The following is a 279,106-nucleotide window of genomic DNA, read 5'->3' as shown; positions in this document are numbered from 1 at the left end:
AAAACGGGCAAAGGACATGCACAGACACTTCAAAGCAGACAGACAAATGGGCAAGAAGCGCATGAAAAGATGTTCAACATTTTTAGTCACTAGGAAATTAAAAAGTAACAGCAAAATGAGATATCGCTTCCCACCCACTAGAATAGCCATAATTTTTAAAAAACTAGAAAACAGTAAGTGTTGGTGAAGACATGGAGACATCAGAACTCTCATACACTGCTGTCGGGAATGGGTATAGCCACTTTGGAAAAAGTTTGGTGGTTTCTCAAAAACATAGAATTACCATATGATTCAGAAATTCTACTCCTAGGTATATACCCAAGGGAAATGAAAACTGGTACTCAAATACTCTGTGTGAATGTTCACAGGAGCTCTATTCACAATAGCCAGAAGGTAGAAACAACGTAAATGCCCATCAAAGAATAAACAAACAGAATGCAGTATGTACGCACAAGAGAATACTGTTTGGCCATAAAAGGAAATGAACAACTGATACATACAACGCTGATGCCCACCGAGAACACCACGCCAAGTGAGAAAAGGCCCTGGGGGCAAACGGCGCGGTTACAGTCACATGAAACCTCTAGAACAGGTAAACGCTGACAGAGAAAGCCGACTGGCAGCTGCCAGAGCCTGGGGAAGAAGGGAATGAAGACTATCTTCTTAGTGCACACAGGGCTTTATTCTAGGATCATCAACATGCTTTGGAACTAGACAGAAGTTGTAGTTGCACAATGCTGTGTACGTACTAAATGCCTCTGAATTGTTTTAAGATGGTTGATTTTTACATGACTTGAGGTGGCTCAAGTAAAAAAAAAAAAAAACAGAAAAATCATAGCTTCTTATATCTAGCACCAGAAGAACTCAAAAAGCTTTCGATCATTAACACATTTTGTCTTCAAAACACCTGTTGAGAGTCATGGACTGTGACAGGATTTTTCCCACAGATAACAAGGCACAGAATTCATCATAATTTAAATAAGTGCTTGCCAAGTAAAGTCCATAGCTGCAGCTGTAGGCGTTCAAAAATGTTGAACAAATAAGCAAATAAATGTCTTTTCTTGTACGACAAACAGCATATAAATACAGAAGTTCCAAATGCAAAACAGCCCTTTTATAAGCTTATAAATAAACTTTGAAAAATTCTGAAGCTTTCCAAATTAAAGTTTTTAAAGAGATGCTCACTGGTGAAATAAGACATTCAATTTCAATTTCAGCAGAACTGAACTGAGATATAAAAAATGTTTATCATTTAACGTTTAACAATTTACCACGAGAACCTTTTCTAGCTTTCGTATTAGAAGAAATTCACCTACGGTTCAATAATCAGTAGCCTACAACAGATAAGTATTTTACAGTCATAGTTTAATTCTTACTACAAACTTTTTATATATAAAAATAAGAGGTGTTTTGTTTAAAAATAATTTTTGCTATACTCTTGTCATATTCCAATCACCTGGATATATCCCACCTTCTTCATTTCCTCTTTTCACGAGCTTATTCAGCTTTCAGTGTCACTAACAGAACACCACAAGCCTCCTTGCCAAGTCCCTCTTCATCGGATCCTGAGGCTCTTTTACCCAATCACTGCTCTGTCCCTGTTCCTGCCATGTCCCTGGATTAGCCTTCAAAACCTCTCTTCAATATACACTTCGAGAAACCTGTTCTGCCCATTCTTTCCTCCATATTCTCTCTTTAAAGCTCATAAACTAAAAATCACGTTTTGCTTTTTTCTTTCAACAAACACTAAAGGTCATGAGTTGGTTTTTAAATGGCAGAGAATGCACCACTCTTACAATAAATGTTGAAGGTATCAAACTGCAGTATCTACTTTGAAAGCTAAGCAAGCTATGTCACAGATAAGAATAAAAAACTAGAAAGTATAAAAGAAACAGGGATGGAGAGCAACGTCCTTAGTGGTGGCGGGGAGTGTCTGAAATATACAAAGAACAATTATACACTATGACTAACTTTGTCTATAGGAGTGGAAATAACGATTGAAAAGTCCTATTATCAATAACCTAACATACAACTTGCAGAGAGCACTGTCCTTTTTGTATAGAACTGGCACTATTTCTCAAACAGAAAATGCTCATTAAACAATCATATAATTATTACTTACTGAATGCAACAGGCAAAAATTTCTATAATTATTCAACAATGCCAATTATATAAAATGCTGAATAGCTGATAAAAAAAAACTTTGATTTTACAGAATTCTGCCAGTAGAATGTTAAAAAGTATACATACTGTGAATATGCAGAAGTAATTTTATACTAAATATACAACTGTCCTCTAATTCTGTTTGCTAATATTACAACACTTTCTTTTACATAAACTTGTAGATAATTTTACTTGGAAAAAAACTGAAGTCATTTAAAGTGGAGTCAGAAGTCTGGATCCACACAAGGACAGCCTGTGTAGTCCTGTCCTTGTCAGCACCTCGCAATGAGGTTAGCCTGGTTCTGAAAATATTTACTTAATGCAGTAATGTCTCGTGTCTCCACGGGTCGCACTTCTTACTACATCAGTACTGAGGAAGCAACTGAGGACCCAAGAGCAAATGAAAAAACCAACAAGTAGCAGAAGAACGAAACTGTCATAAAGCGCATTCACAAGGCTCCATCAGTGCTTGGTTATTACAGACCATCCCCTCAAGCTAGTCACAGCAAATCTAAAGCAGCAAATTAGGAGAGGAGGCAGGTGAGATGGAGCAACACAAGACAGGCATGTTCATGGCAATGAGAATCGACAGAGGAAAAGCTTTGTAAGATCTACAAAGCCCGAAAGGAGATATAGAAACATCTAATGATAGAGAATCCCAACTACAAAATGGGAACAGCACTGGAATAAGAAATTATAGCTCCAGAACTACACTAATGCCAGGGCCCTTGGGAAACCTGGTTACCCTAGGGCTCATCTTCTTGTTCTGTATAATGATCAAACAATATAACATTCTCTTCAACATACTATATTTGATAAGCTTCTATTGTTTTTAAAAATGGCATTTAAAAAATGGCATTTAAATATTTTTACTGGTCATAAAGGAAATATACTGCAGAGAATATGGAAAATACTAAAAAGTGTAAAGGAAAGTAAAACTGCCTATAACCCAGAGATAACCATCATTTATATCTTGGTGCACTTTTTTTTCAGGTGTCTTCATATATAAAGATTGCATATATGCTTTTTTTGGTAACATTTTTATCAATCTGGTGTTACATGTGGGCATTTTCCCAAATCAGAACGTTTCTGCAGAATTATTTTAATGGTGACATATATGGAAATTTGGGCTTCCCTGGTGGCTCAGACGGTAAAGAATCCACCTGCAATGTGGGAGACCTGGGTTTGATCCCTGGGTTGGGAAGCTCCCCTGGAGGAGGGCATGGCAACCCACTCCAGTATTCTTGCCTGGAGAATCCCATGGACAGAGGAGCCCGGTGGGTTACAGTCCATGGGGTCACAGAGTCGGACACGACAGAGCGACTAAGCACAGCACACATACCAAGTTTATTCGCCTATCATTGCGAATTTTGGTTGGTATAACACATTTTATGAAGTATACTATACTGTATTCACAACAGGTCATTTAAAAAACGACCATTTATAGATACAGAAAGGAAGTAGTTTTTCAATCAATAGTTTACCAAATACCAAGAAGAAATTTTACAAGTTGTGGTCTGTAAAACTAGATTAGCAAATACAGTATTTAAATTCAATGAACAAGCAAGACATTTTGAGAGCCAAGTATCTGAATAAAGTTTTAGAAATGGTTATTTTAAGTGATTTCTAATGCCAGCAATGAGACTTCCAATGACGAGAATTCTGAATTACTGTTATTAAATTACAATATCCTAGTCAAGCAGCACACATTAACAGTTCATAGTCATTCTGCTCATTCATTCACTAACCAAATATTTACTGCATATTTACTATTTGATAGGTATCAGGCTAGACTGCATTAAACATCAATATCAAGAACCTTCTTTGTAAAAAAACAATCTTAAAAATGAGGTAGCAACATTTAACAGATTTTAACAAATGAAACAATTTGCCACAAATCCTACAATACCACCTCTCTCGCTGTACTTATTACCCAATATCTGTCCCACTGAACTTTCAGCAACTTCAGAAGACAGACTGCAACCATCTCTGTATTTCCAGCTCTTGGTGTAAAACAGAGTTTGACACAGGTTTGCTTAAGGACCTGACACTCATAACCCAAAGTTTTTAAGTCCTAATATAAAAGCATACATTTATACAAAAGAAGTAATGCATACACTATTTTCGAAGTCCATGTTCCTACTGTCCATGTTCCTATCAGTCTTCATAACCTTAATGGCTGAAAAATACTCTATCACACTTAAATAATATAGTTTAGAAAGTAATTCTCCTGACACTGTCTTGGAAGGTTGCCCCAGTGTTTTTATATTTTGGTGCCAATGCTCCAGCAAACATATCTTGCCTTACATGTCTCAAATTTATTTCTGACTAGAAAAATTCAGCTCAATTCTAGAAGATAATCTTCCACAATGAAAGTGAATGTAAAAAGATTTTTATCCCATAGGCAGAATTTTGAAAGACAAAAACACACATATACACAAAGAAAGTAGAATTCTTTTTTGCCAAACCAAACCAATTTAAATAAATCCTCTATTATGAGAGATGTTGTCCAAAGTAAACTGTTTTCCGGACTGCTTCATACACACTTAGGAGAGATACTTCTGGAGGCAGATAGTAAAAATACTGAGGTAACAAGTCAACAAACAAAACGTCTAATGAGAACTTCAATGCTTTTGGAAGGAGGTGCACACTTTTCCTCCACTTTCTTGGATTCATAGATGGTACTAAGACCCTCAAGACTGCAGAAATGTAAGCAACTTTGAGATCCTAAAGATGCCTTGATTTCCTTTCCCTGTGTATAAATCCTAAAATAACAATCTACCTGATACACACACTTAGGGTTTGACCTTAGATAATACAGAGCTAGTTTACATGTTTATATTAATTTAAGAAACTTATGTTAAGCATCTACGATTGTATCTCTGCAGTGTGGTTCTTTAGTGATTACTGAAATCACAGACCCAGTCTCGTTTTGCTTATTTGGAGGGAGGAGACGGAGAGGAAAAGAAACAGTTAAACTATATTATAATTTAATTGAGATGCAAGTATGACTGTGAACAGTCACCTCTAATAAAACATACAATCTATGAATTGTAATTTCGTTATAGGGAGGAAGGGGTCCTTTTGGGCAGTCAAAAAATATGCTCAAGCACGTAATTAAAAAAATATTCTATTTATATTTCGTCTATGTCAAATTTTTCATGAAACCCAGTGAATAATAAACCTTTTCTATTGTTTGCTTTCCAGTCTTTTTCATACGCACATGTAAGATAGGGACTCGACAAGAAAGGTAGAATTCTATAAGTGATGCTAAGAATATGGACCCTTTCGTCCCCAGAAGTTCCACTCACAGACTGCAGTAACATTCCACACAATGCAAGGTGCATGCCGTGACAAAGACCTCCAAACACAAACACACAAAGCCACGCTGAAAACGCCCCTACAGCGAAGTTCACAACTGGCACTTGCGGCACACTCAAGTCACGACTGAGGCAGCTGTCACAGGCCAGTCACACACTCAAGAGTGCCAGCGTGCCACCTAAGAAAGCCAAGCCGATGATGAGCGTACAAATCCCCAACCGAATAAAGAAGAGCCCCAAATCCCCACCCCGAAAAGCACAATGTCTGCACAACCCAGACTCCCTCAAAACAAGTCAAGGGTTGGAGATTCAGAAGCAAGCTAGATCAGCTTATACCGTAAAAAAGAGAGGTTTTATTTGGGCATTCACGAGAAAGGAGCCACACCACCCAGTCATCACGGAAATAACCGCTGTGTAGTGTCTCACCAGGCTTTTTCATTTAGAAAAGGGAGACGAGAGCAAGGGGGCAAAGCAGACGCCGCAGCACCTCCGTCCCAGGCAGCGCCGGGGCTGCTGAGCTGAGGCCTCCGCTTCGCGGGAGCCCTCCCAGCCCTCCCCGGCCACCGCCTCCCAGCGCGGGCCGGCGGCCCCCGGCTCTCTCACCTTGGCTTTGCCAGCCTCCAGCTTCTTCCGTCTCTCTTCGTCCTCCATAGCTTCTGCGGGGAAGGCTGGGGGAACACAGGCAGGGGGTCGGGGACGGAAGGGTAAGGTCGCTTCCAACGGGGGTGGGTCCGCAAGGCTCCGCGGCGCAGGGCGCAGGGCCGAGCCCGGCGCTCGCCCCTCCCGGAGTGGAACCAGTCTGCGCGCTCACTGGCTGACCGTCCTCGGCCGCCCGGGCAGCGTCGTCACCGCCGCCGCCATCTTCGTCTCCACGTAAACACACGGCGGAACGGGAGGGGGGAGCACGTCGACCGCGCAGCCGCCGCGAGGCCCGCCGCGCCGGGCAGGTGCGCCCGCGGCCCCGCCCCGCCCCGCCGCGGCCCCGCCCCGGCCCCGCCCCGCCGCGGCGACCCCCGCCCGGCCTCCCACCCGCGGCGCCCCCGCCCGGAAACCCGGCGCTCGGGGAGCACACTTTCCCGGGGGCGCGTGCTGCTCCCCGGGTGGCGGCCTGGCCGAGCGGGTGGGAGAGAGGGCGCTGTGTCGGGGCGCCGGTCGGACCCCACCCCCCACCATCGTCCAAGGGACTCGGTGGTCGTTTTTTAGAAGATTTGAGACTTTTCAAGTTTCAAAGCAAAGGAGAAAATACAGGTGGCTAATGGTGAAATTGGTGAACGCTGAAAAGCCCCAAAGGAAAAGACGGAGGCGAAGAGGGGGTTGGGTTGGGGAAGGGACCCACTGGACGACAATTTTTCAGCCTAGACAGACTGGTCAACCCGGAGGACTGGCAGGGCGGCCAGTAGCCTTCACTCCTTCCTGAGCTGAAAGTGCTTCCCTTTTTCCTCACTGGAGGCTGCCCAGTCGCCTGTTCAGCTTCTAGGCCCCCCTCACTCGCCGCCCTGACTAGCTTCTCTGATCTCTTTGTTCTCGCCAGCCTTAACTCAATCCCTTCCCACGCCTCCTAAGAGCTCCCCCTCAGCTATGGTGTCCTGAAAGGAGCCTAGGCTTTGCAACCTGGGTTGAGGACAAAGCCAGCATAGGCTTTTTCGCTTAAATGACCTTGAACAAGTTACCTATCCTCCTCTAGCTTACCTGCAAGTTTTGGAAGGCTTGTTAACATATGTGACTGCCCCTGGCATATTAAAATACCCTTAATGTCAGTTCTCTTCTCCCTGTATTTCCTTTATGTACTCTGCATGATGTTTTAATAACTTGTGCCCTTGTTAATCGGAGAAGGAAATGGCAACCCACTCCAGTATTCCTGCCTAGAGAATCCTGTGGAGGGAGGAGCCTGGGGAGCTGCTGTCCATAGGGTCGCACAGAGTCAGACATGACTGAAGCGACTTAGCATGCATGCATGCATTAGAGGAGGAAATGGCAACCCTCTCCAGTGTTCTTGCCTGGAGAATCCCAGGGACAGAGGAGCGTGGTGGGCTGCCGTCCGTGGGGTCGCACAGAGTCGGACACGACTGAAGCGACTTAGCAGCAGCAGCCCTTCTTAATTCACCTCCTACTCCCAAATCCTTAATGGCAAGGACTGTCTTGCTCACCTTGGAATTACTAAAAAGACCAGCGAAATGCTTCACACTCAATAAACACTTGTTGGATTGAATTGAGCCACTTTAATAAATTTAGCATGACTCTCCTTCCTTTATTTTCATATGTTCCCTCAGTACTTCCTTTTTCCTCCCCACCATCTTACCTTCAAATCTATTTCTGGGATGAACTACCTACACTTTTTGATTTCTCAGGTTGATCATGTTTCTCCTAGTTATGTGTGAACTAGAATAAGCTATGCGTTAAATCATACAAGTGGTGTTGAGTGAAAACTGGGTTTAAAAAAAAGAAAAAGAAGAAAAATAAAGATCTCAAATCTACCACAAACTGAAGACCAGTTTTGAATAGTCCTGATTTAGAAAATCTTAGATTTAAAAAAAATATACTTTTTGTTCTCAGACCCCATAATGCATACATAATTGTGGCAGCTTGTAACACCCAAGTATATATCGTCCTGTTTTCCTAACCTGAATTGAGAAGTGGATGGGATTAAGCATTTGATCGTGGGAATAAGTAATTCAGACAATGAAAGAGATGATTTATTGTCACCCACCAAGCTGAGAGTAAAACTAGGACTGGAACTAAGTGTTCTAGTAGTGCGGTGACTTTAATACTGCCTGGACAGAGGGACTGTGTTTGTAGGTTCCGATTGCCTAGGAGGAGGAAGCCCTATCATATCTGACAAGATATTCCTCCTTGTTAGTAGATGCTGCATTTCAGTAACTAAGGAATTCACTTGTTTGTTCCACTATGTGCTGAAAACATTCAAGAAATATTTGTTCCGGTATGCGCTGAAAATGTTCAAGAATCTTTTAAAGGAATAGGATTATTTCAGTGTTTCCCGTTACTAAGACCAGCCAATCATACATGTTTGTCTTATATTTATGTACAATGGGTGCTCAATAAATGTTGAAAGTTGTATGTTGACTTCTGTTAGAAGGGCAAACATGTGGCACTAGTTCTCAGACACCTCCTTCTGGCAACTATTCAAGTCATATCATTCATTCACATCATTTCCTGAGAAGATATCTGGGCAAAGAACTGCAAGAAATGAGAGAGTGAGCCATGGAGATAGGTGAGGATATTGAAGGTCTAAAGATCCTGAAGTAGGAGATGAGATCAGAGAAGTAACAGGAGGCCAGATCCTGTAGGGTTCTGAAGGTCTTAAGGACTGGCTTTTACACTAAGTGAGACTGGGAGCCATTGGAAAATTTTGAGCAGATAGGTGAAATGTTCTGGATTACATTATTAAAGGACATCTGGCTAAGAGCAGACTGGACTATGGGGGATCATTTTGGATGCTACTGCAATAATCTAGGCAACAGATACTAGGAGTTTGGACAATGGTAGCGGTAGTGAATTAGATTCTGGGTATATCTTAAACATGGAACTAAGAGTGCCACAGGAGTTGTAGCTTGAATATGAAATTTGAGATAAAAAGAGGAGTCAAAGTTGACTTTGTTTTTGTCCTGAGTAACTGAAATGATGGAGTTACCAATAATTGAAATGGGAAAGAGTAAATTTGGAGGAAACCATGAGTTCAGTTTTGAACTTGATAAATTAGAGATATATATTAGGTATTTGGAGAAGGAAATGGCAACCCACTCCAGTATTCTTGCTGGAAAATCCCATGGACGGAGGAGCCTGGTAGACTACAGTCCATGGGGTCACAAAGAGTGGGACACGACTGAGCGACTTCACTTTCATTAGGTATTTGAGGAGTAATGTCAAGTATAGCTCTGGTTATCTGAGTCTGGACTTCAGAAGAGAGGTCCATGCAAGAAACATCAATTTGAAAATAATCAGCATATAGGTGGGATTTTAAGGTGAGGGCTTGGATGAGATCATCTGGGGCCATGGTGTCCAACACGATAGCCATTAGCCACATGTGACCACTGAACATATGAAATATGGCTTGTCTGAACTAAGATATACTATAAGTGTAACACATTGATTTTATTTTTTTTAATTTTTTTGTTTTTTAATTTCAATTTATTTATTTTACTTGGAGGCTAATTACTTTTAAATATTGTAGTGGTTTTTAACACATTGATTTTAAAGACTTAGTATTTATAACAAAAGAATTTAAAATATTTCATTGAATATTCTCCATCATGGAGAATTACCTTAAATGCTGTGCTGTGCTGAGTCCCTCAGTCGTGTCCAACTCTTCACAACCCCATGGACTGTAGCCCACCAGGCTCCTCTGTCCATGGGGGTTCTCCAGGCAAGAATACTGGAGTGGGTTGCATGCCCTCCTCTTCCCAACCCAGGGACTGAACAAACCCAGGGATCGAACCCGGGTTTCCCGCCTTGCAGGCGGATTGTTTACCGTGTGGGCCACCAGGGAAGGCCTTTCCTTACATAGTGACCACTGAATGTCCTTTGGGCAAAGCCCTTCTTTCTAAATTAAAAATGGTCCTGAAGAGCTTCCTTAGTCAAGGCCAAGTATTGAAATTGAAAGTTAAGATTAATCCACCAATCATGGGGTCTCAAAGAGTCAGACATGACTTAGTGACTGAACAAGAAGTGAGATATTAAATTATTTATTATTTCTTTTTCTTTTTCTTTCAGGAAGCATTTTATTGTTGCTCCAAGTGTAAGAAGTTTCACTGACAGAAAACCAACACCTTTAGATAACCTCCCATATAACTCTGCTCAGCTTTTGAATCTTGGGTTTTGTAATCGTATCAACCTATTTCCAAAAGATTGCTCTAACTGTAGCCAAATCATATTTGGAGAAGTGTTCTCCATCCTTCCCCTCTGCTGCTGCCGCTGTGGCTAAGGCGCGTCAGCCATGTCCAACTCTTTGTGATCCCATGGACTGTAGCCCACCAGCCTCATCTGTCCATGGGGTTCTCCAGGCAAAAATACTGGAGTGGGTTGCCATTTCCTACTCCAGGAGATCTTCCCAACCCAGGAATCGAACCCGCAGCTCCTGCAGCGCCTGTATTGGCAGGTGGGTTTCTTTACCAGTAGCACCACCTGGGAAGCCCATCCTTCCCCCACCTCAACCAGTATATTGTAATTGCCATTTCATGTTATTTGATCTTTCACATATTGGTCAGATACAACCTATCTGCCATCTCATTTAGAAGCTAGTATCTATCAATAGACCTTGACTTCACAAAACCGGCAGCAGCAATTGAAGCAATTCTTTACATTCTATATTTTTTTTAAATGGTTTTTCTCTCTTATATTGTCTTGGACAAAATATACCTCCTAAATTCAGGAGGAGGAACATTACAGTTTGTTTTTAGCCATTTCTCTTATGGATTACATGATTTTCCTTTAGCCTTTTCTCATAAGGTCTATCTGAAATACATTTGGTCATTGTAGTTGCCATTCTATGGATCTTGGCAAAATCCTATAAAATTCATTTAAGTTAACCAAGTGATTTTCATTAAATATTTGAATTATGTGTTTCACCATAGCACAATTGTCTGGGATTTTCCTATGTGCTTAATTCCTATTTGTGTGTCACAAATACTTTAATAACAATACCACATGATTGATGTATTTTGAATTTCAACCCTGTTCTTTAAAGCACCTCGCCCACTGGTGAATTCTGCATTTTGTTGTATAAGCCATTTAAAAATGAGTCAGATATAAAATGAGTCAGTAATGCCTCATCAGTAATTCCTTACAAACAGGTATACCTCTTTCTCATTTTTCAAAAGCAGTTCTTGTAAAACAGAAACACCACTATTTGTACTGATTACTCCCTTGAATTTTTCCAAACCTAATACAAAACACTGAGTATCCAGATACATGATCCTATGGCAATAAAATGTTATCTTAAAAATGTTATCTCAAAATTATTCAGAGAAAGCTTTCATCTATGACTATTTTCACGGCTTTGCTTCCCTCATTAGAAGACATTCACCTACCGTTTCCACTGAGCATGCTTCACCATCACTTGCCATGCAAACTGCCTAAAACTATGCTCCAGAATCTTCCATCTAGGAGTAACACTTCCAGGCATCTCTACTTCCGTTAATGACCTCCTTCTTCTAGTCTGTTCAACTTGAGACCTTGGAGACATTTTGAATTCCTCCTTACCTCGTCCATCATATCTATCAGGAACATGCCCTGCTGTGCTTACTTTCCCAGGGCATCTTGATTCCTTCCCAGTTTTTCTTTTTCCAGTGCCCACATGGTGGATTATACCCCTATTATCTTACATTCTGAATATTTCAGAAGACTCCAATTTGGTATATCACGTTCATTCCTCTCCATTATCTTCTAGTCTTTATGAGTCTGTCAGATTAGCCTTCTATAACACAACTATCACTGTCATTCCATTATAAAATGACTTCCTACTGCACAATGAAAGGACCTTCAAATTCCTAAATCTGTCACTCAAGGCCCTCCCTAATCTGCCCTAGGACTCCATAGTCCTAACTCCAACTCCTTGCCCTTCCCAACTCCCCACTCAGGTGCTCACTGGGTTCCCTGTGAAGCAATTGTTAAATGACACTTGCACGATGCCAGAAACCCATATGCAATTTCAGAGTCATCACAAGACAGATATTTCTGGGACATACAATTGAACTTATTTAGCAAATGCAACTTGTACCCTTTGTAATTAGGGTTAAGCTGAAGAAAAAACAGACATTAAACCCTAAAACCAAAAATGATTCTTTTTACCTATTAATAGAGGTAAAAGTATATGAAAAGGAAATAGGAGGGAGCATAGTGATGTATCTTTTTTACCTTTTGCAGAATAAGAAACTGAAGGCTCAAGAGGTTAAGTGATTTGCCCGAATTTCCATGGTTAGGTAGCAAAAGTCCTACCCAGAATTAGTCCCAGGCCCCAATTTAAGTCTTACTGTATTGTGTTAAGCTGTTCCTCCAAACAAAATTAGTACCTGAGTTTGAAAGGAATAAATACATGCTTCCAGAAGGTATTAAGTAAAACTGAGGGCTTTTTTGGCTAAATTTTAAGGTTTCAAAAGATTATTTATGACTTCTGAAATCAGAATTTGTTTGAAGTGGCCTAATGAAATGTTAGAGAAACTAAGATATTACTGTTATCAAGATGGAATTATATGCCTATAATCCAAGATACTGCTATTGATTACTGAAGAGAATATATACTAACTTCAGATCTTCAAGGATTTTCATGACACCAAGTAGTCACAGAACATAATCTAAATGAGTTTCTCAAAGAGTTGTATCAAAGGGCCCAAGTAGTTTTTAAAGTCAAGATACACTTAGTTTTGAATCTGAAAGAAAATTTCAAATAACCTCGCAGTGTCTCTTCTGCTTTCACCAAGAGGCTGTGAAATATTAAATACTGTCTATAGTACACTTCATGGCCAATAGATAGGGTAAAAATGGAAACAGTGACAGACTTTAATTTCTTGGGCTCCGATATCACTATGGACGGTGACTCCAGCCATGAAATTAAAATACACTTGCTCCTTGGAAGAAAAGCTATGACAATTCTAGATAGCTTATTAAAAAGCAAAAACATCACTTTGCCAGCAAAGGTCTGTAGAGTCAGAGCTATGGTTCTTCCAGTAGTCATGTACAGATGTGAGCATTGGACCATGAAGGCTGAGAGCCGAAGAACTTATGCGTTGAAACTGTGGTGCTAGAGAAGATTCTTGAGAGTCCCTTGGACAGCAAAGAGGTCAATCCTAAGGGAAATCAACCCTGAATATTCATAGGAAGGATTGATGCTGAAGTTGAAGCTCCAATACTTTGGTAATCTGATGCTAAGAGCTGACTCATTGGGAAAGACCCTGATGCTGGGAAAGACTGAAGGCAGGAGGAGAAGGGGACGACAGAGAATGAGATGGTTGGATGGCATCACTGACTCAGTGGACATGGGTTTGAGTAAACTCCTGGAGATGGTGAAGGACAGGGAAGCCTGGTGTACTGCAGTCCATGGGGTTACAAAGAGTTGGACATGACTTAGCGACTGAACAACACTTAAAATGCCCTTCTTAGGGAAATTGCCCCTAGTTGCTATGGCTTGTGCTGGATTTGAGTGAAACCAGGTTTGTTTATGCCTGGCTACTAATGTGTGGACCTCTAAAAGGACTGGACACAAAGGCAGCTGATCGCCTGTGAATTAAAATGGCATACATTCCTAACCAGTTTCAGCACTCATTTTGAATGGTGACTTATGAACCTAATCACAATATCTCCCTCTTGGAAAGGCAGATACCTTGTCAACTGAGAATTTAGGCATGATTCCAATTTTCCATGATACCTGATATACTTCCCAGTCTTGCAAGTACCCATGTAACTCTATAACTCAGAAGATAATGTTTTGGCTACCTACATCCCAGTATGTATTTGCAAAAAACCTCCATTGCTAATAGTAAACAGAGTATGACTTTTTTCTGCATCTTTAAAAAGTCTAACAAAGATTTTATGTAAACTCTATGCCACTTTAAAAGGGGCAAAATAATATGAAATATTTGAATGCTTTCTATATCCCCAGAATTAATATACACAAATAAATTAATGTGATTATATATATATATCTCGTCACATGAATTTCTATTCAGCCAAGAAATCAGGACTAGAACTCACCTCTTTGAAGGTATATAAGGTAATTCTGAATGTGTTGTGTATGTATAGCAGTCTACAAAACTTTGCTAGAGAGTCTCTGGAATAAGCTGTCAACCAAAAATCATCACAAACTTCTGTTTCCAATCAAATAACTGGAATATCATTTGGTATTGTGCAGCAATGATTTAATAAAAGCTACCTAAACATTTGAAAGACCTAATGTGTTTGAAGGAATTGAATGACATCTACATCGACAAATAAACTGAAATATGGCATAATATCATTTTGAAAGAAAATATCCTAATTTACTAATTTAAAATATAGAGTCTCAGTCTATAGACAAGATTTTGACTATAAAGTTTGCTGATTTACCTTTACAAGAGTGACTTAATTTTTATCTTTTAACATTTCTGTAGTAGCTTAAAAAAAACTTGATATTTTATTAATGTCCAGATTATATATGTTGATTCCCTGATTTGACACTGTCTATAACAGTGATTCTCAAACTTTAAAGTGCATATGAATTACATGAAGTGTTTATTATAAATGTAAATTTCTAGATCAGAAGGTCTGAGCAGAGCGTACAAGCAGCTCATGCGACAGTAATGCAGGCGGTATGAGTACAAGGCTAAATATTGAATGTTTGTGTCCCTCCAAAATTCATATGTGGAAATCTTAACCTTTGTTATGGTGGTATTAGAAGGTAAGGGCCTTTTGTAGGTAATTAGGTCTTGCGGGCAGAGCCCTTGAGAATGGGATTGTGTGTGTGTGCGTGCGAGCGCGAGCTCAGTTGCTTGGTCGTGTCTGACTCTTTGTGATCCCATGGACTGTAACCCGCCAGACTCCTCTGATCATGAAATTTTCCAGGCAAGACTACTGGAGTGGGTTATCATTCCCTCCTCCGAGGGATTTTCCTGACCCAGGGATTGAACCCATATCTCCTGCATCTCCTGCATTGCCAGGTGGATTCTTTACCACTGTGAGACCTGGGAAGCCCCGTGAATGGGATTAGTGCCCTTACAAAAGAGATTCTGGAGAGCTTCTTCACTCTTTCTGGCCATGTAAGGATACAAAGAGAAGTTTGGGGTATTCCCAACCGAGGGATCACACCAGGTCTCTTGCATTGCAGGTGGATTCTTTACTGTCTGAATCACCAGGGAAATCCACAAAGAGAAGCTGGCAATCTGCAACCCAGAAGAGAATTTTCACCAGAACCCAATCATGCTGGTACCCTGACCTCAGACTTCAGCCTCCTGGACTATGAGAGAGAAATTTCTGTTGATTATAAACCATTCAGTTTATGGCATTTTGTTGTAGCAATACTAACATGGGAAAATAGGCATATCAAAGAAGTTTCCTCATTATTGACTAATATTGCAATAATAAACTAGAATGTATACTTATAAAACTTAAGAATTGTTTTTTTTTAAATAAACAAGAAGGAAAATAAGAATAAAGAACACGATGTAATATAACATTCTTTTGTTTTGAAATTTTGGTCCCTGCAAAGAAACAAAAGTACAGTTGCCAAAATAAAAAGAAATTATACTATTTTAAAAAGTCCAAATTGCCCACCATAAAAATAATTGTGACAGCTAATATTTGTTGAGTGACTCCCAAGTACACATCAGTTAGGTACTAAATGCTTTATGCACATTGCACACGTGCGCACTCAGTCACATCTGACTCTGTGCCACACTATGGACTGTAGCCCGCCAGGCTCCTCTGTCCATGGGCTTTTCCAGGCAAGAATGCTGGAGTGGGTTGCTGTTTCTTCCTTCAGGGAATCTTGACACAGGGATCGAAACGCCATCTCCTGCGTCTCCTGCATTGCAGGTGGATTCTTTACTGCTGAGTCATCAGGGAAGCCCCTTTCACGTACACTATCTCAACATAATTCTAACAACTCTATGAAGAGTGTACTATCTCTATGTTCGTATGAGGAGACTGAGACGTTAAGTAACTTTCCCAAGGTCGTGGGGCTGATAAAAGGCAGAGGCAGACCTTGACCCTGGTCTTTAACCATGACTCTGTTTACTTTCTCCTTGCCACCACAGGACAATGCATCACAATTGTACTGAGTTTAAAGCAGCAATTTTTATTTTTAGTTTTTGCTAAATATATGAGAAACAAATATATGAGAAAGGCTTTGACAATTTCTGACCCTCATTAGGGTGTTCTTTAAACTGTAAATTCAAAAACTGTATTTCCTTATAAAAGTTGAAAAATGACCTCACTTTGAAGTAAAGATATTGTAGTTATTAATCATAGCTCTTGTAGAACACTGCAAATCAGTAGCTTGACACATTTTATAATCTGTTCTCATTTTAATATTTAAATGATGGTAAAACTTTGCACAAGATACTAGAATAATGATCAGTTATGGTCTGTTAAGATACAGAGACTCGAAGAATTCAAAAGATAATGATAAATAACATCTACACTGCAACTTTCTAAAGGTAACTGGAATATTTTCAGTTTTGCTATTTCATCTTTATAATCTTTAAAAGACAAGGGAAGCACAATTGCAAAAACATTAATTAAAACTAGTCAGTGATAAAGTGGTTTCAAAAAATAACCATTTTTCAAACAAGGAAGAAATCAGAGGCTTTTTGAGAAAACATTTAGTAAAATCATAAAAATGGACTAGCACCTTCCCTCCCCCACCCCGTTGCCCAAAGTGTTTAGAAAATTCCCATAAAAAAAAAAGAAAATTCCCATAAAAATATTTTAACTGAACTTGGTTCTTGTTCAAATCATGAAACTTTGCTATTATGTGAAGCAGTAGTCAGTGACTGAAAGCAAGCTCTTAGAAATAAAAAGAATAGTGAAAATAAAAATTCAGTAAAGAGTTGGAAGCTCACCTTCTGGAAGTTTCTCACAAAGTAGAATAAAATGAGGCAGAGAAAAAATGCATGAAGAAAGATAAAAAAAATTAGAGGTCTATCCAACTAATAGCAGTTTTGGACAGTTAAAAGGAGAAAGTGAAGGCGATAAATATGAAAGAAATAATACAAGAGAATTTTCTAGAACTAAAAAGCAGGACATTCCACTTTGAGAGCCTATAGATTGCCTACTACAATGAATGAAAGGCAGTCACTGAAAAAATTATAGAACTCTGGGCATAAAGACCTTGTATCCTCATCAATCTTGTTCCTCTTCCTTCTTTGTCTTTACTTGAAAAAAACCACAACTCTGGTTAGATCCAACACTAAACTCACTTTTTGTACCCAAGCCCCACAAACAAGACTGCAGAAAAATCATGCTGACTGGTTTCACTTTAATAACATGCACCCAAGTGTCACCAAGGCTCTAAATGCTACATTACTTGTGCCAAATTTCCATGATTCATTCTCTGTCACTGCTTCATACCTCTTCTCTCTCATTAAACCCCAACCTGCCAGCAGCACCCTAACTTTCAGCTAATAATTCAGCTTTCTTTTGCTGGGAAGAGTTTGGAATTAATGACAAGAGATCCTCCATAACTCCTACCACCACAAGATCCTGCTCTTCATGTTACGAGGCCTACATCCTACCTCCTCCTTTTACTTTTGATGAACTCTCTGAACAAAGGCAAATTTCTCCACCTGTGCATTAGATTTCATTTCCTTTTGCCTACTCAAGGATTTTGCTCCAGTAATTCTCTTTCTCTCCCAAAGCATCAAATTTTCTGTCTCCAGGAAAAATTTTCATTAGAATACAAATATGTCCTTTCTCTTTCTCCCTCTAGCTCTCACTCTCACTGTGTGTGTGTGTGTAAAACCAACTTTCTCTTTTCTTCCCCAGCTGAAAGTGAAAGACGCGTGAAAGTCAAAGTCATGTCCGACTCTTTGTGACCCCATAGACTATGGCCCGCCAGGCTCCTCTGTCCATGGCGTTCTCCAGGCAAGAATACTGGAGGCGGTAGCTGTTCCCCTCTCCAGGCGATCTTGCCAACCCAAGGATCAAACCCCGATCTCTCGCATTGCAGGCGGATTCTTTACCATCTGAACCACCAGGGAAGCCCCCTTCCCCAGCTACTGCTCTATTTTTCTTCTTTCCTTGTCAGCAGTGCTCCAGTCATCTCCAATTTCTCTCTGCTCATTCTTTCTTAAACCTACTCTAATCACTATTTTCATCTCCATTATGCCATCAAAATTGCTCTACCCGAAGTCCCTGATGGTTTCCATGATGCCAAATCTATGGTTATCTCTCAAACCTCAGCTTCCTTGACCTCTCGGCACGATTTGACACAGATGATGACTCTCACTTCCTTGAGACTCTTCTTTACCTGACTTGCAGGGACATGTGAATTTTACTTGCTGTTGCTGCTGCTAAGTCACTTCAGTCATGTCCCACTCTGTGCGACCCCATAGACGACAGCCCAGCAGGCTCCTCTTTACCTTTCTTTGATTGATTCCTTTTCATCTCATCAATCTCTAACTGTTCAAGTGCCTCAGGGCTCAGTCTTGGGATGTGTATCTACTCACCAAGCGGATATCTCACCCAGGTATTTGACTGGCATATGACCATCAGACCTAGACAGCATATTAAAAAGCAGAAACGTTACTTTGCCAACAAAGATCCATCTAGTCAAAGCTATGGTTTTCCCAGTAGTTATGTATGGATGTGAGAGTTGGACTATAAGGAAAGCTGAGCGCTGAAGAATGGATGCTTTTGAACTGTGGTGTTGGAGAAGACTCTTGAGAGTCCCTTGGACTGCAAGGAGATCCAACCAGTCCATCCTAAAGGAAATTAGTCCTGACTATTCATTGGAAGGACTGATACTGAAGCTGAAACTCCAATACTTTGGATGTGAGGAACTGACTGATTTGAAAAGACCCTGATGCTGGGAAAGATTGAAGGCGGGAGGAGAAGGGGACGACAGAAGATGAGATGGTTGAATGGCATCACCAACTCAGTGGATATGAGTTTGAGTAAACTCTGTGAATTGGTGATGGACAGGGAGGCCTGGCGTGCTGCAGTCCATGGGGTCACAAAGAGTTGGACATGACTGAGGGACTGAACTGAATTGAACTGAGCTGATACTGATGACTCTTAAATTTCTATCTTAGCTTGGACTTCTCCTTAGATTCTCAGTTTGATATCTCTACTTTTATCTCAAAGTTAATATGGACAAAACTGACCTTTGATAAATACCTTCCAACCTGTTCCTCCCATAGGTTTTCCCACTTCACACAAGGACAACTGTTTTCTTCAGTTTTTGCAGATCAAAAACCCTGGAGTCATGCTTGATTCCTTTCTTTCACACCCCATATCAAGTAAGTCAGCAAATGCTGTTAGCTTTACCTTCAAAATATGCCCAGAATTTGACCATTTGTCACACCTCCACTAGCACCACTCTGGCCCAAACTACCATTACTTCTTACCTGGATTATCATAATCGCATCCTGAGTGCTTGCCCCAACTCTCCATGTTTTTACCCAGGTACCAAAAGTGAGAGCAGTCATGTGTATATACATGCTCAGTCGCTCAATGGTGTCTGCTTCTTTGCGATCGTATGGACTATAGCCTGCCAGGATCCTCTGTCCATGGGGATTCTCCAGGCAAGAATACTGGAGTGGGTTGCCATTTCCTTCTCCAGGGGATCTTCCCGACCCAGGGATTGAACCCATGTCTCCTGGATTCTTTACCACTGAGTAACCTGGGAAGCCCTGAGAGCAACCATATTTCTGCTTTTCCCCAAAAGTATCCCATTCTTTCAGAATAAAAAGCCAAGTTCTCACGAGATCCAGCTCCATCTTACTGCTCAGAGGTCAGGGCCATTTACCTTGTACCTCACATATCTGCTCCAGCCCCCACACTGGCTTCGTAATATTCCTTAAAAAAGACAGACGCTCTTGTCTCAGGGCCTGTTCCCTCTGTTCTCTCTGCCCAGAATTGTCATCCCTTGGACATCAGTGTGGTTTGCTCCCTCACTTCCTTCAAGTCTTCACTCAAGTCTCCCCTCCAAGTAAGGCCCTTCCCATCCACATTTCCACCCCTCACACTGCATACTCTCCTTCTCTGCTTGAGTACTTATCACTATCTAACATGTTACATATGTTACATTTATTTTGCTTATTATTTGTTACCCACCCACTCCCAGAATGTAAGTTCCACAAAGGCAGGGATATATGCCGTTCTTTTTTTCAGTGCTGTAATCCCTAGCTTCTAACACAGAGCCTAGCACAATAATGGCTGCCCAACAAATACTTGAGAAAGAGTGAATGTATGTTTAATAAAAGCTCCCACACAGGGAAAAACAGATTCAGGAGTCAGTGTTGGCACCATGCTTCTCAACAGCCACACTGGAAAGTGTGGCAAGAGACCAATGCCATAAAAAAACATAGATGAAAATGAATTCCAGCCTCCCTGGGTTTCAAGGCAAACTGTTAAGGAGGGTAAGCTAAAGATGCTTTCAGATTTGCAAGATTTCAACAATATTATTCTTGAAACTTCCCCAGTGGTCCAGTGGCTAAGACTCTGGGCTCCCAATACAGGGGCCTGGGTTTGATCCCTGGTCTCGGAACTAGGTCCCACATGGCACAACTAAGATCCTGCAGGCTGCAACTAAGAACAGGGACAAACAAATAAATAAAAATAAATATTAAAAATATTATTTTCATGGACTCTTTCTTAGGCAGCTATCAGATGACTGACTTCACTAAAATGAGGGGGGAAAAAAAACCCAAGAAATAAGAAGATATAGGTTCCAGGAAACAATCGATTCAACACAAAAGGAAAAGCAAAGGAAAGACCTAGGGTAATAATTAATAAAATTCTAGGCTGTCGTCATACAGAGTCTGGAGCATGATCAATCCATACAGAAGCAGGAGGACCTGGACTCCAGGAAAGATGTCTTTGAGTTAAAAACCAGAACTAATAGCTCACCTGATACATATTTACTCATAAGGAAAGGACTTCTACAGTCCGGTTAAGAGAGTTCATGAAATAATTAGTAACAGACAAATAGAAAACTAAACAAGACTATGTGGCTTAGTTATGAACAATATTTGCACAGTAATAATAGTAATATAAAATAATGGTCAAATAATTTGATTAAAAATTGTAACCATGGGTAGAAAAGAATGTGGCGACCTTATGTACAAAAGCCCAATCCAAATTTTTCAGGGTAAAAAGCTGACATATAAACACCTAAAGTAGAAGCAGAAAATAGCACTATAGGCATATTATATAAAATATAAATGGCTAAAGAAAGAAAAGCTGAAAGAAGCTGCCAATTGAGACTGGGCATAAGAGATTGAGAGAGACAGGACCCTGACAGTCTCCTACTCTTCACTATAAGCTTTGTAGTACTATTTGACGTTTTAGGTTATGTGAATGCAATTTTGCTAAAAGTAAAAATTAAAATTTAATAAGCTCATGTAACATGAAGAAATGTCATTTAGAGTTATGGAAATAATAAAAGGAACTGAACACAAATGGTACAAGATGATGGTTACCTCTGAAAAGTGGGATTGGGCTGGCTATTTTATGATTACAGGCATGACTACTAAAACAAAATTAAATGAATAAGACCAAAAAGCACAGTAAAGGTTGACCAATCAGATGTCTGTGAGCATGGTATAGTCCTGAAAAATAATTATGAATTAGCCCGCATTCATAAGAGCAAATTTATTAGCCTGCACTTCATTAAGAGCCTTCCATCAGAACACATACACTTAACAGAAAGAAACCCCTCTTGAGAAAATGAGCATATCTGGGCTTCAATGTGATGATGTCACAATGATTTGAAAACTAGTATCTTAACATCAAGGAAAGGTACCTGTTGATTTTTATTAGGTATACTGAAATCCAAATTGAAAACTGTCCACTTGAATCAAAATGACCTTCCTGTAAGAAAACTAATCCTCTTAGGATTTTGTTCTAATCTTATTTTAGGAGCAGATTTCCCCTAATACCTGTTGGAGTCATTTGAGTTTTCTGACACAGAAATAACAAAGAAACAATCACGATAGGTAAATAGTGGGTCAGGACTTTTGTGTGGGCTGTGATGGGTTCCTTGGAGCCCACTCATTACTTACTTTGAGGTTACCTAGGGGAAAATATCTGTTTTTATATTTTAAGATATTCACAACATCTCTCAATAATTAGTTTGTTTTAAAATTTCTTTTAAAATACTTTTATTATGTAATATTTTAATACATACTGAAAAATGTAACACATGTGTAAGGGATAAAGTAATAGCAACTCCCTGTATGTTTCTTTCCACATCCCATCCTTATGGAAAAACAACATTCTCTGTACAAACTTCACACTTTGTTACGATTCAAATTAATTTCTTCTGGCTCTATTCTCTGAAGAATGATATCTATGGAACACTTTTGCTTTCACTCACAAATGAGAGAGTATAGTATTTGAAATTGATATCTAGTTGCAAGGCCAGCTTTGCTACAATCTGGCTAATTTTATAACTGTAGACAGGTTACTTAACTCTTCTGAGCAGCAATTTCCTCCTCAGGAAAACAAGGATAATAATTTCTCACTTTTAGAATTATAAGGCTTAGATGAGCTAATATTTACAAAGTATTCATTACTTATAGAAAGCAAATCATTGGGATCTCAGAATATTTTTACAAAGTATGCAGGAAAAAATAATTAGATTAATTCTTTCACTTGGTAATGTTTGCTTCAAAACAATCTAAAAAAATATTTCACTTGTCTTATCCTGGTTATCTTAATAACTGAATCCAATCAACCTCTATGGATGATTTTTTGGTTCATTGTGTAGACATTAGTTGTCAGGGTGGCTAAATGTCCTGTTTATTAATGAATTCATTAGTTTAAAACTTAACATAAGGATGGAGAAAACAACAGAGACTGCACATGAGAAATGTCAGTAGGATACTGATCTAGTTGCAGATCTTGTGTTTAGCTGACTCAGCATTATACAGACAGAAAAGGGGGGCAATGGCTTCAGAAACACTGAATTTTTGTTGTTCATTTTTTAAAATCATTTTTCTGCCTTAAGAAATAATGGAGCCAGCTGTCACAATATAGCAGCCCAGAATGTTACCAATTATTCTGTCACCATGGTAGCAGCATCTGGGGAGCACATGATTAGATACAGGTTTCTAAAAAGTCAGAGGTTGACGTCTATATTTGTATAAGGAGACTTGTTTATTTGAAGAGAGATCACATTAATTCTCTGTGCACTCCTGAATTATATGAAACGCTAGTAGAGAGAAGCTACTAGTGTGGAAACTTCCAGAATATCTTGAGATGGCCAACATCAAATAACTACAGACATGAAATGTGTTGAAATGATAGTAGGATGAAGAACTGGTTCTTTGTTTTTAAACCTGCCTGATGTATTGGTACCACACATGATGCTGATGCTAGAGATGGATTGTGAGTGAACCAGGACAGAAAATTTATTATTACTGTTAAATGCAAACAATCATTTTCATACATTTCAGGCCCATTCTTTTTTAAAGAGCCAAGCTACTTTATTTTCCTGTGACGTGCATTCTATGTTGTAGTCCTGCCTTTTGACTTGTGTGTCTATGTGTGTGTGCTCAGTCATGTCCAACTCTCTGAGGCCCCACGGACTGTAGCCCACTGGACTTCTCTGTCCATGGAATTTTCCAGGGAAGAATATTGGAATGGATTCCCATTCCCTTCTCCAGTGGATCTTCCTGACCCAGGGATCGAACTTGCATCTCTTGTGTTTTCTGTATTGGCAGGAGGACTCTTTACCACTATCGGTGAAATATATGACAGTTACACAATGAGGTTCATTTTAAATGGCTACTGCAAAGCAGTGTTCTGCCGCCTTATCTGCTGTCATCTGAGAACAGGGCTAAGATTATAGCATGATAAATATTTGGATGAAATCCAGTCAAGCGGCAGTTTGTCCCTTATATGATGCTGAAAGATGCGTTTGACTGATTTTATGTTTCAACTACTTGACCAGTAGTTGTTTGACCAAATTGTTTTCTTTTGCATTTTGCAGACACAATTTAAATGTGATGACTAGCTCTGTGGGACTTTGTCTTTAAAACTACTTGTTCAATCACTTCTAGGGCTTCAGTAGTAAGGTTTACCACTGAACTGTTTAGTCCAACTCATCTTATGATCAGAAAAATCCACACAGTGGTATTGACATTCAGTTGAGCTTAAATTCGGAACAATGAAATAAATTTTGAATCATAAAGGATGGTTAAGAATTCTTGAGAATTTGTTTCCTAATATGTGTGTGTGCTTAGTCGCTCAGTCATTTCCGATTGTGCAACCCCTTGGACTGTAGACCACCAGGCTCCTCTGTCCATGGGGATACTCCAGACAAGAATATTGCACTGGGCTGCCATGCCCTCCTCCAGGGAATCTTTCCAACCCAGGGATCGAACCCAGGTATCCCACACTACAGCCGAATTCTTTACTGTCTCAACCACCAGGGAAGCCCTGTTTCCTAATAAAGGGGGTTTAATTACTTTGTCCATCCTAAAGAAGTTCAGTCCTGGGTGTTCATTGAAAGGACTGCTGCTGAAGCTGAAACTCCAATACTTTGGCCAGCTCATGGGAAGAGTTGACTCATTGGAAAAGACCCTGATGCTGGGAGGGATTGGGGGCAGGAGGAGAAGGGGACGACAGAGGATGAGATGGCTGGATGGCATCACTGACTTGATGGACATGAGTTTGAGTAAACTCTGGGAGTTGGTGATGGACAGGGAGGCCTGGCGTGCTGCGATTCATGGGGTCACAAGGAGTTGGACAGGACTGAGCGACTGAACTGAACTGAGTTACTATGTCTAATTTTAAAATTTATATCTCATATCATTGTTATGAAATTTTATAGAACAGATCACTCTAAGCTTACTTCATCAATTCTTCATAAAAATACATTTAAATCTATTTACATGACAAATATCTAGAAGTGACGATATGAGCTGGTGCCAATGCATACTTATTCTCCTTTTAGTGGCTCAGTCACCTGGTTGCCATAGAAACCTTACTGGGAGAAGAACTATCTGGTTTTACATTCATATTCCTTAACACTCTTACCTCCAAAACTACATGCTTTGATTTTTCTGTATCATTGCTATCAGTTTTATAAGTTTTTAAAGCTTTTTTCATTTTATGAATAATGTAATATTAACACCTAGTCTTCCAGTTAAGAATTTTTATAGCACTATTAACTATTTCTTCAAGGATTTTTTCCCTAAAATAATTTTAAAGTGTATTCCCAGAATAGCTATTTGTAAATTTGAGGACTAATTAGAGCCTTGTGACATTATGATACCCATTATTGTAGTCTAATAATAAATAATTATATAAATAAGATTTTAAAAGTCACAGTCCACTGATATATTTACTTGTTCCATGTATTATGAAACGTTTAGAAATCTCATCTAATATTTCCTCTGTTGTTATCATTGTTATCAGAAATAACTCTTTATTACTTTTAGTAATAGAATTATCAATAGAAATAGAAAGATTTAACAGTTTTCATTAGAAATTCTCTATTGTAACATGATGATACTTTTCTTGCTTGTCAACAAACTATGAAATATTTACTAGGTACTGTCAGCTTATATTTCCTATCTTTCAAATGCTAGAGTTTCCTGACATTTATAACATGTAACAAGAATATATTTGTCCTTTTTTATTTCTTTTGGAGTACATATATGAAGTGGGTCCTGGCTAAAAACATTGTTTCCATTTCATATGTTACTGCTGTCAGTGAAAACCAGTAGAATGTTCACGGAGGGTAGTTTGGTTCTGTCAAAATTGAAAATGCTCACACTTTGACCCAATCATCTCAACACCTAGGTTTTTATTCTACAGATAATCTTGCATATGTGCAGCACAAAATACACACAAATGAAACATTTATTGCTGCCTATTTGTCATTTGGAAACATTAGTAGATGCTTATTATTAACAGACTATTTAGATGAATTATGCTATATTTGTACTGTGGAGTACTATGCAGACAGTAGCTAGAGTGATGACTTCTATATGATGGATTTGGAACAATCTTCGAGAGTGAAAACTCAAGGAGCAGAAGAGAATATATGACATACTACCTTTTGAGTGAAAGGAGAGAGGGGGGGAAATTTATATATGTATGTTGGCAAATGCATGGATTTTGTTGTTAGAAGAATTGCCATGAGACTGGGTACAGGTTGTCCTTCAGGGAGGGGAACTGGGTAACTGAATAAAAGGAGAGGTAAGTTTTTATTGTATCTGCTTTTGTATCTTTGTATCATGTATGTAAGCTTACTTTACATATATACATACATATATGTACACACATACATAATTTTAAAAAATAAAAGAAATATAGCCTCACAGTGAAAGTTGCTCAGTCAGGTCTGTCTCTTTGTGATCCCACAGATTGTAGCCCACTAGGCTCTTCTGTCCATGGAATTCTCAGGCAAGAATACTGGAGTGGGTTGCCATGCCCTTCTCCACGGGATCTTCCCAGCCCAGGAATCGAACCCAGGTCTCCTGCACTGAAGGCAGATTCTTTACTTTCTGAGCCATCAAGGAAGTATACATACAGCCTCATGTCTTGAAATAAATATACTGTCTGATACTACTTTTCATTTCTTCTTTCCTCTTCTATAACTTCCATCACTTAAGAGGATTTAAGTTCTTTTGTTGATAAAGAACAGACATTTCTATCTTTATAACTACCAGCACAATTGTTTGCTAAGTAGTTAGAGAAGACTTGGGCCTCTTGACCTTTACATTTTAAAAGTGTTTGGTTTTGTAAATATAGCAATGCAGTTTGGCCTCTGCAGTCTAAAGAGGAGTGGAAATTTGATAGTTATGAAAGAATCCCCCTTTGGAGGCTGGAATTGTTTGTGGTCTAAACTGAGTAATGGTCAAATTGCTTCAAGGTACTATGTATGCAGTCTCAGAATGATATTCTAATATAAAACTGTAATTTAATCTCTGAAGATGGTTGAGTTTGCACCATATAGAATTTGCAACATGCTATAATATAACATGTGTACCATATATGTAAAACATATTTAGAGATTCATGGCAACAGGTTTGAAAACTTACTTCATGTTTTAAAAGAAGTTTTAAAGGTTAAAACAATGAAATAATGTCTAGTAGAAAAAAATGTTAAAATTTCAATATAGAAAAAGAATTACAAAGATCTTATAAAGTTCTGTGAAAGGCTGTCTCACTTAGAGGTGAAGACTGCCTCAAATTCTATATTTTGTGGTTATTTCACTGACTGTCAGTGAGAAACAAGAAAAGTAACTTTCTTAAAAGAAATCTCAAGAACACTAGAAAAATATTCATATCATCATATGCATTCTCACACCACAGGTACAAATGCATGCAGTGCCAATTAACTAATGTTTTCCCTCCACCATCCCCAGGAATTCATATGTGCTTCTCTTCTAAGTATGTTTCAATGACGGTGCAGTCAATACAACTAGGCTGGCACTCGATCCTCTAGAAAGTAATAATACATACCCACTGGAGAAGGATGCCTCTGTTGCCTGGATCTTGGAGTCGTACACCATATGGTCTGACAGATTCTCAGCTCCAAGTATCTATTTTTAGACATGATGATTCTTTACCATTATCTTTCAATAAAAGAGAAAGTATTTGTTGAACTGAGACTTGCTTTCACAATAGTACCTAAGCTAGAAAGCAAGTGGTTTTTGTCAGCCTAGAAAGTTTGATGAGATGAATAATTTAGTCTGTAGGAGTAACATGTCTAGAGAAGAAATTTAAGTAGAGGTTAGGTAATGCAGGTAATTAATTAAATGATCTTAGGATATCTGATTCACAATGACTAATTTAAATATGTCCTAAAAATACATACAGATCATAAGTCATGATTGTGATATTTTCAAGGGCAATACGGAACACATAATTCAATACACAATAGAAAAAATTAATCATTTTATATGCTTTAAAACATTTAAGAGTTCTCTCTCTCTCTGTACCTTTTTAATCTTTTGCTAATGTTCACAGAGAATCACAGTGCCTGATCAAAATAGAGAACAGAATCAAGCTAAGGTTTACATTTAATGTCAGGAAAAATGAACATATTTTAAAGCACTTATCTTTAACTAGACAAATATGTGAATTTTAAAAAGTACTTTTTCTGAGAATTGTTCTAAACCTTACAATAGGGGTTGCTTCTTCAGATCGCCACCATAATTAACTGGGTAAAGAATGGTGTGTTATGAAACTCTTTGGTACTAGGAAAATGATATTTAGCAGCTTCTCCTGGGTTGAAGAAGAGACTAACTTTCTCCATGTCACTGATGACTGGGAAGTCATCAATCTTACCAACAGAAACAGATGTCAATAAAATCTGCCCTCATGTTCATTCCTGGCCTTTGTCAAACCTCAAGGCCCGTCCCCTGTGACAGTGGAAAAACAGACTGCTTAGTGAAGGGAACCTCCATCATGGTGCTAGATATTTACATTCACGCAGTCCTCAGTGTAGGGATGAGTTGGGTTTTGAAACTTTGGTACCAGAGTAGAATTTTCAATTAAGACAATATTGTAGGTGGTGCTAGTGTTCTGGAAAGAGTCTGTAAAATGAAGTCTTAAAAAAGTAGTAAAACCCAAAATAGCTGTGAGACAAGTTCAGTTCAGTTCAGTCCCTCAGTCATGTCCACCTCTTTGTGACCCCATGAACTGAAGCACGCCAGGCCTCCCTGTCCATCACCTCCCTGCTTCAGTATCGGTCCTTCTAATGAATATTCAGGACTGATCCCCTTTAGGATGGACTGGTTGGATCTCCTTACAGTCCAAGGGACTCTCAAGCGTCTTCTCTAACACCACAGTTCAAAAGCATCAATTCTTCGGCGCTCAGTTTTCTTTATAGTCCAACTCTAACATCCATACACGACTACTGGAAAAACCACAGCTTTGACTAGACAGACCTTTGTTGGCAAAGTAATGTCTCTGCTTTTTAATATGCTGTCTAGGTTGGTCATAACTTTCCTTCCAAGGAGTAAGCGTCTTTTAATTTCATGGCTGCAGTCACCATCTGCAGTGATTTTGGAGCCCAAGAAAATAAAAGTCTGCCATTGTTTCCACTGTTTTGCCATCTATTTGCCATGAAGTGATGGGACCAGATGCCATGATCTTAGTTTTCTGATTGTTGAGCTTTAAGCCAACTTTTTCACTCTCCTGTTTCACTTTCATCAAGAGACTCTTTAGTTCTTCTTCACTTTCTGCCATCAGGGTGGTGTCATCTGCATATCTGAGGTTATTGATATTTCTCCCGGCAATCTTGATTCCAGCTTGTGCTTCCTCCAGCCCAGAGTGTCTCATTATGTGCTCTGCATATAAATTAAATAAGCAGGGTGACAACATACAGCCTTGACCTACTCCTTTTCCTATCTGGAACCAGTCTGTTGTTCCATGTCCAGTTCTGACTGCTGCTTCCTGACCTGCATACAGGTGAAGCCAGTATCAAAAGAGAAAACAACACACCAATTAAAAATGACTTATGTTGAATGCTGGTGTCTGAAGAAAAATTTTCTTTAGAGGAGAATAAAAAGAATACAGGCGCTTGTGAGAATTGTGAAGAGCTTTTATCAGCGCTTTTATGAACTCTAGAACTTGTTCTTTCTTTTTACACCAAAAAAAAAAAAAAAAAAGAATTCTCTTTAAAATGTTACTTCTCTTTTTTTTCTGGTTTAAATACACCACTGATAATAGTCTTTTGCTTAGGCATGGTTATAGTCATGGTGGGGGAGGTAAAAATGGATCAAGGGAGAGGAAAATATTCTAGAAATAACCAGTTTCAAGTTAAGACAGGGAGAGTATAAAGGAAAGGGGATTAAAGATGAGATGTCTCTGGGCAAAAGATTATTAAAATTATCACTAAGAATGGTAGATGTAGTAAAATAAAGAGAAAAATCTGCAGCTTGACATTGACATGGCTGAGTGATATTAGGTCAGATAATTTCCTATCGGTGCCTGTCACTAACTGATACTGTTTATTCTGGTCAAATTTGTTACAGTGGTTTGAGCAGGGGAAGGGAGGCAGAACACAGTGGGAAGGCCTCAACACCTACTGTTTTGCCTGCCCAGCAACTGTTTCCCCTTCTTTTATTCCCCATACTCCTTTGGGGCAGAGGCTCAATCACAAGGAACAGCAGCCGGTAATCACTGACACTGGGAGGCCAGGTCACCTGGGATTAAGCTACGGGTTGCTGAGCTGCTAGCTGAAGGCTACTTGAATTCTTCCTGGCAAAAAACAGAACTGGCCCCAGCATCCAGAGGGGGCTTTAACCTGCGGGTACAAATGAAGCGACTCCAGTTTCAAAGCTACAGTAGTTCTCAATTTTGGCTATCCATTAGAATCATCCGTTGAAAACCAAAACTGGTTTTAAACATAACAAAAAATCAGACCAATGTCTGGACTTCCTGTCAAACCAATTAAATCAGAATCCCTGCGGGTGGAGAGCTGGGCTTTGGGATACTTAAAAAGCTCCTGCAGTGATGCTAATGTGCAGCTAGCATTGACAACAGCAGGTTATGAGGGATACAGAGGTGGAAAGCTCAAGAGTCCAGCTCACAGGTGAGGTTGAAGAGAGAAGTTCTACAGGCAGCTTTGGAGATGGGTACTCTTTATGCTCAGCTGGCTTGCCTAGTGTCACAGTGAGGTGCGAGCGACTCAGGCGGAAGCAGGAGGTACCAGCGATTCAGCAGACACGGGAATCAGGAGCGGTGAGGAAGGCTGGATGGCAGTAAGGTAAGACTTCCCATCTTTGCTATTTTGCTTAGTGAAAGTGAAAAGTGAAAGTGTTAATGGCTCAGTGGGTTCCGACTCTTTGCAACCCCATGGACTGCAGCCCATCAGGCTCTTCTGTCCATGAAATTCTCCAGGCAAGAATCCTGGAGCGGGTTTCCATTCCCTTCTTCAGGGGATCTTCCTGACCCAGGGATCGAACCTGGGTCTCCTGCACTGCAGGAGACATTCTTTACTGTCTGAGCCTCCAGGGAAGAGGAAGCCCTAAGTTACCTCTTTGGTGATTATTTGACAGCACCCACCTCCCCTTCCCAAAATCTAGCCAAGGTTAGCAGTCATTTAAAATCTTCTCCTTTTCACTGATTTGGGTGCTTAAGATGGGAGGAAGAATGGGCCATCTCCCCTGATCATACATCTACCAGCTCAGTACATAGGGTGCAAAGCTCCTACTCAATAGAATCACAGAAGCCTATAGCAGGAAGGGAGCTTCAGTGTCATCTGGGTCAACACTTTTCTCTTGGATTATGAATATCTCCATCAGACTTGCTAAAGGCAAGGAGGGTTTCTTAAGTTTCTTTGTTTCTCTGGTGCCTACCTGGTGATGCATAAATATCAAAAAACCAACTGAAAGAAAACATTTTTAGATGAGGAAGCTGAGTTGCTTAGTCAGTAAATTAGTCAGTTCATTCATTCATTTATTCATCCATTCACTTAATACCAGACAGAAAGCTTTAGATATCTATGGGAATCAATGTACAACAAGGGGGTTATAGTTAATAATACTGTACTGTATACTTAAAATTTGCTGAGAGTAGAATTTATGTGTTCTCACCCCACACAAAAAATAATAGTAATGATGTGAGGTGAAGGATGTGTTAATTAGCTTGATTGTGGTTATCATTTCACAATGGATAGTACATCGAATGATTGTGTTGTATACCTTATATATACTCAACTTTAATTTGTCGATTATACCTCAATAAAGCTGGAAAAATAAAACTAGCAAACAATTGCAATATACTCACAATTTTCACTTTCATTTAAGATAATGTAGTCTTTTTTATAGTGGATTATTTTGGTATTCCACAAAGAAAATTAATTTTTGCAGCTGGAAAAAAATAACTATAAGGAGCTAGAATATTTCTGATCATCTTAGACATATAAGTAACTTTATTCAATCAATATTTTCATGCACTTACTAGGGAAGGCATTTATTAGGTGCTGTAGAGGTTAATAGGGCTTCCCTGGTGGCTCAGTTGGTAAAGAATCTGCCTGCAATGCAGGAAACCTGGGATCAGTCCCTGGGTCAGGTAGATCCCCTGGAGAAGGAAATGGCTACCCACTCCAGTATTCTTGCCTGGGAGATCTCATAGACAGAGGAGCCTGGTGGGCTACAGTTCATGCGGTAGCAGAGAGTCAGACACAACTGAGCAAGTAAGCCGTGGAGGTTAACAGAATTTAATTATTAAGAGCTCAGGTTTGGTGTCAAATAGCCTGGATCTGATTTCTGGTTCCTGCTTCCTGGGTGTGTGATATGGGGCTACTTATTTAACTGCTTCATCTCTCCCTTTTCTTAATTGTAAAGTAGGAATAACAAAATATGCTTTGCAGGGTTAACAAGACCTTACACATAATAACTATTCAATAACTGTTAACTATTAAAAGCGTGATTTAACACAATCTGCTATTTTGAATCCCTCTCCACTACTAAGAAGACTAGGATCTGTTACTCACGTGGATTTGGATCTGAAGATGGGCCTGGAGCACGGCTGACTTTGGGTGAAATAGTGAGGAGAGGAGTTTGAAGTCCTGAAGACCATCCAGTAGGAAGAAAATGTGAGCCAGGTTGTCCAACAACAGATCTGAAAGTTGCTTTTCTGTGTGGTGTGGTAAGTAACGCCTTGGACAACATCTAGAGTGAGGTCCATTTTGCTCATTCATGTTTTCAGGTGACATGGTTTACTTTAGCAGAACTCGAGGTGGTCCGGGTTTATCAGAGAGCGCGTGCAGCTGGCAGAACCAGAGGAACTGGTTGCTGGTTGCTGACTGTTGGCTTAATTTGTTTTCCCTTTCAAATCCGTTTCTGATTTAAAATTGTCATGCTATAAATACCGAGGAATAAATCTCTAAAGGTGGAATTTTTAGACTGTAAATAGGAAGGAATATAATTTTGGAAAAAGTGGGTTTTATTCCATCTTGTGAATATTTGCTCCCCTGCTCTGCAGTAATGTAACATTTTCTACCAGTGATGAAGAATTGCCTCATGGTAATTTAAGGCAGAGTACTGTAGGATCAAACAACCCAAAAGGTTGTTAAACTCACCAGACTGAGTGGAATCTCAAGTTTATGGTGTTTCTCTTAGCCAACTCTCTTCTGGTGATGGTGGCAATCTAATTACCTTGAGAACCCAGGATCATATCGAGGCAGAAATTGTTAGGCAGCTAGTGTAGGACTGGGACCTTGGTTCTTTTTTAAATTTCAAATTTTTCTCCCATACAAATATCTTGCTTCATTAACCTAAAGTTATACAGTTGTTTCAGTTTCCAGGCACTCAGAGAAATACCTCCCTAATCTAGTAGGTAATAAAACATCCAGACCCAAGACAGGACAATCGTTAACTGCTGTCCAACTTATCAAGAAGAAAAACACCAGGTAGACCTTTAACTTTTACCCCATGCATCTGGTCCTTGAACAATGGCCTGGGGTCATTAGAAAGGGTCATGGAAGGGCAACTCAATGTCTAAGAAAAAGTCATGGACTTGGGGATCAAAAAAAAAAAAAAAGAAGCAAGTTACAAAATTTTTTTTTAAAAAATCTCAAACTAGACATAGTTGCCTTAAAACGATTGGTTAGAAATTACATATATGTCAGTGACCCAAGTCAACCAAAAACAAACAGATCAATACTGATAAAGATACAAACTGCTGTAATTCCTGACTTTGGGGCAGGACCCCACCCTGTCTCAGTGTCTGTCCTGAGAGCTTTGTACTTCTCACTTCTTTAAAATAAATCCTGCATGTTTACTACCTGAGTGTCTGTGTGATGGTAAATTTCATTCTTTGACTCTGTGAACAAGAACTTGGATTCTCATTTCAACATCAGGTCTGGAATCAGCAAATTTGCCAGGCTAAGTATCCAGTTCCTTGCCACAGACCCTTGTGGTAATTAGCTTGGAAGTAGGAGAGCTTACTCATGAAGTCTTTCTAGATTCTGGTTAGGCACATTTAAGAGAAATAAAGTTGCCAGCAGGAAACTCTGTATAAATCTAACGTTGTTAAAAACAACTGTTTTGGAAAGGAAGGAAATTAAGCTAGCCCTTTTGTTTGTTTGTTTGCAAACAAAGAATATTAACCGTCTGTGACTATGTGGGTAACTTTACTGGTTTACTCAGCCTTAAGCTTTGCAGGCTTCTCTTTGGATTTCAGGCAAACCAAATGCCAGCCAAGAGAATGGAGGAAGAGAGTTCTGGATAGAGACCTGACGTTCCTCTGAAGGCCCTCAAGTGAGACTTGTAGGCAGCTGGCAGTCTGTCTGGGAAGCTGATGTGGTGTGGGCGAGCCATCTGTCCATGAGCGCAGGAGTCTGTGGGTGTGGTTTCATTGGGTAGGGGGAGGGGGGTGGAGGACCACTTCCTCTCTGACCTCAGTCGGATCCTCTGAGATTCAAACATGAGTGGTCAACCAAAGCCTTGTGGTTTTGCTAGAAGTCCATTTGCATGAAAAACTAAGGACACTTCCTGGGCAGAGCTGATCAGGCAGGTACTTTGGGCGAAGTAACAACAACAACAAAAACAACAACAAACAGAAAACCTCAAACAAGAGCAAACAACCTTCTTTATAAAAGGGCAGAGGTGCTTCTGAATACAGCACAGATACTATATTTGTACTTGACTCTCAGCATATGTCCTGAGTGTCTAAGTACAACTTGTGGAAGGAGGGCTCCAGAGTCTGTCCTTTCCCTGGCACATGCTTTCAAATACAAAGGGGGCCCGGGAAGGAGAGGTCCATTCAATCCTGCAACTTTGATCCCCACCCCAAGTAAGGTCACTTAAAAACACATATATGGGGGGAAGGGTGGGTGGGTGTGATGATTTGGAGATTGGGATTGACATGTATACACTACCATAGGTAAAATAGATAGCTAATGGGAACCAGCTATGTACCACAGGGAGTTCAGCTCTGTGCTCTGTGATGTCATAGACGACAGGATAGGAGGATTGCAGGGTAGGAGGGAGGTCCAAGGGGGAGGGGATATATGTATACATATAGATGATTCACTTCGTTGTACCACAGAAATTAACACAACATTGTAAAGCAACTATCAGTTCAGTTCAGTTGCTCAGTTGTGTCCGACCCTTTGTAACCCCCACGGACTGCAGCACGCCAGGCTTCCCTGTCCATCACCAACTCCCAGAGCTTGGTCAAACTCATGGCCATCAAGTTGTTGATGCCATCCAACCATCTCATCCTCTGCCATCCCCTTCTCTTCCTGCCTTCAATCTTTCCCAGCATCAGGATCTTTCCCAGTGAGTCAGTTTTTCACATCAGGTGGTCTAAGTATTGGAGTTTCAGCATCAGCATCAGTCCTACCAATGACTATTCAGGACTGATTTCCTTCAGGATTGACTGGTTTGATCTCCTTGCAGTCCAAGGGACTTTCAAGAGTTTTCTCCAACACCACAGTTCAAAAGCAACAATTTTTCAGCACTCAGCTTTCTTTATAGTCCAACTCATATCCATACACGACTACTGGAAAAGCCATAGTTTTGACTAGACAGACCTTTGCTGGCAAAGTAACGTCTCTCCTTTTTTTAATATGCTGTCTAGGTTGGTCACAACTTTTCTTGTAAGGAGTAAGCGTCTTTTAATTTCATGGGTGCAGTCACCATCTGCTGTGATTTTGAAGCCCAAGAAAATAAAGTTGACACTGTTTCCACAGTTTCCCCATCTATTTCCCATGAAGTGATGGGACCAGATGCCATGATCTCAGTTTTCTGAATGTTGAGTTTTAGGCCAACTTTTTCACTCTCCTCTTTCACTTTCATCAAGAAGCTCTTTAGTTCTTCACTTTCTGCTATAAGGGTGGTGCTGACTGCGTGTCTGAGGTATTGATATTTCTCCCAGCAATCTTGATTCCAGCTTGTGCATCATCCAGCCTGGCATTTCACAAGATGTACTCTGTATATAGGGCTTCCCTTGTAGCTTAGACAGTAAAGCGTCTGCCTGCAACGTGGGAGACCCAGGTTCGTTCCCTGGGTCAGGAAGATCCCCTGGAGAAGGAAATGGCAACCCACTCCAGTACTCTTGCCTGAAAAATTCCATGGACTGAGCAGCCTGGTAGGCTACAGTCCATGGGGTCGCAGAATCGAACACGACTGAGCGACTTCACTTCACTTCACTTCACTCTGCATATAAGTTAAATAAGCAGGGTGACAATATACAGCCTTGATGTACTCCTTTCCCTATTTGGAACCAGTCTGCTTTTCCATGTTCAGTTCTAACTGTTGCTTCTTGACCTGCATAAAGGTTTCTCAGGAGGCAGGTAAGGTGGTCTGGTATTCCCATCTCTTGAAGAACTTTCCACCATTTGTTGTGATCTACAGAATCAAAGTCTTTGGCATAATCAATAAAGCAGAAGTAGATATTTTTCTGGAACTCTCTTGCTTTTTCGATGATCCAACAAAGTTGGCAATTTGATCTCTGGTTCCTCTGCCTTTTCTAAATCCAGCTTGAACATCTGGAAGTTCATGGTTCACGTACTGCTGAGGCCTGGCTTGGAGAATTCTGAGCATTATTGTGCTAGCATGTGAGATGAGTGCAATTGTGTGGTAGGTTGGACATTTTTTGGCTATACCCCTTTTTAAAAAAAGAAGCACATATATGATCTTATATTGCCATGGTTGCAGAAAAGGAAGAGAACTGTAAAAAGAGATACATGACAATAATGACAATATAAATTTGACTTAAAAATTGAGTTACTTTAGCCTTTATAACAAATTCAGAAAGATAAAAACTTTAGAACAGTTTCTAGGAAAAATTCTCTTCTACCATGCTACTACTTCACCTCACCCCCTTTCCTTTGTTTCTTCATCATTGCTTACTCCCTGCCACTGGTCTTCTCCCACACACAGTTCCCAGTGATTCCAACCACACTTTCTTTTCTTAATTACATCATTTTAGTAGAGGCTTGGGTCACCTGTGGTCTTGGGGAAGAATGTAGATGAGCAGACATTCAGGGTGAGAATGAGACCTACCTTGGAAATAAAGTCCAGGAGGGCAGGGCTTTGTCTTGATTTTCACCATATCCCCTCATCCTGAAAACAGTGGGGGGTATAGTGAATAATGAATAAAACACAGACAAGGTATATAAAGATTCCATTCTAATGCAATGCCAATGGCAACCAAGTCATTTCTCCTACTGTAGGTAATGACGACGTTTTGGGGATTTGAAAAATATTTTTAATCCTTAATGAGTAAACCTCTTTGCAAAAATATGAGAAGAAAAAAAATGAATCAATAATACACCATTCTTATCCGACCATTATTATACTTTTCTTATTCAGCATTTTATAATATGCATTTAAGATATATTTGTAACCAGAAAATTTTACATAGGAAATATGGAACTTATTTTCAGAAGAACTAATCTCTTCAGGAGAACTAATCGCCTACAAGACATCAATGGAAACAAACCATGGTGTTGCTTAAGTCTGAAATAATCTTTGATAATCTAAGTCCCTATAAGAGACATTACTTTGTCAACAAAGGTCTGTCTAGTCAAGGCTATGGTTTTTCCAGTAGTCATGTATGGATGTGAGAGTTGGACAATAAAGAAAGCTGAGCGCCGAAGAATTGATGCTTTTCAACTGTGGTGTTGGAGAAGAATTTTGAGAGTCCCTTGGATTGCAAGGAGATCCAACCAGTCCATCCTAAAGGAGACCAGTCCTGGGTGTTCATTGGAATGACTGATGTTGAAGCTGAAACTCCAATACTTTGGCCACCTCATGTGAAGAGCTGACTCATTTGAAAAGACCCTGATGCTGGGAAAAGATTGAGGACAGGAGGAGAAGGGGACGACAGAGGATGAGATGGTTGGATGGCATCACCGACTCAATGGACATGGGTTTGGGTGGACTCCAGGAGTTGGCGATGGACAGGGAGGCCTGGCGTGCTGCGGTCCATGTTGTCGCAGAATCGGACACGACTGAGCGACAGAATAGAACTGAACTGAAACGCTGAAGTTTTCATCTACATCATGTTAATCACATAAATAAGCGTATCAACCTATCATGCTACAAAATTCATGTATATAATAGTGATTTTCCCATTTCATGTCGGTGTCTAGCAGCAACTCAGGGCCTCTGGCCGGGTGGCTGGAAGGCTTCCCCGAGTCCCGTTTCGCCCCCCGAAATACTCCCAGAAGGCGCTCACCGCGGTCTCCTGCTGCCCCCTGCCGGGACCCAGCGTCGGGCTATGAAAGGCTTTGCGCGGCCGCAGGGGAGGGGTGGTGCCAGAGGCGTGACGTCACCTATATGCGCGGCCCGTCACCGGAAGTTATTTCTGTCCACTTCCGTCCCTCTGTTTCTCGCGAGATTGCAGAGGAGACGGGAAAGGGTTTTTCCCGTGCCCTGTTGTATTCCAGGTTGAGGTTGGTGACTCGCTGCTGCTGTGCCTTTTCTTTTTAGAATCGGGTCTGGGTGGCTGTGATGTGTAACTGAGTCCCATTCCCGCGCAGCCCCTGGTTGACTTTCCTTGTGGGAGGACGAGGGCCCGAAGAACCCGCGGAATGGAACTCGTAGAAATACCCGTAGGGTTTTTGAGTTACAGACCCGCGTAGGTTCGAAACTTGCTTCCACCAGCTAAGTCAAGCTAGTAAGGGAGCTCGGCGCTTTTTCTCATTTTGTAACTTTAGGAATAATGCCTACCTTTTAAGTAAGGTGATGTTTGTGAAGCACTTAGTTCTGGGTTTTGCAAATTATCCTCGTGATTCTGCTGCCTTTTCCCTTCATCTTCGGGCTTGTACTTAGCATTTTCTTCCCAATATCTCTGAGAGATGCTTAGTATGCTGAAAATTATGCATTTTACGAAAACATTATGCACTGTTAAGTGAGATTGATCATTTTTCTGTATTACGGAGTCCTGACAACATTTTGTACCCCTTTCTTTATTTTTTCTGTTTCTAGGGACAACTATTTTCCCGCTTTTCTGGAGGAACGCAAAGTCCTCTGTCCTTAAGACAGATGAGGTGAGAAATGAATTTCTGTAAAGATCTTCAAACTTAGCTCTTTTTGTCGAAAGACTGACTGGAATGCAGTATCGTGTAACCAGAGATTACCCATTTCCATCCAAAGCCCCCTTGTCCGGGGAATTGTGGAGCAGAGGGGAACATAAACTCACTTTTATCCCTTAGACCTCACAAGTACAGAGGTTTTCCATGTACTTGTTAACTTTGGCTTTTAACGCTTGGAGTAATGACTTTGGTAATTAAAAACGTCAATTTGAGAGACAGATGGAAATAACTTGGAATATTAATTATTTTTTAATTTATAGATTGAGTCAGTTGATACTACTTGCATTAGGCTGCTTAAATATTTATTCACCATCCTAGGTGTCATAGGACTATTTTGAAGGGAGACTGGGTGCTAAGAGAGTAAAATAACATTGATATTTAGCAGGTGTAACTTTTTTTGTGTTGAAACCTGAAAAATAACTTCCCCCGTTTTTATCCCCTCTCTGTGTATACCCCTCTCCCCTTTTCATGTAAGTGATATTATCCTAGCCACACTCTTAAGCAATTTGCCACTTAGAATGCCTAGGGCATATTTTTATTGTGTTAGATCTGCCTTTTTTTAAAGAGTAGGCTGTGTAATGTTATATTGATGTGTGTTAATCACTCAGTCTTGTGGGACTCTTTGTGACTTCATGTACTGTAGCCCACCAGGCTCCTCTGTCCATTGAATTCTCCAGGCAAGAATACTGGAGTTGGTAAACATTCCCTTCTCCAGGGGATCTTCCCCACCCAGTGATTGAACCCAGGTCTCCTGCATTGCAGGCAGGTTTTTTACTCTCTGAGCCACCAGGGAAGCCTCTTTGTAGTGACGCACCACTGTTTATTAAATCATTCTACTCTTAGTGGCCATTTGGGTTCCTTCTTTTTTTACTCCCACAAACTATTATAATGCTCATCTTTTTTTTTTTTTTTTTCTGTGAAGTAACAAATGTGCATTCTTGTCCTTCATTTCCTTTGGATAATCTTCATGAAGTAGAAATGCTGGGTTGAAAGATACAATAGATGGTATCAAATTCCCTTCCAACAGTGATATTTGGAAGTCTTATTTCCTCCTATGTTTACCAATTGTTGATGTTAGTTACCATTGTTTTTAGGTTTAGCTGATCCTGCCCATACTATTGATATTGGGGGGGAGGGGGGGAAGCTCCAACTTTTTCATTTATAATATTGTAATCAAAACCAAATTTTTGTGGCCAGTTCAGTTTTTTCCTATTTAAATAGAAGACTTAATTTTAGGCTCCTTAGTAATGAATTACTATAAAACAAATGATTCACTTCACCTTGAAGTATTTGTTAAGTTAAAGAGTTGTGGGAAAATACTGTTTGAATGGCATCTTGTACTATGGATAGATTTAGAAGGATGGGCCTTTCTGAAAGACAGAGTGGCTTTAAAAACTCAGGAAGACAAGAATGGTCAAGGATGTCTAGGACCAGAGACTTAACAGGCTATGGTGTTTCATTGTGAGATTGCAAAATGGAAGAGCTAGCTAGAAAGGCCAGTCTGAAGATTTTACCTTTCAGGGGAGAGCTACAGAGGTGTCTAATTAGGAAGTGAGGGACATGACCACATGTTTGTTTCATAAGTGTTCTGTGGCGGGCACTTTTGAGTGACTGATATTAGAGAAAGGAGTTAAGCGACTGATAGTCTTGAGTGAGAGACTTAGCGAAGAGTAGAGGGATTGGGTTTCAGAGATAGTGAAGAAGCAGAGTCTACATGAATGAATGACTCTGGGTTCGAGGACAAGGAAAAAAAGCAAAGCTTATGTTCACATTTTTTGTTATGAGAGTAATGGTGATTTCATTAATTAGAGGGGGGCTCATTTGTTTGGGGGCTGGGAAAGATGCTCAGTTTGGTTTTGGACTTGTTAATTTGTGTGAAAGGTATGTCCACGGAGAATGAATTATACACAAAGACAAATCCACCTATAACATATCCAGAAGTCTTAATTTCTTGCTCTTTTGTTAAGATGTTTGGCATATATTTTTACTTTCAGTTTGCCATCAGTAGAATTTCTTTTGAACTTACTGTGACTCATTCAGCTCTGTTTCTCAAGAGTAGAGTGTGGTCTAAAGGAGTAGTCTTAGACATTTTTGATCATATACAATCTTAATTTTAAAAAGGTCTATAAATATACCTTCAACATATGTATATTTACTGACTAGTTATATACATGTCTTATGGTACTGTTATTACTATATTGTATAATTATGAAACATGTAAAAAGTAGAAATTTTAAAAGGCCAAGACAAGTATAAATTAGAGTTTTACTGTTTTCGTCCTGTATCCCATTGGATCATCTCACACCCACTCTTTGGAAAGCACCGGTTTTATCTAGAGCTGTCAGTGTTCTGCCCCTTTATCCAGTAGAGGTCACCCTGAGCATCTGGAAGAGAGGAGGTATTTGAGCTACTTTTAAGTTTCTGTCTTCATGTATTTTTGGAAGATTATGTAGTTACAGAGTATATGTTATTATGAAGACATGAAGAATAATGAACTCAGGGTATAGGGCAGTCTTAAAACATGCTTTTGCTGTTTCCTGTTTACTTTGTGAGTGACCTGCATTTTGTTCGAATGTTACTTGAATCTATAGTTTTGGAATCTTTTCCTAATTCTTTGAGGATTAATGGATTATCTGAGTTATTAGAATGTTCCCAGCCAGTAGGCATAATCCAAGTTCTTGTTAAATTGGAGTATTTAAAAGGATAGGCACAGAGGAACTTTTCTTTTATGGATCTTGAAAGCAGCATCTCAAGCCCAGAGATAGTAGCAGTGAGTTGGAGCCATCTATCTCTATTCTTTGTTTTATGCTTAATTAGGAGAGAGGAAGAGGGAGAACCCTCTTTTAAGTAATAAGAGCCCATTGTAAGTAATTAGAAATTAAGAGCAGTTTGTCACAGCTATATAGTCTGAAAAGGAGAAAGTACTGGTAAAGTGTTATGTATTGTATGACTCAGACCATAAGCAATTTAGGAGCATAAATCATCTGACAATTTGGATAGCAAGACAAAAACTTTTCTGTTGCTTTTCTGTTAAAATATTTCCTATAAACAGAGATATTTGTTTTAATAGGGACCTATGATTATTGTCATGTATAAGTTGATACATTTTATGTCCCATTTCTAAATGATCAGGAAAATGAGTTGTCAAGGTTTTAATCTTTTGATCAAAGTTATATGTATTGTGAAGCAGATGCAGGGAGCCCTGAGTTAGTCTTCTGTAAAATGGTGGTAAGGAGAATGGCAAAAGTAAGTTTTTAAATGTGTACATCTCACTTCTCTTTATAATTCCACATGTCGTGGACACTGTGTATGAAATATCCCAACTGGGTCATAATGAAGTGAAAATCGGTTTGGAGTTGTTGGGTTAACCCAACAACTGAGGGAGCATTAGGGTAAATTGAGTGACATGGAGATTGGGATCAGGGCTGTTGACCAGAGATCCATATAGGATAAGAATTAAGGATGGCTTTAAAGAATACCATGAACCTAGAAAAAGGTGTTTAGGGTGGAAATAACATAGTATGAAGTGTTGGTTTTCAGGACTAGATTTAGAGTTTGATAACCAAAAAGTGAGAGCAAGAGGCAAAGGAGGCTGGTATCTGTGGGCAAATGCAAGGCCAAGAATCTGGGAGGTTAGAAGACAAGGCAGAATTGAAAACATCAGTTAGTAAAAATAAGTCAAAGCTTTGGAAAGCAGTTACATAAAGCAGAGATGCAAAGAGGCAATTGATTTTGGGTAGCCTGTGCAGGCAGGACCAAATAAGTAAAGGCAAGAATGATTCTGGGGCAGTGTTGTTGCTGTGTGCTGCTTTTATTTGTGTTAAGACTAGAAGTGGCCCCTGGCCCACAGATAATCGGAAGTGGTGAGCCAGGGAGTGGGAGTGTGGTGGGGAGATTGTTATCACAGAACCAGGAGAGCTGGATCTCTAGTGTTTTCTTACAGAAATTACCACAATACAGGATCATGATGAAATCTGTTAGCTGTTTAACATGTGTGTGTGTGTAATACTGTGTATGTTGTTTTATACAGCATTCCATACGGTTTGGGCTACCTGACCATTATGGCGCCAAGAAACCTCTTGTATGTGAGAAGTAACTATCTCTTTGGTTCAAGATGTTGGATGATCCGATTTTCAACAGAAATCATCTTTAAATCAGTTTCATTTAGGCTTTTCGGTAAGAAATGTGATAACGCAGACAGTGAACCTTTGGAAAATGAGGAACTGCTGAATAACTTACTTACCATGGGAGTAGATGTTGACATGGCAAGGAAGCGACAGCCTGGAGTTTTTAACAGGACAGATACTAATGAGCAGGACCTGCAGACATTCCTTCTGTCTAAAGGAGCCAGCAAAGAAGTGATTGCTAGCATCATATCAAGATACCCACGAGCCATGACTCGCACGCCTGAAAGTCTTTCAAATCGGTGGGATCTGTGGAGAAGAATTGTGACATCAGACCTTGAAATTGTAAATATTTTGGAACGTTCTCCTGAATCTTTTTTTCGGTCCAGTGACAACCTGAACTTAGAGAATAACATAAAGTTCCTCTACTCAGTTGGATTGACCCATAAATACCTTTGTCGATTGTTGACCAATGCCCCGCGTACCTTCTCCAATAGTCTTAATCTGAATAAACAGATGGTTGAATTTTTGCAAGAAGTCTGTTTGTCGTTGGGTCACAATGGTCCCACAGATTTTGTCAGGAAGATAATTTTTAAAAATCCTTTCATCTTAATTCAGAGCACCAAACGGATAAAAACTAATATTGAATTTTTACAGTCCACGTTCTGCTTGAATAACGAGGAGCTGCTTAGTCTGATATGTGGTCCAGGAGCTAAAATCCTAGACCTTTCCAGTGACTGTATGAGAAGAAACTACAGAAATATCAAAGAAAAACTGATCTCTCTTGGGTGTACTGCAAAAGAGATACGGAAGTTTGTTTTAAGCTATCCAGATGTGATCTTCTTGGGAGAGAAGAAGTTTAATGATAAAATAGACTGCCTCATAGAAGAAAAAGTTAACATTTCACAAATAATTGAACATCCTCGGATTTTGGATTCAAGCATAAGTACTTTAAAGAGTCGAATCAAAGAATTGGTAAACATTGGCTATGACTTGAGTACATCAAACATCAGCCTTCTGTCTTGGAGTCAAAAAAGATATAATGCTAAATTGAAAAAGTTATATATTGAGCAGAACATTTCTCTGGAGAATTAAGCAAAAGTCAGTCTTCTAATGTAGTGATATTATTTCATTTTGAATTTGGACCTTTCAAAAAGGAGAGATTTGTATTTTTAACCACATATACATATGTAATGTGCCTTTGGATATTTTATTTTAAAGTTTCATAAAAACTCACTGTCAGTATATCCAAGTTATAGTCTTCCCCGCTACCTCTTCTGTAGTTTGATTTATTAATAGTACAACATCCAATTTTATGATATAGGCTGTGGATATTGTATTGATGGTCATTGCTGAGTGCTATGGCAGAACAATGTGTAGAAAGAAAATGCAAAATAAGCTTTTTTGGCTTCTGTTCCTATTTAAAAATTGAGAGATTGATTTAGATAGTTCTATTTCTTATCGTGGTTTTGAATAGCAACTATTTATCCTGTTATTCTATATATCTAATTATAGTTCATCTTCAAAATACAGTGTCAGTAGAAATAAGACAACACAGAGGAGGGATTCTTCATCCAAATTCTACATGCTCCATTTAAATCATTAGTATGCCTCATGGCTCCTCCAGTTTAGGCTAAATTTCCTGTGGGTATATCCTAATTTCTTTGAAGATGGGGGCAACTGTGAGAGGCAGAATAATAGTTAACCCAAAGATTTCAATGTCTTAATTCCCAGAACCTGTGGATATGTTTTGTTATATTACAAAAGGACTTTGCAGATATGATTTAAGAACCTTAATTTGAAGTCCTGGGTTGGGGAGGTTATCCTGGCTTATCTGGTTGGACCCAGTATAATCATAAGGGTCCTTGACAGTGAAGAGGGAGGTTAAAGGAGAGGTCAGAGTGATGTGATGGAAGAAGGACTTGCCCCACTGTTCCTGGCTTTGTAGGAGGAAGGGGACAAGAACCAAGGAGTGCAGGTGGCCTCTAGGCAGTGGACAGGACGAGGAAGCGTTCTCCCCTAGTGCTCAGAGAGGGAGGCTAAACTCAGGACTTTGAGTTTAGCCCAGTGAGACCCTTGTCAAACTTCAGACCTGCAGAACCAGGAGATCATAAGCCTGTGTTGTTTTAAGCCACTGAGTTTGTGATAATTTGTTACAGCAACAAATAGACTAATATAACAAATAGATAATTTAATAATTCAGGTGAAGAAGTATACCGTTGGTATCATATCTGTATTTCTTCCTCTTATACTTTTTTGGTCCACTTACCTTTCTGGAATGGCTAGTAAGTTACTGTTTGTAAATTCCTGTAAATATATGGATGAAAAACTAAATGTAAGTCTAAATAAAGGAATATTTTTGCTTAATGAATGTAGTTTAAAGAAATGATGGTTTTTGTTTTTTTATAATTTGCTGGTGTTTCTACTAATATAAATAGCCAAAAGTTTCTAGAGGCATTAATTTAAAAAATGACACATATCTGTATCTTGAAAACATTCCTGGTCTAGCTTTGCATAAATTGAAAGAGAAGGAGCCGATTATATGACTGTAATTACTTTCAGTTTTTTCCAGAGGCATTTGTTTTCTAGATATGGATTTTGAATTAAGTAACACATGATGCTTAACCTTTGAAGCATTTTTTTCTTTTAGTGAAATATAGTTGATTTGCAGTATTAAGTTTCATGATCACAGAATAATGATTCAGTGTTATTTTTTTTCATATTATACTCCATTATAGATACAGATACACACACACACACCCACACACACACACACACACCAAGATAATGGGTATAATTCCCTGTATCAAGCCTTATTTTTTATCATTGATACGTCAAAAAGGTTATTCCCACCAGTGATAGTAACAAAATGCATGTTTTTTCAAGGCCATTTGTATGTAAATGATACTCAACTATTTCCAATAAACTATTTGATGGCAAACATGGCATAACTTAGAAAACATGGACTTTAGAGACACTTTTTTAGAGAAATATATCTGGCACTATTCCCGATTAGCTCTGTAACTTTGTGTAAATGTTTTAATTTTACTGAACCGATTTTCTCATCTATAAGATGAGAAATGGACCTCCCAGAGTTAAGAATTAGGTGATATAGGGCCTCTAAGGTTTCTTGCACACAATAACTGTTTAGTGGTAGCCAGAATAAATAGTTACAGTAGCATTTTAAAGACATCATTCCCATATCACACAATTCAGAGTATGCAGCTTTTAAAAAGTATTCATAGTGCTGTGCAATAATCACTGCAGTCTAACTTTAAAATGTGTTCATGCCCTTTAAAAAGAAATCCTGTACACAGTGGCACTCGGTCCCCATTATCCCCCTCCTGCTTTCCTACCCTGTTTAGTCGCTCAGTCATGCCCAGCTCGCTTGTGATCCCATGGACTGAAGCCCGCCAGGCTCCTGTGTCCATGGGATTTCCCAGGCAAGAATACTTGAGTGGGTTGCCATTTTCTTCCCAGCCCTAAGCAACCACTGATCTTTCTATAAAGTGGCCTATTCTGAACGTTTCATATAAATGGAGTCATAAAATATGTGGCCTTTGGTGACTGGCTTCTTTCACTTAACATAATGTTTCTAAGGTTCATTCTTATACTGTGTATCAGTATTTCATTCTTCTGTGTTAGCAAATAATCTATTGTATAGATACAGCAATAGGATTGGGAGTACATTTTATTGTTATGGTTTAAGTCCTGGGATGGGGAGGTTATCCCAGATTATCTGGGTGGGCTCAGTGTAATCAAAGGAGTACTTAAAAGTGGAAGAGGGAGGGGAAAGAGGAGGTCAGAGTGATGGGATGAAAGGACTTGGTGCATTTTTACTGGCTTTGAAGGAAGAAGGAGATATAAACCCCCTTAAGTCCCTGTTTTCTGACTTGTTTAGGAACACTTTCTGAGATATTGATTTGAAGTGTAACAGTTTATAAGAAACTTAAGGGAGGTGGGCAGAGGAAATAAAGGCTTATTGGCATCAGCTGTTCATGAGGATTATACCTGGACTTTTGAGAGATGATATAGCAACAGTAGTTGCCAGTGGCCAAAGAGAGTGTGGGATGCACAGAAGGAAAATACAGTACCTATTTGGGGGTTGGGAGAGGGACAACTTCCTTTGTAATCTTTGTAGAAACAAATGGGCAATGCTTGTCAGGCATTATATTAAGTATTTTATATAAAATATTAATCTTATATAAGTACACACATATAAATATGTATGATTATATAATATAAATATGTATATACACATATACATACACATATAATATTTTTTGAAGTATAGTTGATTTATGATGTTTCTGTTGTGCAATGAAGTGATTCAGAATATATACCTTTTCAGGTTCTTTTCCATTATAGTTTATTACTAGATACTGAATATAGTTTCCTGTGTTATACATTTGGACCTTGTTTATCTATTTTTATATAGTAGTTTGAAACATGTCCTCTTTTAAGGTTTGAGTCTGAGGAAGAGTCAGTTCTTGTAAAAAAAAGTGAATTATAAGCATATCTTAGAGATTATTGTGCGTTTGATTCTAGATCACTGCAGTGAAGTGAATATTGCAATTGAGTCACGTGGAATTACTTGGTTTCCCAGTACATATGAAAGTTATGTTTATACTATAGTCTATTAAGTGTGCAATAGCATGCTGTCTTACAAAAACAATATATACCTTAATTCAAAATGCTTAATTGCTAAAAAGTGCTAACCATCATCTGAGACTACAACAAGTCAATCTTTTTGCTGGTGGAGGGTCTTTTTTTTTTTTTTTTTTTTAAGGTTTTTTTGATGTGGACCATTGTTGAAATCTAGGCTTCCTTGGTGGCTCAGCTGGTAAAGAATTTGCCTGCAATGCCGGAGACCTGAGTCAGTCCCTGGGTTGGGAAGATCCCCTGGAGAAGGGAATGGCTACCCACTCCAGTATTCTGGCCTGGGGTTGCAAAGAGTCAGACACAACAGAGTGACTTTCACTATTGTTAAAATCTTAAATTTGTGCAGTATTGTTTATGTTTTATGTTCTGGTTTTTTGGCCACGAGGCATGTGGGATCTTAGCTTCCGAACCAGGGATCAACCCGCACCCCCTGCCTTGGAAGGCGGGGTCTTAACCACTGGACAGTCAGGGGAGTCCCAGAGGATCTTGCCTGGATGTTGATGGCTGCTGACGGGATCAGAGTGGTGGTTGCTGAAGGTTGGGGTGACTGGAGGTTTTTAAAAATAAGACAACAAACATGGAGTTTGGTACATGAATTGACTTTTCATTTCATGATTTCTCTGTTGCATGTGATGCTGTTTGACAGTTTTTACTCACAGTAAAACTTCTTTAAAAATTTAAGTTAGTCTGCTGCTTTATCAACTAAGTTTATGTAATAGACTAAATTCTTTGTTGTCATTTCAACAGTCTTCACAGCATCTTCACAAGAATAGTTTCCATCTAAAGGAGCCACTTTCTTTATACATCCATAAGAAGCAACTTCTCATCCATTAAAGTTTTATGAGATTGCAGCATTTCAGTCATATCTTCAGGCTCAACTTCAAATCCTAGTTCTCTATTTCCACCACATCTGCAGTTCCTTCCTCCACTGAAGTCTTGAACCCCTCAAAGTCATCCATGAGGATTGGAGTCAGTCTCTTCCAAACTGCTGTTACTGTTGATATTTTGACCTCTTCCCATGAATCAAAAAGTTCCTTTTTTTTTCAATTTAAATTTTTTATGAAGATTCTTAATATCATCTATTAATACAATGGTGAATCTTTAATATTCTGTAATAAACCATAATGGAAAAGAATATGCAAAAGAATATATATATTCAGCTATACTACACTTAAAAGTAATGGTGAATCTTTTCCAGAAAGTTTTTGATTTACTTTCTTCAGATGTATCAGAGGAATCGCTATGTATGGTGGCTTGATCCATGGTCTGCAGAATGGATGTTGTGATAAGCAAGCAAGAAAATAACATTAATTGCCTGTGCATCTCTGTCAGAGCTCTTGGGAGACCAAATGCAATGTCAGTGAGCAGTAATACTTTGAAAAGAATTTTTTTTTCCTGAGCAGTAGGTCTCAACAGTTGCACTTAAAATATTCAGTAAACCATGTTGTAAACAGATGCACCGTCAAGCTTTGTTGTTCGATTTATGAGAGCACAGGCAGGGTAGATTGAGCATAATTCAGAAGAGCCATAGGATCTTTGGAATGATAAATGAGCTTCAACTTCAAGTCATTACCTGCATGATTCCCTAAACAAGAGAGTCAGCCTATCCTTTGAAGCTTTGAAGTCAGGCACTGACTTATCTCTAGCCATGCAAGTCCTAGAATGCATTTTTTCCAATAGAACGCTGTTCCGTCCACATTGAAAATCTGTTGTTTGTTTAGTTCTTTGGCCCATTTTTTGATTGGGTCGTTTATTTTTCTGGAATTGAGCTTCAGGAGTTGCTTGTATATTTTTGAGATTAATCCTTTGTCTGTTTCCTCATTTGTTATTATTTTCTCCCAATCTGAGGGCTGTCTTTTCACCTTACTTATAGTTTCCTTTGTTGTGCAAAAGCTTTAAATTTTCATTAGGTCCCATTTGTTTATTTTTGCTTTTATTTCCAATATTCTGGGAGGTGGGTCATAGAAGATCTTGCTGTGATTTATGTCGGAGAGTGTTTTGCCTATGTTCTCCTCTAGGAGTTTTATAGTTTCTGGTCTTACATTTAGATCTTTAATCCATTTTGAGTTTATTTTTGTGTATGGTGTTAGAAAGTGTTCTAGTTTCATTCTTTTACAAGTGGTTGACCAGTTTTCCCAGCACCACTTGTTAAAGAGATTGTCTTTTTTCCATTGTATATCCTTGCCTCCTTTGTCAAAGATGAGGTGTCCATAGGTTCGTGGATTTATCTCTGGGCTTTCTATTCTGTTCCATTGATCTATATTTCTGTCTTTGTGCCAGTACCATACTGTCTTGATGACTGTGGCTTTGTAGTAGAGTCTGAAGTCAGGCAGGTTGATTCCTCCAGTTCCTTTCTTCTTTCTCAAGATTACTTTGGCTATTCGAGGTTTTTTGTATTTCCATACAAATTGTGAAATTATTTGTTCTAGTTCTGTGAAAAATACCGTTGGTAGCTTGATAGGGATTGCATTGAATCTATAGATTGCTTTGGGTAGAATAGCCATTTTGACAATATTGATTCTTCCAATCCATGAACACGGTATATTTCTCCATCTGTTTGTGTCCTCTTTGATTTCTTTCATCAGTGTTTTATAGTTTTCTATGTATAGGTCTTTTGTTTCTTTAGGTAGATATACTCCTAAGTATTTTATTCTTTTTGTTGCAATGGTGAATGGTATTGTTTCCTTAATTTCTCTTTCTGTTTTTTCATTGTTAGTGTATAGGAATGCAAGGGATTTCTGTGTGTTAATTTTATATCCTGCAACTTTACTATATTCATTGATTAGCTCTAGTAATTTTCTGGAAGAGTCTTTAGGGTTTTCTATGTAGAGGATCATGTCATCATGAGTCAGGTGCTCGGGCCTGGTGCACTGGGAGGACCCTGAGGAGTCGGGTGGGGAGGGAGGTGGGAGGGGGGATCGGGATGGGAAATACGTGTAACTATATGGCTGATTCATGTCAATGTATGACAAAACCCACTGAAATGTTGTAAAGTGATTGGCCTCCAACTAATAAAATAATATTAAAAAAAAAAAAAAAAAAAGAAAATCTGTTGTTTAGTGCAGTCCCCTTCATTAATGATCTCAGCTAGATCTTCTGAGTAACTTGCTGCAACTTCTCCATCAGTTCTTGCTGCCTCACCTCGCACTTTTATAAAGGCAGCTTTTTTTCCCCTTAAACCTTGTGATCCAGCTCCTGCTAACTTCCAACTTTTCTTCTGCAGCTTCCTCACCTCTCGCAGCCTTTGTGAGCTAGAACTGAGAGTTAGGGCCTTGCTCTGAACTAGGCTTTGGCCTAAAGGAATGTTGTGGCTGGTTTGATCTTCTATCCACACCATTAAAACTCTTCATATCAGCAATAAGGCTGTGTCACTTTCTTGTCCATTGTGTATTCACTGGAGTAGCACATTTAATTGCTCTCAAGAACATTTCCTTTGCATTCACAGCTTAGCTGTTGGTCTTCCTCTCTAAGCTTTAGATTTAAAGTGAGAGACACTGTAATTTTCTTTATCTTTCTGGCTTACTTCACTCTGTATAATGGGCTCCAGTTTCATCCATCTCATTAGAACTGATTCAAATGAATTCTTTTTAACAGCTGAATAATATTCCATGGTGTGATAACCCTATATGCAAAACAGAAAAAGAGACACAGAAGTACAGAACAGACTTTTGAACTCTGGGGGAGAAGGTGAGGGTGGGATATTTTGAAAGAACAGCATGTATATTATCTATGGTGAAACAGACCACCAGCCCAGGTGGGATGCATGAGTCAAGTGCTGTGGGATGCATGAGTCAAGTGCTCCGGCCTGGTGCACTGGAAGACCCTGAGGAGTAGGGTGGAGAGGGAGGTGGGAGGGGGGATCGGGATGGGGAATACGTGTAACTCTATGGCTGATTCATGTCAATGTATGACAAAACCCACTGAAATGTTGTGAAGTGATTGGCCTCCAACTAATAAAATGATATTAAAAAAAAATAATAAAGTGAGAGACAGGTTAATCTTCCTATTTGAACACTTAGAGGCCATTGTGGTATTGTTAATTGCCCTAATTTCAATATTGTTGTGTCTCAGGAAATGCGGAGACCTGAGGAGAGGGAAAGAGAAGGGGAATCAGCCGGTCAATGGAGTAGTCAGGACATAACCAGTATTTATCAGTTCAGTTCACCACCTAATATGGGCATGATTCATGGCACCATAAAACAGTTAAGATAGACCATCAAAGATTACCGTGACAAGCTAGAGGAGTGAGACAGGCCAGGAGGAGGGAGGGCGGTTCAAGATGGAGAGGTCATCGGTATACTTGCGGCTGATTGGTGTTGATGCACCCAAGTTAGGGGCCTTCTCTCCTTGCTTTCTTGCAGATGGGGAACACTGATTGTCATGTTTTACTCTGAGCATCAGCTGAAGTGTCTATGGCATAAGTATGCACTTGGGTCCTCGTTATTCCCTTGCACGTGGGAATGTGTCTTTACAGACTTGCTCAGCTTCTTCAGAATCGCTTTTTCTCCTGACCGAAGCCATATCTGACTGCATTTCATGTAAGCATGATAGACTTGACTAAAGCTTGTTAATTTAGCTAAAATGCGATAATGTATTCACAGAATTAAAGTTTAGCTGAGTGTGTATGTTAAAATAATTAAAAGTTCTATAGATTATGTATTTAATTGATAACTAAAAATAATTACTGTTAAAAAATTAAAACTAAGGCCTAGTCATCCTGAGTGTACTTGTGCACAGAAGTTCATGAACTGCAGGGGGAACTGTAGACAGCAATTTGGTTTATACAGTTTTCTGACATTAGCTATAATTCTGGCTTGATAATTCAAACCAAGTAAAGAATCCTTTAAATACCAAGAAAATTGGCAGGGGATCATTTCATTTGTAGATTCTGTCAGCCTCAAGCTGGAAGAAATAAACTGATACTCTTGTATACAGTTTTTTTCCCCTGATAGTTTAATGTTTGCTTAAAGAATACAAAAGCTATATTCCTTGAATGGTTACTCTTTCCTTTTAAGCAAATGTTACTGTTTAGTTGTTTCAGACAGTTCCAAAATGACATGATTAGGACACTTTTTGCATTTTAACCTGAGTTTGTAGTTCTTTTCTTGTTTGTTACACAGTCTTAACTCTTAGTATTATGCAGCGGTGTCTTTGAACTTTTTCAGTTGTACTGCCAGATCCTCTGTTCTTGTTTAATTTTCATCTTTAAACTTGGGGGGTGTTTATTATGTGTCTGTATAAAAAACCTCACATAAGGTAGTGTGGTCTCCACATGATTGCAGTTGATATGGTTAGTTAGCTTTCATTCTTTTAAAATGTGAGGATTTTTTTGTTTGCTTATTTGTTCTTAGTAAAGATTTTAATGATTCTGTCTGAAGTGAGGAAATCAGATTTTGTTGTAAGACTGTTATGTAACAGACACATTATTAACCACTCTTGGTTTCTGTGTTGTTGAGAAGACCCTGCATATGCAAGTGTGTGTGCTCTGGGGTTTCCCAACCTGTTTTGATGACTTCATTGATAACTCTTATTGGCTGAACACTTCTAGTTTTGAGGATCAGTGTGTAAAAGAGAATGGTAGAGTTGGAAATAAAAGTAAAACACCTTTATGCAAAGCACCATATGTACAGTGCATGCCCTCCATTTTTATGGTAGTTACAAAAGAGGTTGAAGTCTCTGCAGTTAAATGCCGTCTTTCGTGTCTTTACTGTCTGCATCACGCTTTCATCAAGTTGAATTCTGGTCGACACTACCTGGCATCGGGAAACTTAAAACAAACTCTAGAACAGAATGGTCATCATACAGGGAAGGTTGCTTTTTCTTTTCCTGCCTCTGCAGCTGGTTAGTACCTATTTAGATAAGCTTTGCTTTGTACTCTGCAACTTTCTTCCCTAGAGTCAGTGAACAAAGGAGCCACTTGGGTAATGGCTTAACCAACTAGATCCCTCAGAAATCTAAGTTCACCCTCTTCTCCTTTCTTTTCCCAGTCAGACTAATATTTATATAGTTACCACAATCAAAGTCTCTGCCAAAATTGAGGCCCTTGGTAGCCTAGAAGAGTGCAGTAGTAGCTTTGATAGTTCATTGGTTTGTTTATAGAAATAACATTTTTTTCCTGATTGCATACTAATCATATAATTGCACAATGTTGGGAAAATATAGAAAAACACACAAAGTACCTATAATCCTCATACTCCAGAGGTAGCACTTGTTAATATTTTGGTATATAACTTTCTAGTGTTTTCTTTCTTATGCATATGCATTATTATGTGTGAAAAATAATCTCTTTTCTATAAAATGAATACTTCAACACATATTTGCTGAATACTGATTATGTACTGTTGTGTTTGACGCTGGATTATTGCAACTGTTTTAAACATTCTTATAAATATATTATGCACATTCTCCATTTATAATCTGTTTTTAAATAAATTTGAGCCTTGACCACCCATCCCCACTGTGGCTAAGGGACTATGCCATTTGAGAGCAACAGGGAAGAGAGCTGGGACTCCCCTTTAGGCTCAGTGGTAAAGAATCTGCCTGCTAATGCAGGAGACGTGAGTTCAGTCCCTGGGTCAGGAAGATCCCCTACAGAAGGAAATGGCAACCCATTCCAGTATTCTTGCCTGGGAAATCCCCTGGACAGATGGGCCTGGCGGGCTACAGTCCATGGGGACATGAGGAGTCGGACTTGACTTAGTGACTAAAACCAAGGAGGCCTGGTCTGAGTTTGTCAGGTCACCATGTGATACTATGTTCAGAGCTTGGTGAAGGAATCGCTTATTGTTTCCACTCAGCATGACAGAAGTTCCTGGAAAGATCATCAAAGGACTGATAGGAAGACAAGAGGGGTACTTTGAGAGGTATTATTTGAGAATCATCTTCAAATCATATGTTAAATTAATATTCTGATAAAATAATGATTAGATCTCATGGCCAATATGGAACTATTTAGATGTAAAAGACATTAAATACTTCTAGATCATATATTTGAATTTAATTTTCCCAAAGATGATTCTGAATTGAAGCTTCTGGTATCAATTAGCTTTAATTTGGACATATTCTTCTCTAGAAGGCCTCCCAGGTGTCACAGTTGTAAAGAATGCACCTATCAATGGAAGAGACACAAGAGATGAAGGTTTGATCCGTGAATCTGGAATATCCCCTGGAGGAGGAAATGACAACCCACTCCAGTATTCTTTCCTGGAAAATTCCATGGACAGAGGAGCCTGGTGGGCTACAGTCTGTGGGGTCTGTAGAGTCGGACACAAAGAGTCAGACACATCTGAGCAACTGAGCATGCACATTCTTCTCTAGGCAACTCTTGGACCCATTTTTTAAACCTTTAACCTTTCCACCTCTGACCAGCCCCTACTCTGAGATATTCTGTACACTGCCCCTGAAATAAATTCCTTGACCAACACTGGTAGGCTGAAGAGACCTGGCTCTGTCAGTCATGGAGCTTACAGTCCAGCAGAGGAAGAGAGGTACACTGTTAAGCATGCAAACAACTAACTGAAAATTGAGAAAAGTGAAGGAAGCAGCTCTTGGATAGATAACATAAGATGAGACTTGAATGAGGAGACAGCCACAGAGCTGTGCAGAACACTTCAGACACAGGGAACAGTGGATGTGAAGACCCTGGTAGTTAGCGTGTCTTCGGAACTGAAGGATGCCAGGAGCAGCTGGGGAATAGTGAGTGCCTGCTGAGAGGCTTCAGAAGGTGTGAGAGTGATGGGCAGGGACATGGAGAGGTGGAATTGTCGTGTGTAGGACCTCAAAGTCCATATGATAGCAAACTTGGATTTTAAGGACAATAAGAAACCACTGAGAGAGTAAGCAGGTAAATAATATTTAGCAATATAATAACATTTACATTTTAAAATAATTTATTTCTATAGCTTAAAGAGAATCAGTTAGAATGGAGCCATTGGAGAAGCATGAAGATTAATAAGAAGGTCATTGTAATAGTTCAGGCAAGAAATGATGGTGACTCGGGTGAAGGTGCTAACCTTCAGTGTGGTGACAGTAGATTTAGAAAATGTTGATGGATGTACTCCATAGCACCACTATCCAATAGAAATACAATGTGAACCACAAATATAAGCCAAATGTATATTTAAAAATTTCTCGTGACCATATTAAAAAAGTAAAAGGAAATAGATTAATAATTTATTTAACCCAATATATTAAAAATATCACTTTAACAGAAAATCAATATAAAAATTATTAGATAGTTGTCTTTCTCTTTTTTGTACTACGTCTTCAAAATCTGATGTGTTTTTTGTACTTAAAGCACATCTCAGTTTGGTCCAGCCCCATTTTAAGTACTCAGTGGCCACATGTGGCTGACAGCCAACATTAGATAATACAGCCGTGTAGAATTTGGTGGTCCATTGGATGTAAGGAATTAGGGAGAAGGGGAATTCTAGGATAACCCTGTGATTTCTAGTTTGAACAATGAGTATGTGGTAGTACCTTCCAAGATGAAACAAGTTAGGGGCAAGAAAGTGTTTAAGATAGAAGGAATAAAGATGCAGGTTTAGACATGGTAAACTTGAAATGTATGTAGAGACAACCTTGTCACCCCTGTGAATTAGCTTGCAATGACCTTTTTCCCCGAGTAGGAGAGGCTGCACTCTCCTACCCTCCCCAGAAGAATGCCAGGATTGTTCCGAGTACTGGCAGACATGTTTCTTGAGAACCAGGTGCCCCAAATATAGGACTTGTACCCACAAAACTAAGTTCAGTACTGGAAGGGGGTAGGATTGCTCTGTCGGAGGATGTACTCACAGTGGGTTCAGTTCCTCCTGGCCCAAGCAGGCCTCCCCATAGGATGGCTAGAGAACAAGAGAATCAAGCAACCTGTAGACTTTCTGTCTGTGAATTAGTTCCATTGTGCGCAAGTAATGCTTACTGGTATTTATGAGAAGCCCTTAACTAGACAAAAAATGCTGGAGGGGACTTCAGGTAGGCGTGCCAGAAAGGCTATTTGAATACATGAATGGAGGTTGGAAGAGAATTAATTTCCTTTTTTTGCAGCTTTATCAGAGACAATGGCATACAAATAATATTTAAATCCTTGATAATGGTTTAGAGGAGCAGCAAAGAGTAGAATGTGAGACCCAGGCTGAGGTTCTCCAAATTTTGAGGTTAGATGGGGAAAAAAAAACTAGGGCTGCTTGGAGCCATGGAACCTAGGAGAACAGAATATTTTGAGAAGGTGGCAGTGGTCAGCTGTGGTGATGCTGTGGTCAGAGGTGGAACAGGAGTTCTTCAGAGGTTTCACTATTGTCCTCTGATGATATGTAAGCCTCTGACGTTCAAAGCCCTCCACCAGCTGCTGCTTATCCTCTGCTCCACCTACACCTTTTTGATTTTTGTTTTTATTTACCTAAGCCTGTTTTTGTGCTTTCCCCCATCTCTAGTTCCAGGATGTAGTGCTTTTTATGTCTTTTAACCTTCAACCCTTACCTCAGTTGTTTCATGTGATTTGCTTTATTGTTGTTCAGTCACTCAGTCCTGTCCGACTGTTTGCTGCTCCATGAACTGCAGCATGCCAGGCTTCCCAGTCCTTCACTATCTCCCTGAGTTAAACTCATGTCCATTGAGTTAATGCCATCCAACCATCTTGTCCTTGTTGTCCTCTTCTCCTGCCTTCAATATTTCCCAGCATCAGGTAGCCAAAGTATTGGAGCTTAGGCTTCAGCATCAGTCCTTCCAATGAATATTTAGGACTGATTTCCTTTAGGATTGACTGCTTTGAGCTCCCTGCAGTCCAAGGGATTCTCGAGAGTCTTTTCTTTTTTTTTTTGGTGTTTCTTTTTATTTTTTTTTTCCATTTATTTTTATTAGTTGGAGGCGAATTACTTTACAATATTGTAATGGTTTTTGCCATACATTGACATGAATCAGCCATGGATTTACATGTGTTCCCCATCCTGATCCCCCCTCCCACCTCCCTCTCCACCCAATCCCTCTGGGTCTTCCCAGTGCACCAGCCCTGAGCACTTGTCTCATGCATCCAACCTGGGCTGGTGATCTGTTTCACCCTTGATAATATACATGTTTCGATGCTGTTCTCTCAAAACATTCCACCCTCGCCTTCTCCCACAGAGTCCAAAAGTCTGTTCTGTACATCTGTGTCTCTTTTTCTGTTTTGCATATGGGGTTAACATTACCATCTTTCTAAATTCCATATATATGTGTTAGTATACTGTATTGGTCCTTATCTTTCTGGCTTACTTTCACTCTGTATAATGGGCTCCAGTTTCATCATTAGAACTGATTCAAATGAATCCTTTTTAACGGCTGAGTAATATTCCATGGTGTATATGTACCACAGCTTCCTTATCCATTTGTCTGCTGATGGGCGTCTAGGTTGCTTCCATGTCCTGGCTATTATAAACAGTGCTGTGATGAACATTGGGGTGCACGTGTCTCTTTCACATCTGGTTTCCTCAAGAGTCTTTTCTAGCACCACAGTTTGAAAGCATCAATTTTTCGGAACTTAGCCTTCTTTATGGTCCAAGTGTCACATCCATACATGGAAAAACCACAGCTTTGACTAGAGCCACTTTTGTTGGCAAAGTGATGTCTCTGCTTTTTAATATGCTATCTAGGTTGGTCATAGCTTTTCTTCCAAGGACCAAGCGTCTTTTAATTGCATGGCTGCAGTCAACATCTGCAGAGATTTTGGAGCCCAAGAAAATAAAGTCTATCAGTGTTTCCATTTTCCCCCATCTATTTGCCATGATGGAGAAACTCTATACACTCAGCAAAAGCAAGACCTGGAGCTGACTGCGGCTCAGATCATGAACTCCTTATTGCCAAATTCAGACTTAAATTGAAGAAAGTAGGGAAAACCACTGGACCATTCAGGTATGACCTAAATCAGACCCCTTACGACTGTACAGTGGAAGTGAGAAATAGATTCAAGGGATTAGATCTGATAAACAGAGTGCCTGAAGAACTGTGGATGGAGGTTAGTGACATTGTACAGGAGGCAGTGATCAAGACCATCCCCAAGAAAAAGAAATGCAAAAAGGCCAAATGGTTGTCTGATAAGGCCTTACAAACAGCTATGAAAAGAAGAGAAGCGAAAGGCAAAGTAGAAAAAGAAAGATATACCCATTTGAATGCAGAGTTCTAAAGAACAGCAAGGAGAGATAAGAAAACATTCAAGTGATCAATGCAAAGAAATAGAGGAAAACAATAGAATGGGAAGACTAGAGATTTCTTCAAGAAAATTAGAGATACCAAGGGAACTTTTCATGCAAAGATGGGCTCAATAAAGGACAAAAATGGTATGAACCTAACAGAAGCAGACGATATTAAGAAGAGGTGGCAAAAATACAGAAGAACTATACAAAAAAGATCTTCACGACCCATATAATCATGATGGTATGATCATTCACCTAGAGTGAGACATCCTGGAATGTGAAGTCAAGTGGGCATCACTACAAACAAAGCTAGTGGAGGTGATGGGATTCCAGTTGAGCTATTTCAAATCCTAAAAGATGATGCTGTGAAAGTGCTGCACTCAGTATGCCAGCAAATCTGGAAAACTCAGCAGTGGCCACAGGACTGGAAAAGGTCAGTTTTCATTCCAATCCCAAAGAAAGGCAATGCCAAAGAATGCTCAGACTGCTGCATAATGCACTCATCTCACGTGCTAGCACAATAATGCTCAAAATTCTCCAAGCCAGGCTTCAACAGTACATGAACCTTGAACTTCCAGATGTTCAAGCTGAATTTAGAAAAAGCAGAGGAACCATAGATCAAATTGCCAACATCCACTGAATCATTGAAAAAGTGGGAGAGTTCCAGAAAAACATCTACTTCTGCTTTATTGACTATGCCAAAGCCTTTGACTGTGTGGACTGTGTGGACAACAAACTGGAGAATTCTTCAAGAGATGGGAATACCAGACCATCTGACCTGCCTCCTGAGAAATCTGTGTGCAGGTCAAGAAGCGATAGTTAGACCTTGACATGGAAGAACAGACTGGTTCCAAATATGGAAAGGAGTATGTCAAGGCTGTATATTGTCACCCTGCTTATTTAACTTATATGCAGAGTACATCATGTGAAATGCCAGGCTGGATGAAGCACAGGCTGGAATCAAGATTGCTGGGAGAAATATCAATGACCTCAGATATGCATATGACACCACCCTTATGGCAGAAAGTGAAGAACTAAAGAGCCTGTTGATGACAGTGAAAGAGGAAAGTGAAAAAGTTGGCTTAAAACTCAGCATTCAGAAAATAAGATCATGGCATCTGGTCCCAGCACCTCATGGCAAATAGATGGGGAAACAGTGGAAACAGTGACAGACTTTATTTTCTTGGGCTTTAAAATCACTACAGATTGTGACTGCAGCCATGAAATTAAAAGACGTTTACTCCTTGGAAGAAAAGCTATGACCAACCTACAGAGCTTGTTAAAAAGCAGAGACATTACTTTGCCCACAAAGGTCCGTCTAGTCAAGGCTATGGTTTTTCCAGTGGTCATGTATGGATGTGAGAGTTGAAGTATAAAGAAAGCTGAGCACCGAAGAATTGATGCTTTTGAAATGTGGTGTTGAAGAAGACTCTTGAGAGAGTCTTTTGGACTGCAAGAAGATCCAACCAGTCCATCCTAAAGGAAATCAGTCCTGAATATTCCATCTAAGGACTGATGCTGAAGCTGAAACTCAATACTTTGGCCACCTAATGCAAAGAAATAACTCATTTGAAATGCCCCTGATGCTGGGAAAGATTGAAGGCAGGAGGAGAAGGGGATGACAAAGGATGAGATAGTTGGATGGCATCACAGACTCAATGGACATGAGTTTGAGTAAACTCCGGGAATTGGTGATGGACAGGGAGGTCTGGTGTGCTGCAGTCCATGAGGTCGCAAAGAGTCGACACAACTGAACGGCTGAACTGAACTGAACTGAATTTGTCATGAAGTAGTGGTACCAGATGCTGTGATTGTAGTTTTTTGAAATGTGAGTTTTAAGCCAGCTCTTTCACTCTTCGTTAAGAGTTTCTCTTTGCTTTCTGCCATTCGGGTGGTATCATCCACATACCTGAGGTTATTGATGTTTCCTCAGCAGCCTTAATTCCAGCTTGGGCTTCATCCAGGCTCACATTTCCATGTTATACTCTGCATGCAAGTTAAATAAGCAAGGTGGCAATATACAGCTTTGATATACTCTTTTCCTATATATTTTTTTGCTATATGTTGTGCATCTGCTATACTTATTTGGATATCACTTCTGGATGTCAAGTGTTAATTTCAATTCATATGATATTTATTAATGAATTCATAATAATTAATGAATTATTGATGAATAATTGATGAATTATTATTTATTGAATTAATAAATTAATGAATTTATTAATGAATTCATAATAATTAGGGCTGACAATATTAAACAAGAAACTAAGTGCCTGTGCTATTTTTTAGACCAGTGCTCTGCAATAGAACTTTCTGCAACAATGGAAATTGCTCTGTCATATCCAGTAGGCACTACCTCATGTGGCTATTGAGTATTTTAAATGTGGCTCAAGAGACTGAGGAACTGAATTTTATTTAAAAAAGACATTTAAATTAATTAAAATGTAAATTTAATTAGCTATATATGGCTGGTGCCTACCATATTGGAGAATGCAACCTTAGACCATATGTTCTGCTTGATAAAGTCTCTCCATAGCAATAGAAAGTTTGGTCATACTATTCTCATGCATGTCTGGTAACCTACTTCAAACAACATAAACAAGCCTATTTTATTTTTTAGGTCCTTTGTAGCCATGAGATTTTGACATTCTATTAATGAGGTGGCCCCTAAAATTTTTGTGGTCAGTTTCAACACATACTATCTTTTACATCTGAAAACCTGTATAGAAACTACCTGGGAAGATGGTTATAAAACCTGCTTGATTAGATTGTTACAATCATCCAGTGAACTGTTGCTTTAATTTAGTTTTTTCCTAAGAACTTACCAGTCACTTCTCTCAGAGGAAAGTTTTCACAATCTATGCCCCTCCATATGCACTAACTTTCTGTCATATGATTCATCTTTCTCTAGACTCTGATTTTACTTCTTTTGTGTCTTACCCCTCTTTTCTAGACTCCAAAGTAGAATGCCAGAATTCCTGTTACTTGATTGTTAATTGATCTTGAACATCAATTTACACATTATTGCCTAAACTCACTTTGTATTCTAAATCTGTTATCAGTCTCAGAACTTTGTTCCACAAGCATGTATTCCTATAGTTTTAATTTACTTTTTTATAGTTTAAGGATCATTCTTTCTCAGTACACAAGAAGCTGCTCCTTCCTTTATTAATGGCTGCATAGCGATCTTTTGGATGGGTGTACCATCATTTATTTAACTAATTTTAATCAAGGGGTGTTTAATCTATTGCCATAAAAATTTTTCTGCAGGTATGTCTTTCCATGTCATTTTTTTGCAAGTACAAAATATCTATAGGACGTATTCTGAGAAATAGAATTGTTGGATCAAAGATATGTGCATTTAAAATTTTGGTAGATGTTGCTGAATTGCCTATGGTCTCTGTTATACTTCTGGGCTTTCCTGATGGCTCAGCAGGTAAAGAATTGGCCTGTAATGCAGCAGGTGCAGGAGACATGGGTTCGATCCCTGGGTTGGGAAGATACTCTGGAGAAGGAAATTGTTACCCACTTCGGTATTCTGAAAAATCCCATGAACAGGGGAGCCTGGCGGGCCACAGTTCAGGGGGTCTCAAAGCGTCGGACACAACAGAGCGACCAAGCACTCACGCACACTTCTACCAACAGCGTGTGGGGATGCCTGTTCTCCTCCACCAACAGTAGGTTTTTATTTTTTATCAGTACCAATCTCTTAGGTAAAATTGGTGTCTCCTAACTTCAACTGGGGTTTCTCTGGTGACTGACTCAGTGGTTAAGAATCTGCCTGCCAACGCAGGAGACACAGGGTTAATCCTTGGATCAGGAAGATCCCCTGGAGGAGGGCATGGCAACCCACCCTGGTATTCTTGCCTGGAGAATCCCATGGACAGAGGAGCCTAGTGAACTACAGTTCATGGGGTCTCAAAGAGTTGAACTAAACAACAATAACAAACTTCAATTCACATTTGACAATTGACATTATTATGAGTGAGGCTGAGCATCTTTTCATGTATTTAAAGCCTCATGTATTTCTTTTTCTTTAAATTGTCTTGTGCCTGTTGAGCATTTATCCCTCACAAGTGAATTCTTTGTCTTTTTGCAGGACCTTTTTGTGTATTAAAGGAAGCTAGCCTTTAGGCTGTAATAATGCTGTATTCTTTTCCCTAACTTTTAACTTTAGTCTGTTTTTTTTTTCATGTAGAGTATTTTAATTTGCATGAACTTGGTTTTATTAGTTTTTCTTTCATGGTTTAGAAAGGCTTTCACATTCCAGTATTATAAAATCATTCTCCATGTTTTCTTCTAGAGCTTTATGATTAAAAACTAAAATTTGATCCATTTCAACACCATTTGTTGAATAATTCTTTACTGAGAAATATTTGTTTCATTTCTTTACTATTATCTGTCATATGATATTGTTTCCATTTATTCTTTCTACATATGTGTGACTTGTAGCATTTTAAAGTTTTTCTTTATGTAGCTTTGACACAGTTCTTGCTAAATTTTATTACTCGGCATTTAATATTATTGCTGTAGTTTTAATAAATGGGATCTTATTAATATATTTCATTGTTTTGTAACTGATTGAAGCCCTCATTGTTTTATACAAAAAGGCTGTTTATTCACTCATTTTATCTTACTATTTCTCACATTCCTTTCTCTAATTATTATTGTGTCAGCTGATACGTTTATGAAATGTTAAATAATCATGCTAGTAATAGACATTCTTTTTCTTAACTTCAATTGAAATGCGTTTCAGTTGTGTTTCTCAATTAAGCATGATGTATATGATGTTATAAAATTGCGTGAAGTAAGACATTATCCCTTTTTTATTAAAAATTACTTAGTTAAAGAATAGACATTAATTTGATCAAATACTACTATTTAATCTATGGAAATGATTATGATTTTTCTTTTCTGCTTATTAATATGATGGATTAGATTAATACATTTGCAAATAGTGAGTATATATCATCTTGGTATGAACATAGCTGACCAGAATGTATTATTTTTTTAATGTGCTGCTAAATTCCATTTGATAATGATTTAATTAAGATTTATGAGTTGTTCTTTCACGGAGTCGTGCCTGACTCTCTACCACCACATGGACTTCATTCAGCAAGCAGGGCTCTCCTGTCCTATACATTTATACTTTAATTGATTTACATAGTTTTTTTGTGTTGAGTTTTTTTATGTTGAGTTTTGGTATCAGTGTTTTGCTGGCTTCATTAAAACAAAATGATAGTGTTATTAGCAAATGATTTATTTTCATGAATGTGAGCAAAGGAGTCTATTGTTTTTTTAATATTCTCTAGTTCTGTGGTTATTTCTAAATTTTACTTAAAAATACAATTTTTTCTCCACTTAAGTTAGAATCATGAGTGTTTATCTAAAGTATTTATCTTAAGAACTGACATTAAAAATACATTCTGCCATTTTTTTCCATTTTCTGTTTAGTCTTTTCCTGTTATCTTTATTTTGCTTTTCTTAGGTTTATTTTATTTTCCTTTTTTAAGATCTTGAGCTGAATGTGTAATTCATTCGTTTTCATTTTTTTGACCAGTAATAGAATTTTCTGAGACTATGTTTATTCTTCTGAGCATTGCTTTATCTTTTAAGTTCTGTATATCATTTTTATTACTTTTATTTTGTATGTATTTGTGAAAAATGGTGAGAGAACTGAGCTTTTATCCTTTTTGCAAGGTAATAAGGTAGCCTGCCACAGTTTTGTGGATGCTCTGACTCCTGGGTCAGAGACAAAGGGTTGTTGATTACTCACAGCAATAACAACAGTCCAAGAATTAGTAATTGTGCCAGTTCCCTGAGCCCCACTTTTCCCAAGGTGATGTGAAGAGGGCCGGGTGGCATCTGTATACACAGTGAGTTGCATTACAGGAAAGAATCCCTGAGTTTAGGACGCCTGAAGCTTTTATATTGGCCAGTAAACCTAATTGTCTTTTGAAGCTTCAAATGGAGATACTATCTCTGTCTTCCAAGATCTGTTCCAAGATCTTTCCAGGCTATTCAGTGTACAGATGTCCTTGGACAGATAGTCCAGAACAAAGGAAGTTAGTGCCTCAGCTTGCAACGTGTACGGAAACGTGAGACTTGTGGATAATTGTTTCCTAACAATATCCACCCCTTCTTTCTGTTCTGTCTTGACTGCTAGTGATTTCCCCTGAGAATATGTCACTCTCAGCTACTCCAATTAATCTGAACAACCAAGATTAGAACCAGATCCATTCACTTAGTGTCATGTAAACACATATGTATCAACAGGACTCTAAGCAGTAGATGAGGCTATAGTATATATAGCATAGTATAGTATAGTAACTATAGTATTGACCTAACCATGCCCCTCATGCTTCCAGATTCACCTAGCTGAGCAACTCCCATAAGTCATTTGGGCCTATTTTAGAAAACAAGACAGCTTTACTAATCCTTGCTGCTACTAAGTCACTTCAGTCGTGTCCGACTCCGTGCGACCCCATAGACGGCAGCCCACCAGGCTCCCCCGTCCCTGGGATTCTCAAGGCAAGAACTCTGGAGTGGGTTGCCATTTCCTTCTCCAATGCATGAAAGTAAAAAGTGAAAGTGAAGTCGCTCAGTCATGTCCGACTTGTAGCGACCCGATGGACTGCAGCCTACCAGGCTCCTCCGTCCATGGGATTTTCCAGGCAAGAGTACTGGAGTGGGGTGCCATTGTCTTCTCCATTACTAATCCTTAGAGAAATGCAAATCAAAATGGTACACCTGCTATGGAAAACAGTATGGCAATTCCTCTACAATTAAAAATGGAGTTTTCATAGGATCCAGCAATTCTGCTTCTGGTTATACATCCAAAAGAATTGAAAGCAGGACCTTGAAGAAGAACTTGCACACCTGTAATTATAGCAGCAGTATTCATAGTAGCCAAGAGTGGGAAGCAACCTAAATATCTACTGACAGAGTATTGGATAAACAAAATGTGGCATAGACATACAATGGAGTACTATTCAACTTTAAGAAGAAAGGAAATCCTGTCATGCTACAACATGGATGAACCTTGAGAATGTTATGGTAAGTGAAATAAGTCAGTCACAAAAAGAGAAATATTGTATGATTCCACTTAATGAGGTGTCAAAAAAGTCAGAATTATAAAACACAAAGTAGAATTGTAGTTTTCAGGGACTTGGAGGGAAGTGAAGTGGTGTTGTTTAGGGGTATAAAATTTCATTTTGTAAGATGAAAAAGTTCTAGAGAGCTGCTGCACAGCAATGTGAATATACCTCACATTACTGAACTATACACTTAAAAATGTTCAAGGTGGGGGAATTCCTTGATGGTCCAGTGGTTAGGGCTCCATGCTTTTGCTGCTGAGGGAGTGGGTTCAATACCTGGTTAGGGAACTAAGATCCCTCAAACCATGCATTATAGCCAAAAAAATAGTGTAAAAATAATAAAATAAAAATAAGAAGGTAAATGATATTTTACTGCAATTAAAATAAAAACAAAATCAAGTGGATTTCTCCTTCACTTCAATTTATATATTGATTTATCCATTTTTCAGCTTCAACAATTAACAAAATCATGATAAGATTAGCAATTTATTCCTATTTAATCTTTATCTCTACCTACTTCTGCATTCCTTAATTATATTGATGTAATATAATTTCAGACATAAATCTGTCCAAAAGGTAAGGATTACTAAAACTTTAAATTTATCTGTTTGGCTCAATTAAGTTCAGTTGCTCAGCCGTGTCTGACTCTCTGTGACCCCATGGACTGCAGCATGCCAGGCCTCCCTGTCCATCACCAACTCCCGGAGTCTACCCAACCCATGTCCATTGAGTCTGTGATGCCATCCAACCATCTCATCCTCTGTCATTCCCTTCTCCTCCTGCCCTCAATCTTTCCTAGCATCAGGGTCTTTTCAAATGAGTCAGCTCTTCCCATCAGGTGGCCAAAGTATTGGAGTTTCAGCTTCAATATCAGTCCTTCCAATGAACACTCAGGACTGATCTCCTTTAGGATAGACTGGTTGTATTTCCTTGCAGTTTAAGGGACTCTCAAGAGTCTTCAACACTCCAGTTCAAAGGCAACAATTCTTTGTTGCTTAGCTTTCCTTATAGTCCAGCTCTCACATCCATGCATGACTACTAGAAAAACCTTAGCCTTGACTAGACGAATCTTTGTTGGCAAAGTAATGTCTCTACTTTTTAATATGCTGTCTAGGTTGGTCATAACTTTCCTTCCAAGGAGTAAGCGTCTTTTAATTTAATGGATGCAGTCACCATCTGCTGTGATTTTGGAGCCCCCCAAAATAAAGTCAGCCACTGTTTCCACTGTTTCCCCATCTATTTGCCATGAAGTGCTGGGACCAAATGCCATGATCTTAGTTTTCTGAATGTTGAGTTTTAAGCCAACTTTTTCAGTCTCCTCTTTCACTTTCGTCAAGAGTCTTTTTAGTTACTCTTCACTTTCTGCCGTAAGGGTGGTATTGTCTGCATATCTGAGGTTATTAATATTTCTCCCAGCAGTCTTGATTCCAGCTTGTGCTTCCTCCAGCCCAGCGTTTCTGCATATAAGTTAAATAAGCAGGGTGACAATATACAGCCTTGATGTACTCCTTTTCCTATTTGGAACCAGTCTGTTGTTCCATTGTCAGTTTTAACTGTTGCTTCCTGACCTGCATACACATTTCACAGGTGGCAGATCAGGTGGTCTGGTATTCCCATCTCTTTCTGAATTCTCCAGTTTATTGTGATCCACAAAATCAAAGGCTTCGGCATAGTCAATAAAGCAGAAATAGATGTTTTTCTGGAATTCTCTTGCTTTTTTGATAATCCAACGAATGTTGGCAATTTGATCTCTAGTTCCTCTGCCTTTCCTAAATCTAGCTTGAACATCTGGAAGTTCCAGGTTCATGCCCTGTTGAAGCTTGGCTTGGGTAATTTTGAGCATTATGTGCTAGCATGTGAGATGAGTGCAATTGTGTGGTAGTTTGAGCATTCTTTGGCATTGCCTTTCTTAGGGATTGGAATGAAAACGGACCTTTACCAGTCCTGTGGCCACTGCTGAGTTTTCCAAATTTGCTGGCATATTGAGTGCAGCACTTTCGCAGCATCATCTTTTAGGATTTGAAATAGCTCAACTGGAATTCCATCACCTCCACTAGCTTTGTTCATAGTGTTGCTTTCTAAGGCCCACTTGACTTCACATTCCAGGATATCTGACTCTAGGTTGGTGATCACGTCATTGTGATTATCTGGGTCGTGAGAATCTTTTTTGTACAGTTCTTCTGTGTATTCTTGCCACCTCTTCTTAATATCTTCTGCTTCTGTTAGGTCCACACCATTTCTGTCCTTTATTAAGCCCATCGTTGCATGAAATGTTCCCTTGGTATCTCTAATTTTCTTGAAGGGATCTCTAGTCTTTCCCATTCTATTGTTTTCCTCTATTTCTTTGCACTGATCATTGAGGAAGGCTTTCTCAGCTCTCCTTTCTGTTCTTTGGAACTCTGCATTCAAATGGGTATATCTTTCCTTTTCTCCTTTGCTTTTCACTTCTCTTCTTTTCACAGCTATTTGTAAGGCCTCCTCAGACAGCCATTTTGCTTGTTTGCATTTCTTTTTCTTGGGGATGATCTTACTCCCTGTCTCCTATACAATGTCACAAACCTCCATCTATAGTTCATCAGACATTTTGTCTATCAGATGTAGTCTCTTAAATCTACTTCTCACTTCTGCTGTATAAAAATAAGGGATTTATTTAGGACATACCTGAACAGTCTAGTGGTTTTCTCTACTTCTTCAATTTAAGTCTGAATTTGGCAATAAGGAGTTCATGATCTGAACTGTAGTCAGCTCCCGGTCTTGTTTTTGCTGACTGTATAGAGCTTCTCCATCTTTGGCTGCAAAGAATATAATCAATCTGATTTTAATGTTGACCATCTGGTGATGTCCATGTGTAGAGTGTTCTCTTATGTTGTTGGAAGAGGGTGTTTGCTACGACTAGTGCATTCTCTTGGCGAAACTCTATTAGCCTTTGCCCTGCTTCATTCTGTACTCCAAGGTCAAATTTGCCTGTTACTCCAGGTGTTTCTTCACCTCCTGCTTTTGCATTCCATTCCCCTATAATGAAAAGGACATCTTTTTGGGGTGGTAGTTCTGAAAGGTCTTGTAAGTCTTCATAGAACCGTTCAACTCCAGCTTCTTCAGCATTACTGATCAGGGCATAGACTTGGATTACCGTGATATTGAGTGGTTTGCCTTGGAAATGAACAGAGTTCCAGTTCAGTAGCTCAGTCGTGTCCGACTCTTTGTGACCCCATGAATCACAGCACATCAGGCCTCCCTGTCCATCACCAACTCCCAGAGTACCCAAACTCATGTCCATTGAGTCTGTGATGCCATCCAACTATCTCATCCTCTGTTGTCCCCCTTCTCCTCCTGCCCCCAATCCCTCCCACCATCAGCGTCTTTTCCAATGAGTCAACTCTTCGCATGAGGTGGCCAAAGTATTGGAGTTTCAGCTTCAACATCAGTTCTCCCAGTGAATACCCAGGACTGGTCTCCTTTAGGATGGACTGGTTGGATCTCCTTGCAGTCCAAGGGACTCTCAAGAGTCTTCTCCAACACCACAGTTCAAAAGCATCAATTCTTCTGTGCTCAGCTTTCTTTATAGTCCAACTCTCACATCCATACATGACCCCTGGAAAAACTATAGCCTTGACTGTACAGACCTTTGTTGACAAAATAATGTCTCTGCTTTTTAATATGCTATCTAGGTTGGTCATAACTTTCCTTCCAAGGAGTAAGTGTCTTTTAATTTCATGGCTGCAGTCACTATCTGCAGTTATTTTGGAGCCCCCCAAAATAAAGTCAGCCACTGTTTCCACTGTTTCCCCATCTGTTTGCCGTGAAGTGATGGGACTGGATGCCATGATCTTAGTTTTCTGAGTGTTGATCAGTCCGTTGTTTCTGAGACTGCATCCATTTTTATCTGTTGAATTTATCTATTGAATCATCACAAAACCATCACACCTAAAAAATTAGTGGTTTCTGGTTGATGTGCCTAAGTGTAGTCACCTTTTTCTAGTCCTGCTTAGAATTTATGGCATTGTTAATTCTATATCTTGATGTGTTTTTCAGTATTGGAAAATAATCAGGCATTATCTCTTCAGACTTTTTTCCTGCCCTATTCATTGTCTCCTGTTCTCGGATTCCAGTTATATGGATGTCAGGCCTTCTCACTGTAGCACTTACGTCTCTATCTTGGTTTATAGCCAACTTATCATAAAGAAAACCCCACAGAAAAACCTGAGTCTTGGAGTTCCTCTGAAATATATTTGGCAGGATAATTTATTGACATAATTAAAATTTTTTCCACAATCCCCAGAAGTTGGTATGTACTGACTGTGGGCTTCCTAGCTTCAGGATGTTGTAAATAGCCCTTATCATGGAAGGTCTGAAAAGAAGAACATGGATAAAAATAGGAGTTTCTTGATACCTAGAATAAAACCCCACCACCCAAGTTTTTGTTTTGGGAATACAAGCATAGGAGGAGAGTAGAAATGGGAACATGAAGTTTGAGTGTTTGCTGAGGAGAAGTAGGGGTCCAGAACTGGCAAGAGTGGGGTTAGCTTTTACAGATTGGGGTAGGGTGCCAATCTAGGTGATGGCTTTATGAGTAGATGGAACCTATATACTTCACACTTGAAGTGAGATCTGATGGGAGGTTGAGCTGGGCCTTGTGGATGCTGTGGACGGGGAGCAGTTATAATTGTCTCGGAAGTGGACTTAGTAAATCCCTGACCCAGTGAGTGGGGTGGCCTGCCTTTGGCCTGGTGGGCTTGAGCGCGGAACATCATGTGTGACCATGATGAACTGAGGGTCAGAAGAAGAGATTTACCCTGTCCTCAGGGTTGCACCGGGGGTGTTGAGGGCATAAAGGCCGTCTCTCAAACGTGAGTTGGAATATCTTGCTGCCTCTGGCTGCTAGGAGGCTGAGCTGGGTTTTTTTCCCTGCACAGCACATCCCCATTTATTGTCACCTAGCTTGCCTGTGAATGTTGTGGAACAAACTCATGCCTTGTTTCGTCCCCAGATCTACTGTTCTCACCCAGGTGTACTTCTGTCTTTCTCAGGGTAGTCTAAGTTAACAACAAAAAGGATGTGGAAAGGAAATTCAGGAGAGCTCTTTTATTTCCTGACTTCCTTTGTTAACAGCTATAACCATCTTTAGGAAACTTCAAAAGGACACACAGGAACAAAGGAGAAATGCCGAGACTGCTATTTTGTGGTGCAGTAGACTTACGTGGAAGAGAGGAACCTTGATAGAAGCAACAGGTAATAGCAATTGAAGGTGAATCAGACAGAATACTTCTCAGAAAGAAAAGCATGATGGTTCACAAGTTAGATCACGAATGTGGCCTGAAGTGTATGCTGGCAAGAGACTTCTGTCTAGCCTTAAACTATTAGTCACTATCCCACACCGTCACCCCTTGATCCCAGTCTCTGTCTTCACCTACCATATGTGATCCTTCTACTAGGGTGGCTCCAAATAATGGTGGCCAACATCGTTGTTGTTGTTCAGTCACTAAGTCGTGTCCGACTCTTTGCGACCCCACAGACTGCAGCATGCTAGGCTTCCCTGTCCCTCACTATCTCCTGGAGTTTGCTCAAACTCATGTCCATTGAGTCAGTGATGCCATCCAGCCATCTCATCCTCTGTTGCCCCCTTCTCCTCCTGCCCTCAGCCTTTCCCAGCCAACACTGGTGTCTTGTATTCAGGGCAAGGAAGTCCAACTCCTGTTGCTTAACAGGGAGGGAGTATGCCAGAAGAACTGAAGAGGGTGTTACTGGGAAGCTGTGTCACAGGTGTAAAAACTTGGAGCTCTCAGTGAATTTTCTTTTTTTAAAATGTTGTTATTTATCTATTTATGTTTGGCTTCTCTGGGTCATCCTTGCTTTTGCATAGGCCTTCTCTAGTTGTCGCGAGCAGGGGCTACTCTTTCTCACCTTGTAGGGCTTCTCATTGCGATTGCTTCTCTTGTCACGGAGCACAGGCTCTAAGGCACACAGGTTCAGTGGTTGTGGTACACAGACTCAGTTGCTCTGCAGCATGTGAGATCTTCCCAGACCAGGGATTGAACTCATGTCCCTGCATTAGCAGGCAGGTTCTGACTTAGACTGCGCTACCAGGGAAGTCCCAATGGACTTTCTCATAAAAACTCTGTGCACAGGTCTATGGTATTATTTAGCACAGGTACATTTGGTACTGTTAAACTATCAGCACAGCTATGTCGTGGGTTATACAGGATTCCTGAGAGACCTGCCCAGTGAGTATAACATTCTTTCTATGGTAAAATGAGCAACAAAAGAACCTTTGGATATAATCTGTAAATTGGATTGGCCTGATTAGGTTAAAAGGCCCATCCAGCTCCCCAGCTTTAACGTCTACCCCTGTGCAAAGAAGGTAAGGTCTTTTATACTGACAGATAAGCCACACACCCTGATTTTAAATAAAGATAAAGATTGGCTTCTTGTCAGAGTGCTTGTCTGATTCAGGACAGGCCATACTTAATGAAATATGGCATTAAATGGGCCTTTTAAACGAGGCAGTTTGTACAAGTTCTCTACCATTATCAGACCATCTGTGTTTACTTTTGTGTGAAAGTAAAAGTTTCAATCTTATTTTGGATCAAAAATGGCATTGCTCATTGTGATAACGAGTATGAATATCACTCAGTAAAAAGTAAATAAAAATGGGGATTTTATTTTTTTATTGGTTGCCATTTTCCATGGAGAATGAATTAAATTCGTGGAGTCAAAAGAAAGGTAAAGAGAGGCGGTTGACCAGTTTAGTCATGTTTTATGTAATACTTGTTTTTCTTTTACATGAACGTATTTTACCATCCATCAGGACAAATTAACATGTCTTGGGCCTTTAAAAACTGTAGAAAAATAATTTTAATGGTTCCCATAACAGCTCCAGATGAATGCTGGAAAACAGATATCCCAGACTGTCAAATAGCGTCTGTATTGCTTGGCTCTGTTGTAACTGCATGTAAATGCTGCTTTTGTATGAAGTTTCCTTGACTGCTAGTGGAAGAACTGAGCACATTTATTGCAAACAAAATTGGAATGGGAATGTGACATGTTACAACAGAATGGTACCTAATCTGTTCTCGCCAGTTGGACTGAATTAAAATAATAAATCATTAGGACAATAAAGTATTCTTGGTTATAAGAAGGTATAATTTAATTAGAGATTTTTTAAAATGGCAGGTTCAGGGACTTCCCTGATGGTTCAGTGGCTAAGACTCCACATTCTCAATGCAGGGACCCCGAGTTCGATCCCTGATTGGGAAACTGGATCCACAGACCACAACTATAAGATACTTCATGCTGCCACTAAGATCTGGTGCAGCCAAAAAAAAAAAAAAAAAGAGTGGCAGGTTCATACTTACATTGCTTATGATACAGAGATTTTATTTAAAAATGTAGTTTCTTATCATTTGGATAAATAGACTTATATCCCATGTAAAGTTATTTGTGTTAAATGGGAAAAAATAGCAGGCAAGCTTCAGAGGTGAATTGAACTATGGAATGAAAAGTGTTTACAACAAAGGCCAGTTCCTACTCTGTTTACTGCAAATAAGGAGCTTCAGGATGTTGTCCTGTTTGAAAGGGGTGACTCATGCCATCATTTATTGCGGTTAATTGCTTGTGTTTGTGAAGATCACGGTATGTTGCAAAGCAGGGCTGAGTAATCCACGGTGACCTTTTGTGCTATCAAAGCTTTATCAATTAGAAGCCCCTTATTGTAAATTCAGAGAACACCCATTGAGTGCCATCAAAGAAAGATCTTGGCTACTTAAGCAATCCAGTTTTGTTTTTTTCCTTTTTTGGCTCTTTTTCCTTCAAACTGAATCCTCTCTAGGGTACTGTTTCCAAATCTGCAAAATGAAGCATATTGAAAATGTTTTCTAACTTTTAAGAAGTGTTGTGCTTCTCATAAGCAATAGTGGGAATTTCAGAAAACTAGTGTTTTTTTCCCCTGCTACATGCTTTTCTTCTTGAGGTCCCCAAACTGGCTGGCTGGCTAACTTCTGGTCACTTTCTTTTCCATCTGCTTCAGTCTGTTGACACTTGGCCTGAGAGATGTTTTGCAAACTTTGTTATATGTTTCAAAATTGTAAATTAAAACTGTTATTTTTACTGTACTTTGCTTTTGAATCAGTCTTAAAATATTTGTTCATTCTCATTCACTTATCTCCAGATATGATTTTTCATTTTTTATTTTCTTTCATGTTGTTGCAGTTTCTGACATTGTTTAATGCCCTGCATCCCCAGCTTTTGACATTGTTGAATTCCCTCTTCTTATCCCTTCTTGAAATTCTCTGCTCTGGTGTATTTTATGACACTGCATTGTCCTGGATCTTCTTTTATATACTTCTCCTTCCTCTGTTTCTTTTCTTTCTCCTTACTCTTCTTTCTCCTCCTCTTTCTTCTCCTTTTTTAAAATTGCACTATCTTTTCTATATTCTTTAGTTTGGTTATTAACCAAGGCTTAGCTTTTTTTTTTCCCTCTCTCTTCTACTCTCTTGGCATGCTCATATACTCTATTTCTCAAGTTCCAGGTCTACATTTCCAACTGCTGTGGAATGTTGCTTCCATTTCCATCAAGAACAAACTCCAAAATCAAACTCAGAATCTCCCTCTGCCCAGATTCAGGACTCCTAATGACTAACGTAGTGTCTGACACATATTAGAGACTCAAATATCTGTTGAATTATTCAGTAACTTGGAAAGAGACATACTGGGGTAGGGGACAAAACTGTTTCTGGGCATGGTCAGAGCTGAAGGTCAGGCTTGAGAACCCCAAACTTGTGGCTAAAAGTCAAAATATAGTATCCAAAAGAGAGTAATTGACTCAGGTTCAGTTTGGACTGTTGTCTAAGGGGTTTGCTTTGATAAAGAAAAGGCAGTAGAAGTCTGTGGGACAATGGGATTATACTGTTACTTTTACTCAGGGATACTCATAGGGATATGCTTGAGGGATACTCATAGGGGATGTGCAATTGGTAATGTCCTAAGTGTCCTACTTGAAAATGCCTTAAGTTGTTACTGGCCCTCAGTCAGTGTCTGGGGTAATAGACTGTGATATAAAAGAAAAATGGATAAATTGGACCACATCAAAATTGAAATAATTTGCTTTTCAAAAGACGCTATTAAAAAAATGAAAAGGGAAGCCTTGGACTGGGAAAAAATATTTTCAAAACATATTTAATAAAGGACTTGAATCAGAATATATAGAGAAACTTACAACTCATTAATAAGATGTCAAAGAAACCAGTACAAAATGGACAAAAGAAATCAATAGGTACTTTACTAAAGAAGATATATAAATGGCAAGGAAATATATGAAAAGGCGCTCAACATCCTCATTCAGTTCAGTTCAGTCCAGTCACTCAGTCATGTCTGACTCTTTGCGACCCCATGAATCGCAGCACACCAGGCCTCCCTGTCCATCACCAACTCCCGGAGTTTACTCAAATTCATGTCCATCGAGTCGCTGATGCCATCCAGCCATCTCATCCTCTGTCGTCCCCTTCTCCTCCTGCCCCCAGCCCCTCCCAGCATCAGGGTCTTTTCCAATGAGCTCTTCACATGAGGTGGCCAAAGTATTGGAGTTTCAGCGTTAGCATCAGTCCTTCCTATGAACATTAGAGAAATGCAAATCAAAACCACTAGAATTTCAAAGTGGCAGTAGAATTTCAAAACCATGTGAAACCACTATACACCTTCTTGAGAGGCTGAAATTTAAATGACTGATGATTCAAAGTGTTAACAAGAAGATAGAGCAACTAGGACTGTCATATACTGGTGAAAATGCAAAATGAAAAACCACTTTGGAAAGCAATTTGACAGTTTCTTATAAAAGTTAAACATATACTTATAGTATGATCCAGCAAGCCTACTTGGAGGTCTTTGCCTTGGGAAAATGAAAGTAAGTGTTCAGACAAAGGCTTGTAGGTAAATATTAATAGCAGCTTTATTTCTAAGAACTCCAAACTGGAAACAAGCATTTTGGAAAAAACAAGTGAATGGATAACCAAACTGGTGCAATCATGTAATGCAATGCTATATGGCAACTTAAAAAAAGCTAAAAAAAGATGAGTGTGGAGAGGTAGACTGGGCAAGGTAAGGACTTCTAAAGTCATGTGAAGTTTAGACTTCATCTGAAGAGTGACTGACAGGTTTTAAGCCCTTTTTATCATATGATGTTAAGAGCTGACTAATTGGGAAAGACCCTGTTGCTGGGAAGGATTGAAGGCAAAAGGAGAAGAGGGCAGCAGAGGATGAGATGGTTGGATGGCATCACTGACTCAGTGGACGTGAGTTTGAGCAAACGCTGGGAAATAGTGAAGGACAGGGAATCCCGGCGTGCTGCAGTCCATGGGGTTGCAAGGAGTCACGCATGACTTACTGACTGAACAACAGCAACAAATCATGTGATGTGATTTCTAATGTATGTCTGTGGCCGCTGTGTGGAGAGTGGGTTGAATGGAAAGATCTTTACCAAGAGGGCGTCAGACGATAGTGCTATGGGTTAGGGGAGTTGCTGGAGGAAATAGAGATGGGTGGATTTCAGAAATATTTGGGAAGTAGAATTTCTTGTGGGAATTGATAAGGAAGGAGGAATTGAGAATAGCTTCTAAGTTTCTGGTTTGGGTAACTGGGTGTATGGTGGTGCCTTTCACAAAGATAAAGAATAAAGGAGCAAGAAAAGCTTATGGGCAAGGTGATGACTTTAGTTTTATACATGTTGCTTTCAAGGTGCCTGAGAGGCATTCATATTGTGTTTAGAGACAGTTGGATATATCAGTGTGTTGCTTAGAAAACAGGTCTAGGCTGCAGGAACAGGTCAGTTCCATGTAGGTAGTAGCTGAAACCATTCAATTGATCCCTGATGAGTAGGATGAGGAAAGAGGCCTGTAGCAAAAACCTTATGAGAAATTCTTATGCTCTATGGGGAGGTAGGAGGAAAATTAGAAAAGTATTGTATTATGGAAGCCACTAGAAGAGGTGAATGATCAACAATATCAAATGGAATTATGTCATTGAAGAATGTGATTTTTATTCTTAATTAATACATGTTGTAGAATATTTGAGAGGTGCTCTTAGAGTAAAAGATGAATCACTGTTACACAATTAAAAAGAGAAGTTAACTGTTTGATATCTTGTAAAAAAGGCAACACTTTTTTTTTTTTTTAATGTTTTCAATATAGATGGAAGAACTCAGGGTTTTCTATTATTTTGTTTTGTTTTTTCCCCTCCTTGGGCTTTCCTCCTTCATTAGAGACTTTAAAAGCACTAAACATTAAAGAACTTACAGAAATCCACTTACATACATTATGGGTGGAGAAGCTTGTACTAGATATTCCCTTATTTACAAACCTCTGAGCAAGAACATACATTTTGCAATGTTTGTTTAATAAATACTATCCACCTTAATTCCCCCTTTCCCTTTGGTCTCTTTCATGCCTGAATGGGTGTGACTAGCTTGAAGAGATCAATGGGAAAAGGTTTTTGATCCCCCTACTTTAAGCAAGAAGTGTTTGTCAAGTGTGCAAGTGGATCTGTCAGTGATGGATAGAGAAGTTTTTAACTGAAATACCAGTTGTTTTCAAATTGATCTTATTGCCATGGTCAGCTTTGGTTGTTTGTGGTGGGATGCTGAAATGAATGTCTACCTGCCCCCCTCCCCCTCATGCCATCTTTCCCTTTCCTTTTTTCTAATTGCCTTCTCCCAAAAATGAAAGAAAAAGAAAGGTTTTGAAGAGCTAGAATTTTACTTTAGAGTGATAAGCAGGAGAGTATTTTTAAGGAATTGAAGATCACAGTTACAAGAACGCAGCCTGGAAAATGGTTGTAGGCGCTTACCAAATCATAGTTCCAATCGGTGGCAGTTTCTCTTGTTACTCTGGGAGGGGAAGAGGACTCCCAAGCTCTGTATCCCAGTCATCAATTGATGACTTTCAGCTCCACATACCTGTCTGGGGTAACGGACTGGACTCTGAGCATTTCTCTGTCACAGAGAGCAGTGTGAAGCTTTGCCAGCAGAGGTTGCTGGAGGGACACTGCCTGAAGGTGAGGGCTTCTCTATTTGCTCCATCTGCTGCGTTTTGCTTTTCCTTGCTCCTGCTTTGGGGTCTGTCATGCACGCGCTTGGTGCTATCCCTGCGATGTGCTTCTCTATTTGCTCCATCTGCTGCGTTTTGCTTTTCCTTGCTCCTGCTTTGGGGTCTGTCATGGTGTGTGTGTGTGTGTGTGTGTGTGTGTGTGTGTGTGTGTGTGTGTGTGTGTGTGTGTGTGTGTGTGTGTGTGTGTGTGTGCGCGCGCTTGGTGCTATCCCTGCGATGTGCCCCAGGTGTGTGTGTGTGTGTGTGTGTGCGCGCGCGCACTTGGTGCTATCCCTGCGATGTGCCCCAGAATGGGCAGTCCGTTTTGCTTTTCCTTGCTCCTGCTTTGGGGTCTGTCATGGTGTGTGTGTGTGTGTGTGTGTGTGTGTGTGTGTGTGTGTGTGTGCGCGCGCTTGGTGCTATCCCTGCGATGTGCCCCAGAATGGGCAGTCCGTTGGTGACAGGTCTGTCCTGAACCTTGCTTCAGCCCTCCCAGGGTGACATTGGTATCCCCAAGTGTCATGCTGGCCGTGGCAGCCTGATTTCTTCTTCGTGTGTCCACCAGCCTTGCGTGTGCTCAGAAGGTTCCCGATGATGGTCCCGCATGGACGCCTGTGCCCCAGGCTTCATACCAGCAGGGGTGCTCTGCTTCTTTCTCTGTGCTCACTCAAGAGCCTCTGTTCGCCTACTCCCTGGAGGGTTATCTCGCTCTCCTGTCACTGTGGGCCAACTCTGGCCGTCAGACCAGGAAGCATCTCCACTATGCAGTGGTCTGCAACCATAGCTTCTTCAATGAGATCTTTACCCATGCCTTGAGGAGGAGACCATCCACCCAGATTTCTTCTTCCTTGTGTACTGTTCAAGGCATGTGCCTTCCTCTATCACAGCTAAATAATTTTCTAAAGCTAAGCTTCTGCAAATTACTGTGCGGTTTCTGTCTCCTTAGTGCACCCAGAATGATGCACTCTCTTGCCTTTAATCTATTATGTATACATCTGCCAGATTACTCTTCTTGAAGCTCACCTCTAATTTAAAACACAAACCAAAAAAAGACACCCCCATCCCAGCCCAAAACAGCAGTGATCCTTGAGTGATTTGGATTTGGAATGCATTGTCTGGCATTCGAGACCCTCCACAATCTGGTCCCTCCTTGCCTTTTCAGTCTTATTTTCTACTCTACCTAAAATAACCAAGGCAAGCAGCACTGTTCAGTATAAAAAGCCCAGTCCTAGGTTTGACTTCTGTCACTTAGCACCAAGCACACAGGCCTTGTCCTTCGGCTCCTCTGAATTCTGCTTTGCTCATCTGGAAAACGGGGATGCTAACACCACAGGGCTGTTGTGAGGTTCAATTAAATAATGTATGTGAAAAGTAAGAATTCTGAGATTCTGTCTAACTGTAACGTGTGGCCATACATGTAGTTTTTTTTTTTTTTTCTTTTTAAAAAAGGTACTCCCATGTGAAAAATAATTGCTGTCAATCATTTGTCAAGTATTTATGGATGGGTTAAAGGGGATATGTCTTTCTAGACTCAAAATTATGTCTTATTTTTCTATTTTATGATTTAGCTTGTTTCAAGATGGGTGAAGTAAGTCATTAAAAATATCTTGATTGGTTTTCTTTTCTTTGCCATCAGAAACACGAAATACTTTGGGTTTAAAATTTGGGGGTAGGGTAGAACATTTATCTCTTTTGTTACTTGGTCCTGAGGCTATCCATTCATTACTTGGTTAGAGAGATCATTTCATACATATGTGTGAAGTCATTAAAGTAGTACTCCTCTACCATATACTTTGGTTGTACATGTGCTAAAATATATAGAAAAGTGAAAGTGTGAAAATGTTAGTCACTCAGTTGTGTCTGACTCTTTGTGACCACATGGACTGTAGCCCACCAGGCTTTTCTGTCCATGAAATTTCCCAGGCAAGAATACTGGGTTGACATTCTCTTCTCCAGGGGATCTTCCCCACCCAGGGATCAAATCTGTGTCTCCTGTATTGCAGGCAGATGCCTTACTATCTGAGCCACCAGGGCTTTTTGTAAGCTGTAAAATAGAAGTAAATGAATTATTTTTAGAAAATAAAGCAGAAATGGAGAAGCTCCTAAATTGGTGAGAAGTTCAGCTTATTCAAAATTCAGATCCCTTGGGAGAGGTATTCCTCTTCCATGAGAATGTGATAAGTGATGTTGAGTCTTAAGCCTGTGCAACAAGATGAGAGACCCAGCTGTTTGTGTAGAAAGAGGATGGTTTCTCTAGTTGCTTATGGATTAGACTCATCTTTGTGGGGCATCAGGCCAGTCTATGAATGTTTTCATAAACAGGTGGTTCTTCTGAATTCCTCATTATCTTGGTTGGATATATAATGCTGGAGGAAAAAAAGCCTATTCCCGGAGAACTCAAAACATGAATATAAAAGACATTTAAAAACTGTTAAAAAAAAACTTCCTTAGGGAGGAAATACAAGGTTCCTTCTTTTGTAGCCTGAAAAGAAAGGTGAGTTCAATAGAGGGTAAAAATGAAGAGAAGTAACCGTTCCAGTTTTGCTTAGACAAAAGCTGTATTATCTAACCTTTCTATAGTTCTTTGTATTTTCCAAAGACCTTTACAAATGCATTTTCCCCTCATGTAACCATCCTCCGATCAAAGCAGGTTAGCATTCATCTTTCCATTTTCTAGATGGGAAAAAAGAGTTCCAGAGAAGTGAAGTCACCTTCATAGGTCTTAGGGTGAGTCAAAGGTAGAATGGGCTTTTGAACCTTTGACACAAGAGTTTTTGGCTTAATTACTCTGCAACGTGCTGTTTCCTGTCTTGACTAAAGCTCTACAAATTGGTTAAAAAGAATCCCTAATCTAAGAAGCCAAGTCTGGATTTCTAAGTAGAGGATACTCTGTGGGAAGGCTTTTGGTTTTATTAAAATGGAGATTCCTTTGGGCCACCCTGCTTAGAGGGCTGTGGAGAAGATGTGGTTCATAGTTTTTGGAGAAGGAAGTCCTAGGCTTCAGGGGACGTGCTCCTTCAGGTCTCCTGGGGATTGTGGTTGTACCTCTTTATAGAAGAAATCTGAAAGTGATGTTTGTAAGACTGGCATCTGAGAAAGTGGTTTAGCTCAGCCATTGAGATGATGTGTGTTCAGCTCTTATGCAGCCATGTGCTTTCCATGTGTTCGAATTTTTTTTTTTCCCAGAGGAGAACCCAGTCTCACATTCCGGAAACTCTAATTTAGAATATATATTTATTTGCAATGTGAATCTATTTCAGATTTGATGTCTGATCAAATCACTAGATCACTTACTAGTATGTTGCCAAATACCCAATAGGCACCTCAATAAATATTTATTAATGTTAATCATGAGAATGATCTTTTTCAACATTTATGTTTGAAATATGTGCTTTACCAATACTGCAACAGGGAAAATTTTCAGGAGAATTACATTTTGCACTTATATTCAGTGATTTATTTCCTAGAACCTCAATATATTATTATTTTTTTCCCTCACTCTTAAGGTTATTGGCAAATGTTAGTCCTATACTATAGATGAGGAGTGTAAAAAGGAAATAGAAGTGATTTGCTAAAACACTCAAAGAGGATTGAAGTGAAGTAGGGAATGAAAATTTAGGTCTTTGTTCCCAAATTTCACTAAAAATAGTCTATTAATACTTTTGGGAACTAAACTAATGGTCAAGAAATTAAAGTGGAGCATGGTAAGTTAGGGCTTCCCTGGTAGCTCAGCTGGTAAAGATTCTGCCTGCAATGCAGGAGACCCCTGTTTGATCCCTGGGTTGGAAAGATCCCCTGGAGAAGGGCATGGCAGCCCACTCCAGTGTTCTTGCCTGGAGAAGCCCATGGACAGAGGAGCCTGGAGGGCTGCATTCTGTGGGATCGCAGAGTTGGACAGGACTGAGTGACTGAGCGCAGCGCAGCACACGCTGAGCTCACGTATGTGGGACTGCATATGTGAACTACATTCTTCCAGCTACAGTATAATTTTGAAAAATGAATTTTTGTTTTGGCTCTCACTGTGGGATTACAGCATCTACTGGCAGTCGGAGGCAGTTGTTTTTCCTATTGAATTTAAACTGTGGTTATTTATTCCTGATGATTCAGATAGTAATATGACCTATTTATATTATTGCTGTCTATTTTTTTCAAATCAGCCTAAACAATATAAAAGTTGATTCAATATATTTTTATATATATAGGTTCAAAATTTTTAAAAATTGCAATTGAAGTTAGAATAGTTAATGCTTTTCATAATTAAAGTGACAGGAATCAGTTCTAATGAGATGGATGAAACTGGAGCCCGTTATACAAAGTGAAGTAAGCCAGAAAGATAAAGACCAATACAGTATACTAACGCATATATATGGAATTTAGAAAGATGGTAACAATAACCCTATTTGCAAAACAGAAAAAGAGACACAGATGTACAGAACAGAATTTTGGACTCTGTGGGAGAAGGCGAGGGTGGGATGTTTCGAGGGAACAGCATCGAAACATGTATATTATCAAGGGTGAAACAGATCACCAGCCCAGGCTGGATGCATGAGACAAGTGCTCGGGTCTGGTGCACTGGGAAGACCCAGAGGGATCGGGTGGAGAGGGAGTTGGGAGGGGGGATCGGGATGGGGAATACATATAAACCCATGGCTGATTCATGTCAATGTATGACAAAAACCACTACAATATTGGAAAGTAATTCGCCTCCAACTAATAAAAATAAATGAAAAAAAAAAAAAGTGACAGGAATAGAAGGAACATACCTCAACATAATAAAAGCTATATATGACAAACCCACAGCAAACATTATCCTCAATGGTGAAAAATTGAAAGCATTTCCCCTAAAATCAGAACAAGACAAGGGTGCCCACTCATAATTAAAGTGAAAAATGACTTAGCTGTTTAGTTATTTTAGATTTCAGTAGCTATTTCAGAAATATACTATCTAGTTATTTTTATAACTTAATATTAAGTAACTTTTATATCTTTAAAAGTACTAAAAATGCATTTTGTAGCATCATTAAAATTTTGTAAAACATCTTAAAGTGTCAAAGACTTTTATCATTTGTTTGAAATAGTATTTCTCAACAGGTGATTTATAATTCACCTGCATTGGAGTCATCTGGGATATTTATTAAAATTCAGATCCCAGGGTCTTAACCCAAATCTGCTGAAGGTGACTGTTAAGACTAGTGTTCAGAAATCTGCATTTTACATATGGCTGACTGTACAAACTGCAGGTTATTCAGCATTGTTTCAGTGTGGGAGGACAAGGCTGTGGTGACTGTGTCCAGGGATAGAGGTTGAAGCTGGGCAGCATCATGAGTTAACTGGATTCTTTTGAGTTACTTTTATAAAATCTTTTAGAGAGTTAATTCCACTGTCAAGAAAGATATGTGTGTGTGTGTTAGTTGCTCAGGGTGTCCAACTCTTTGCGACCCCATGTACTGTAGCCCACCAGGCTCCTCTGTCTATGGGATTTCCCAGGCAGGAACATTGGAATGGGTTGCTATTCCCTTCTCCAGTCAAGAAAGACAGGTGAGGCTAAATGTGTATAAGACTGCATTCTTATATAAGATTATGTGGAAGGGTATTTATACCTCACTATACTGGAATTAACAGTTCCAAACTTTTTGCTTATAAGTGACAATATACAAACAATCACTATTTTCCTATTATGATTCATATGACAATTAGCATATACAAAAAGAACCTCAATTGCAAAGCCATTGGAAGCTGTAAATGCCATCAGTATGCAAATATAATAGAAGACATTCCTCAAGCAGTTAGTGCAAGGCCAGTGCACTCCTAGAGTCCATTTTGTAGTGGTTTATACTGACTTGAGTATGTTTGCAATTTCTAAGTCATTTGCTTTCTGTATAAATAAAAATAGAATCGTGGTAGTCAGGTTAGTTAAACAACCCAAAATGTGGCTCAACACAAAAAAGATGTTTTTCATGCATGTCACAGCCAATGCAGTTTGTCAGGGATAGATTGGAGCTTTGCATCATGCGGGAATGCAAGCCTTTTTGGTGGACTGTTCTGATATCTTCTAAGGTCTTTCAGCCTTCTAACCAAGTGGGGAGAGAGTGTGAAATTCCCCAGGCTCTTTTCTGGTAATTAATTAATTTGACTGTGCCAGATTTTAGTTGTGGCACACAGTATCCTTAGTTGCGGGATGTGGGATCTAGTTCCCTGACCAGGGGTTAAACCCAGGCCCCCTGCCTTGGGGGTGCAGAGTCTTAGCTACTGTATCATCAGGGAAGTCTCTACCCATGCTCTTAATTATCTCACTGGAGGTGACGTGCGTCATCTCCTTCCCTACATTCTGCTAGTGAGCACTAGTCACAGTCCTACGGAGCTGCAGAAGCTGCAAAGCATCTGAGAACTGTGGTCTGATACTTTATCAAGAAAGAAAAGAATACAGCCAGACTATTCTAGATCATGCATATCAAAGATACATACTAGGCAGTAGGAGATGCTTAGATAGATAGACTCACACACTATAGATACTAATATTTCCCAACTTATATTTCTCTCTTACAATCACTGAGGGCATCTGCCTTTGTGTCTGACTGCACTTCAATAAGAAATGTATTTTACATGATGACATGATACCAGCACATATATACCAATGTGAAAATTTCGTACCTGTTGTTAAGGATACAATAATTACTTTTACTATATATGGTGCACTCTGGTATTCTCTGTACTGTGTTCTACTCTGTTCTATTTTGTTTCTGTAGTCTTGCCTGCCTCAGCCCAAGGCTCATCTGTAGTCTTGGGAGGCTCCATTCCATCTCAGCAGTCTCCGCTCCTGAGGGGAGACTTCCAAGGGGAGTGTGAGTCTGGGTTTCCTGTTGTTGAGTTGTTCAGTCACTCAGTCACGTCTGACTCTTTGTGACCCCATGGACTGCAGTGCGCCAGGCCTCCCTGTCCCTCACCATCTCTCAGAGTTTGCCCAAGTTCATGACCGTTGAATCAGTGATGCCATCCAACCATCTCATCCTCTGTCATCTTCTCTTCCTGCCTTCAGTCTTTGCCAGCATCAGGGTCTTTTCCTGGCATGTAGGTTATTCTTGCTGCGGTCCTTCATCCAAAGGCTTGCCATTATCACTTGTGTGCTTTCTTCCTCTCCTACAGTGAGAGTTGTCGAGTACAGGCATACATTGTTCTGTTGCTTCACTTTATTGCACTTGGAAGTTATTTTACTTTTTAACAAAATGAAGGTTTGTGGCTACCCTGCATTGAGCAAGTCTATCAGTGCTGTTTTTCAAACATCATTTGTTCACTTCATGTCTCCATGTCTCGTTTTGGTACGATTTCAGTATTTCAAAGTTTTTCACCATTACTGTATTTGTTATGGTGATCTGTGATCAGTGATCCTTGGTGTTCTATTGTAGTTGTTCTTGGGTGCCACGAGCCTTGCCCGTATTAGGCAGTGAACTTGATTGATAAACGTTGTGTGTTCTGACATCTCCATCGGCCAGCTGATTCCTTTTCTCTTTCTCTCTCCCTGAGCCTCCCTATTCCCTGAGACACAACAGCATTGAAATTAGGCCAGTTAATAATATTACAATGGATTCTAAGTGTTCAAGTGAAAGGAGTCACATGTCTCTCACTTTAAGTCCAAAGCTAGAAATGATTAAGCTTAGTGAGGAAGGCAAGTGGAAAACTAAGATAGACCGAAAACTAGATCTCTTGTGTCAAACAGCCAAGCTGTTACTGTGAAGGATATGTTCTTGAAAGCAATTAAATTTGCTACTCCAGTGAACACACAAAGGATAGGAAAGTAGAACAGTCTTATTGTTGATATGGAGAAAGTTTTAATGTTCTGGATAGCAGATCAAACCAGGTACAACATTCCCTTAAGCCAAAGCCTAATCCAGAGCAAGGCCCTAACTCTCAATTCTATGAAGGCTGAAGGAGGTGAGGAAGCTGCAGAAAAAAAGTTAGAAGTTAGCAAGAGTTGGTTCATAAGGTTTAAGGAAACAAGCCACCTCCATAACATAAAAATACAAAATGAAGCATCAAGAGCTGATGTAGAAGCTGCAGCAAGTTATCAGAAGATCTAGCTGCGATAATTAATGAAGGTGAGTGCACTAAACAACAGATATTCAGTGTAGCTGGAACAGCCTTCTACTGGAAGAAGATGCATTCTAGACTCACATAGCTAGAGAGGAGAAGTCAATGTCCGGCACCAGAGCTTCAAAGGATAGGCTGACTCTCTTGTTTAGGGGATCATGCAGGTAATGACTTGGAGTTGAAGCTCATTTCTTATTCCAAAGATCCTATGACTCTTCAGGATTATGCTCTATTACTCTGCCTGTGCTCTCATAAAGGCAACAGTGAAGCTTAGCTGACAGTGAGTCTGTTTACGACATGATTTACTGAATATTTTAAGCCCACTGTTGAGACAAAAATGCTTAGGAAAAAAGATTCCTTTCAAAATATCACTGCTGCTTGACAATGCACCTGGTCTCCCATGAGCTCTGACAGGGATGCACAGGAGATTAATGTTGTTTTCTTGCCTGCTAACACAACATCCATTCTGCAGCCCATGGGTCAAGGAGTAATTTCATAGTGTTTTTTTTTTAATTAAGAAATGTATCTTATAAGGTTATAGCTGCCATAGAGAGTGGTTCTTCTAATGGATCTGGGCAAAGTAAATAAAAAACCTTCTGGAAATCACTATTCTAGATGCCATTAAGAAACTTTGTGATTCATGGGAAGACATAAAATTTCAACATTAACAGTTGTTTGCAAGAAGTTGAATCCAACCCTCATGGATGACTTTGGGGGGTGGGTTCGAGACTTTGGTGGAGGAAGAAACTGCAGATGTGGCGGAAATAGAAAGAACTATTTAAAATGAAGCCTGAAGATATGACTGAATTGCTATAATCTCATGATAAAACTTTAATGGATGAAAAGTTGCTTCTTATGAATGTGTAAAGCAGGTGGCTTCTTGAAATGGAATCTACTGGTGATGATACTGTGAAAGCTGTTGAAATAACGAGAAAAGCTTTGGAATATTATCTAAACTTAGTTGATAACGTGGCAGCAGGGCTGAAGCGGATTGACTCCAACTTTGAAAGAAGCCCTACTGTGGGTAAAGTGCTGTCAGACAGCATCGCATGCTACAGAGGAAAATCATTCATGAAAGGGAGAATCTTATTTTAAGAAATTTCCAGGGTCACCCCAGCCTGTAGCAACCACCATCCTGATCAGTCAGTAGCCATCAACATCCAGGTGAGACGCCTCCGCCAGGAAGAAGATGACTCACTGAAGTTTTACATGATAGTTAGCATTTTAAGCAATAAATTATTTTAAATTAAGGTATGTGCATTGTTCTTTTAGACATACTATTACACCCTTAATAGACTACAGTATAACTTTCATATACACTGGGAAATAAATTCTGTGTGACTCACTTTATTGCAGGGGTCTGTAACCGGTACTGTAAGGCCTGTTATAAATTTAGTTAGAATTTAAGATTTCTGGGGGTCTTTTATCTATTTTTAAAAATGAATGTTTTCAGCTTTCAGCTTATATATTTACCAAAGGACTTTCTGAACAGAGCCCCTTCCCAAACTAGAGCCTTGGCTAATTTAAGTGCCATCTAGTGGCCAAACTAGTTAAAATGCTAGAGAAATTGACTGATCTTACCAGCTTAAAAGGACAAGGTCTAGGACATGAATATTACAAGTTACTGTAAATTGTGCTGGGACTGGTTCAAGCTATGCTGAAGTTACTGCAGGATCAATATTTCTGATTTCCCCATCTCTGAAGCAGGCAGCTGGAATAGGAGGAGTTGAACCACAAAGTCACTGTTCTACGTAGAGGGTATTTCCTGAGGGCACTTATCAAGGGGTCATAGAGTATTTGATATTCATTTATTCATTTTTCAGTCATTCATTCAGCATCAAGTATTATACACACACACACATAAACACAGAGCTAGGTTTAAGGTACTGTGTTAGGGAATAAAAGATTAACCAGACTGGGTGTTTTATTCTTTTAAAGGCTTGTTGTTCAAAAGGGAAAATATATATCCATGACTTCAATGAAGCTAGTTTTGTAAGATTTAGAAAGGCGAATCTGACCTGGTCCTAAGCTTAAAGAACACATGGACAGCAGAGGATGTAGGGAACTTCCAGCACTGCTCTAGGCTCAGCCTTGGGGGAGATGAGACATGCACTCCAAAGCAGGAAGTGATATCAGATGGCAGCTGAACTGAGTGGGTCTATCTGCAAGTGCTACCAGGAGACAGAAGGCTGCCTCTCTCAGCTCATCGCTCCCTGCCTTCCCTATGAGCTCTGCACGTTATGGAATCAGTAAACAATGGTTAGTACAGAAAGTAAAAATGAAAGTGAAAGTTACTCAGTCGTGTCCGACTCTTTGTGACCCCATGGACTCTCTTCTCCAGGCCAGAATACTGGAGAGGGTGGCTGTTCCCTTCTCCAGGGGATCTTCCTAACCCAGTGGTCGAAACCAGGTCTCCTGCATTGCAGGTGGATTCTATACCGGCCGAGCCACCAGGGAGGTGTTTCTCACATCTACGGTTATCAGCTGCAAAATAACTTTACAAAAATAAACAAATAAATTAGTTGGGCCTATCACTTTAGTTGTCATTTAAGTCAGCTAATTTGTCTTAAAACTTTATTTATTTATTTATTTGTCTTAAAACTTTTAGATTTAAACTAGCCTATGTAATACATCCCAATGAAAATTCTCTAGTGGCTATTTTGTGGTTAATTTTGATGATAAAAAAAGAGACCACAAAAAATAGCACAAAGAAAAGTTGTATTTTGAATTTAGCTTTGGTGTAATCTCTATACAATCAGCAAAAACAAGACTGGGAGCTGACTGTGGCTCAGATCATGAACTCCTTATTGCCAAATTCAGACTTAAACTGAAGAAAGTAGGGAAAATCACTAGACCATTCAGGTATGACCTAAATCAAATCCCTTATGATTATACAGTGGAAGTGAGAAATATATTTAAAGGAGTAGATCTGATAGACAGAGAGGCTGATGAACTATTGACGGAGGTTTGTGACATTGTACAGGAGACAGGGATCAAGACCATCCCCATGGAAAAGGAATGCAAAAAGGCAAAATGGTTGTCTGAGGCGGCCTTACAAATAGCTGTGAAACAAAGAGAAGCAAAAAGCAAAGGAGAAAAGGGAAGATATTCCCATGTGAATGCAGAGTTCCAAAGAATAGCAAGGAGAGATAAGAAAGCCTTCCTCAGCCATCAATGCAAAGAAACAGAGGAAAACAACAGAAGGGGAAAGACTAGAGATCTCTTCAAGAAATTTAGAGATACCAGGGGAACATTTCATGCAAAAATGGGCTCAATAAAGGACAGAAATGGTAGGGACCTAACAGAAGCAGAAGATATTAAGAAGAGGTGGCAAGAATACACAGAAGAACTGTACAAAAAAGATCTTCATGACCCAGATAATCACAATGGTGTGATCACTCACCTAGAGCCAGACATCCTGGAATGTGAAGTCAAGTGGGCCTTAGAAAGCATTACTATGAACAAAGCTAGTGGAGGTGATCGAATTCCAGTTGAGCTATTTCACATCTTGAAAGATGATGCTGTGAAAGTGCCGCACTCAATATGCCAGCAAATTTGGAAAACAAAGCAGTGGCCACAGGACTGGAAAAGGTCAACTTTCATTCCAATCCCAAAGAAAGGCAATGCCAAAGAATGCTCAGACTACCACACAGTTGCACTCATCTCACATGCTAGTAAAGTAATGCTCAAAATTCTCCAAGCCAGGCTTCAGCAATATGTGAACTGAGAATTTCCAGATGTTCAAGCTGGTTTTAGAAAAGGCAGAGGAACCAGAGATCAAATTGCCAATATCCGCTAGATCATCGAAAAAGCAAGAGAGTTCCAGAAAAACATCTATTTCTGCTTTATTGACTATGCCAAAGCCTTCGACTGTGTGGATCACAATAAACTGTGGAAAATTCTGAAAGAGATGGGAGTACCAGACCACCTGACCTGCCTCTTGAGAAACCTGTATGCAGGTCACGAAGCAACAGTTAGAACTGGACATGGAACAACAGACTGGTTCCACATAGGAAAAGGAGTACGTCAAGGCTGTATATTGTCACCCTGCTTATTTAACTTATATGCAGAGTACATCATGAGAAACGCTGGGCTGGAAGAAGCACAAGCTGGAATCAAGACTGCCGGGAGAAATATCAATAACCTCAGATATGCAGATGACACCACCCTTATGGCAGAAAGTGAAGAAGAACTCTTTAGTTTAGTTTAGCCTCTTGATGAAAGTGAAAGAGGAGAGTGAAAAAGTTGGCTTAAAGCTCAACATTCAGAAAACTAAGATCATGGCATCTGGTCCCATCACCTCATGGGAAATAGATGGGGAGACAGTGGAAACAGTGTCAGACTTTATTTTTTTGGGCTCCAAAATCACAGCAGATGGTGATTGCAGCCATGAAATTAAAAGACGCTTACTCCTTGGAAGGAAAGTTTTGACCAACCTAGATAGCATATTAAAAAGCAGAGACATTATTTTGCCATCAAAGGTTTGTCTGGTTAAGGCTATGGTTTTTCCAGTGGTCATGTATGGATGTGAGAGTTGGACTGTGAAGAAAGCTGAGTGCCGAAAAATTGATGCTTTTGAACTGTGCTGTTGGAGAAGACTCTTGAGAGTCCCTTGGACTGCAAGGAGATCCAGCCAGTCCATCCTAAAGGAGATGAGTCCTGGGTATTCATTGGAAGGACTGATGCTGAAGCTGAAACTCCAATACTTTGGCCACCTCACGCGAAGAGTTGACTCGTTGGAAAAGACCCTGATGCTGGGAGGGATTAGGGGCAGGAGAAGGGGACAACAGAGGATGAGATGGCTGGATGGCATCACCGACTCGATGGACATGAGTTTGAGTAAACTCCGGCAGTTGGTGATGGACAGGGAGGCCTGGCGCGCTGCAGTTCATGGGGTCGCAAAGAGTCGGACACGACTGAGCCACTGAACTGAGCTAGTAATCTCTGAAGTCCCATCTCTTCAGCAGCATTAAATTCTGTACTGTTTTCCAGCTCCCTCCTCCACCATTTTCCTCCTTCAGGGTCATGAGTGATTAATTTTACTGAGTTAATCTTAAACTGATAGCTTTACAGTAAATCCTTTTCAACATTCAGAGACAGGTTTCATTTGAATGGTTTAAATTTGAGGAGTTTTTCAGTGCTCCGCTGAATTGTTGTTCTGAGTGCTGAGATGGGAGAGGGAACTTAAAAAGTGATTCATAAAGCAGGTGATATACGTCACTTTCATATTACCTACTAAAGTCTGCAAGGTGAAAATTGATCTTGGTTTTTTTCCTTCAGAAAAATTCCTAAATCACTACTTAGTTAAAATTTCTAACTCAGCACCCCAGATTGTAATGTATTGGTATACATCTACCAATTTTAATTTAATTCTGTCTTTAAAAATAGATAATAAGAAAACACTTTTGAGTGATTTGTGCTACAATAAAATTTGGTTCAATATATTGATAAAATATTAATTAAAATTAATATTGATAACATAATTAATAAAAATTAATATTAATTTTTTGCATTGCTTAGAAATACCAATAACTTTTGACATGGAGGCAACCTTTAGTTACTTAAAATGCACTTTTGTACTGAGATGAGTAGTATTAGTTAATGTGAACAGGTCTTATGCAAATCTCATGGGCCTAATATAATTTTTGTGAGTCTTATGATTAGAGAAGAAGAAGCTTTGAGTTACAAGTCATTATTTCTGAGATAACTGCTGAGAAAGACTATAGCCACTCCTTTTTTTCTGGGCAAAGGAGACTGCTCACAGATGCTTTTGCTAGCCACAGCATTGGTCACAGCAGCTCTACTCTGGCAGTGAATATTATTTTCATGATTCTCTGACTTTTCTTTTTTGCCAATCAAATATAAATTTGGATATAAGTGTTCTTTGTTAATGATTACAGAGGCAACAACCTGACATAGACTAACAAGCCAATAGGTAAGGTTTAGACTTAACTTCCTTTAGCGAAGATGCTCCATTCACTCATTCACTCATTTACTCATTCATTTTTCCAACAAATATTTATTAAGTACCCACTATGAGATGGTGCCTTTGAACCATGGTGCTGGAGGTACCACATCGAAAGAATTGATATCCACTAACTTTAGTGTTGGGGAAGACTCCTGAAAGTCCCTTGGACTGCAAGGAGATCAAACCAGTCAATCTTAAGGGAAATCAACCCTGAATACTTGTTAGAAGAACTGATGCTGAAGCTGAAGCTCCAGTATTTTGATCATCTGATGTGAGCAACCGGCTGTTTGGAAAAGCCCCTGATGCTGGGAAAGATTGAGGGCAGAAGTAGAAGGGAGTGACAGAGGATAAGACAGTTGAATGGTATCACCAATGTAATGAATATGAACTTGGGCAAATTCTGGGAGATGGTGAGAGACAGGGACGCCTGTTGTGCTGCGGTCCGTGGGGTCGCAGAGTCAGACACGACTGGGCGACTGAACAACAGCATGAGATGGTGAAGGACGGGGAAGCCTGGCCATGGGGTTGCAAAGAATTGGACACGACTTAGCGACTGAACAACAACAGTAATATACCAGGTACTGCTCTAGGGGCTGGGGTTTCAGCAGTGCACAAAATAGGCCACCATCTTGGCCCATAGGCTCAAGCTTGCATTCTAGTGAATGGATACAGACAAAGAACTAAACAAATAATTAAAACATACAGTATGCAAATGATAATAACTTGTATGGAGAAAAATGCAACATGAATGGGGTAAGGGAGTTCCAGGATGAAGGGAATTCCACTCTAAATCAGATGGTCAGAGAAGATGTTGCTGAGAACAAAGACAAAGGAAGCCAAGGAGTGAGCCATGTAAATATATCAGAGAAGAGCGCTCTAGGCAGAAGGAACAACAAAGGCTGTGGCCCTGGGGCAGGAGAGAGCTTGATTGTGTCAACTGAACAGCAAGGAGGCTGATAAGGCAGGAATAGTAGTGGAGGGGAGAAGGTGGGGCTGAAGTCAGAGAGGTAATGGGGCAGATCATGTAGGGCTCTGTGAGTCACTGTAAGGACTTTGGTGTTTTCTGTGAGGGAGAAGGGGAAGCACTGGAGGGTTTTGAGCAGAGATAACACTACTTGATTTGCTTTAAAAGAATCATTATGACTGATTTGCATTGTTGCATGGCAGAAACCAATGCAACATTATTGTAATTATTACCCAATTAAAAAAGAAAAAAAAAGAACCACTATGACTCCTTCACTGAAATAGGAAGCAAGGTCGTCAGCTGAGAGTGAGAGAAAGAAGAGGGAGCTGGTAGAGATGATGGTGCAGTCGCTTAGGAGAGTGGGACAGTGATTTAATGGGGGAAATTATGTGAGGACCAGGCAGCACGGAAGGCCCACTTAGGATTAGTGGTCATAATTTAAAGTGAGATCAGTCAGCTGTGTGGAGCAGGCAGAGCAGGATTTAATGAGGGCTGAGGTTTTGCCAAGTGACTTAGAGAAGGAAGGGTGGGAAAAGAGAGTCGAGTGTCACTCGGGAATGATTTAGTGATTGGCTCTAGAGTTGAAGCTGAGTAAGTAGAAAGCTGAGTACATGAGGGGCAGGGACAGTGAAGAGCTGGTAGGTTCAATGGACTAGAGGTGTCACGTTGGGTGTGTGAGCTGGTCACACAGTGAGCTGGTCAGAGAATGATATGCTTGAAGTTAAGATCATGGGACAAAACTGGTTTCATTTAGGGTATGGTAAGAAAATTATCTTTCTCAAATGAAGTATAAAAATGCCACAGACAAATGTTCATTATATTTGAATCCCTTTGAATCATGCCATTCTTTCTAGATTTCCCCCCCACCCCCAATATTTGAGTTTTTAGAATACCATCAGAAGATAGTATAGCAGAAGTCCAATGGCTGACTTGAGGATTAGGTACTCAGTTTATAGATTTCACTAAGAAAGAAAAATTATGATCTAGCAGAATCAATTTTCCCAAGATTGTTTCCTTTATCCTAGCTTTAAAAAAGCTAAAAGAAACAACAAAAAAAATAAACAGCACTGAGATCAAGAACGAAGTATTCCTTCTTCAGTTGGAAATATTCAGCAAACAGATGAAAATCACATTTACATTTTCCATTGTCCCAAGCACTAACTGTAGAGTAGGAAAACACTTGTGAATGATAGCACAGTAATGGTTACGGTAAAACAAAAACTGAAGGATTACCCAACAAATAATTTTTGGAACGCACATCTCATTTACAAAAGCATGCTGTTTTTGTGTTGACTTTTGAAGAGAGACTATTAGACTCTAAGCACATAAAACTTGACAGAAGTATAAATGTAAATTATTTAGAGCTTCTTCTTAAGTACAGATTAAAATGCCAACAGTTGGAATTTCATTACTTACAAGTGGTAGGTTGCTTGAGTAGAAATTGCATCAGGATGTGTAAGGATCCCTGAAGTTAAATTGGAGCGAGGATTTGAAAACATTTGCTTTTTATGTTATTGTTACTTTCCATAAGCCTTTCTAGGTATAGATAATGTAAAAAGCAAAGGGACGAGCGCCGGCCGGGCCCGTGGCGCGGCGTGGCGCAGGGCGCTGCGCAGAGCGCGCGTGGGCGCTGAGCCCGCCGCCAGGGGAGGTCACCATGAGGACTCTCCGCAGGTTGAAGTTCATGAGTTCGCCCAGCCTCAGTGACCTGGGCAAGAGAGAGCCGGCCGCCGCCGCTGCCGCGGACGAGTGGGGCACGCAGCAGCGCCGGGCCTGCGCCAACGCCACCTAGAACAGCATCCACAACGGGGTGATCACCGTCTTCCAGCATGAGGGGCTGCCCGACCAGGAGCTTTTCAGCCTGAACGAAGGTGTCCGGCAGCTGCTGAAGACGGAGCTGGGGTCCTTCTTCACGGAGTACCTGCAGAACCAGCTGCTGACGAAAGGCATGGTGATCCTGCAAGACAAGATCCGCTTCTACGAGGGACAGAAGCTGCTGGACTCGCTGGCGGAGACCTGGGACTTCTTCAGCGACGTGCTGCCCACCCTGCAGATGGTCTTCTACCCCGTACAGGGCAAGGAGCCGTCTGTGCGCCAGCTGGCCCTGCTGCACTTTCGGAACACCATCACCCTGGGCGTGAAGCTGGAGGACGCGCTGGCTCGGGCCCACGCCCGAGTGCCCCCCCCCCCCCCCCCCCCCCCCCCCCCCGCCATCGTGCAGATGCTGCTGGTGCTGCAGGGCGTGCACGAGTCCTGGGGCGTGACGAAAGACTACCTGTGCCTGGAGACGCTGATCCAGAAGGTGGTGTCGCCCTACCTGGGCACCTACGGCCTCTACTCTGGCGAGGGGGCCTTCACGCACTCCTGCATCTTGGATGCAGAATCTCAGACCGGCCCACTCCTGCTGATGCTGGATCTGCGTTTCAGCCAGATCCTGGGGGTCCGCGTGCCATGAGCTACACCGGATACCAGCTGCACTCGGGTTCCAAGCACATAGAAGGCCCACATTTCCCAGTCTGGGTGGTGTGCTGTGACCAGCTCTGGCCAGCCAGTTCTGAGCAAAGGGGCCCTTTGGTGCTGGATCTTTTCATTGCCAGGCAGAGATCCTCCAGAGCTCTGCTTTTCTCTGCGTGGAGATTGGCAGTATCCAGATGGGGCTGCTAGAGTAGGCCTGTTCTCAGGGGGTTGTGGATGGGCTGCGTGCATGAGAAGTAAACCCAGGTTGGTGTAAGCCCCTGAGACGGGGGATGTTTGTTACTGCAGCATAACCTGGCGTGACTAACTGATACACACACTCCTCTTTCCCAAACACTCTAGAAGAGGGTGGTCTGTGGGTGGGGAGAAGGCTGATACTGGGTGATGGCATTTTATATATTTATGTGTGTTGCATACCCCTCGTGGGCAAAGCCAGGACCTGGGGTTCTGATCCTGAATTGGTCATGACCTTGCTATGTCATATGGGCCGAGTCACCCATCCTCAGATTCCTGATCCGTAGTGAGGGTCTTTCCAAGATGTCATATCCTGTGACTGGCGATGTTTTTCTGCTCATCTGTGCACTGTGGACACACACACAGCAGGGGCTGTAAGATGATGAACTCCGAGTTCCCAGGCATCCTTCATGAAGAAGCTCTGTGCAGGGGACAGGGTGTGCAGCCCAAAAAGCACTTAGTGGGTTTTGACCTGAAGGCGATAATGGGTGAATGGACGGATGGTTTCAGCCCCGAGACCCCTTCCCCTCATTGACAAATGTGTTTGCAGAGAGCTCAGAATTGCTTTAACGGGCTGTAAAATGCTATAAAAATGTAAGGTATCATCAAAAAAAAAAAAAAAGCAAAGGGACACTTCAAGCTCTGTGGGTGATTAAATATCAAGGATAATTAGCTATGCAATTATCTTGAAGAAGTAAATTGAAAGTGACTTAAATACAAACTTAAAAAAAAAAGGGTAAGCCCACAAGAAATACAGGTTTTGTTGTTTTATCTTTATGCCCTGTTGCTTTGCCTCAATGCAGTATTAAGTGTTACTATTAGCAGTGAAGTATGTTATTTATAAGATAAATTAAGGTCATATAAAAACACATTTGGATATTGTCAAAATTACAGATCTCGGTGTCCTGGGTTCCCCCTCACCTTTGCTTAAGTGCTAGAGGGGTTTACATGACTTTGATTTTCAATGTACATATGAATCTTTGGGCCTAGAGCTTTATCAAGTTAAGAGTACAAGATGCTTTGTAAAGAGCTGAAGTAGGTTCTTACAAAGTAAAGTAACCAACCCATTAATTGAAAATATTTGCCTAAGCAAAAGTCAGGGAGAAGGAGGTTTGTTACTGAAAAGCCAATCTTAGCTACACTTGGAAACCAGAATAGGAAATGGCAGCCCACTGCAGTATCCTTGACTCCATGGACAGAGAGCCTGCTGCCCGCAGCCCGCGGAGGTGCGGAGTTCAGACGGGACTGAGTGAGCGAGCAGCGCAAGCGCAGTACCCCAGGCACCCGGTGACGTCAGGGCCCCTGGGTGTGTGAAAGCGCCACAGCCTTTCAGTTAGTGGCTGATTTCAAAGCTGGGTAAGAGTAATCCTAAACTTAACAAAACTGACAGCTGCGAATGTGTGTGCTCTCACAGCTGGTTAAGTCAATTACTGACCGTTTGGGACTTGCTAGATTTGGTTGAGAACTGCAAGTGGCTCTCGGTGATCTTACAGTTTCTTAGAGGAGATAAGAATAATATATACCCATGACAGGAGAATACAACATGTGATGCATGAGCTTAGGAAAGGGCCACTATCAGTGCTTTTCCTCTCAAAAAACTTTTCTCCTCCTGGGAGACTTAATTCCTTTTGCACTTGGTTTTACTTATTACACTCTCAACTCACATAGTACTTATTATACACTTAACCACCTTAGAAAATATTTATCCAGTTTTTGGGTCTGCCTAGGACCTGGAGAAGGAAATGGCAACCCAATCCAGTACTCTTGCCTGGAAAATCCCATGCATACAGCCCATGGGGTTGCAAAGAGTTGGACACAACTGAGCGGCTTTATTCCACTAGGACCTGAGTTATCTTTCTAGATTTGGAGAATTCTTTACCATATGAGTTTTGGTAGGAGGAAGATGCAAAAAACCAGATAGTCACTCTCCCATGCTTCTTTGCAGCTAAGGTGTAGGCATCTGACCAAGTCAACCAATCAATTAAAAAATATGACAGCTTTATTGAGGTATAATCCACAAACCATTCAGTTCACTGAAAGTGTACAATTCAGTTGTCATAAGTGTATTCACAGAGTTGCATAACCATCCACAACTGATTTTAAATCATTTCTATCACCTCAAAAAGAAACCTCATATCCATTAGCAGCCACTTCCCGTTCCCCTAATCTCAGCCCTAGGCAACTTTGTTCTACTCTTGGTCTGTCTAGACTTACATATTCTGGATATTTCATTTGAATGGAATTATATAATAATTCTTCTGTAATTGCCTTCTTTCACTTAGTATAATATTTTCAAGTTTCATCCATGTTGTAGCAAGCTTCAGAGCTTCATATATTGTTGAATAATATTCTATTGTATGAATATACCACATTTTATCTACTCATCAGTTGATGGACTGTTGAGGGAAACTACGTGACTGCCTTGAGGAGAATGTCCTCGCAAGGATCTGGCGAAGGGCCAGAGCTGCCAGGCATGTCTCGATGTTTTGCCCTGAGAAACACTTCCTGCATATAAAGCTTCAGGACTGCATGAGAATAGTGCTGAGAATAACAAGCTGGTAACATTCAGTTAACTGATCAACAGAAATGTTAGTGCCGAATTGTTTCAAAAAATGATGCATAAGTGAAACAAGGGGTATCTTACTTGCCTGGTGTCCCATTGTCTGCTTACCTCCTTCTACAGGAATCTTTCTCCGTGTTCAACTTGTCGTGACTTCGAGCCCCACGTTCTGGTGCCACTTGTGGAAAGCTCGGCGGAGTAGATTCTGAAAAAAGGACACGGACAGCTTCTCTGGGAAACTGACAAAACTTTACTTCTACAGTGAGTCGTTTTATGCATGGGAGCAAGGAAAAAGCTTACAAAAATCAAGGTTACACAGATGGAGCTTGAGCACATACAGAGTTGATAACAGCAAGTTTACAAAGTTAATGAGACACATAGACTCTATTTTCTCAGGATCAAGAGACAATCTGGTCTCCTCAAGGCCAGCTTGTTATTCTCAGCACTATTCTCATGCAGCCCTAAAGCCGAATATGCAGGAAATGTTTCTCAGGGCAAAACATCGAGACATGCCTGGCGGCTCTGGCCCTTCGCCAGATCCTTGTGAGGACCTTCTCCTCAATGCAGTCACGTAGTTTCCCTCAACAATGGACATTTGAGTTATTTTTGTGTATGATGTGAGTTAGGATAGCATGTGAATATCAAGGTGTCTCACCCTGAATCACTTTTTGGAAAAGGTTTTTCTTCCCACACTAAATTGTCTTGGCACCCTTGCCAAAAATCAATTGACTGTAAATGTGAGGATTTATTTCTAGACTCTCAATTCTATTCTATTGATCTATGTATCTATTCTTAGGCTAGTACCTACTGTTTTAATTACTATAGTTTTGAAGAAAACTCTGAAATCAGGAATGTTTTCTGCTTTTTCAAGATTCTTTGGCTATTCTGAGTTTCTTGAATTTCCATATGAATTTTAGCATCGGCTTGTCAATTTCTGCAGAGATGCCAACTGGTATTTAGGTAGAGATCTTGATGACTCTGTAGATCACTGCGGGTACTAATGCCATCTTAATAATTTTGTCTCTAGTTCATGAACACTGATATCTTTACTTTTATTTAGGCCTTCTTTAATTTCTTTCAGTAATATTTTATAGTTTCTAGAGTAGAAGTTTTGCACTCCTTTTGTTAAATTTATTCTTAAGTATTTTATCTTTTGCTAATATTGTAAGTGAAATTGTTTCCTTAATTTCACTTTCAATTTTCTCATTTCTCATTACTAATTAAGTACAATTGTGTTTTGTATATTGATCTTGTTTTATGCCACGTTACCAAACTTGTATATTAGTTTCAATAGTTTTTTTAAGTGGATCTCTTAGGATTTTCTATATACAAGGTCATGTCATTTGCAAATAGGTATAATCTTATTTTTTTCTTTCCAATATGGATACCTTTTACTTTATTTTCTTCCCTAATTGCCATATCTAGAACCTTCATTACAATGTCAAACAGTAGTGAGAATGGATGTTTCTATCTTATCCCGCTCTTAAGAGTGAACCATTCAGTCTTTCACCATTAAGTTCAACCCATCAGATTTTAGATGCAGAGAAGTGGTCACCTTTGCAGAATCCATTCTGATTTCACTTTCCTTCTTTATTTATTGTACTTATCACATTCAGATATACCATATGCTTTAAATTATTTTTTTGTTTGCTTTATAGTCTGTTCCCTGCTCCTGCTCCTGACTGCCTCCTACCTAATGTAAGTGCCATTAGCGCAAGCACTTTTGTTAGTTTTGGTCACAGTTTCATCAAAAACTCTGAACATGCTGGACATACAGTAGCACCCAATACATATCTGTAGGTTGAAACAATAATACCATGGTCTGTTTTCTGTTGCTTGGTTTGTAAACTCTTTTGTGAAAGGAAGCATGGTTTTGAATTTGAAAATGATTTTGTTTTGTCTGTGTATGACTGTGCTTAGTCACTCATTTGTGTCCAACTCTTTGCGACCCCATGGATTGTAGCCTGCCAGGCTCTTCTGTCCATGGAATTTCCCAGGCAAGAATACCAGAGTGGATTGCCATTTCCTACTTCAGAGGATCTTCCCAACCCAGGAATCAAACCTGCATCCTTTGCGACTCCTGCAGGAAACTCCTCCAAGAAACCAGTAGGCAGATTCTTTACCACTGGGAAGCATAAAATATATTGAATATGGTAGGTGCTCAGTAAATGGTGGTGAAATAGAATCAAACATTCCATTGAGGACAAAAGGCTTCATGGAAATGAGAGTTGAGCTAGGACTGAAGGATGAGTAGGAATGAGATGAACAGAAGTAGGGACATCTTAGAGGTATGAAATGTAAATTTTGTTACTTTGGTTTAAATACTATCAGTTGTACAGAAATTTATTCTCTCTCAGTTCAGTTCAGTTCAGTTGCTTAGTTGTGTCTGATTCTTTGCGACCCCATGGACAGCAGCACGCCAGGCTTCCTTGTCCATCACCAACTCCTGGAGCTTGCTCAAACTCATGTCCATTGAGTTGGTGATGCCATCCAACCATCTCATCCTGTCGTCCCCTTCTCCTCCCACCCTCAATCTTTCCCAGCATCAGGGTCTTTTTCAACAAGTCAGTTCTTCGCATCCAGTAGCCAAAGTATTGAAGCTTCAGCTTCAGCATCAGTCCTTCCAATGAATATTTAGGACTGATTCCCTTTAGGATGGACTGGTTTGATCATCTTGCAGTCCAAGGGACTCTCAAGAGTCTTCTCCAACACCACAGTTCAAAAGTATCAATTCTTTGGTGCTTACTTAGCTTTCTTTATGGTCCACCTCGCACATCCATACATGCCTACTGGAAACCCCATAGCTTTGACTAGATAGACTTTTGTTGGCAAAGTAATGCCTCTGCTTTCTAAAATGCTGTCTAGGTTGGTCATAACTTTTCTTCCAAGAGGCAAGCATCTTTTACCTTCATGGCTGCAGTTACCATCTGCAGTGATTTTGGAGCCCAAGAAAATAAAGTCTGACACTGTTTCCATTGTTTCTCCATCTATTTGCCATGAAGTGATGGGACCGGATGCCATGATCTTTGTTTTTTGAATGTTGAGTTTTTAAGCCAGCTTTCTTTCTCAGTAAAATTCTCTCTCAGTACTGGAGGTTAAAGGCTTGAAATCAAGGTGTTGATAAGGTCATCCTCTGGGGGAGGATATTTCCTGGCCTTCTAGTAACCTCAGGCATTCCTTGGCTTGCAGCTGCTGTGCTTCTATATCTGATTCCATTGTCATAGAGTGTTCTCCGTGAGTGTGTTTGCCTTCTCGTGGAATTTTTCTCTTCTTTGTTTTTTCATTCTGTAAAATTGAATTATAGTTGATGTAAATGTTTTATTAATTAGTGCTCCACAGCAAAGTGATTCAGTTATATATATATATATATATATATATATATATATATATATATATTATGTATATATATTCAGCCCCAGCTTCCCTGGGACTCAGTGGTAAAGAATCCATCTGCAATGCAGAGGATGTGGGAGATGTGGGTTCGATCCCTGGGTGGGGAAGACCTCCTGGAGTAGGTCATGGCAACCCATTCCAGTATTCTTGCTGGGAAAATCCTATGAACAGAGGAGCCTGGTGGGCTATGGTCCATGGGATCGCAAAGAGTTAGACATGACTGAAGTGACTGAGCATGCAGGCATTTATGTATACATACATTCTTTTTTAATATTCTTTTCCACCATGGCTTATCATAGGATTTTGAATATAGTTCTGTGTGCTATATAGTAGGACCTTGTTGTTTATCAAGTCTATATATTTTATATAAAAAAATAATATATGTAAGCTTTTAGCTCATATCTGCTAACCCCACCCTCACACTCTGTCCCTTCCCCAACCTCTCCCTTGGGCAACCACCAGCCTGTTTTCTGTATCTGTGAATTTTTCTCTTCTTTAAATACATCAATGATCTTGGGTTAGGGTTCATCCTAATGATCCCATCTGCATTTGATTATGTGTACCAAGAACCTATTTCCAAATGAGGTCACATTGGCAAGTCCCGGGGGCTAGGAGGACTTCAGCATATCTTTCTGAAGTACACAGTTCAGCCTATAATGCCATGACTCTGTGTTTAATGCGACCCACTTCCACTTTCTCAGTCTCCCCTCTTGCTTGTCACCCCTGTGCTCATCCTGAACAGGTTGCTGCGGTCCTGTCTGGAATGCCCCAGTCTGGTAGGTGAGCCCAATGTGATAGTTTACAGCTCAACTCAAGAGTCACTCTCTTTGGGAAGTCTTCCCTGAGCCCGAGTCAGGTTCAGGGCTTCTGTCTGAGGTCCATTATGATGTTGTCCTGCCGCACTGTAATTGTTGATCTACCTGTCTCTTTCTTTCCCTCACTCTGAAGTTTTGAAGGCAGAGACTTTTTGTCTTACTTAATCATTGTGTTGTCCTGGCTTAGCACAGTGCTTAGCAGCTGGAAGACACCCAGTAAATATTTACTATTGAGTACGAGGGCTTCTCCCGTGGCACTAGTAGTAAAGAACCCACCTGCCAATGCAGGAGACATAAGAGGTGTGAGTTCCATCCCTGGATCCGAAGATTCCCTGGAGGAGAGCATGGCAACCCGCTCCAATATTCTTGACCTGGAGAATCCCATGAACAGAGGAGCCTGGCGGGCTGTAGGCCATAGCATCACAAAGAGTCGGACACAACTGAAGTGACTTAGCATACAACATGAGTAATATTACAGAGGAAGTTTGATAGAACCTAGAAACCAGTAGGGTGTGAAGGAAGAAGAGATAAAGGATTACTTTAGAACTTTGTCTATAAGTAGAATTGTGAGGTATGTATGGGAAAGAAGAGAGGAATTCAAAGAGGAGATAATTTGGGGGAAAATATTATAATCCCAATTTAAAAGGGATATGGAATAAATATACGATAGAGTATACTTACTCTATCGTGGAGTGGGAGGACAAGGATTGGGCCTTCTGGTTGTGTTTCTAGTACTTAGAAATCTGCCTGGCATAAAAGAGACCATCAGTTCATATTTACCACATGAAATGTGCTTACCTGGTGCCTCAAATGGTAAAGAATATGCCTGCAATGAAGGAGACCTAGGTTCAATTCCTGGGTCGGGAAGATCCCCTGGAGAAGGAAATTGCGACTCACTCCAGTGCTCTTGCCTGGAGAATTCTATGGACAGAGGAGCTTGGTGGGCTACTGTCTATGGGATCGCAAAGATTCGGACATGGCTGAGTGACTCACTTTCACTTTTTCACATGAAATGTAAAGCAAATGTTCAGGTCTCCAAATCGGTCAGTGTTTCTACTGACCAAATAGAGAAGTTGTGGACAGTGAACTGATTTGGGAGCTGGGAAGATAAAGCCTTGAACTTTGGGTATTTTGATTTAAAAGTTAGAACAGAATGATTAAAGGAGAAATTTCCAGTAGTTAAATCTAAAGAGCCATGAAAAGAGCTATGGACTTGAAAGTCACAAATGTCTATTTGGAGGTTATCAATATAGAGATGATAATTGAAGACGGAGGTAGATGAAGTTTTAGAGGGATTTGGGCATGGAGTGAAAGATTGAAGAACAGAGGTCAGGACTTTGGGAAAACACACATTTGGGTACCAGGAGGTGAAAGTTAAGCCAAAAGGAGATGGAGACGGCAGCCACAGAATGGATCACTTGGATATGACAGCGTCACAGAATCCGGGGGAGGGGGGGGACATAATTTGAATAACAGGAGATCATTAGCTGTGCCAAATGCTGGAAAAAGATAGAAAATAATGAGGACTGAGAAAAGCTCATCAGCCTTAGCCTAATTCAGTCATTTTTGACCTTCAAGAGACATATATCAGTGGAGTATTGAGAGTTATCTAATCTTAGGTATTTAAAAAGGAATTTGGTGACAGTTTGGTGACGGAAGGAGAGGTGATGTTTGGGAGACCATATAATTAAATTTGGCAAGGAAAGGAGAGAAACTGGATAGTAACTTGGAAGGTCAGCATGATCAACAAAGACTTCTTGCTGTCCTTTTGAAATGTGGTGTACTTTTGACAAACTTAGTGTTCTATATCTTGAGTGTTTGGTCCCCAAATCAGACTAGAGCTAAAAGAGTGAGTTACAAAGATGGAGGAAGCATGGGGCTTTTGGCCTGACAAGCCAGAGGAGTGTCCTGCTGGGTACCCTGGGTACTTGTGCTTTGTCCTGTGGCCACCACGGGGAAAGAGAAGTGGGGCAGGGAAGGTCACGAGAGCGTCTTACGGCGGAAGAGAAACTGTTAGTCACAGAGCACAGTCAGCACACTGAACAGAAGAGACCAAGCAAACATCCATAAAGATAAAGCAGCTGAGGTTCAGGAAGAAACCCTGGGACCTCTGGGTGTTCCCGAAAAAGCATCCAAGTTGTTGGATAGGGTGATGGATTTGTTTGCCTTTCTCCTCAGACCGAGGGGAATTCCATGACACCATTGCTGCTCCCTAAGAGAACACCGGATTGTAGACAAAGCAATAATTGCTGTCTCCCCTTTTTATCGAGGATGTTGCTGATCAGAGAGTATTAGCCTCTTTGGGGACACAGCCTCCTTCTCAGACAACTTCTAGAACCAATTTGGCTGTGGTTTGCAAATAGAGATGGGGAAATGGAGGCCATATTGTTGGCTCCCCAGGGTCATCATTAACCAAGCCAGCCAGCTGACAATCCTGTGGCTATGGAAACCAACCTTACTGAGGAAGATGGATTATAAAAAGAAGCCTGTTTTCTTTTCAATGGGATGATGTTTTGGTCCTGTCAGTTAGATCTTGCAGAAATATTAGGTTGATCATTTAATGTTCTCAGTCAATACTTTGTCATTTTTTTTTTTAAAATATCCTCTCTTATTTGACCTTTTTTGTTCTGTTGAAGACAGTGATGAATACTGCATTTTTCTTTTCACAAAGGTTTTTACATGTGAACTCAGGATATCCTTTGTGCATGTGCAAACTCAGAATTTCTACTATGCAGAAAAAATAGTGTGTGGTGCTGGGCATACCTTTGCTGCAGGGATTCAAAATGATGAAAGAAATAGGAAGCTGGGAATTGACTGTATCAGTATCTATCTATATGCAAATTATCAGTTTTCTTCTCAGACATATATTTTTCATCTTCATTGGGGTCTGGAGGAGATATGATATGTCTTATGTGCTACCAACTCTTATGTCTGTTATGTATATATGCAAATGCTACATGCATATACACACATATACACACATTCCTATATGTGGATGCCGAAATTCCTCACTTACTTGGAAACACCTTATGCAAGGATAATAGATACTAAGATTGAAGGACAGGAGGAGACTGTGTGTGACAGAAATGTAGACGTGTTTATTATAGAATTCTTTGGGGTGTGTGCGTGCATGGTAAGTTATTTCAGTCATGTCCGACTCTGCAACCCTATGGACTGTGGCCTGCCAGGCTTCTCTGTCCATGGGATTCTCCAGGCAAGAATATTGGAGTGGGTTTCCTTTGGGGACTTGAGGTATTTTCCCCTAAACTTATCTTTTATTTTCCACACTGTTGTACAGTTTTTACATCATTATTCTAGATATCACTGAAAAGCCTGAGGCAGCCTATTTAGAAATGTCTCTAAACATATTAAACCGAATAGCAGGTAAATAATTTCAGTCATAACTTGCAGCCAATGAAAACCTTCCAGTAACTGGCAAAATCTCAAAACCTTTGAAGGCTTCCTCTCCAATGACAGAATTCTATAGGGTATTAAAACCACGTTCAGAATTTATAAGGAAATTTTGTGGGTAGCATAAATGAGAAGACATCTCAAGGTTTCAAAACCAGAAATTCGTAGGCATAGTGTTATGTTTCACTTATGGATGGAGAATTTGTCTTCACTTTTCATTCTACACTGAGACAGTTTCGGAAGCTAACCAGAAACTGCCTTGTGTAGGATGTTGAGAAACAGGAGGTATCAATACCCAAGATAAAAGAGATTAAAGGTCACCAATAGGAGACCCAAAGAAACTAGAGTAGGAGAATCAGCAATGGCCATACAGGCAAAAGATTCACAGCATATTAAAGAGATCACATTCTATTTTAGAGCAAGACTTCTGCTAGGCTATCTTAAAAAGAAGATTTTCTGTTTTTAAAAATAACTCCAAAGAAGGACCCATGGCCTCTATTGGTAACCCATTAAAATATTTAATAACCCTTTCTGTCAGGATTTAGGTTCATTTGCCAAGTGAAACTTGTTATGAGTTTAGATGAACTAGCCTGACAGTCTCCCCCAGAGTAGTGTAGACAAGAATGTAGACATTCTTGTAAATGAGGATTATGGTTAGAAACTTTCAGGAAATCAAAATTCTTTTATCCTTAATTTTTATACTCCTTAATCATCTTGATTGCTTTCCTCTAAACCCTTCAAAGTGCTCTGAATATAGAAATTATGAACTTGGTTCTTGTTGATGACTATCTCAGGGTCAGACTTCTTATTTTGGGCTCTATAGGAGATGTGAAAATGTTGGAGCAATTTTCAGTGTTTTTCCCTTGTAAAATATCTGGTGGGTAATGTTCACATGTGTAACAATATTAAAATGGATGTTTCAGCCAAGATCCGAAGATCTAATTAATGCTGTGTTCTAAAGGAGGAGGTGATTCCTATGTGAATTTCAAAAGGAGTAAACTGAAAACTGGTTACATGATTATTAGTTTTTACTTTTTTGATTGGAGGATAATTGCTTTACAATGTTGTGTTTGGTTTCTGTTGTACAACAACATGAATCAGTCATAACTACATATGTATCCTTTCCCTCTTGAGCCTCTGTCCCTGTTACATGGCTCTTAAATTCCTTGCCCACATAAAGATCATGAAAAATTTGAGACAGTAGAGGGGGTTTCAAGATTTGTAAGGATTTTTTTTGGAGAGCAGTGTGGTGAGTCCTATCTCCAAGGAGGCAGATTGGGAGGGTGCTTTCTTCTTCATCTCAGTTCAGGAAAAAGGAGATTTAAGAAGTGGCATGGAGAACTTCATATGTGTCCCCTGTCGTTAAGGAAACATTGTGGACTAGTGTAGGTGATTACATGGAAAAATCTAAAAGGCAGAGGCCAGCCTGTTAGGTGCTCTAATTGCAGGAATGAAGGAGAAGTAGCTATGTTGATTGACTCTCATTCCAGTGTATGTTGGGCAAAGAATACTGAGAGTATACAACGTGGACCAGATAGATGTGGGATATGCAAGGGAAAACTGGCCTAGAGTTTGGGGCTCAGAGTATTATCAGGGTCTATTCTTCCTTTCTCCATTTCTTAGGGTAGTTTTCTGTGTGTGTGTGTTCAGTTTGTTCATAAATAGGCCTTTCTTTGTAATTACAAGATGGATATCAGAAGTTCCTGGGTAAATCCCCTTCTAGCTTCAAAACCAGGGCAGTAGAGCTAGAGTCTTTATCCCACTGTTTTTCCTTTGGTTTATTTGGTTTTATTTCTCTTTTAAATGAAGAATAGCTTTGTTTAAGGGTTGCTTACTTTAACTGAAATAAATTTGAATGATCCTACTCCTTTGGAGTAAAGCTTAGTGCTTATCAATTTCTTATTGTGTTTAGCTTCTGGTTGGAATTTGAATAAATGAAAACCTAAACAGGTGAAAGTTCCCTGACTATTCAGGTGAATACACAAAACTCAAGGTGGTAACTTTTCTTCTAAGTCACCTGGGTACCTGTTATTGATGACCTTAGGAGGCAATCCCACTGTGCTTAGCACAGGGCCTGAGATTTGCTTCTAGTGAACTGGCTAATGTCACATATTGGCCCTGAACGATGACTTTGGGTCGAGTTGTGTATTTCACCTATGGAGCTGGGAAGACTGTCCCATCCAGCTGAGAGTAGGGAAGGGATAAATCCCCAAATGAATTTGAAAGTCATTCCAGAGAAAGGAGGGGTGTAGATGCCAGGTAGACCAGCTGTAAAGGTTCTGCACACTGTATATTTGCAGCTATTATACGTTTCTCCCTTTCTTAGTTTGTATGTGTGGTAAAAAAAGAAAGAATATAGACCTGTATGGGCAGTGAAATCTTTTCTAAGATTAAATGTGAGGTCAATTCTAGAAAAAGTGAGATGAGACTGTTCCTGGTGAGAATTTGGAGCATTTAATGAACTTACAGGAAACCTGAGAAGTTAGAAGTTAGGAAAGTGCATGGTTCTGTACTTGGAAACCCTCAGCAAATGTGATTGTAAATCTCTGTGAATGAGATGAATGAACATTTAAGCCTCACACTGTTCTCAGTAGTTTCAAGTTAACAAATAGCCTACAATGATAGTGCTTAATATGTGCCATATCTTTGAGCAAAAATGGTTCTCTATATAAAGTCCTCTAATAATATTCTTTCATAGTCCTCTGTATTTTCTTTCATAGTAGGAACACAATTTTCTACTATAAATTTTGGTGGGATCATTTATATTTCACACTAGACTGTGTGAAATTCCATGAAGGCAAGAGTCATGTCCATTTTGCTTACCATTGGATCACCAGCATTTTGCAGAGTATATTTTACAGTACTTAGTAGATGTTCGGGCTTCCCAGGTGGCTCTGCTGGTAAAGAATCTGACTGCAATGCAGGAGATCCCAGTTTTGATTCCTGGGTCAGGAAGATCCCTTGGAGAAGGGTAGGCTACCTTCTCCAACATTCTTGGGCTTCCCTGGTGGCTCAGATGGTAAATAATCTGCCTGCAATGCGGGAAACCAGGTTCATTCCCTGGGTTGGGAAGATCCCTTGGAGGAGGGCATGGCAACCCACTCCGGTATTCTTGCCTGGAGAACCCCCATGGACAGACGATTTGTTTGTAGCCTGGTGGGCTACAGTCCATAGGGTCACAAAGAGTTGGACACGACTGAGCAGCTAAGCACGGCAAAGTAGGTATTCAGTAAATGTTTGCTGAATGGATGATTGAATAAAGACTGTTCCCTTAGTCTCAGAGCAAGACTTGGGAGAAGAAGCACAGGTTTGCTTGTTTGTTTGCTTTTTCAGTTCTAACAAGCTTCACTTTTTCTTGGTTCTTCTTTCCTTTTTTACTTTTATTTTTAATTAGACAGTAATTGCTTTACAATATTGTGTTAGTTTCTTCTATACACTATTGTGAATCAGCTACGAGTATACATGTAAACATGTTGCTATGGGGAAAGAGGACCTGCTTGCCTTACTTACTTACAGTTTGCCTGCCAGAAAATGACTCAAATATCTGATGTGGGTCAGATTGCACCGTCTGTTACTCAAAGCATTTACCAAAATAACGCTGCCTGGTGTGGTAATATATGTTTGTAAATGAGAGACATCCTAAAGGAGGGGGTATTTATAAGATTAATTATCTGGACCCTTTGGTGACAAACAAAAGTTATGTTTGCATTCTGATACCAGCTGGGTTTCTTAAACTTTTTAAATCAACAGAAATCGACAGGAGGCCAGTTGAGGAATTCAGGCAAGACTTTACTGGGGTCCCTGGTTGCTCCACGAGGGAGAACAAGAAGCAGGTTCTCATGCTCGCTCCCTGAGGGAGGGGCGAGCTGGTTCCTTCAATGGGGTGAGGGTAGAGGCAGATCGGTGGGTTGGCTGGAGGGGTGGCGTAGGTGATCGGCCTGCCCTCTGGGAGGTGCCCTGTGCAGGGATCACATGTAGGACCCTCGGTTTGCTCCTAGCACCTCAGAAGCGGCAGTTGGTTTTTGGCCTTTTTGTCTCTTATTGTTCATAATATGCCCCAACTGTGCATGAGGTTATTTTTGGTCCCTCACGTAGTTTCTTTGTATTCTGTTGCCCAAGGAGATGTTTGTCCAGGTGCAGGCACTGCAGCAGAGGGTCCCAAGGCCCAGCATATTTCAATACGATGTACATTATTTGTGTGTTTTGATTTTAAAAAATCCATCTTATGTAATAAATGTATTGTAAACTCTTTCCCTCAGGTAACATAATCTTCATAATAATCATTTAATGGCTATCTAGTATTTCAGTGTTTAGACTGTCCTTAAACACTTAGTGACTTCTAACTTCTCCAACGCTGTAAAATGACACGGGGGCAACAGCTCTGCGCACGACAGCATTTACCATCCCCTGGGTATTTTTCAAGGAAAGGTCCCCTCAGGTGTTATTCCAGATTGCTAGCTTCGGGAATGAGGAGTTATGCTGATTTTTTTTTTTTTTTTAAACAGAGGATGCATTTTCAGATATCAGAAGCTGAGTCTGTATTCTGTCCAGGAAGGGTTCTCCTGCTGGTGAAGCTTTAGTGTAGGAGTGACTGGGATATCAAGTCCCTGCCTGGGTACCTATTTCAGAGCAATGAAGAATCTTTGCCAATATAAAAAAAGAAACCAGAGAGTCTATTTGGTTTATTTAAAAAAATTTCCAGTTTACTTTTCAATCCCAACATGTACTTTGGGATCTGTGTTTTTTTTTATATAGGCATTATTTTTAAAACAATTTTAGATTTACATAAAAATTATGAAGATACTAAAGAAAGTTTCCATATACCCTACCCACACCCAGTTTGCATGATTATTAGCATCTTACATTTGTATGATGCATTTGTTATAACTAATGAACCAATTGGTATATTATTATTTGTGTCCTTAACATTTGCTTTTCAAAATTGAAATTATATAAGGATTTTCATGCAATAAAGCAGCACTTAAATAAGCCTAAAGTTAAAGAAAGGAAAAGTCATAGTATGATCATATGATCATAGTCATACGATCGTAGTCACAGATGCCTCTTGAGAAGGCCAGCAAAGTGGTCCTTGCCCTTATTTCAACTTAAAAGAATCACTGTGGAAGGCGCCAAGGGAGGGGGAGGGTAAAGGGGGGACGTGGTGCAGCGGGCATGGCCTTGTCTGTAGCCCGGCTTCTCCGCTCTCCGTTCTCCCTTCTCCGTGATGCCGCTTCCCACCCCCTCTCCGCCGAGGTGCCCCGCCCTCTGCAGCGCCCCTGCCCAAGCGCTGGGGCGGCTCCTGCTGGCCCCTGGACTTCCCAGCCGAGGCGTTTGTCACAGTGTCCACAGGAGAGGATTTGGTGGTGCTAGCAGCAGTGGTGCCCAGCAAACTCTGTATTCCTCCTGGCCTCGTGTCACGGGAGAAAGCTGGAATTTAACCGTGAAAGATTTCTGAGTACAGAAACTCCCACTGACTCGTATTAAGAAGATTATGAAACTGGCCGGCGATGTGAAGATGATCAGTGCAGAAGCCCCTGTGTTGTTTGCCAAGGAAGCCCAGATTTTTATCACAGAGTTGACTCTTGGGGCCTGGATCCACACAGAGGAGAACCAGTGCCAGACTCTTCAGAGGCATGACATTGCCATGGCAATTACACAGTGTGATGACTTTGACTTTCTCATTGGCGTTGTTCTGAGACATGAGTGGAAACCAGCAAAGCGTCAGGAAGAGGTGCACTAGCATGTGACTCCTGCCGGCCCGTTCGGGACTGCTTCAGGTGGGCTCAGCAGCCCACTGCCGATCAAGTCCGGGGCAGCACACAGGCCAGCAGCCCACCCGCTCCACAGCCACCGTCAAGCCTGGGCCGATCATCGTTGCACAGCCTCAGCATGGCCAGACCACACCCGTGACCGTGCAAGCTGAAGAAGGTCAGCAGGTGCAGACTGTCCCGGCCCAGCCGCACAGTAAAGCCCAGCAGGCCCAGAGTGGCACTGAATGGACCAAGAAGGTGCTGCATCCCGAACACAGGCAAGATCCAGCAGGGCCCGGTGTACTCGCGTAGCCCAGCCTGTAGGGGGCCCTTAGGCACCCCACGTGGAGCAGGGACAGACCCAGACGCGTGCCACCAATGCTCACAGATCACGCAGAGGGTGGGCCAGCAAGAGCAACAGATCAGCTAGTCCACAGATGGACAGAGGAACGGGTACAGCAAGCTCGAAGCCCAGAGCCAACTGGAGACACAGCGTCCAGAGAAGTGGAAGCCAGGAAGTTCCAGGGACCTGGAAATGCCACTCCCCCCACCTCTTCCCCGCTCACCACACACACCGCAGTTGCCTCCGTGTTGGCTGCTCCCGGCCCCAGCAGAGCTCCACTTCCCCTCCTCCTGCCGTCGCCTTGCAGTGCGTGTTGGTTGGGTTATCGGGGCCCCAGCCAACTCGAAGGCCTAGAGGAAGCTGCATGCCTTTCTCCTCAGGGTGACCTCACTCTCCCTCCCACCCCTCGAAGCAGCTCTACCAGATTCAACGAGTCACCATGCCTCCCGGCCAGGAACTCGCGCAGCTGGTGTTCATCCAGTCAGCCATCCAGCGCTCTGACAGACAGAGCCCCCGGGTGGCCCATGACGGAGGGCCTGAGCTGGCAAGGCCGAGGACACCCAACACAATTTCGTGCCATTCAGCCCCAGGTGGTGGGCGCTGCCTCCCTCCCCACAGGACCCTGTGGGCCTCAGCACCTCCTGCGGGCTAGGTCTCTGGGGTACTAGGTTCTGTGCTTGGGGGCTAAGATTTTCCAACAGAAGGATGGAAGATGTAGTATTTTTTATTTCCTTTTTTCCTTTTTTTCCCTCCAGGCAATCAATATTTCACTGTGTTGAGCTGTGTGTCCAATGCTATGATATGAAAATATTGAATAGCATATTTATGACATTTTCTCAAAGAGTGTGGCTGAAGAAATATTTCTTTTATTTTTCTTTTTTTGGTTCTTACCGCCACTTCTTTTAGGAGTAGATCTCCTCGGGGCTGTGGGTAATCTCCTGACTCTTAGAACAGCTGTTGCCTCAGGATTCACTCCCTTGTTCTGCCCTCAGGTAAAATTAGGTGATGTGTGTAGCTTCCTTTCCACTAGTGCTCCTCTCCCCGGGTCCCTGCTCCTGCCCCAGAGCTCTGTGGGTTTGCATTCAGAGGCAGTGGGAACATTCCTTGCATTTAAGAGACTCATTTGCCATGAAGAGTGGATGGTTTCATTCCCAAACCCTTCTCTTCCAGGGACCCAGGGAGACTAGAACTTTGTGCATTTTCCCTCTTCCCCATGCCCCTCATTTTTAACTACTTTATTTTTATTTATTTATTTATTTACTGTAAATTAAACTTTAATATGAGAGAATGCTATACTTTTTGTATATTTGGAAAAAATTCACAAAGCATTTTTGAAAGCACATATTCCCAAGGCTTAATTCCAGAGATTGATTCAATAAGTATCTCAAAGGTAGGAACCAGGAATCTCATGATTAACAAGCACCCCAGGTGCTCCTGACACAGGTGATCAGTGGACCACACTTGAGATGCGCTTTGGAGGGGTGGGCTCTTTGACCTCAGGCCTGCCCCATAACCTTTGAGCCCTTGGCGCAAGAAGTCTGTCAGAACAGCGTCAAAGCCCTTGGATACTACACTGCCCCCACTCCCTAGGGACCTCTGCTGTCTTCTGCCCTAGTGCTTCAGTCCCGCGCATCCCTGGCTATGCGCCGTGAAAACCACCTTCAAGCCAAGACCTACCCTCAGGGCACTAGGGAAGGAAAGAGGAGCAGAGAGCACCTCAGGCTTGCCTGGGTCTGGGGTGGGTGATCCTGAGTTCAGACTGCCCTCCCACCAGCCCACCCCTGGCCCCACCTGCTCCCTGGCAGCACTAAACATGGGCTCCTGGATGTCCATGTACATGCGGTGGAGGGCATTATACCCTCCAGGGATGCTCTCCAGGTTGCTTAGAGCCCGGTCCTGGTTCCGCATCATCTCCTGCATCATGGCTGGATTTCGAGCAAGCTCCATTGTCTGCCTCATGAGCTCAGGGTTGTTGAGCATGTGACTGATCTCAGGGTTCCGCTCCATCAGCTGCTGCATCTGGGGGTTGGCCATGATCATGTGGCACATCAGGTCAGGGTTAGACATCATGTCCTGGACCAGGGGGATCTCCATGATCTGCGACAGCATCTCAGGATTGGACATCAGCTGCCTCTGCATCTGCTGCTGCAGCTCCATGAAGTTGGCAGAGCCCAAGTCCAGGCTGCCCCCAAAACCAGAGAGTATGGATGCATTGGCACTGGGAGGTCCCTACCCAGTCCCTGGGGAGGTACCCCCTCCACTGCTCCTTCGGCTTCCACTGCCTGTATCTGAAGTGGCACTTCCAGAAGTGGAAGGCTGGGCAGCCATGGTGGGTGAAGCAGGGGTGGTGGAGGGGGCTGAGGCTGGGTCTGGGGTGGAAGGGGAAGAAGCAGTGGCAGTCGCTGAATCTTGAACCTTCTGAGGGGTCTTGATGACCAGATGAACAATGAGCCCATCCTTGATCCCATGCTGGTTCAGTGTGTCTCCATCCTTGAGGACCTTGCCTGCGAAGATCAGGACCAGCTGATCCTGCTGTGCCTTAAATCTCCAGAGGTTTCCTCTTTAAACTCTTTGACCGAGGCTCGGTCGCAGATCACAATTTCCTTGTCCTTGGGGCTCTTGACGGTGACCTGAATGAGGGGGCCTCGGCTCCACCATGCCACCGCCGCACCTGGCCGCCCGCCAGCCCGCCCCGGCTCCTCCTTCTCCTCCCCCTCCGGTCGGTCTCGGCCAACTACATTATTTTTAAATGCATTGAAATTTGTGACAGTCTCCTTTGCTGCATGGACTTCAAACTACATAAAATGCAATAAATCTCATTTCAGATTAAGAAGAGTCAATGTGGAGGATAACGTACAAGATAACAGAATTTGGAAGCATTCTATTTTTAGGAAATGCCCATTAGCAGTTGCTTACATTTTTCACTGTTACTGCTGAGAATTGACTAGTCTGTTTTCCAAAATATGTTGTCCTTTTCTTCTTATATTTTTGTTCCAATTCTGCTAAAGTCTTCTTTTTCTAATTTTGAATTAAAATACTTTAAAATAACTTATCTTAATCTTTTTTTTTTTTTTTTTTTTTTTTGTCCTCTGCTATAATCTTTAGAAGTTATTGCAGTCCTTCTTGGATTTCTACCTCTTGACTAGTTTCCTAATCACCTCTCCTGGGAGCAGTTTACTGGCTGAGGGATACTGTTTAGGACTGCTGTCCTAAAAAAATTGAGAAGATGAAGTTTACCTTTTTCACTTTTTCTTTTTTTCCCCTTTAGTTTCTTCCATTCCCGTGTGGTCCATTTGTCTCTATGATGGACTCTAGTGATCCCTGCTTCCAGGTGTTTCTCTCCCTTTGTTTCTAAATCATAGAATATGGCAGTTTTGAGGGGGTGTTGTTTCTGTGATTAAGCTAGAAAAGATTGTGAATTCCTGGCAGACTTTCTCTTGGCAGCTTTGATGAGATAAATTGCAGTGGTGAAGAGGCCCACGTGGCCAGGAACTGGGGGTTGCTTCTAGTCAACAGTCAGTAAGTAATTGAGGCCCTCAGTACTGCAACAATTATTCATGCCAATAACCATGTAAATAAGCTTGAAACGGAATCCTTCCCCATTGAGCTTTCGGTTGAGACCCCAGCCCTAACCAACATCTTGGTTATAACCACATGAGAGATCATGAAGCAGAGGACCAAGCTAATATACATCTGTATTTCTGACCCACAGAAACTATATTGTTGTAAGTTGCTAAGTTTTGGGCCAATTTGTTTTACACAGGAATAGATAACTAGCATACTAAGAGTTCCTTAACTATGAAGAATGCGATGAGTCACAAACAAGTCATTCTTTCCTCAATACAATAAGAATACATATAATTATAAAAATTCAGACTTCATGACCCCTGACTAGAAGAGAGATTTTTAGTCTTTTTTAAAGTGCTAAAGAGAAGAAGAACTAAAGAGCCTTTTGCTGAAAGTGAAAGAGGAGAGTGAAAAAGTTGGCTTAAAACTCAACGTTCAGTAAACTAAGATCATGGCATCTGTTCCCATCACTTCATGGGAAATAGATGGGGAAACAATGGAAACAGTGACAGACTATTTTTTGGGGCTCCAAAATCACTGCAGATGGTGACTGCAGCCATAAAATTAAAAGATGTTGCTCCTTGGAAGGAATGTTAGGACCAACCCAGCATATTAAAAAACAGAGACATTACTTTGCCAACAAAGGTCTATCTAGTAAAAGCTATGGTTTTTCCAGTGGTCATGTATGGATGTGAGAATTGGACTATAAAGAAAGCTGACTGCTGAAGAATTGATGCCTTTTAACTGTGGTGTTAGAGAAGACTCTTGAGAGTCCTTTGGACTGCAAGGAGATCCAACCAGTCTATCCTGAAGGAAATCAGTCCTGAATATTCTTTGGAAGGACTGATGTTGAAGCTGAAACTCCCAACACTTTGGCCACCTGATGTGAAGAACTGACTCATTTGAAAAGCCCCTGATGCTGGGAAGGATTGAGGGTGGGAGGAGAAGGGGATGACAGAGGATGGGATGGTTGGATGGCATCACCAACACAATGGACATGAGTTTGAGTAAGCTCTGGGAGTTGGTGATGGAAAAGGAGGCTGGGACTGTCTGTCGGACATGACTCAGTGACTGAACTGAACTGAAAGTGTTAACAGTAAGAGATCTCAGAGGTGATCTGGGTAATGTTTCTCTAGTATTACATAGAAAACAGAACTATTGAATTTTCCTCTAAAATTGGTTTTGCTCCCAGTATTCTTTATTTTTGAAAGCCCCTGGCACTCAGCCCATAAACCTGAAAGATCAGAAATTTAGGAGTTAGGCTTGATTCCCTTCTCTTGTGTGTGTCTTCAGCAACCTCCTCTTATGCATGCCTTTGACTGTGTAGATCACAGTAAACTGTGGAAAATTCTGAAAGAGATGGGAATACCAGACCACCTGGCCTGTCTCTTGAGAAACCTATATGCAGGTCAGGAAGCAACAGTTAGAACTGGACGTGGAACAACAGAATGGTTCCAAATAGGAAAAGGAGTACGTCAAGGCTGTATATTGTCACCCTGCTTATTTAACTTATATGCAGAGTATATCATGAGAGACGCTGGACTGGAAGAAGCACAAGCTGGAATCAAGATTGCCGGGAGAAATATCAATAACCTCAGATATGCAGATGACACCACCCTTATGGCAGAAAGTGAAGAGGAACTAAAGAGCCTCTTGATGAAAGTGAAAGAGGAGAGTGAAAAAGTTGGCTGAAAGCTCAACATTCAGAAAACTAAGATCATGGCATCTGGTCCCGTCACTTCATGGGAAATAGATGGGGAGACAGTGGAAACAGTGTCAGACTTTATTTTTTGGGACTCCAAAATCACTGCAGAGGGTGATTTCAGCCATGAAATTAAAAGACAGTTACTCCTTGGAAGGAAACTTATGACCAACTTAGACAGCATATTAAAAAGCAGAGACATTACTTTGCCAACAAAAGTTCGTCTAGTGAAAGCTATGGTTTTTCCAGTGGTCATGTATGGATGTGAGAGTTGGACTATGAAGAAAGCTGAGCACTGAAGAATTGATGCTTTTGAACTGTGGTGTTGGAGAAGACTCTTGAGAGTCCTTTGGACTGCAAGGAGATCCAACCAGTCCATCCTGAAGGAGATCAGTCCTGGGTGTTCATTGGAAGGACTGATGCTGAAGCTGAAACTCCAATACTTTGGCCACCTCATGTGAAGAGCTGACTCATTGGAAAAGTCCCTGATGCTGGGAGGGATTTGCGGGCAGGAGGAGAAGCGGATGACAGAGGATGAGATGGCTGGATGGCATCGCCGACTCGATGGACATGGGTTTGAGTAGACTCCAGAAGTTGGTGATGGACAGGGAGGCCTGGCGTGCTGCAATTCATGGGGTCACAAAAGAGTCGGGTACGACTGAGCGACTGAACTGAACTGATGCATGCATGCTCAGTCACTCAGTCATGTCTGACTCTTTGCGACCCCATGGACTCTAGCCCTCCAGGCTCCTCTGTGCATGGTATTTCCCAGGCAAGATACTGAAGTGGGTTGTCATTTCCTACTTCAGGGGATATTCCTGACCCAGGGATCAAACCCAATGCAGGAGTATTGGCAGGTGGATTCTTTATCACTGAGTCCCTCCTCTTTACTACTGAGTACCTCCACCTAAATAACACATCACCACCAAGTCTACTAATTCTGAGTCTAAAATATGCCTTAAATCTGCCTACCTTTTCCCATTGCCACCACACTGATGTAATTTATCTTGTTCCTCACATGAAACTGCTACCAAGTGAGAGCTGTTTAATACTTCTCCTCCTATCTCCCCAAAGATGTGCTGCGTTAATGACCAGAATCTGTGAATATGTTACCACACATGGCAAAAGGGAGTTTGCCAATGTAATTAAGGTTACAGATCATCAGATGTTTACGTTTCCTGGATTATCTGGATGGGCCCACCCTAATCACATGTGTCCTTAAAGGCAAAGAATATTTCTTGGCTGAGTCAGAGAGATGTAATGGAAGAAAAAGGAGGAGATTTGAAGAATGAGAAAGACTCAACCCATCACTGCTGACTTTGAAGACAGAGAAAGGGGGCCCCAAACCAAGGAGTGTGTGTGGCTTCTAGACGCAGAGAATGCCTGAGCTTACAGGGACAGGAGAGCAGGGACACCTCTACAGCCACAGGGAGCTGAATTCTGCCAACAACCTAAGTGGGTAAGAAACTGATTCTCCCCTTGAGCCTCCAGAAAAGAATGCAGTCCTGGTGAGTGTAGCTTAGTGAGACACGTCAGACATCAGACCTGCAGAACTGTAGACTAGTAAATTTGTTTTGTTTCACCCACTGAGTCCGTGATAGTTTATTCTAGCAGCACTTGAAAACCAATACAGCTTCTCTGAATTCCTCCTAAGTATTCTTCTAGCTGTTAAAACTCTTCTTCACAGGATAGCCAGAATGAACTTAGAAAACAAAAAACTAACAAGTTTTAGGACTTCTCTGGTGGTCCGGTGGTTAAGATTCTGTGCTCCCAATGCAGGGGACCCAGGTTTGATCCCTGGTTAGGGAACTAGATCCCACATTGCCACAATGAAAAGATCCTGCATGCTGCAACTAAAGATTCCATGTGTTGCAACCAAGATTGAAGATCCTGAGTGCTGCAACTAAGACCTGGTGCAGTCAAATAAATTAAAAAAATATATATAGTTTTTTTGTTTTGTTTGTTAGTCGCTCAGTTGTGTCCGACTCTTTGCGACCCTATGAACTGTATGTAGCCTGTGAGGCTTCTCTGTTCATGGAATTCTCCAGGCAAAAATACTGGAGTGGATTGCCATTCCCTTCTCCAGAGGATCTTCCTGACCCAGAGATCGAACCCTGATGATCTGCATCGCAGGCAGATTTTTTCATATTTTAAAAAACAAAACGAAATTTTGTCAGGTGACTTCCCAGTTGAAACGCCTTCCCATTGTGCTTAGAATAAACTCTAAGCTCTGTTCTGTGACCAGGAAGCCCCGCATGCCCAGTCTCTCCAGTCCTGAAGTCAGGCCTCCTCCTCAATCTCACTGGCCTTTTGATTCTCTGAACTTGTTAAGCACAAGTGGTCACAAGTGTGAACTTGTTCACACCCTGGGATTTTCACAGATGCTTCATGCTCTTCACATGCAGTCTCCTCATTCTTCAGAGAGATTCTTAAATGATGCTAATAATATTTAATGATATTAGAGAGGCCAAAGTGGCTTTTTCTCACTATTCCATTTAAATATGCTCCATTTTTCTTTATTTTACGTTTAAAAAACTATTTATTTCCTTCTTAGTACTCTTCTTGACACAAAACCATGTTTGTTTATTTTTTGCATATTTATTGTCTGTTCTCTCAAACTCTAGACTCCAGGGGAACAAGGATGGTGTTTATTTTTGTATTCTCAATACCCACTGTGCTGTCTAGCACATACTAGATGCTCAATAAGTAGTTTTATGAGTAAATAAATGGATATTGCTTCCATGAGATGTTTGTAGACACTTTTTCAGGGAAATGGTTTTAGAGTCAAACAGGTTTGGGAAATTCAAAATTAAACACAGTTAAATAGATCTTTTTACTGCTAGATTTTGCTGAGGCTTTAATTTGCAAGCACATTATCCATTGTTAATGCATCATTAGTCTCTAAATGGGAGCAACTGTTTGTAGCTTTTCTCCTATTGATTTGACCTGGAATTTCTTTTGCTTGGGGCATCTCTTAGGACAGGTATTCTGTGAATGTCATTTGGCAAATGCCAATGTATTTCAAGATCCCCACTTTCTTTTTTGGGTGTGCACCATGCAGCATGTGGGATCTTAGTTCCCCAACCAGGGATCAAACCTGCGCCCCCTGCTTTGGAAGTGTGACATTTTAACCACAGGATCAGGGAAGTCCCAAGATCATCACTTTCTAGACAGGGAAACTGTGGCCTAGGAAGATTGTCTGACTTGTCTAGGTTTAATCTGTGAGTTTTTGTAGCAATCAGGGCTTTCATGAAAGTCTACATTTTTAAGAATGTCTGTAGCATCTTTAAACAATTAGCTGAATCAATAGGGAAAGTATTGGTTTAGAGTGAAAATTATAGACGAGAGTTAGAGCAGACTATATCAAGAAATTTGGCCTTCTTTGGAAATTGCCATTTTTTGATAAAATGCCACAACAGAGGAAAAGTTATTCAGATCCCATAATTTAAAATTTAAAAATGCTACCACACCCCTTAAACCATGCCCAGATCAAAACAAAAATTCATGCAGTCTAGATTGCTGTAGCTGCCCAGGATAGGAAGAAATCAGGCAAGGTCTGACTTTTATTTACTTCCCTGATTGCTATGTTCTTGTGGAAATTTTTGTGTGGGAATTCTGAGAGTGTCTGAGAGTAGAATCCAGATGTTCACTTTCAATAGAGGGAATGAGTTGAGTGTTTAAGTGCCTGGCGTTGGAATCCTACAGCTGTGGGCGAGAGACCTCCCTCCATGTCTTACTACCTGTCACATGTAGTACCTTATGCCAAACTACTCCAAGCCTCTCTTTTCTGCAAACAGAAATAATGTTAATTCCATCTCATAGAATTGTGAAGATGAGATGATGCATGTAAAGAGCTCAGCACATTGCCTGGCCCCAACAAACACTTGTAAATGTGAATTCGTATTTTTAGGAGAAAGCTGTTGATGAGCGTTTGTGGGATTTTTGAAAATACTGAGATAGGTTTCACAGTTGCTCACTGTTGTCCATTGATTGATTCAAGGTCTCCTTGTTAAGACTGTGGAATTTGCAAACCATGGCCTCTGCCTTGGTTTTGAAAAATACCAGATAAGAAACAATAGAGTCCACATAAACTTTCCATCTAGTTCACTTCCTGATCACTTAGTATTTTGCCTGTAAATGTTGAGTAAGATTGTTGGATCTAACGCAGCATAAACACACACTGGTCATGATTTAATGATAAGCAGCATAGTTAACACCTTGTATCACTAAGGAGTTGTTTTTTAGCTTTGCTAGGGCAGATACAGAGTGCCTTTATCAGGGCTTAGAGTAGTCTTCTTCCTAAGGCATGCTCTTTCTAGGGTCTGTCAAATGCTCAGAGTGTCTAGTGAGGTCCTTCTACTTTGGCAGATTGAAACTTGAGGATTTCCAAATCTTGTGGGAACTGTGGTAGTTGTTCAGCCCATAGGTCCCTATAGTTGTTCTTTCCCTGTCTTTGTGGAGTTTTGTTCTGTGCATCTGTTGCCTAGTGTTCAGCCAAAGATTCAAGAGGGCCCCTGTGCAGATTTCTGGAACTCCTTTTATTTCTTTATAGCACTTTTTTCAAGTTGGAATTGTGTTTTTGTACAAACAAATTACCCAGTCCCTTTCTGTCTAGTACCATGCCACGTGAATTCCAGCTGCCTCAGTGGCCACGAACTCTGATCTGTTTCCTCCCACTCACACTGAGATCTACAAAGTACTTCCAGGCTCACCTTGTTCATTTCTCACCTTTCAGGGATCAGATTTTGCCTGTTGTCCAACATCTGAAAACAGTTATTTCATATGTCTCGTCAAGTTTAATAATTTTAAGAGGAAAAGTTTCTCTGTGGTGACCAGAAGCGTGAGTCAGTCTGTTGTGTCTGACTCTTTGTGACCCCATAGACTGTAGCCTGCCTCTGTCCATGGGATTTTCCAGGCAAGAATACTGGAGTGGGTTGCCATTTTCTTCTCCAGGTGGCCAGAAGTGGAAGTCCTTTTCCATTTTTAGTCCTCATTACTTTACCACAGGATCTCTACAATGAAGAATCTCACCTCAGTGCTGTAGTGGTGAGAGATTTACTTTCACACCATACACTTTTATCAAGTTTCTCTTATGACTAAGGGTCTGAGCAGGACAGGTGTTGGGTGTGGATCAGAAAATCAGTCTGTCATCGAGAACAGAACAAATTTAACTCATCAGTAACTGAAGGAGTACATGTAGCTGTGTGCTTGATATATTTTAAGATTCCAGATCATATAGATGATAGCCTATATGATGGGTTCATTTCTGAACTCTTTTCTAATAAACCTTTTTTTTTCTAATAAACCTTTATATAAAACAACTTCCTGATTATATTGGTGGTAATTGGAATCATTGTAATCTATGCTTATTTCCATGCTCTAAAGCTAGAAAGGCTTGAATCTATCAGAAAAGGACCGGGCTTTCCTATGAACAAAGAACCTTCAAGGCCCAGAGTCTTATAAGAAGGCTTATTTTCTTTAGTCGTCATAAGCATACTAATTATAATGAAATAAGCTAATAATATGGGGCTTCCCTGGTGGCTCAGTTGGTCAAGAATCCCGCTGCAATGCAGGAACCACCTGCAATGCAGGAGACCAGGGTTTGATCCTTGGGTCTTGGAGATTCTCTGGAGAAGGAAATGGCAACCCACTCCAGTATTCTTGCTTAGAAAATTGCATGGACAGAGGAGCCTGGTGGGCTACATTCCATAGGGTCACAAGAATCGGACACAACTTAGTGACTAAACCAACCAATCAACAAAGCTAATAATATATTTCTATGCCAGTTTCTTCATGTATTAACTTGAGTGAGACAATCACATATTGATATCTTTCATAAAGATGTATCAACAGGAATGGGCTCTTTCTTCCCATTGTATGACTAGGTAAAGAAAAATGCAATAAAATATGATTTAAAGGGCCTGGAGGCTTTCAGTCAGTCTTTTTGCTTAATATATAAAAAATAATATAAAAATTGAAAAAAACTCAAGAAAAATAATTAGTTTGTTTTTCTTCTTGGTAGGCGGTAGGGACCCACTGGTGAGAAGATGTTCATTAGTAGGTTTTTGCTGCAAAGAATGTTTGCTGGCATCAGTGTAGAATGTTTATCTTTGCTTGCAAGTGATATTGCCTATATCATGAATAACTATGAGGAAAACACGAAAGGAAAATTCCTAAATTTAAATTTGCGTATATATTGCAGTTCTATGTTTCAAGTGTCTAATGCCTATTAATTCAAATGCCATGATTTTCATTTCTTCTCCATGATCATTTTGACTTGGATGAGTTTGGAAAAGCATTTGCAAGAAGATAAAATATCTTTGTTTTATGACTGGTCTGTGGGTCTACTGACTCTAGCTTTCTTAGGGCCTTGAACTTTGAGAATTTCCTATCTATTTGTAACTTCAAATAATCTTTAAAAAGGAAACTGCTTTGATGTTTGCCTTTTCATTCTTTTGAGCGTGTAGCTTTCTTATGCTAATTGTCTATATAGTAATGTGCAATCATCTAATGAAGACGATGGAGTAGTTGGCATTATCCTCCTTTTACAGAGGAAGAATCAGAGGTATGGAAGGATTTTGGGATTTGCCCATCGTCACCCATGGACAATTAAGTGTCCTGATCAGAACTGGGACTAAAGAGTGGGTCTAGTAGAATGAGGACTGGTTGAATAGGAGGAAAAGACTTAATTGTAGTTCTTTCCCTGTCCTCAATTTAGGCTAATTTCTTATCTGAGCCTTATTTTCCTCATTTATAAAATACTGGGATAGGATAGGCAAGCTCCCAGGGCCTTTCAGCTCTGACATGTTATGGTCATTTGACTCCCTTTGACTTTTCTCCCAGAGTACATTGCTTCCTTTGGCTTTTATCTGTAAATACCTGGATCATGTTTGATTTGCTTTTCTCCACTCTGCCTGTGCCCCAGTGATACACCTTTTTTTTTTTTGACTGTAAGTAGTTTTTCTGAAGAGCTTAAAAGAAAAAAACATTTAGTCATCTAGCCTGTGTTAACTGTGTGATTTAGAAGCTGTCTGGTGGACTGTCTCATTACTCTTTTAATATTTTACTATTGTAATATATGGTATTTTTATTACAAATTTACCTTTATGTAGTTCAACTAAAGTATGGGAAAAGCCATCACTGTATTTTCAGATATGGTCACCTGCAAATCCCTAAGTATTCACCATTGTTTTCATTACTAATCACTTTTGTTGATCATGGGTCTCATACTAGCCTGATTATAATGTAGCAAGGGAAGGTAATCAATAAGTTACCTTCCTTACAAAGATGAGGCTAGCACAGAAAACTAAAGAATGGTTATTTCCATGCTGTTTTTTATACTCCTGAACTTAAGGACATTAAGTTGAAGTATTTCAAGATAAAATATGTGCTTCAAAGTCTTCAAAGTAATTTAAAAATATAATTGTGAAATAATGAAGAACTGCTAAGACTATTGGACCTTTCGGCTAGGTTATGAAATGCATACCAGAGTTTGGCTCTTTTGGAGCCCACTTCCGGACTTTTCTGTGACTGATAAGTCTCTACTTTGCTATTAAAATTGTGATTTTCAGTTTCAGACAGTTGAGCCATAAATTGCTGAGACCTGGGATAAATGGCCAATTATATTAGAACAAATGTCTATTGTTTTATTTGGGGAAGGGGAGAGTTCACTGTACTACTTACTTAGAGTGATTATTTCAAATTTTCCTCCTGAAGGAAAAGTCCATGCCATATTTGTGGAAATGGTTAAGTGACCACAGGAACGAAGAATTTGGGGATGATTTAGTGCAGATCATCTTGCAGGTTTCCCGGCATGTGCATTTTAAACAGTCCTATGTTGTGTCCAAGTTTGCCAAAGTGTAATCTGTGAGCAATTGAGGCAAAATCAAAATCAGAAACCTAGGAGAGTAATATTGTTTTGGAATTGTTAAGCAAAAGACCTTGGTTTGGGTTGTTACGTCTGGAACCATAATGTCACATATGGCATACATCACTTGAAGTTTATTATTTTAACCTTTAGGCCTCCTTGTTGAAAATTTAGGCTATTCAGTGCCTTGCATCCTGGTATAAGCATTTCTCTTCTATTGTATGTGAGTCTGTGCCAGCTACATGGTGAGCATGGTGAAACCATAGCTTGGATGACTAGAAGGGCCCTTCTGTGCTTCGACCCTTTACTGGAACTGCCAAACCCAATAGGTTCGAGGGGGTGCTTAAAAATGAAGGCATGGCACCAGGTAATTGAAACCATTCCCTACACATCTGGGGAAAAACCCAATCTGGCCACACTCTCTGCTGAAAAAGAAATCATCCCACGCTATTGCCAGGAGTTGCAGGAAAGTAAAAGTGGTGTCATTTTACGTTTACAGAAGCATTTAGCATTTTCTCGGACAGACTCAAAAGCTTGTGGTTACAAAGTGTGAAATTCTTATTAAAATTCCTCATGAAATCAACAGAACCCATATCTGGCAATTGTTCCAAGACCTCCTTTCTTTCCATTTGTACATTGTGGGAGTTATCCCACTGATCCATTCTCTTCTCCATAGCAAACAAACCTACCCCACTTTCCCATTCATTTGCTAACTTGTCCTAGTCAGGAAAATTTTAATTTGTCATTCATGGTAGGTTCACCCTAAATGCCATGGCCGCCTTCATGTTGGCAAAAGGCAGATTGTCCTCTGGGATTAAGAAGCAGTGAATTTTTTTTTTTTTTTTTTTTTTTTTTTAATATTATTTTATTAGTTGGAGGCCAATCACTTTACAACATTTCAGTGGGTTTTGTCATACATTGACATGAATCAGCCATATAGTTACATGTATTCCCCATCCCGATCCCCCCTCCCACCTCCCTCCCCACCCGACTCCTCAGGGAGAAGCAGTGAATTTTTAATGGTTGTGTCCCCAAAAGAAGAGATAGGTATGATGACGAGGAGTGTGTGTTTTGCTTTTAAATCTAAATAAAGATTTACGGATTCAGAATTTGATATCCTTGTGCAGAATTGTGAACCGTCCACATGCAGTCCAAAGTTACTTGCCAGCAATGGATTTATATGTCCTGCAACATTTCATGTCACTTTCAGTGATAATAGTAATATGACATTCTACTGTTTCTGAGCTTCTTTCACTATCATGGTTATTCTTACAGTAATAGCTTATGGGACAGATGGGGTAAGAATTATTTCTTCCACTTTGAAAATGAAGATCCTGAGGCTCAGAAAAGTTAATAGCTTACTCAAGATCACACAGCTTGTGAAAATAGGACTTAGCTGCCAAACAGGTCTTCTCTCTTTGAATCCTATGTTCTTTCCATTAGCATGTGGTACCTCTTATGTTTCTTACATCTTCTCACCAAAGAAAATTTTATTTTGGACAAGTTTTCAAAGCAGTTTTGATGGACTGTGTTCAAATGCTATTTACATGGAACTGACAGCATGGAAATGTGCGATTTCTCAATCAGGGTGGTGCTTGTTATCTTGGAGTCCTGGAACCATCGAGGCTCAGTGTGAAACGGTTTCATCCTTCTCTATTTGTCTAAGCACAATAATTTGCTTGTTCTTCTGCTCTTGTACATCTTTCTATTTTATAATATAGGTAGTCGTGTATCTGTATATTTCTAAATCTCAAATGTAAGCTCCTGATGCCCGGTTATCATCATATTCATCTTTGTATGCTTCATTGAACTTTTTTTCAGTGCCTTGCATGACATAAATTCTCAGTGAATATTTAGTAAAAAGAATCAAAGATGAGATCACAGGGTTTTAAGAGTCCAGATGTACTTCTGTGTACCATTTATGTCAGTCCTGCCCAGTATAACTTTCTGCAGTGATGGAAGTGTTTCATATTTGAGCTGTCCAACACAAGAGCCATTAGTGGCCAATGTGATTCGGGAACAGAATTTTTTAATTAGTTTAAAGTAATTTAAATAGCTGCATGTGGCTGATGGTTACCGTATTAGACAGCGTAGTTCTAAATTTTCATGTATTTGAATGTTGTTGGATCTCTCAAATCTGACTGTATTTAGGTCCCTCCATATGTACAGGTGATTTTCACTATGTTTTTGGTGGGGTTGCAGAGCCAGTAAGGTGCTGAAGGATGCAAAGAGACTTTCTCTTGCCCCTGAGCTGAGGTCCTCCATGCCCTTTGAGCCTCCCCCCCTCCCCTCCCTGTCCTGGAGTGTTTTCTGGAAAGTGGGTGTGACTTGTCTCTTGGAGTTGCAAAGTGTTGGAATGGGCTGAAGGAGATGACGGTGGGGATTTCTCAGTTCTTGAGGGTCAATGATATTTTGTCTGGATCTGTAGGAAAGAAAATGTCCATCATTTCCAAAAAAAAGCAAGTCTGTAGTCAGAAGAAAGAGGAGGGTAGGCAGCTAACATTTGTCCAACAGATTTCCTCATACACAGTCTGGGTGGTGCTCCACTTGGGCTAGGAATCTTTAGACTTTGCCTCTCCTTAACACAGAAGTCTGTATACATCACCCGTAACCATTAAGTTCTGCATTTCTTCTCGTTGTGAAACTTAAATTCCTGCTCTGAAGATGTCAGCTAGGAATTAATAGAAAAATCTCCCCCCATCGCCCTTCCCCGGCAGTAGCAGAAACTGCCCAGGAAGAGAGAGATGCTGTTCATGCAGGGTGGACCCTTTTGATCTCCCTGACTTCTAAGAACCCCCATTCCTCATCCTGCGGCTTCAGCTAACTGCTCTGGAGGAGGCAAAAGGTTAAACACAGAGAGAGGCAGGAGTGAAATGGCAGCCAAACGGGAGAGCCCAAGTGGGCCATTGAGTAGGTATCTATGTGTTATGATGTGATTCTGGTGACGAGTCCTTTCTCAGGATGTAAACAGGGTTATAAAAGCAGAGTTTTGAGATCTCTGTGCTCTGTTAGAAGTAAAACAAATATTTAGGAAATGGCAATAGGTGCGTTGTTAGTGGCTACTATCAGTGAATCCTAAGTTTCAGAATTAAAGCTTGAGATTTGAGGACTGGCATCATTATCTGTGAAAGGACTCAAGAGCAGCTATTGAGATTCAAAAAGCAGGACCTGCCCTGAAGTGCTTACTAGCTAAGGCTGGCAAAACCAGTAGATATTAATATTCTGTATTGTGTATGAAACTGGCACTGAAAACTGTTTTTCCTTTTAAAAATATGTTCAGATTAACATTGTAACTTTTTTCCTTTTTCTGGTGGAGGTGGGAGGTAAGCATTATCTGTCCCTTCAGGCATAAGACAAAAGCAAATCACAGACAGGGAAGTGACCTGGCTAAGCTCTCAGAGCAGTCATTCTCTCTCTACATTGGCACTTGAACAGGGAACTTCAAACCCAGCAGCCACCAAGCTGGCCTTGCTCCTCAGGAGTAAGACGACAGCGCCAATCTCTCAGCAGATGTAAAGCATGTTGTGAATATAGAATACATAAGTAAATGTGCGGAGGAGGGAAAGAGACGGTCTGGTAAAGCCGAGGGAGAGAAGACAAATTACCTGGATTCGGTTCTGATTCGCTGACCTTTTTTAAAATAAGCTTTTGGTTTTGAAATAATTTTAAATGTATAGAAAAGCTGCAAAGATAATACAGATGGTTCCCATATAAATGTCATCGTTTCCCCTGATATGAGCAGTTTATATTTGATTTCTTTAATTTTGCAGTCATTGTGAATGCATGCATGCTTGTGCGCTCAGTCTCTCAGTTGTGTCCGACTCTTTGCCACCCCATGGACCTTCCAGGCTCTTCTGTCCATAGACTTCTCCAGGCAAGAATACTGGAGTGGTTTGCCAGTATCCAGGGGATCTTCCCTACTCAGGGATCGAACCTGTTCCCCCTAAATGCATGAGTACCCCTTAAATAGAGCCTTGTCTACAAGCGGGTTTGTTTCTATCACCTTCCTATAACATTTTCCAAAAATTTACTGCCAAGGGAGAATAACCTACATATCTGCTGCTGCTGAGTCACTTCAGTCGTGTCCGACTCTGTGTTACCCCAAAGACGGCAGCCCACCAGGCTCCCCTGTCCCTGGGATTCTCCAGGCAAGAGTACTGGGGTGGGTTGCCATTGCCTTCTCTGTACATATCTGATAAGGATTCAGTAGTTGAACACTAAAATTGCTATCATAAAGTCACTGGAGAGTTTTACCCACAGCTACCATTGCTAGGAAAGGAGAAGGAAGAGAAGAAAGAAGAATATTTGATAGCATAGCAGGAGAAATAACTTTCAAATAAAAGGAGAGCCTTTTCTGGTAACTTTCATCCCAGAAGGCACTTCTTTCTCTCAGGAACCACTGAGGCTTTGTAGCCATGTTGCAATGACAGACAATTTTGCAAAGAGCATTTATGAAATAAACATCAAAGAAGATATGCATTTCCCCAAATCCTTGGATTTGTTGAACTATAAATAGAAACAGAATTAACCAAGACTAGAAAAATGTGGTTGATGGTGGAGGTTCAGGAGGGAGGAGCTTTGGGTGTACCTATGGCTGATTCTTGTTGATGTTTGACAGAAAACCACAAGATTCTGTAAAGCAATTATCCTTCAATTAAAAAATAGTGGCAAAAAAAGTTAAAAAATTTGGTTGATAGTGATGCTCCACTTTCAAGTTAGGACTCTGAGCAATTGCAGACTGAGTGAGGAATTTCTATGATGCTTACAAGGAGGTGAATCATAGATCAGTGGAGGATATGGAAGTATGTGGGACCCAAGAAGATCAGAGTGCTGCAGAGAAGTGCCACTGATGAAAAGTACACGGGAAGGTCCCAGCCTGGGTTTCTCCATCATTCAGTGAGGAGCAGCTGACACTATGTACTGAACTAGTACAACAATTATATTTGTTTATTTTTTGAGTTCCTTAAATTTGCATTTATGCTTAAGCAAAAAACTGTGCAAGAAAGGATATGACATTTCTAATATTTGAGCATTTTTATCCCTCAAACTGGGACTTCCATATTGTTCCCCCTAATGCCTAGTAAATTAAAACCAGTTAATTAAAAGATTTTTCACTTGGTTTCACTTTATGTTTTTGTTGTTTTTTTTGAACTTGAGAGTAAAGAACAGTTAGTTGAGCTAGAAAAATCCAACTGATGTTTGCTATGAGAATACCTAGAATAGGTAGACAGATGAGCAGACCCTTTGACAAAATGCAGTCTTCCTGTGTGTCAGACATTGATATTAATTTTATATTTTCTTCCCAGGAATTAAATTGGTTGTGTGTATTTAGATTTATGAATTTTACAGATTTAGTAGTATGCACCATTTCCCCTACCTCCAGGGTCTAAGAAAGTATATCTGAAAAAATAATTACTTATCATTATATTTAATTTTCAACCATAAGGTGGCATCACATCACATGTTATGTCAAAGAAGCCAACTGTTTTTCTGTTACTGAAATGACTAATGCTTTGCACATGCCTTTAACTTTTGGATGTAACATATTGTTGAATTTTGAAGTTTAGAAGTAAATATTGGAAGCTGGCATCTTCACATAGGAGTTTAGCATTTTTGTCCTTTTATTTGATCTTTTTATATTATGTCTGAGAAGTTAGTAATAGAATAAGCTATTACTATATTAGCTAATACTGTGTTTTTCCTCATTAAAATATGTAAGGCAGTTTCTTGCATATATAGAAGCTTCTCAAAAATATTCACTGCATGATTAAATTAAAATATTCCTTTAATAGGCCTTACCCTCAGGAATTCATTTTCTCATTTGTCAAGTTGAATTTACAGCACACTTTTATTGCTATGACCCATTTCTTACCAGAATAAGAAGCTTATTTTCATGAAGAAGCTAAACCCAACTGAACACATTTAATTTCCCTACTACCCTTTAAAAACACATTACTTTTTCAAAAACATACCACTTTTCTTTGCTTAATTAGAAATGTCCAGGACTTGCAAGTTACATAAATATGCTAGTTTACTTTCTCTAGTTGGTTCATTGAAAATTCTAGTTTAGTTTTGAAAAACTGAATAGAAATTTTGCTTTATTTTTCTCTGTAAAACATTTTGTGCCTTTGTAGAAAACATTATAAACACTTTCTATGTAAAACCTCTCTTTATTCAGATGGAGTGATTTTGTTCTTGGAACTCGTGTGTGTGTGTGTGTGTGTGTGTGTGTGTGTGTGTGTGTGTGTGTGTGTGTGTGTGACAGAAGTTTTATTACAATGAAAAAGGACAGAGAAACCTGACACAGACATTAGAAAGGGGATGGAGCATGCCCTCCCTCGCTAGTCTTTTCAGTTCAGTTCAGTCACTCAGTTGTGTCTGACTCCTCGCAACCCTATGGACTGCAGCACGCCAGGCCTCCCTGTCCATCACTAGCTCCCAGAGTTCACTCAAACTCATGTCCATTGAGTCGCTGATGCCATCCAACCATCTCATCCTCTTTTGTCCCCTTCTCCTCCTGCCTTCAAACTTTCCCAGCATCAGGGTCTTTTCTAATGAGTCAGTTCTTTGCATCAGGTGGCCAAAGTATTGGAGTTTCAGCTTCAACATTAGTCCTTCCAATGAACACCCAGGATTTATTTCCTTTAGGATGGACTGACTGAATCTCCTTGCAGTCCAAGGGACTGTCAAGAGTCTTCTCCAACACCACAGTTCAAAAGCATCAATTCTTCGGCGCTCAGCTTTCTTTATAGTCCAACTCTTACATTCATACTGACTACTGGAAAAACTATAGCTTTAACTAGATGAACCTTTGTGGGCAAAGTAATGTCTTTGCTTTTTAATATGTTGTCTAGGTTGGTCATAGCTTTTCTTTCAAGGAGCAAGCGTCTTTTTTTTTTTTTTTTTGCGTCTTTTAATTTCATGATTGCAGTCACCATCTGCAGTGATGGAGCCCCCCAGAATGAAGTGTTTATTCCTATGGCTAAAGTTGCTAGTCTTATCAAGGTCTTACATGCTTTTACCAGACCCACTCCCACAACATGCATCTTAAGAAAGCAGGGTTACTCAGCAGGTTCTTGTTAAGAAGGAGAAACAGGTCCTCTAGCAAATTATATTGTTGTTATATAATCATTAGTGCAGGGCTTAAGGGAAAACATACCCTTGAGCAAGATGAGTTGTTTTGTTGTCAATCATTAGCTCTGGACTTAAAGAAAAAGTGTCTTTTATGACTAAGACAAAGGAATGTGGAAAGAAAAGTTTGTCCTTTACTTCTCCTCCAGAACGCTGGGCCCCTTTTCCTCCTGGAGAGCCCTGCACCCCTTCCTCCTTGAGGGCCCCAGGCTCCTTCTCAGCTGACTTAAGAATTGTCCTTGGAACCCTTTGTTTGTGGTTTTCTGGGAAGTTAGTGCCACTTGGTGTGCAGGGAGTACTCCCACAAGGTGTGTTGCAAGGCACCTGAAAAGTTTGGTTAGGAATTTGGAGGTTGCAATAATAAGACATCTCTCTAAAGGAGTGAGAATGATGTTTCTATTAAATTGATTGAATTGATTCCATGAATTGAGGTTTGACTGTAACCATTCCATGTGGCCCTAGTGGTAAGGAATTCGCCTGCCAGTGCAAGAGACGCAGGAGATATGGGTTCGATTCCGAGGTTGGGAAGATCTGGAAGAGGAAATGGCAACCCTCTCCAGTATTCTTGTCTGGAAAATTCCATGGACAGAGGAGCCTGGCAGACTACACTCCATGGGGCTGCAAAGAGTTGGACATGAGTGAGCACACACTAGATATTAAATCTCCCTTTTCCCCCCTCATTGGAGCTATGATTTAAAAATAACTATTTCTCTCTTCTGTAAATAAAAGGCATTGTATCCTTACAATTTTTTGCTCAGAGCTTAAGTGAAAAGTCAAAGTGAAACAAACATGATGGTGTAAAATAGAGTGAGGAGGTGTTTGTGGGAAGAGGTTAAGGTTAGGGAAGGCACATTTGAAAAGGTGACCTTGGTATACGCTGAGTTAGAGCCAGTCCTGTACATTTGACCTTGATTTGGTTGGGTGGAGAACGCAATGGTTGTGGTCAAGGAGAACATTCCAGAAAGTGACTAGCCTGTGTGAAGGCTGTGTGCTGGGGAAGAGCTTAGTATGTAACAGAGAGAAGCAGCAGGAATAAGGACCGTGTGGCTAGAGCCATGGGATTACAGAAGCTGGGAGTGTGGGAAGGTGAGTTGGCGGGATGGGTTAGTACCATGGTAAGAACTCAGGATCTTTTAAATGCAAGTGAAGAGTTTTAATTAGGGAAGTTACCTGATGTTATTTACATTTTTAAAAGATCGCTCTGGTTCATCAACAGTGGAATAGATAAATAAGTTGTGATATACAATGATATACTCTGTGATATACTCATGGCGAGGAGAATGAATGGTTGCTGCTACACACAATAGCAGGAAGCAACAAGTCAGCCCAAATGCATTGCTGAGTGAAAAAAATCACATAAATAAAGAGCACACTGTATGTCAGCATCAGGGTCTTTCCCAGTGAGTCAGTTCTTTGCTTGTTACTGTTTCTCTGTTAAAAATGCTAGCTGTTGACTTTGTATATCCTTTCTTCATGATATTAATAGTAAAAACTTGACATTTTACCTGGGGACAGATACTGGATCCCTTCTGTTCAAATAACCACGTTACTTTTTCTATAGTGAGTTATATTACGTTTTTTTTCTATTTTTTCTATTCTAGGTTTCATGTATCAAAACTAGGAGTGGTAGGAGTATCTGACTATTTAATTAAAATAATAGTATTATATTTTACTTTGCTGTAAGGGTGGTGAAAATAGGTTAAAAAAGCTGTTTTAAAATCTGCTATATTTTGAAAGTCAAGAGCTAAGTCTTTGTGTCATATAAAGTATAAATTGCATTTGATCATTTGGATGTTAAATAGCAAGTTTATCAGTCCCCCTCACTGCCCTGCTTAAGAAATAAGGCAAGTTTTATGTCTGTTTAGGTAACCCTGCATGGCTTGTCAGATTTCTGAAGAGAGGCATGGGATGAAGAGGCCCCTGACTGGTACAGTAGGGGTTCTTTAAGTTGCGAGCACTGAAGTGCCTTAGCTGGGCTGCTGAGATGTACAAAGACGGCTGCACAGTGAATTCTGACCCTGTAACCCTTTCTATTGAAATTGAATCTTCAGATTCATATCCATCAAATTGACATGTGATAGTCTGAGGAAAAAACAATGTTGGAAATGGTCTATTGAAAGTAATTTACTCCCTCATCTATCATGTTCTCAAATGGTCTGCATTTGAGCAAAGCAGTGGGAGTATAATACCCATATTCTAAAAGTTGAGAAGGTCTAGGGAAGAGGCTTTCATTTTATTCTTTCTTTCTCTCTCTCTCTATATATATATATTCACACAAACATATAAAGTAAAAGTAGAAGAGGTAAATGACATTTTAAATTTATATTTATGTTTATATATAGTGTGTATATGTATATATAAGTATACACACACACACACATTAAACAGACCTTGATTTCACTTCCACATATCAGAAAAGGAGAAAATTATGCCTCCTGGTTAGTATTAGGTTTTCAGAATGTACAGATGGAAAATAGTTAATGGAAACCACCCCAATTAGATTTATTTTGCATTCTGCTTCACTGAGTACAGAAGTCATTTAGAACGCTTTAATTTTTTTCCTGTGAGACTATCACAAAACATAACCCCCAAAACAGGGGTGGGGTGGATGGGGGGAAAATGATCTGCAAATGTTTGCTTGAGAGATGCACTTTTCTGCTTATAGAGTGAAATCAATACCAACCTCCAGATTTGTTGACCTGTTCGTGAGATGGAAAATAAAATGTGAGAAAAAATGGAAGTTCTCCCCAATGATAGATTTTTTCCTCTTTCACATGCAGCTAGTGTGAACAATTTAATGACTTGCAAGATCTGCAGACCTCTATATAGTGCTGAAGAATGTCATGTGGAGAAAGGGCATCCTTTACCTATATCACTGTGCCTTAATCTTCTTAGATTTTTCTACAAAGAAATCATATTAATCAAATCGCCTTTCTGCTATATGAAAGGTGAAGACTGACTAATTCTTGACTTTGGGTGAAATTGGATATAGAAGAAAATCCTGACTTGAAATAATACCAGACTTTTTATAATCCTGTGTTGTTGGAGTCTTAGTTCAGGATTGCAATTTTCACCTCAGGTTTTGTGAAATTTCAGAGTCCTGCCAGCGAGCCAGATAGGTACTGCACACTTTTTAGAGGCAAAGCAAAACAAGACAAAACTCAAAACAAAAAGAACAAAAACAAAACATGAAATATATTGAAACATAAAAAGAAATATTTGTTTGAAAATGTTTAGGTTTCATTATGTATCTTCAAATCAAATAAAGAACAACAATTGTATGCTGTCAGTACAAAAAGGCAGAAACTGTTGTTCATCTGTCATAAAGTTTGCTGGTTACAACCAAGATACAAAATGTCGAAATTCTGAGTTTTGAAAAACTTAATTCAGAACCTATATATGTAAATATGGTTACTTCAAAGTGCTTTTCCTGGGAAACTATCTGCTTATTTCAACAATTCATTTATTACTTTTGGAAGGCCATGAAAATTTTTGTTTAATCTGTTAGTATATCTGAATAACTTTTGAGGGGAGGCTGACTTTTTGGAAAAGCATGAAGTCATTAAGAATTGAGAGCCCAGTGTTACTGAGAGTGAAGTAAGTCAGAAAGAGAAAAACAAACATTGTATATTAAAGCATATATGTGGAATCTGGAAAAATGGTACTGATGAGCCTATTTGCAGGGCAGGAATAGAGACACAGACATAGAGAACAGACTCGGGACACAGTTGGGCATGGAGCTACTGCTAATGCTGCTAAGTCGCTTCAGTCGTGTCCGACTCTTTGCGACCCCACGGACTGCAGCCCACCAGGCTCCTCCGTCCATGGGATTTTCCAGGCAAGAGTACTGGAGTGGTTGCCAGTGCCTTCTCCGGGGCATAGAGAGGGTGGGACAAATTCAAAAAGTAGCTCTGAAACATATACATTACCGTAGGTTAAACAGACAGCTAGTAGGAAGTTGCTGTATGATGCAGGAGAACCTAGTAGCTGTGACAACCTGGATGGGTGGGAGGGGCTGGGCAGTGGAGGGAGGATTCAGAAGGGAAGGGACGCATGTGTCCTTACGGCTGGTTCTCTTTGTTGTATGGCAGAAGCCAACACAACATTGTAAAGCAGTTATCCTCCAAATAAAAATAAGATTTAAAAAATAAAGAATTGAGAGCCCAGGAATAAACCCAGGCGTATATTATCAACTTATCTTAGGTAAGACTGCCAAGAATACACAATGGGAAAAGGCGAGTCTCTTCAATAAACGGTGTTAGGAAAACTGGATATCCACATGCAAAAAATGGAATTGAATCCTTATTTTACAAAATACACAAACATTAACTCAAGGTGAATTAAAGACATAAACATAAGCCTCGAAAGCATAAAATTCCTAGAAGACAACATAGGTGAAAGTGTTTCTTGACATTGATCTTGGCAATGATTTCTTGGATATGACACAAAAAATATTGGCATCAAAAACAAAAGTAGACAGTTGGGACTACGTCAAACTAAAAAACTTCTGCACCACAAAAGAAACAATCAAAAAATAAAATAGATAAAAATGTAACCATTTGAGTGGGAAAAAGTATTTGCAAACTGTCTATCTGATAAGGAGTTATTATCCAAAAAATATAAGGAGCTCACACAATTCAATACCAAAAAACCAAATAAGCAATTAAAAATTGGGCATAGGAACTGAATAGACATTTTCCCAAGTGGCCTGCAGGTGAAAAAGTATTCAATATCGCTGATCAGGGAAATGCAAATCAAAACCACAATGAAATATCACCTCCTAATAGTTAGAATGACTTTATCAAAAAAGACAAGAGATAACAAATGTTGGCAAGGATGCAGAGAAAAAGGAATCCTTGTACACTGTTGGTGGGAATATAAGTTGGTGCAGTCACTCTGAAATACAGTACGCAGAGCCCTCAAAAAAACTAAAAAATAGAGCTATCATTTGATCCAACCATCCCACTTGTGTGTATATATCCTAAAGAAATGAAATCAATATCTCAAAGAGGTATCTATATTCCCATGTTCATTGCAGCATGATTCACAATAGCCAAGATGTGGCAGCAACTTAACTCCATCGACTACTGAATAGATAAAGAGAATGTGATGTGTTTGTGTGTGTACACGTTGTTGTTCAGTTGCTAAGTCATGTCCAGCTCTTTGTGACCCTATGAACTGCAGCACGCCCGGCTTCCTTGTCCTTCACTGTCTCCCACAGTTTGCTCAAACTCATGTCCATTGAGTCGGTGATGCCATCCAACCATCTTGTTCTCTGCTGCTCCCTTCTCCTCCTGCCTTCAGTCTTTCCAGCATCAGAGTCTCTTCCAGTGAGTTGGCTCTTTGCATCAGGTTGGCCAAAGTATTGGAGCTTCAGCTTCAGCATCAGTCCTTCCAATGAATATTCAGGGTTGATTTCCTTTTCAACTGGCTGGTTTGATCTCCTTGCAATCCAAGGAATTCTTCGAGAGTCTTCTCCAGCACCACAATTTGAAAACATCAATTCTTCAGCTTTCAGCCTTCTTTATGATCCAACTCTCACATCCATACATGACTATTGGAAAAACCATAGTTTTGACTAGACAGACCTTTGTTGGAAAGTGATGTCTTCGCTTTTTAATATGCCATCTAGGTTTGTCATATCTTTCCTTACAAGGAGTAAACATCTTTTAATTTCATGGCTGCAGTCACCATCCGCAGTGATTTTGGAGCCTAAGCAAACAAAATCTGTCACTTTTTCCCCATCTATTTGCCATGAAGTGATGGGACCAGATGCCATGATCTTAGTTTTTTGAATGTTGGATTTTTTTTTTTTTTGGCCTTGAAAGAATGTTTTATTTATTTATTTATTTATTTTTTGGCAGTAAATTTTTTTTTAATTTTTTTTTTTTTTTATTAGTTGGAGGCTAATTACTTCACAACATTTCAGTGGGTTTTGTCATACATTGACATGACTCAGCCATAAAGTTACACGTATTCCCCATCCCAATCCCCGCTCCCACCTCCCTCTCCACCCGACTCCTCTGGGTCCTCCCAGTGCACCAGGCCCGAGCACTTGTCTCATGCATCCCACCTGGGCTGGTGATCTGTTTCACCACAGATAATATACATGCTGTTCTTTCGAAACATCCCACCCTCACCTTCTCCCACAGAGTTCAGAAGTCTGTTCTGTACTTCTGTGTCTCTTTTTCTGTTTTGCATATAGGGTTATCGCTACCATCTTTCTAAATTCCATAAATATGTGTTAGTATACTGTAATGTTCTTTATCTTTCTGGCTTACTTCACTCTGTATAATGGGCTCCAGTTTCATCCATCTCATTAGAACTGATTCAAATGAATTCTTCTTAATGGTTGAGTAATATTCCATGATGTATATGTACTACAGCTTCCTTGTCCATTCGTCTGCTGATGGGCATCTGGGTTGCTTCCATGTCTTGGCTATTATAAACAGTGCTGCAATGAACATTGGGGTGCACGTGTCTCTTTCAGATCTGGTTTCCTCAGTGTGTATGCCCAGAAGTGGTATTGCTGGGTCATATGGCAGTTCTATTTCCAGTTTTTTAAGAAATCTCCACACTGTTTTCCATAGTGGCTGTACTAGTTTGCATTCCCACCAACAGTGTAAGAGGGTTCCCTTTTCTCCACACCCTCTCCAACATTTATTGCTTGTAGACTTTTGGATAGCAGTCATCCTGACTGGCGTGTAGTGGTACCTCATTGTGGTTTTGATTTGCATTTCTCTGATCATGAGTGATGTTGAGCATCTTTTCATGTGTTTGTTAGCCATCTGTATGTCTTCTTTGGAGAAATGTCTGTTTAGTTCTTTGGCCCATGTTTTGATTGGGTCATTTATTTTTCTGGAATTGAGCTTCAGGAGTTGCTTGTATATTTTTGAGATTAATCCTTTGTCTGTTTCCTCATTTGCTATTATTTTCTCCCAATCTGAGGGCTGTCTTTTCACCTTACTTATAGTTTCCTTTGTAGTGCAGAAGCTTTTAAGTTTCATTAGGTCCCATTTATTTAGTTTTGCTTTTATTTCCAATATTTTGGGAGGTGAATGTTGGGTTTTAAGCCAAGTGTTTCACTCTTCTCTTTCACATTCATCAGGAGGCTCTTTAGTTCCTTTTCACTTTCAGCCACGAGAGTAGTATCATCTACATATCTGAGGCTGTTGAGATTTCTACCGGCCACATACACATGTTATTCTGCCATGAGAAAGAAGGAAATCCTGCCATTTGCAACAACATAGATGAAACTGGAGGATATTAGGCTCAGTGAAATAAACCAGACACAGAAAGATAATGCTGCAGGATAACCACTTATATGAAGAATCTAACAGTCAAACTCACTCAAGCATTTAGTGGTAGTGTTTCTTCCAATCTAGGAAGTTCCTGATACCCCCACCCCGCTTTTTTTTTTTTTTTTTTTGGTCTTTTATGCTCATGACACTTTTTAAAGAGTATTGGCCAATTATTTCATTTAATGGCCTTCAATTTGGGTTTGTCTAATATTTCCTCATGAGTAAATTCAGGGTTTGCTTTTTTTTTTTTTTTGCCAAATGCTGTAGAAGTGATGTTGTGAATCATATCAGAGGCATATGATTTTGATTTGCCTATCAGTGGTGATGTTTGATCATTTGGTAAATGTGGTGTCTGCCAGATTTCTCCTTTGAAAATAGACCCTTTTTACCTTTGACATTTGAAAGTGTAGTTTAAAAAAATGCACCAAACAAGAGTGAGTATATACAGTCTTTCAAGGCAATATTACAGGACCACTCACTGAATGTAGAATTTTATTTGTTAAAGAACTCTCATTCTTTGCTATCAGATGACATTTTGAGACAGATTTTCTATTTCTCATCATGCTCTTGCCTTGCATTTTAGCATCTGTTAATGATAGTTGCCTGAAACAGTGTGACAGTGGTGTTTGCTGTATGGTGATTTTTCCTCCATTTCTTCTACAATTATTAGTGGAATGGTGTTGCAAGAAAGTGCTGTCATTATTTATATCAGCAGAGACTACATGAGTTCTTATTTTATTCTATGGGTTATATCTATTACTATAATTATTTATTTTGTTGCTCAGATATTCCCCAAGTTAGCCATGGGGAGTCCTTTTAAGTTCAGAGTCCTTATTCTGAACCCTTGCTGTAAATGCCTTTTCTCTATTTGTACCCATTTACTTCAGAAAGGCTCCATGCAGTCCGATGTTAATAGATTGTCATTCACATGGATAACAGGATGCTTATATTGGCTTCTAAATATAATACTGTGTCCTTCCTAAGGAAGAAGAAGCAATTTCTAATCTGTCATTCTCCTGATTCATTTGTTACTCTCACAATTTTTGCTATAGACTTTACATGTGGACATTTTTCAATTTCATGATAAATATCCTATATAGGCAATAGGGATTCAACTATTTTCAGGACTTTTAATTATCTTCAATATGATTTAATCCAACAAACATTTATTTCAAAGCACACTGGCAAGAAAAATTGGGAAATGAAACCTATTCTCTGATCTCAACCAATTTGCTCTCCAGCGAGGGAGATAGGGGCCTTCCCAGGGGGTGCTAGTAGAAAAGAACCTGGGGCTGCCAATGCAGGAGATGTAAGAGACGTGGGTTTGATATCTGGGTCAGGAAGATCTCCTGGAGGAGGGCATGGCAACCCAGTCCAGTATTCTTGCCTGGAGAATCCTGTGGACAGAGCAGCCTGGTGGGCTATAGTCACAGGGTCGCAAAGAGTCGGACATGACTGAAGTGACTTAACACGCACAGGGGAGGTCAGGCACACATGCAATTATGGTATAGCTATAGCAGGATATGATAAGTATTTGAGCAAAATGTTATGGGAACATAAAGAAGGACAGGATTTATTCCAACCTGAGGGTAGGGTAGGGTGATGGAAAAGGATTGGGCAAGGAAGAGGGGACATGTGAGATCTTCGAGGTTTAGTAAAGACAAAGACATTAATGTTCAGCTGAAGAAAGTATCTGTCACATACTTATTTCATTTGCCATTTAGCCCTTATCTTCATTCTTTCTAGAGTAAGTTGCTTTTTAGTTTCAAAAATTCTGAAAAGCAGAAGTCAGAGAGGTTTACATTTTTACAACTATTGCTGAGATATGCCACTGATGGTGACCTAGAGGTGATACCCTAGGAGTATAATGAGAATAGCTAAAGTTTGTGTCACTTTGCATTGTCTAGTCTTGAGAATGGAGAATCAGAGCAAACCTGGGTTGCAAATGTTTTATATAACCCCTGAATTATTCCCCTTTGCTCTTCAGTTCTTTTGGCAGAAGTAGAACCACCTCTTATGCTATCTAACTGGGCTCAGAAAGAGGTCCTGTCATGATAGCCCTTTAGATGTTATCCAAGTAGGGAAAAGAATGATGCATTCCAAGACAGAGATTGCATTTTTGTGCAATAAGCGAGCATCAAGAGGCAGTCAGTCTTTGGAAGGTGACAGTAATGGTAGTGCGGGAGTCTCATTGTATTTTATGTAAAGAGTTGTTTTGAAGGGGCTTTTCTCTTTTAGCATGCAGTCCATCCATTGTTGGTATCCCCTTTCCTATGCTGCTTTTGGCCCCCCAAAACACTAGTGCTTCTGAACACAAAGGGTGAGGCTGTTTGATTCCTAGAGGTTCTCATCTCAAGTTTTTGATGCTTTAAATTTCTTCAGGTCTGAGACCTGCCAGAGAGAAAGGCAGAAAGCAGAGCAGCCTGGATGAACGAACACTCATGTAAACTGTAGAAGGAGAAAACTTCCTCTCACAATCTGGTGGAAAGTAAAATAGGAAATGCCATGTGCTTTTGTGCAGAAAATAATAGTGAAGCTACTTAGCATCACGGAAAACTTTTCTTGATGGGGTGTACGTTTCCTAATTCATAGCTGAATGAAAGGTGAACTTAATACACGTAAAGTACTTGGAAAAGAATTAGTTCTGAAAAACTTCTGAAGATTATTTATTACTAAATGCTTTCAACGCTGCTGTCACCTAAAAATATGAGAATTGTCCCCTCTTATACTCATTTTATGAAGAATGTCAACACCCAGAAATATGCATATATGTAAATAATGGTTTTTCTATGTATAATTTATGTCCAAAACTATAATTTATATTCCAACTAAGACTGGATGAGAATTTATTCTTATCCTCTACTATTTGCCTTCTTCCATCTAAGCTTATTCAATAAACATAGAGAATTCTTTTGTGGAACAAAAGAAAGACAAAATTTTCTCCAACTTTCCCTCAAGTGGTTTAAAAATTGTCACTGATTTTAAGTCCTGAATTGAAGTTTTTGTTACACATATGTGGGTATATGTACACACACAAATACAGACTCATCTGAAAGATGAGGTATAAATGAGCCTACAAAAAAATAACACAACTGGTAATACAATGGTTATCAAAGCTAGTGTTGCCTCTGTGGAGTAGTTTTGCATTCTATTTGTATCACAATCACCTCTGGGAACTCCTTTCTACTTGGATACATCAAGAACAAGAGGCTGCTTGCTTCTTAGTTCCTTGGAGAGTTAGACTGTTTGGCCAGAGTTATGGAAAAGGGATTGTGTCGCAAGTCAAGTTATGGTTTCAGGACTGCTTCCAAATATTCCTGCTTTGGTTATAGGAGTAAAGAGCTGTGGATTCTTGAAGCAGTCTTTTTGGTCAAACAATTTAACAGGCTGTGGGTCTAGTGCCAGTGATTCCATTTCTAAAGGATTTTCCTTTGAAGTGTTTGTTCCTCAATGTGTTTTTCCAGCCAAACATATGCCTATGATTTGAAATCAGCTTAAGAATTTTCTTTCACACTTTAGTGTTCATGTTTAGTTTGCTGGCATTAAATGATGCAAAATAAACTTGTTTGGCTCCTCAAATCCCTCCAGTGATTTTGCCACTCATGGTTTTTCTAAGAGGTGGCGTTTTGTTGTCTCTGACTCTAGATGACTCTTGAAAGCTACTTTTTCAATTAATTTATTTCTGGGAAAGGGTTAAAGGAAAATATGCTCAAGCTGTTTGTACTTTGCATTACTTTTCTAGAGTTTCTTAGAAAATTATTTTTTATTTGTTAACCATTATCTTAATGGTTTTCACTCCATCATTTATGTAGGTGTTCTTCTTGACCAGTATTATGTTTGGCTTGTGATGTGAAACTGTGCTCACTGGGTTAGATTTAAGATTCATTGAACAGTTCAGTTCAGTCACTCAGTTGTGTCCAACTCTTTGTGAACCCATGAACCGCAGCACACCAGGCCTCCCTGTCCATCACCAACTCCTGGAGTCCTCCCAAACCCATGTCCATTGAGTCGGTGATGCCATCCAACCATCTCATCCTCTTTCATCCCCTTCTCCTCCTGCCTTCAATCTTCCCCAGCATCAGGGTCTTTTCAAACGAGTCAGCTCTTTGCATCAGGTGGCCAAAGGACTGGAGTTTCAGCTTCAACATCAGTCCTTCCAATGAACACCCAGGACTGATCTCCTTCAGGATGGACTGGTTGGATCTCCTTGCAGTCCAAGGGAGTCTCAAGAGTCTTCTCCAACACCACAGTTCAAAAGCATCAATTCTTCGGTGCTCAGCTTCCTTATAGTCCAACTCTCACATCCATACATGACTACTAGAAAAACCATAGCCTTGACTAGATGGACTTTGTTGACAAAGTAATATCTCTGCTTTTTAATATGCTATCTAGGTTGGTCATGACTTTTCTTCCAAGGAGCAAACATCTTTTAATCTCATGGCTGCAGTCACCATCTGCAGTGATTTTGGAGCCCCCCCAAAAATAGTCTGACACTGTTTCCCCATCTATTTGCCATGAAGTGATGGGACCAGATGCCATGATCTTATGAATGTTGAGCTTTAAACCAGCTTTTTTAACTGTCCTCTTTCACTTTCATCAAGAGGATTTTTATTTCTTCTTTGCTTTCTGCCATAAGGGTGGTGTTATCTGCATATCTGAGGTTATTGATATTTCTCCCAGCAATCTTGATTCCAGCTTGTGCTTCATCCAGCCTAGCATTTCTCATGATGTACTCTGCATATAAGTTAAATAAGCAGTGTGACAATATATAGCCTTGATGTATTCCTTTTCCTATTTGGAACCAGTCTATTGTTCCATGTCCAGTTGTAACTGTTGCTTCCTGACCTTCATACAGATTTCTCAAGAGGCGGGTCAGGTGGTCTGATATTCCCATCTTGAAGAATTTTCCACAATTTGTGGTGATTCACACAGTCAAAGGCTTTGGCATAGTCAATAAAGCAGAAATAGATATTTTTCTGGAACTCTCTTGCTTTTTTGATGATCCAGTGGATGTTGGCAATTTTTTCTCTGGTTTCTCAGCCTTTTCTAAAACCAGCTTGAACATCTGGAAGTTCACGGTTCACGTATTGCTGAGGCCTGGCTTGGAGAATTTTGAGCATTACTTTACTAGCATGTGAGATGAGTGCAATTGTGCGGTAGTTTGAGCATTCATTGGGATTGCCTTTCTTAGGGATTGGAAGGAAAACTGACCTTTTCCAGTCCTGTGGCCACTGCTGAGTTTTCCAAATTTGCTGACATATTGAGTGCAGCACATTCACAGCATCATCTTTCAGGATTTGAAATAGCTCACCTGGAATTCCATCACATCCACTAGCTTTGTTCGTAGTGGTGCTTTCTAAGGCCCACCTGACTTCACATTCCAGGATGTCTGACTCTAGGTGAGTGATCACACCATTGTGATTATCTGAGTCATGAAGATCTTTTTTGTATAGTTCTCCTGTGTATTCTTGTCACCTCTTCTTAATATCTTCTGCTTCTGTTAGGTTCATACCATTTCTGGTCTTTATGGAGCCCATCTTTGCATGAAATGTTCCCTTGGTATCTCCAATTTTCTTGAAGAGACCTCTAGTATTTCCCATTCTATTGTTTTCTTCTATTTCTTTGCATTGGTCGCTGAGGAAGGCTTTCTTATCTCTCCTTGTTATTTTTTGGAACTCTGCATTCAAATGTATATTTCCTTTTCTCCTTTACTTTTCACTTCTCTTCTTTTCACAGCTATTTCTAAGACCTCCTCAGACAGTCATTTTGCTTTTTTGCTTTTCTTTTTCTTGGGGGTGTTCTTGATCCCTGTCTCCTGTCCAATATCATGAACCTCTGTCTATAGTTCATCAGGCACTCTGGGCAAAGGCTAATAGAGTTATTCCAAGAGATCGCACTGGTCGTAGCAAACACCCTCTTCCAACAACACAAGAGAAAACTCTACACATGGACATCACCAGATGGTCAACACTGAAATTAGGTTGATTATATTCTTTGCATCCCAAAGTGGAGAGGCTCTATACAGTCAGCAAAAACAAGACTGGGAGATGACTGTGGCTCAGATCATGAACTCCTTATTACCAAATTCAGACGTAAATTGAAGAAAGTAGGGAAAACCACTAGACCATTCAGGTATGACCTACATCAAATCCCTTACGATTATACAGTAGAAGTAAGAAATAGATTTAAGGGACTCGATCTGATAGACAGAGTCTTGATGAACTATGGACAGAGGTTTGTGACATTGTACAGGAGACAGGGATCAAGACCATCCCCAAGAAAAAGAAATTCATTGAACATGGGCAAGCAAAAGATTGAATACATTGAGATTCATGTTTCCTGTCTTACTTGGGAGAGGAGAGACTTGTGTGTGATAAGGCATTGTGTTCAGGGAGGATAAATTGCCTATGATTCTGTTGGTTTTGTGAATGGTCATTTAATTTCAAATATTGGAGGCTGGAGAAAGAGGCCAAAGTCAGCGTGTTATTTCATTTTCTAATCGTTTGTAATTGCTTACTAATTATTCTTAACTGTAGTGGGACCTCCTGGGAAGGAACCAAGGAAGTCATATTCTATACTCTTGACTTTTTCCAGGGAACTGATTTTCAGATCATGAAGGACCAATTTTGAGCAGTAGAGACCTTTCTTAAGCCTTCTCTTGATGACTAAGAATGGAAAATCCTTTAACTTAGTCATCACACACTGCTGTGGACTGAATGTTTGTGTCTGCTTCCCTTGCACCCCACCCCTCCCAACCCATTTCAAATGTTGAAGCCCTAATCTTCAATGTGATGGCATTTGGAGATGGAGCTTCAGTATGTAATTAGGTCATGAGAGTGGAAATCTCTTGAGTGGGATTAATGCTTCATAAGAAGAGACAGAAGGGAGATGATCTCTCTCTACCATGTGAGGATTCAGAAGAAGGCAGCCATCTGCAATCCAGGAAGAGGGGTCTCACCTGATACCTTGATCTTGGACCTTCCAGTCTCCAGAAGTGTGATAAGGTAAGTATGTGCTGTTTAAGCCTCTCATCTGTAGTAATATTTTGTTATAGCAGCCTGAACAAAGATACATTAATTTCAGGTCATTCAACATTCAAATAATTTTTGTATTTCTTGGACTAAGGTGACTTCTTAGAATACCTTTGTCCAGGTAATTTTAAAAAATTTTATTTACTTTTTGGGATTTTAAAAAATTATTTATTTTTAATTGGAGGATAATTGCTTTGGTTTCTGCCATCCAATGTGAATCAGCCATAAGTATACATTTGTCCCCTCCCTGTTGGACCTCTCCCCAACCGCCCACCGCATCCCATCCCTCTCAGCTGTCCCAGAGCATTGCATTGAGTTCCTAGAGTTGTACAACAGATGCCCACTGGCTGTCTGTTTTACATGTGGTAATGTATATATCTCCAGGCTACTCTCTCAAATCCCACCCTTTCCTACCTCCCACCCCCCGGCCCACCCTGCTGTGTCCGAAGTCTATTCTTTATATCTGGATCTCTGTTCCTGCTCTGCATTCACCTAAATGAGGTGAGTGACAGCTTGTGGCTCCCATGAAAGGTGGGAGGTACCTTGTTTCTCTCTTGTCATGAAATCACTGTTGGTCTTTGGGATGGACGATCACTGGCTTCAGTGCTGGAGGCTGGGGAAAGAAGCCAAGCAGGAGCAGGGAGGTCTCACTCAGGAGACCTGCTCAGCCTGAGGGCTCTCCTAAGTCCTCATTTCCTCACAGTGCACCTTCACCATGCTCCAGGGGCCCACTGACCTATGCCGCCAAGATGACAGACTGTGATGGACAGCTCATCACATGTTGACTCAGTTAGTAGCTCTGTCCACTTCTCCAGGCTCAAGCCTTGGAAGGCCAGAACTTTCAGAATGATCACACTCACGATGGGTACTTTTAAACAAAAATAATTTTATTTATTTTCGGCTGTGCTGGGTCTTGCTCTTGGGCTTTTCTCTGTTGTGGTGAGCTGGGGCCACTCTCTAGTTGTGATGCTCAGGCTTCTCCTTGTGGTGGCGTCTGTTGTTCTAGGGCATGGGGGCTTTAGAAGTTGGAGCGTGTGGGCTCAGCGGTTGCGGTTCCTGGGCTTTGGAGCACAGGTTCAACAGCTCTGGCATACCAGCTTAGTTGCTCCATGGCATGTGGGATCCTCCTGGATAAAGGATCAAACCCATGTCTCCTGCGTTGGCAAGCAGACTCTTGACCACTGAGTCACCAGGGAAACCTCTTGATGGGTGATTTTAAACATACAGTGTGTGCCTACATGTATGAGTTTCATTAGTTCATAAAGCTGGTATTTCAGAAAAAAACTAGATTTGTTTTCTCCATTTTCTTTGTTTTTTTTTTTTTTTTTTTGACATCAAATTATCTCATCTTCCTTTTCAGCTAAATCAGATCTCTATTCTACCTACCCTCTTTTGTAAAGACAGTCAGTTGGCATGATTGTCAAATTTGGTGTAGAGTTTCCTTCTTACAAGAGATAGTCTTAATTTATGACATTCATTCATTCAACACACATATATTTATAACTTCTGTGTGCTAAGGTTTGTGTGAAGAGGTAATCAGATAATGATAAATATGTTATGGATTTTTGCCCTCAGATAGCTTATAATCGAGGAAGAGACATGGCATAATAATAATTAACTCTGCTATAATGCATGTTGTTGTTGTTTAGTCACTAAGTTGTGTCTGACTCTTTTGCGACCCCATGGGCTGTAGTCCACCAGGCGCCTCTGTCCATGGAATTTTCCAGGCAAGAATACTGGAGTGGGTTGCTATTTTCTTCTCCAATGGATCTTCCTGACCCAGGGATTGAACTTGGGTCTCCTGTGTTGCAGGGAGTTTTTTTTGTTTTTTGTTTTTCTTTTTTTTACTGCTGAGCCACCTGGGAAGCTGCCTATAATATATTATATATAATATAATATATTAATAACACAAATAAAACGCTATAGGGACTCAGAGGAACTTTGTCCTTTCTTGTTTGGTTCCCATCTTTCTGCTGGGTGACTGGTACCTGGCCAGGCTACCCCTGGGAGACAACATCTGAAGCATATCCAGACTATGCTATGTTACTACAGGAACTATAGCCTCACCTTTGAAAGACTGAGGATTAGTCCAATCATGGTGACGCATCCTGTTAAGTATATTGTTGTTCCCAGATTTTGAAAGAAACTAGTTACAGTTTTCTATTTGGAATGAGGGAGTTTTAAGAAATACAGAGATGGAGAGAGAATGAAAAGAAAGAGTACACAATGGTTCTAGAATTTTCATATAGTATATGCTTGGGGTGGCTGTCAGAGAGGGGGAACAAGGGAATTTCCTATAGTATTTGTATAACCAACCCAGTTGTTTACTTAGGATTGTATATTTATTTGGGGTGGTTTGGAAGAGGCTATTGAATATTGTGGTTGGGAGGGGATCGCAAATCATTTCTTGGTATTTCCACTCGTGGTAAATTGCTCAAAAGGGGGGCAAATAACTTTTATTAGGAGGTAATTTATTAAGGAGCATCTTTATATACGGGACCGTTTCCCAATTTTAGCACTGAAGCTCTGGCACAGAACTTTAGAAAGTCCTGACATGAAGATTTGTTGAAAGGAACTGCACTTGACTCCAAAAGAATGCAGTATCTTATCTCAGATATAATTTAAACAGATGAGTCTATGTAGTTCAAGGAAACAATTTCTCTAGGCTCAGGGGAACAGACCCAGGCGGTGCCCGATCCACACTGCAGTTGCCCTGCTGTCTTACTGGTCCGCTAGCTGCTCCCTGCTTTCTCTCTCAGTGCCTGCAGTGTTGGCGCAAAAAGGAAGCATGTCGGGGGCCAGTGCTTGTGGCTCCTTCCTGAAAACCCCCTGGTTAGATGAATCATTAAATGTCTCTCCACTCGGCCTGCTCAGCGTTGCACTGCCCTGGATCATATCCACAGTCCTACCTTTGATTCTAAACTGAAGTTAGATTTGCTTGCTCCTTTTGGCACATTTTCTTTTTTTTTTTATTTTTTTATTTTATTATTATTTTTTTTAATATTATTTTATTAGTTGGAGGCCAATCACTTCACAACATTTCAGTGGGTTTTGTCATACATTGACATGAATCAGCCATATAGTTACACGTATTCCCCATCCTGATCCCCCCTCCCACCTCCCTCTCCACCCGACTCCTCAGGGTCCTCCCAGTGCACCAGGCCCGAGCACTTGACTCATGCATCCCACCTGGGCTGGTGGTCTATTTCACCATAGATAATATACATGCTGTTCTTTCAAAACATCCCACCCTCACCTTCTCCCCCAGAGTTCAAAAGTCTGTTCTGTACTTCTGTGTCTCTTTTTCTATTTTGCATATAGGGTTATCGCTACCATCTATCTAAATTCCGTATATATGTGTTAGTATACTGTAATGTTGGCACATTTTCATATCATGAGCACAGTCTGTGATATGTCCATCTGCACGGCTATCTAATTAAGAGCAGACTTGTGGGGAGTGTGGCGGAGAGTTCACTTAAGACCCTTCACAGGCTCCTGCTGGCCTCTTCCAGACTGGCAGCTGCAAAGGAGGTTAATCATGAGCATATCAAATATGGTAGAGTGGTCTGGTCACACATTACACCTGGGAGTGTTGAGTCCTGCTCGTAATCAAATGCCTGGTACTGTTTTGGTAACTTGGGCTTTGAGTTGTGTTGACTTGTCAGTGGGACAAGTCAACAAACTTTAGCTAAATAGTTGTGGTATATATTAGGAATGTTAGATAAGGCAGTTCCATGTAGCTCCTATCATTGTGCATTCTTGGATTGAAAATAAGCCAGTCTCTCAGCAGTTTGAAGGGAATGCCTTAGAACTGGCCCTTTGAACACCATAAGAATGAAATTGATATGTGGAGACACTTTGGAGACACTCTGACTTGTTAATGTAAAAAATATGAAGGATCTAGATGTTTGCTAGGAAAATACAAGTGGGAACCAAACTATACTTAAAACATCTGAAGATCTTTCTGACATTTCCCAGATGGTTACCTAAGTAATTGAAGTTATAACTGCTTTAGTTTGATGTGTCAATGTATACTCTGCAAGCTATTATGGAACCCATGACGTTCCCAGTCTTCAATCAATAGCAATATTAAGAAAAAAGAAAAAAGAATTAATGTTAGCATTGATAAACATTTAATTAAGGCCTATAAAAAAAGCAGTTGCTTGCATGCACATGATTCATTATTAGATTTTTATCATTTCATGATCAAATCTCCAAAGAAGCACATTCCAGTTACAAACTAAACCTAGAAAGTTTTCCAAGGACCAGTCATCTATTTAATATCTTACATAAAATTGATGATGATTTCATCAGCTGATCATAGGCTGAGCCTAGTATATGGAGCAAAGTCTATGGAAGAAGAATTGGTGAACTGGAGAGGCAGTGGAATGAGAAGAGAGGGTTACAACTTCTCTAGATTCTTCTTCATTTCCTCCCATTCTTTTTTTCAAAAAAGTATGTTTTTTTTTTTAATTGAAATAGTGTTGACATACAAATTATGTTTGTTTCAGGTGTAGTACATAATGATTTGACATTTACATAATAACGTAATTAAACAAATGTTTATTTATTTGGCTGCATGGGGTCTTAGTTGCAGCATGTGGAATCTTTGATCGTCATTGCAACATGTGAAATCTATTTCCCTGACCAGGGATTGAACTCGGGCCCCCTGCACTAGGAGTGCAGTGTCTTAGCTACTGAATCACCAGGGAAGTACCCCCTGCTTCCATTCTTATATTCCATTCTACTTGCATTTTCAGTTACTATCTCTAGTAAATGTCTTTCAGACCTATATTTTTGTCTCTAATTTCTCTGAAAATTCCAGATGTCTTATGGGAATTTCCACCTAAATTCCTAAGCTTCTAAAACTTGATATACAGTATTTCATCTCCCGTGACAATCTGAGTTTTCCTTTTAACTTCCCACTTGTGTTAATACCAGCAGTTATTAGCTACTGGCTTTGACGTCTGAGAACCATGTTTCACTGGCCATTTTCTCTTGTTTGCTCATGTCCAAATAGTTCTTAAATCATACTTACTCTTCCTTATTCTTCTCTTTGATTTGCTCACTTCTTTCTAGTCCTGTGGTGACCCCTTCAAAAGTTTGCATCCTTACTATAGCTTTTGATAACCTTCTAATTGGTCTCCCAACTTCTAGTCTCTTTTTCCACTAAATGGGCCAGTAACTTACCACAAAGCTCCTTGTATGCCCTAATTTGGGCTTCCCTGGTAGCTCAGATGGTAAAGAATCTGCCTTCAATGCAGGAGAACCCCATTTGATTCCTGGGCTGGGAAGACCCCTGGAGAAGGGATAGGCTACCCCCTCTAGTATTCTTGGGCTTCTCTCATGGCTCAGATGGTTAAGAACCTGCCTGCAATTCAGGAGATATGGATTAAACCCGTGCATTGGAAAGATCCCCTGGAGGAGGGTGTGGCAACCCACTCCAGTATTTTTGCCTGGAGAATCCCCGTGGACAGAGGAGCCTGCAGGTAACAGTCCGTGGGGGTTGCAAAGAGCTAGACATGACTGAGCTAAAAGCACAGCCCAGCGTGGGCTAGTTTAGTGTCTCTTCATTTGTTGTTGTTCAGTGGCTAAGTCATGCCTGATTCTTTGTGACCTCATGGAGGGCAGCACGCCAGGCTTCCCTGTCCTTCACTGTCTCCTAGAGTTTTCTCACATTCACATCCATTGAGTTGGTGATACTATCTAGCCATCATCTCATCCTCTGCCGCCCCCTTCTCCTTTTGCCTTCAATCTTTCCCAGCACAGGGTCTTTTCCAATGAATCTGCTCTTCGCATCAGGTGGCCAAAGTATTGAAGCTTTAGCTTCAGCATCAGTCCTTCCAATGGAAATTCAGGGTTGATTTCCTTTAGGATTGACTTATTTGATCACCTTGCAGTCCAATGGACCCTCAAGAATCTTCTCCAGCACCAGTTTGAAAAGCATCAGTTCTTCAGTGCTCAGTCTTCTTTAGGCCTCTTCATTACCCATTCAGTAAAATACTTATCCTTCAGCTTAGCATTCACAATTGTCTACAGTCTGTTGCAATATCAGTGTAGTTTTCCTTTTTTTCTATTCTGGAGACTAATAATGAAACAAAGACTTTCCAAATGAAAAACAAACTCAGAGAATTTGTATATATATATGAGAAGAAACACAAGAAGGAAAATGATTCATGATGAAGCACAAAATTATAGGAAGGAATGAAGCCCACCAGAACAAGTAAACATAAAGAATATTGACTACAGTAACGATGGTAAGAGTGTCTCTGGGTTTGATAACATGTGGAAGTAAAATATATGGCAGGAGTAGCACAAAGGGCAAGAGGAGGGAAAGGGGTTGTTCTAAGTTTGGTGCATTAGTAAGGACATGGTAAAGTGTGAGTTCAGTGTATAATCATTCAAGAATTATTAAGGTGATGTTCAGAAAGCTGATGTATCTACAGGATAGGGAGTTACTGATAAAGGACAGGAAGTTACTGATACTAAGGTCCTACTCCTTATTGCTTTTACTTCAGACATTAGATGGTTTCCTTTTTTTTTTCTTCCCAATTTATTTTTATTAGTTGGAGGCTAATTACTTTACAATATTGTAGTGGTTTTTGCCATACATTGACATGAATCAGCCATGGATTTACATATGTTCCTCTTACCGATCCCCACCTCCCGCCTCCCTCTCCATCCCATCCCTCTGGGTCTTCCCAGTGCACCAGGCCCGAGCACTTGTCTCATGCATCCAACCTGGGCTGGTGATCTGTTTCACCCTTGATGGTATACTTATTTCAATGCTGTTCTCTCAGAACATCCCACCCTCGCCTTCTCCCACAGAGTCCCAAAGTCTGTTCTGTACATCTGTGTCTTTTTTTCTGTTTTGCATATAGGGTTATTGTTACCATTTTTTAAAATTCCATATATATGCATTAGTATACAGTATTGGTCTTTATCTTTCTGGCTTACTTCACTCTGTATAATGGGCTCCAGTTTCATCCATCTCATTAGAACTGATTCAAATAAATTCTTTTTAATGGCTGAGTAGTATTCCATAGTGTATATGTACCACAGCTTCCTTATCCACTCGTCTGCTGATGGGCATCTAGGGTGCTTCCATGTCCTGGTTATTATTAACAGTGCTGTGATGAACATTGGGGTACACATGTCTCTTTCAGATCTGGTTTCCTCGGTGTGTATGCCCAGGAGTGGGATTGCTGGGTCATATGGCAGTTCTATTTCCAGTTTTTTAAGGAATCTCTACACTGTTTTCCATAGTGGCTGTACTAGTTTGCATTCCCACCAACAGTGTAAGAGGGTTCCCTTTTCTCCACACCCTCTCCAGCATTTATTGCTTGTAGACTTTTGGATAGCAGCCATTCTGACTGGTGTGTAATGGTACCTCATTGTGGTCTTGATTTGCATATCTCTGATAATGAGTGATGTTGAGCATCTTTTCATGTGTTTGTTAGCCATCTGTATGTCTTCTTTGGAGAAATGTCTGTTTAGATCTTTGGCCCATTTTTTGATTGGGTCATTTATTTTTCTGGAATTGAGCTTCAGGAGTTGCTTGTATATTTTTGAGATTAATCCTTTGTCTGTTTCCTCATTTGCTATTATTTTCGCCCATTCTGAAGGCTTTCTTTTCACCTTGCTTATAGTTTCCTTTGTTGTGCAGAAGCTTTTAAGTTTCACTAGGTCCCATTTGTTTATTTTTGCTTTTATTCCCAATATTCTGGGAGGTGGGTCATAGAGGATCCTGCTGTGATTTATGTCAGAGAGTGTTTTGCCTATGTTCTCCTCTAGGAGTTTTCTAGTTTCTGGTTTTACATTTAGATCCATTTTGAATTTATTTTTGTGTATGGTGTTAGAAAGTGTTCTAGTTTCATTCTTTTACAAGTGGTTGACCAGTTTTCCCAGCACCACTTGTTAAAGAGGTTGTCTTTTTTCCATTGTATATTCTTGCCTCCTTTGTTGAAGATAAGGTGTCTGTAGGTACATGGATTTATCTGTGGGCTTTCTATTCTGTTCCATTGATCTATATTTCTGTCTTTGTGCCAGTACCATACTGTCTTAATGACTGTGGCTTTATAGTAGATCCTGAAGTCAGGCAGGTTGATTCCTCCAGTTCCATTCTTCTTTCTCAAGATTGCTTTGACTATTCGAGTTTTTTTGTATTTCCAAACAAATTGTGAAATTATTTGTTCTAGTTCTGTGAAAAATACCGTTGGTAGCTTGATAGGGATTGCATTAAATCTATAGATTGCTTTGGTTAGTATACTCATTTTCACAATATTGATTCTTCCAATCCGTGAACACAGTATATTTCTCCATCTATTTGGGTCCTCTTTGATTTCTTTCATCAGTGTTTTATAGTTTTCTATGTATAGGTCTTTTGTTTCTTTAGGTAGATATACTCCTAAGTATTTTATTCTTTTTATTGCAATGGTGAATGATATTATTTCCTTAATTTCTCTTTCTGTTTTCTCATTGTTAGTGTATAGGAATGCAAGGGATTTCTGTGTGTTAATTTTATATCCTGCAACTTTACTATATTCATTGATCAACTCTAGTAATTTTCTGGTAGAGTCTTTAGGGTTTTCTATGTAGAGGATCATGTCATCTGCAAACAGTGAGAGTTTTACTTGTTTTTTTCCTATCTGGATTCCTTTTATTTCTTTTTTTGCTCTGATTGCTGTGGCCAACACTTCTAAAACTATGTTGAATAGTAGTGGTGAGATTGGGCACCCATGTCTTGTTCCTGATTTTAGGGGAAATGCTTTCAATTTTTCACCATTGAGGATAATGTTTGCCGTGGGTTTGTCATATATAGCTTTTATTATGTTGAGGTATGTTCCTTCTATTCGATGGTTTCCTTTTTGCAGTAAATCATGATGGAAACATGGTATTTGTGTCAGAAAAAAATGCAACACCTGTAATGTAAGCAAGAAGACTTGATGAAGCAAATGTCTATAATATCTTGCAAGAAGAAGAAGAAAGGATTTTCTTAAAAACTTATGGGAATCTATGATTAATGGAATTATCTGGAAAAACAAAACTCAGAAAAAAAATTGTACACTTAATTGCTATTTGTTGATGAAAACACCACATGATATTTTGGAAGACATAAACACTAGTACTGAAGTGCTCTAGAGAGAGGGAACTGTGCTCTGCTTTGCCCTGTCGTAGTCATGAGCTGTGATGAAGGAGGAAAAGAGATATTGCAGTTTCTATGTCAGCTACCAAATGAGTAATACACAAAGCCAGCAGAGGAGCTAAATATGAGTAAGTGACTAAACAAAAACAACAACAAAAGCACACTTGATTAGTCCAAAAGAAGGCAGAATAAAGGATAAGAAACAGATGGGATAAATATCAAAAGATAACCTAAACCTAGTATATCAGTAATTATATTAAATGTAACTGGACTAAGCACTCCAGCTAAAAGGCATATATTGTCAGTCAACTGCCAATCACTTAAGTTCAAGTGGATTCTAAAACTACGTTTTTGCTCCCCCCATGTTTTGTGTTTTTGACGTCATATTTTACACCTTTTTTGTCTATCCCTTAACAGTTTGCCATAGTTATAGTTGATTTTATTATTTTTGTCTTTTAGTCTTCATACTAACTTACGTAAGTGGTCCATGCATAGCCTTCACTATATATTTGCCTTTACCAGTGGGATTATTCTGTTCCTGAAATAATTTCTGATTTCTTCTCCTGGCCTTTTCTTGTTCACTGAAAGACAACCTTTTAACACTTCTTTGAAGGTGGTTTTAGTATTGATGAAGTGTTTTAAGTTTTGCTTGTTTGAGAAGCTCTTTATTGCTCCTTCAATTCTGAATGATAACCTTGCTAGGTAGTGTATCCTAGGTTATAGGCTTTTCCTCTCTCAGCACTTTAAATACATCATGCCTCTCCCATCTTGCCTGCAGTTTCTCCTGAAATATCTGCCGAAAGCCTTTTGGGGTTCCCTTGCATGTTACTCTTTTTTTTTTCTCTTGTTGCCTTTAGAATTCTGTAACTTTTGTCGTTTTAATTATGATATTTCCTTGTGTGGGTCTCTTTGGGTTCGTCTTGTTTGGGGCTCTGTAATTCCTGTACCTTGATGTGTCCTTTTTATGTTTGGGAAATTTTCAGCCATAATTTTATCAAATACATTTTCAACCCTATTCACTCTTCTTCTGGGACTGCAATAATGTGTATGTTGTTATGCTTGATATTGTCTCAGAGGTCCCTTATGCTATTCTCATTTTAAGAAAATTGTTTTTCTTTTTGCTGCTCTGATTGGGTGATTTCCATTATTCTATCTTCCAGACTGTTTCTGTATCACCTATCTGCTTTTAATTTCCTCTAGTGTATTTTCATCTTAATTACTATATTCTTCAGTTCTGACCAGTTTTTTTTTTTATAGTTCTTTATTAGAAATCTGCTTTATTGACTATGCCAAAGCCTTTGACTGTGTGGATCACAATAAACTGTGGACAATTCTGAAAGAGATGGGAATAACAGACCACCTGACCTGCCTCTTGAGAAACCTGTATGCAGGTCAGGAAGCAACAGTTAGAACTGGACTTGGAACAATAGGCTGGTTCCAAATAGGAAAAGGAGTACATCAAGGCTGTATATCATCACCCTGCTTATTTAACTTATATGCAGCGTACATCATGAGAAACGCTGGGCTGGAAGAAGCACAAGCTGGAATCAAGATTGCCGGGAGAAATATCAATAACCTCAGATATGCAGACGACACCACCCTTATGGCAGAAACTGAGGAAGAACTAAAGAGCCTCTTGATGAAAGTGAAAGAGGAGAGTGAAAAAGTTGGCTTAAAGCTCAACATTCAGAAAACTAAGATCATGGCATCTGGTCCCATCACTTCATGGGAAATAGATGGGGAGACAGTGGAAACAGTGTCAGACTTTATATTTTTGGGCTCCAAAATCAGTGCAGATGGTGATTGCAGCCATGAAATTAAAAGACACTTGCTCCTTGGAAGGAAAGTTATGACCAACCTAGATAGCATATTAAAAAGCAGAGACATTACTTTGCCAACAAAGGCCCATCTAGTCAAGGCTATGGTTTTTTCAGTGGTCATATATGGTTGTGAGAGTTGGACTGTGAAGAAAGTTGAGCACCAAAGAATTGATGCTTTTGAACTATGGTGTTGGAGAAGACTCTTGAGACTCCCTTGGACTGCAAGGAGATCCAACCAGTCCATCCTGAAGGAGATCAGTGCTGGGTGTTCGTTGGAAGGACTGATGTTGATGCTGAAACTCCAATACTTTGGCCACTTCATGTGAAGAGCTGACTCATTGGAAAGGACCCTGATGCTGGGAGGGATTGGGGGCAGGAGGAGAAGGGGACGACAGAGGATGAGATGGTTGGATGGCATCACCGACTCAATGGACATGAGTTTGGGTAAACTCTGGGAGTTGGTAATGGACAGGGAGGCCTGGTGTGCTGCGGTTCATGGGGTCTCAAAGAGTTGGACACGAATGAGCGACTGACATGACTGATTAGAATTATCACTGTGTTCAACTATTCTTTTCCCTGTTCAATTAGCATTCTTATTACTATTGCTTTGAATTTTTATTGGGTAGATGATTTATCTCTGTTTCATTAGATTTTCTTCCTCAGATATTTTTTCTTGTTCTTTAATTTGAATCACATTCCTCTGCCTTCTTATTTTGTTTTACTTTCTCTGTCTCTGTGGAACAGTTACCTTCCTCCGCCTTGTGGTGGTGTCCTTTCTTGGGAGCATCCCGTGTAGTCTGCATTTGTCCAGTGGCTGTGATGGGAGACCTGCATCAGAAGTGAGCATGATCTGCATCTTCCTCTGGGGTGTGCTCACAGTACCATCTTGGTGGAGTTAGAGTTAGAGCTGGAGGAGCTAGAGCCAGAGTCAGTTGCAAGCCAGGGTTTCTCCTGTGCTTAATGGCCATCCGTACCCTGATGCTTTCTAACTGTGGTGCTGGAGAAGACTCTTGAGGGTCCCTTGAACAGCAAGGAGATTAAACCAGTCCATCCTGAAGGAAATCAGTCCTGAATATTCATTGGATTTATTGGGAAGGACTGTTGCTGAAGCTCCAATACTTTGGCCATGTGATGGGAAGAACTGACTCACTGGAAAAGACCCTGATGCTGGGAGAGATTGAAGACAAAGGGAGAAGGGGGCAACAGAGTATATGAGATGGTTAGATAGCATCGCTGACTCAAATACATGAATTTGAGCAAACTCCTGGAGATAGTGAAGGACAGGGAGGCCTGGCGTAGTGTAGTCCGTGGGGTTGCAAAGAGTGGGACACGACTTAGCCACCGAACAACAGCAACAACAAACCCTATTGAGGGCAAGGGATTAGCCCTGAGGAGCTGGAATAGGCGCTCTCGGGGAGTTGGATCTCTCATGGGCCTCTGCGTTGGTTTGAGATGTGGCTGGGGCCTGAGGGCCTGGGACTACACTTCTGCGCTAGTTTCACTTTTCCACCAGAGTGTGTGCCTTGCTTAGAGGCTGGCTTGGGGCTGGAGGGGTTGGTGCTATGCCACAGACCTGGCCCTCGCAGCGCCCAAGTGTGTGTAGGCATGCGTGCTTCTGTGATGATGGCCTCTGCCCTTTGGAGTGTGTGCAGGCTGTGCAAGCTGGAAATGGCAGCCTCCACTCTGGTCAGAAGCAGGGCTCTGTTTCCTCCACGTGTATGCACTCTTATGGGCAATGTTGGTCTCTCCCTTAGTGGAGAGCAGCATCAGAGCACAGGGCCTGGAGCAGTGGCCCAGCGTGGCCTGGGGAGTGCACGGGGGTGGTCCCCGCAGGCCTGGGGAGTGCACGGGGGTGGCCCCAGCACACAAGCCAGAGTCCAGGGCAGTCTTCAGTCTGCTGCCTCCATGCTGTTACTGGGAGGAAGCAAGTGTGTGCGCTCTCTTCAAGAGCAGAGTCTCGGTTACTTGTAGCCCTCCAGTAAGCCCCACAGGTTTTCCAGCTCGCTAAGGGGACTCATCTTCCAGATATGGCCCCCTGGACCGGAATACCTAATATGTCGCTTAAATCCCTCCCTTCCCGGGAGGTTCCTCTAATCTGTGATATTCCCCTCCTCTTCTGTGTTCCCTGCCAGGGGTGTGGGTGCCGACACACATTGCCTCTCCTCCCTTACTGCCAGACTGAATGTGAATCTTTGCATTCAGCCTTGTATGTAGAAATGTTCTGCTAGTCCCCAGGTCAATTTTAGCAAGAGTCTCTCTATATATAGTTGTAGTTTTGATATGTTCATGAGAGTTGGTTAACCCAGTGTCCGCCTACTCTGCCATTTTGATCTCCTGGTAGAACACTTCTTGATACATCTTGGATCAAAGAAGAAATTTAAATTAATATTAGAAAACATTTTGAACTGAATTATAACAGCAGCAAAAACCTACCAAGACTTTTAGATGCATCTACAACAGTGCTTGGAGGAAAATTAATGGATATGGTGTGAAGTGGAAAGGTTGACAATCTATTTTGTAATCTCAGGAATCTAGAGAAAAAAGATCAAATTAAATCTAAAGAAAGTAGGAGGAAGGAATTAATAAAGATAAGAACAGAAAGCATTGAAATAGAAAGTGTTTACTTGTTTCACAAGTTACTTAAGTTTCCTCGTTTGTAAAATAAGGATAAAGATCAAACCTACTTCATTGGATTGCTGTGAGGATCAGACAGACTAATACATGTAAAATATCTTTAAATGGTGCTTTTCATATAGAAAACACTTAACAGATATTACCTACCGCTGCTGCTACTACTACTACTACTGTGTCTACTGTTATTACAGGATGAGTTGTTAGGCACATATTCTTTCTTTTTAGAAAAAGTGGTGATCACATGGGCCATGAGGAGTCTAAAGATTCTAAAGCAACTGGAGCTGAGCTTGCCAGTTTATCCAGGGACATTCCTATGCCATAGGAGGTGGTATATGATAGAGTACCCTTTTCAAGGTAAATTGCATCCTATCACCGCTCTGCTGAAAGTCTTCCTATTACTCTTCAGATAAAATCCAAACTCCTTATCATGGTCAACAGGGATGCATTATCTGACCTCTGCCTGTGTCTTTAACTTTATCCTCTTTCCCCTCCTCGCTTCAGTCCAGATATTTACCCTTACAGAGTCTTTTCACTGTCTGTTTCCTCTGACTGGAATAGTGTTTCTTCATCTCCTTGCATAGATTTCTTCTTTTTCAGGAGTCAGCTTAACTGTCATCTTTCCAGAGAGGACTTGCCTGACCTCTCTATTTGTGGTTGGTTGGATTTCCTTCTACCCTGTGTTGTTCTCTATCCCAGCAACTATTAGTTTCCCTCATAAACAGTCTCAAAAATCTGTAATTATTCGTGAGTTTACTTGTACATAGTCTCACCCACTAAACTGTTACCTTCATGAGGTGGGCTTCTGGTCTATCTTATTCAGCATGCCAGTATAGAGTCTGGTATGGTGCATTAAAAGAATTTCTTGAATGAATGACTACATCTGATAGGATTGCTGTCTTGAGGGGGTGGTTGTACTTTGTGACATCTTTGAACTCTAAGACCCCGAACCTATCCTGTGACTATTCTATTGCTTATCCGAGGGAGAAAAGTGGTAAAGTCCAGGAAGAGTTAGGCAACTTCCTCTATAGTGGTGAATTTGTGACGCCAAAGGTTTCCCTTCTTGGTGGAGTTGTCAGATAATAACACTGATCATCTTCCTTGAACACTTACTGTGATTCTTTGCTATGTAGGAATTGACCCTTCCCAGCAACTCCTTGATTTTACTATCTAATCCTGTGCTAAAGGACTTTTAGCAGGCCCTAGAGAAGAAAGAAGGTATTAATTAAAATGATGCTCCCCCTTAAATTTGACAAATAACAGGCTTCTGGCTGTCACTAACCAACACTGTTAGCACTAAATTAGATGTCTGTTATGGTTGTTCAGGCAAGTTGTTTCATTGATCTCAGCACTGGTTCTCCTGCTCTGGAAGATATAAATCATCGCTGAGAAAGAAGGTTTTTCTTTTATGAGTCCTCCTGATATTAGCCTCAGGCTATGAGATGGACAGAGAAGTGTGCTCTTCCAGCAGAGAATTCTTCCTCCTGTTGTGTCTGAGTTTTTCACTCCCCACCAGTCATGTCATCCTCATCAAGCATGGACACTTCTGGATAAACCCACACTAACTCGACTGTTTGATACCTGACTCTTACTTCAGTGGTTCAGTCTCTTTCCTTTTTTATAACTGAAGATGCCATATAACTGATTGTAGTTGAGTAATTGCTCTAATTTCTATGGAAACATGTATTGTTCTAATAGCAGGGCATTCTTTTTTTCAGAACACTATTACCTCAAGGAGTCATATTTATGATGACTGATTTAAAACAGACACTTGTTTACCCAGGAGAGGTTTAGACACTGTTGAAATCTGGTCTGTATCAAATTAGGATGCCTAATAGTCAGTTTGAATGAAAGAAAGAAAACAAAGTGAATTTTGGGAGAGGGAGCACAAATAGTATGACTTACGCATTTGGATAAATGGAGGTCAACGCTGGTTTAAAATTAGGCAAGCTACTTAATATACTTCTGGGCCTCAGGCTCCCACAGCCCCCTAGCTGCACTGCTCTGGTATTTGAAGGCAGGTGATCCTGACACTTGTGGAGAAGAATGTCTTGCTTACACTGTGCACTGAGCCCTGGGACCTGCCCACCTCACTTTAGCAAGGGCAGCCATCTGCCAGGCTCCTTCTGCCTGTCGAGAGTAGCTTTAGACTAGAGAGGTTGAAAATATAGTCAACTCACGTCTGCAAAGCCCTATTATTTTTAGAATACCCTTTTTTATTAAACAAGCTTTAAGCTAAATTCTGTATTCAAAGAAATTAATTTTATCTCACAACACTGAGCTGCAAATGTAGGAGAAACAAGCTCAAAAGGAAAACATAACTTCTGTATGAAGACAGTCTTTTTGAATCTGCTAGTGAGCCCATTAAAACTATGAATTTCATTTCTGAAAGGAGATCATCTCTTTCACATATCACTCAGGATGTGATTGCCTGTCATCTTTTAGATGGGTGTCTGCTCATATTTCTGATTTCATTAATTCCAATTCAACTAACCCTGAAAAATCTTCCCAGTGGAAACTCCCTCTCTGGAGGTGGTTTCCATCTCTCAGAGATAATGTGATCCTGTGGAAACTTGATTATTCTGTCAGCGAGGGCTAGTGTAGGAAAGCTCTATAGAGAGACTTCCGTCATGATCCTCCCAGTTACGTGACAGATGGAACAAAGACCGCAAAGCCTTATCCTTGGGAAAGAAGGGGAAGCAGTCTTGCACCTTGGTTCTCTTACCAAGTCATGGCTACTGCAAGGAGCCTGGATTTGCAGTCAGGACTTAATGAATTCAAGTCCCAAGTGTGCTGTTTACCAGCTGTGTGATTCAGATCAGTTTGCACAAGTTGCTGTAAACTTCAGGGTCATTATTGTTAATTTTTTTTACTGTTAACATTAACCATCTGATAGTGTTGTTGTGAGGATTGGATTAGACCATGAATAAAAGGGTGATGCAAATGGAAGGAATAGTTATTATTACTACAGCTCTCTATAGCTCTAGCTGATTTTCTACCTCAAGTTCAATGTTGTTGGATATTAGTTGTCTTCCCTTTTTTTGCTGATAGTAGCAGAAATAGTCAATGGATAAATGGGTCTTCAATTACAGTCTTTTCTTGGGACTGACCCATACCTAAATCCCTGCAATATATCTCTACACTACAGGCATTAGAAAAGATATAGAAAAATGCTACCAGTAAACCACAGGATCCCCTGGCCTGCATCACCCTTGGTCTGCCAAATCTGGACTTAGAACTCAAAATAGCATTTCTTTTAGACTTACAGACAAACTGAAAAGAAAAAGTAGCTCTCAGTTGAAGCCTGTGATGAATCAGTGCTTTATTTTATACTTTTCTTTTGAAAGTTATTTTTAAAAAGAGGCAAGTGATACTTAATAAAGCTTCCCATGCTTGCTCAATAACAGTTAATGGGTCCAAGTCTGTGACTGTAATCTTCAATTGATGGATGTTTGGTTTCCATCTATCAATAGCTTGTCTAAGGGAAATTATATTTAGGAGCAGTTATCTAAGAGACATGCGCCCTGCCTACCCACTTGCATATTTTATCTTTGGATTTAGTTAGATGACTGAAGGCATATGTTACTTTAGCTTCCAAGGAATGAATACCATTCCATGAGCCACACCAATACAGTATGTCCTCAGCTTTTTAAGAAAGTTGTTACAAGAAAAGGCATATGCAGTCAACTTTTGATTTTAGTGAAAATGCTCTTGAGAACACTTAGGGTCCCCTATATAAAGTCATAGGTGAGAGGTTTTTTTTTGAGAACTTAGTACCAGGAAAAGCTTTGCCTTCCCCAGGGTGCTCCAGCAAACAGTGTGTGCTCAGTTGCTGTCATGTCTGACTCTTTGCAACTGCGTGGACTGTAGCCTGCCAGCCTCCTCTGTCCATGGGATTTCCCAGGCAAGAATATTGGAATGGGTTGCGATTCCTCTCTCCAGGGGATCTTCCTGATGCAGGGATGGAACCTGCATCTCCTGTGTCTCTTGCATTGGCAGGCAGGTTCTTTACCATTGAACCACTGGGAAAGCCCAGTGAACAATGACACTTAAGTAATAACTTGGTGTACTTGCTTGCCATTCAGCTTCCAAAGAGCTTGAAGCAAAATTTGAAGTTCAATGATGGCAGCAATGTTTACTTTAATAGATAGCCTATTTACATATCACTTTTTAAAACCTTGCTAGATTGTTATTCATATCTTTTGTTGTAAGCCATATCAAATGGTTTTTGAAAAGAAGCATTATGTAAAGAGAAATGAAATAGTAGCTGTTAAAAAGAAGTTAAACAAGAGAAGAGGAAAAGGGATAAGAACCATCATCCTTGTCATCATTATCATAGAGGGGGCTATAATTACTTATGAATGTAGGAAAAGAAACTAATGGTAACTTCCACTTGTATTAAAATGTTTTTTCAAAATTTGAAAACATTTATACATTAGAAAAATACAGAGGAAAATATAACACGCGCCTATGTATTGTTATTGTTATCTAGTCACTAAGTCAGGTCCAACTCTCTTGTGATCCCATGGACTGCAGCCCACCAGGTTCCCCAGTTCAAGGGATTCTCTGGGCAAGAACACTGGAGTGGGTTGCCATTTCCTTCTCCAGGGGCAACTATATACCTATTATTCACATTTAACATATATTAGTATTTGCCATTTTTTGTTCGATAAAAAAATTTAAAGCAAAAATTACAATATAATCAAAGCTTATTTCTTTCATCACCTCTCTGTCCTGAGGCTCTCTGTACTCTGATGTGAACTTTCTAACTGGGCATTTGTATATTACTACATGTATCTGTCTGCAGTTTTTTGTTTTTGTTTTTCCCAGCAATGCTTTTGATTTTTGTCCATGGAAATCAATGTCATTCATGTTAATTGCTAAATTCCCTCATATGATCATACCACAGTGTTTCATTCCTTAACTGGGGACAGTTAGGATTTTTCCAGTTTCCTAATGGGGCGAGCAGTACTTCTTTGCTCCTGTTTCTTTGTACACAAGTGAGAGAATTTCTCTAGGGTTTGTGCCGTGAAGGGAAATTGCTAGATCATAAGTCTTCATTTGTTCAGCAAATAATGCAGTGTCCATTATTTGCCATGTACCGTTCTAGGTGGTCTTCTTGGTGGCTCAGTAGTAAAGGACCCACCTGCAATGCAGGAGACGTGGGTTTGACCCCTAGGTCAGGGAGATCCCCTGGAGAAGGGCGTGGCAACCCACTCCAATATTCTTGCCTGGAGAATCCCATGGACGGGGGAGTCTGGTGGGCTACAGTCCTTAGGGTCACAAAGAGTGGGACATGACTAAAGTTACTGAGCATGCATGCACCATTCTAGGCATCTTTTGTTGCCTATCTACAGATACTACAGTGAATAAGACTGCATGAACCATTCTGAGGGTGCACTGGAGGAAAAGATAGACAATAAAATAATAAATAAACAAAATAAATGTATGTTAGATAGTGAAAATGCTCTGGAGCAATAATAAGCAGAGCAGATAATAAATATGTAAGTGAAAAGGTTTGCAATTTTATAAAAGGTGGTAAAGGGTAACTCATTATGGTTTTATTTTTCATATCTCATGAGTGATAATAAGCATCTTTTCATACATTTAAAACTGTTCATATTTCATGCACCCCTTAAAAATTCCTGTATTACATCTTGTTGATTTAAATCCTTTAGTTTCAAATGCCCTTTTAATATATACAAACTAAAACTAGACATAAACTTCTAGAACTTTCAGTTCTTATAGTTTGTATTTCTTATAAAAACAAATGTAAAAATTGCATACAACTCTCTCCTCTGCAAAGCCAAAAAACTTTAAGTTAGGCTACATAGTTTAATGTTATACAAAGTATTAGTGACTGTGGCTCTTTTCTTTTGGGCTTGGTCTGCCTTTCCCACTGGGTGTTACGAGATGATGCAATTCTCTCACTACTCTTTTTTCTGAATCACTGAAACACCTTTGTTCCTCCAGCACACTCTGAAGTCATCTGGCCCACAGTTGATGCAAAAGCCTCTTTTACCTCTGAAGTCTATCTCTGTACATTATTAATTAGCTGAAGACAATTAAAGTAGGACTACCTGGCACAAATCTGATTGCAGACACAAAGACAGACTGGGCCTGTGAGGAGGCATTTTGTTACCTGTGGTTCAGTTCAATTCAGTCAATCAGTCTTGTCCAACTCCTTGTGACCCTATGGACTGGAGCATGCCAGGCTTCCCTGTCCATCACCAACTCCCAGAGCCTACTCAAACTCATGTCCATCACGTCAGTGATGCCATCCAACCATCTCATCCACTGTCGTCCCCTTCTCCTCCTGCCTTCAATCTTTCCCAGTATCAGGGTCTTTTACAATGAGTCTCTGCATCAGGTGACCAAAATACTGGAATTTCAGCCTCAGCATCTTCAGCTTCAGTCCTTCCAATGGATATTCAGGACTGATTTCCTTTAGAATGGACAGGTTGGATCTCCTTGCAGTCCAAGGGACTCTCAAGAGTCTTCTCAACACCACAGTTCAAAAGCATCAATTCTTCAGCACTCAGCTTTCTTTATAGTCCAACTCTCACATCCATACATGACTACTGGAAAAACCATAGCTTTGACTAGTTGGACCTTTGTTGGCAAGGTAATGTCTCTGCTTTTTAATATGCTGTCTAGGTTGGTCATAGCTTTTCTTCCAAGGAGCAAACGTCTTTTAATTTCATGGCTGCAGTCACCATCTGCAGTGATTTTGGAGCCCAAGAAAATAAAGACTCTCACCATTTCCATTGTTTCCCCATCTATTTGCCATGAAGTGATGGGACCGGATGCCATGATCTTAGTTTTCTGAATGTTGAGCTTTAAGCCAACTTTTTCCACTCTCCTCTTTCACTTTCATCAAGAGGCTCTTTAGTTCTTCTTTGCTTTCTGCCATAAGGGTGGTGTCATCTGCATATCTGAGGTTATTGATATTTCTCCCGGCAATCTTGATTCCAATTTGTGCTTCATCCAGCCTGGCATTTCGCATGATGTACTCTGCATATAAGTTAAATAAGCAGGGTGACAATATACAGCCTTGACGTACTCCTTTCCTGATTTGGAACCAGTCTGTTGTTCCATTTCCAGTTCTAACTGTTGCTTCCTGACCTGCATACAGATTTCTCAGGAGGCAGGTAAGGTGGTCTGGTATTCCCATCTTTTTAAGAATTTTCCACAGTTTGTTGTGATCCACACAGTCAAAGGTGTTGGCGTAGTCAATAAAGCAGAAGTAGATGTTTCTTTGGAACTCTCTTGCTTTTTGATGATCCAACAGTTGTTGGCAATTTGATCTCTGGTTCCTCTGCCTTTTCTAAATCCATCTTGAACATCTGGAAGTTCATGGTTCACATAGTGTCAAAGCCTGGCTTGGAGAATTCTGAGCATTGCTTTGCTAGCATGTGAGATGAGTGCAGTTGTGCGGTAGTTTGAGCATTCTCTGGCATTGCCTTTCTTTGGAATTGGAATGAAAACTGACCTTTTCCAATCTTGTGGGTACTGCTGAGTTTTCCAGATTTGCTGGCATGTTGAGTGCAGCACTTTCACAGCATCATGTTTTAGGATTTGACATAACCTCAACTGGAATTCCAACTGGAATGCTATTTCAACTGGAATTCCAGTTTATGTGTGGTTACCCAGATGATTTAGAACATTCTTACTTTAGATTATCAGTGAAATGAATACTCTATCAAATCCTGAAAAATATATTCCAATGAGAATATGCCAGTCTCCCCAAATGGGGCAACCTACCCCAGTGTGAGCAACTCTGATCTAACATAGATTTAGAGCCCAAGGTGGATTATGAACTAGTACTAACATGGTTTCTGGAATAGGCTGGATATTTTTAGGGTCGACAGTTACCCAGACGGCTGAGTCATATGTGTTAGGAATCTCTGGAGTCTTTTTCCTTGGTTTGCCTAGTTTGGAGTTGTACCCTATGTGAAGCTCAGAGTGGGCTTCCCTTTGTTGTAGAGAAGACCAGGAGAAATTAGCTGTGTGTCCTTCTTTCTGTGATGTGCACCTCATTACCAGACTTCCTTGGGCTTCCCTTCCCTCTGAGGTCCAGGTACATGACAGTGGCCTATTTTATTATTTTATTTTAATTTATTTTATTTTATCTTATGTTCATTATCTGAAACTCTTGTATCTGTTTGTTTGTACTTTTGTCATGTGGATGACAAATTCAGTGGAGAGATAACTCAAGACCTTCAATTTCGTTCATTCCTGATTGCTGGTATTGTAGATTGCTGGTGTGGATACCTAAGGGTGAGGGGCCGATACAACTGTCCATCTGAATATGAATCAAAATCTTTGTTTCATTATTCACAACTTGAATCATCAAATATTCTTTTTGGCAAGTCAGGGTCATTATATAGATACTGAAAACTGACTTTATAGTCATACATATTAATAGTGTTGATAGATTTGGCCTTACTGAGAATTTATTACTGCCTGTTAAATGTTAATACAACTAAAAATTAGCACAGCTAGAGGATTTTGCTCAAAAAAAGGTCAGAAGTTTTACATTGAACACACATGTGTATGTGTGGTTAAATCATGTTAAATTGCAGCTTTCATAGGTCAAAAACAAATATAAGCAATATAATATGGTTCATGTATGCCTTACCAAAGCAGTAGCAAGGATAATAATGTCTAGTTTTCTTTTTTTTCCTTAAAAACCAGTAATCAAGCAGGACACCTGGGTCTTAAAACAACACTTTCTTTGCATAAGACATTTTAGTCTTGTGGGATGGGATGCAATAAAAACATCCTGTCTACAGAAAACCTAGAATGCCTTTGTCCTTCATCTAGCAAAATTCTCCCAGGACCTGGAGCTAATCTGTTCATAAATGCTTCAGTCACCATTCTCGTCCACAGTGAGTGTTGTTTCCTTGAAATTGATGATTTTCTGCTTTGCTACCATTATTTTAGTAAATGATTCTATATTATCTTCTTTCTAAATAAATTGTCAACTCCTTGGGAACAGAGACCATTTCTTGACTCTTTATGGCTTCCAGTAGCTATTGATTTGCCTGAACATTTGACTTGGGCAGGGTATTCTGACAGGATTTAACTATTTATTAAGTTGGTAGAGTAACAAGGAAATACTGTTCAGAGGACTGGGAATGTTGCATTCCGAGAAACCCATCAAGGATCATCCTGCCACAGTCTCCTTTGGTAGACAGTGGAAAGCTGGGATTCTCCTCTGGGAGAAAATACACTGAGAATCTCTCAGCTGTTTGACATTCTCTTAACTCTTCTGTTCGAAGTAGAATGGTCAAGAGAAGCTTCTCCCTCCAGATTGAGTCTGTGTTGACTAAACTGAGCACAGAGATCATCGCCTATTAATTTTAGTATTGTGGTGATTAACACTGAGCACATAGATAAAGTCAGCCAGATATCTGGTCTGTGCACTTACATTGGTAATTGGGCGACATTTTCTTCAATGGATAAATCTTCAGTGGTAGATGTATTGGAATAACCTACAATGTAAAATACGATTTTTAACATGTCCTTATGTTCACCAATACCATCTTCAACAAAACGGCCCCCATATCTCAAAAGTTAATGACAGTTTCTACCCCCAGTGTAGAAAGGATCTTTGGGTAATTAATGACAGCGCCTCAGGCAGCAGTTCTCCCTTTTGTCCTTTCTGTTTCTGTAAGAGAACTCAGTGCCAAAAGGAGAAGAGAGATAATGGTTCACAGCCAATGCTCATGGACCAGACGCTTAATCCGAACTTAACCAAAAGTCAGTGTTTAGCTGCACCTTGTCAGTGTGGAAATGTCAAGCGTAGAAGAGACACAAACACATTGCTCGTTCCTGTGCTTCAGTGTTCAAAGCTGTGTGGCAGAGTTTCAACATCAGATAAGACAAAATGGCCTTTGGGGAAAAAAGAAAACAAATGACAACATTGCAGCTGCCGAGACCCAAGTTTATAAGAGGAACACAGGCACGGGGGATGCATTCTAGTCTGTCTCAGCACATCCCCTGGTCACCTTGTGGCCTGTGTGATGCCAGCACTTGATCATTACTCACAGCAGGTAGCCTTCAAGAGACTGCAGCTTGCTGAGTAAAGTCAAAATTTGTTGCCACGGAGGACAATTGACACAAATTATTTGCCTTCTCAGTTTGCGTGGTTGGGAAATGCATCAAACATGGCTCTGGATCATAGGCTGTGGGTCTGCCAAGCAGGAGTTCCCCTGGGGCCTCCCTGAAGCTATGGACAGTTCAGGTTTAGAACAGAGGCTTTCAATCTTTTAAGAACTTCAAAAGGGCTTCCCTGGTGGCTCAGTGGTGAAGAACCCACCTGCCAGAGCAAGAGCCACAGAAGACACAGGTTTGATCCCTGGGTCAGAAGATCCCCTGGAGAAGGAAATGGCAACCCACTCCAGTATTCTTGCCTGGGAAATCCCATGGACAGAGGAGTCTGGCGCGCTATAGCCCATAGGATCACAAAAGAGTCAGACTTGACTGAGCAGCTAAACAAAAACAGCAACAACAATAAGAACTTCAGAACCCTTTCAGAATTCCATCTCACTCCGTAGGACTCCAGTTGACCTCACCTGTGTAATCGCTGTTGAAAGTTGTATTTTGTTAAAAAAACAAGGTTATGTTGGAAAAACCTGTAATGATACTCACATTTAGTGAGGTGATTGGACTCTCTGTCCATTTGGTTTTGGAGAGAAGGAAATGGTGTAAGAAAGAAAGCTGGTGACTTACTTGGCTAAATATGCATTGTTACTGACTTTTTAAGGACTTGTGGGTGGGTCTTGCATTTCATGGAACATGAAGATCTAGAAATTGCTGAGAGAGAAAACATCTCTTCATCTTGAAGTCCAACTAGAAAGGACCTGCATCAACTAGTTTCACAAAACACTGAGGCCTTAGAATGCTTGTTAAAAATACAAATTCCGGTTACTTTCCTCCTAAACATTCTGATTCAGGGAGACTATAGTGGAATCTGGAAGCCTGTCTTTTAAACAAGAGTTCAAAGAGATTTAAAAAAAAATTATGTATTTATTTTTGGTTGTGCCGGGCCTTTGTTGCTATGCTTGGGTTTTCTCTGGCTGTGGCGAGCAGGGGCTACTCTTTGTTCTGGTGCATGGGTTTCTCATTGCAGTGGCTTTTCTTGTTGCAGAGCACGAGCTCTAGGCGTGCAGCATTTGGGCTCAGCAGTACGGCACACGGGCTTAGTTGCTCCGCAGTATGTGGAATCTTCCTGGGAATTCACTGTGCCACCAGAGAAGTTCCCCAAAGAAGTATTATCTTCTGACAGATCCGGAAGCATTGCTCTACTGTGTCCTGGCATAATGCACATTACCCGGTAGATACTCAGTAACAGAACGAAGGAGTGAAAGGAAGAAACTGCAGTGAACGTGCCAGAAGGCAGTCTCAGCCCCCGATGTTGCTGGTTCTCATCCAGTATGCCAGGGCTTTTGGCCTTGCACAGCTGACTCCAAGTTGTGGGAGAATGACCTTCAGAAACAGCTGATAAAGGTTAGGTTTTTGAATGTCACATGGAATAATATTTCTTTCCCTTTGGCCTTTGTTGGAATGTCATAGTGACACACACACGAAAATACTATGTCCTAAAAAAGGAATGAAAGCTAAATGTCATAAACAGAAAGAAACTTGTCTAAGTCTCCCTTAGGAAGAAATCTATTTTGTGTGTTCTGCCAAAATAGGTCCTGCCAGGTGTAAACCATCCTCCCTGTTTAAGCTGTTTCTCCCTGATGGCTCCCTGGTAAAGAATCCACTCCAATGCAGGAGACTCGGGTTCAATCCCTGGGTCAGGAAGATCCCCTGGAGGAGGGCATGGCAACCCACTCTAGTATTCTTGCTGGGAGAACCCATGGACCGAGGAGCCTGGCAGGGTACAGTCTATGGGGTCACAAAGAGTCAAACACAGCTTAACAAGTAAACAATAACAAAAGGCACAAAGGTGAAATGGTGTTGGGAGCAGAATTCCAATCTCTGTGTAGATAGTGCCACTTATAATTTCTGTACTCAGTTCAGTTCAGTCACTCAGTTGTGTCTGACTCTTTGTGACCCCATGTGCTGCAACACCCCGGGCTTCCCTGTCCATCACCAACTCCCGGAGCTTATTCCAACTCATGTCCATCTAGTTGGTGATGCCATCCAACCATCTCATCCTCTGTCACCCCCTTCTCCTCCCACCTTCAATCTTTCCCAGAATCAGGGTCTTTTCCAGTGAGTCAGTTCTTCGGACAGGTGGCCAAAGTATTGGAGCTTAAGCTTTAGCATTGGTCCTTCCAGTGAATATTCAGGACTGATTTCCTTTAGGATTGACTGGTTTGATTTGCTTGCAGTCCAGGGGACTCTCAAGAGTCTTCTCCAACACCACAGTTCAAAAGCATCAATTCTTTAGCACTTCGCTTTCTTTATCATCCAACTCTCACATCCATACATGACTACTGGGAAAACCATAGTTTTGACCTTGTTCCTCCTTTTCTAAAATTGTATGACACATTAACTTTGCTATTATGGTTCCTAAGAGAATCATTTTGTAAACTCCATACAGTTTATAAAATTTTGTTACAAGTCTCAGAACTACAGGTGCAGAGGACATGGGCTGTAAGTGAGAGGAGGAAGGTGGAAGCTGTGTCTTTATTCCCCTCTAAGGTTCTCTGACAGAGCTTGGGCACATGGCAGGTATGGGACTGGACTGAAAATGCCCAATCATCTCTTTTGTTCAATTTCTATGGCTACCTGTCATCATCAGGGGATTTATTTAGAGTCATTTGATTTGTACTGAGGAGAGGATAGACAATATGCAGGACAAAAAGAACCCCAGTGAATTTGTTGAAACCTGTCATGCTCAATTTTTGTGACTAACTGAAAGATTTAGTAAGTATTGTTGGGGGATAAGAGCACCAAGGCAGAGTTAAGGAAGGCTGGTCCAGTAGTGATTCTTAAGCTTCTCTTCATTTTAGAGTATGGGCCAGTTAAAACATTCTAGTACCTAGGCCTTGTCCCATACCAATTCAGTCCCAACTTCTGGGGGTGTGAGTTAGGTGACACTTAGAAAAAAATTTCCTAGGTAGTTCCACTGTGCAGCCGAGTGATGATTCCTAGATTGTTCATACACTCTGTCTTTTCTAGTTATATGTTATTTCCTCTGCTTGAAATGACCCTCACTCCCTCTGTCGAAGGCCAACTCATCTTTAAAAATTTACCACACAGATACCTTCCATTGACAGAGTTTACTCATTTGTTCAACAAATATTTACTGAAATGCTTCCTTCTTCATGATGATAGCACTCAGTGACAATACAATACATTTTGATAATTTTAAGTTATTTTTTATTATTATTGTTTTCATTCATAGACTTTGAGATTTTGAAGCCAGGGATTGCAAATTATTCATCTTTGCCTTTTGTAATACATTTCCCTTTATTTCCATTCCCCTACATTCCCAGAGCTTGGTGATGATTGTCCCACAGACATTCAATATTGCATAATAATGGTTTTTCAAAGGTATGGTTACCATACCCAGTGGATTCAAAATCGCTATAGCTTGACTTCAGGTTAAAAGTTTTGTTTTAGTAAAGTCCAGATTTTTTTGTAATACTCTTCTTAGAGATGCCCATAATTTTGTGAGTCTTTTATTTGCAGTAGCATTGAATGATGCTTTCTTGGAATGATATGAGATTGCTCCAAGGTTTATTTCCCAGACAATACTTGGCATCATGAAATTTTGTATTTTACAGATTTCGTTTTTATACTCATCCATCCTCAAGTTCACCTGTCTCTTTTTACTTCATTCATTCCTTTACCTGATACTCCAGGCCCTCTAGGCTTAGTGAAGTGTTAGTCACTCAGTTGTGTCTGACTCTTTGCAGTCCCACGGACTATAGCCCACCAGAGTCCTCTGTCCATGGGATTTCCCAGGCCAGAATACTGCAGGAGGTAGCCATGCCCTTCTCCAAGGTCTTGGATCAAGATCTAGTTCGAGATCTTCCTGAGCCAGGGATCGAACTCAGGTCTCCTGCATTTCAGGCAGCTTCTTTACCATCTGAGCTACCCCTGACTCTAAAACCTAACTCGCACCTGCCCATGTAAATCTTCTGGGCTAGTTAGACTGGTCTTCTTAATGCTCCCCAAGTGTAGGGTTTTTTTTATCCTTCTTGCCTACTACTATTCTGAATTGTTCTGGTACTCCAAAGACTCCCTCCCTCCACGAGTTTTTATCTGACTTCTTCAGCTTTTTCATAGGATCTGCACCATGCAATTTAGCCCTAGTCTTTATGCTGCTGCTGCTGCTAAGTCGCTTCAGTCGTGTCTGACTCTGTGTGACCCCATAGACAGCAGCCCACCAGGCTCCTCTGTCCCTGGGATTCTCCAGGCAAGAACACTGGAGTGGGTTGCCATTTCCTTCTCCAATGCATGCACGCATGCCAAATTGCTTCAGTTGTATCCGACTCTGTGCGACCCCATGGACAGCAGCCCACCAGGCTCCTCTGCCCACAGGATTCTCTAGGCAAGAATACTGGAGTGGGTTGCCATTTCCTTCTCCGCCTAGTCTTTATGCAGTTTTGTTTATTTTGTATTATTAATATCATTCCTCACAGATGACCCGTCTCTTCACCTGACTGTAGGAATTGTCTCATGTGTAGCTTTCATAGGTTCTGTGTCACCTACCACAAGTAAAGGCTATTCTCTAGTTACTTAATACATATTTGATTCTTTAGAGATGGAATTCAATTGTATCTGCCATCTGGTAAAGCTAGATTGTTTAATACACAATTTAGAAAATTTGGAAAGGTTTTCTGTGTAGTGTAAGCCCAACTCTGGGGCCCTGTCATGGGCTGAATTGTGTCTCCCCAAATGTATATGTTGAAGTCCTAACCACTCAGTACCTTGGAATGTGACTGTATCTGGTGTATGTGGAGACAGGGCCTTTAAAGAGGTGATTAAGTTAAAATGAGGCTATTGTTGTGGGCTCTAATCTCATCCTACTGGTGTCCTTTTAAGAAGAAGAAATTGGGATGCACAAAGGGATACCACGCACATAGAAGAAAGATGTGAGAATGCGTCAAGAAGAGGGCCATCTACAAGCCAAGGAGAGAGGCTACAGATGCCCAACCTGATGGCACCTTGATCTTGAAATCTTAGCCTTCGGAACTGTGAAAAAATAAATCTCTGTTGCTTCAGCTGCCCAGCCTGTGGTATTTTGTTATGGTAGCCTGAGCCGACTAACACAGGTCCTATGTGCTACCTGTCCAGAGTGACAAGGAACCTCTCATGGATGGATTTTCGGTTGCCATCTTCTTCCTGCCTCAGTTGAAAGATTCTAGATCATGCCTCCCTGATAGAGAAGATGAACTTGAGAAGCAAAGAGTTTCCTCCTTCTTACCCTTTACCCTTTCTGGTTCCGTGAAGGGAGCCCCTGCCCAGAAGCATTTCCATCTACTTTATCTCGATCTCGGATCACTTCCCCAGTGATGAAGCCCTCTGAAATTAGTGTTTTTTTCCCCTTCAAAACTCTGCTTTCCTGTGCATAAATGTCATGGGTTAGTTTGTATTTGAGGAAATTCTTACCTAAAAGAAGATGTCTTAGTTTGAGTTTTCTCTAAATCAGATCCTAAGACAAGGATTTGGGGGCAGATGGTTTATTTTTCAAGTGGTCCCAGGAGGCCCCGAGAGGGAGTAGGTATGTAAGACAGAGACAGGAGGAAATTGCAGAGCACTTTCAGGTGTGGTTACTCTGTGGGAGCCCAGGGCCCCATCCTGTCAGGGAGGCTATGGGAGACTGTAGTCACAGCAAGGGAAGCTGAGGCATTTATCCACCATCTTCTGCTGCTCATGAGTGCGGGGTTGGCTCTGGAGGAATGAACTAGCCACCACTCTGACTTACCCTGGGAGTGGGCGGATCATGCTCCTACAGGCAGAGGAAGTCCAAGGGCAAAGAGACACGGGTACTTGAAGCAGGAGCCCGTTGCCTTGTGAAAAAACTGTCCATCAATAACACAGGCAGTCAAAGCTATGGAAATGTGTCAATGGATACTGAGAAGGCATCACCTGTCTGTTGCTGAACACTGGTTTTTAGATTTGAGGAAGCTGACTTAGATTCTCTGAAGTTATACCTCTGTCAGCTACCATAAAAACAGATCTTTAATGCTTTGGACTTTTTGTGGCTGATTCCTGCTTATCCCCTAATTCCCCATTTTATTTTACTATTAATTTTTTAAATTCCCCATTTTAGAGCCATTCTGCCAGAACTTAATTTATTCTTGTAGTTCTACAGCAGCTTTTCTTGCGTTGACCCTGATCAGCATCTCCTGGTGGCCTGCCGGAGGGTACCTGATAGTACACTCCATCCAGCCTGTTCCCTCCCCCGCCGCCCCACGCCAGTCTCCCAAGTCAGATCAGAAAGCAGGGACTTAAGCACGCTCCATCCCTGCCCCAAGATCCTTATTTCCTAGTAAGCCTTGTGTTTGCATGGAGAGAGGGGTGGGTGTTAGAACATGGCCATAAGCCTACCCAGTGGCTTTTGTTGAGGTTCAGCCATGTTTTGGGCTTGTTAAGTTACTGGTGGGCAGGGTCTGTCAGAAAACTGAAGATCATCCTGGGAGGTAATTGTTATAAGAGATGAAAGAGCTAGGGTTGATAGCTGGATCCAGTAACAAGCCTTAATTATCAGAGGAGAGGGGTCATTCTGAGAATGGTGTGGTGTCTGTGACTCAGATTTGTCTCTAACCTTCCTTTAGATCATCTCTCAGTCCTTCAGAGGTGAAAGCTATAAATGAAAAGAGTTTTGTGGTAAAACTGTTAGACATGAAGGTACAAGCAAGATAACGTAGGGACCCCTCTGAAAGAATACGATGCAATCAAGACAGAGGAGAGGACTTCTCTTCCAGTTCCAATGATGTCCATGGAGAGTGCTAGAGAGGGCAGGAGGAATAAAAAGCTGCATGGTGTGTGACAAGTCTTGTTCCTTAGCATAGGCGAGATGCCCCAGGGATTTACCAGAGTTACTTAGAAAGTGCTTGATTGATAGGTGTGTCCTGATAAGTTGAGGGGGGAAACCATGAAATCTGAGTCAGCTGATTAATGCAACCTCTTTTATTCCCACAAGCCTATGTTGTTGTTGTTTAGTTGCTAAGTCATGTCTGACTCTTTTGCAACCCCCTAGACTGTAACCCACCAGGCTCCTCCATCCCTGGGATTCTCCAGGCAAGAATACTGAAGTGGGTTGCCATTTCCTTTTCCAGGGGATCTTCCCGACCCGGGGATCTCATCTACGTCTCCTGTATTGCAGGTAGATTCTTTACCATTGATGAGGACTGAGCAAACCCTAGCTGCAGATGAAACTTTCTGGTTGATAGAGACAAATTCTTTTATTTCTTTCTACAGTCAATTTTACGATAGTTGTATACTGCCTGGTCCCTAGTGGGTGCTCAAAATTTTTCATTGAATGAATTACCTTTTGTTCGCTTTTGATAAGCATCGGGAATGAGCAGGATTGGACTTCTCTGGTGGTCCAGTGGTTAAGACTTTGCCTTCCAATGTGTGGGTTCAGTCCCTGGTCGAGGGGCTAAGATCCCACATGTCCTGGGGCCAGAAAAACCAAAATATAAGACAGAAGCAATATTGTAGCATTCAATAAAGACTTTGAAAAAGATGATTCACATCAAAGAATCTTTTAAAAAAAAAGAGCGAGCAGGATGGGAGAACTGATCTATGATAAACTCCTGGGTGAGGAAGCCATGGGTTCTTTCTTACATGCTATGTCTTATAGAAACAAGTACACATGTAAGAAAACACAGATAATGAAATGACTGTCACTATGTAAACTTCAGATAAACCCAGTTATTGCTGAATAGTTCTTTAACTGATTGCTCTTAGTTTGCCATCACTTGCTAGCACTGTGCCTTTGGCCAAGTTGTTTAACATCTCCCAACCTTGGTTATTCTGCTGAACTGAGATAATATTACCTATGTAGTGATGCTCTTGTGAGTACAAAAGTTAATGTATATGAAGTGCTTAGTACAGCGCCTGGGATGGGGCAAGCATTTGGTGATGGTGATGAGGAGGAGGAGGAAGAAGAGGATTGTTATCATTATTATCATATCTTAGAAAATCTATGTTGTTGTTCAGTTGCTAAGTCATATCCTACCCTTTGTGACCCCATGAACTGCAGCACGCCAGGCTTCCCTGTCCTTCAGTACCTCCTGGAGTTTGCTCAGATTCATGTCTGTCGAGTTGGTGATGCTATCGAACCATTTCAGACTCTGCCACTCTCTTCTCCTCCCCCCGCCTTCACTCTTTCCCAGCATCAGCATCTTTTCTAACGAGTCAGCTCTTCGCATCAGGTGTCCAAAGTATTGGAGCTTCAGCATCAGTCCTTCCAATGAATATTCAGGGTTGATTTCCTTTAGGGTTGACTGGTTTGATCTCCTTGCAGTCCAAGTGACTCTCAAGCATCATTTCTTCGAAAGCATCATTTCTTCGAAAGCATCATTTCTTCAGTGCTCAGCCTTCTTAATGGTTCAGCTCTTACGTCCATACATGGCTACTGGGAAAACGATAGCTTTGACTATACAGACCTTTGTTGGCAAAGAGATGTCTTTGGTTTTTAATACACTGTCTTGGTTTGTCATAGCTTTAAAATATTCATTAAAAGCAGATAATCTATGACTATGTTATGTAAGAACCACCGAGGGAATTTACTTTTACTTTGTTCTTTGGTTTTTAGTTGGTTTTCTATGAATCCATATTTCTTTTTTTTTCTTTTTTTTTTTTAAATTTTATTTTATTAGTTGCAGGCTAATTACTTCACAACATTTCAGTGGGTTTTGTCATACATTAACATGAATCAGCCATAGAGTTACACGTATTCCCCATCCCGATCCCCCCTCTCACCTCCCTCTCCACCCGACTCCAATTTAAAGTAAACTTTATAAGTTTAAAATAAAGCCTTTGGTATAGACCTGGCATGCTGCGATTCATGGGGTCGCAAAGAGTCGGACACGACTGAGTGACTGAGCTGAACTGAACTGAACTGAACTCACGGGCTTCCCTGGTGGCTCAGATGGTAAGAATCTGCCTGCAGTGCAGGAGACCTGGATTTGATCCCTGACTTGAGAAGATCCCCTGGAGAAGGGAATGGCTACCAACTCCATTATTTTTGCCTGAAGAGTTCCATGGACAGAGGAGCCTGGCAGGCTATAGTCCGTGGGGTCACAAAGATTGGACATGACTGAGCAATTAACACACACACACACATAGCCTCTCATTAAGGTTTCTGGAACTTTAGATATATTCTCTATGCTCAGTAATTTTGTCTTATCTCTTTTTGACTACCTCCAAGAGAATCAACAGATTAGTGAAGCCTCATTTTCTCTTATATCAACTAGGTTGTATTTTCCACTTTCCAATATCAGCATTTGTTTGTTTGTATCTCTGTCAGCTAAACCAGAACCTAAAACTGGCGTCTATTGTGCATCTCTCTTAGCATCTCCTTTGTAAGCTGCTTGAAGAAGGTTTGCTAGAGCTGTGTGAAAGTGCATATTGTTTAGAAGACAGAACTATTTTTAGCTTGAAGGTAGAACTGTGTTTTTCTTTCTTAATAAATTCCTTTTCTTTTGATGAAAGCCAAAACTTGAAGCTAGTGGTGACAGATCAGGGTCCTAATTGCTGTGCTGTTGGAAATAAAGAGAGATGTTTACTGATAATCAACTAAATAGCAAACCAAATTTCATCAGTGTGGTAAGATGAGCCCACTCAGTGGGCTGGTCTAATAAAATACTTTTTCTAGTGAGCCTGGGAAAACCTGTGAAGTGGTAATAATAAAAGCAGCATCTGGTCTTTGCAGGAACTTTGTCATACATAAGCAATGCATCATGGGTGTGGTAATGAACATCAGGTGTTTTTGGCACATGACTTCTAAACTTGGGAAAGAGGAATTTTGCTTTTTTGCACATACTGGAATGTGTTTTCACATTTCTGGTATTAAAAAAAATAGCTTAAGAACTACGTTATTCTTTTATTCCTTATTTGGAAGCTATACTGGCCAGCATAAGAAAATACTTAACTTCACATCTTCAAAGGCATGTTGTAGAGGTTTGGAAAGCATTTGGTTTGGCTTGAAGCAAGTTTGGCTAGTGAAGTGACAGGCACACAAGAAAGAACAACAGGTGAAAAAATGTGGAGTTTCTTTCATCTTTCAAAGGATTTTCTTGATGAATTGAAACAGCCATGAAAATAAGCACTGGTCTTCGTGCCCAGTGGCCTAAACGTACGTAGAGTGGGCCAAATAAGAATCAGGCAGGGACCTAATGAAAATCAGGCAACAAGCCTAGGCTAATTAAATATGTGCTGCCTTCCCCCACTTTTTAAAATTCCCTTTGGCTCAATTTTTAACAAAAAACTCTGGTTTTATGTTAGATATTTCTCTTCCTTGACTCAGATATTGTAGAGGCATGAGTTATTCAGTAGAACCAGTGAAATTTTTTTGTTGGCTAAGTTGACTTTCTTGCTGGCCTCTTTCTTTTTGAAAACTGCTTATGAAAATTAACTAATTAAATTTCTGGGCTAAAGTAAACAACATCTCTTGAAGTGGTTGACTGTGAGTCAGAGACAGAATTTTTCATTTTGTTTTTGAGAGATAGTGCATTTGATTGTAACAATGTTTTTAGAAGAGCTTTCAGAACTGTTGATGGAGCTTCCGTAGTTTCTTCAACTTGTTTAAGGGAGTCTTTGGAATCTATTGAGTCATGAATAATTATCTGCTTAAGATCAGTAGACAGATGTCTCCAGAGAATTCTGCAAAACTTTAAAACATATTTTTTTTGGTGAAAATTGACAGAAGAGTAGGACATTTGCTCTAATGTCTGTTTATGGTGTGAGTACAGAGAGGATCTGGGACTGAGTCACACACTCTCAGGCCTCGTCAGTGACTTCTTTCTTGCCAGTACCTCCCAGGAAGAAGTCGCTGCTTAGTTTAGCATTTGAATATGAATAAGAGTTTTATGTAACTCAGGAGATAACATACTTAATTTACTACAGCCCACTTATTAAGTCCTAGGAGATGTCTGAGTTATAATTGGTGAGCCTGTTGTGTGTCTTTCTCCAAAGCCTTTGCTTAGGGAGTGACTTTTGAAGTTCAGTGATGATGCCAGATTTAGAGGAATTCTAGCGGCATGTGTTTGGGGAGCAGCATGGTTGAGAATCATATTGGATCTACAGATGGTAAGACATTGCAAATATGGATGTACAAGGATGACAAGACAGTCAAATCCTATGACAGATCGTTATTTTTAAGGAGAAATATCAATCCAATACTTAGCCACTGTCAAAGGGTAGTCATAAACACCACCACCAACAAACCATATGCTTTCAAAAGAAGCCTAGTAGTCTGTTTTCCTTTTGAAATGCTTAAGGAAAAAGCTGCACAGAAAAATTTCTGTGGATTTGAGGAGTTTGGAATAAACAAGCATCAGGAGCAGAAGCCCACGTGTTCTGTCTTTCCTGGCTTTAATTGTTTTGGTTTCGAGCTTAGCAGCAAAATATTCTTGCCAAGTGACTGTACGTGTGCATGGGATGCTTTCGGCTTTTCTTCACTCGGGCGTTTGAAGAAAAGGCCCTGGTTTATATCAGTCAGACATCATTTTAGTGTAAGAGAAAACACGCCCCTTGAAACAATTAAGGGATCGAAACTTATCATTAGGGTGAATAATAAACTGCAATGTCTATTTAGAATAGGGTTTCAGAAATTAATTACTGGGGTAGGTCACAGCATCCTTCGCTATTTTCTAATGATTAAAAACTATAGTTTTGATAATTGGGCTGTCAGAAATTTGTCAGGGCAATATATTTATCATTTATCACTCCAGAAAGAGGTCGGCAAACTTTCTCTGTAAAGAGCCAGACAGTAAATATTTTAGGTTTTGTGCCTTTGTAGTGTGAAGGCAGCCACAGACAGTAAATGAATGAGTGTGCCTGTGTTCCAATAAGAGTTTAGGTATTATATGTTACATTTCATGCGATTTTTAACATGTTCTTCCTTTGCTTTTTTTCCAACAGTTTAAAAATGCAAAGTCCGTTTTTAGTTCTGGGTTGTATAAAAACAGGCAGTGAGCCAAATTTGGCGCAAGGGCTGTAGTTTGCTGACCTCCTGCTTTAGAAGAAAAGACCATGTTACTATTTACACTAAGACATGTGAGTATTATTTTATAGAGCAATGCATTTTTATTCAGTTCACAATTACTTTGTAAATCTGATCTGGTGATCATTGTTTTTAGAATGCGTCATTTGTGTTGTTTGAGGACTGCATATGAGGGCTAGCTGAGTGGCACAAGATTTGATAAGTGGATTTCTGACTGTTCCTCTCATTAGGTTCCAATTCCTGTTCATCAGTTAAAGGAACTTGTGTCATTGCCTCACTTGCTGCAGTGAATAAATCTGTATAATTTTACAAAAGAACAACGGCATGGATTCTTTTGCAGCCTGAAGACTTGAGTGTTGGGCTCCTCTTTATAAAAGTTTCCATGACAATCTGGCCTGAGAGAATGATAGGTTTGCCCTCATGGGGAATTTCTTATTAAGGAAGCTTTTCTTTTACCAGGAAGCTTTATGGGGACTTAATAGGGGGTCAAACAGAAAGGACCAAATAGGACCCTTTCATAAACCATACCTTCTACTCTCTCTGGCCTGAAAGAGAGCTTGTTTCCAACTGTGTGTGGTGATGGGGTGATGTTCAGAAGCTGAGAGGTTAGAGAGGACCACCATGCTACCCTGGGGTCTTGCTTCCTAGTGGTAACCAAGAAACCCAGACGCAAGCATGAGCTATTAATATATGGGCTAAGCCAAGAATTATAGGCCCCTGGATTTCTCTATTGAAAGGCCATGTGTGGAGTAGTGAAGCGAGTGGCTGTGAGCTTGACTCTGAGTTTTTCTCTTGGCTCTGCTATTCACTAGCTGTGTGACTTTAATTCTCTGCACCTTACTTTCCTCCTCTGAAAAGGGGGCAGGATAATAATAAATAACAACAATGCCAGGGTAGTTGTGGGGATTAAGTAAGTTCATACAGTTGGCCCTCCTGTTTGTGGGTTCCACGTCTGCTGAAGTGGAGGGCCCACCATTATACAATTTTTTACAAGGGACTTGAGCATCCACAGATTTGGGGATCTGTGGGGTCCTGGAATTAATCCCCTCTGGATATGAGGGATGACTGTCTATGTAATTAATGCATTTTGGAACAGCACCTGTCATGTGGTAGCAAATAATAAATGAGAGCTATTGTGAAGATTTTCTTTCTTTTGGACTGAAAATAACACAGCATTTACAAACTCTTACTTAAAGGGAGATTCCTTTCCTCAGGCATAATCACTATGAAAATATCCTTTAATCTCTTGCCTTTTCTTTCTCATCCATTATCACTCCATCATTTTATTGACTTATTCTCTCCAGCTACCTCAGTCACCCTATCCTAACATCCTTTTGGATCTTGGCCTTTATTCTCTTCCTACCCACTACACTTGTTATAAACTCAGTGATCTCCTGGGTCTAAGTTGGCTCATATGTAAGAGGGAAGCATAGTTCATCAGGTGTCACTTAATATATTGCCCTGTAGCTGTGGCACAGCCCAATCTCAGTTTGGTTGATAATCTATGGGTTTTCCAGGAAGGTTTATTAGTAAGCTGCTTATGCCCTGCTTAGAGCTGAGATGTTGAGAGAATAGAGCCCAATGGGGAAAATGGGGAGTGTTCTAAAAGTAGGATTTATGTCTCATCATTTTTCAGTAGGGTCCCCAAGGGGGCCTTAGAGAATGTTCTCTATTCTAAAGACCTTCAGGAAAGACTTTGTGCTTGACTAGGTATATTTGGCTTGGGTTGCCTTTCCTGCCAGCTGCTTTCTGGGCTGGAAAAGGCGAAGTCTTAAGTGTTGCCACTTGTTGTTGTTTAGTCATTCAGTTGCATCTGACTGTTTGTGACCCCATGGAGTGCAGCATGCCAGGCCTCCCTGTCCTTCCCTGTCCCTTGAGTTTGCTCAGACTCATGTCCATTGAGTTGGTGATACCATCCAACCACCTCATGTCTACCTGTCTTCCTCCTGCCCTCAATCTTTCCCAGCATGAGAGTCTTTTCTAACAAGTTGGCTCTTCAGATCAGGTGGCCAAAGTATTGGAGCTTCAGCTTCAACATCAGTCCTTCCAATGAATATTCAGGGTTGATCTGCTTTAGGATGGACTGGTTTGATCTCCTTGCAGTCCAAGTGATTCTCAAGAGTCTTCTCCAGCTCCACAATTCGAAAGCATCATTTCTTCGGTGCTCAGACTTCTTTATCGTCCAACTCTCACATCCGTACATGACTACTGGAAAAACCATAGCTTTGACTATATGAACTTTTGTCAGGAAAGTGATGTCTCTCCTTTTTAATACACTCTCTAGGCTTGTCAAGTGTTACTGTAAGTGTGAAGTGTGAAGTGTGAGTCTCCCAGTTGTGTCCGACTCTCTGTGGCTCCATGACTATAGCCCGCCAGGCTCCTCTGTCCATGGGATTTTCCAGGCAAGAATACTGGAGTGGGTTGCCATTTCCTTCTCCAGGGGATCTTCCTGACCCAGGGACCGAACCCCGGTCTCCTGTATTGCAGGCAGATTCTTTACCCTCTGAGTCACCAGTGTTGCTATGCACTGTTTTAAATCCAGCTGGGTCTTTGCTGTCTTGCTTCTTGGGTCCGTGTGTGCAGCAGGGCAGGAATGTGGTCAGTTGCTGAGGGAAGCTTTTATTTTGCTTAACTATTATCCTGAACTTGGCTGTTCCTATTTTCTTGGAATAAAAGTGAGATGTCATTGTTTGGACTACTCAATATAAAGAGAGTATGACTTTTTTTCCCCCAGAGAGGTTTCATTGTGTAAGTTGTGGACAAAAGCAATTCTGAAGCATTTTAATATGTTTGCATAAGGGAAGGCCACAATGCATGAGGTTTACATGAAGTCTTTGGGTTTTGCTCTTTTGGATAATTCTAAAATGGTAGTTCTCAGCCCAATAAGAAACAACATCTGTGTTAAAAACACAATACAGGCCTAGTTTTCCCCTCATGTTTCTTTACTCTCTAGATATCTCATTCATATGAGACATTCTCCCTGACTGCAAAGGGTACTTCATGTAGGTGAGAAATACCCAGAGAGTAGAGGGGAATGAGCCTGTGCCCAAAATACAGTTTTATTTAATTGAAACAATTCTTCCAATTGACATTTGCTAGTGGTAAAGAATCCACCTGCCAATGCAGGAGATGCCAGAGATATAGATTTGATCCCTGGGTCAAGAAGGTCCCTTGGAGCAGGGGAGCAGGAAATGGCAACTCACTGTAGTATTCGCTCCTGGGATTGCAAAGAGTTGGACATGACAGCATGCATGGGGTGGTGTATTAATTGCTTATACTTTAGGCTCACATAGAGTTTGCATTCATTTCTTGATGCCTCTTCCTCCAGCATACTGGGTCCCCACTGTGTGCAGAGGGCAAAACCAAGACATATATTTGGGTTATAAGACATACAAATGCCTGTTTGTGTCGTTTGTTTCAAAAGTGAAATATTGTCTTTAACATTTTTACTGCAAGTTTTCTGGAGTACAACCAATGGTATTCATGATGATTTTATTTTTTTCTAAGGAAAGAAGAAGTAAGAAAACTGCTTTCTTAGTACTTACAACATGCTAGGCATTGTACATAATGTGAATCTTTGCATTAACCCTTTGGCATAAGGATTATTATTCCCTTACTATAAATGAGAAAACTAGTTTGGGATTTAAGTCAGTTACCCAAAGCCACATAATTGGTAGGTTGTAGAAGACTAGGATAAATGACCAGGTGTGTCTCTTTTCAATAACTCAGTCTACTTCCCTCCGAGCAGAGGTGAAGTACCTGGCAGAACATGCTCACTTGTGATAAAACATGAAGTATCCTCTGGAGGGACTTAACTTAGAAAATTATCACAGGAACAGGTGGAAGAATATGTTGCTTTTCCAGAGTTTAAAAAGTAAAAATTTGAAACTTAAATTATGAAACCTGGGCACAATTATTTAATTAAAATAAACTAATACAATAAAAAAAATAATTATTTGAGTATGTAGGTCCATACTCAAAGAATTAGGCATTTAAAATGATTATTCCACCAAATTAATAAGTCTACAATCTTTGTCAGACCGAGACATAATTTAGTAAGTACAATATAGACTTAAAAAGTGAACAGTTTCCTGTTTGGGTCTAACTATAACAGTGGTGATATTTTAGAATATTTTAAAATTTTAATTATGAAAGAATTGCTGATCAAGGAATAAGAACCGGAGGTTCTTGCAAATGCTTAAGAGCAGCCACAAATACTTGCTGCCAAGCAGAGACAAAACAATCTTCATTTTTGTGCCAGAATTTCCTTTTGGCTCAGATGACCAGACATACAAAAGAAAAAATGGGGAGATTTTTAGTATTCTAAAAAGGTTTTCCAATATACTTAGGGAAAAAATTATATGAAACTTATGAATTCCTCTAAAATAGTGTATCTGTGGGCCATCTATCCTATTACCGCACAAAAATCTCTCACTGTTCTCAACCTTGGTTTCTAGTTTTGTCTCCAAATAGTGACAACTTCCCTATCTCAGTCAGGTATCCAAAATGGTGGAGTAGAAGGTTATTGAATGTTATGAAAAAGTACTTTGGAATGGTTAAAGTGTTATTTCTATGGAATGATAAATGCATGCAGACAATATGTTTTACCCTTGTAGTAATACAGTGCCCCTTCCATTGCCTTTTCTCCTTTATTTCCCAGGGAACAGGGAGAATGTCGCCTGGGGGATGGAGAGGATAAAAAAGGGAGATCAGCCTTGTCAGTCGAAAGGGAGACGTTGGAAACTTCGAATTCTCGGAGGCAGGAAAGAAGAGATAAAGGAAAGAAGGGAGAGAAGGATGGAGGGAGAAGGCAAGAAGTCAGCATTTGTGTATGGGCTCCGTGCATGAGAACTCCCATAGAGTGGATAATAACATCCAGAAAAGTTTTAGGAGAACCTAGAATTCCCCTTTCTCCTGAGGGGAGAATGAAAGTCTTTAAGAGAAGTTCTGAGGTCAGCCTGGCCCCCTGTGATGTGGAAACAGTAAAACCGGATTGTGAGGGAAGAATCTGCATAGATGATTCTGAGATAGTATTTCAGGTTGCCCAGGGCCTGTATAGGGCTTTCACTGGTAGCTCAGCTGGTAAAGAATCACCTGTAATGCAGGAGACCCTGGTTTGATTCCTGGGTTGGGAAGTTCCCCTGGAGAAAGGATAGGCTACCCACTCCAGTATTCTTAGGCTTCCCTGGTGGCTCAGATAGGAAGGAATCTGCCTGCAATGCTGGAGGCCTGGGTTCGATCCCTGGATTGGGAAGATGCCCTGGAGGAGGGCATGGCAACCCACTCCAGTATTCTTGCCTGGAGAATCCCCATGAACAGAGGAGCCTGGTGGGCTACAGTCCATGGGGTTGCAAAGAGTCAGACATGGCTGAGTGACTGAGCACGGGGCCTGTATGGGATCTGGAAGTCCTCATGCACCAAAGGGAGAAGGTGCAAATATTTGAGAGAACTGGTAGACTAGAATAGCTTCCAAAACTTTGTACCTGCCATTAGACAGATGAACATCAGAAAGTCAGGTAGTACCAGCTATTGCTGAGGGAGCTGGGAAATCATTGCCCTGTTAGTGCAGGCCTAATGTGGTACAGCTCTCTGGGGAAGCTTTCAGGCAGCGCTTAGAGAAATTTGGTCATATACACTAAGACTCCCACTCTTTGAATATATGCTGTGGAGCCACTCTGACACAGGTCTATACGGGAACGTGTATGAGTATGTTTATTTGGAGAGGCAGAAAGTTGGAGGTAAGTGAGGTATCCATTGCTAGGGGAATGAATTAGTGAATTGCAGGATATACATATATAGTGCAGTTCTATGTAGCACTCAGCTAATTGTCTAGATGTACATAAAGCAACATGTGCGGCATGCCTTCACTCAGTCATGTCTGACTCTGCAACTGTAGCCTGCCAGGCTCGTCTATCCATGGTATTATTTCCAGGCAGGAATACTAGAGTGGGTTGCCGTTTCCTTCTCCAGGAGATCTTCCCAACCCTAGGACTGAATCCACATCTCCTGCATTGGCTGACAGCTTCTTTACCGCTGAGCCACCTGGGAGGCCCCTAGCACAGTTAGAAGTGTATAAATTAAACTTCTCCAGCACAAACAGCATTACATATTTCACAAAGACACAAACATACCTAAATACAGTTAGGTTTTATAAACATTTTTGTGGATGCCTCTAGCAGCAAGGGAAAAGGAAGCTATAATTAGAAATTAAGGGAAAACAATAAAATTAATATAACATAGTATAGGTCTGTGAAGTTAAATGATGGTGTACCATGAGCTAAGATATAAAATTTAATCTGAACATTAGGTTAAAAAAAAGCTGCATTTTGCATATTTGAATCACAGTAAATACATATGGTGATTTCTTGTGATGATTATATTCAAGAGAAGTGGTCCTGTGAAGAGTGGCAAGTGACCAGTCTCTAGAAGTAAGCTACATATCCAAATTACATAAACATATGATTTCAGGACCAGGATGAAATTTAGTAAATTGCTTGTTATTCCGATGCCCTGCAAGATGAAACATTTACCCCCTGAGATTAATTTTTCACTGACTGATCAAACTCAATGTACTGTTTATGTTCTCTGTAACAGGAATTTTAAAGTACATAAATTTTTAAGCGAGAGTCTGATATCCAAAAAGATACATTACTTTCATCTGAAGTAATTTGATGTTCAACTGGGTGAAATACTGCTACAATTTAAGCTCCTTATTTATAAAATATGGATCCAGTTAATCAGATTTATAGTGTGAAGTTGGAGCTCTCTCTGATGACTAGAGAAGGAAGTTTAATGTTCTTAAAACATTATCCCCTCTGGTCTTCATTATTTACCAGCTGCATGTTGGCCATCACTTTACGTTTTTAGATCTCGGTTTCCTCATCTGAAAAATGATTGGGCTAGTGTATCACTCCCTAAAAATGCTATGATTTCACAATAGCAAAAACAAAAAAGAGGATTAAAACTCTGCTAAATAGAAAGTCCTCTCTGCTATATTACCAACAGTTTACTGAGACAGTCTCAGGGCAAAGAGAAGTTGACAAGCACTGTCTCCAAGGTAGGGGTGAGTCAAGTTCTGTTACCACCCTGTTATCTTTAGGTCACCCAGTGCTTTTCAGAATCAAGCATTTAAAAGATTCCAGTGAATTACTCTTTGAATTATTTTTAAAAGTGAAATTGGAGCAATAGATTTTTATGTTGCTGCCTCAGTATAATCTGTGATTCTGGATGATGTTAGAAGTAAGATTATTTTTGTTAGTTCCTTTGGGTGCTTCCAGTATAAAAATATCTGTGATTTCCTGGGATGGTTTGCAAGATGGTCTTGTGATATAATAATGACAATGCCTAATGTATTATAGTACATGCACAGATACTATGATAAGTGATTTCTGAATATTAATTCATTTTCACAACAACCCTGTGAGATAGATACTATTATTATCCCCTTTTATGGAGGTAGAAAGTGAAGCATAGAGCAGTTAAGTAAGTTGCTTAAAAATTTTGGCTAAAAAGTAGGAGAAATGGGATTTGAACCCAGGCTGTTCAGCTCAAGAGTCCATACTTTTAACCTGCAGGCTTACTATCTCTCTAATTTTCAGTAAAGTTCCATTTTGCATCAAAATGTTTACAGTATACTAGAGATTTGTCTGGTCTGTATATTCTGAAAAATGTTCCCATTGCTCCACTGATAGTTCTTGGAGAAGACTAATCAGAAATCAAACAAACAAAAAACCTCATCAGCCTGACTCTCTGATTCTTCCTTCAACCCTGCCTCTTACAATAACAGTGCATCTAATATTTATTCAGTTCCTCCTCTGTACCAGACTAAGCGTGCTATTTTTATTAACTTGATTCTTTATGACTCATATGCGGCTTGCATGATTATTAGCCCTTTCTTACTGTTAAGCAAGCTGAGGCTTACAGAAGCCATACATGTTGCCTGTGGTCGTATGTCTAGAGAGTATCCAGAGGGACAATCGCTGGCACCCGTGCTGAGCCCCTTGTACGACTGCGTCTAAGCATTTGTGGGCCTGGGTTTCTCAACCCTAAAGTGAGTTGTTTCAATGTCTTCTAAGTAACGTCCAGCTTTACTTCTGTATGAGTCCATTAAACATATGGATCTTGGCTCCTCACTTAGTACTGGCTAAAGTAGAATTTCAAACCAGGCTCAAAAATTGACACTTTTGTCCCTCATTGGCTTTGGCAAATCATGAACATATGCAGCAGCAGAACAAAATAATACACAAAAACTGTATTTTTATTTCCTTTCCCAGAAGCTATTTTAAGTCTGGCATTGTTAATTCATATTATGCAGGCTTTCCCTTCATTAATAAAGCATTTTTTTAAATAACAAAATTTTATTTTAAAAGGACAATATTCCATGTTAAGGGAGGAATTGTTGTGTTAAATTGAATGAAGTTGTGCTGGTAGTCACATCTTTAAAAACATCTTCCAAAACTTGACCCTGAATTTCGAAAGCCCTTGAAGCAAACTTTCTTAGTAAGAACTAGCAGGAGAAGGACTGCGATAGAAAAAATGTCATGACTAATTGCCTGGGAACGTTTCCTCATGCTTAAAAAGAGGTGGAACAGTGGGGTGAGGAAGTGGGGTGATGTGACCTTTTGATCCTAGACGGCTTGTTTATATTTTCTTATCACAGATCTTTTTGCTAAAAGTGAAGTGTTGGTAAAGTGACTGTAGTCTGCCAGAGAGACTCTTGGCCTTGATCCAAACCTAACTGAAATATTATCAGAAATACATTCTTTACCATGTATAGCCCTTGCGAGTTCTTCTAATGAGGCACACACATGGCAGCCAATTAGGCAGGACGATCCAGTCCTCTGACTAGTGTGAGTTTAGGGGTTGCCCACCAAACATGGCTCTGGGTGGCATGTCTGGGGGATGCTGCCAAGGTGCTGTCTTGCAGGACAGAAATAAGCAGCGTTATGTATGTGTGAGGCTTAAAAAAAAAAGAAATCTAGTCTTTATACTCTTATTTGAGGAAAGAAAGACTTAAAGTTCATTTTATTCTAAGATAAAACTACAAAAGAAACCTAGCTGGAGTGTGCCTCTAGAGGGAGGCTGCACAAGGCAGACAAGAAGAAAGGGTCGGTGGAGGTGAAGACTTGGGGAGGTAGCAAGTTCATGACGTACAACAAGCTCAGAATATACACACATCCACAGAGTGTCTAGAATCAGTGTGGCAAGCTACACAAGGGTCCAAAATATACTCTACGACATCAGGTGTTCTATGCCTTTTATTTATATAGTGCTTATTTTTAAGAAATTTAATGAAGGTTTTTTAAAAAAATGTTTGTTTATGTTTTTGGCTGTGCTGGGTCTTATTTGAGGCACCCAGGATCTTTGATCTTCATGGTGGCGTGCAACATCTTTAGTTGCAGTCTGTGGGATCTAGTTCTCTTACCAGGGATCGAACCCTGGCCCCCTGCATTGGGAGCTCAGAGTCTTAGCCACTGGACCACCAGGGAAGTCCCTCCAAAAGTTTTATTTAAAATTTGCATGTGTGCTAAGTCGCTTCAGTCGTGTGTGACTCTTTGTGACCCCATGGACTGTAACCCGCCAGGCTCCTCTGTCCATGGGGTTCTCCAGGCAAGAATACTGGAGTGGGTTGCTGTGCCCTCCTCCTGAGGATCTTCCCGACCCAGGGATTGAACCCGAGTCTCTTATGGCTCCTGCATTGGCAGGCGGGTTCTTTATCACTGGCGCCACTTGGGAAGCCCATTTAGAATTTAGATTAGCCTAGCCTAATTTTGCCCTTGGAGTCTAGAAGACCTCATGCTTCTTTTAGGCAGACAGTAGGCTCCTCCCATTCCTTGCACCATTTCCTGTTAGGAAACCAAAATCCATTCAGCATTTTCTGAAGATAGCTTTGATTCATGGCAGAATTAGATCTGTTCTCCAGAGTCGTCAATGGGCAAAACTAAAAGGCCTGTGGTAGGACCTGCCTCTGCCTAGAACATTTTGAAATGCTATGGGCAGCCAGTGAGCCAGCAAAACTGTGACCAGAGTTGCTTCACTGTTGTTCTTTGGCACAACGGAGCTGCACTTCTCAAGGATGCCCTTCTTGAGCTCAATGGGGTCCCTGGCAGCTAATGCATTAGAGAGAGCATTACAAATTGGCAAAAGGCATATGTCTTATTCCTCAAAAAGACCCAACACTAGCTTGTATATCCAAGCATTTCCGAGCTGCTAGAGCTCATAGGAAAAAAAAATTCATCCTTCTCTCACTGTCACTCTCTATTAAAGAAGAACCACCAGGAAATCTGTCATTGGCATGGATCTGTCTTGACCGGGTTTGCCAATGAGTGAAGTGAAAATCGCTCAGTCGTGTCTGACTCTTTGCGACCCCATGGACTATACAGTGCATGAAATTCTCAGGCCAGAATACTGGAATGGGTGGCCTTTCCCTTCTCCAGGGGATCTTCCCAACCCAGGGATTGAACTCAGGTCTCCTGCACTACAGGTGGATTCTTTACCAGCTGAGCCACAAGGGAAGCCAAGGGATGTACCTAAATGGAATTCTCAAGTCTTGGTCATTTTTGAAGACCATTCTGCTTCCTTCTGTGCCTCTCTAAAGTGTAAGCAATGCTAATGAATGTACGTGTTACATCTTGTGAGTCACATATTTGCATTTTAATTGGGGCCCCCTGGGAAGCTTTACCCAGAGGTGTGAATCTTACTTACTGTGGGAATTCTCACCACTGTAGCAGACCAGGGAGGAAGAAATTTTGGGAGTGAGTTAGCTTAGTGGAAAAGTTTAACTCAACCCAAGAGGATGGATAGGTTCAATTTATGTTGTGCTGTGACTTGCTAGAGTTATTTTGTGGGAGCCCGCCTGGCGGGCTACAGTCCATGGGGTTGCAAGGAGTCAGACACGACTGAGCGAATAACACTCTGATGTGGATTCCACAGAACTCTGTGAATCAGGAGGAATCCAGTGAGTGGCCTCAGCTCTAGTAGGGGCTGCCTACCTCCATCTGTGCCAGGGTCTGGATGATAGGGAGTAAAATATAAACCTTAGTACAGTGTCCTCTTGGAAGGTCTGGCTGGGTTCCTCCAGTCCTGGGTTCCTCTGGGTTCCTCCCTTCTGGAAAGTGGCCTGGGGTACACACCATTGAAGTGCCACATGAGAGGGAGAAGAATGGGTCTGCGGAAAGGGAGAAGGCCATCCACTCTCTTACTCCTGTCCTGGAAGAGCCTTCAGAGTATCGCGAAGGGTACTCATTTATTCTAGACCTCGGTTGGCCCTCATCTGGCTGAATGGCCTTGCCGTATCCCAGTCAGCAGCTGCATAATCCAGGTGCTTCCTTAAAGCCTGCTCAAAGCCAGATATTTTCTTGGAGCAACATTGGCAATTTCATTTACTGTCGTAAGTTACTTCTTCTTTGAAAACAAGTTAAACCAAATAGCTTTGGAGATGATATATGGTGAAGAACTCTAAGACCTTAAGTTACTGCTTATTCATATCTGGTGTAGATCTAGAACCACTTTTGGAGGGAAACCTTGGCTCTGCCTGCAAGTGCTATGAGGCCTCTGCAGAATGCCTAGGTTGATGGGCCCTTCAGGCAAAAGTCAGGATTAGGATCTTAAAGTAGGAGCTTAAATAGTCAAGTTGATTATTTAATGACTTTTTGTGATTATAACTTATACAAATTATGGAAAATATAAGAAAATAATAAAAATCACTCATAGTTCTGTGACTCAGAGATACTGCTACTAAAATTTTGGGATGGGAGTATTTCCTCCCATTCTTTTGTTGTTTTTGTTGTTGTTAAATGTATCAGTATTTTATTCTTTTTTATTGCCAAATGATATTCCATTATATGTATGTATCACATTTTTTTTTTTAAATTTTTCAGTGGGTTTTGTCATACATTGATATGAATCAGCCATAGAGTTACACGTATTCCCCATCCCGGTCCCCCATCCCACCTCCCTCTCCACCCGATTCATTCTTAATGCATTAATGCCTTCTTAATTCTTATATACATTTTATATATGTATATATTTAAAATTTCTGTTTCTTTTTACTAAATCAGGAATGTTTTCTTATGTTATTAAATGTTATTTGAACCCATGCTATTTACTGGTTGCATACTATTTCATTGTAAGAATGTATTATAATTTATTTGTGAAAGTGAAATTGTTAGTGTCTCAGTCATATCTGACTCTTTGCAACCCCATGGACTGTAGCCTGCCAGGCCCCTCTGTCCGTGGGATTCTCCAGGCAGGAATACTGGAGTGGGTTGCCGAGTCCTCCTCTGGGTGACCTTTCCTTTACGTGATTCTCTATGGTGACGGCTCAAATTACTTTTGTCTCTCAGGCTTTGCCTTCTGCTGATGTGCCCTTAACTTTCATGAGAGATGCTATTAAAAACATAAACTTGTTCTGATGGTTCATTTTATGTCTCAACTTGCCGAAGCTATGGTACCAGGTTGTTCGATCAAACACTAGTCTAGATGTTGCTGTACAGGTAACTTGTAGGTGTGATTAACATTTAAAACAGTTTATCTGTAAGTAAAGGAGATTACCTGAGGTAGTATGTGTGGGCTCATCCAATTAGTTGAAAAATTTTTGAGCAAAAATTGAGGTTTCTGGTAAAAAAAGGAATCTACCCTAAGACTATAACAGAAATTCTGCCTTGAGTTTCCAGCCTGCTGGGCTGCCCTACAGATTTCAGATGTGCCAGCCTCTGTAATCCCATGAGCCAATCCTTGAAATACATCTTCTGTTAGATCTTTTTTTCTGGAGAACCCCAACTAATATACCTGTGAAATCTGTTATCACATTTACCTTGACAATGCCATCAAAGACCTTGTCTGTCACATAAATTAGCATACCCACAAGAGATCTCATATAAAATTTTCTTAAAAATTAGTAGTAGGAAAATATCTGCTTCAGTTGCATACTAGTGTCTTTCCTGTTCTCTGAGAGTGAGGAGCACACCACTATCCTACTGCTCTTTGGGTTTAATTGGGAAGAAGCATGGAGCTCAGCCATGGTGGGTCAATTTGTATTCTTTCTTCTTGGTCACAACTTAGCGCCTCACTTAAATTTTCCTCTATCCTTTTCTTTACTCTTATCTGTACAATATCACAATTCTCTGTGGAAAAGGATAAGATGTAAAGAGCTAAAGTCCACCCTCCGTTTTTCTTCCTTTGACTTTCGGGTGAACATTTTCCTTCTCTCTTTGGCTGAATAAAGTTACATTTACTTTTGCTGTTTTCCTAAAGACTTGAGAAAAAAGGTAAGCAATATCTGTTTTCTTTTATCCAGTCTGTACTACAGTCATGGCTTCCCACTGAGGTATAGCCAGTGAGGCCAACCACCGTGGATGGCCTCACTGGACCAGCTGTCTGGAGTTGTAAGCCTGGTCAGTGGACGAGCCTACAGACGAGAAGGCAGGGTGTTGAATAGGTTTAGCTTCCTCAATTACTTGTATGTATTAAAAAGCTTGGCTCAAGAATTTTTCCAGAATAATCCCTATTATTTCAACTTGAAGGCCTGTTTCAACAAAAGTCATTTTGTTGTCAGTGTCAAATTTTTCTGCCTAATAATCTGGGCTCAATCGTGGCCATTGGCAGTTTAGTAAGATTCAGACGACATGCAACCCATGTGAAAGATGTGAAATTCTTAGACATGCAACAACACCTCCCAACCCTGGCACCACAGAGTATCAGCAAACCCCAGGTCTGCTTTTTGCTTCCAGTAGATGCTTTTGATTTACAGATGCATTAAAATTACATAGGAAATATAAATATCCAAAGTAAAAGGCATGTGACAGAGACGATTTCACCTGTCCAGGAATATTTTATACTTTGATGAGAAGAAAATGTGGCAGCCTGGCACATTTGGAATTCCTGAAGGGAAAGGGAGCCAGACCGCCCGTAAAGAAAGATATATCGAACAGAATCATCTCCAGTGACTAATGAATACGGCTAGTACCGTGTATCAGGAAACAGAACACTCGTTTTCTTCTTCTGAGCACACAAAGTAGACAGGACTCTAATGTTCTTTGGAGAAATATTTTTGTATTTATTGTTTAGTCTCCCAAATGGCTCTTCTCAAGAAAGGCAAACATAGTTTGAGTCCCTGAATTTGGATTTCGCCTTAGAGTCTCTCTAAATACCACTTGTCTGATGTTTCTTTAATATGGAGATTAAACGCAAACATGAAATTAGCTTCCTTGAAACATTCACTTTGAACTTGGCTCCTCGGCTACTGAGGAGATGAGCTTTTGAACGGACGCCCTGCCACATCCACGGTGCGTTCAGAGCTTGGATGTGGGCCAGCCTCGCTTAGCCATTTTTCCTTATTTAAGTCGCTCAATATTATTGGCAGGTTGCTTCCACCAAAACCCCTATTTTCTAAAGGATTTTGACAACTTCAAGTAGATTCAATATCTTTCATGGGAACTTGTGCTAACTGGGCAGAAAGACTGAAGTGCCAATTATAGCAGCAGCAGAAACTGACTGGCTTTTGTTTTACTGGAAATACGAGGGAATCCTGTGCAGGCCAATATATAGAGCCTCTGGTGTAATTTTTAAAGTAATACACAAGTGGAAGACTATTTAAATTACATAGTGTTGCTTTTCTGAATGGTCTTGGAGGACCTTTATAAATAATTTCAAAATTATTTAGTTTTATAATGGAGATGAGCATTATAATCCTCCCTTTAAAAAGGAGAATTTATTTTACTTTTTTTTTAAAAACTTTTTATTTTGTATTGGAGTATAACCGATTAGCAATGTTGTGATAGTTTCAGGTGAACTCAGCCATACATACGCGTACATATACACATGTATCCTTTCTTCTCCAAACTCCCCTTCCATCTAGGCTGCCGCAGATCACTGAGCAAAGTTCCCTGTGCTATGGAGTAGGGCCTTATTGGTTATCCATTTTAAATATAGCAGTGTGTATATGTTCATCCCAGATTCCCTATCTATCCCTTGCCACCACCCTTCTCCCACCCCCTGCAACCATGAGTTTATTGTCTAAGTCTGTGAGTCTGTGTCTATGTTTTGATAAGTTCATTTGTATCATTTTTTTAGACTCAACATATAAGGGATGTCATAGGATATTTCTCCTTCTCTGTTTCACTAACTTGACTCAGCATGACAATTTCTAGATCCATTCATGTTGCTGCAAATGAGAATTTACTTGTATGATGAGCAAGATTCTTTCCCTCTATTTTGGTAATTACGTGAAAATGATTGAATCAGCTCCAACCTTTTTTTAATGTCTGGGAACTCAGGATGATTGGTGGGATAACCTTTTAAGTTACACTGTATATTTGAAACATTCACTAAAATGTGTAGGCTGAAGAATACACAGTTCTTAATTTGTCATTTTGGTAGCATCGTTCACTGATGAACAAAGAATTATTCAATGAGGAACATTGATTCTTGTGTGTTTTAATGCAGAAAATTATTTTTAAAAAAAGCTTGGTAGAAATTGGGAACGCCATTGAGTGGACACAGGAAATGTTCTCTATTAACACTTCACAAATACACTTTATGATGATTCCTGTATAAAGAAAGCCTTATGAATTCAGTAAGGGCCCTTATACAACGTTTTTGGATGTTATACATTGTAGGAGTAGTTCTTTTTTTATGTAAACACAACATGCAATACAATAAGCCTAATAAAGCAGGGAAATAGTTTGTTTTATATATTCTTCATCCTCAAAATTAAAATCTTTTGTATTAGGCTGTGAGGAATGCAAGAATTGTCCAGCCTTATTAGGCCATGAAGAAGTGCAATGCCATAATGATAGAACAGTGGGTGTAAAATTGGGGATTGTGGGAAATTCCATGTTTCAGGAAGGAAAACGGGTAGCTAACAGACAAAAGATACTTGAGCTGCTGCACAGGAAATATGAACTGTTCGGAGTTCTCTCCTGCCTGCAGTTTTCATCGTAGACAATTTCTCGAAGTTTTCTGTCACTTTTCCTTGCAGTGCCTTGGCAACAGGTCAGGTACCAATGTGGAAACAAGCAACACATTTTCTGCTTGCCTTGAGTGAACATTCTGTTGGCTATGTCAGACAGGTCCAACTGTTCTTAGGGTTCCTGAGGAGGCTGTGGCCGGAGAAGTCTGCTTGGAACCTTTTGGGTATATTCTCGGCCTCTGCCTCCTGGCTTGGTGACAGTGGCCAGAAGGGAGAGCAATGTCAGAGGGTCATCCATGCTGGGGAGTGCGATTCTGGGCAGAGGAGAGCTATGGGAGGCTTCCTTCCCACGTCCTTCTCCTTGGATGGCGTTGTCTTTATGGAGCCCTGGAGACTAGAGCAATCTTGCTTAGCTGACACCTAGAGGCATTCCAGAGGAAGGAACAAGCAGGATTCTTAAATTTCACTGTGGGGCTGAGGGAAGCAGAGGAACTCCTGCTCTTTCAATCCTGGGACTGACACAAACCATAAGGATTGCCCACAAAGAAAATAAACAGAAAACACACTTTGACGGTTCTGTTACATGTTGGAAGACCAACTGCCACATCCCTTTTTTATTTTTATAGGGAGACATTAAATAGAGATAGAGAAGTTTTAAAAAAAATCCTTGGCAATGTGACTGGCATATGCTTTTGGAATCTAAAGAAGTCTTGCATAACAAAGCTAATTTTTATGGCATAATACATTTTTTATTTATTAGAAAATGGATGGAAGCACTCTGACAATGGAAATCAGCAAAAGGAAAATTCTTCATATATTAGCACTAGTGTTTGACATGTTCCCTCCTTCTCTTTCCTCCCTTCCTCCCTTTTTCCTTCCCTCCCTCCTTCCTTCCTTCCCTTTCTCCTTCCTTTCTTCCTTTTTTAAAAATTAAGTACCTAGCACACTGCTATATTTAAAATGGATAACCAACAAGGACCTGTTGTTGAGCACAGGGAACTCTGCTCAATGTTATGTGGCAGCCTGGATGGGAGGGGAGTTTGGGGGAGAATGGATCCGTGTATATGTATGGCTGAGTCCCTTCGCTCTTTACCTGAAACTATCACAACATCATTAATCAGCTATACCCCAAAACAAAATTAAAAGTTTTTAAAAACTGAACAGTGTTAGTCGCTCAGTAGTGTCTGACTCTTTGTGACCCTGTGGACTATAGCCCCCCAGGCTCCTCTGTCCAAGGGATTCTCCAGGCAAGAATACTGGAGTGGGTTGCCATTTCCTTCTCCAGGGGGTCTTCCTGACCCAGAGGTCGAACCCAAGTCTCCTGCACTGCAAGCAGATTCTTTACCATCTGAGCCACCAGGGAAGCCCCAGTATATATGAGTATATGCCAGATAAATCAGATGAAGATCTTACCCTGAGTAATGTATTAATGTTTTATATATATATATAAGTAATATACAATGGTTAAGATGAAATTGAACACATGACAAGTGATGCATATAATGTTACATATATACATAATATACCATAGTTGATATGAAATTGAGCATATGACAAATACGATGCTAGAGGAGTTAAACTTCGCTTTTATTTATTCACATAATGGGTATTTTTTTAAGGACACTAGGGACAGGGTATTGAGTCAATGCCGGGCTTATGACTTTAGCTGCCCTGGAAGAGTGTAAATATCAGTAGAGCACACAGACATTTACAGGCATTTACAACGTGGCATGGTCAATGGTAAATCTCATTCTTTCAACAAATAAATTGCATTGCTTACTAAATGCCAAGCATTCCTTAAGAAAAGTTGAGATGAGTTCATAGAGAAGGTCTCCTTTGAGTTGGATTTTGAAGGGTGGGCTTGAGCATAGAGATGGGGGGGAGAAAAGCATTCACGTCTGAGAATGAGGGGAGAGTGATGGGGAGAGTGAGAATGAGGGGATGTCCAAGATTTTAGGAAGAAAATAATGTAGCCATAGCAATAGTTAACCTTATGTAATATTTAACCTGTGCCAGGTACCATTCTAAATGCTTGGCATATGCTTTATTAACTCAGGTGCTTCTCATATTACTCCTATAATTTGTTTTTATTTTTTCATTTTTTTAATTAGTTGGAGGCTAATTACTTTACAATATTGTAGTGGTTTTTGCGATACATTGACATGAGTCAGCCATGGATTTACATGTGTTCCCCATCTTGAACCCCCCTCCCACCTCCCTCCCCATCCCATCCCTCTGGGTCATCCCAGTGCACCAGCCTCAAGCACTTGTCTCATGCATCCAGCCTGGACTGGCGATCTGTTTCACACTTATTATTTTTTTTTAAATTTTATTTATATTTATTTTTGACTGCACTGAGTCTTCATTGCTGCACGTGGGCTTTCTCTGGTTGGGTGAGCGGGGCCTCCTCTCTGGTTGCCGTGTGTGGGCCTCTCATTGCAGTGGCTTTCGTTGCTGAGCACGGGCTCGTGGGCTTATGGGCTTCAGTAGCTGTGGCTCATGGCCTTAGTTGCTCCATGGCGTGTGGGATCTTCCTGGGCCAGGGGTGGAACCTTCTCTCCTGCATTGGCAGGTGGACTCTTTACCACTGGCTCACCAGGCAAGTCCATCCCTGCGATTTGGATACGGTTGCCATTTTACATATGAGTAAACTGAGGCACAGAGGTGTTATATGGCTCACCCAAAGCAGTACAGCTAGGAAGGGGTCAACTGGGGTTTCAAACTCAGGCAGTCCAGCTTGCTATAAAGGAAAGTCAGGGAAGGGGAAAGTTGTGAAGTGGAAAATAGCGAGCAGTTCAGTTTGCCCTGAGACTAAGGTTGATGTGTAGGAAATGTGGGAAATAAGTAAGCAAGGTATTTGGGGCCATATTTCAAAAGGCCCTGAGAGTTTGGTTGTGAGTATGAATTTCCTTTTGCCAGTAAAGGGAAGCTGCTGAAAGTTTTTGAGCAGGGAGTAATGTTATGTGAGCTGTGTTTCGGAAGATTCAACCTGAAACACTGAAATGAGGGGTGTCAAGGCAGGAAGAGAAGTTAGGGACTGATTGTGGGGTAGGTGGGAATGAGGCTCAGTGATAGTAATGAGAGTTATTAAAAAAGGGGGCTTACAGGGCTATTAAAAAAAGGGACTTATTAGGACGCTGAGGATTAGGATGTTAACCTTTGGCTTATGACAGGCAGTGGTTGCAAATGGTTAAATGAATATGCCTGCTATGGAAATTTCTTGGGCATTAACATTTTCCAGTCATTGGTGGTTGTGGTGGTTGTATCGAATGCCCTTGTGATGGAAGAAAAAGAACAAACATCAAAAGTACCTTTTAACTTCACAATTCTTTCTAAACTTCTTTAAGCTTATATGCTATACTGCTGATTTGCAGACTTCAAAGTACACAGAAGGATCAGGGTCAGATTGAAAATTATTTCTTACAGTTTGATAAAATATGCATGTGAGTCCTATGACCTGCTACTGAAATTATTTATGTGTTAATGTCACTTTGTAACACTAATTGTACTGTTTAGGGCCCCACTGTCCCCCTCTCATAGCTTTTTCACTCTAAGTTCTGGCAAATAATTTTTGCTTATTATTTATCCTATATTTTACAGGTTCCATGTGTTGTTATAGATTCAAAAATATCAAGCTGGGTTATTTTGGAGGGATTATGGTAAGAATACTAAACTTGAATGTGTTCCTGTGGGCAGTGGTTGGGAGTTTTGTATTCAATTTGCTGTCTGGTTCTAAATGTTCCTTTAGTTGTTATTACCTAATGAGAGCACCATCTCAATATATTTGTGATAATTTTTCTCAGATGCAACGCTTTATAGTTTTTCAGTTCTTTTTCAAATGGGAGTTATTGCTTTTCTTCCTTTCATGTGAAAGAGGAAACCAAGATCGAAAATTAAGAATTGAAGTTTTAACCATAAACTCACCAGGTTTTCCTAGTTTTCACATATTTGTGAGATTCCTATTAATAACAATATCAGAATGTCTATGATTTTGTAGATTAAAGTTTTATTTCTTTTGTTTTGTAGATTGAAACTTTGTTGGTATTGATAGAAATATACCGTTTGATTGTCTGCTCGGCAGTTTTTAGAGACTGGTCATTTGCAGTTTTCCTTTTAGAGTTGAATGCTAATGTTCTTAAAGCAGTGGGTGTCTTAGTTATGTGATGTCCAGACAATTATTTTTAACAGTTTTCCTGACTTTTCCAGAAGTTTATTATAGTACTGTGAAGCTGTTAAGAAAACTAAGCTTTGGGGTTTACTATTACTTCTCAGACTTCAGCGTGCTTATGAATTACTGGAGAATCTTTTCAAAGGGCAGACGTGTTGCAGTCCCTGGGGTCGTGGGAAGTTGGACACGACTTGGCGACTGAACAGCAGGACCCGTGAGTTGGGGGCAGGGCCTGAAATTCTCCTTTCTAGTGGGTTGGCCTTACGACCACACTTTGTGTGGGCAGGCTGGGCTCTGGCCCTTGTGTACAGTTCCTCCTAACTGCATGACTCTGAGCAAATCGCCTAATTGCTCTCAGTTCATTTGCTCATTCGGCACATACCAAAGGGCAGCTGTGAGCATTCAGTGAGAGAGTGGACACAAAGATCCTGGTACATTGAAAATATTTCATAGAGTAAATGGTAACTACTGTTATTCACCATTGCCTTTACAGTAGAATATAATTCCAAGAGTCTGTAAGGGACTTCTCTAGTGGTCTGCTGCATGAGGCATGGGTTTGGGAACTGTTGCTAAGGTCCCACAGGCTACTGTGGCGTGACACCCCCACGCCGCCCCCTGCCAAAAAGATAAAAGAGCTTGCTGAGAAGTCAAAGTATTTGTATCGGTTTTGGAGCAAAAGTCCTTGGTGGAAATTCTGTCTCTTCTATGTATTGCTGTGGGTCCTCAGGGAGGTCATTTCGTTTCATTTTCATGAGTTATAGTTGTGAAATAAGAGAGGGTTGGGTGAGGGATTTGTGAGATTTCTTTCAACTTGAACCAGTGATTCTATAACCATTTGATTATGTATACTATTCTGTTTTTTAGACTGTTGACATAGAGTAAGTCATGTATTTGCTTCATCTGCTTTAAAATTCTTTTGATTTAAATTTGACTCCAAAGGTCCCCACTAATTTCTCTCCTCACCCCCCCTATATGTTGGTTATTGTTTTGATAAAGAATTCCAAAAGGCTATTGAGACAGCAAATTGAAGCTATGGGCAATTCTGAAGTAACAAAAGAAAGCTCATTCAGGATACCAGAGAAACCACTATGTAGCTGAAGACAAAAATTGCCTTCAGCTTCTTTGTAAACTATCATATCTGAACCATTATTATAGCTTATGAAATCATTCAGATTGCATCCTGCTTGCTTGGATAATTGTCTAGAGCTTGCCTCCAAATTTCAATCTTAGAGGAAAAGGCATTCCCTAAATATTCCAATCCTAATTACTGCTAGTATATTTTGAAAGTTGTATTAAATTATTTTAACATGCTAGAAGTATCAAATATACATGATATCTCCAAAGGGAAAAAATCTTTATTTAGAAAATAAATAGCTACATGGACAGGTGTTTGGGAAAACATCTATTATAAAAAATTTGTTAGTCGTCAAAATTTTCTTTTGCTGAATTATCAGCTTTAGGGTACGAACATGATTTTATAGCAGTGAATAAATAGAAGTTTGAAAATTGGAGATAGGAGAGTTGAATTTTATTAGTATGGAAATACTCCTGTCCATTTCCAAAAAGATTTCAAAGTAGCTGGAAGCTTTGTTAAAAATGCAGCATTGATAAAGAAATGTTACTGTCAATGAGAATGCAAATTTGTATGACCTTTCTGGGAAGTGACTTGTCAATATTTCTTAAGAGTCTTAAAAATCTTAATATTCTTTGGCCCCAAAATTCTACCTTTGAAGTTTCATTCATAAGAAATTAATATAAGATAAGAATATAGGTCTGTGTTGAGGGTTTTAATCACATTATTAATAACAGTGATATGTTAGACTGTAAGTTCCTTGAGGACAATGGTTATAATTATTTGTGCTCATTATTATATCGTTGGTGCTGAGTACAGTTTCTGGCATACACAGGCATTCAGTAAATATTTACTGAATAAGTGAACCTAAATGTTCAACAGTGGGGAAACAGTTGAATAAAAGGAGTATCACATATGATGGCGTATTATACAGTCATTAAAATGTGCTTATGAGAAGTTTTTAATTATATGTGAAATAGTCATTTAACAAGTAAGATAAAACACCACATATATAGTATGAGATAAACCATGTAAAAATACATACATGTAAAATAAAGTCTGAGAGTTTTGCTGGTGGCCCAGTAGTTAGAACTCTGTACTCTCGGTGTTGAGGGCCTGGGTTCAGTCCCTGGTTGAGAATCTAAGGTCCCCACAAGCTGTGTGGTGTGGCCAATAAGTAAATAAAAAATAAAACAGAAAAGACTGAAAGAAAAGTCATTAAAATTTCAGTAGTGATCATGTCTGAATTTTGCGTTGATAGGAGCTATCAGTTCAGTTCAGTTCAGTCGCTCAGTCATGTCCGACTCTTTGCGACCCCATGAATCGCAGCATGCCAGGCCTCCCTGTCCATCACCAACTCCCGGAGTTTACTCAAACTCATGCCCATCGAGTCGGTGATGCCATCCAGCCATCTCATCCTCTGCAATCCCCTTCTCCTTCTGCCCCCAATCCCTCCCAGCATCAGGGTCTTTTCCAATGAGTCAACTCTTCGCATGAGGTGGCCAAAGTATTGGAGTTTCAGCTTCAGCATTGGATAGGAGCTATATTTATTTCCCAAATTTTCTCCAGTGTACAAGTTATATTAAAAAAGATTTTTTTTTCTCTTAAAGTGCAATATTTTCCTTAGGCAACTGAAAAGATTATATAAACTTATTTTAAGTCTAAAGAAGAAGATTCTTTTTCTTTTACCTCTGTGGTCTTTTTCATTTTCTCTGCTTTAAAATGAGTTGAAGAGAAATAAAAACAAGTCTACATGAAGACTTATGTGCAAACGTTCATAGCAGTATTATTAACAAAGACTTGCATGGAAATATCCATAGCAGAATTATCCATAATAGCCAAAAAGTAGAACCAACCCAAATATTTATCAATTGGTAAATGGATTAAACAAGTGTGGAGTATCTGCATAATGCAATACCGTTCAGCAGTAAAAAGGAATGAGGTACTGATATAGACTTACAGCATGGATGGACCTTGAAAACATTATGCTAAAGGAAAAAAGTCAGATGCAAAAGACCGCACATGTGATCTACATGAAGTATCCAGAAAAGACAAGTCTATGGGGACTTCCCTGGTGGTCCAGTGGTTAAGAATCTGCCTGCCGATACAGGAGACATAGGTTCGATCGCTGCTCTGGGAAGATTCCACGTGCTGTAGGCTATTAAGCCCATGTACCGCAACTGCTGAGTCTGTGCTCTAGAACTGGTGCTCTGGGACAAGAGAAACCACCACATGAGAAGCCCACGCACCACAGCTAGATAGTGGCCCCTGCTCGCTGTAGCTAGAGAATGCCCGTGTGCAGCAGTGAGGACCCAGTACAGCCAAAAATAAAGACAAATAAATAAATAGACAAGTCTATGGAAGCAGAAGGTAGGTTAGAGGTTGCCAGAGCCCGGGTGTGGTAATGTCAAGTAACTGTAAGAGTGTATGAAGGATCTCATTGTGGTGATGAAAATGTTTTAATACTGGATTGTTGTGATGGTTGTACAACTTGGCAAACTTGCTAAAAAAAAAAAAATCATTCAAATGTGCACATAAAATTGGAAGCTTTTATGATAGGTGCGTGCTAAGTCACTTGTTGTGTCCGACTATGCAACCTTGTGGACTGCAGCCTGCCAGGCTCCTCTGTCCATGGGATTCTCTAGGCACAATCACTGGAATGGGTTGCCATGCCCTCCTTCAGGGGATCTTCCCAACCCAGGGATCGAACCCACACCTCTTACACCCCCTGCACTGGCAGGAGGGTTCTTTACCACTAGCGCCACCTGGGGAAGCAGATTCTTCACCATCTGAGCCACGAGGGAAGCCACTTATGACAGGGAGTTTAATGCAGTTAAAAAAACATAATGACATTGGATCTGTAAAAATCCATAGTATGAGAATGTAAAAGTAATATATGAAAAGAATATATACAGAAAGCAAGTATTGTGTGTGTGAGAGGAAATCATAGGTCTTATTTTCTAACAGAGAAAACTTGCTTTTCATTTGTATGAATTAAATAATTCTCTAAGGGAAAACATGAGTCTATGTAAGGTAGTTCAAAAATTGTTCTAAGGTACTTCTGTAATCGAACAAATATTTGAGGTTTCATTTAATGTGAAGTCCCTGCATTGCCACCCATCTCATATGCATATCAGTGCTTAATTATTACTCGTATTGCAAGTTTCCTGCTCTGATTAAGAACACAGCCCCAGGTTTATGCTAGGGGAAAGAGCTGCCTTTGATCAGGATTGCATTTTTCCAGCACTTCCCAGCTCACGTGACTCTCCAATGGTGATTCCCCTCTGGGAAGTAGTTTTCTTCAAGTCTGAAAAGCCTCTCTTTGCTCGATAGTCCTTTAGTTCAATTCACAGTGAAGTTAGTAGTTTAGGGAAAAAAAATCCTTTTGAGTTGTTAGCTTGTTTATCGATATGACAAGTTGTCTTGGCCTCTGTTGGTGAAACAGAGAGAAGTACAAACAGCCGAGGGCCCAGGCCGTGCAGATGGCAGGCAGAATCCAGACTAGGCTCTCTTCCTCCGAAGCACTGTGGGGGGCTTGAGTTACCCAAGCTGGGGTTCTGCCTCCCCCTCTCGCCTTCCCTGTTACAATCTGCCCAGCGATAGGATTTCCTCTGCTCCACAAACACTGGTGTTTCCCCCACTGTGGCTTTGAACGCTGCACTCTAATGTAATAAGAGATCCCAATTTGAACAGCAGAGATTGATTTCATTGTTGTTGCAAAAGGATGGTAGGTAAGCGATCCCCTGATGCCTGCACCCTTTAATGAGCCGGTATCTCAGCTTTCTAGAGGGTGTCAGCGGCCACCAGCACAGCACAGAAATGGAACAACTTTTACAAAAGAAAAAGTGCAGAACTTGCCTCTCATTGACCATTTAGCGGTTATTTTAAACCAGAGTTTACTCTTACTATAGGCTTGTGTTCCTAATTATAAAGGCCAGTCCCCTTATATCAATCTCAGTTGAGAGCAGTGTGGGCCGGGAGAGGACTGGACTCAGATCAATGGGTTCAGCCTGGAGACAGGTATTCAGATTTCTCAGTTTAGTTTGGAGAGAATTTTGTGGGAGATGGGGTTGGAGTAACTTCTGTTTAGTTTTCAATGTTGTTAACTGTGCCGTAAGGATACTATTTCCTTTCTATTACTCTTCAGCCCTTGACATTTTCTGTAGACCTCTCAGTGTGTGCCGATGACTTCCAACAGCCAGTTATCTGTATTTAGGTGCCTGAAGACTTTGTTCTTCTGGGACGAAGGATAAAGGATTAAGGAATCAGCACGTGCCCACCCCCACCCCTGGGCCCTCTTTTAAAAGTTTATTCATTTACTTATTGGTTGTGCTGGGTCTTCAGTGCTATGCCGGCTTTTCTGTAGGTATGGGGAGCGGGGGCCACTTTCTAGTTGCTGTGTGCAGGCTTATCCTTGAGCTGGCTTCTTTCGTTGTGGAGCATGGGTTCTGGGGTGCTTAGGCTTCCGTAGCTACAGCACTAGGGCTCTGGAGCAAAGCTCAATAGTTGTGGCACCTGGGCTTACCGCACGCAGGATCTTCCTGGATCAGGAGTCAGACCCGTGTCTCCTGCGCTGCAGGCAGATTCTTTACTGTTGAATCAGCAGGGGAGCTCCCTGGGCCCTTATAATGACTCAGGGGTTGGTATATAAATACCCCAACTCCCTTACCCCTTCGGTGGATTATTTAGAAGCGTGCATTTTACCCCTTTTCCAGAGCTTCCTGGTGGGATTAAACCTCACGTAGTTGTTTTCCATGGTAGCATGTATAATGGCACACCTTTTATTGACAGCTTTTCTTGCATATATCTCTTTCCACTTTTATACCTATGTTCTCTTCACCTCCCAAGCACACCACTTGAACTGCAATCCTTTTCTCAGGGCCTGCTTCTAGAAAGGGCTTCCCAGCTGGGGCTAGTGGTTAAGAATCCACCTGCCAATGCAGGAAACACGAGAGGTAGGTTCGATTCCTGGGCCGGGAAGATCCCCAAGAGAAGGAAATGGCAACCCACTCCAGTATTCTTGCCTGGAGAATCCCATGGATGGACAGAGAAACCTGGCGGACTGTAGTCCTGTAGTTCTGTAGTTCATGGGGTCACAATGAGTCAGAGATGACAGAGCACACACACACTTCTGGGAGAACCTAAATTAAGACACTCCCAAACTCATTCTGAAGTATAATGTTGGGTTGGGGGCAAAATTAGAGCCCTGAAGTCTCCAGAGAATTGCCCTCATTGTGCCAAGTATTGTAAGAACCTGAGTTTAGTTACACTGTGAATTTTTAGTTCTTTTGTGGCTTAGTTGGATGCCCAACCACCATGTATAAGATATTTTTATGGCAAATTTGTTCCAAATTTCAAATAACCCATTTCTGAATTAATCTAATGCTCATACTTAGCTACCTATATTATTTCAATCATATTTTTGAAAAAAATCTTTACTTTTCAAAAGCATCAGAATTAATGTGAAATAAGGACATGGCTAGGAACCATGGTCATATTGAAGCAGATAAAAGAAATTTAAATGATTTCTTTTAAGAAATAATATGACAATTTCCAGATTAACTGGAACTGAACTCTGGTTAGAATTTCCAGATAATTTCTGCTCTTGCATTTTATTTCTTCATTCCACCATCATTTATTGGATGCCCTTAACTCTATGAGTGGGATAGAAGACATGGCCCCTGTGCTGATGAGCCTGTGGTCTGATAGGAAGGCTGATAAGTAGACAGTTACACTAAGAGTGGGATACGTGCTGGAGCAGAGAGAGAAGCACAGCTGCTCAGAGTGCACAGCAGGGTTTGTGTCCCAGAGGAGCTGATGTCGGAGCTGCCTGAGGACACGAGGAATTACCCAGGTGAGGGGCGTTCTGACTGAGGAGCTGTGCAAATGTGCTTACAGAGATGGGAGACAATGAAGACTGTCTGCTGTCTCCCAATATCTGCTTCTCCCTTCATTTTAGAACTAAACTTTCCAGGTTTTAGCTGAGCACGTGGGTACCCAGCTAGAGACTACATTTCCCAGTCTAGAGTTAGGACTACTTAGCACTTGTGAGACATGAACCCAAGTGATGTGGGCTGGCAATCTCTTTCTGGAATTTAGATGAGAAGAAACATCTCTCTACTATGAATTGTAATATATATACAGATATATTTTTAATGTGTATATGTATGTGTTTATATGTACATGTATACATATATGTGTGTAATGTATATATACGTGTGTGTGTGTATATATATAAGCTTATCTATAATACAGTCCTTTATCGAACCCATCTTTCTGTGAAATGTTCCCTTGGTATCTCTAATTTTCTTGAAGAGATCTCTAGTTTTTCCATTCTGTTGTTTTCCTCTATTTCTTTGCATTGATCGCTGAGGAAGGCTTTCTTATCTCTCCTGGCTTTTCTTTGGAACTCTGCATTCAAATCAGTATATCTTTCCTTTTCTCCTTTGCTTTTCGCTTCTCTTCTTTTCACAGCTATTTGTAAGGCCTCCTCAGACAGCCACTTTGCCTTTTTGCATTTGTTTTCCATGGGGATAGTCTTGATCCCTGTCTCCTGTACAATATCACGAACCTCCGTCCATAGTTCATCAGGCTCTCTGTCTATCAGATCTAGTCCCTTAAATCTATTTCTTACTTCCACTGTATAGTCATAAAGGGTTTGATTTAGGTCATACCTGAATGGTCTAGTGGTTTTCCCAACTTTCTTCAGTTTAAGTCTGAACTTGCCAATAAGGAGTTCATGATCTGAGCCACAGTCAGATCCCAGTCTTGTTTTTACTGACTGTATAAAGTTTCTCCATCTTTGGCTGCAAAGAATGTAATCAGTCTTATTTTGGTGTTGGCCATCTGGTGATGTCCATGTGTAGAGTCTTCTCTTCTGTTGTTGGAAGTGGTTGTTTGCTATGACCAGTGCCTTCTCTTGGCAAAACTCTATTAGCCTTTGCCCTGCTTCATTCAGTACTCCAAGGCCAAATTTACCTGTTACTCCAGGTGTTTCTTGACTTCCTACTTTTGCACTCCAGTCTCCTATAATGAAAAGGACATCTTTTTTGGGTGTTAGTTTTAAAAGGTCTTGTAGGTCTTCATAGAACTGTTCAACTTCAGCTTCTTCAGCATTACTGGTTGGGGCATAGGCTTGAATTACCATGATATTGAATGGTTTGCCTTGGAAACGAACAGAGATCATTTTGTCGTTTTTGAGATTGCATCCAAGTACTGCATTTCGGACTCTTTTGTTGACCATGATGGCTGCTCCATTTCTTCTAAGGGATTCCTGCCCACAGTAGTAGATATAATGGTCATCTGAGTTAAATTCACCCATTCCAGTCTATTTTAATTTGCTGATTCCTAGAATGTCAATGTTCACTCTTGCCATCTCCTGTTTGACCACTTCCAATTTGCCTTGATTCATGGACCTAACATTCCAGGTTCCTGTGCAATATTGCTCTTTACAGCATTGGACCTTGCTTCTATCACCTTCTAACAACAGAATGGGAAAGACTAGAGATCTCTTCAAGAAAATTAGAGATACCAAGGGAACATTTCATGCAAAGATGGGTCCGATAAAGGACAGAAATGGTATGGACCTAACAGAAGCAGAAGATATTAAGAAGAGGTGGCAAGAATACACAGAAAAATTGTATGAAAAAGATCTTCACGACCCAGATAATCACAATCGTGTGATCACTCACCTAGAGCCAGACATCCTGGAATGTGAAGTCAGGTGGGCCTTAAGAAAGCATCACTACGAACAAAGCTAGTGGATGTGATGGAATTCCAGTTGAGCTATTTCACATCCTGAAAGATGTTGCTGTGAAAGTGCTGTACTCAATATGCCAGCAAATTTGGAAAACTCAGCAGTGGCCACAGGACTTGAACAGATCAGTTTTCATTCCAATCCCTAAGAAAGGCAATGCCAAAGAATGCTCAAACTACCGCACAATTGCACTCATCTCACACAGTAGTAAAGTAATGCTCAAAATTCTCCAAGCCAGGCTTCAGCAATACATGAACTGTGAACTTCCAGATGTTCAAGCTGGTTTTAGAAAAGGCAGAGGAACCAGAGATCAAGTTGCCAACATCCACTGGATCATCGAAAAAGCAAGAGAGTTCCAGAAAAACATCTATTTCTGCTTTATTGACTACGCCAAAGCCTTCAACTGTGTGGATCACAATAAACTGTGGAAAATTCTGAAAGAGATGGGAATACCAGACCACCTGACCTGCCTCTTGAGAAACCTGTATGCAGGTCAGGAAGCAACAGTTAGAACTGGACATGGAACAACAGACTGGTTCCACATAGGAAAAGGAGTACGTCAAGGCTGTATATCGTCACCCTGCTTATTTAACTTATATGCAGAGTACATCATGAGAAACACTGGGCTGGAAGAAGCACAAGCCGGAATCAAGATGGCCGGGAGAAATATCAATAACATCAGATATGCAGACGACACCACCCTTATGGCAGAAAGTGAAGAGGAACTAGAAATACTCTTGATGAAAGTGAAAGAGGAGAGTGAAAAAGTTGGCTTAAAGCTCAACATTCAGAAAACTAAGATCATGGCATCTGGTCCCATCACTTCATGGAAAACAGATGGGGAGACAGTGGAAACAGTGTCAGACTTTATTTTTTTGCTGGGCTCCAAAATCAGTGCAGATGGTGATTGCAGCCATGAAATTAAAAGACGCTTGTTCCTTGGAAGGAAAGTTATGACCAACCTAGGTAGCATATTAAAAAGCAGAGACATTACTTTGCCAAAAAAGGTCCATCTGGTCAAGGCTATGGTTTTTCCAGTGGTCATGTATGGATGTGAGAGCTGGACTATAAAGCAAGCTGAGCACCGAAGAATTGATGCTTTTGAACTGTGGTGTTGGAGAAGACTCTTGAGAGTCCCTTGGACTGCAAGGAGATCCAACCAGTCCATCCTAAGGGAGATCAGTCCTGATCTTTCCTTCCTTCATTGTAAGGACTGATGCTGAAGCTGAAACTCCAATACTTTGGCCACCTCATGCGAAGAGTTGACTCATTGGAAAAGACCCTGATGCTGGGAGGGATTGGGAGCAGGAGGAGAAGGGGACGACAGAGGATGAGATGGTTGGATGGCATCACCGACTCGATGGGAATGAGTTTGAGTTAACTCCGGGAGTTGCTGATGGACAGGGTGGCCTGCCGTGCTGTGATTCATGGGGTTGCAAGGAGTCGGACACAACTGAGCGACTGAAGTGAACTGAACTGATAATACAGTAGGTTCAGGTAGCTGCAAATATTATCATTCAGTATGGTTAGAGGATGAGATTGTTAGATAGCATCACCAACTCAACTGACATGAATTTGAGCCAACTCTAGGAGATAGTGAAAGACAGAGGATCCCATGCAGTTCATGGGGTCACAAAGAGTTGGACATGTCTTAGCAACTGAACAACAACAATGGCCAGAATAAGTGTAAGCACGGAGTGGTGATATGTGTGGCTAGATAAATGAAATGGGCCAGATCACAGAAGGTCCAGCATGCCATGCTAGGGTGGTTGGATTGTTATCTTGAAGCTAATGGAAGTCCTTTGAAAGATCCTTAATCTAGCTTGCGCGCACAGCTGACTATGGTTTTTCTTTCCTAGATAGGAACTGTATAGAATGAAAGAATCTCAGACAAAAGTCTTTTTAATGCTGTTCAGCTTGCTGTTTCAGGTTTGGTTACTTACGGTTCTTTATAGTTTTCTGGAGTGTACAGATGGGAAATGGTAGGTGAAGAGAGACCAGGAAAGATGGCTCTCGGGTATCCCTTCCCTTCTTCTGCTAACATTTTCCTTAGAGTGTTTCTGACTTCTAAAAATCCCAATGCTTGGCTAAGTCAGTTTTTCAGGCCTTAATTTATATGTCCCTTTCCCCAGGAAGCCTTCCATGACCATTTTGTTATATTGGACTGTAACTGTATATTTAATTCAGACTATAAATGCCTCCATGGATGGCTAGGTGTTGGTCTTATTTATTGTTGTCTCCTCAGTTTAGAGCTTAGTACAGTGCCTGGACTATACTCCACAAGTATTTTGAATTGAAAACCATCTTTAACTAAGGCTAACACAGATCAAAATAAAGTGAGTTGGGGTAAAGTTTAGATGGCCCCCTCTGCACACAAAATGAATGACTGTGGTCTGAATGAATTCCCCAAAACTTTTTTGGCCCTCTTCTACTTGAGATGAACAGGCACCAGGAAAATAAAAACTTCTCAGAATGACTCTGCTTTCAGGAGAGAGAATTCAAGAAACACAAACACTTGTGGGGAAAGGAAAATAGGATTGGGAATTTGCAGGCTGGAGCTGGGGCTCTGGCTTCTTGACTAATTATGATCTTAGACAATTGATGAAGTCTCTCTGAACAGAAGTTTCCTCCTCTATAAAATGTAGATAAAACAAAACCTGCCCAGCTTCTGTCACAGAACTCTTGTGATGATATGAAAAGGCTTTATGAGCTATAAAATACTGTACAGGCATTAATTATCAGAATTATATGTAACATTGCTGTGAGGCTTGCAACTTAAGGAAAGGCAAGCAAGTTCCCTGAGGTAGGAAGGGGCAGACTACAGAGACCCCAAATTCAATTTCTCAGAGAATTTTTCTCAGGGGCCAAGCTGGGGTTTTAGAAGCTGATTCCCTCAAAAAGAATGGTTTGCTTCATTTTCCTAGATTGTATTGCTTGGTCTTCATGGAGGGAGTTATAAAGCCCTAGTACTGGACACAATAAATAGGGTTCCTAAGTAGGATTGGGACACAGACAAGGCAAGATTGGGGGTAAGGAGACAAATCCTGGAGTGAGGGTTGGGGCTGTGCCTGAGACATGCCTTGGATGTTTTCATGCCAAGTCAACCCAGTCAAGTTTGTTTCTTGGAGACCTTTCTCAGGTTGATGTCTTGCTCCAAATGAGCCCTTGTTCATGGCGTAGTTTTACCTTTAAATACTTTCCAAAAGTCTGAAAAGCGGAGTAAAATTTTTAAAAGAGAGTCACCCTATCAGTCTGGCTTCTCTGCAGTTTCCAGACTGCTTCTTCTTTGTTGTAAGAGCTATCCACTTAGGGGTACCATGAAGTTGCTCTAACTTTAAATTTAAACTTGGCAAAGTTAAGAGCTGTGCAACTTGATCTGAATAGAAATGTGGTCACAAACCGTAAAGAAAGTCAATGAAAAAGGATTTTAATATTTTAGAAGCCATTTCCTCTGCTGCATTGGAAATTCAAATAGAACAGCATGGAGGCATGGGAATTAGAAGGAGAATATGAAACCTACCAGGACATGAGAGTGAAACAGATATGCCTGGTTTCCCTGTCCGTCATAAATAAAAAATTGTTAATAAGCAGCTCAAATATGGGAAGTCCTCCTTTTCTCCGTTAATCAAAGGATAAAAAGTAAAGAACACAGATGAAGTTTTGAAACTGAGCAATTTTGGCGTAACTATTGTGCTGTTAAATATTTTTGTATTAAAACATGTTCTTGGAAGATGTCTTGAACCGTTTGGTTATTTCGAATCACTTTCACACCCACATCTGTTTCCCATTATAAATCTCCTCAGGTTTAATTACTTTTTTCTTCATTCACTTTCTCATTGAAAAAAATTAATATATTTAATTTTACTTCCTCTATCCTTTTTTTCCCCCTCTCTTCTCTTTTAGATGTGTCTAAAATGTGGCTACTACCCAGAAATACCCAGATGGAGAGAATGATTCTTAATGCTAAAAGATCAGTAAAATCACTTTTCCTTTGATTCAGAAAATAGGCCTGTCAGTTTGTTAGGTGGAAATGTGTATTTGAAATCTGACAGAATGCCAACATATGACATCAAGTTGTAGGCCAGGAACACTCCTGCCGAGCGGATCCTCCAGTGACACGTTAAGGGGTGTGTTTACTGGGAACATTCCACCCAATGCAGACCCCTCAAGGTGATGAATTGCTTCATGTGTCTGCTTTGTGCTTTGAACTTGAAAAGCCCAATGTAAATACAAAGTATATTGTGATGGGGAATGGCCGGTGAGGATGCTAATGACAGGATGATAGATAAGAACCTTAGCTAAAAGTGACTTTAAGCACTTTAACAGAATTCAACATTTTCCTTCTTTTTGACGCAAGTAAATAGTGTTTGAATCCATGCAGCAATTCACTAGGTCTGATTCCAGTGCGCCGTATTGCTTTACTCCCATTCAGAATGATTTTCAGCTTTATACACATGGTACCTGAAGTTTTGTTTCCCATCTTGACATCTGTTTCTCCATCTCTTTGGCTGCCATTAACAACTAGAGAAAAGACTCTATAAAACTATATGCTGCTGCTAAGTCACTTCAGTCGTGTCTGGCTCTGTGCGACCCCGTAGACAACAGCCCACCAGGCTCCCCCGTTCCTGGGATTCTCTAGGCAAGAACACTGGGGTGGGTTGCCATTTCCTTCTCCAATGCATGAAAGTGAAAAATGAAAGTGAAGTCACTCAGTCGTGTCCGACTCTTAGCGACCCCATGGACTGCAACCTACCAGGCTCCTCCACCCATGGGATTTTCCAGGCAAGAGTACTGGAGTGGGGTGCCATTGCCTTCTCCCTATAAAACTATATAGCCTATCTCTAAACAGACTTAACTGGCCACACCTGAAAAGGAGTCCCTTCCCTTGAATGTATTGTGCAACCAAATGCTTTGCACCCCTTTCCCAACTTCCAATCAATTTGGGGCCTCAGGCTGGTGCAATCCATTGTTGACAGATATGTTTAATGAGCCTGGCTTTGAGTATTCTTAGCTGAGGGACTGTGGATTAGGTTTTATCTTATTTCGCATCTTGATTATTAATCTGGGAGGAGGCTTCGACATGCTAATGGAATGAAATGTGCTGTATGGACCAAGCTTGGAGACATTGCAAAGAGAAGGACAGCTTAGCAGGACTAGCGTGGGGCGGGCAGGTGGGCATGTGTTTTTGTGAGGGGCTGTTGGAGGGCAAAGTGGACCCTTTCCTGGGGCCGCCATGCTCAGCTTGCCCAACACGGAGCTCTTTTGCAATATGTTACTCACTGTTGGTTCAGGCCAAATTTGGGGAAATAATCAGAAACATGGGTTTTCCACATTAAGCAGGAAGCCAGAATGTGGCAGTGCTCAAACAGACCCAGAGGCAGCGACTCCTTCTGGGGTGGGCCGTTGGAAGATGTCTCATGAAGAGGCTTCACTGGGCACAGCTGGAAACCCCTTGTTCGGCCCACCTGAGTTAATTCCCCTACCCTATCAAACTGCTTCCAGAGCTGTTCCTCGCCTGGAGGAGAAAAGCAACCCAAACCTTCCTCTGATTGGAAGCACTCTCAAATAATCTAAAAAGTGGGATCTCTGTATTAGGAGATTCTTAACTTGATGAACTCGTTTTTATGGAGTTAGTAGAGGCTATGTATTCTGATTTCCCTTCCTGTGGTGATAAAAATGTTTTTCCCACATTAAATTTATAGACAAGGAGGCCTTACTGAATATTTAGTCAACACATAAAAGCAACCTAAATGTTTGTTGACAGATGAATGGATTTATATATGTATACAACAGAATGTTACTCAGCCATAAAAAATGAAGTTGTAACGTCAATTGTAGCAGCATGGATGGACTTAGAGATTATCATCCTGAGTGAAGTAAGTCAGAGAACGACAAATATCATGGTATCACTTATATATGGAATCTAACCTACCAGACAGATGAACTTATTTACATGACAGAAACAGAGTCAATGACATAGAAAGCAAACTTCCGGTTAACAAAGAGGAAAAGAGGGAGGGATAAAGTTACCTTTTGAGCATTTTGCTTATATTAAAGGATTCTCCTAGAATTTTCAAAGGCTCAGAAGATAGGAACCTATGAGCATGGGGAAAGATCCAGAGAAAGAACACTTTAAACCCATGATTTTATTCTTGTAACTGTTTCAGAATTGCCTGCTGATTTCAGAGCCATTTATATACCCAGTTCATTGGCTGGATGAATAAAGGAAACTTCCATAACATTTGGAAAGATGAGAATGTCAAGCAAAGTATAATTCTCCATGAAACTGTTCTGTCGTAGGCTTTTAACACGTTGGCTGTCAGTCTTCAGAGAATCATCATTGAAATGATTTGTGGAGAGAAGGCTTTCTTATCACAATTAGCTTTAAAGCACATTGGAAGATAGGGTGGGGGCTATTAGAAGCAGTAGGAGGGAAAATATAATAGAAGTAGTTCATGAAGACATTCCAGTTTTAGCAGAGTTCTTACTGTGTGTTTGGCAGATGAACACCCTCTTGCTGCTGCTTATTCGTCATAATATTTATATGTGAGAAAAAGTGCATGTAGAGTTTAATTGGTTTGAAAGTTGTTCTTCTGCCTTGAAATGAAGGGTATTGGACAAGTATAAATATAAGCATGATTATTTTTATTATCCTTGGTTTAAACTCCTGGCTTCAAAGGGCATTGAGGAGGGAGGGGTTCCTGACACTCAGGAGCCTCTGAAGTAGAACTTTTGATAGACCCTAAATATGAAAAATATGTCTTGCCCAGGAAAATAAACTTGACCTTTAAAAATTTTATTTTTTTAATGAAATAATGCTAGTACACAGACTTTTTCTTCTTTTAAAAAATGGCTCAAATTCTGTGTTTTATAAGTTTGAAAGCACCTGGCCAGCGCTGTGTGATATGCTTGGATGAGAGGAAAAGTCCTACCTGAAGAAAGAAGTAAAAGAGAGAAAAAAAAAAAAAAAGAAAGCAAAGGGAAAAGCAAATCAAGTTGAAATCAAACGAGGGGTAAAAATGTCAATGGAAAAATAGGAGAGTTCCAATCTTCTTAAATTTTTTATAGTGGCTTTAGAGAAAGCTTGATCACCCAAAGGACACACCACAGGGATTAGTGTTTGGAAATGAACAACAGATGTTGGATGTCAACAGACAATATCCCAGTGGGTGAAGAGCATTTAGGGTGATTGAAAGTAAAACACATTGTCAGATGATCTCTGGTACTTGGGTAAATCTTTGATAATGAGTAAGTTTCTCTTGCAGCTGTCAGAGATTCACTGGGACAACCCAGTGGTTTTTCTAGATAACAAGCTCCTAAGTGAACATCAGAGTGAAATTAATTAGGCAATGGTAATTTACAGAAAATCTTCTGTATATGTCACTGTACTTTGACATAAACCCTTCCCTGAAGGGAAATATAACTGAGAATGATCCTTTGATTAACAAACATCTTTGAGCAAGTTGGCTGGGGCAGAGGGAAAGTGTTGCTCTTTTCACCACTGGAATTGCTTCAAAAGCATCTTCCTTGGCCATCATATTTACAGGGTGACCGTACGCTACCTTCTAAATTACTGTTTATTCCATTACTGTGCTGTACTTTCTCCTTCATAGTTTTTCTCTTAAGTTTTGTGCATGCATCTGTTTCCTTGTTCATTATCTGTCTCCCCCACCAGAAAAACTCCATGAAATTAGGGATGACCTTTGTTTTCTTCATCATAGTGTACACAGAGCCTAGAATAGTACCTAGCATGTGTTTGGAACTTCAAAATGCCGGCAGTATTGCAGACAGAGTATTTAATTCTAGAATTTGAATAAATATGAATCACTTTGAGAAATAGAGAAGATAGAAACCAGGGAGAAGAGAAGATGGAAAAGAGTGATGAAGCACAATTTTCATATCCTTCGTGTTTCTTGACTTATGCATTGGGAAAGTACTGACTCTGGGTAACTGAGTGCAGGCAGCCTTTGGTCAATGTGGATGTCTTTGAGAAACTTGAGTAAATAGACAGTACAGGCTGGAAATGCTGTCTTTATTTCAGATGAGATCGCTGTTGCTGAGCATCAGATATACTCATCAGCTCATCCTTTTCTCATCTTCTTCCCTTTCCTGTCTACCAGTTCCAAACAAAAACACTTAAGGTTATTATTCTACTCTCAGAAACTCGGACACTCACAGTTCTTCCAAAAGACTCGATCTATCAATTATCTAGTAAATGTTCTCTGATGACATACTAAGCAATGAGGCCTCCCAAAGGGAACAAGACATAGCTTTAACTCCACATGGACTTATCATTAGTGACTAGCAGATCTCTAGCTGCCATTGTGACTGGTGAGAGTCCATGCTTACTGTTCTCTGTAGAGGATAATGACCGCAACAGGATCCTCTGGTCTCTAGCTTTATTCCTTTGCTAGGGGGCATCAGTGGGAAAGGAGTAGATCTAGGAATTCCAATGTTTACCTACTGTTTATTGAAAATAAGACAGTTTCAAAGCTGTGTTTAAAAAATGATTGCCATCTTAAAGTATAAACACAATTGTTCTGCAAAGCACTTCATTGAACTCTATTTCTCTCGTTTATTTAGTGAACTGGTTTCTCTACTGTGAAGGATCAGTCTGTTCACCAGTCAGATTGAAGGTCTACTGTATGCTAAGCTCTACTGTATGCGACGTGCTGTGGAAGCAAAATGAGGTGAACAGCATCCTTGTCCTCAAGGAGCCCACGGTCCAGTGGAGGAAACAAACCATGACCACAAAATAATATAGAAGGAACAGAGTATATGTAAGGTCCAAAAGTAACTGAGAAAAAGAGCCGTTTACTCTCTGAAGAATAAATGACATGAAAGACATGGGGAGGTGAGCCTAGTCAATAATATTTACTGTTTCGAGAAGAGAAGCTACTTTAAATTTCCCCTGAGTCTTGAGCTCACTGAGGCCTGAGTGGTGGAGGCATCTCTCTGGCAGGATGGGTAGCAGGGCTGGTTGCCACAGGAAAGCTTGTGAGCTTGTTCCAAGTTTAGTTTTAAATCCAAGTTTTGAAGTTATGGAGTCCACATGGCTTTAGCATTAAGACTTTGCTGGGAGATGAATCTAGCCTAGATATATTTTTTTATAAAGGTAAATCTATTCCATTTGAAAAATTATTCCTTAATTTGAGACTGCCTAGTTTGGTGTTAAAAATTCTGTTTCTTTGCAAAATGATAATGAAGAAAGGTTATTGTTGTTGTTGTAATACTTTTAATTAGCAGAGATAATCCTTGGATCAGGAAACAAAGATGCAAAAAAGAGGGTCAACCAAAATGGCAATAGGAGTCAGGAGTTTCTGGCAAAGTGAAAAGGTAGAAATGCAGAGGAAAGTGCACAGTGATCATAGTAGTAATGTGTGTTCCAGCAGGGAGACAGGCAGTAAGAAGATAAAAAGGGCTGGAGAGCTGGTAACCTGGTTGGGAAGGAGAGGTGCAACTTCTCACATTTACCCTGTATAAGCCCCACCAAGGAGTTACTTCCCTCTTTCATTTTTTAAGATTGATTTTTTTATTTGATGGTGTCTGGTTTTAGTGGCAGCACTCAGCACCTTCGTTGTGGCTGCAGGATCCTTTAGTTGCAGCATCTGGGCTTAGTTGCCTTGCATCATGCGGGATCTGAGTTCCCTGACTAGGATCGAACTCGAGACCCCTGCGTTGGAAGGCAGACTCTTAACCACAGGACCACCAGAGAAGTCGCAGAACTGCTGCTTTATTCTGTAATCAGACAGGTGTGAGTTTGACTTGAGTTCTTTCACTTACTAGCTTTCATCAGAATGCTATAAGAGTTTAATAGTGATAATCCACAGGAAGATTGTCTTCTTGTCGTTCAGTCACTAAGTCATGAACGGCTCTTTGAGACTCCATGCATTGCAGCACTCCAGGCTTCCCTGTCCTTTACCATTTCTCAGAGTTTGCTCAAACTAATGTCCACTGAGTGGTTGGTGATGCCATCCAACCATCTCATCCTCTGTTGCTCCTTTCTCCTCTTGCCCTCAATCTTCCCCAGCAGCAGGATATTCCAGTGAGTCAGCTGTTCATATCAGGTAGCCAAAGTATTGGAGCTTCAGCTTCAGCATCAGTCCTTCCAATGAATGTTCAGGGTTGGTTTCCTTTAGTATTGACTGATTTGATCTCCTAACTTTCCAAGGGACTCTCAAGAGTCTTCTCCAGCACCACAGTTCAAAAGCATTGTGTCTGGAGCAGGCACATGTTCAAAAAATATTACTACTATTACTACTCTGTCACTGATGATGACTATTCCTAGTAGGTAGTCTCATTAGTACTAAACACCATCACCACCAGCCTCAAAGCAAGACCCACTGTCAGTCAGCTTTGGGGCGAGATGAGAAGTCACACCTGCATGTTGGAGGGGCGTGCTGGCATGCTGGCGTGCTGCAGTCCATGGAATCTCAGAGCCGGACGTGACTTAGCGGCTGAACACCACCACCACCACCACCTGGGGTCTCTTCCTGAAGAGTCCCCGGAAACTGTGGGGTTTGCAGTGGAGAAGAAAGTGAAACCCCACACATAAAAACAGAGAAGGGGAGAGAATCCTGTAGCTACTCAGCTGAGGGTGTGGGTAGATTGGACTTCAGTTAGGGAGGAAGGGACGCAAACACAAAGCAGATGTCATAGGAAAATCACTGGAACGATTAAATAGCTAGAATGGCCAAGATACAGTAAAAAAATCAGTGGGTAAATTTACATTTCCAGATTATGAACAGAATCTGTATGTCAATTTTATGATTGTGACCCTCTATTTGCTACGAAGATGTCTTTGTCAGTTCTCAAGGATTTGGCGCACCTCGGATTTAAATAAAAAGTATAAATCTCTTTCTTTGATCTGGATTAGCCAGTTTTTAAACATTTTAAACTAGCTTCTCTGTCCAGCAGTTTGGAAAATGTTAATAGAAAGATATTAGTAATGATAATAATATGTATTTATCTTGCTATCATAACTTGGTTTAAGAAGAGAGCCAGTTGAGGAAGTAATTAGCCTTCCATTAAAGAAGAGGGTGGTTAAGATAGGCTGGACCTGGGTGTGTGTCCATGATCCCAGAATTCTAGAACCCAATAAATCATTTCCCCACTTACCAAAACTGGGGTGAGCAGGGGAAATACAGGTAAGAATGAGCTGCAAAGCCTCTCAAGGGTCTATAGTCTAGTGAGTGAAGCACGTAAAAAGAATTACAGTATGACGTGGGAAATAGGGCCTCAAATAACGCTATGTGGGAACCTAGACAAAATGCCTCGCCTGCATGAGGTGGTCATTGAAGATTTCCAGAAGCATCCAGGCTGAATCACTTGAACAGGAATTTTAGAGGTGGATGGTTGGAGGAGTGATTGGGGAAGAATTTTTAGGGTAGAGAGCTGTCTGTTTTTGTTGCTCAGTCGTGTCCAACTCTTTGCAACCCCATGGACTGCAGCACGTCAGGCTTCCCTGTCCTTCACCGTCTCTGTCTGTAAAGAAAGCTTTTACCTTTTGGAGAACAAGTAGTTCAGTGCAGCTAAACATGGGTTACCTGAGGGGTTCCGTCTTCTGCCGAAGATGGAACTAGGTAGGCACTGATCACAAGTGGGTTTTTATGCCTCAATAGCAAATATGGATTCATCCTATATAGGTGGAGAAGCACTGTGACCAGATAATATTTTAGAAAGATCTTCTGACCCTGGCATGGAGACTAGATTGAAGGGTTTTGGGATTGAAGACGGGGACTCAAAGTAGGAGACTGCCCTATGGTGCAGGTGGGAAGTCACAGGGCTTACACAGAGGCGGTGGGAGTGGAGAGGAAGGAGGAGGAGGACCTGAAAGTCGTGTGGGTGGCAATAATGGGTGATGGAGTAGAGAAGGGACTCTTAGATTATGTTCTGAATTCTCTTAGGCACTGGGTAATTGGGGATGCCAATCCCAATTTAGAGCCTACAAGACAGGTAAGGGTGAGGGGCCTTCTTTGAAACATACTCTATTCTCTGAATAAAGATCAATAAAGGGATTCTAGGTACAATACTCGCCCCATGTTTCACATGAAATTAAAAAGCACTTGCTCCTTGGAAGGAAAGCTATGACAAACCCAGACAGCATATTAAAAAGCAGAGACATCATTTTGCCAGCAAAGTCTATATAGTCAAAGGTATGTTTTTTCCAGTAGCCACGTGTACAGATGTGAAAGTTGGACCTTATGAAGGCTGAGTGCCAAAGAATTGATGCTTTTGAATTGTAATGTTGGAGAAGACTCTTAAGAGTCTCTTGGACTGCAAGGAAATCAAACCAGTCGATCCTAAAGGAACTCCAACCCTGAATATTCACTGGAAGGACTGATGCTGAAGCTCCAATGCTTTGGCCACTTGATGAGAGGATGAGAAGGGTAGATAGTGTCACTGACTCAATGGACATTAATTTGAGCAAACTCTGGGAGATAGTGGAGGACAGAGGAGCCTGGCACACTGCAGTCCATTGGGTCACAAAGAGTCAGACATGACTTAGGAACTGAACAATAGCAACAATCTCCCAGACATTTTTTCCTTCCCTGGGAATGCCTTCCTCCATATTTCTGCAAATTCAAGAGCTATCTATTCTTCTAGGTTGAACACAAATCCCAACTGGTCTTTGGATTCTCCACCAGACAGAAGTAATCTGTTCAGGGGTTCACTCCTATAGCTCTGTTCTTCTGAGAATCAGTATAGGATTGTTTTAAGAATGTGGTTCTGGAGCGAGACTGTGTGGGTTTAACTTTACCTCTATCACATCTGAGTCATCTGGTCTAACCACTCTCTGCTTCCATTTTCTCATTTGAAAAAAGGGAGCTAAGATTAGCACCTACCTCACAAGCTTACTTGAGTACTAAATGAGTTCTTATGGATAAAGCAATTCAAACAATGCCAGGCACATAGGAAGTGTTCACAAATGCTGGCTGTTACAGGCATTCCTCTTCTGGTACTAAACCCTTCCTATATTGTGTTTTAATTATTTATGTAAATATTCCTGATGAGACTGTCAACTTCTTGGGGTTAGGAATCACCTTTTGAATTTTTGAATCACCTTTTGAATTTTTGAATCACCTTTTGAATACAACAGATATTTGTTGATTCATCAGTCTGTCTGGACTATTGTTTTGAAGTACATACAGAGTGTTCTTGTTTAGGACAAGCAATACATTTCAACCTATTTTTTCTGGGGGCTTCAGCCAAGTGTTTTAAATAATTTGAGAGTTTATCATTGATGGCTGAGACATGTTGTCATTCATATCTATGGTTTTCCTGCTGCTGAATATTTGGTCAGGAATGCAACCACCAATTATTTAATATTTCTAGTGGGAAACATGATCTTCTTTATGACTCGGTTTCCAGGAATGGGTGAAAACTGAGGACTATTTGTGCTTTTCTAAAGAACACTAATATACATTGTCTCAGATCTCATAATTTCTTACTTTTTCTGCCTACCTGCCTGACACTAAGCCAAGAGAAGGACTTGCTTAGTGTGGGTACAGTTGCCCACCCACACAATTGTATGGTCTAGTAATTCTAGACCATATTTTCCCAATTTAATAGTGAGTATATATATCTGTGAATCTTTATATTTGTCCTGTAATTTTCTTTTTTGTAGCATCCTTGTCTGGTTTTAGTATCAGAGTAATAACTGGTCTCATAAAATGAGTTTGGAAGTGCTCCTTCCTTTTCAATTTTTTTTGGAAGACTTTAAGAAGGATTGGAAAAAATTGTTTCAGTATTTGATAAAATTCACCAGTGAAGCCATCTGGTCCAGGGCTTTTATTTGTTGGGAAAATTTACATTACTGATTCAATCTCCTTGCTCATTATTGATCTGTTCAGATTTTCTATTACTTCATGATTCAGTCTTGATAAGTTATATGTTTCTAGGAATTTATCCATTTTACTAAATTATTTAATTTGTATATAATTTTCATATTCTTTTATGATCCTTTGTATTTCTGAGGTACTAGTTGTAATGTCTCCTGTTTCATTTATAATTTTTTTTTTTTACTGTTTCTTTCTTTAAAACTTTTATTGGGGTATAGTTGATTTACTATGATTTTAATTTTACGGAAGATCTTTTGCCATCCATTTACTTTCAGCCTGTGAGTGTCAATAAAGAAAGCTTAAATGAATCTCTTAGAGGCGGCATAGAGTTGGATCTTGTTTTTTCCCTATCCAGTCACCCTGTCTTTCAATTGGAGAATTTAGCCATTTACATTTAGCATAGCTATAAGGATATTTTGTTAATTGCTTTTTGATTGTTTTGTAGTTCCTCTCTTGTCTTTCTTTGTGAATTGATGACTTTTTGCAGTGTTATGCTTTAATTCTTTTCTCTTTGTCATTTGTGTTTCTGTTATGTTTGTTTACTTGATGATCGCCATGAGGCTTTCAAAATGTACTTCATATTTATAACAGCCTGATTTAAACTGACAACTGTTTAACTTCAATTGCATAAGAAAGTTTTACGTATTTACTTGCCCCTCTCCTATTTTTTGCTTTGATACCATAATTTGCATCTTTTTATGTTGTTTATTAATGAACAGAATATTGCAACAGCTGTTATTTTATCACTCTTACCTTTTAGCTTGTGTGCTACAGCTCACGGTGATTTTCACGTTACCACTGCAGTTGATCCAGGGCCGCATCAGCAATGGGAGGGAGATAGTCACAAAGGGGGAGGCCAGAGCGCAGCTCAGGTAGCTCCAGGTAAGCTCAGGAGCAAGAGTATCTGTATATCTCTAGGCTCTCCTCCCATTTCTTTCCTCTGATTTGTTTCTCTCCTGCTCTTCCTGCTCTCATTTTATTTTTCACTTTTCCTGTTTTATTTTCCTCTGTCTTCTTTCCTCTTCAGTCACCCTCTGCTCAACACGGAAGCCCTTTCCCTCTTCTGCCTTCCTCTTACCTTTGAACAGCTCTGTCCTCTGCACTTTTTTCCCCTCAGGCCCCTGGAGAGGAGAGGAACTTTCTATTGCTAGGTAGATATGTGCTTGCAGTTCTGGGAAGCATTCTGAGCTACTCATATCTCCTCCCACATTCTGATCTAAAATTTCTATTGAGAGCCTCAGCCTCATTCTTGACTTTAGTGGCCACTGTTAGCTTTCAGGGTTGGTTCCTATCTGCCTTGTACAAATTGTGATATGATCTGAGGGTGTTCCCACTGGTTTCTGTAGCTTTCACTAGCTAAATTGCTCTTGCTGTTCTCCACTTAATACTAAATGCAGCCAGTGACAATACCAGTTTGATTAACTCCAAAGAAGTGGTCCTCTACTTTATGATTTTGTCCACCAGGGACATTTGGCATTATCTAGAGATATATTTGGTTGTTACAGTTGGGTAGCAGGGAGGGATACTAGCATCGAATGGGTAGAGGTCAAGGAGTCTGTATGCATAGGACAAAGGGCTTTTCTGATAGCTTAGTTGGTAAAGAATCCACCTGCAATGCAGCAGGAGACTCTGGTTCGATTCCTGGGTTGGGAAGATCCTCTAGAGAAGGGATGGGCTACCCACTCCAGTATTCTTGGGCTTCTCTTGTGGCTCAGCTGGTAAAGAATCTGCCTGCAATGTAGGAGACCTGGGTTTGATCCCTGGGTTGGGAAGATCCCCTGGAGAAGGGAAAGACTACCCCCGTCAAAAGAGGTTATCCAGTCTAATTAATGTCGAGAATATTGGGAATGAAAAACTCTGATCCAAAGGTATTTATCTTGGAACTTGCAGATACAGTGAATATGCAAATAATAACAGGATTAATCAAAACCAAGTTAAATATCAATAAACTAAGACAAGCAGTGGGGACATCTTGAGGTGGCAGACTGTAAATTTGCCTGCTTTAATAACAGTAGAAATAATTCTTTGTGCTCTACCCGCTTTCTGATTTTTACTTATAAAAATTTTATTCACTAGCTCTCCCATCCGTCGCAGTCACCCTGTGAGCCTGGTATGTGAGATATTTTGAATATAAAGAAACTGAGGGGTAGAGACTATGATGACTCTCCTTAGGACCCTGGCCAAACATAGATCTGTGGATTTTTATCCAAGGCAAAAAACACAGGGCTGTTCATACAGCTCAACTGAGCTGTAATGGCAGAAAATAAGGGCAGAAACTAAAGCCGCTGTCACAAAGGAAGGACTCTCCCAGTTCTCCATTTGGTATTTAAAAATAAGAGTGAAAATGGCATAGCTTGAATCTGAGCTAATGCTTGCCACTTTGTGAATGCTCTAACAGTGCATTGCCTTCGAAACAAATTGGCCCTCGTCTACAAAGGTTTCTTTTTTGTACTCTCGCAAACTCATTTTTAATGGCTTGCGTGGCATCGGCTGTGCCCCAGAGCTGTAATGAAGCACTCTGCAAGTCCCCGCACGCGAGTCAGAAATGAATCTCACAGAGAGGAAAATGCTGGAACGCTAATAGGTTTTAATCCTAGGTAAGCAAACCTAATTGAGCCACTACCATGTGCTTTTTAAATCTAAATGTCATGAAATTTTCAGTGCTTTTCTCTTGCCTGCAAATCAGTTTTGGCCCAGAGACAGCCAAGTAGGGATGAGAAGGGAAAAATGTCAAATACACGTACTGCCCAGAAGCACACCTTGAGAAGGGTACAAGGACCATCCAGGCAAAACAAAAAAATAATTGATGGCGCGCAGGGGAAACTGGCTTCATAGGGCAGGCGTGTGCAAAGCCTGTAAGTGCAGCAGACACACATACCACAATATATTTGATCCTATCTTCAATATCTTGGGTGGAGAAGGGGTGTTGAAATCTGAAAATCTCTTGTTATGTGGATTTTCTCCTTCGGTTTTCATTTAAGTGGAAAAGCAGTGTTTGTATATTGCACTTTATTGCATTGACACTGGCCAATTTACTGAGTGAGATTTAATTGCCAAGCACCCAGTTTTATACTTCATTTTGCGCAATACCTTGATAGCTTTTGATAAATGCTTAATCATTCTGAAAACAATGATCTCTGGATATTGAGGTACAACAAATTGGTTTTATGCCAGTAAGACTTTCTGTGTATGCGGGAGTCTGGAGGCATGTTTTGAATTTTTTCCCCTAGCTGGTGTTTGACCGTGGAACACAGAGATAGCCTCAAGGCCTCACTTTCAGGCCCTTTGGGGGCCATGTGTGTTGGCCCCACTTTCATCATGCTTCTCAGTACTTAATGTGTTAATTGTTATAAACAGAACCATGGGGGTGTTCCTCTTCTCTCTAATGGAAGGGAAATTGTGTACCTGGTCATAGCACAACAGATTGAAATAAGCTGAATTATAGAAATGTTGAGACCCTACAAAAATACATTGAAAATTAGCCATATTTTCAAGTTTGCCTTCATATGTCTTTGCAAAGCTTACTATGTACAAGGTGTGGTTCCAAGGGCTTTATTACTCTAATCCTTCTAAAACTTTTCATAGGTACTATTATCATACCTGTTTTAAATGCTGAAACTAAGGCACAGAGAGGTTAAATAATTCACCAAAGCTGACACAGCTCATAGGAGACATATGTAGAATTTGAATCCAGACCGTTTCTGGAACCTTTTGGTGTGCCTAAACATTCTACTACACTTCTCAGAAGTAGTAGTATGAATATTCACTAGTGAATTGCATTAATTTTAGAGACCCTCTGTTGTGTGTTCTTATTATCTAAGGCTATGAATAATTTGCAGCTACTCAAAAAGCCTAATAGGTCTGAAAAATTTTGGTCCCACTCAAGTGCACTCCTCAACACCCTACAGATGCCCCCTTCTACAGATTTAGCAGCCTCTATATAATGGTCCTACCAACATTTTAGATCAGTATTTAAAGCAAGGCTACAAATGATTCTCAGACCGTAAGCAAAAATTCTGGTATCCTGCAACATACTTGGGAGAGTCAGGATGAAGAAGAAAACAAAGTTCAATGTGTCCTTCCTACGACCTGCTTTGTTATAAATCTGCAAGTTAGTAGTCCCAGGGATTCTTTCTTATCTGTGGCTTTGGAAAATGGAAGAACTAGAGAGAGGAAGATAGATTCAGAAGGTCAAGGATGATGCTTTCCAGACTTTAACGTGCTTGTGAATCTCCCAGAGACCTTGTTAAAGTGCAGGTTCTTTTCTGTAGGTAGAGGGTGTGTCCAGAAACCCTGGATTTCTGTTAAACATCTAGGTGTTGCTGAAGCTACTGGTCCATGGGTCATATTTTGATGCAAGGATCTATAATCAACTAATAGCACCACCACCACCTGGAAGGTTGTTAGAAGTGCAGATTCTTGGATTCTAAGCCAAGCCTAATGAATCAGAATCTACATTTCAACAAAATCTCCAGGTGATTTATTTGCACTTTAATTGTTTGAGAAATAGCAGCCTAGAGTATTCTTCACATGATGAAGATGGACATAAATCATTCAACACACCTGCAAATGAATTGCCATGGCAGAAAGAAAGACAGATAATATAAAGTTCTCATTAGAAGTTCCACTTAGGACGTCCCTGGTGGCTCAGTGGTGAAGAATTCACCTACCAATGCAGGAGAGATACAAGTTCGATACCTGGTCCAGGAAGATCCCACCTGCTGTGGAGCAACTAAACCCGTGCGCTACAACTACTGATCCTATGCCTTAGAGCCTGCAAGCCACAGCTACTGAAGCCCACACACCTAGAGCCTGGGCTGTGCAACAAGAGAAGCTACCGCGATGAGCAGCTTGCCTGCTGCAACTAGAGGAAAGTCGGCACAGCAGCGGAGACCCCGCACGGCCAAAAATACATACATAAATTTGTATAAAAAATTACCATTTAAGTCTTGTATACCTCTTTTCTTTGTGACTGCTTCAATAGCTGAAAAAGCACCTGGAATATACTACTGAAAGCTAACTTTCAAAAGTTGGTAGCATCTTTTATTTAGAGGTGATATTCATCTCAAGTTATTTCCTCTTTAGGATCAGGCTATCAGGCAAACACTTGAACACTGAGAATTTAGAAGAATGACAAGAATTGCTCCATCTCTGGATGGCCGAGTCACCTGCAGAATGCTGTATGGTGCCGTCAGCCTGGATTGGGATTGGACACACTGTGCCCCGTGCAGAGATGCCAGTGGGCTTGTACCAAATACTGGTCCTTCTTATGCGAAGTGCCCAGGCCCCTGTGGGGGCAGAAGGGTGAAGGTCTAACCTCCTCCCTCAGCATGAATGGTAGCTGCCCCAGATGGCAGTTGCTGTGGGGCAGGTTTGGGGAGGGCAGTCCTCTGTTGGCTGGGGTGCCACTGACTAGGGGAGAGTGGAGACTGAGAACCCACCCCAGAGAGGAGGAGAGATGGTGGGAGGTGGGGCCAAGCCAGGCTTCGGGCCACATGCAACTTGCCCCCTCCCGCCCCGGGATGCTGCATTGCCCTGTTGAACTTCACTCACACAACACAAAATTCCAAGATCAAATCTCACCTCTCCCTCTTCTGGTGAGACCTCTTTACTTACCGGAAGAACTGTTTACTTTTTCTGAGCCCTGGTGTCTTCAGCCATGAACTGGAAATAATAATAGTGAATCCTACTTCCTGGGGTTCTTGTGAGGATTGACTGAGCTGTTGAGTGGACGTCCTTATCATAGCACCTGGCACTCAACAGATGATAGCTATTATTCAGAGAGTAAAATTATCATGTACTCTTCTATGACACCGTTATATGTTTATTAATTTGATTGTTAGCAATGATCATTTGATGTAAATTGGAACATCCTATTTCCATAAAGGTCAGTTTGTATATGTCACTCATAACGATCCTGTCATCAGGATTCATCAGGATGTCAGTCCTTCTTCCTGGATTCCACCTGGCTCACTGTAGGATTGGGTTTTTTCCTTCCCGAAGGACTAGCAACTCTGTTCTAGCATCAGCTTACTTTTGTGCTGAGTGTTATATAGGCTTTCTTCCTCTTGGATTCGTTTTTCTTGTTCTTGGCTCCTCTGTCCATGGAATTCTCCAGGCAAGAATACTGGAGCGGGTTGCCATTCCCTTCCCGACCCAGGGATCGAACCTGGGTCTCCTGCATTGCAGGCAGATTCTTTCCCATCTGAGCCATCAGGGAAGCCTGTTTTCTTCCTCTTGGTACCCATATATTTTCTGAATCAATGATCTGCAAAGTATAAATAATACAAGGATCCTTTTAGGTAAATATTTGCTGCTCAGAAATATTGCTTTCTGAGCAGAGACAAAGGTTCCATTTAAGCCTAGTGTTGAGGAGATTGGTGGTCTGCTACTTGCCCCGCTACTTGCCCCTTCATCACATCAGTTACAGGGAGAGTGGAGTTATCCCCACTCAGATTTATGTGGGCCTTTCTTTGGGTCAGAAAACCAACTCCAGGCTAATTGTATTCTTCTTATTGAATAATAAATGAAGATCAAGGTCTGCTTGGCTCTGAATATAAGCCAACTTGAGTGTGAGTTGAATATCAAGGCCAATAGGCCTTTTCTGCAAATAAACACTGCTTTTTAGATTAGTTAAAAACCAAACAAAAGAAGAAGCAAAAATAACCCAAGCCACGAATGATTCAACAGTAAAAGAACACTCTCTTCAGGGACCTCGGGTCCCAGGTGGCGCGCATCTGGATGTCTTTAGCGTTGCAGGACTTTGAATGCTGAAGGCTGAAAATACTCCAGCCCAGCTCTCCCTGGTATCGATTTCCCTCATACTGATTTAGTGGCAAGCCTTTTGGCATCTCTCTACCACTTCCAGAAGCTGAGCTTTGGCCCCAGAAGGCTTTATTTAATGAAAACTTGGGGCTTATGCTGTGAGAAAGCTGCCCCAGGAGTTGAGCTTGTAGATATCCCGATGGAGAAAACATGCAGACAGGAGTCATGTGCTCAGTCCATTCAGGGGATGGGGTGATGATATGAAGCCTCCACTAGAGTATTTGTGTTAGAAGAGGGAGCAGCAGCCCGTGGATGACTGTTGAAAGTGAACAGAAGCTCTTGTTACTGAAAGATAAAGTGCTTATATGAAATATGTACCAAAGTTTCACTGGGAGAGGAAATCGGGGGGAGGGGGCCACGTATGGGGATTTTGGAGAAGACTGTCTGGCTGTACATTAGAACCTGATTACAGACAGTGATGGACTGCCCAGGTGGCTCAGCCGCAAAGAATCTGCCTGCCAGTGCGGGAGACACGGGTTCGGTCCCTGTGTTGGGAAGATTCCTTAGAGAAGGAAATGGCAACCCACTCCAGTATTCTTGTCTGGAGAATCCCATGGACAGGGGACTGGGGTCGCAAAAGAGTTGGACACAGTTTAGCAGCTGAACAACAACACAGACATCGATGGCCTTTGGGAGTTAAACTGGAGCATTTTTTAAAAAATAAACTTTCTATTTGGGAACAATTTTGGATTTACGGAACAAGTGTAACCATAGTAGAGAGAGGTTCCATAGACTCTGCATTCAGGTTCCCTTGTTAGTAACATCTCAGATTACTTACATTACTATGGTACATTTGTTACAGCTAATAAATGAATGCTGAAAAATTATTATTAGCTAAAGTCCATACTTTAGAAAAACAAATTTCCTTTGTTTTTACCTAATGTCTTTTTTTGTTGTTCCTAGATCTCATGCATATTATGTTAGTCATCTTGTCTCCTAAGGCTCCTCTTTGCTGTGATAGTTCCCAAATTTTCTTTTGTTTTTGATGACATTGGCAATTTTGAGGAGTACTGGTTAGATATTTAATCAAGTGCCCCTCAGCTGTGAACCCAGCATTTGTTTCATGCTTTTCTCATGATTAGACTGAGATTATGTGTTTCAAGGAGGAAGACCCCAGAGGTGAGGTACCCTTTTCATCATATCATTTCAAGGGTATATATGAGTCACATGACCTATTACTGTTAATGTGCCAAGAGTGTTTTCAATGGAAAAGTGAACTGGAGCAGGTATTGAGTGTCAGAAATTAAGACTATTTTACCCCCCAATTGTGGTATATTTCAGTGGAAGCTAAAAGGGACACATTAAAGAACCATCAATATTAATGAACCATACAAATACACATCAGATGATGATTTTTACAAGGAAAAAAAATTAGTTTCGCTTATCACAAAAAAGAAATCATAGAAACATATGAACAAGGGGAAGAATGAAACATACCTGACCCCAGTTCCAGTTGCAAACTGAAAGAGTTCCAGTTTCTCAAACTAGTTTTCCGTGAAATAGCCTTGTAAGGGAGAAGCTCTAAAGAACATAAGTCTGAAACTTAGACACTCTGCCCATTCAGAAATAGATTGTTAATAAGAGAGATTTAGGAGTTTCTCATCATACCCCGATTGTTACAGGGCAGAGGTCTTTAGGAAATAGCCAGCTGGCCATCTGAACCTCTGTGGCTCCCGTGTCCAGCAAGGTATTGATTTTTAAAAGTAGCAGTTAAAAAATTCACAACAAAATAATCACAATCATACATTCTTGTACTTTTGGAATATAAGTTCTCCATCGTATCTGCATTAAGGACTTTGTGCAGTTTGCTGTACTCTCGGGACCTCATACCTCAGAAGTTGTGAGTTTGACTACTTTAGTGAGCCTAGGCAATTTTCACCATGGCTGAGGCCCCAGAGTCATCCACCTGAGTCACTGGAGCGATTATAAGCATGGAGGACTAAGATGCATCCCTGCTGATGGCAGTAGACAGCCTTTTTGGTTTTGAATGTCCCAGGTAAGCGTCTTGTGTTGGAGTGGTTGAGGGAAGAATTTGAAGGGAGCTGTATTAGTTTGCTAGGGCTGCTGTAACAAAGATCCACAAAAAGAGTGGTGAAGGCAACAGAAATTTATTTTCTCAGAGTCTTGGAGGTCTGGGGTTCTCCGAGGGGTTCTTTAGAAGCGTAAGATGAAGGCGACAGTAGGGTTGATTTCCTTCTAAGGAAGGAAATCCTTGGCTTGCAGATGGCTATCTTCTCCCTGTCTTCAGCTGGCCTTCCCTCTGTGTGTGTCTGATTTCTAATCTCCTCTTCTTATAAGGGGACCAGTCATACTGCATTAGTGCTCATGCTAATGACCTCATTTAGCTTTAATTAGCAATCTAAAGGCCCTACTTCCAAATAGAGCCACAATCTGAGGTGCTGGGGATTAGGATTTCAACCTACAAATCTTGGAGGGACACTGTGGAGCCCATAACAAGAAAGGCAAAGGATTTGATGAAGAAGGCACTGCCTCACCCTCCAGGCCCGGGTTTCCAGGAGTCTGGGATAACTGACATCTGATGCTTACCTTTGGCTGGGCTGTTTGAGGGGATTATAACAATGGAGAAAATGTGAACAGGAGCACTTCATGTGGGGGAGAGAACGTGCTGTGTGATACGCTTTGTCAGTTGCCCATTTCTGGAAGATACCTGCGGTGTTTGCACAGCTGTTCCAGCATTGTCCACACTGGCAGCCCGAAGGCTGATTTCCTGGTGAATTTTCACCTAATTTCCTTTGCATCTGCCTTATATGTGATAGTTTCATTCCTGCACTTAAAAAAAAATGCGCCAGCCTTTCTGCTGACATTAATTTACAGTGAGAAATGTAATCATCTAGTGGACTGGATGCTCTGTCTCCTTTGGCTAGCATGTGCTTTCCCTACAGGCAGATCTAAGCGGGAAGCCAAATTATCATCAGAGGGCGGCTTGGCGAGCATGGAATCAGGCCAGGGGAGTTCGTTATGAGATTTGGCATTCCTGTGCTTTTTATTCTTTATACCAAGCAGCGCTGAGAAGCACAGACTCGCTGCCTGTGGCTGGCAGCCTCTGCCCTTGCTGTTCCTCTGACTTTCCACTGGCCCCTCGGGTGAGCTACTTGTAAAGCAGGACCCAGCTCAACCACCTCCTACTCTGGAAAGCCTCGATCTTACCCCAGACAGAGGTAGTTCGTCGTCTTCTTTACCCATGTAGTACTTTACACTAAGTGTATATTTTGCATCGTGTTCTGTGGTTATTAACCCACCAGCCTGCTCACTGAGCTCGGAGGAACTTGAGTCAAGGGACTTTTTATCATGGCAGATGGTCAGTGTTCAATAAATACTCGATTAATGGGAGCAGTGGTTATGATGACTTACATTATGCTAAGGCTTTTCAAAATTTTTTATTTGGAGGATAATTGCTTTACAATATTGTGTTAGTTTCTGCCATACATCAACTGCTAAGGCTTTATATATATACTTCTATTTGCTTCATAGTTTTCAAACATTTTCCATTAAGCTGTTTTAAGGCATGAGCTTATACTATACTCATAGCTGTGAGGTGACACAGGCAGAGAAAAGATCCTTTGAGGCTAAATAATTTATCCAACTCTCAACACGATTTCCACCGAGACTGTTTGTCTTTGGGACTGAATCTTGTCTCCCTTCTGAGTGCATGGTGTTCTCCTTCCAAAGGAACCTTCTTAGCCCTGTCTTACTGGGGAGAGTTCTGCACTCCAGAACCGTTTTCTCCCCTCTTTTGAGCAACCAACCCTTCCTCAGGCATCTCCCTTCCCATTTCTGGGTCAAACTCTCATTCCCTCCGAAACCTCGTCTTCAGGAGAAAGCAATGTGATTAAGTTTAGTTTACCCTAAGATGTTAATAATCTCTGAGACATATTCACATTTTAAGATTTTAACAGCGAATTCCTTATAGCATTCATGCATCTATATATACATTCATATATATTCACGCTAGTGTGTATCTGTGTGTGTTTAGTTGTGTTAAATATGCATTTGGTACAAATTTCCTGGGCCTTTAGAAGCTATTTCTTTTCTTTCTTTTTAAAAGAAATTTCTGTAGCTTGCAGTCCAAATGCTACCATGAATGAGTCCTTCAGATGATCAGCAACTAGTCATTATAACCTTTGGGGAGACACAGCGCTTCACAAATGAGTCATTAGTTCTGGACCCAGAGAACAAATCTGAAGGACCTTTTCATATCTTATAATTAAATACATTCTGCAGCTCGAAGATAAACATGCTGATCTGACAGCGAGTTAAGGAGGTTTATCAGCATTTGTGCACCTGCAGAGTTACACTAAAAGACATGACTTCATTAAAACTCCCTGTGCTTGGGAGAACAATGAGGAATGGTCGTAGGTGTAGAAAAGAAAGACACTACCAGAAGGCGGCTTTAAGCTCATCTTTGAAGGGATGAACTCATTCTATCCGACATGTCCAGCTGTGCAAACAGCAGCACCGAGTGAGCTGCAGTTAGCTGTCCTAATACACAGGATCAGAACAGAGGCTGGGCCCCGTGTAAATGATGCGAATGTTTAATGTGCTTGAATGCTGTGAATGCTGCATGGAGGGGGAATGAGAGCCCCTGAAGTGACAGGAGATATTTTGCTCACTGTCATGAAAGGAGATTGTATTTTCAGGGCCTTCTAGGAACATTTCTCCTGCCAGAGACTTTTTGCCTTTTGAGGCCAATGTTTCCTAAGATGAAAAAACAATACAAAACATCAATCTTTCAAAAAAAATCCATAGAGAGACAACAAGGGTTGCCACAGTTACCATTGTTCTCTCATAGAATCTCAGAATGAGGAAACTGTAGATGTGTGTGTGTGTGTGTGTGTGTGTGTGTCTATGTGTGTTGAAACTTCACCTGCAAGAACATCTCAGGCTACAGAATCGATAGGTGGGATCGGACTGCAACAGGAAGCCAGGGCCTGGGCTAGAAGACCCAGTCATGAAAGAACTAGAAAGTGGTTTGAAGGGAGCAGAAATCAGGTTCCAGAAGGCTTGGCAATAAGTAGAAGGGTCCAGGAGCGAGACAGACCTTGAATCTGTGCTGGCCTTGTCTGAGGATGTGATGGTGGGAATGAATTCTTTGTGTGAGTAATCTGAGCTGAGCATGGGACAAATGGAAGAGAAAATGGGACAAAGTGAAGGGAACCCAGCAAATAAATCCTAGTCCTCTGCAGACACATCCCCAACCTTCCTGGCACTGCCATAGAAATAATAGAGGATCCATAACACCTCCTTTCTTATTTCCCTAAGACCTCAAATTGCTATTTTTGAAACATTCCTGAGTAGTGCAGAATATATATAGGTTGATGTCTTTATTAGTATTAGGAGCTGAATATTATGAATTGTGGTCATGTACAAGGGCCTTAACTGATTGCATCTTTTTGAGAGTTGATCTAGAAACATCGCTCTTCCACTCTGAATTTACATAGTCAGGAAAGCTTTTAATGCACTATATAAAAGAGAGTGCTTCTGAAAATCTCACTGAAGTCTATAATTATACTTTTCCTTATTTGAGTCATGCTTCACTAAACATATATCACCTCTTCATCTTCTTGGTAGAATGCATGATAAGAACTAAAATAATCTGTTTTTAAAGAAAGTTAGCTTATTAAAATGTTAGCATGGATAGAATCAGAGATGTGGTAAAAGATACAATTCCATGCTGCAAATGATTGCAGTGGTGTTTTTAAAAACATGGGTAAATTCTCTTGAATAATGTTATATGTACATAATTGTTGTCTCTAGATAAACTATAAAGTCCTTTAAGAATGTTATTTGCTTCCTTTTACATTCCCTATCAACCTGACATAATACTCAGCATGGTATACAACTGTGAAACAAACATAACTAGCACAATACTAGCTCATAAATTTCTCTAAATCATATCACATTTAGTCAACTCCCTAGAAAATATACCCAGGCTTGTCCATTTCATGCATCCCAGGCTTAGGATAGAGCTCAGGATTCACTGGCATGCTGGTCAAGAAGTTACTGAAGCTAGTCTTCATTTAGTGAATCGTCAGCAAGGAAGATACACAGATGACAAACGTTTAATTTTCAGAAATCTCTTGCCCAATCTGTTTCTCTTCCTTCTGTCTTCCTAATTATTGATTTAACGTATGAGCCCCTCCTCCCAGTTCTTCAGCCAGCACCCTTGGGAGTTCAGCCTTTTGAGGATGTTCTCATTAGAGTCAATAATTCACCATGGCATATTATATAGTGCCCTGAATATCTATAAAACTGTTCTTTCATGTTACATCCTGGGGTGCTCAAATAATTAATTTGACTAGCTATAAAGAACAATACCTTCTATTGTGAGCGGTGTTAATGTGTTATTCACAGAGGCACATGTATAGACATGGCTGGGAGACAGGCTCTGGGGGAGATTTTCTCAAGAGGATTTCAGAATTGGAGTCAGGTGGTTCTGTTCTTGGACCTATATGGAGAAATAAAATTAGCTGTAATTATGATTTGAAATAGTCAATTACGAATCGATCCAAATTCTTTCTTTGGGCGTTTCTTTTTCTAATTTTTAAAAGTAAAAGAACTCTTAGAATTGATTTGTTTGGTGTTATTAAAAATACTTGCTTGAACTAAAGCATTCCAAAAACATAATACCAGAGTTCTGTTTCTCACATTGATTTGGAATTGTTCCAGTTTTAAACTAGTTATTTGTAGAAAAGTTAAAGACTTTTAATTAATTCACATTAATGACTATTCATGACCCAATTTGGCTAGATATAAAAGTAATAACAACAGTCACATTAACATTTTAATTATTGCTAAGTAGAAGTAAAGACTGGTTTGAAGAAAGTGAAAGTGTTAGTTGCTCAATTGTGTCCAACTCTTTAAGACAGACTGGAAATCTCCAGCCAAGAATACTGGAGTGGGTTGCCATTTCCTTCTCTGGGGAATCTTCTCTAGCCAGACATTGAACCCAGGTCTTTTACATTGCAGGCAGAATCTTTACTGTCTGAGCCAGCAGGGAAGTCCTGCTGAAGAGTGGTTTAGTTTGTAGCGAATCAGGATTAATTTAGATAAATTGTAAAAGTATCTTTTAAACTCCTGTGGAATAATTAAAGAGTCAGGGATCCCAGATTCAAATTCCATCTCCTCCCCTACCTTGGAAGCTTTGAGTAAGTCACTTCCCTTAACCTAGCCTCAGTTTCCTAACGCCCCTGAAATAGAGATTTCTTCCTTCCAACAATGTGTTCTATATTTCTACTTATGATCATCACTTAGACCTCCAATGAATGAATCACTCACTCAATTGGAATAGAAAAACTGAGTAGCCATCATTTTTTTTTCTGAGTATATCCTTCTGGCTAGAGATATTTATAGAGCCAAGAGACAAATGAGTTATTGTCAAAATATTTATATTTCCTTGCATGTGACAGTTCCCAGGCTGAAATTTTTGCTTTAGAGGAAACTGGTTTAGGAAACCCAAGTCAGAATGCAGATCTGTTTATTTCTAGGTCACAGTGTGAAAACTTCTTCTGGAAAGATGGGAAGAGTTCTTCTATATATTTTTCCAACTTTTATAGAGATATTATGGACACATGACATTGTTTAAATTTAAAGTATATGACCTGTTGGTTTGACACACTTAAATATTGCAAAATGAGGACCACTATAGTGTTAGCTAACACTTCCATCACCTCACATAATTATTACTTCTTTTCTGTGGGGAGAACATTTAAGATCTGCTTTCTTAGCAACTTTCCTGTGTATAATAAAGTATTATTAATTATAATGGGCATGCTCTTCATTAGAGTGTATTCATCTTTTAACTAGAAGTTTGTACCCTTTGACTAGCATCTCCCATTTCACCCCACCCCAACACTTGGCTGCCACTTTTCTGCTCTCTGTTTCTATGAGTTTGACTCTTTTAGATTTCACATAGAAGTGACATCATATAGTATTTGTCTTTCTCTGCCTGACTTATTTCACTTAGCATGGTGCCCTCAAGGCCCATCTATGTTGTTGCAAATAGATGGATTGATTTCCTTCTTTCTCATGACTGAATAGTATTCCATTGTATGTATACACCATGTCTTTATTCATTCACCCATTAGTGGAGATGTAGGTTGTTAGCGTACCTTGGCTATAGTGAATAAGTGGGACTGCAGATGTCTTTTTGAGATCCTGTTTTCATTTCCTTTGGATATATACCCAGAAGAAAGATTAATCATATGGTAGTTCTCATTTTAACTTTGAAGAATCTCCGTGTCACTCTTCATATTGGTTATGCCAACTTACATTCCCTCCAACAGTGCCTCCAGCTTAGCAGAGCAGTTAAGTCAAAGAACAGACCTGGACTCACAATAGCCACAGGCATTAGCCACACATACTAGCAAGTAAGCTTTCGGACACAAGGTGTTGCTCCAGAGATTAGAGGCATCAAAGTACACAATACCTCACCACCTGAGGACATTTCCTCCTGGTAGCTCAAGCCATACCCCTTTATGATGCCATCCTTGGATGCCATCTTGAATGAAAGCAAAGGACTATAAGGATGAAAAATCTGGGAAAAACTAAGTTGTCTTTCCTGCAGAAGCCAAGCACAACTTCAGCCAGATTGGGCACTTATATTTCTTTCCTGTCATCCAGTCGGTGGCGAAGACAAAATATTTATTCATAGGCAAAATAAAAGAGGTTACGTTTCTAAATTTTTTGTACACCCAGTTGTATTAAATTTGTGTCCTTGCTGTGGCACAATAGATTATATAATGACTATATTTTATAGACTGAAACAGTCCTCCAAATTTAACATTGGAATCTAAGACAGTGTTTCTCACATATTTTATCAGATTTGTCCCTAAAAGTCCTTTGTCTGCAGGCATATCAATCTGGGGACTACTCCTAAGAACCCAATTGGTAGAACTTTTTGGAGTTAATAAAATTGTGTTCCCACTGGTTCCCGTTGCTGTTTTGTGCACAATTCCCCACTGAGTATTTGATGAATTTCTGCTCCTTGGGGGCCCCAGTTGTTCTGTGAGTCTGCTGAGGATCCATCCGTCTTGTCACAGGGAGGAAGATGATTTCCTCTGATAACATTCCCCTGGCACCTGAGGAGCTTATCACAGCCCTTTGTTTGGCTGGCTCTGTTATGTTGGCATGGGTCCAGAACACTGGAAAAGAAAAGGTTGTGCTTTTACAGGGAACATTTTATTCCCTCTTGGGAAAAAGGAACATGACTCAATGTCAGGAAAGGAAATTCTTCCTACAGATAAAGAGAATGAACATCTGCCTACTTCTTTTAATAGTTAAAACACATTTAATGGTCCTTTTGTATTTTGTTTTCTTGAGGAGATCAGACTATTTTAAAAAATGGATTTCTTGAAATCAGACCTGCCCCAGTCTTTTTTAAAGCGGGACTGATTCTTCTCCCAGAAGAACTGGGTGGTGGAGAGGGACAAAATGGTGAGGTCCCGTTGAGTGTTGATTGATGGGAGGAAGATTTCTGAAATAAGGATCCTGAGTTTGGGTGCATGCTGAACTTTCTCCCTGCTGAGAAGCTGAAAGGGGGATGACAGTTATTAAAGACTGATCAATTTGGACATCTGAACTTATTAATAGGTCTCAATGTATTAGATGGGAACCTTGTTATTAAATAGTCACAAAAACCACATTCTGATATGGAAGGTGATGGTATGGTACTGCAAAGGATTGGGAAAAATCCAATATTGAGTTTCCTTTTGTCTTTTGTTGTCATTTTTCATCTGAAAATCATCATTCCTTAATAGAACTATAAGTTTAGAGGGTGGGGAATGTGTTTTATTTTTTAAAAAAGTTGAAAAAAACTCCCGAGAATACATAGCTTAGCTCCAAGTATGTGCTCAAGAACATTGTAGATGTTCTATAAATATTTTTGAATTGGCCTGTGTGTTGTCTAAAGGTAGAGACTCATTGACTCCCACTCAGCAGTTCATATGGACTCTAAGGACACCCCTACTCACCAGATAAGGAGCAGGATCATATTTTGCCATAACTTCTCCTCTGTAATGAAAACAGGTTTGCCAATGATCAAGGTAGAGAAAAACTTTTTGCTCTATGTTTTCTCCAGACTCTAGTTTATGCTTAAATCCAAAATGAAGGATGGTTCTTGTTTCAGAGACTTGTCCTCCAAAATTCTTCTCCACATCTACCCTCCTTAGGCATCGAGCTCCCAGTGTTTTTACAGGGCCCATTTGTTGTTCAGTTGCTCTGTCATGTTCGGCTCTTTGTGACCCCAGGAACTGCAGCATGCCAGCCTTCCGTGCCCTTCACTGCCTACCAGAGTTTGCCCAAATTCATGTCCATTGGGTTGGTGATGCTGTCTAACCATTTCATCCTCTGCTGTCCCCTTCTCCCCACACATATTGTAATCTCCAGCTTCCCTTATGGTTAGGTGTGGCCATATACCTCAGTCCTGGCCAGTGGAATGTAAATAGAAGTACAATTTTTGGCTATTGTCTTTAATGGGAGAGGGAAAACCTTTCTGCCTTTTTTTCTTACTTCTTGCTTCCTGAAATGTGTATGTAATTGCTGCTGCTCTGCAACTGTCTTAAATCATGATTTTTGGGGGTGAAAGTCATGCATGCAAAACACCAAGGTAGAGGAGACTAGACGTCATGACACCATGGAACTTCCATAGCCTCTCTGGATTACCCACCCATGAGCTCCTATATGACGGAGAATCAGCCACGTTATTTAATAGTTTTATTTAAAATTTTAATTCTGGTTATAACTTAATTTTAACTTATACTATCTGCAAAGCTAACTGCCTTTATTCAGTTCTCAACCACAATTCTACTGTATAAAACAAGATGAACTTGCATTATACAATAGATAAACTACTATTATAAACCTTTTCTTGGGTAAATTTAAAGATATTTAAAATATAATAATAAGCATTATAGTTTAAAGAAACCAAATAAATTCTTTTATAAAGGATTTACATGCTTTTGTTCTTGCTGTTGTTACAAAAAGGCTTTTTTTCCCCTTTCCCTGCATCCATTGAGATGATCATATGGTTTTTATTCTTTAATTTGTTGATGTGGTGTATCACACAGACTGGTTTGTGAATATTGAAAAATCCTTGCATCCCTAGGATAAATCCTACTTGATTGTGGTGTATGATTCTTTTAATGTATTGTTGGATTCAGATTGCTAGTATTTTGTTGAGGATTTTTGCATCTATATTCATCGGTGATACTGGCCTGTAATTTTCTTTTTGTGTGTCTGGTTTTGGTATCAGGGTGATGGTGGCCTCATAGAATGAATTGGGAGTTTTCCTTCCTCTGCAATTTTTTGGAGTAGTTTTAGAAGGAGAGGTGTTAACTCTTCTCTGAATGTTTGATAGAATTCACCTGTGAAGCCATTAGGTCCTGAACTTTTGTTTGTTGGGAATTTTAAATCATAGTTTCAATTTCTATGCTGTGACTGGTCTATTCATATTTTCTATTTTTTCCCAGTTCAGTTTGGGAGATTGTACCCAAGAATTTGTCAACTTTTCTTCCTGATTGTCCAATTTATTGGCATAGAGTTGCTTGTAGTAATCTCTTACGATTTTTTGTATTTCTGTGGTGTCAGTTGTAACTTCTTTTTCATTTCTAATTTTATTGATTTGAGTCCTCTCCCTTTTTACCTGATGAGTCTGGCTAAAGGTTTATTAATGTTGTTTATCTTCTCAAAGAACCATCTTCTAGTTTTCTTCTGGAATTTATTGATTTATGTTTGCTTGCCTTCCCAGTAGTTTTAAATCTGATGAATGAGGACTTTCTATGGCTCCCAAAGCTATATACTGGTTGAAAATTGGGTTAACATTTTCTATTGTAAGTTTTGGGTTTGCTAAAACAGTAGAATGGGAAAGACTAGAGATCTCATCAAGAAAACTAGAGATACCAAGGGATCATTTCATGCAAAGATGGGCTCAATAAAGGACAGAAATGGTATGGATCTAACAGAAGAAGAAGATATTAAGAAGAGGTGGCAAGAATACACAGAAGAACTGTACAAAAAAGATCTTCACGACCCAGATAATCACAATGGTGTGATCACTCACCTAGAGCCAGACATCCTGGAATGTGAAGTCAAGTGGGCCTTAGGAAGCATCACTACAAACAAAGCTAGTGGAGGTGATGGAATTCCAGTTGAGCTATTTCAAATCCTAAAAGATGATGCTGTGCAAGTGCTGTACTCAATATGCCAGCAAATTTGGAAAACTCAGCAGTGGCCACAGGACTGGAAAAGGTCCATTTTCATTCCAGTCCCTAAGAAAGGCAATCCCAAAGAATGCTCAAACTACCGCACAATTGCACTCATCTCACACGCTAGTAAAGTAATACTTAAAATTCTCCAAGCCAGGCTTCAGTAAGACGTGAACCATGAACTTCCAGATGTTCAGGCTAGTTCTAGAAAAGGCAGAGGAATCTGTTGGATCCTCGAAAAAGCAAGAGAGTTCCAGAAAAACATCTATTTTTGCTTTATTGACTATGCCAAAGCTGTTGACTGTGTGGATCACAGTAGACTGTGGAAAATTCTGAAAGAGATGGGAATACTAGACCACCTGACCTGCCTCTTGAGAAACCTGTATGTAGGTCAGGAAGCAACAGTTAGAACTGGACATGGAACAACAGACTGGTTCCAAATAGGGAAAGGAGTACATCAAGGCTGTATATTGTCACCCTGCTTATTTAACTTATATGCAGAGTACATCATGAGAAATGCTGGGCTGTAGGAAACACAAGCTGGAATCGATTGCTGGGAGAAATATCAATAACCTCAGATATGCAAATGACACAACCCTTATGGCAGAAAGTGGGAAAGAACTAAAGAGCTTCTTGATGAAAGTGAAAGAGAGTGAAAAAGTTGGCTTAAAGCTCAACATTCAGAAAACTAAGATCATGGCATCTGGTCCCATCACTTCATAGGAAATAAATGGGGAAACATTGGACAGAGTGGCTGACTTTATTTTTTGGGCTCCAAAATCACTGCAGATGGTGACTGCAGCCATGAAATTAAAAGACACTTGCTCCTTGGAAGGAAAGTTATGACCAACCTAGACAGCATATTAAAAAGCAAAGACATTACTTTGCCAACAAAGGTCCGTCTAGTCAAGGCTATGGTTTTTCCAGTGGTCATGTATGGATGTAATCATTGGACTATAAAGAAGGCTGAGCGCTGAAGAATTGATGCTTTTGAACTGTGGTGTTGGAGAAGACTCTTGAGAGTCCCTTGGACTGCAAGGAGATCCAACCAGTCCACCCTAAAGGAGATCAGTCCTGGGTGTTCATTGGAAGGACTGATGCTGAAGCTGAAACGCCAATACTTTGGTCACCTGATGCAAAGAACTGACTCATTTGAGAAGACCCTGATGCTGGGAGAGATTGAGGGCAGGAGGAGAAGGGGACGGCAGAGGATGAGATGGTTGAATGGTATCACCAACTCAATGGACATGGGTTTGGGTGGACTCCGGGAGTTTTTGATGGACAGGGAGGCCTGGCGTGCTGCGGTTCATGGGGTCGCAAAGAGTCAGACATGACTGAGAGACTGAACTGAACTTCCAATGAGGTTTTTATATAGCAGTCTATTATATATATGGCTTCCCAGGTGGTCAGTGATTAAAAAAGAAAAAATCTGCCTGCCAATGCAGGAGACGTGGGTTCAATCCCTGGGTCAGAAAGATCCCTTGGAGAAGAAAATGACAACGTACTCCAGTATTCTTGCCTGGGAAATCCCATGGACAGAGGAGCCTGGCAGGCTCCAGTCCATGGGGGGCAAAAGAGGATGGGATGTAGGGGCTAACCCCCACCAGCAACAACTATGTATGTACAAGGTTGTTTTAAGTTGCTGGTCTCTTTCCAGCCTAGAGGAGTTCTTTCAGCATTTGTAATGGCCCTGAGGTCCTCAGCACTGGTACCGTACATCCCATCCAAATTCCCGAATACTCCCGTGCATTCTGTCCTAACACTTTGGGGTATCCTCACCCCCCATTGTTATCACCATGTAACTTAGTATTTAATCCTACCAGGTGATGTCTTTGTGTGTGTATCTTAACATCTCCATCTCCACAAGCTCCTTCATAACCTCAGTGACACTTGCATGAGTATAGTGACCTTCAACCTAGAGAGTGCGAGTCTCTGTCCACCCTGGGCTTCATCTGTAAATGTGATTTGAAATTCCTACTCACAGTGCTCTCACAGTACCTTGCACAAATCATACCCTCAAAGACCGTGTGGGTGCTTTCTTGACCTTTGCATCCAGTGTGGTTTCTAGTCCTGCACCGAGCACATGCAGGCTGACCCTCGCCTCCCTGCACCCATGCACATACCCCACATCTATTCCTAGATGTCTGTTCTCCATCCAGGCACTCAAGCTAGAAACATCAGCTTCAACTTTCATTCCTTTTTCTCCCCCACCGGCCATATCTGATGGGCCACCAAAGTCTGCCAATTTTACCTCTTACCTTTACATTTCTTGAGCATATCTGCTCCAGAAAGGTGGAATTTCTGGCTTCCATGTCAAGGTCATGTGGGATTTTCAACCCTCTTCAGATGTGTTATATCCGTCAAGATGAGTAAACAAAATCCTTTACTTGTATATGTTCCAGGCCAATACTTGACTGTGAATTTTCTTTTGAGAGACAGCCCCATTTCTTTAATATGCCCAGTCTGATGCTTTTAACAGTTTCTATTTTTCTATTCTCAATAATATAGCAGTTTTTTTTGAGGGATGGAAACTGATCAGAGGATGACAATAGAAAAATTACAGTAGAGTTGTACAACAATTAGCTGGGCTGGAAAAGTTCATAAAATAATGTCACAGCTTAGCGGTGATTTATACACAATGACCCCAAGTGACCAGCCATGGGAAGAGTTCCAGCACAGCTAAATCTTTTATTTTTATTAAAAAAATTTTTTATTTATTTTAATTGGAGGCTAATTGCTTTACAATATCGTGGTGGTTTTTGCCACACATTGACATGAATCAGCCATGGGTGCACATGTGTTCCCCATCCTGAACCCCCCTCCCACCTCCCTCCCCATCCCATCCCTCAGGGTCATCCCAGTGCACCAGCCCTGAGCACCCTGTCTCATGCATTGAACCTGGACTGGCGATCTGTTTCACACTTGATAATATACATGTTTCAATGTTATTCTCTCAAATCATCCCACCCTCGCCCCCCCCCCCCCACCTCGAGTCCAAAAGACTGTTCTATACATCTGTGTTTCTTTTGCTGTCTCGCATATAGGGTCATCATTACCATCTTTCTAAATTCCATATATATGCATTAGTATATTGTTGTTTTTTTTTCTGACTTACTTCACTCTGCATAATAGGCTCCAGTTTCATCCACCTCATTAGAACTGATTCAAATGTATTCTTTTTAATGGCTGAGTAATATTCCATTGTGTATTTGTACCACAGCTTTCTTATCCATTTGTCTGCTGATGGGTGTCTAGGTTGCTTCCATGTCCTGGCTATTGTTAACAGCAGCACAGCTAATCTTGATGGCATCTGACCCCCAAATGAAGGAGAGAGCTAATCTACTTAACTAGCATTTATATCAAATCTCATCAACAGAATCAGCACAGCTGACACTGGCTTGAGGTCCCCCACTGCCAACAATCTCATTTAGATGAAATAGCTTGGCACCATAAGGACATTCAACATCCAAAACATGGATCTTAACAACATTTCATTTTAAACATAGTTTATAGTTTATATTTTATTAGTTCTGTAATGATTGGTTATATAGATCAGAATATTGGTGAAGGTCACTCAGTCGTGTCCGACTCTTTGCCACCCCAAGGACTATACCATCCATGGAATTCTCCAAGCACAGTACTGGAGTGGGTATCCGTTCCCTTCTCCAGGGGATCTTCTCAACTCAGGGATCGAACCCAGGACTTCTGCATTGCAGACAGGTTCTTTACCAGTTGAGCCACTAGGGAAGCCCAAGAATATTCGTAGTTCTGGCTTTTGAATACCGAGAGCTTCAATTAGAAGAGGATCTTTGGTAAGCTTTCCATTTTGTCTCTTGTGTTAAGAGACTTAAGACTTCTTAACTTCTTAAATAGTCTATTCTCCACATTCTACAGAGATAGAGTAAAATAAAGACTAAAATGAAAAGAAGCCATCCTCTAGAGTGAAACCGATTTATGTGCTTCCATGTGTTAGGTTGATCTAGATGAATTAGCTTTTTTTTTGCGTGGAAAATTCCATGGACAGAGGAGCCTGGCAGGCTACAGTCTATGGGGTCTCAAAGAGTCAGACACAGCTGAGCATGTACACACAGTCAAACATAGGTAAAAACAAGTTGAATATCAGCAGTTTTATCTGGTTCAACCTCACAGTACTGAAATTATTGCAGAAAAACAGCAGTCTACACTTTTCTTAGCTCTTCCTCAGCTTCCTGTGGCAGCCCCTTCTATTGTCTTGGAATTTGTTCATTCAGGAAATTCTTACTATTGACCTAAATCCCTCTTGAATTAATTAAAGCTATTTTACTTCTTCTTTCCAGAAAACGCATTGAAAAGGACAGCTTGTCATTGCTTATTTGAACTCCCTTCATCATTTTGAAGACTGTAATGAAATGTCCAGTGTGTCTCCTTTCTCCAACTTAAATAAAGTTCCACTAGCTGTCCCTCAAGGACCTATTTCCCTTCAATTTTTAAATACTATTAGCAAGAAGAGACCAGGTATGTGAACTCTTAATCTTTTTAGGATTCAGCTTCTTTGTTTGCAAAATGAGGATATGAAATAAAATCTGATGTTTTTCCAACTGCTCTGAAGACCTTTCTTAGGGGATCCTGGGAAGAGGTATGGTTTAGTGTGTGTGTGTGTGTGTGTGTGTATGTGTGTGTGTGTATGTGGTGAGAGAAAAAGAAGGCTCAGCTCTGCTATACTCTATATGTACTTTAAAAAATACTTAAAATTTGTTTTAAAGTTCCACATGGTCAAGTCTCCTTCTCATCCCTTTCCCTTTCTACTCACCTTCACTGGAACATGCACACAAACGCACATGCATACAGTCTCATAAAAGAAAATACAAACCAGTCTGTTAAAAATAACATTTAAAATCCTAAATCAGTTATTAGGCAAAATCTGGGGGCATATTTAAATAACACACTGTGATCAGTTTAAATATAAAATTCACCTAATTATAATTCATTAATATAGTATAATGTTTACTGATGAAAGGGGAAGCTCATAATAATGTCCAAAGATGCTGAAAGTTAATTTTATAATTTTAATATTAATTGTAGATTTTTAAAAGCTTTTAATTAAATAGGACTAGATGGACATTTCCTTAACCTGATGTATATTTATATATTTCAACCAAGAAACCTGCCGGTGACTAATGAGGAATCACTGGAAGCAGTTCCATTAAAATTAGGAATAAGACAGAAATGCCCAATTTTACTATACTGTGGTTCAACATAGATCTGGAGGTACTAGTCAACAATTGATCAGGAGGCTTGAGAAGATACAGATATTGAAGCAGAATAGAGAATATGGAAGCATCCATACATACAGAAATCTGAAAAATGACAGAATGATATTGCATATCAGCAGATGAAGAATGGATTCAGTAAATGGTGCCAGGTGGAGTTGCCAGATAAAGTACAAGATGCTTTGTTAAATTTGATTCTCAGAAAAACAACAAATACTTTTTTAGTATATGTGTCTAAAATATTTCACAAGACATAATTACACTCAAGTGTTATTCATTTTTTTCTGAAATTCAATTAGAACTAGGTGTCCTATATTTTTGTTTGCTAAACTCTGGCAACTCTAGTGCCAGGACAATATGTTATTCATATGGACAAAAGTAAAAATGGTTTCCTAACTCATTTTCTGCACAAAAATAAATTCTAAACAGATCAAGTTCTTAAATGTAAAAGGAAAAATCTTAAAATATAAGGGAAGGATTTAATGACCTCAGAATAGGAAAGAATTTTCTAAATAAGCCTCACAATTGTAAGCCATATTTTGGAGGAAAAGATTTATAATAAGTAAAAACATATATGACCACCTGAAAATGAAACCCTCCTTTTTCTAAAAAGAAAAACACTATTAAGAGATTCAAAAGACAAGCTATGAGCTAAAAGTTTTTTTTGATAACACTTACAACCAAAAAGAACTAATGTTCAAGGTATATGAAGAATTTCTACAAATCCGAAAGATTTCAATGATAAAAAGACAACAAAAAAATTAAAAATGGCAGAAGGCATGAATAGGTTGTTTTTAAGAAAGAGAAGCACAAAAAGCCAATAACTGTGAAGATATGCATAACATTATTAGTATTCAGAAAAGGTTTATCAGAGATGCCTTTCACTTCATCAGATGACAGTGCAATGTTTTGACAAGGATGTGGAGCGAAGGGAACATACATTTCTGATGCTGTGTGAATTAGCACAGTCCCTTCAGAAAACGTTAGTGCTATCTGGACAAGCTGAATATGCACCTAGATTCTGCTTGAAGCAATCCCACCCCCACCCCCACCCCCAGCGTGTTCATGTATCCCAGAGAAATTCTTAAGCATGTTCATTAGGATATACATGCAAGAATGCTCAAGGAAACCTTATTTGTAATAGGAAAAAGGAAAAAGAAAATAAATCCAAATATCCATGAATAGTGGAAAGAATAAATAAATTATGGTGTCTTATTACAAAAGAATACTATATAGCAGTGAAAAGAATCAGCATAAACTCTTTCTGTTCTCTAAGACATGGATAAATCTCAAAAGCATAATGATGAGAACAAAAAAGTAAGTCACAGAAGAATGTATACACTATGGTTCCGTTTATGTAAAATTCAAACTCTGGCAAAAACAAAATTACACAGATACATATACACTAAACCACAAGGGAATTAATATTACTACAAATTCAAGGCTGTGGTTACTTCTAGGAAAGACAGAGAACTTCAAAGGAACTGATATTTTATTCATTTGGAGAGTAAGTGGGTATTTTATTTGAAAATTATTACTATTCTTTACACTTATGTGTAACACATTTTTAAGTAAACTAAAAGAAAAGGGTCAAATCAATTTCATTTTCTAGAGAGTATGACAGTATTCTTAGAAGATTCCAGAGAATTTAGAAAAATGAAGAGTTCGATGAGGTTGGATAAAAATAAGCATGCAAAAAGTCAGTTATTTTTACCTGTAACTCATTTAGAAAATATAACCTTAAAAGATTCTATTCCCCATAGTCATAAAATCCTTAGTTTTCCTAACAATGTATCTGATAAAGAAAGTATAGCACTTACATGAAGAAAACTGTAAGGGTTGGCTGAAGGGTATAAAGTTCTGAATGTACATAAAGAAATACTGTTGACATCTACTAAAAGTCCTCTCCGACCACTTTCCCCATGTCTGTACTTCAAGCCTAATGGAGAGGATTGTCCACCCAGTCAGTGGGGATCAGATATTGTGTCCCTTTCAACAGTAACTAAAAGGTTAGGTCACTTTTTCTGGTTATGGAACTTTGAAAGAACCAGAAACTTGACTTTTGTCCATATTTGAGCTGAGAACATGAAGTGGCCCCAATTCTTTTTCTTCTTCTTTTTTTCTTTTATCAAGCTGGCCATTCTCTTTCTTTCACTGGACTCTTCCTTTCCCACTCTAGTTGTCTTTATTTTACATACTACTTTTAACAATGGGGCAAATGTATTTTCTGTGGATCGTCTTTCTTTAATGCTGATGAGTTTGGCATTTCATCCCGCGGCAGGGCCAGGTTTTGGTACATGCTGTTTGCTGTTGGGTGGTGGTGGGTTTGGAGGCAGGTCCTGGGATGAGGGTGAAGGGGACCAGTGACATGGCACAGGCGTGATGGATTCCTCTGTGGCGCTGGGCCAGCTGCACTGATACAGCTTAAAAAGGGAGATCATGCTTGGTCCAGATTATCTTCTCAGAGGTCTGAAAATGGTGTAGGTCCAAAGCTAATATTGTAGTATTCAGCAATATTACTACAAGTAATATTGTAGTATTCAGTTAACAATCAAGCACTGTTTTTCCTTACTTTGTCTTCTTCGAGAACTTAAAAAGGTTGACTGTGCCGAGGTAGAATTTATTATTGTTATTATTCTCTTCCACCAATATATCACATCATTTTCTAATAATATTATGTTCCTGAGTAGCAAGATGCAGAACTGTAAAGATGCTCCCCTCACTAAACTATAAATTGAATAACATTTCAGTAAGTACACTGACCAGTTATTTCTTTTAACCTTGAAAATTTGATCAAATTTCTTATATAGAAAAAGACATGCAAAAGAATGTTCAGAAACTGTAGAAAAAACAATAATTATAGTAAAGCAATAGTGAAGTAATTGCATTGCAAGTTATCAGCACAAACTCTTTGTTGTTCAGTCTCTAAGTCATGTCTGAGTCTTTGCAGCCCCATGCGCTATAGCATGACAGACTTATCTGTCCTTCATTCTCTCCTGGAATTGGCTCAAATTCACGTCCTTTAAGTCAGTGATCCTTTCTAACCATCTCATCCTCTGCCACCTCTTCTTCCTTCTGCTTTCAATCTTTTGTAGCATCAGGGTCTTTTCCAGTGAATCGACTCTTTGCATCAAGTGGCCAAAGTATTGAAGCTTCAGTTTCAGCATCAGTCCTTCCAATGACTATTCTGGGTTGATTTCCTTTAGGATTGACTGGTTTGATCTTCTTGCTGTCCAAGGGACTCTTAAGAGTCTTATCTAGCACTACAATTTGAAAGCATCAGTTCAGCACTCAGCCTTCTTTATGGTCCAACTCTCACATCCATACATGACTACTGGAAAAACCATGGTTTTGACTATATGGACCTTTGTTAGCAAAATGATGTCTATGCTTTTTAATATGCTGTCTAGCTTTGTTATGGCTTTTCTTCCAAGGAGCAAGCATCTTTTAATTTCATGGCTGCAGTCACTGTCTAAGTGATTTATGGAGCCCAAGAAAATAAAATCTGTTGCTTCCACTTTTCCCCCTCTATTTCCTGTGAAGTGATGGGACCAGATACTATGATCTTAGTTTTTTGAATATTGAGTTTCAAGTCAGCTTTTTCACTCTCCTCTTTCACTCTCATCAAGAGGCTCTTTAGTTCCTCTTCACTTTCTGCCATTAGACTGGTATCATCTGCATATCTGAGGTTGTTGATATTTCTCCCAGCAATCTTGATTCCAGCTTGTGATTCATCCAGCCTGGCATTTCACATGATGTACTCTGCATATAGGGCTTCTCTGATGACTCAGACAGTAAAGAATCTGCCTGCAGTGCGGGAGACCCAGGCTTGATTCCTGGATCAGGAAAATCACCTGGAGAAGGAAATTGTAACCCATTCCAGTATTCTTGCCTGGAGAGTTCAAAGGACAGAGGAGCCTGGTGGGCTACAGTACTCTGCATATAAGTTAAATAAGCAGGATGACAATATGCAATCTTGCTGTACCCCTTTCCCAGTTTGGGACCAGTCAGTTCCATGTTCGGTTCTAACTGTTGCTTCTTGACCCAAGTACAGGTTTCTCAGGTGATCTGGTATATATCTATTTAAGAATTTTCCACGTTTTTTTTTTTTGTGTGTGTGTGTGATCCACACAGTGAAAGGCTTTAGGAGAGTCAATGAAGCAGAAGGAGATGTTTTTCTGGGACTCCTTTGCTTTCTCCATGACCCAACAAATGTTGGCAATTTGATCTCTGGTTCCTCTGCCTCTTTGAACCCAACTTTTACATCTAGAAGTTCTTGGTTCATGTATTACTGAAGTCTAGCTTGAAGGATTTTAAGTATAACCTTGCTGGCATGTGGAATGACACAGTTTTACAGTAGTTTGAACATTCTTCGGCATTGTCCTTCTTTGGAATTGGAATGAAAACTGACTTTTCTAGTCCTGTGGCTTCTGCTGCGTTTTCCAAATTTGCTGACATGTTGAGTCCAGCACTTTAACAACATCGTCTTTTAGAATTTTAAATAGCTCAGTTGGAATTCTGTTACCTCCCCTAACTTTGTTCATGGTAATCCTCCCTAAGGCTCACTTGGCCTCACATTCCAGGATGTCCAACTCTAAGTGAGTGACCACACCATCATGGTTATCCAGGCCATTAAGAACTTTAGTTCTTTTGTGTATTCTTGCCTCCTCTTCTTAATCTCTTCTGCTTCTGTTAGGTCCTTATGGTTTCTGTCCTTTACTGTGCCTATCCTTGCATGAAATGTTTCCTTGATATCACCAATTTTCTTGAAGAGATCTCTAGTCCTTTTCATTCTATTGTTTTCCTCTGTTTCTTTGCACAATGCAAAGATAAGCCTCTTATCTCTCCTTGCTAGTCTCTGGAACTGCATTCAGTTGAGTGTATCTTTCCCTTTCTCCCTTGCCTTTAGCTTCTCTTCTTTTCTCAGCTATTTGTAAAGGCTCCTCACACAACCACTTCACTTTCTTGCATTTCTTTTTCTTTGGGATGATTTTGGTCACTGCCTCCTTTACAATGTTATGAACCTCCCCAGTCTATAGTTCTTCAGGCACTCTATCTACCAGATCTAATTCCTTGAATCTATCTGTCACCTTCATTGTGTAATCATAAGGGATTTGATTTCGTTCATACCTAAATGGCCTAGTGGTTTTCCCTACTTTTTCCAATTTAAGCCTGAATTTTGCTGTAAGTAACTCATGATATGATACTTGAAATCTACAGTAATTAAAACTTTGGTAATGCCACAGAACATTGTGTGTGGGCTTTTAACATTAATTAGAAATAAAAGTTATAAATATCACTGTTATAACAGAGTGACAATTTGGGAAAATATATATAGATAATGTGTCACTATTTTCAAAAATCAATTTCAAGTAGTTTAAGGATCTATTCATATAAACTCCTTAAATTGCAGTACTAAAAGAGAGAACATTTTCCAGTCTTGAAGCAGGCAAGATCTTTCATAGCATGTTGCCAAGATCTGAGTATATAAATGGAAGGATGAATAGATTTGACTTAAAACAAATTAAAAGCATCTGAATTGGATGAAAGAGCAGAAATAAATGGGACAGTCAAGAAATAAACTGGAAAATGTATTTGTAAAAGGGAGTTAATGCTCATAATATATTAAAGCAAAAAAAAAAATAGAAAAGTGAATAAGGGCATTTTTATACTGGCAATTCACAGAAAAAGAAATTCAAGTGGTCATTAAATATATTAAGAAATTCTCATCTACACTAATAATAAAATGTGTACAAAATATACTATTTGATTCTATCATCTATCTACTCATATCTATATAACTTTGCATTTGATTATTTTCTGCTTATCAGATTGGCAAACATTTAGAAAAATTTAGAAGACCAGGATTGTTGAATGTGGGCAATTCAGCCATTTCATACATGTTACTGGAACTTTCATTCCATACACTATTTTTGGAAGGTAATTTGGTGATTGGTATTGCAAATGTAGAATGTAGTGCCATATACCCTTTGGCTTAGCAATTCTCCTTTAGAATATGTCAAAGATACTGTTCACTGCTTTCTCAGTAGCCAGTCTCCATTCCCCTTTTCTTTAGCAAGACTCTTAAGATTCTGAATTTTCCAACAGATTAAATTGTTCAGTGAGCTCAGAGATGATAGGCTGTAGCCCCAAGATCCAGGAAATGGATCATGGTGGATTTCAGCTGGTCATGATGACTCTGGTCTTCTTTGCCTGTGATTGGTCTGGGGATGGGTGTGTAGCACAGTTCTGAGCAAAATGTCATTGGTGAAATTCTGCTGGGGCACTTCCCTTCTAGGAGGAAGTTTTGGTTTCTGAAACCTCCTTCTTGCTGGGATGCTGGGGTGCAGATGTGATACCTGGAGAACATAAATAATGAACATCACTTTCAGTTCAGTCACTCAGTCACGTTCGACTCTTTGCGACCTCATGGACTGCAGCACGCCAGGCTTCCCTGTCCATCACCAACTTCCAGAGTTTACTCAAACTCATGTCCATCGAGTCGGTGATGCCATCCAACCATCTTATCCTCTGTTGTACCTTTCTCCCCCTGCTTTCAATCTTTCCCAGCATCAGGGTCTTTTTCAATGAGTCAGTTCTTCCCATCAGGTGGCCAAAGTATTGGAGTTTCAGCTTCAGCATCGGTCCTTCCAATGAATATTCAGGACTGATTTCCTTTAGGATGGACTGGTTGGTCCTAGGATGGTCCTTGCAGTCCTAGGGACAAGAGTCTTCTCCAACACCACAGTTCAAAAGCATATAGAATAATTACCATAATAAGCATAAATAATAGCTGAAGATATTGGAGTAGAAGGGTTGAAAGAACAATGCTAGCAACTGCTTACCTTTCAGCATTTTATTATGTGAGGAAATCCATTTTAACAACCATTCTTGGTATGGTTTTAGTTACTGCCAGCTAAGTGCATTCATAATTTATGCAATCCTACAGAAATACCCCAGTGTCTAAAGACACATGTACAGAGATTCACAGATAAGGATAATTTATAATAGTGAAAATTTTGAAACATTTAAATGTGCCTCAAAAGAGACTAATTAAATAAATGTTAGTATATTAAGTGTAGTTAACGTTAGTATATTAAAGATTGAGTTACAGCTATATGTACTAACATGGAAATCTGTCTGCAATTTATTATTACAAATGAAAACTAAACTCTAGAGAACAACACTTAGTATGTTCCCATCTGGGTTATATACACACACAAATATGAAGGCTATGATGGAGAATATGAAATGTGATGAGATGCTTTTCGTCATTTCTGTCAAAGAAGACGCTGAGCAGAATTAAAGTATGCTAGAACATATTTGGGTTGTCAGTTATTCACAAGCTTTAAACATTGTCAGAGACCCGATGTATGGTTTTTTCACTGTGGACTCTATGTTTTGAAAAATTTCATATCAAAGAAATTATTTATTTCAATATTGATCTAAATTGTTTTTTCTAACATATGTATTTTAGATTATTTTCCATTATAGTTTATTATAAGATACTGAATAAAGTGCCCTGTTTTATATAGCATATTCTTGTTACTTATCTGTTTTATGCATTACTGTTGTTGTTTATTCCCTAAGTTGTGTCTGATTCTTTTGCCACCCCAGGAACTGTAGCCTGCCAGGCTTCTCTGTCCATGGGATTTTCTAGGCAACAATTTTTCCTTCTCCAGGGGGTCTTCCCGACCCAGGGATTGAGCCCATGTCTCCTGCATTGGCAGGTGGATTCCTTACGGCTGAGTCACCAGGGAAGCCCATTTTATGCATAGTAGTTTGTATCTACTAATCCCATACTCCTAATTTATCTTTCCCTCATTCCTTTTCCCTTTGATAATCATAAGTTTGTTTTATATGTCTGTGAGTTCGTTTCTCTTCTGTATATAAGTTCATTTGTATTATTTTTTAATTACACATGAGATATATATTTATCTTTGTCTGTCTGACAGTGACTTAGATATTCTCTACGTCCATCCATATTGCTGCAAATGGCAATATTTCATTGTTTCTTTCTGGTTGAGTAATATTCCTGTGTGTGTGTGAGAGAGAGAGAGAGATTGAGAAGCAGAGATCGCATCTTCTTAAACCATTCTCCTTTTGTTGGACACTTGAGTTGTTTCCATGTCTTGACTATTGTAAGTAGTGCTTCTGTGAATTTTGGGGTACATGTATCATTTTCAAATTAGACTTTCTGTCTTTTTGGATATATGCCCAGGAGTAGGACTGATGGATCATATGGTAGCTCTAATTTTAGGTTTTTAAGAAAACTCCATATTGTTTTCCATAGTGGTTCTACCACTTTACATTCCTACCAACGTTGTAGAAGGGTTCCCTTTTTCCCACACCCTCTCCAGCATTTGTTATTTGTAGACTTTTTGATAATGGTTATGCTGACTGGTGATTGAGTGACTGATTGGTGACTGACTGATTGAGGTTCTGATTTGTGTTACTGTAGTAATTACAGTTTTTAGCATCTTTTCATGTGCTTGTTGGCCATCTGTATACCTTTTTTAGAGAAATGTCTGTTTAGGTCTTCTGACCATTTTTTGATTGAGCATTTTTTTTGATACTGAGTTGTATATACTCATACTGAGTATGAGCATGATTATTTGTATATCTTGGATGTTAACCTCTTGTTGGTCACACTGTTTGCAAATGTTTTATTCTATTCTGTAGGTTGTTTTTTTTATTTTGTTCATGGTTTCCTTTCCTGTGCAAAAGCTTGTATATTTGATTAGGTCTCATTTGTTTATTTTTGCTTTTATTTCTTTTGCCTTGGGAGATTGAGTTATTGATCTGAATTATAATCAATGATCTATATTCATCAAGATTTACAAGTATATTAGATTGCATAAATGTTTGATTAAAGAAAAGAGGCAGCAACAACAACTGTTGAACTTCTACTATGTGCTAAGCTTTGTGCTATTTGCTAAGCATCAAGCTGCCACATTTTCTCATTTAATTTCCCAGAATCCTTTGGCATTATCCCCACATGACAGATGAAAAAACTGACATTTGGAAATTCCCTTTGTACAGATAGGACAGCACAGGTTCTAATATTCTCTGATTCTAATACTATTGATTTTTCTACTATACTAACTGCTAGTAACAAAATTCAAAAGTGTCTAGAGGTACTTAAGTGTGATTCGCTTTAATTTGGCTATCACTTTGTATTAGGTTCCAAGATCAGTTACAAAATCAAGATTGGATACTGATGTAGGTGGTTTCTATTGGGTCATTAACTGTCCATCTTTATACTAATTAACATATGATAATAATAATTTAATAATATGCTAGTAATAGGTATAGTGATTAATTTCTGTTTAATTAAAGACATGACATTTTAGTTAGCCTGTAGCTGTTATCCTTGGTAAAAATATAATTTCTATAGTTTCTATTAGGCATTTAGAAATAATTTACAGATCCTCAAGTCTATCATAATGAAACTTCAAATTTCTCATTGCCTCAGTGAGAGATCAGGTGAGGTATTAAAAGAAGTTCCTCTGTGTAAGTCCACTGATCACTGAAATTCATTTTTAGAGGATACTTTTAATACGAAAGAAGGTGACTTATGCTATCAACTATGGTACAGTTCTGTGCTATGATGCTAGCTTGTTAAAGAAATGCTTGTGTTATATGGAGGCCTTCTGGAAAACTTGGTTATATTGAACCTGTAACAGATCTGGACCATATGGAATTCTATATAAGAGATTAATGTGTTTTTAAGTTCTACTCTCTTGGAACTTAGAAAAATGTACAGGACTTGATTTTCTTCCTGGAGATTCTGATTTAAGTCTGGTTTAAAGGGGGAAGGTGAGACTGTGTATATGTTTGTAAATTTCCCCAAATGTTTCTCATGAGCTCCCTTCTTTCTGCCAAGTGAGACTCACAAGGGAAGAAACGAATTATTCCCCTCATCCATTTGACAAATGCTTCATATTTGCATTCAAAGTCTTCAAAGGCAGTCAACACATTGTCATGACTTCCTTTTTAATCTTGATGCTAACCGTTCCTTAGGCTTCAGGTCTGTTTTACCAATTATCTTGTGCACATTCTGGTTTGAATATCTTATGATCACTTGAAATGTCCAAAATTCAATTCACTGTAGATAGGATAGATTACCTGAATTTTCTATAAGAAAACTAGGATTCCAGGTTGTATTAGTTATCTCTTGCTGTGTAACAAATTACTCCAAAACTTAGTTTAAAAATACAGTTTCTGTAGGTTAGAGATCTGGAGGCAACTTTGCCTCGAGGTTCGAACCTGTGTCTTCTGCAGCTCCTGCATTGCCAGGTGGATTCTTTACCACCTGGGAAACCCCAAGGTATCTCACAAGGCTGCAATCAAAGCGTTGACCAGAGCACAAGTCACACTTGAAGGCTTGACTGGAGGGGGTTCTGCTTCCGAATTCACTCCTTCCAAAATTCTTCATGGATTGTTGGTCTGAGATGTCCCTGGTTCTTTGCTATGTGGACCTCTCTGTAGGGCAGCTTGCAACAGTGCAATTGGCTTTGTTCAGAATAAGTGAATGAGAAAGTAAGAAGGAGAATCCAAGAGGAAAGTTATCCGAAGAAGTTATAGTCCATCACTTTTGCTGTCTTCTGTTGGGCGTTATCAGGACATAGATATCGGGAGGTGAGGATCACTGGGGGTCATCTGAGAGGTTGCCTACCGCAGATACAGAGGTATCCAGGTGAGCTGGTGTCACAGACATGACTTGAAGTCCGAGTCATGCCTGTGACTGGGACTTGCTGTCATTTGTAAGTGTACAGTTGAAAATCACATTCTCTGTTCAGCTGTTAATGCTCAGATCCATATTTAGTTTTTATAAACTCTTCCCTGTTTTTTTGTTTGCTTTCAGTTTTTGATTCGTGAATTTTATTTCTGTTTGTCTCTAAGAAATGTAAGCATAGAATATTAATAGATTTCAGTTTTGTTCTGTAATGTCAAAAATTAAAAAGTGAATTGATTGAAAAAAAAAAAGGATGGATTGGGGACTTCCCTGGTGGTCTAGTGTTAAGACTCCATGCTTCCACTGCATGGGGCATGGGTTTGATTCCTGCTTGGGGGACTGAGATCCTGCATCAATATATGCCATGTTGCTTGGCCAAAAAAAAAAAAAAAAAGAGAGAGAGATGGCTAGGGCTGGGCATAACAAAACTCAGGAGCATAGGCTAGAAGAAGGTCAGAAGTGAAAGGCTGTGGTCGGGGATGGCAGGAGGGCGCTAGGAGGAGAGAACAGGCAGCAGTTGAAATCCAGGGTTCAGGGCAGCCATGAGGAAACAGGTGGGTATGAAATTCATGCAAACATCCCGAGAATCATGGGTCAGACTAACAGAACCAAGCACAGTGCCGCTGGAGTTTGACTTCGGTTTCAGACCAGAGAGGACAGGATTGTGTGTAGCCGCTGGACAGTGTGGACCAAGAGGTATGAGCAGTTGTGATGGTAGATTCTGTTGGCGCTACTGATGATCCCTGGGAGCTTTGTGAGGAGCTATATTCCTCACGGCAAGGAACTTTCAGAGCTCCAATATTCATTATGTTCCCTTCTGAACCAAGTCTTCGTTCTCAGTGTTTCTGATGCTGCCCGTGGCACTCTAATTCTCCTTATGGCTTCCTCCCAAACTCTTTGGCTCCTTTATCTCTTTCCTCTCATATCCAGTTAGTCCCGATGATTGTTCAGTGTAAACACATGAAAGTAGCAGCTAGTAAACTGTGGAACTCAGGCAAGTTATTCAGTCATTCATTCAGTGTACATCAGTTTTGTACCTGTGCTAATTAGCAACTTGGATATTTGCTGTATAACAGGGTATTTACTAGCCATTCAAGTTGAGCACCTGAAATATGGCTAATGTGACTAAGAAACCAAAATTTTAAGTATTTTAAATTTAAAATAGAAGGTAGCAGGGTAACATTTTTCTGCTAAACACAAATTTATTATTTTGGTAGGACTGGATTTTACTTTAACCACTGAATATTTAGCATCCATATTGAGATATACTCTAAGTGTACAATGTACAATGGATTTTGAAGACTTAGTATAAAAAAAAAGTCTCATTAATAATTTTTATACTGATTATACCTGAAATGAGAAATATTTTAGATACCTTGCATTAGACAAAGTATTACTATTGAGACTACTTTTGCTCATTTCTTTTTGCTTTTAATTTATTTATTTTTCAAGTTATCTGTAGTGATGGTTTATTTGAAACAGTTCTGAGCATGAAGTTTCTTTCTTGCATCAAATGAGTAAGCACTCATAGAGGGGGAGAAAAAAAAGGTACTTGTCACTTTGAAAGTCACAGATAATTTATCTTTCTATAATTAGGTTAGGAGGAAAAAAATGAAGAACCCACTGCAGCAGGAAGAAGCAAGGGACTCGCATTTGATGAGACAGATATTCAGTTACTGTGCATGTCCACTGTTTTTCCATGTTAGAGGCTTGGGAACTTGCATGCCTAAAGCCAGGTTACTCTTAGGCGCCATAACAATGTTGTTTGGCTGGCAGGGCTGTTGTTAGCACAGTAGTTGGCAGTGCCTTCAGACAAATGGGGTGCTGGTCTGTTCCTACAAATCTTCCATCCCTGTGTTCATCGTGAGGAGGGCTCCTGCTATGTGCTCTCAGTCAGAGTCTCTTGTCCAAGGTTCCTGGATGACTATATCCTGCTCAATACCGCTTTTGTCATCACAACTTGAGATATGCCTGATTTCAGCCAGAGGATGGTAAGCACTTAAGGGGCAGGTAGCCAGATTTTTTAAATAATCAGGATTATTCTTTTTGTACTTGATAAGATGATAAGGAAACCTGCAGTCACATATCTGATTTTTTTTTTTTTTAAATCATAGGGACATTGTAACAGCCTTTCAGGGTCCAGGGTATCAATGTAAGTTTCTTCCATGTTGGAAATGAAGGAGCCAAGTCCAAGTGCTTGGCCGAGACACTCTCTCCCCATAGTCACCTATTTTTTAAATGTGACCACTAGAAAATTTAAAATGCATATGTGGCTCATTATATTTCTGTTAGACAGTGCTGAGTAGGACTACATGATTGTTTTTTATCTTTTTCCATTAAAATTCTTGGAGGGTAATCAGTCCTTACAGCTTTTCCTCTCAAAATGTTTTTATTACCTTTCCAACCCCTATGTATGTATTTTCTCTAACAGTGACCTAAATGATCTCCAAGATGAAGGGAATTTTATAATACTGAAAACAACTTGGAAATGAAATCTTTGTTTCATATTTCTATACCCTTCTCTAGAAATTCTCAATTTACATTTGAACATCAACAAGAATTTTGAGCAATTTTGAGAAACTGTGATGTTCTTTGTCACTGTGTATGAATTATATTTGGCTTTTCTTAAATTGTCAACAATTTCAAGAATCATGTGCCTGAAATTTGAGCAAATTACCAGTAGATGGGAGCCTTGCAACTTTGAACCAGCTAGGACTTTTATCCTACCTTTAAGACCATAAACTGTATGCTACCAAATATTGAATAACTATATGTTGAGTGCTTACAGAGCTAAGCTCATACCGTCTCAGGTATGAATAACATGACTGTCCTTCTGGTGTCCACCATGAAATCTGTGGCTTATGAATACATACTTGTTCCTTTCTTCTTATTCCCCATCTTGGGAGGACCAAGTGGCCCCGTTCTGCTTCCTTAACCCCATCTAGGTTCTTCATGGAGACCTTGCTGAGAATCTGCCATTGTTGTTGTTCAGTTGCTAAGTTGTGTCCGACTCTTTGCAACCACATGGATTACTGCACGCCAGGCCTCCCTGTCCTTCACCAGCTCCCGGAGTTTGCTCAAACTCATGTCCAATTGAGTCAGTGATGCCATCCAACCATCTTATCCTCTGTCATACCCTTCTCCCCTGCCTTCAGTCTTTCCCAGCATCAGGGTCTTTTCCAATGAGTCAGTTCTTCCCATCAAGTTGCCAAAGTATGGAGCTTCAGCTTCAGCATCCATCCTTCCAATGAATATTCAGGACTGATTTCCTTTATGATTGACTTGTTTGATCTCCTTGCAGTCCAAGGGACTCTCAAGAGTCTTCTCCAACACCACAGTTCAAAAGCATCAATTCTTCAGTGCTCAGCTTTCTTTATGTCCAGTTCTCACATCCATACATGACTACTGGGAAAACCATAGCTTTGACCATACACTAAAAACCTTTGTTGGCAAAGTAATGTCTCTGCTTTTTAATATGCCATCTAGGTTGGTCATAGCTTTTCTTCTAAGGAGCAAGTGTCTTTTAATTTCATGGCTACAGTCACCATCTGTGGTGATTTTGGAGCCCCCAAAAATAAAGTCTGCCACTGTTTCCATAATTTCTCCACCTATTTGCCATGAAGTGATGGGACTGGATGCCATGATCTTAGTTTTTTGAATGTTGAGTTTTAAGCCAGCTTTTTCACTCTTCTATTTCACCCTCATTAAGAGGCCCTTTAGTTCTTCTTCGTTTTCTGCCATCAGGGTGCTGGCATCTGTATATCTGAGGTTATTGATATTTCTCCCAGCAATCTTGATTCCAGCTTATGCTTCATCCAGCCCGGCATTTCATATGATGTACTCTGCATAGAAGTTAAATAAGCAGAATGACAATCTACAGTCTTGACATACTCCTTTCCCAATTTGGAACCAGTCCATTGTTCCATGTCCAGTTCTAACTGTTGCTTCCTGACCTGCATACAGATTTCTCAGGAGACAGGTCAGGTGGTCTGGTATTCCCATCTTTTAAAGAATTTTCCACAGTTTGTTGTAATTCACACAGTCAAATGATCTAGTGTAGTCAATGAAGCAGAAGTAGGTGTTTTTCTGGAATTCTCTTGCTTTTTCTATGATCCAACGATATTGGCAATTTGATATCTGGTTCCTCAGCCTTTTCTAAATCCAATTTGCACGTGTGAAAGTTCTTGGTTCACATACTGTTGAAGCCTAATTTGAAGGATTTTGAGCATTACTTTGTTAGCATGTGAAATGAGAACTGTGCAATAGTTTGACCATTCTTTGGCATTGCCCTTCTTCGGAATTGGAATGAAAGCTGAACTTTTCCAGTCCTGTGGCCACTGCTGAGTTTTCCAAATTTGCTGGCATATTGAGTGCAGCTCTTTCACAGCATCATCTTTCAGGATTTGAAATAGCTCAGCTGGAATTCTATCACCTCTACTAGCTTTGTTCATCGTAATGCTTCCTAAGACCCACTTGACTTTGCACTCCAGGATATCTGGCCCTAGGTGAATGATCACACCATTGTGGTTATCTGGGTCATGAAGATCTTTTTTGTATAGTTTTTCTGTGTATTCTTGCCACCTCTTCTTAATATCTTCTACTTCTGCTAGGTCCCTACCATTTTTGTCCTTTATTGTGCCCATCTTTGCATGAAATGTTCCCTTGGTAGCTCTAATTTTCTTGAAGAGATCTTTAGTCTTTCCCATTCTATTGCTTTCCTCTATTTCTTTGCATTGTTCACTTAGGAAGGCTTTCCTATCTCTCTTTGCTGTTCTTTGGAACTCTGCATCCAGATGGATATATCTTTCCTTTTCTCCTTTGCATTTTGCTTCTCTTCTTTCCTCAGCTATTTGTGAGGTCTCCTCAGACAATCATTTTGTCTTTTTGCATTTTTCCCCCCTTGGGTATAGTTTTGATCACTACTTTCTGTACAGTGTTAGAAACCTCTGTCCATAGTTTTTCAGGCATTCTATCAGATCTAACTAATGCCTTGAGTCTATTTGTCACTTCTATTATATAATCGTGAGGGATTTGATTTAGATAATACCTGAATGGCCTAGTGGTTTTCCCTGCTTTCTTTGATTTATAGCCTTGTCTAACTCAATGAAACTATGAGCCATGACGTGTAGGACCACCCTAGATGGAGGGGTCATGGTGGAAAGTTCTGACAAAATGTGGTCCACTGGTGAAGGGAATGGCAAACTACTTCAGCATTCTTGCCTTGAGAACCCCATGAACAGTATGGAGAAGATCTGCCATATCCTCCATCTAATTCCTGGGCCTGAGTAGTTCATCCTGCAGATTCACTGTGGGGTCCCCTACCTCTCACCATGGTGGGCCTCATGGCAGGCTGCTTTGGATCTCAATGCATACCTTTACCATCCTTTCCATCGCTTCCATTGTGGGAGCATATGAAATCTTCTGGGTTGTCCACTCGAAAGTTAGGGAGATGATGCTTTCCTTTGGCCAGACTTGTCCACTCTTTTATGCTGCTGGGCCTACCCCATGTTGGCCTAGGACACCCGGCCCGGTGGATTTCTCCCAGGCGACCAAATAGGAGGCACAGCATGCAGAACTCTACTTTCAATATCCCCCAGCTCCCCGGTTTAGCTAATCCCCCTTCTCCACAAGTCTCTAGGTCAAACCCTGGAGAAGCAGCACCTGTCTCCTGTGTCCCACCTCCTCTTGCCTCTCCCGTCTCTCTCCCTGTTTGCCTTTCCCCACCTCCACCCCAAAGCACTCATACTGGTCTTGTTCTTTTGCTGAATGGAAGGAGCCCTTGTGTCAAGCCTCTCTTCTCTCTAGATTTTATTTTCTTTTGTCATATGATCCTCCTTTACAACCCCAACATCATATTTGAGACTTAAGGCAGGTAGAGATGAGAAGATCAATTTACACCCTAGAGTAACTGGATTAATAAAGATTTTCAAAATATTGTACATGAACCAAATGTATTTTCACATAATTTTCTAATATGTGCTAGAAGCAGAAATGTCACTTTGAACATTTTTTTTTGGAATGAAGGGAAGATAAGAATTTATGTCCAAAATAGACTTTAACATATCTTTTTAGTATTCTCAGACATGTGATGGCTTGTATAAAAATCACTTCTCTTGGTCAGTAGCATCTTGTAACCTCTCTACTGCATGAGGTCATGATTTGCCCAAAGAATCAAAACTGTTCTTTTTAGTTTAGAAAACTAGATACTCAGCCTATCTAAATGGACTGTCTGTATCCCCTACAGATATAATTATAATGAGATCTTATTTTCTGCTTCTCCTAAGTTAAACCTAAAACCACAGGTCAAATATATGTCTACCTCTTCCTTATTCTTTGTTCACAGAACTTTTCTTTTTTATGAAAAGAATTAGAGAGCAAGGATGAGACGTATTTGATGGTTCATGATCCTCTTTGTCGGACTTTTTTTCTCTGATTCTGTCCTAGCTTATGAACACACTAAAACACATCTATTTGAATTTGGCTGATATCTTCCATGAAAAAAATAAGCCAGTCTTATTCCTCAGCATCTACTAAAGATTTCAGGCAAATTTGGGCGGGCGGGGGGGTGGGGGGAGGAGGGCGGGGTGGGAATCTTTCTTATTTTTTTATAACATTCAAATTTTTTAAATGAGCAGTTGTTTTCTATAGGTTAAATCAATCCAATACCAGTAAGACAGATTGAAATGAGGCAATAACTAATTTCCAGATAGTATTTAGAATCTGGTGTGGTAAAAAGTGCTCTAGATTGAGAATCAAAAAAGAAAAAATTCTAGTGCAGCTATCATTGCATATATATTTTTGAGTAGCTTATTAATTTTGCTGGGTAGAAATTCCTTCTACTATAAAACATGGGGTTACATGAACATTTCTTCTCACTCTGATAAAAATCTGTGATTCTAATAGCTGGAGACGGAAAGTGACCACATAGACTGAAAAAACAGACAAGGACCCATTTCCATCAGCTGCCCCCACTTCTAACTATGCCCTTATATATTTCCTTCCAAACCAACCAGGGATATGAACTGTCTGGCAGAGTCACCAGGACAAAGGATTAAAGGAAGAAAAAGGGATCCAGATGTTTCCATTTGGAGTAATTGAATTTTCAGACACGTCTAATTCAGATGAGCTCTATCCATGGACAACCGAGCCAAGGACATAAAGGGGACTTTTCTAATTCAACTGGGTTCCTGTGATACCACTTCCCATTTAGCACTCTATCAATGTTACCCCCTCACATGTCTGTGATGACATAGTTGGAGTCAAGAGGAAGGACACCCTTAATCAAAAAGCAAATTAAAATCTCCAGGCCCCCCGTGGTTTCACAGTAGTATTTATTGCATGCCCACTTAGTACAGAGTACTGTTTTTAAGTGCTATGATGAAAAGGTACAAAAAAGTAAGAATAATGGTACTCCAAAAAGTTCTCAGTTTAGTTGAAGAAAACATGAACACTATAAAAAACTCCACTTTATGGCCTTTTAAAAACCTCATATAAATAGCAAATGTTTTTATCTACACATTAAATGTTTCCTTTAATCTTTCAAGGTTAGTCTCACATATAAATTTAATTAATCAAACCAAGAAGAAGGGGCCAAAATTTGCATCCTGCTTGGAAATTTGGATCTTCATCTCCCAAGTCTTTTAAATTGTGTGGTAGATTTTTAGCTTAAAAACTAAGTAAGAAACTGAAACCACCAGCAGACAAGGTAAGCGTGCAACTTGCCGTCCTTTTCAGTTTGGGGAGTGAAAAGTGGGAACCTTTAAGAGATACATAAATAGAGCAAACTGGAAATGTTCCAGGTAAACGAGGAAACGTGGGTGCCCTTGCAATAAAGAAAATGCTGTATCTCAGGAGCTGGCGTGACCGGAATGAGCTTTACTTTGGGCCGGAATGTTGAGGCAAGAAATGCAGAACTGCGTAACCTGTCTGGGTGAGCCTTTCTTCAAGCCTGGAAAATTCGAGCTGACTTCTGTCACCTATTTCTTCCCCCCTTACCAATTCATTGCTTTCCATAAGCACTTGTTTTATTATTGAGACCAGGTTTGAGAGTATGGAGTGAGTCCTTAACTCCTGTTAAGGAGTTGGTTGCTGGCTAGTGCAAATAAGCCTCGAGAGTGACTGACAGTACTTAGGTGTGTCAGCAGGCATTGTAGAATAAACTGCCAAATAAGTTCCACAGACAATCAGTTAGAAGTTAGACAGAGACAGATCATGTTAGGATGGGTAAGGAAAAGATGTGAGGAAGAGATGTGGGATTCAAGTTAGGTCTTCAAGGATAAGGAGGAAATTGCAGTGTATAAGATGAGTGGCATATTGTGTTTATCATTTTTTTCTCCAACCAGCAAATGACAAACTATTAAATACAGACCAACAACAATAACAACAGTAATGAAACATCTATTAACATGTACAGCAAAGTGTTACAAGCCCCACTATATGTAATGGGTCTTATGAATCATTAAGAGAAGAACAAACATTTCTGTAGAGAAATGGACTAAAGACATGAAAGAAAATTAATAAAGAAATATGAATGGCCAATAGACATTTGAAAATTTATTCATTTATTAGTATGAAAAAGTGAAAAGAAACTTGACAAAATGGTGGGAGTAGGTGGAGGGAATGGTCCTCTTAGGACTGGTGGTAGGAAATATTATATTTGGATAATATTTTTAGAAAGTCAGTTTAGCCATATTAATCAATAAGTATCTTCTAAGCCAAAAGCTATTTTGATAATGCTACATAAGTGAAGCAATAGTACCTTGAAGGGGATTCCATCTTCCACCTTCCTTGTCAACACTCTTCTCTCTTCCTGAAATCAGAAAGTGTGATTTCAGAAATATCACTTTTAGAAATCCATCCTAAAGAGAGAATCAGATAATTGTACAAAGATCAAGCACATGCAAGGATGTTCAATATGGTACCATTTATATTAATGTGAAAAATTAGAATCAATTAGTAATACATCAATAAGATACTTACTCAATAAATTTGGTACACTTGTAGACTAGAAACTGAGAAGGTTGTCAGTGAGAAGGTGGTTGTGCATTGATATTTTTTGATATATTTAAATGAAAAAAAAGTTTGAAAATAGTATGCTATAGTCATCTCTCACTATTCACAGAAGATTTGTTCCAAGAGCTGCTGTGTGTAACCAAAATCTGAAGATGCCCAAGTTCCTTGTATAAAATTGTGTCGTACAATGAATCCAGTTGGTTTTCCACATTCAGTGGTTTTCCATCCTAGGATTCAACCAACCATGGATGGAAATTTGATCCACAGTTGGTTGAATCTGCAGACGGGAACTTGTTGAAAGGCTGACTGTATAATAAGACCCTATTTATGTGTAGTACATCCATCTATATATATTAGCTATATTATCTGTATGTATTAGATATAAATGCATATAAAAATATTGATATAATGACATATATCTATATTTATTTTAGATACATATCTAAAGGGCAAATATAATGGTAGAGTTGGTTAGGTTTGTTTTTTTAAAAATTTATGTTATATTATTTGAGTTTTACTCAGTGAATATGTGTTGTCTTTATAAATTATACTGTTAAACAAAAGTACTTTGATAAAAAAAGCAATGTCCATAAAAATAGGTATAGAAACACATTTATAAGGTTGTTCCTCATAGAGATTCTCAATATAAGTTACTGGTATTCCTGTAAGCCATATTTGGTGCAAAAAATCTGAAAAGGTATATGTCTCTACATGTCTCTCTTGATCCAAGGATATTTTTAAAATACTATCTAAATGTGACATTTAAGCCATTTCATCCAAATATTGTTTGTCTCACTGACCTTTTGAAAAAATATTACACTGCAGCAAACTGGGATTTTATTTTATGACAACTCCTTGGAGTGCATCTGATCTATATAGTTGGTTGCCCATGAGGTCTTGTGTCTTAGCCATTAATTCTAAGGACAGGATTAACATCCTTTTGTTGAAGCTAAGGAACCTATTAATGTTAGAAGAACATGCCTGCATAGATGATCATCCCACCTCCTCCCTTAAGTAAAGACTTGAGTTTTTCTGCAAGAAAGAATTTTGAATCCTCTTTAGGGTACAGTCAAGGTCCTATTGTTTCTTTTATGTGGTATCATCAAAGTAGCTTTGGCTTAGAATTTTGAGGGAATTATAAAAGTATGATTATTTTGGCCAAACCACCATAAACTCTCTGACATATACATGTAAAATAAATGCCTCTCAACGAGCATGCAAATTTGGTATTTGTCCTCCCTTATATACTGTATGACAAGGTAGCTAAATGACAGAGTGTTGCATGGTATAGTTATTTACAAAGCGGAAGAAAAATCTTCCCCAAATAATAACTATATTTTAGAATAATCAATGTGTCTTAGCCCTATTTCTGGTGCTAAATATCTACAGGAGAAAATTATCTCCTAGATGCATTCTTAATTTAAGATAGAAATATGTTGTTTGCATAAAAAAGAAGTCTTGTCACAAATGGCAGTAAATTTTAGAAAAATCTCTCTCCCCTCTCCCTCTCACACACACAGGATTCCCAAGCTCTATCTACTTCAAATCTATAGCATCTCACATGGTGAAGCCTGAGCACATGCACTTTTAAAGCCTTGCAGGCAGTTCTGATGGGCACCCAGGTTGAGAATATTCCTCCGATGGGCAAGCCATCTGGCCCCACTTAGTGTCCCTGGCAAATAAAATGCGGGCCTTCCATTGCAGGACTTAAAATAGTATTGGGTTTGGAACTAACTAGCTCCCGGAGCAAACTGTCCAAAAGACCTCTCAGGTTGAGGCTAGTCATTTGGTGAAAATTTTTTTCCAGGAAAATGTCTATTTTTTTTAATTATAGAAGTAACACATTTACTATAGAAATTGTGCAAATTATAAAAGAGCATAAAGGAGATAATAAAATCACCTGGAATTCTATCAACCAGATATAACCACAACATTGTCCATATCCTTTCAGATTCTTTTTATATATAACCAGAAAAATGTTGTACATGCAATCTGTAACATGCAATATAACAGAAGCATTTTCTCATGTTAATATTTTTCTATGAAAACATGCTTATTGGCTACAAAATTTTTTTCTCATAATTATTGCTTTTCTACTTTTGGAAGAATTATTGATTTTCTCTTTTGGAAATTTTAGCTTTTCAATTTAAGAGTCATTATAAAAAGTCTTGAAATGATCCTCCTTGAACATAAATCTTTATGTGCATTTTGAGTACGTCCTTAAGAATCTACAAGTGGGATTAGTGAGTTAAAAAGGAATATTCATGAGGCATTTTATAAATACTTAATGCTTGATTATCCTTAGGAAAGGATATACTAATTTTACATTTTGTCTAAAATTTACAATCCTTGAATCCTTATTAATATTGAATGTTTTTGTTATTTTTGCCTCATTATGCCTTATATTTATTTTTCAGTTAGGAAGGTTGCCTTTTCCTGTTGATGTAAACTATTTGTTCACATGTGTAGTGTAGACCATATTTTTTCTACTTTATTTACTTAAAATTTTTCCTTGTGGTGATTTTGGATGTACAAAATTTTGCATACTTTTTTGAGAACAAGTCACAATTCAAATATGTACCTACAAAATAGAGTCAGCCTTGGAGAGATCATCAGTATGGCAAGAATGAGACACCCCCACCCCACATTACACCACCCCAAGCTCCAAATTCAGTGCTCTCTCCTGCCTAACCATATCTAGTTTAGCAAAAAGTCATTTATACCTTGGTATGCACTTAAGTCAATGTTTAACATCTCAAGGGGTACTCAGATTTTGAAGCCCTGTCTGCAGTTAAGCATTTGTCTTATTAAAGAAATTTTAGGCATCAAGTAATAGGACAGAAAAGGGAAAAATCAATTCTGTAACTGTTTATTGAATGCCTACAGTGTAACCATCACCAAATTGACCAAGCCGCAATCACCTGCACGGGAGGGCAGCTGTGTGACCGTGCTACGCTGCAAATAATATTTTTAAAACATTACTGATAAACATGTACTTCTTATTTTATTTAATTAATAGTAAGAGTATAAAATAAGATGGTGTTAATCTAGAGCTGAGACTTGGGGATAAAATGACTGGCTCAGATTCTTCAGTGGGTGTTTAGTGTGACAGATTAAAATGCAAAGTGACCCACCACAGACTCAATGCTTAGCAAAGGAACTGTTATTTTTAAAAAGCTTCTGAACATTCAGAAAAGACATAGGAGCCAAAATAAAATCAAAAGAAATAAGCCAGAGAATTTTCCAAAATCTAACTGACGCTCGCATGTGGTTGAGTATGAATGTAGCTGCAGATTTAATGGAATTTTTGGTTTTCTTTTATTTTCTGTGTTTCAGAGACTGCATATTCATTTGTGATATTTTATTACAGCATGAGGATTTTATTTCATGTGGTTGAGGAGCTTTTTTTTTTTTTTCAAAATCTCTGTGAAGAAACATCTTTTCATGTAATCAAAAGTATATACACAAGTGTGTGTGCATATATATATATATATATTATATATATATATATAATTTTTGAGTTAGCCTCTTTAGTAAGTATAGCTTGGTTTATACTTGGGTTCTGTAGTTAATAGTCCCTGCATGTTCAGTCATTTGCTAAACACAGAATCAGAAGTTACAAATTTGCTTGCCTCCATCACATGATGTCATAGATTGTATATATTCATGGCATTTCTTGTCTTCTTCTCCAAACTATTGGTGTTCATTTAAAGTCACTTGCATTTGATGGAGGACTCAAAGATATCATCAAGATGCTGGAAACTGAAACTGATGAAAAATGAAAGGGGAATTTGGAGAGAAACAAAAAATAAGCAAGATAAATTTAGATACTGTGGAAAACCCATCGTGTCCTAGGAAAATAGTGGAGGAGGAGGGCCCCTGTAATGCTGAGGAGAAATCAGGAGATGAGGGTCAAGCACAATATTCACCTACCAGGTGTCTAGAGTATGGCTTCCAAAGAGTGTGACTCTGACATATAAGCACAGGGACTGAGATGGTTTTGGAGGGGACGATAAGACTTGGATAAGACTCCTGTCTGACATATGGCAGGGGAAGGGCATACTCTTAAAAAGAACCAGATCTGATAGCAGCACTGGGCAAGGCACCCTTTGATTAGAAGGTATTTAAGAATCCTACCGGAGAGTGGAACAGGGAAAGAATGAAAGGTGAGAGAGAAAGAGAAGGATTATTGTTGGAGACGCTGTTGTATTCAGCCTGGATTAATGAGTGATATGGATAATTATTTTTCTAATGTAGACCTCCCCCCAAAAAAGCATAGGGACAAAATTTAACAGATAAAGGACAGTCAAATATTTACCTGTAAACTATTTACTAATCATATTCATCATTCAGTTTTTTTGTTTGTTTTCGTCTCAGTTATCTTTAACATTCCCTTATTCAAACACCCTTCACTTCCTTCCCATTCTTGCCTGGATGTTTGTGTAAACACATGGCCACATCAACTGGAATCACTTAAAATCCATGACCACAAGTGTAGAAGGGGCATTCCATAGCCCCATAATATTCTTCCCCAAGTCAGAACATGTGACTTTGTTTTCCAGCTTTGGTCTTAATTTCCAAAATTGTTTGGGTTATTCTGGGACCCTTGCATTTGAATGTCAATTTTAGGGTCAGACATCAGTTGGGATTTCGATAGGGATTGCATTAAATCTGCAGATCGCTTGGGGAGTATTACCATCTCAACAATATTAAGTCTTCTGATCCACGAAATGAGTTGTCTTTCCATTTATTTAGGTGTTCTTTCATTTCTTTCAATGGTATTTTGGAGTTTTCAAAACTGTACAAAACTGTAAGTTTTGAATTCTATTGTTAAGTTTATTCCTAAGTATTTTATTCTTTTTTATATTATTATAAATTGAATTTTTTTCTTAATTTTAGTTTTGGATTGTTCACTGCATGTAAATAAAAATACATTGCTTTTTGTATATTGATTGTATATTGCATATTGATCATTGATCATATTGTATATTGATATCAATATTGTATATTGATCTTGTATTCTACAAACTTGTTGAATTCATTTATTAGTACTAACAGTTTTTTTTCAATGATTTCCTTAGGATTTTCTACATACAACATTGTGCCATCTGCAAATAGAGATAGTTTTATTTCCTGCTTTTCAATCTGGATACCCTTTATTCCAGTTTCTTGCCTGATTTCCCTAGCTAGAATCTCTAGTACAATGCTGAAAAGAAATGGTTACAGCAGACCTTCCTGTCTTGTTGTGGATCTAAGCTGTTGTTTAAAATTTTTGATGAGGTTCCAGTTCTCTGTCCTTTCAGGTGATTCAACTGCACTTTCATGAAATGCTCATTTGAATCAGATGCAACAATATTCTAGGTCCTTACCCTTATAGTTGGGACTTCCCTGGTGGCTCAGCAGTAAAGGATCCTCCTGCCAGTGCAGGAGATGTGGGTTTGATCTCTGGGTTGGGAAGATACCCTGGAGAAGGAGAATGTCAGTTGGCACTGACATTCGGAATCCTTAGAACCAGTGGTCAAATACAGTACTATTAGAGATCAAGACTCAGGCCCCGTTCATAAGAGTACAGGCTACAATAATAGACTCTAGATTATTGTATCCTGTTCATGAGAGTCTAGACAGTGTTTCAAGAACATTTGAATCAATGCATATATATTTATTTTCAGTGATTTCATCAGTTTCAACCAATTTCACAAATAAAACCCCATTTATAGAATTCTTTGTACTAATTAGCCAAAGACTTGAGGTTGGTTAGAAATAATGATAGTTGAAGTACTCATAGTGGTGATGTCTGGAGAGTAGAATTTTTGATAGAAGTCTATTTGAACACACTGGAAAGTCAAATTCTCAATTAGGACCACTAACCGTCCCTAGAGTGTAGCTTAAATTAATGCATGTGTGTGTGTGTATACACAAATTCATACATGATATAGATATTTTAATGCAGAAATATTTAAAAACAGGTCACAGGCAACATAACAACATGCTAGTATGGCTGAAACAGAACTTATGATTCCTTATTAAAGATACTTATCCATGGAATTTTTTTGTCTCATCAATTTATGCCATCAACATCACCATCCATACAGGTGTTTAAGCCAAAAATCTAGGTATTAGCCTTCATATCTTGATTTCTCATCTTTTATAACCTGTCCATTAGCAAGTCATTTTGATTCTACCTCCAACTCTTTTATATCCTAAAGCCACCTTCTCTTCTCCACTATCACCTCCTTGGTCTAAAGCACCCTGCATGCTGTATGCTAAGTTGATTCAGTTGTGTCTGACTCTTTGTGACCCCTTGGACTATAGCCCACCAGGCTCCTCTGTCCATGGGACTCTCCAGGCAAGAATACTGGAGTGAGGTCCCATTTCCTTCTCCAGGGAATCTTCATGACCAAGCAATTGAACCCAGGTCTCCTGCACTGTAGGCAGACTCTTGACTGACTGAGCCACAGACTCTCTGGGAGTCCCTGGGACGCCCTTAAATCACTATAATTATGTCTATCAAGAAAAAAGTGGAGAAAAAGAAAAAAGGGAAGTGATACAACAAGGAGTCTGACACAGGTTCCTCCTGGTCACTGCTCTTACTTCTCTTCTGGGTGTCTCTGAGCTAGCCTCCTAACAGGTGTTCTAGCCTTTTCTCTGTTATCTCTTCTTCCCACTCCATCTGATTCCACTCTTTAAAAAAGCAGCCAGAGAAATCTTTTAAACATGTAAATTAGATTATGTCACTTCCCTTATTGAAGCCATCCAATGACTTCCAGTCACACTTGGAATGAATCCCAGATTCCTTACTGTAGACAGGAAGCCTCTGTGGTCTGGCTCCTGATTAATTCTTTGACTTAATTTCAAACAACTACCACGCTACCCACTGTGCTTCAGTCACACTAGCCAACTTTTTGGATCCTGAAAATGACAAACATTCTTGCCTTGGAGCCTCCGCACTGGCTGTCTGGCTGTCTCTCTGTCCAGATGACTCTTGCCCTGATCTTAGCAAGGCTGCCTGTTTCTCATTATTCAGAGCTCAGCCCAAATGTCAGCTTCTCAGAGTAGCCTCTCTGGCCATGCATTCTTACTTGGGTCTACCTTGTCATGCCCTACTACAGCTGCCTGTTTTAATTGTCTTCATTATTCATGTTTAAGTACATGTGGCATCTCCTCCCAGCTAAGATATAAACCTTATTGACAGCAGAAATCTTATGCTGTGCACCTTTGAATCTCTGTCTTGGAGAACAGGACTTGATGCCTAGAAGTGCTCAATGAATGTTTATTGAATGAATGGACAAGTAGAAATTTAGAGCAGAGCCTGGTATTTTGATAAAGACCCATCAAAATTATTATGCTTGGCTAGAATTTTTGGTATCAAATATTATCTAAATAAATGAGTTACAATCTGGGGGCTCAACACTTCTTTGGGGATAAAAATCAGGGGCATGATATTTGTTATGATAGGATATACTCAGGATACACTTTGAAACACTGTGTGAATTATTTAGTTTGTGCATCACTAAATGATCTGCAAGTGCTGAGTGGGAGGAAAAAGATGATGAGCCTAGGGGTCAGGATGAGGAAGCTTCAGAAGGCACAGCTATATAGATCTAGAACTTTTTCTGGTATTGTCAGCATCTCCCTCCCTTCCTCTCACCACCTCTTTGTTCTTTTTTTCTGGAGAACCCTGACGAATACCATACCAGTTCTGTGTCTGTGGAGGAAGGTAGCCATGCTGGATCTTCCCTTTGCACTTCCAGACCCACTGTCCATTAATGTGTGTCCTCCTCCCCGCTGTCTGCGACCATGAGTGTGCCCAGTTGGGTGGGGTCGGTGATGAGAGACATGGCGGAGGCCAGAGTGCACGAGGAGAGTGAGGTTAGGGCATCTCTTGTCCTGGCTTCCTCCCTGCCAGGCCACGGCTGAGCAGTGTTTGCCTTCCTATGCCCTCCATCTCTGGTCTCCCCCATGGCTCTAGCTCTCGTAACACTGGAGAGCTCAGCTCTCCCAGAGTTCTTGCCCGCCCTCTCCTCTGGCTCTTTAGGTCTAGGTTGGCTGCTAGCACTTTCCCACCCCACCCCGCTAACCACGTGCTTCCTCACCCCTCATAGTTTTCCCTTAATCCTGCCCATGGATCTGTATATCACCCTTGCTTTCCCTGTGTGGGTAGTTCACAGCCCTTTAAATTCTTTTTACACACGAGTAGACTGAGGCTTAGAGAGATCTGGTAACTCCTTCAGGGCTGCGGCTTAAACCAAGGTCTCTGACTTCTGTGGAAGTACTCGAAGCCTGTACACCTCAATTCAATTAGTGTTCACATTAATTACTCTTTGTGAATCACAGTTTCCCCATTTGCAAAATGAGGTCAGTAACAATAACTCCTTATGGATTTCTAGTTAGTGCTCAATAAATATCAGCTTTTTTACAACAAAAAAGGGACCTCGATGAAGATAGAAATTCCCAATTTACAGGGTCTTGGTAAGAATGAATTGGCTAAAAGGTGTATCGCACCAGCATAGGACCTGGCACACACCAGGCACTTAATAATACATGCCACTTACCAGCAGTCACATCTACTGTCCTTTTCCTAGGCCATGCTCTCTAGGGATATAATCTTGAATTCTATGTGAGCAAAATTTGAGTTGAGAGGCACTTTACGTATATTGTCTTTGTAAATACCATAAGGAACTAAGAGGTGACTTATTCCAGTCTTAAAGATGCGGAAACTAAGGGTCAAAGAGTTAAATAACTTACCTAAGCTCACGACTGCATCTGCTAGTGAAGGATCAAGGATTCCAGCCCAGACATACCTGACTCTACATTTATTTGAGCCAAGAAAGACTTGTTAATAGAGCCAGTATTCAGTTGGTAAGCACTGGTGTGACAGGTCCCACATTAAATATTGGATATTTTTCCATTGGGAGGCAAGTGGCTGCTGCCTCCATGCTCTTGAGCAGAACCTGCCCACCCATTCCCCTTCCCTCCCCATGACCTGCAGCTGCAAAGACAGGTGCTCTGATGCTCTGTGCTTACACTGCATCAATTTTTAACATTCAGAGTATTGCTCTCAGCAACAAATCTAGTAATTGAAACTTGAGAATCCCATCTCAGAGAAGTACAGAAAAAAATGAAATGGAGCCCTTTTAGAAATTCAAGAAGGAGGGGATGACCTGGGTGTTTTCAGAGCACTGCAGAAAATTCTTACCATTTCTGTACCTCTGTCCTGTGACTGATTTCCTTGGAGGATGAACCCCAGAGGGACCTTGAAGGTGAGGGGATGGAGGGGTGGCCTTGTCTGTTCCCATCATCCAGAAAACCCGGTTCTTTTTCGGGCCTTCCCTATTTCATTAAGCCTTTATTGCACCTCTGCCCCGAACCCCAGTCTCTGGTGGTTCTTTCAGAATAACTCAGAGAGAAAATTGGTGTGCACACAGTGTGAGGCAGAGAAGGAAAGAGCCAGATTTCCCCTGGCTTCTGGGTTTCAAGTCAGTCAAGCTGGGCTTCCATGTTTTACCTTAAAGAGGGAAATTGGCAGCTTGCTACGAGCCTTAAGGGTGTGCCTCATCTCTGTGATGCTGAGCTGATAGCCCTTCATCGTCACCTATAAAGTCACCCCATCACCCTGGGAGCCGTCCATGTCTGAAGAAGGCTGGCTTTGGGGGTTTTCCTTGTTTAATGGCTCGGGAGGGGCGGGGGTGGTGAGGGGCGGCACTGGAAATTT

At 40.2% G+C, this 279,106-nt stretch overlaps 2 protein-coding genes, 2 long non-coding RNA genes and 4 pseudogenes across 10 annotated transcripts in view; 4 read left to right on the top strand and 4 right to left on the bottom strand.

Moving 5' to 3' along the window:
- AKAP9 (A-kinase anchoring protein 9) overlaps positions 1-6,349 on the bottom strand; it is a 166,215-nt gene extending 159,866 nt beyond the window's left edge. For all 6 annotated transcript variants that reach the window (XR_010663628.1, XM_065938573.1, XM_065938574.1 and 3 more), the window contains exon 1: positions 6,087-6,349. Coding sequence is in view for 5 of the 6 variants with exons in the window: in XM_065938573.1 (XP_065794645.1) it covers positions 6,087-6,134 (48 nt within the window). In the remaining variant the exon portion in view is untranslated. The remainder of the gene's footprint in view (positions 1-6,086) is intronic.
- A 30,168-nt stretch (positions 6,350-36,517) lies between these two features.
- Positions 36,518-38,375, bottom strand: LOC136170979 (uncharacterized). The gene is made up of 3 exons (XR_010663723.1): positions 38,288-38,375; positions 37,111-37,170; positions 36,518-36,625 (listed from the first exon to the last, which is right to left on the bottom strand). It is a non-coding gene; the product is annotated as an uncharacterized lncRNA (long non-coding RNA).
- A 69-nt stretch (positions 38,376-38,444) lies between these two features.
- On the top strand, positions 38,445-45,656 carry MTERF1 (mitochondrial transcription termination factor 1). Of its 2 annotated transcripts, XM_065939688.1 has the most exons (3): positions 38,445-38,504; positions 39,040-39,101; positions 43,177-45,656. In XM_065939688.1, exons 2-3 carry the CDS (start codon positions 39,097-39,099, stop codon positions 44,363-44,365), a joined length of 1,194 nt encoding a protein of 397 aa, XP_065795760.1. In that variant the 5' UTR covers positions 38,445-38,504; positions 39,040-39,096; the 3' UTR covers positions 44,366-45,656. The 2 variants fall into 2 exon arrangements, with proteins under 2 accessions (XP_065795760.1, XP_065795759.1); XM_065939687.1 differs by lacking the exon at positions 39,040-39,101 and having other exon boundaries at positions 38,455-38,504.
- A 6,639-nt stretch (positions 45,657-52,295) lies between these two features.
- LOC136171000 (uncharacterized) lies at positions 52,296-248,848 on the top strand. The gene is made up of 3 exons (XR_010663729.1): positions 52,296-52,470; positions 226,154-226,231; positions 248,712-248,848. It is a non-coding gene; the product is annotated as an uncharacterized lncRNA (long non-coding RNA).
- LOC136171027 (proline-rich protein 5 pseudogene) lies at positions 94,867-95,734 on the top strand (annotated as a pseudogene).
- LOC136171026 (nuclear transcription factor Y subunit gamma pseudogene) lies at positions 111,392-112,912 on the top strand (annotated as a pseudogene).
- On the bottom strand, positions 113,872-148,956 carry LOC136170494 (ubiquilin-4 pseudogene; annotated as a pseudogene).
- Positions 248,849-262,055: 13,207 nt separating the features above from the next.
- Positions 262,056-262,549, bottom strand: LOC136170420 (gametocyte-specific factor 1 pseudogene; annotated as a pseudogene).
- Between the last annotated feature and the right edge of the window lie 16,557 nt (positions 262,550-279,106).

The sequence above is a fragment of the Muntiacus reevesi genome, chromosome 6, assembly GCF_963930625.1.
Source record: "Muntiacus reevesi chromosome 6, mMunRee1.1, whole genome shotgun sequence".
NCBI lineage: Eukaryota > Metazoa > Chordata > Mammalia > Artiodactyla > Cervidae > Muntiacus > Muntiacus reevesi.
Note: the sequence above shows the minus strand (reverse complement) of the source record. Positions and strands in the feature narration are given on the sequence as shown.